The 239,986-nt window shown below is 40.0% G+C and overlaps 14 protein-coding genes and 1 long non-coding RNA gene across 30 annotated transcripts; 11 read left to right on the top strand and 4 right to left on the bottom strand.

Moving 5' to 3' along the window:
- Window positions 1-36,672: 36,672 nt before the first annotated feature.
- Window positions 36,673-39,781, bottom strand: avpi1 (arginine vasopressin induced 1). 2 transcript variants are annotated; one of them, XM_026310222.2, is made up of 4 exons: window positions 39,461-39,781; window positions 39,204-39,264; window positions 37,987-38,344; window positions 36,673-37,864 (listed from the first exon to the last, which is right to left on the bottom strand). In XM_026310222.2, exons 3-4 carry the CDS (start codon window positions 38,328-38,330, stop codon window positions 37,621-37,623), a joined length of 588 nt encoding a protein of 195 aa, XP_026166007.1. In that variant the 5' UTR covers window positions 38,331-38,344; window positions 39,204-39,264; window positions 39,461-39,781; the 3' UTR covers window positions 36,673-37,620. The 2 variants fall into 2 exon arrangements, with proteins under 2 accessions (XP_026166007.1, XP_026166006.1); XM_026310221.2 differs by lacking the exon at window positions 39,204-39,264 and having other exon boundaries at window positions 39,461-39,777.
- A 116-nt stretch (window positions 39,782-39,897) lies between these two features.
- marveld1 (MARVEL domain containing 1) lies at window positions 39,898-40,936 on the top strand. The gene is made up of 2 exons (XM_026310223.2): window positions 39,898-40,263; window positions 40,365-40,936. The coding sequence occupies exon 2, from the start codon at window positions 40,439-40,441 to the stop codon at window positions 40,934-40,936; it is 498 nt and encodes a 165-aa protein (XP_026166008.1). The 5' UTR covers window positions 39,898-40,263; window positions 40,365-40,438.
- A 5,849-nt stretch (window positions 40,937-46,785) lies between these two features.
- Window positions 46,786-50,626, top strand: LOC113131347 (phosphoglycerate mutase 1-like). Its single transcript, XM_026308461.1, has 4 exons — window positions 46,786-47,059; window positions 48,089-48,363; window positions 48,984-49,164; window positions 49,570-50,626. The coding sequence occupies exons 1-4, from the start codon at window positions 46,921-46,923 to the stop codon at window positions 49,737-49,739; spliced, it is 765 nt and encodes a 254-aa protein (XP_026164246.1). The 5' UTR covers window positions 46,786-46,920; the 3' UTR covers window positions 49,740-50,626.
- Window positions 50,627-51,147: 521 nt separating this feature from the next.
- slf2 (SMC5/6 complex localization factor 2) lies at window positions 51,148-63,559 on the top strand. Of its 2 annotated transcripts, XM_026309529.1 has the most exons (22): window positions 51,148-51,288; window positions 51,937-51,971; window positions 53,340-53,550; window positions 53,803-53,887; window positions 53,975-54,220; window positions 54,722-54,761; window positions 57,899-59,226; window positions 59,337-59,419; window positions 59,516-59,629; window positions 59,717-59,884; window positions 60,065-60,170; window positions 60,258-60,345; window positions 60,431-60,572; window positions 60,686-60,773; window positions 60,893-61,072; window positions 61,295-61,389; window positions 61,494-61,581; window positions 61,752-61,874; window positions 62,057-62,134; window positions 62,272-62,358; window positions 62,753-62,821; window positions 62,961-63,559. In XM_026309529.1, exons 1-22 carry the CDS (start codon window positions 51,254-51,256, stop codon window positions 63,408-63,410), a joined length of 3,939 nt encoding a protein of 1,312 aa, XP_026165314.1. In that variant the 5' UTR covers window positions 51,148-51,253; the 3' UTR covers window positions 63,411-63,559. The 2 variants fall into 2 exon arrangements, with proteins under 2 accessions (XP_026165314.1, XP_026165313.1); XM_026309528.1 differs by having other exon boundaries at window positions 53,340-53,887.
- Window positions 63,560-64,925: 1,366 nt separating this feature from the next.
- washc2c (WASH complex subunit 2C) lies at window positions 64,926-75,475 on the top strand. Of its 3 annotated transcripts, XM_026309564.1 has the most exons (31): window positions 64,926-65,066; window positions 66,070-66,213; window positions 66,402-66,566; window positions 66,712-66,780; window positions 66,920-67,093; window positions 67,206-67,299; window positions 67,393-67,454; window positions 67,549-67,605; window positions 67,698-67,799; window positions 67,939-68,023; window positions 68,234-68,293; window positions 68,411-68,535; window positions 68,650-68,740; window positions 68,832-68,879; window positions 68,968-69,162; window positions 69,259-69,407; window positions 69,522-69,632; window positions 70,095-70,187; window positions 70,268-70,369; window positions 70,463-70,570; window positions 70,659-70,855; window positions 71,002-71,125; window positions 71,422-71,841; window positions 71,954-72,082; window positions 72,203-72,304; window positions 72,417-72,491; window positions 72,743-72,802; window positions 73,337-73,564; window positions 73,682-74,386; window positions 74,490-74,661; window positions 74,796-75,475. In XM_026309564.1, the coding sequence occupies exons 2-31, from the start codon at window positions 66,070-66,072 to the stop codon at window positions 74,939-74,941; spliced, it is 4,392 nt and encodes a 1,463-aa protein (XP_026165349.1). In that variant the 5' UTR covers window positions 64,926-65,066; the 3' UTR covers window positions 74,942-75,475. The 3 variants fall into 3 exon arrangements, with proteins under 3 accessions (XP_026165349.1, XP_026165351.1, XP_026165350.1); XM_026309566.1 differs by lacking the exon at window positions 69,522-69,632; XM_026309565.1 differs by lacking the exon at window positions 72,743-72,802.
- Window positions 75,476-76,184: 709 nt separating this feature from the next.
- Window positions 76,185-87,699, top strand: zfand4 (zinc finger, AN1-type domain 4). 7 transcript variants are annotated; one of them, XM_026309259.2, is made up of 11 exons: window positions 76,185-76,244; window positions 76,379-76,537; window positions 77,941-78,252; window positions 79,118-79,193; window positions 79,894-79,961; window positions 80,121-80,307; window positions 80,746-80,890; window positions 81,184-82,404; window positions 82,907-82,961; window positions 85,761-85,878; window positions 86,545-87,699. In XM_026309259.2, the coding sequence occupies exons 3-11, from the start codon at window positions 78,069-78,071 to the stop codon at window positions 86,678-86,680; spliced, it is 2,190 nt and encodes a 729-aa protein (XP_026165044.1). In that variant the 5' UTR covers window positions 76,185-76,244; window positions 76,379-76,537; window positions 77,941-78,068; the 3' UTR covers window positions 86,681-87,699. The 7 variants fall into 7 exon arrangements, 6 of the variants coding, with proteins under 6 accessions (XP_026165044.1, XP_026165047.1, XP_026165046.1 ...); XM_026309262.2 differs by having other exon boundaries at window positions 76,195-76,537; window positions 80,746-80,885; window positions 81,182-81,201; window positions 81,292-82,404; XM_026309261.2 differs by having other exon boundaries at window positions 76,195-76,537; window positions 81,184-81,201; window positions 81,292-82,404.
- Window positions 87,700-92,099: 4,400 nt separating this feature from the next.
- On the top strand, window positions 92,100-161,255 carry marchf8 (membrane-associated ring finger (C3HC4) 8). 2 transcript variants are annotated; one of them, XM_026309674.2, is made up of 8 exons: window positions 92,100-92,193; window positions 110,309-110,505; window positions 139,739-139,789; window positions 147,227-147,306; window positions 147,735-148,673; window positions 153,559-153,739; window positions 154,754-154,889; window positions 158,041-161,255. In XM_026309674.2, the coding sequence occupies exons 2-8, from the start codon at window positions 110,410-110,412 to the stop codon at window positions 158,343-158,345; spliced, it is 1,788 nt and encodes a 595-aa protein (XP_026165459.1). In that variant the 5' UTR covers window positions 92,100-92,193; window positions 110,309-110,409; the 3' UTR covers window positions 158,346-161,255. The 2 variants fall into 2 exon arrangements, with proteins under 2 accessions (XP_026165459.1, XP_026165457.1); XM_026309672.2 differs by lacking the exon at window positions 147,735-148,673.
- A 559-nt stretch (window positions 161,256-161,814) lies between these two features.
- On the bottom strand, window positions 161,815-167,796 carry alox5a (arachidonate 5-lipoxygenase a). The gene is made up of 14 exons (XM_026309670.2): window positions 167,469-167,796; window positions 167,024-167,222; window positions 166,820-166,901; window positions 166,619-166,741; window positions 165,819-165,925; window positions 165,534-165,706; window positions 164,851-164,997; window positions 164,536-164,739; window positions 164,369-164,455; window positions 163,926-164,104; window positions 163,665-163,786; window positions 163,225-163,325; window positions 162,480-162,650; window positions 161,815-162,257 (listed from the first exon to the last, which is right to left on the bottom strand). Exons 1-14 carry the CDS (start codon window positions 167,616-167,618, stop codon window positions 162,078-162,080), a joined length of 2,025 nt encoding a protein of 674 aa, XP_026165455.1. The 5' UTR covers window positions 167,619-167,796; the 3' UTR covers window positions 161,815-162,077.
- Window positions 167,797-167,868: 72 nt separating this feature from the next.
- On the top strand, window positions 167,869-169,881 carry LOC117152727 (uncharacterized). 2 transcript variants are annotated; one of them, XR_004463227.1, is made up of 3 exons: window positions 167,869-167,939; window positions 168,908-168,998; window positions 169,767-169,881. It is a non-coding gene; the product is annotated as an uncharacterized LOC117152727 (long non-coding RNA). The 2 variants fall into 2 exon arrangements; XR_004463226.1 differs by having other exon boundaries at window positions 167,875-168,010.
- On the bottom strand, window positions 168,409-175,335 carry slc25a16 (solute carrier family 25 member 16). Its single transcript, XM_026309671.2, has 10 exons — window positions 175,029-175,335; window positions 174,653-174,787; window positions 173,968-174,060; window positions 173,747-173,880; window positions 173,426-173,489; window positions 173,071-173,192; window positions 172,891-172,957; window positions 172,601-172,763; window positions 172,389-172,457; window positions 168,409-171,515 (listed from the first exon to the last, which is right to left on the bottom strand). Exons 2-10 carry the CDS (start codon window positions 174,753-174,755, stop codon window positions 171,359-171,361), a joined length of 972 nt encoding a protein of 323 aa, XP_026165456.1. The 5' UTR covers window positions 174,756-174,787; window positions 175,029-175,335; the 3' UTR covers window positions 168,409-171,358.
- Window positions 175,336-176,287: 952 nt separating this feature from the next.
- Window positions 176,288-202,879, top strand: tet1 (tet methylcytosine dioxygenase 1). The gene is made up of 12 exons (XM_026308860.1): window positions 176,288-176,594; window positions 177,149-179,543; window positions 193,490-195,737; window positions 196,362-196,452; window positions 197,141-197,234; window positions 197,598-197,806; window positions 197,906-198,056; window positions 198,351-198,440; window positions 198,705-198,842; window positions 198,988-199,164; window positions 199,313-199,457; window positions 199,582-202,879. Exons 2-12 carry the CDS (start codon window positions 177,357-177,359, stop codon window positions 200,631-200,633), a joined length of 6,582 nt encoding a protein of 2,193 aa, XP_026164645.1. The 5' UTR covers window positions 176,288-176,594; window positions 177,149-177,356; the 3' UTR covers window positions 200,634-202,879.
- A 1,660-nt stretch (window positions 202,880-204,539) lies between these two features.
- eif4e1c (eukaryotic translation initiation factor 4E family member 1c) lies at window positions 204,540-210,606 on the top strand. Its single transcript, XM_026309198.1, has 7 exons — window positions 204,540-204,608; window positions 205,544-205,629; window positions 208,328-208,423; window positions 208,689-208,752; window positions 208,943-209,056; window positions 209,171-209,310; window positions 209,419-210,606. The coding sequence occupies exons 1-7, from the start codon at window positions 204,591-204,593 to the stop codon at window positions 209,531-209,533; spliced, it is 633 nt and encodes a 210-aa protein (XP_026164983.1). The 5' UTR covers window positions 204,540-204,590; the 3' UTR covers window positions 209,534-210,606.
- LOC113131663 (transmembrane protein 150A) lies at window positions 210,511-215,164 on the bottom strand. The gene is made up of 8 exons (XM_026309197.2): window positions 215,032-215,164; window positions 214,795-214,861; window positions 213,979-214,026; window positions 213,837-213,899; window positions 213,675-213,742; window positions 213,447-213,577; window positions 212,871-213,048; window positions 210,511-211,869 (listed from the first exon to the last, which is right to left on the bottom strand). The coding sequence occupies exons 2-8, from the start codon at window positions 214,857-214,859 to the stop codon at window positions 211,676-211,678; spliced, it is 747 nt and encodes a 248-aa protein (XP_026164982.1). The 5' UTR covers window positions 214,860-214,861; window positions 215,032-215,164; the 3' UTR covers window positions 210,511-211,675.
- Window positions 215,165-216,078: 914 nt separating this feature from the next.
- Window positions 216,079-219,880, top strand: LOC113131662 (NFU1 iron-sulfur cluster scaffold homolog, mitochondrial). 4 transcript variants are annotated; one of them, XM_026309193.1, is made up of 9 exons: window positions 216,086-216,138; window positions 216,707-216,807; window positions 217,113-217,173; window positions 217,295-217,430; window positions 218,215-218,281; window positions 218,375-218,486; window positions 218,579-218,642; window positions 218,881-219,055; window positions 219,369-219,880. In XM_026309193.1, the coding sequence occupies exons 1-9, from the start codon at window positions 216,120-216,122 to the stop codon at window positions 219,435-219,437; spliced, it is 804 nt and encodes a 267-aa protein (XP_026164978.1). In that variant the 5' UTR covers window positions 216,086-216,119; the 3' UTR covers window positions 219,438-219,880. The 4 variants fall into 4 exon arrangements, with proteins under 4 accessions (XP_026164979.1, XP_026164978.1, XP_026164980.1 ...); XM_026309195.1 differs by having other exon boundaries at window positions 216,120-216,167; window positions 216,707-216,886; XM_026309196.1 differs by having other exon boundaries at window positions 216,120-216,167; window positions 216,707-216,886; window positions 217,094-217,173.
- A 290-nt stretch (window positions 219,881-220,170) lies between these two features.
- ccar1 (cell division cycle and apoptosis regulator 1) lies at window positions 220,171-233,556 on the top strand. Its single transcript, XM_026309454.2, has 26 exons — window positions 220,171-220,215; window positions 221,194-221,354; window positions 221,573-221,748; window positions 221,852-221,983; window positions 222,482-222,514; window positions 222,782-222,978; window positions 223,104-223,230; window positions 223,705-223,824; window positions 224,717-224,909; window positions 225,058-225,202; window positions 225,309-225,464; window positions 225,645-225,870; window positions 226,277-226,390; window positions 226,714-226,880; window positions 227,720-227,930; window positions 229,140-229,223; window positions 229,415-229,603; window positions 229,796-229,987; window positions 230,110-230,346; window positions 230,457-230,586; window positions 230,934-231,022; window positions 231,107-231,247; window positions 231,352-231,469; window positions 231,590-231,772; window positions 232,215-232,420; window positions 232,515-233,556. Exons 2-26 carry the CDS (start codon window positions 221,243-221,245, stop codon window positions 232,593-232,595), a joined length of 3,759 nt encoding a protein of 1,252 aa, XP_026165239.1. The 5' UTR covers window positions 220,171-220,215; window positions 221,194-221,242; the 3' UTR covers window positions 232,596-233,556.
- The last annotated feature ends 6,430 nt before the right edge of the window (window positions 233,557-239,986 follow it).

Here is a 239,986-nt window from a genome sequence, read left to right as displayed (position 1 = left end):
GGTCACACAAAGCAAAATCTCTTTCAGAGGAGACAGTGCAGTGTCAATTTCATACAGTCTCCTCACGACTGTGAGGCAATTGTAAACACTGTGTCTGGCCCCCTGACAACTGGGGAATGAACAAACATGAATGGCTTTCAGGGGAGAAAAGCACTGGCTGTTAAGTTCTTGTGAACTTCTCTTTGATTCAATTGCACTTTTATTTAGTAGAGTAATAATGGCTGCGTGATGGAAAAGGTTAAATCTTTGGCGTGATAATTAAAAAAAAAAAAAAAAAAAAAAAAATCTAATCACAAAGAGAAAACAAGCACGGCATAGTTTTTCTTCTGGTCTCATTACATACAGTAGCAAACATTTAACCTGCACATGTGAAAAACGTAGCAAACAATTCAAAGACAAGATGTAGTTTAGGTTTCTTTCACTTCACCTGCCACACGCTGTGCTTGCATGCTTCTAGCTGGCTGTTGCCATCAACAGTGGTGATGTGACCCCAGACAGCCCTGTGGCAACAGATTTCCCCTCCACCGCTCTGCTCCATGCAGCAGGATGTTCGTTGTCAGAGCTTCCTGTCAAAAATCATTGTCACGATCACAATATTCAGCCTCGCAGTCCCTGCTGGCATTTGACAGTGGATCACAGGCTGGCGAGTGACAAGCAGATACACACATATGCAGCACTGAATGCATCTGCATCAGTGGTGTGCTAATTCTTGAAGACAGCAATCTTACATCTCTGCAGAGATTCTCTTGTCAAGGCTGATTTATTCTTGCAAGGCTACAGACTGACCTCAGACCTGGAGCACACTAACTGCCCTTTTAAAGTTCAGAGCAACTTTACCAGAGGAGGGCACAGAATGTATGCACAGAGGCAGAGAAGTAAATGTAGAGCATTTGATCACACACACATTAGACCTTTCAGACAGATATTGTCCCACATCACCCCACAAAACAGATCATTGGGTTGAGCTTTTTTTTTTTTTAAAAAACATAAATGACAAAACTGCAGGGAGCTAATGTTAAACTTTTAAGATTATATGATCATACAAATAAAGTTACTAATGTTTTATCAAAGGCAGTAGAACTTCATGTTGACAATGCTGAAATGCTAATGCCAATAAATTAAAACTGTTCAATATCTTAGGCTAGTGCGTTGCTCTTCCAACTAGGCCTTGATCAATGTCAAATGCTTTTAAAACCATTAGCTATAGGTTATAGTATCAGTATATTTTAAAATATAAATAATACAATAACATAAGCATAATAATCATCCTGCGAGTGCCCGATCCCTCAGCTAAGCAGGACCGAACCTGGTTAGTACTTGGATGGGAGACCACCATGGAAAACCAGGGGGTTCTAGACTCGCACAAGCTAATGCAGTCAGTGTCGATCCCAAGCCCATGAGAAATGAGCGGGTTGCGTCAGGAAGGGCATCCACCATAAACTTTGTGACAAATCAGTCATGTACATCAATTGATTTTCTGTGGCAACCCCCGACGGGAGCAGCTGAAAGAAAAAAAATGAATAAAACAATAACAATAATGCAAAAACCACTGAAACTATTAATACAATAAAATCTCAAAGAAACAAAACAGATGCTAGATTCAGCAGTAGATCAAATGTTTTGAGTTACTCATATACAGTACCAGCTGACATCAAGGTCGAATACTGTGTTTATATGGATGCGCTATTATAAACTTGTTACCAATGCCAGTAGTGATAACAATAAAATGATGTCATGTGTAACCCTGACAGATTGCTCCAGTTATTTTAATCTTATTTTACGCTAAAAACAACAAGGCTGTAGGTCCACTCAGGCAGAGACACTGTGTTGGCTTTTGCTATAATTCAAATCTGTCCTTTGCTGTTTTTCTGATTAGGAAGATTTGCCAAGTGCCAAACACTCCCTCAGTGAAAAGCTTTTTGCTGTTCCTGCTCCCTGGCAAGGCTTTAATTAAAACTCTGATCTGACACATTCACTGACTGCATCAGCGTACACTTAGAGCTGTGTGTTTGCATGCATTTTTATGCAAAAGGATTCCAATTAGATGCATGTGTGGGCACATTCAGGTTTTTCACAAATTTACGTATATATAAGTACAGTCAATGTGTGTGTGCATGTGTGAGAGATCTATGTGTTTTGTCAAACAGTGTTTTCAGTGTGCATACAGCCTAAAAAAAAAAAAATTAAAAAAAAAAAGGCATCTAAAATCTATTTCACCATCTAGAGAAATCCATGACAAATCAATCTTGTTTATTTAAAAGGAACCGTTATCCAAGTGAGGCAAGTTAACATCTAAAGGAAAAAAAAAAAACCTAAAAATTACAGTCTATGTTAAAGTAATATATCTGTTATAGTTGCTGTTTTCTAGTTCCTATATTCCAGCATTAAACAAGAGGGACCCAGTGTAAGTGTATCACAGGGATGTCCCACAGTACCTTCCAACACTCTTCCAAACTAGGCTATGCACGAACTGAGCCAGTGAGGCAGCATTTGGCCTAATACTGTATGTATCTGGGCCTCGACTCAGGAGGGGGACAGACAGTGTAATAAGTCTGTCTGTCAGCTGATGGCTACATCTGATGGTTTCCCCCGTGACTGCTGTCATCTCAACATCCTGCTCCCAGCCTGCACAGTGAATCCCAAACCACACATCTGAATCAGTAACCAGCTTGTAGAGGTACACACGCACACGCACGCACGCACAGTCAGCCTGTCTGCAACTGAAATTGGTTTGTCAGAGCTAACAGGCAGCTAGTCAGGAGCTTTGCTTCCGTGTCTCCCTGTGAAGACCCTACCCTCTCTTCATCTCTATTTGTGATAACTTAATAGTTATTATTGATGAAGCTTTTGTGCAATACCCTCAGCATATCTATTAATGAAAAGTGGAAAATCATGAAATCCAAACAACATTTTTATAGGTCTTTGCGCTTTAAGTTTTTGGTCTTTGGTTTTTTTCCCACTCGACTGAAGCGATGCTATACCTGGAGGCATTTTTGCTTTGACTGACAGGTGACAGCTTCAGTTAGTCTACATACCTTTGCCTAAATTTAGCATCCTTGTGACAAGGTGGCATAAAGGCTGTTAAATCAAGACTTCACTATTCAGTACATACATACACAACATACTGATATTTATAGTACACATTGTAATTAACTGCAACACTGGAAATGTGTTACGAATTAAACTTAAAGGAAAACATTTACCTAAAACCTAAGCTTTGAGTCTTTAATATTTCCAGATATTCCTGAAGCTGTCTCACCACTTTGTGCAACTGTTCTTAATCTTTTAGCTGGAAGCAGCTGCTCCATATACAGTTTTAACTGAATCATAGGTGAACACTCAGCTCAAGAGTCAATCAAAATTGAGCATGCATACTAACATTTATCCTACATAGATACTAAAATGTCCAGATAGAATTAGGTTCTACTGTACATGTACAATTGGCAAAGCTCCAACTTTAAAACTGAAATATCTTGACCAATGCGTTTCAAAACTTGGTGCGCATTATGCACCAACTTACCGACTTAAAAAAGTAAAGTACCTAATGAGACAAAAGCAGCTAATGAGAAATAGACAAGGGCACACTGGGCAGGCTGTGTAAATTGTGAATGTCAAACAAATCCAATAAACACTGATTCTTGAACAGAAACACTAAGAAAACACAGCTTCAATTAAGAGTTTTTACAGAAGTAGAAAATCATGCATACCAACCAAGCCAGAGGTTTGCGCAATAAAGGAACAAGGTACAAGCTTTTTTTTTTGTTTTAATATATCACCATTATGTGAGTGTGTAAAAGAAGCAGAGACAAAAGGGAGAGGGATATAACTAAGCCTGAAATAGTTGTAGTACAATAAAACGTAAAACACGAAAGCCTCTAAGACTCCATATGAACAAATAATGAGCAGTATAAGAGAGACACAGCATATTACATTTAAAGGTACTTTAGTTATCAAAAACCTTTGAGGTCAAGTGCAGTGTTTCAGCTTTAAGGGTGTTTGAGGATGCTGACATCCTTCCTGGTGAAAATCAGAGGAATTATGGCCTACTTTTTCCTCTTAAATTGTTTTTAGTCAGTTTCTGCTAATGGCATCAATGTCACTTGATGTCTATGGACGCTCACTGACTTCAAAGGATTTGAATCAAAATTATAATTACTGTATAGTTAAAATTGTACAATATGCTTTGCTGCCAACCATTCTTTAAAACGCACAATGCGTAACATATTTAGTAAATTAAATCATCCAAGTGACTCAGTCTGAATCCTTTTACTATATGGGTCATGTCTTTAAGGCCTGAACAGTTGCATGAAATGTATAGTGAAACCGTGAAATGGGAAAACCTTACTCACCCTCTAACAATCAACAACCCTCCTCTTTACAGCAGAATATCAGTAGGTTTTGGCCTCACTCTGGCACCGTTGTATAAGTGAACCGGATGAGACAGAGCCATTAGAACACTAAAACACACTTAGCCTTCATTAGATGTGGTGGAAGTGGGAAGTGACTGTACGGCAGCCTCATCTTTTGTACTGGTAAATGTAAAAAGCTGGGGAGTTAACTGGGCTGTGCTCCCCATGAGGAGTGCTATATAATCTTTTAGGTCACAAAGCAGAGGGCGGCTGTCATCACAATCACTGTGGGATGAAAAACACTGCAAGGGTTTGAATAGACTGCTAATATATCTCAGATCCCTGGAGGTGGATGAAGTCATTTGTCCTAAAATCTGCGCCTGTTTTGACATCTGTGCAAAGTCAGTGACAGTTTGCATTTCTTGGATGCTGAAGTAACAAACCAAAACAAAAATGTTGATTCTGTTCAGTTATTTCACATGAAAGACATTACTGGGCAAAAGCACGCTTAAGACAAAGGGGGAAAATGTGTTCTGTCAAAAAATGATCATTGCCATTCATGCATTCACAGTCCTGTCATCGGAAAATGTGCACACACAGATGCACACAGCATGACAGGGGCCTTGTTTCTGAGTAAAAAGATCTCCCAAATGCTAAATCTGAACACATCAGCTCACAGGCATTATATCCCCCTCACTGTATAAAGCCTTAAAAAGGTCACACTGACCTTGAGCTACTGTTATAACATCTATAAACTGAGATGAATCTCAATCTGTGACTCTTCAAAGACAAGAGTAATAATGCCATTTCTTATCATTTGTATCGTAACAATGGTAAAAGAGCTCATCAACAGCAGCATGCTTATGTGATTACATCCTCCTTCCAGCACACAAAAAACTAATTGCAAGCATCTTTTGCCAATCAGGCTTTTCATTTAAAGATAACCATTTGCCAACAAGCAGTAAACAAATTCATTCATCTGAAAAAAGAATGAAATGCTTGTTACGCTGGCTTTGTAAAAGTGGCTCAGTCTGAAAATCTGCATTAAACAACTGTCACAAACAGCCTCCAATCAACTTCTCACCCAGGACCTTCTTTAAGATTCTGATCACAGGATTGTGGGAAATTATATCACGCCTGCATACGTGACAGGTGACGAAGCGGCAGACAGACATGGATGCAGGCGGATTGAAAGTGACAGCAGAGGAACTGTTAAGAGTTGGACTGCGTACCCTGTGGGTGCCAACAGCAGCAGAGAGCGAGCATGAGAAAGGAAAGGAAAGTATGTTTTTTGCATTTCAGCTGAGGCCACACAGGTTTTCTATCAGATGACATGCTTCCCACCCTGCACACTGCAGATATCACTCATCACAGCCCACACCTCCTCCTCCCTCACCTCTCCATATGGCTACTGCCTTATCCCAATTTTACCCCCTGCCCACTACCACCAGCACTCCCCGCCATATGTCCATACATTGTCTATTTCTCTGTGAACATCTCTTCCTTTCCAGGACTGAAGCTCTAGCCAGGTATGTTAATGAAGTTAATCGGATTGTCGCCTGTGGGGAAGCAGCACAAGTTTCACGAAGTTCCCAGTCAATTTTACCTTAATTCAATCAGCAGTTGCCTGTCTTCCTGCATTTTGTCTGCGACTGCGTGTACATGGGAACACACAATGTGTGTTTGTGTTGTGTATCTAGACACATTTTTTCCCTGAGCTGTATTACCAGCAGTTTGGCAGAAATTAGCCATAATCATATTAGCCGCTCTCCCTCATCGGCTGCCATGAGCATAAATGTGGGACAGAATTAGCAGCAAGTTTCCTTCCCAGTTATCTCACAGCAGTGATCAACTCCCCTGACAAAACCTAAGTGTTGACAAAGACTGCTCTCAAAAGGTTGTGCTGATAAAGATAGTCAGAATCTGACACTGGAATTTAATGTGACAAAATTCCCACTCGGGCATTTGAAATCTCAAATATGACGATCTTGTCTCAGCTTGTCAAGGTGATTGCTCAGTAAGGACATGAGCCAGGTGTCAGAGGGGCATAGCAAGACAGGTACTACCTCCTGCTGCACTGAGAGAAAACCTGGATCATGTGCCACAGAAACAAGTGTGGTACATATTTCACTCACTCACATATCACCAACACATCCAAACTGCATACCATTGTCTCACCCTGGTCCTTCACTCTGTGGCCTTGGCCCCCACTGTGTGTGTGTGTGTGTGTGTGTGTGTGTGTGTGTGTGTGTGTGTGTGTGTGTGTGTGTGTGTGTGTGTGTGTGTGTGAGAGACGCAGATCGCTTACCATGTGCCACAGATTTTGTAAGCAATAGCAGTTCTCTCCATATTTTCCCAACAGTCAACAGTCCACCTCCTAAATCTGAATGCCAGTGCTGTCAATCAAGCAGCCTCCTCCCAGCATTACCTTGGGGATTATTCTAATGAGTTGTATGTTGGCATTATAGGACAAAAGACTGCCTGTGAGACTGTATTAGGAGGGAGAGAAAATATAGACCATTAGGAATATATTAATTTCAGTAAAGAACTATCTGAGCAAAAAATAAGTGATTGAGATAAATCTGGGCAGACATTTGTTTTGATCCAGTTTTTGTACTGAGGCTCTGTAGAGTGCAGATAAAAACAGGCAGATGTGGTAAAAGTTTAACTTTGCAAAGTTTCATTAGTTGCCACTTTGTCTCCTTTAAGACTCAGTTTCTGCTGCCAAAAGTTGTTTAGGGGGACTTGGCATAAGGGGATGCTTTTTGGATCTGCAGCAACAAACAGTGAGGCAGTAGTGCCAGCTGTTTGCAGTCCAGACATACAGAAGAACAAGCTTCCCAGGAATTAGTGGTCACACTGGTATAAAAACACACACACACACACACACACACACACACACACACACACAAGTCTGAAACAGACAAAGAGGATTTACTGTTGCTGTGTCAAACCTGCTCCCAATTTTTTTTTCCCCCCTAATCTCTCTATACACTCACATGGGCACACACGTGTCAGTTCTGGTACCTGATGTAGCTTTTTTTAAATTGTTTGACAAAAAAAGTTTTTTTTATTTACATCATTAAAACCATACTGAAACTAGAGCAGTCATCTTTGTTGTTTAGTTACCATAGTTATAGATTGTTCTCATCTACAGTGAGGTTTGTGGGAAAGGCAGTTTGTTCACAAAAAGTATCCACGTCCAGAGCAGCAAGTGAAGCTGGTTTCACTCACTAAAACGCTGCTCACTGGGTTTTACTGAAGTCCACAGTTTGTTAAACTGTTGGATAACATTAATACAGTTATGTTGGCAGAAAATTTAAATGGCTGACTGCTGATATGAATCCAGTGACTGACTTATTGCTTCTAATAAAACAAAAGATGACTAACATTGATACTGCTTAAACAGTACTTAGTGTTAAATTATTTTACCTTTTTATGAACAATGTGCTGCCTGCATTTTTGTAGTTTGTCTTGTCTTAATTACTTCAGTCCATAACCCTGTTTCTTTCAGACAGTCGTGATGTCCATGTCTTTCACCTTGTTTAGTTATTAATTCAATAAATAATTTTATTACATTAGGTCATTCTCTCATTTTCAAAGGTTATATTTTATTCAGTTTTAGCCCACCCACAAACGTTTTTCATCACAACTATCCTTGTCAGAATCAACAATGACACACGACTCTCCTGCGTGGTCACACGATCTGTAAACTGCATCTTAAAGGTGGTCGATCAAACATTTAATTTTCCTCCAGTGCTGACAAAGGCCTCTCACCACTGAACACAGACAAGCCACTTTTATCGACTGGTGTCCAGAGGTCCCCGGCAGCTATTATAGCAGCAATGAGTGGCTGGCCCAGTCAATATACTTTCTATTAGTGGGCTACTCCCTCGGCCCCACGCCAGCACACATAAAATGAGAGCAAGACAGAGAGAACGGAAGACAGACCTAGGAGATGTATGAAGGTCAGGATGGAGCAGCAACTCCCCTGGGAGAAATGCATAGTGTGTGAGTGAGTGTGTGCAACAAAGAGGACATAGAGCAGATCAATAAGTGAAATAAATGGGCACTGACACCAAGCCCTGATATCAAAGTAATGGATGTTAGCAACTGCTAAATACATGGACAAGCCCCTGTTCATCACACATGCATACAAAACACATAGATTACTCTTATTGACACATTAGAAAAGGATAAATTGGATCCATCCACAAAGTCATGTTTATAGTACTCTGCCACACTAAAAAACGACCTTAGCACTTATATTTAGTGCATAGAATGTGGATGTGATTGCAAGGCTTCAGTGACCTTGGTTCTGCCTGCCTGAGGCAAATTTGGACTGATCTAGATGAGCTGTGAGGTACTCATGCTGCTTCGCTCTAGCAGAGGGAGTAATAGCCAAGCCAAATACCGTCATTAATCTCTGAACATTTCATAAAACCCCACCTATCATTAATGATCCTACACTACTTAAACAGACAAAGATTAAACAGCAGGAACACCGGGGAGTGAGCAAGGGATGGAGCGAGAAGAACAGAAAACACCAAGGAACAGGAGCTCCATACTGGATGTAAATTAATGTGAAACTTCAAAGTAAAACACTGGGATTCAGTCTCTTTTATCCAAAGTAATTTCAGCCAGTAAACTCATGTGGAACAGAAGACCATCTGAATCACTTATGAAATCTGTTTTATTAATAAAAAAAATCTACATTATCTCTTATGCAGCTCTTATAATCTGTGAAAGTTAATGAGAAGGAAGTCAATATTTTAGTGTTAGATGTTACTATACCTTATTATAACCTAGCTATATCAGTTTAGCGGTTAGCTGGATAGCATCAAATATACCTTTGTTAACTACTGATGCAGATATAAATGGTGTAATGAGCATTTTCATTTAAGAAAATCTGTGTCTTGACCAGTTTCTAATGTTTGGAATGAAAACAGAGTTGATATATGTACTTTGAGCCAGATTCTATGATTTGTTCATGTGTGATTGACAGCTTAATGAGCCTTTTTCCACAGCACACTTTTTGACTTGTCATATCTGAAAAGCAAAGTCTTACTAATAACAGTAATGACTGTTCTTTTCTATTCAATTGTCAGTGTTACCACCAGCAGGACCCTGAAAGTGAGAAAGCTGAATGAAATGTGGCCATCATTAATGTTATTATTTACACTTGTTCTTTCCAAACAGTACTGTCTGTACTGTGAAAAAGGCCCACTGTTTAACAAGCCCCAGCTGAATTAATCTTAGGAGTCAGATTTCTTTTTATATGCTAAAATATCAGTGGTTTCTTGGGAGACAAGTGTTTTAGGTTTTGACAGTGAAGCAGATTACAATTAACTTATCTTAATAAACAAGTAAATGCAGGCAAAACCCATGGTGGACCTCACAAATCAAATGCATCTGTAAAATGTGAACAAACAAAAAAAACTCACCTCAGCTCAAAGTCATGTGCCTCTGAATCAAACATTGTAATATGCAGACTGAACTGAGCTTCAAATGAGATGACTAAAAGAATCAGAAAGGCAGTAACTTATGACTAAAACTGGCAAAGGCTAGTGATGCAAAATAGATGTGAGCATTTGGAGAAGCAGAGATAGGCTGAATTGCTGTGAAGCTGCTGTCTCTCTAAAGACTCTTGATCTTACAGTGTACAAGACAGACGGCCAAAGACTGACCAATGCTTCCAGTCAGTAGATATAAAATGTCAAGGGGATTAAAACACAAAGAATCAGGCTGTTGAATTTCAGCCTCAAACTATGTTCCTTCTCGGTTTCCCTGTACAGCGCAAGGAGCACACAGATGTGTCACAAAAACACAATTTAACAAACGCTTGTTATTGCACATGCTTCATACAGTAGTAAGAAGCAGTTTCTATGACAGTGCTGAAAACAAGAGCAACACAACACCCTTGTTCTTGATGTAATGAATATACATTCGCTTTCAGATGTCGTGTACGTTCACGTTACACATAATTAGAAGGAGCAACAATATAGCTGAACACAAGACAAACTGAGCAGGCAGCTTTCATGGTGTTTTCTGGCCTCTTTTCACATTCTCCCCAACACTGACACTGTCAAAATATTTGTTTTGTTTTGTGTTTAAGTTATGTCTTTTGTCATCTGTAATCCCATTGCTTTTCCTGCTTTTCCAATATCACAGTTTTTTTGTTGTGATATTGTCTCAGTAGTTAGGCAGGTATTAGTATTGTAGCCATAATTTCGGTATTGTGACATTTCTAATGTTGACTGTTAAACTGACATTTTGAAAAGTGGACGTTTGGTTGGTGTTTTGTCTTCATATCTTTGTCAGACAGCAGATTTAGGAAATCCACATTTATTCAGCACCTGAGAGGGGCTGAGGCAGGACAAACTGAATTTGACAGCTATTTCTAGTGGAATCCCTTTCAAGTCCAGAGATTGCTGCGTGGGTACAACTGCACTTAAAAAAAAAAAAAAAAAAAAAAGTCATTTAAAAAGGTAAAGTGGATCAGTTCAAGGCTGGATCACGTCCATACCAAACAAATAACTCCACTCCATTTGTGACCATGATCCTTCCTCTGAAGAATTCGTGTGTGGTTGTTTTGGTCTGCACCTGAGTACAAAGTGATGTCTTCCTGTTTTGTATCTATTACAATATCCACATTGGCCTTCAGTGGAAATGAACCAAAGGGCAAGTCTGCATTATCTTTGACATATCGCCACAGTTAGTGCCCGTGAGATGAAATTAGTTCCAGATCAGGAGACAAATCATTTGTCTGGGTCTTACTTTTCAAGCCATGTTTCAACAGAACAATGCAATGAATATATAAAGACAGATTATTAGAGTATTTATGGTTTTCATGTTTAACTTCACATCCTGTCCATCTATATATATTGTACATCAGAGGTGCCCAACCCTGGTCCTTGAAAACCACTGCCCCACTTGTTTTCCAACTATCCCTGCCCTACTCACTACTGATTACACAGATCAGGTGTGTTGGAGGATAGCATTTCGGATGAGGTTGGGGGGAACAAAGTGAAATGGTATCTTCTGGCTTGACTGAACATACCTGATCCAGGTAATCAGCAGTGGGTAGGGCAGTAATAGTTGGAGAACAAGCAGGGCAGTGACTGTCGAGAAACATAAGTTGCCCACCTCTGTTGTATATGAAGGTCTGGATTAACTCTGGTCTGAGAAGAGAAAATACAGTAGTGGTAATCCACTGAGGAGTTTGGTACGGTGTATATTCAGCTAACCACAGTAATGCCAGAGCACTACTAGAAAACTACATGGGAAATAAGAATACAGCTGGATATCATCCCACCTGAGAAGATTTACTGAGGGTGAGAAGGATAAAGACTGACATACAAATTTCTCTTCAGAGTTTTGTTCATTGAAGTCACATCACTCAAACGATGACTGGTTTTATGGCAGACAAACACATTCACTGCCATTGTAGCCATTTATAAAATACAACACTTGGAAACAGGGTGATTGTAAGTCATAAAACATTAGCATTCAGATGGAATTCACACACGCATTCGCAAAAGTAAATCACACCATTTCCAACCCTTACAAACACAATGCAGCAATAGAATTTCTGCAGAAGTGAAAGAATTATTGTTTTGTTGTCCTTATATTTACCAGCACATTAAACAAAGTGTCTAAACTCTCGATTGCTTTCTTTCTCACATAAACACACTTTGATTCCAGTGTCTTACTTACTCACAGTAGCAATTATTTGGGTGCATATTCCTGCAGGCGAAGACATAAGTAGCAACCTCCTGACAGCTTAGTCATGCATACAAAAATCTGACAGACTCAAATTAGAGGGACAAGCCTGCAACACCGACTTCACAAGGCGTTAACATGTCAGTTCCTTACGCGTCATCGACTGAGGCACCTTACCACAGATAGTAATCAAATGTTTAAATCCCTCACTGATTCTCACTGTGTGTACAGTACGTGTCATGTCATTTCAAGGACACTGAGCATAGTCCTCTAATCTCTAGGTGGTTTTGATAGGCCAGAGTAAGGTTCTGGCTTCAGAGTTAATATCTGAAAAAAGTTGAATCTGGCTTTTAATGTACATGAATCTTACAATAGTTGGGTGTTTCTGATCAGGACTCTATGGCAGACTAATATGATATCAAATATACTTGGGAAACTAGTAAAATAAAAGACTGACTATAGCTATGAAATAGAGGAAACGATAATTTGGAATTCATAGTAGCCCAGTGGGTAATGGCAAAGTACTGATGCTCATTGTACACCTCATTACTTTCTCCTTTCACTATGACGCAAATATAGCTGCAGCTTTTTGCTAACACATCCGTTTAGATGCATCATCAGCTCACTGAAATTAGGCAAAGCAGGATGGTGGGAAAATCGAACTCAGTGATCGAAATTTGGACAATTTTTGTTTGTGTGGCAAAATAAAACACAGCCATTGCAGAGAGGTTTTTATCCCAGCATGCAGCTGGATAATAAGAAATACAGTACACCCTGAACAGATCATCATAAATAAACTGACCCTTAGCTGATACATTGTATAATAAATTTATCATCAGACCAATCGATCCAGGGTTGCCAAAACATAAACAATTGGCCAACCCTGAGATGTCTCATGGAAATTACTGTGGTTGATACAGAGTTAAGTCCTGAGTGGAGGACATTAGAGCCTTTCCTGGAGCTCATCTGTGACTGCAGTATAACTAACAGCACTAACAATCGTTGCCTGTGCTGCTCTGAGAGGCAGCGTATACCATCACTAATTGTATATTGCATCTCATTATAGGACACTAGGGGCTGTTGTGTCCTGCTCAAGAAAGTTGGAGGTAATTGCTGTGAGTGTGGTAGTAATCCTTGTGCTTTTGAGCCACTTTCTAAAATCCCAATTGGCTTGGCAAAGACAGAGACACTGTGAAAAGCAGAGACTGTGTGAGTCTGAGAGGGTGAGAAGGAAAGGGCAGGCAGGAAAAAACACAGGGATGGAAAAAGGATGAAACATAGGCTCCAGACAAAAGAGAGAGGGAGAATCTTTGAGGGGTGGAATAATGGAAGGATGAGGCATCAGCCAGATGGAGGGAGAAAGAAGAAAGACATAAACGAGAAGAAGAAAGCATGTGCTACACGTGCACATGTATGCCAGTGCATACAGTTTGTGCATCTGTGCTTGCTTGCCTGCTCTAGTGTGTGTGCACCAGACTGAGTAAGCCTCCCTTTATTTGCTGTAAGGATTAACAGGACAGCTCCAACACATGCACATTCTCGGGCTTAACGTGGTGCCAGACTCTGAGGCACATACACTACTGGGGGTTAAAAAAAAAAAAAAAAAAAAAAAAAAAAAAAACCTGTGCACATGGCTGCAGAATAGATGAGCACATTCAACAACTAATGTTGTAGGCAAGATCACTAGTGAAAACAAAGAGTTTAATACACACAGTGGGTCACTTTGAAGGATGAAACATGCTGCTGACACTTTAAGCAGGTTGTAATGTGATTGACATCAGTGTCTTGCAGAAATTTCATCTCTCTAATTTTCAAAATAGGGCCTGCTGAACAAAGCTTCCTCCATCATCTCAGTTTCTGTGCTGCATGAGGGAGCTTAACATAGCATGGTCACGCAGGTCAAACACTATCATACCAATTCTCTGGGTTTGACTAGCTACTAATCTCAGCTGGCTCGGGACTGGATTATCCAATTAAAAAACTCTGACCCCCGAAATGACCCACTCAGCACCATGCACAGAGCCACATGAGATTACCACTATGTAAGATAAGAGCACCAGGATTGGCTTTAGGGGTAACAGGTAGATATTGGAAGATTTTCAGTAATTACTTTCTGCACCATGTTGGAGATAAAGTAGGTGAAATTGCACATGAATCCATTTTATTCAAAAGAACATTTCCTTCCTTTTATATCTCAATAATGTCCATAGATTTCACTCCACCCTGACAATGCCCAACTGCATCCTCAAATCTCTCAATTTCCTTCTAAGTCATTGTTATATTTTAATATATTCTACAATGCAATGTTCACATTTAAAACAAACTTCTTTAGCAGATGTCAGGATCCTATACACTTTTCTCTGTTGGCCATTTGTGATGATACACTGAAAAATTGGTTATGAACAGCTGAGGCTGCTTATAGATAAAGTACTACATCCAAAAAAAAAAAAAAAAATCATATGCAGTGGAAAACATAAAAAATACCATCCATTCAATATTTACCAGGCTATGCTGTAAATGAAAATCTTCAAACATTTTGAAATGTGGGTTATCTGTTAATGTTAGTTCAACTTATTTATTTGCACAATTTCAAATTCCATTTCTTCTTGATCATGATTTCTTTGCCTAAGTAGACAGCATCAGTCATGTGTGCCCTGGCTGATTTGATCAGAGGAAATTGTTTTCATCTTAATAATCAAAAACCAATTTCAGAGGCTTCCAGCAGATTCACAGCCATACTGCTGCATATCTGCACTGTGCACTGATGTCTGTTTATTGCCTTCACTTCACAGTGCAAGAGATTCATCCAATAAATCTCTGTCAGTCACACAGAGGGGGGGGGGGGGGGGGAGAACGCAACATTATCTTTGCATAAAAACTAATTCATGTCCCTGACCTACATATGAGTAATTTGACAACTATTCCAAACAGTCTTTTCCCCCGAAGCAACATCATGTCTGTGGGTAAAATCCTTCCTGATATTACATGTTATCTAAAGATTTATTCAGAAGTAAAAACAGAAAAGTAGACCTGTACTTCTTTCACTGCAATCACTTACAGAACAATGCTTATTTTACAACCCAGCTGTTGTATGTGTCAAAATTATAATTATGTGTATTTGTATAAAATACATACAATGTGTTTACAATCATACAATTTGAAATCGTATTTCTTTTATGCTCCTATTAATGCATTAACACACAGTGAAATAACAATTTGAAGGCACTGTGTAGAGCACAAAACCTCTAACAATATAGCAACTCTCCAATACAGCATCCCATAATTCATGTGAGCTCACTGTTTCAGGGCTTCAACTTTCTGAGACAACACTGCTCTGAAAAATCCCTTGGCAATACACTAGAAATTCTCAGATGTCTAACATTTTGGCTAAAGAAACAGGTAAGAGCAGAAACCTGGGATCAAAACTAAAATCTGAGCAGTCACTTACAGGCCATCATTAGGGATGAGAAGGTACAACATTTGTAAGCTCAAAAAGAAACTCAGCTGAGATCCAGATATACAAAATTTGGGCCTGTTCATTGTGTGAAAGTGAGACAGTTAGGTGAGTGCACAGTGTGTGTATGTGATGCAAGGATGATGTATTCAGAACTGAGTTTACTTTCTTTTGAAGTGTCATGCTGGTTTCTTCTCCAACAACTTCTCACATGAAAGATGAACAAAAGAGAACAGATGCATGAACGAAACAGGGACACGAGCCAAGGTTCAAAAAAAGAAAAGAGATGCACATGATGGATAGTTTAACCTCCTGCTGTCACTTCTGCCAATTAAAGGAACAGCACAACAGTTTCAGTTTTGCTTTAACCTTAAATCCAGTGTAACTGCAGCTTGATAATTGATTTGAAAATTAAGATTTTTCTTGACAGAGAAACAAAAGGAATCTTCAATTAGAGAGCAAGCCCAAAACCTGTAGGCTTCCTTTCTCGAGCTCCTCCCGTGCCTTTGATTTTGCACCTTATATCAGATAGCATTGTTTTAAACGCATCTTGCCAATTGCTGTCAACCTCTGGTCACAAATGGAGGATTCCTTCCAACAATATTTCTGATTTGACTTTCACTGGAGGTCACACCACTCAGAATGAGTTTCAGATACCTCACAAAGCCAGAAATAAAGACAAGTCATGGTTTCTCTATTTTTAGGGTCAGTGCTTGTATGAGCGCAGGTTTTTGGCCTGGAGAAAAACAGAGGCAGTTGGTGGATGGGGAACAAAGGAACAGGAGAACACATGAATAGAGGAACTGAATAATTTAATTTGGAGAGGAGAAATGCCATCTCAATTAGACCATGAGATGAACTCAGCACCTCACAAGCACGCGCACATGCACACACGCAGACGCGCACACACACCCACACACACAGATTGGTCTGTTGCAGAAGTGAGATGACCTGAGTTGGAGGGACTGATAAAAACATTGAGAGAAGAGATTGAGAGCCATCTGCCTCTTCCATTAGAGTGTTAGGACATGCAGACTTGCTCCAAGAGAGAAGCACTTGAAGATAAAACAAATCTCATTTGTCAATCTCAGCTGAGCCTCTGTCCAAATCAAAACTAGACACACTAGCACATATACGTAAACAGACATAAGTGTTGGAGGATCTATGAAATGATGTCAAACCCTCCAGTAATAAGCCTATGTGAAGGATTGAAAATCACACATGCACAATCTTAGTCTCTCTCCATGCCTCCCTGGCTTGCATAGCTCAATGCAATATATTTAGCCAGAAGGATGAGAGGAGCAACAGGGGATGAATCCTCTGATTAATGCAACTCTCATCCCTACTCTAATCCCAGATTTAGGCACCTGTCAAAACAGGAGCTTTCACATGCACTTGTGAGAACCTCCACTTGAATCACACAGACGAAGTGCATGGAGCCTGTGACATACTGACTCAGCCAAGATACAGGGTTGCACACAAAGAGACGTAAGCCTAAGATGAAAGGCTCTGTAGTACAAGGAAGGAGATAACATGTATTCACATCTTGAGGCTACAGAGTTCAATCCAGATGTCCAATCCAACTGTTTTTCCCGAATTCTGTCAAACCTGTAGCATTGCTTATAGTTCTCTACCAGACCTGGTGCATTCTCACTTCATAAATAAACATTGCCACCTTCATTTCCCCACAGTTGATGTCTCATTCCCTAACCCCAGTATGTTGTATGTGCTGAAGCCTGTGTCAGCATGCGTCAAATCTCAGGCTCCAGGGCAGCTTAGGAGCAGGTTACACTGGACCTTTGACGGAAAGGCACAGTAAATCTGACGCATTCACAACCCAGCTGCCACACTTCTCCAAGCCATAATCAGCCCCGGCCTAGCACAAGATTTAGTCTGTCAGCCATGAGTGAATCATGGCGTGGCATCACAACAAGCAACAGTGACAGGGACTGCCACGCTTTGTTGCCTTCCCTCATGAACTCTCACATTTGGCAGAACTCAACAGGAGGAGAGCAGGATAAACAAGCCAACAGAAAGGAATACAGGAAGCATGAAGTGCATTTACATAGTTAAGCAATGGTTACTGTCAGTGTTGGACTGACAGATTGATACTGTGGACAAAAAGCAGAGCTATGGAGAGCTATGGAGACTTTTTTTTTTTTTTTTTACATCTCTTGTTAAAGATGGTTTCAGTAATGAAGAGAATATAAGAAAACTCATTTATTATTGTAAAAACCCAGAAGTGATATTCATTTTGCATGCTACGGGTAATAAACAGAATGGTCTTGTTACACGAAGGAATGAAATCAATGTTATGAGTCTGCCAGACTAGGATATTATAATGAATATAAAAGAAACAAATGGCATACTAGAACTTACAAAACTTCTGTTGTGTGGCTTTTGGCTTTGAGCTACAGCACAGTTTCCAATGTGGATGTCGTAGCATGTGAGGTTATTCGCGGGGAGGGTAGAGGAAAGGCAGGGCAGGGGTTGATTTCATGACTAAAATAAACCCTCCGGCTTCTCCAGATGCCTCAGATGAATAAATGAGTCATTTTAATCAATAAATCATCTACCCTCTGTGAAGAGTACTGAGGCTACACAGTCATCCAAGATAAACACACAACACATCCATATACATGCTTGCATATAAACACATTCATACTTATTAGACAGTGAAAGGAGAGAAATGTTAATTTCAAACAGTCAAAACAACTGTTTTTAAATCACAACCCAGAGTTAAGGCCTCTATTTTGTCTTATCTCCTTTTTCCACACGGGAAAAATGTACTTTGGAAATTTTTAATTATTAAACTCACCTTCCATCAACCCAAGCAGAGGTCTGATGAGTAATAATACACAGAAACACTTGTGTATGTGCGTGACTTGATTGAAAACTGCAACAACATTGTAAGAAATGGGGAGACTCCAACACCCAGAGTACTTTTCTGGTCTATTACTTGACACAACAGCTTGTTACCTAAAGTATACCTCCCCCCGCCCCACATAGACACACTGCACCCACTTTACTCCATGCAGGTGCAGAATCAAAAGGATGTATGTGCTGGTACTCATCCATGCTTGGTCTGTGATGAATTGTCTGACTGTTTTGCTGCCTGGTAATTTTCATTGTGTCAGTGCCAACATGAAAAACAGTGCTGCAAACTTCAAGAGATTGTTACTACGTTATTTTAAAAACAAGAACAAAGCAATTCGGGCCTTATTCACAGCAGACATTTTTAATTATCATACTCGAAAAGGCACAGTGCCCCATTAATACTAACAGTGTGACAGTCAGCATACACAATACAAGACAAACTGAGCCAGCTGAATGGAATTCATCTATTAATATTATTTACACCTGGGCTTTTCCACTTGTTAAGTGCCAAAATATTTCCTGTAAAAAAAACAAAAAACAAAAAAAACAATAAATGAAACATAAGTAAAATTAGAAAAATAAACCTGTTTCCCTATGCTGTGGTCACAGTGAGTATTTCCAAACTAAAACACCTAAATAACCCAGACCAAGGTATAAACATCCAAAATTATTCAAGACACGATACACCTCTGTACTAGTAATATTTGGCTGTTTATTGATATTTCACTATTAGCTCTAACCAGATAGCATTGTTTGCATCACAGTTGTAATAGTAGCATTGTCTTATCCAAATTATGAAGCAATTGCAATCTATGTAAGGCCTTGTCACCTGAATAAGAATTTAATAAGGCTGCAAAACTCAACACTATTTGTCAATTACCAATTACATTTTCTGATCTATACACAAGTTGCTAGAGGACAGGTTGATGTCTGAACAGTTTAAAAATCCCCAAATATTCAATTTATTATCAGATCACAACAATTAGCAATCACATCTGAGAAGCTGAAACCATCAGTTGTTTGCTTGAACAACCATAAATAATGAACTGCTTTTTAAAAATAGTCTGATTGATTTTCAGTAGATCAAACAATCGATTACATGCTGAAGCTCCAGAAAGTACCTTTATTATAATCTACTGAGTGTTGCTGTCAGTCTTTATTTGTGAAAATTTACACCACTGATCCTCCGCTTGAACTACTTCAACAGCACTTAGAGTCCTCCATGTAGCATCACTGCATAATGCAGCAGATCCATGAATTCAAAGCTATTTTGCATTTCATTCACCTTCAGTTTGTCAGCTGGGGTAGGTCTTTTTTACTCACTGCCACAGAAATAGCGCCAGCCATGCTGAAGTGACAGCTGGCAGAGAAAGAACAAAAAGAGAAAAGAAAGAAGAAGGAGAAGAGTAGCAGAAGACAGAGTTTGAAGGGGTGGAGATAAGATGAGCTACTTCTCACTGTGTTATTCAGGTTCAAAGAGCTAACAGGTGCAAGAAGAGTGCAGCTGTCCTAAAAGAGAGCATGGACACCATGGAAATTTGGATGGAAGTTCATGTCAAAATTACAATAGTTTTCACTTTTCCATCCTCATTTCTCTGTCCCGTGCTCAAAGATAACTGTATATAGTCATGAATATTTCATTTTCATACTACTGCAAAACAAGTGTGCAGTTTCTACTTCCGCTGCTCTGCATACTAACGAGAGGCTCTTCCCTTTAGGAGGAAAGAGAAAAAAAAAAAAGAAAAAAAAAAGAATCATCTTGTGAAGTAAATGGGTGTGAGGAGGGGTGAGGATGAAAGATGGAATAAGGGAAAGAAGGCAGGGAAGCCTCATCAGCAAAATCAAATTTGCACTCTGTACCACTGATTGAACAACTCCGCAGCATTAATCTCACTTTTATTGTAAAGGTAGCCCTGAGTGAAGGCCTTTGCTGCTTAGTGGGGTTAGAGTTTTAAATTTTCCAGACTGCGATTGAGGTCATGCACTGTCTGCGTCATGCACAAGGACACTGAGCTAGCTCTCTTTTTCTTTTTTAATATGTAGGTTTCTTTCTAACTAACAACTCAATTTCAGAAAGCATTTCAACTTCAACAAATCAAAAACTACCAGCCCAAGGTGTGCATTGCATTAATTATAGGTCTAGATGATTATTGCTTTAATATACTGTAGATCCTGCCATCTTTAAAAGAATAAAGCTTAGGCTGCACTACACTACATGCCTGACAACTCAGCACAGTCTTGATCAGCTGCAACCTACTTCTGTAGGTCAATGCCATACATTCACAATGGTCCAAAGGCCCCATGCAGCAGCCTGTAGTTTTAGCCTTTACTGGATCAGAAACAGACTGACGCACAAAAAACTTCATGCATCACTCCTATGCACAGATAAGACAACTACAGGTGGAACTGTTGAATATTCTCATTATTGATGACTCAGCAGATGATCTTCATTAATCAGTTTATTGTTAGAAATGATCAAAAAATAGTCAAAAATGTCTTAATTTTTTGCCCATGACACTCATATCTTTATTTTTTTTTTTACAGTCCAAAACTAAAGAACTACAAAAAGTGATTACAAAACACCAAATAAATTTTCTGTTCAACTTGTCTTAACAGAAAATTCTTAATGTTACAGCTCTACACACAACCAAGGCTGCAGGTAACCATTGTTTTCTTTTAGAAGCATGTCATTTTTTTTAAATTAATATAATCAACCATTTAGTCACCAATTTTCCCCCAAACATAGTGAAAAATAACCCTAACCCATCACTATGTCCCTCCAGCCAAAGAGATATCATTGAACAGTGACTGAAACAACTCTATAACTAAACTATATTTCTACTGATCAATTATTTCAATAATGAATTCAATTAATTAATTAATTAGGTCTGTTCAATTGATTTCAGCACAACAACCAACACAAGACAATTGCAGTAGGCAAATCATCTGTTAACCTGACGTTTTGCATGTGTAACCAGAAAACCCCATTGCTGCAAAACTGCTGTTACACTTAAAACCTGCTTTCGTCCTTTACCAGATTTCCAGAAGAGCACATTAATGTTGATTTTGGAGCTGCCTAAAGGAAAGCTAAAGATGCATCTCAGTGCAGCCACATTCTGTCACAGGTCATAAATATATGATATAAAGATTTGTTTTTAGTGCTAAAATGATTTGTTATAGTTTTCAAGCACCAATGCACCAAAACTGCAGCTTTATCGAGGTTTTTGAAAAAACATAGCTCACTGTGCTTTGAGCTGTGGGTGCCTGTAAGAAGAAGACAGAATAGCTGAACCGACTGATTATACTACTGTATAAGCAATGTGTAAAAGGTCACTTTAAATAAGCCAACAGACATCAAGGTTCCTGCTTGGTGGAGAAATTGCAAGTTTAAAAAAATAAATAAATAAAGCATTGTCCTGTAAATGTTTGATTGGATTTTTAACAATAGAGCACCAGCTTCTCAACTAGCTGAGAAAATAGTGTGTCAAATGCCGGAGCAAATAGCCTTACACTACAGAATTTTCTGTGCAATTTATTGTGTTCTTACTTTGAGCACCACCTTTAAACCCCATTTTCTACTTTAGAAGAATGAGGGTGCAAATGCCAGAACAGCCTAGAGTCCATCTGAAAATGATAATGTTTTTCTGAAATGAACAGAAAAAATGTTCATTAGTATTTTAAAATTGCACTGGTCTCATGCCTCCACTTTAAGTTGGGATAAATAAATAAAAAAAATCGGGTGAACGCTGAAGGGAGATTTCTGATGCCATTAAACATTCTGCTTCTGTACTTGTCCCTATTGCAATTCATTCTCATATTGCTCACCATTTTTCTATTACTCCCACTATCATTTTGAGGTTTTAAGCATTATTTCCAGCCCCTTACTTTTGCTTGTAGTCATTTTATCTCTATGATCTACCTCTTTTCTCTCTATATCCTTTTTAGTTCAGAGGTATTAAGAGTGTGATTCATAAACCATCCAAGGACATTCCTGCTCCTGAAGTGTGTATGTGTCTGTATGTCCAAGGAGAAGACCAGCATGGTGCTGCTGGCGCCTCAATCTGTCTCTAACATTTAATTAAACCCTGGGCTCCAGTGGCCCTGACTTATTAAAGACCAGGGGTATCTACCCCCCCACACACACACATATACACACACACACATATATATCTACTCACACACTTCCTTTAAGCTCACAAAATCCCACCTTTAAGCTACAGGTACCAATGACTTAATGCATCTCAATATTTCATGTGCTATGGCTGCTTAGTGACTTGCACTTGCAGAGAAATAATTTTTTTTCCTGGACTCTTTTAGCACTCGCTTGTACTGAAGGAGATTCAACAGGATGGCTGAGTGGATTTCACAGTTTTAATAATAGTTTAAACAGAATTTGTGCTAAGTTACTTGACAATATATGCAGCTAGGAAAGTGGCAGAGAAAGCTTATAGAAAGATAAAGAGATGCAGAGTAAACACAAACCTTAACTTAGAAAACAGCTAAATATGTTCAGGGGAAAACCACTGCTATCTGTTTTTTCTTCAACATGTCATAATATCCACCAAATATTTACTGCCAAACTTTTATGTTTTTTCCATGTTTTATATACAAATGTCATCCTCTGATTCTGTGCTGCGAGTTAATAAAACAGTTTAGGTAACTCAAAAGTGCCTATTAACAGTGTCCTTCTCAATCAACCTTAAGGAAACACATGAAATTAATCTACTGTTAACTTTGCAGCACATATTGAATAAATACTTTATCTGGTGCAACAGTAACATGGTGCTATGTCAAAACATCAACTCCCAGCAGAAAAGCCTCAAATTTCATTCAAATAACATGGATTTCAACAATCAAAACACTGACTCCCACACAATTTATTCTCAGTGCAGAACTTGAATATCACCATCAGCTCCAGGCCTTAATGAAAAAAATCCAAAAAGCTAGGATGCTTCCTGCAAAACAGGACTGAACAGGACAACACTGAGAGTTTTGACTGACAATGACTGTAGGGTGGCCAGAGGGGGAAGTTTGTATTGGGACTAGTCTAATATATAAACTGTAAGAACATCTATTCAGTCAGTCACTTGGGAATCTGAGCAGTAAACAAACAAGAAATTCATACAAGAAACACAAAACATTATTTCAACAAAAAATTACCTTCCCATATTCACTGCTTGTACCCATTTTCAATAGATAATGATAATCAGGCCTGTGGATTCATCACACTATGTAAAACTTTTTAAAAAATGTTTCTAGTTAATCTCATAAAATCTTCCATTAAAAAACGAAATAATGTAATAAAACAAAATGACTGAAACACCCACACACCTTAAATATTTATACCACCTCCTTGAAACAAAGGTAACAGTGGATTGTCCACAGGCAAAGCTTCATTCATACACACCTGTAACTCATTTTATTAACTCAGATAACATACACACCAACATCTAACTGTTAAAGGCTTTTATTGGCCTTATTTTCCAAACAAACCCATTTGTCTGACGCACCTAAATTAATCCAAACAGACACCTGCATCCTGTAGTTATGGTAAAACAAAGACTGACGTTACCAATTAGCACACATTAAAACACTGTGACGGGACTAACGAGCCGTCTTACCTGAAACCAGGTGTTTGTTCAGTTTCCACGGTTCCTCGTTGTTTCCGCGTTTTCTTTATTCCTTTAAAAACAAACGAGTTTATTGTGAAACCTCCAACTTTTACGCTCATTAGTTTGTCTGTGCGCGTGCGTGTGTGTGCAACAGCGCCTCCCTCTGGTGACCAGAATAAACACAGATACTTTGGGAAAAACACAGGTGTAAATAATAATTCATCAGGGGGTTAAATGGAAAATTGCATATGTTGTTGATTTTTTTTTCAGTGAATAATAAGAAGGCTTACATCATTATTTTCATGAAATAAAAACCAGAAGTGCATTAACATTTTTAATATGCGTTTGTTTCACAGGGGTTGTGTTTATTTATTTAAAAATCAGCACAAAGGTGTAGTTTGCCATGAGGTGCCCAAATTTTTTCATAAAACCCTTGTAGCTTCAGCTGGGAAACTCGAGCAGAACACAGCCATCACTAACACCTGCGTTTATACTGCAAATGTCTGCTCCAAAAAGGCCCATAAACAAGAGTTTGAATGCCTCTACAGAAAAAAAAAACACAACATATATTTTGTGCGGTTTATTATCTGTAGCAGTCATTCTGTGATGTGAAGCAGCCTGTGAGTTATTATGAGTTATATGATGCATTAAAGTCTATGGAGGCATATTCGCTCTGATGTTATTTATAACACAGCAGCTGTAGAAAGCCCTTTCACAGCAGACATCTTGACTGTCATAGGATGTAGTTACATAACTAAATGATTTTCACACTCCAACCCTGTTAAGCATGTGAGGACAATCAGGGGAAATTAAAATGATTCAAGCGCTACTGTAAAACAAGGAGCCTACCTGGCAAAGAAAGGGGTCTGTCAGTACATAGACTAAAAGAAAATCTAGCACAAGTATTGTTAATAGGAATCATAATGACGCAAAACAAAACAGTAACAGTAAACAGAAATTAAAATGAAACCACCTCTGCCACCCCCAATCACTGATAACCTCGGGTCAGTTTGGAAAACCTAACTTCAATATGTTTCAGTTTTAGTTTAAATTGTAAAGACTTGTAGGATCCCTGTTGAATGCCACTTTCCTCACATAAAATCAGAGAGGAGGTGGGAGAGGAGACAGCGAGACAAGAGATGGGTCTACAGGGGAAACTGACAGACACCCAAAAATGAGTCATCTTTGCAGTGAGAATGAATTGGCCATTTAGTTCCCCATGTTGTTCGTGTCTTTATGTGCACAAGGGTGAAAGTGTGTGTGTGTGTGTGTGTGTATGCATGTGTCATGCCAATGCTAGAGGAGACAGAAGCATTTGCCCTGTGACGAGGCCGTGCAAATTGGTGTGAAGTGAGAAGCCAGTTCAGATCTGCGTAGCAGCACTGTGTGTGTCACATTGGATCTGAAGGCACTGAGCTAAAGGGGAAACAGCGGGGCCGTCACATTTAACAGCTCCTCTGTGCTGCTGATGATGATGATGGAAGGATGAGTACACCAGCACATTCTGTCCACTAAGACACCTAGAGGTATTAACCTCTGGTGCTGCAGACCACAAGGTCACCTCTCCACACCATGAATGAGGCTAAAGTCAGACACAAAGCGTCCGCTGATGTCTGTGGCTTGAAGACTTCAGTCCATGATGTCATACAAAACAAACAAAATATAAAATGCAATGATGTTACTTTTGAACCCCTAAACTTTGGGCAGTATGTGATAATCTGTATCTCCCACACAGTTCTTTCCACTGTATGTTGACATAAACCTACGCAAATAAAACTTGGCACATTAATGTAACATCCATTATTAGCCCACAGGCTGAAGAACAAAAAAACTATCCAAATACCTACCATCTGGTCTGTATAAATCTATGGGATAAAAGTTTCTCCTAGTTCTTCCAGTTTTATTTATTTTATTTTATTTTATTATATTTAAACTCTACACGTAAATTTCTTTGTACTGTGATGGTCTAAGCAATGGTTTTAAAAAAGAAAATTAAAAACAGCATATTTTGTAACGGTGTAAGTGTTTAATGCCTAAACTTCGAACAAACTCTTGTATCTGATATATCTGAGTCAGATGCTATAATAAACCAGCAGAGAAATATATTCATATCTACAGTATTTATCATAGTCTCAGTGTTCAAAATCAGAAGGAGGGTTATGATGTAATTATGTGAAAACTCACAGCATTGAATCATGCTTCTGACGGTGAGAAAAGGAGACTCAGCTGGAGTTGGAGAGAAAGACTGAAAGATGGAGCATAATAAAAGAGAACAGAGGGCAGAGGAGAGCAGAAGCTGTTGTTGTGCTGATTATTCAGATATGTATAATAGAAAAAATGTAATGTAAGTCTCCAGAATGAGGCAACAGATCCTGTTAAAATGCAATTGCACTGTGGTGAAAGGAATCCACCGGCACTGCTCCTCTGATGTCACTGATTGGCGGTCAGGATAGCAGTAAGGCAAACCAACCTCATACACAAACACTGACTGACAGATATAGAGCTGTAAATGCTTCTTCTTGTCTGGATTTCTTTTTGGATGATGTCTTGATTATGTTATCATCCATAATGTTTGTTCAGTGTGTGTCCTTCTCAACTAAACTGTTACTATTCAGGCCCTGACCTTGCTGTGTTTGTTGTGTTCTCTTCTGTTCTGCTGGCAACCCTCTCTATGTCAAGCATAAACAAAGTTGTGAAGCCAGCGCCTCTAAGAGAGCTAATCAGGACATAAGGTAAGTATTCACGTTTGCCTAACAACCCACGGTTATGTGCATCCATCATTTGATGACTTACCCAGATGGGGGTGGACTGAGATTTCCTGCTCCCCCAAAAAACCTTCCTGGAAATTTAATTAATCTTCATTTCCCACCTGCTGGTATGTGTTGTGTCCCTGTCTGTCTCTGCAGAATCATTTCTCTCCATCTCCAAAATGAAACCCTGTGTGGAAAAGTTCCCTGCTGGGCAAGGTTGACACAGTGTGCATGTTTGTGTAAGAAAGAATCAGGCTGCGTGTCTATGCATGAGCAAACTGGTGGATTCACATCCCTGATGCAGTGAGCATGAGCCGCGAGTGTGGAGGAGTCATTCAAACCCAATTTTCTGGCAGAGTTACAATCCTGAATGTAATTCTTGTTCTCTGAACAGGAGACAAACTGAATCTTGGAGGAGATTATTAGCGCTTGCTAACATAAATAGCACCTGTCATCAGAGCACAAGGGTTCAGATGCAACATCAGTACTCACGTAGCTCTCACAGGGTCAGTGCTTCTCACTGCATTAACTATGATGTCCACAAAGTCAGACAGGAAACTTATTCAGACCTCACCTCAATTCCTGTCATACTTTCTGACCTTTCACTTTCACCAAAGTGAGATTCTCAAATATCTCCCACATGTGATGTATGGTAAACCCATGGCCTCTACCCTGCATCCATCTGTCTGCCCTCTTGGCCTGACATTACTGTCTCCAGCGTGGAATCAGACTGAATAATTGAACAGTGAACAGAAGATTCATTAAAAGATTGGCTGCCAGAGCGCTCCGGGGGCCCGGTGCTTAACACAAATCTCTAGAAACTGTGAGCGAAAGCAGCAAACTCATCCATATTTACTGTCTCAGAACAGCACTGTTCGCTCATGAAGGGAGAGAGCTGTATGAATGCTGGTTTTGTTTTGGAGTGCTGAAAGTGTTATTTCCAATGCAAGACTAAAACAAGACGAACCTGCTTCAAAATAGGCAACACAAAAACACTGTATTTACAGAGAATGTGTAAGTATATGGCAGAGACAGAGAGAGGTGGGAGAGATGAAGATAAACAATAGAAGACAGAGATAATAACAAACGATGAAACTATACTGATGTGGCCCTAAGGTGGAAAACACAACAACATTTTGCAAAATACAACAGCAAATGAGAAAACACAACATTTCACAAAACATTATCTAAAAATTATAGAAAAGGTAGGAACAACAGTTCTTGTTTGTGATTAGGCAGAAGTCAGTTCAGAGTTAATTTAAAGATCTGCTTCAGTAAATGTTGTGTTTTGTGATGTGGTGTTATTTTTTGTGAAATGATGTAATTTCTGCATTAAAGCTACTGTACTATACACTAGATCACTGTAGAGCCATAGTTATAATAACTAGAACTAGAATTACCAATAACTGTAAATATAACTATATATATAAATAACTATATAAGTCATAATACAGGGAGTTTAGTATCACACTGAAAAGTTCAGACAAAAAGTTTGCAAACAAAATCAATGCTAGCTTTGTTGTCTTTTTGTTGTCTGCGTTGCTGAGAGAGAGGGTGAACAAACAAGTTGTTGAAACAGGAAAAATGAAAAAAGGGACAGCATGGAGAGAGAGGGAGAGAGAGAGGGAGAGGGTCGAGAGACAGCAAACATGCCACCCATTTGCTGATATACTTGTTGACCCTCCCCCTCCTTCAGCCCATCTCTCTCTTTCCCTTCTCTTTATACCCCATTCTATTATACACAGAGCCCCATGATCAAAGTTTGGCCCCCTGAGTCTAATCCACAGCCTCACAGGCCTGGGATGAGTCTCACACACACACACACACACACACACACATACAGCATGGAAACCAGATTAACACACTCAACTTCAGCTGGTTTCTTCTGATGATTTGTGGAATTTAATGAACCACAGTCAGAACACTAAATCACTCACACACACAGAGTAACACACATATGCATATAAAGTAATGTGTTGTAGCCTATAGCTGTATCTTTCAGTCTAATTAAACAGTATCTTGTTTTTATGTTTAATGTTATGATTGGATAATGCACTAAATAAATGATCCACTCAGAAGTATTTGACCTCAGAGGGATTTCTACATTTGCCAGTGGGAAATCACAAGCAAGATTAAACATTGGTGTAAGGCTAGCGGTCTGCATTTAGTTTGTTTGAACAACAGGTATTTATGTATAAGACACCTGTGTGGAAAATGAGTCCTAATGCAGTTGCTGTGACTCAGAGCTCATGACTAGCAAAGAAAATAGATTGTAGAAGATATTGGATAAATGTCCATCGTTTATCCCTGTGAGTGGTATAGGTACAAATGGGAAAGCCTGCTGACAGAAAGACAATAAGCCTATATACAGTATAGAAAATTCAAGGAAAATCATAATACACACCTTTATATAATTATCATCCAGTTCAATCCACTCAAATTAACACATCCTGTACCATCTCTTCTGTAGGGTTGAACCAGACAAAAAAAGGTTAGAAACTACTGGTTTTAAATTGTTGATTTGTAGTGCATAGCCATGCTGACAGATATTTTTTCTATTTCTAATATAAAGTCCTACCCTCAGGGAGTGAACATGTTCAGCGTCACTCAAGGACACTTCAACAGTAGTTCACTAAACTGACTGCTTACTGGCATTGAACCTGAGACCTTTGAGTTACGCAACCACAAAGTCACTGAATCATCCCTGCACTGTGTTTATAATCACGTTATATTACTGTTAATTCTGTATGGCTTTAAGAGCACAAAGTCATCTCACTTCATTCCATTTTCTTTTTCTTTTTTTGTGAAATGATGTGTGAAAATCAACAACAGTGATGTCCTAAGTAAACTTGTTATTAACTCATCAGTGCAACATGTAATTTCAGTAATTGTGTTCTGCTCATCAGCCGCCTACTTGTTACCGTGTGAAAGAGGCCATCAGTCGCACACTATTGTGTTTTGTGAGGCAATTCAAAAACATTCAATAAGCATTACAAAAGGTTCTCTTTGTGCGATTGACAGACAGAACTGTACGTGATTGGATTTTTGAATTTCTCTGAAAGAGAGGAGTGTGATTACTTTTCAGAAGCAAAAGAAATTGTGGGGCTGTTTGGAGGGAGGCGGGAACTCAAGTTATTGCTTGACTTGGTCAGAATACAATAGAGCACAATAAAAAGCCACTTTTACAATATACTCAAATAGATATTGCAAACCTCAAAGACCAAGGCTAAAGCGAATAGAGATCAGAGAATTTGATAAATGCTTTTAGTGAAAAATCTGTTAACCTTGAAAGCAACACAACGGCTCCCTGGACCTCTGCAGACATCATCTCACAATGTACATCTGCTAATGGCCTTTAAATTGAGTCTAATGTTGACAGAATGATAACGCAATTAGTAAAATTAATGCAAGGATCCATCAGGGTCATCTTAAAGTGTCACAACACATCATGACAGCCCAGTGATGTATTGAATCCGGTTCCAACAAGGCTGAGGCAGGTTGAACTGGGACACGCTTCACTGATTTTCTAAAGAAATAAATAAATGAACAACCCTTCCTTTGAACTAGTAGATCTAGATCCTGTTAAAACCAACTGCTGACAGAAACCTTTCGAACAAGGCTACTCAGTTCAGTTTCAGCCACTGTTTGTCAATTTATTATACTGGTCACTCACGCCCAGCTCGATGTCCTCTGTAATATGTGACATTCTGCCAACCGAGACCCTTTACTGTTGTTTAAAATCCATTTCTGGCACCAACCACCCACTAGTGTATTTTACCACAAATAAGTTCTCTTTCTCAAACTGACAGTGCCTTCAGGCAACTCTGTTCAGACACATTTGCGTTTGTAGAGTTTGAATTAGCCCCTTTGAAGAGAGTAATGTGAATGCAAAGTGATGGGGAGGGAAATGTCTGTAAAAGTTGCAGGGTTTTATCTGCCCCACACGTTCTTTGTGTCCTCTCATCGAACTGGGAGGGTTAGAGGGCTTCAGGGGTCTTTTTCCATTTAGGCTCTGATTCGTTTTAGCCCTTTGATACGTCCTGCCTGAAAGCTACGGACAGACTTCAAAGGTGTTGGTGGAAATAGTCTTAACGGGATCCTATTCTTGGAGGACTCCATCATTTCAAATGCTGGCTTGGCATGTTATACAAAACACACACAATAGTGCAATAGTGCTTTGAGATAAATGACAACATGCTAACATCAGTGGGAACACGATGACATTAAGCAGATCTACCATGTTTAATAAAAATATTAATAAAAGTATTAGACAGACTGAAATTTTGACTTGATGGTGCAAGATGAAAAGCATTTGCAACGGTGAAAACTATGAAGTGTGTTTATGACATACTGTGCTGCTCAGATATGAATTTAGTCATCTGAGTCATAATAACTCAGATGACTAAATTCATATCTGAGCTTCTTAAATTCATATCTGAGCACATCTGAGCATCAAATCCTTTTTTTTTCTTTAGGCCTCCCAGCTCAAGTGTAATATTACATTACATTGGTCTCTTCTTTGATAGTGTCTGAATAAATAGCAATACAAACATGGTAATTAAGCTTGATGTGTAGTGGACTATTTAACTACAAGCACTGTGGACTTTTCTCAGTACCAGCGCCTTTGCTTTCAATAGACATTTCACATAAAACCACAAATATGAACCTCATGGAACTAGAGACACCGAGCACCGAAGTCATCATGATTCATCATCTGAGAACCATGAAAATCCATAAAAACTTAGTCTAGATATTGCTACACCAGCCTAAAGTGGTACACCCACTTTACAACCACTTCAATATATTTTAGGGTGTGTTTATATACCTAGCATGTCTTCCTACACCTTATTACCCACAAGCATTGTTCCAGGATTTAGGAGTGACCATAATAACCTGAAAGGGAGCCTAGAATGAAAGCTTACAGATGTATAGTAGGTGGGGAGGATGAGTTTATGAAATGTTTGAACAGCAGTGGTAGCAGCAAGCCTTACAGCAGAGTTTTCAAATAAGTTGTGCAGCAGCAGCAACAGCAGAGAATTGGGAGTGACAATAAAAAATCTCTTGTAACTGCATAGAAAGCCATTCACAACCCCCTTGCCTTTTTTATTTAGCTGCTTATGTCTTACTATGGTTTTTAATCAGAGGCAAGGCTAAGAGCCGTAGATCTGGGGTATGTTACAGAAGGATTATGAGTTGACAATGATGTCATTTGTCTCTGCTTTGTTATTTTTCTATTCTTTTCTCTTTATTGTTTTTCCTTGTCTAATGCTCTTTTAACTTTGATCTTCAGACCAGGAAGAGGATGTTTAAAGTTTGGGCTAGACATAAATAACTGATGAATTTGTTCCATGTGCTGTCTGATGATGTATGGGCTGAGAATGGAAATACTGTAGAGGGATAAATGAAAGCAACATTCCCTGAGGAACTGCTCTTTATGCACGCCATTCTTTTTTTGGTAGAAGATGAAATGTTGAAAATGAGCCGCCCCGCTATATTCGCTTGGGCATGCCGGTACGCACTTTTCAACTATTCATCACCACATTTCCCTCTGAAATAAAAAAAAATTCACACCCAATAAAAGAGTACAGAGCTGTTTTTGTGCACACATGAGTTCATGTTTATGTCATCAAAATTGTGTCACTTTGTGGTCTGGCTTGTATGCAGTCTGCGCACTATATCTGCAAATACTTTTGTGTGTTTAATGTTACAAGTGTCTCTAAGAGTTAGCAGGCTCAATAATTAGAGTTAGTGACTCAAAAAGGTCACTGAACAAACTACTGACCTGTCCTGTGCTGCCTTCTCTAATGTTTAATAAGATAAGAGCCACTATCTTATTTAAAAAAAAAAAAAAAAACATTGAGGAAGACTGAATTCTCTTACATAGCATAAGTACATTATTTTAGATTTGTGCACCCACATATGCTACTGAATGCATGTGAGAAAAAGCATGGCGTCTGCATACATGGATGTGTAATTTATGGGCGAGTGTGCACTTTCTTCATTAGCTTGAGGTTACTCTGTGTATACGGTGTCACTGGCTCTGAGGGGTGTTTTGAACTGAATTATTCAGATGTGCTTCCCCTCTTAGTTCCAACCCAGTGGTACATGTTAATGTGAAATTAGTCCCACTTTACCCTGCTGATCTTTATGTGCACATGCTGTTATTAGACATTACAATAAACCAGCTCCTACGACCAGATCTTTGAATAAATCAAGGCTGCATTTGTCAAGTTGTGGGAGTCAGTGGGAGATGAGAGCAGAGTTCTTTGCTGGTGTTGTTTGGAACAATTTGCACTGATTGTGCCGTTGCTGCTGCACTGGCAATGTTTGTACACACACAGTGGAGTATGTTAACTATTCACTACTTCATAGTTGTCACAATCACAAAAACAAACAAGAAATGCAGTGTTCACTAAATTAAAATAACACAGGGGACCTCCTGCACTGCATTCGCTACTGCTATTTTACTGTACTATGACCAACTCTACTATGTTTAATCAAAACTAAAAGTACAGTACACACACAGACTACTCGAGAGTGTATTTTAGACCTACTTTGAACTAAATGTGTTGAGGCTCATGAGTTATGTGAATGAATGTTAGCCACAGTCACAAATCATACTGTACATATGTAACTGTTCCTGCTTTTATTCTCCTGTGAATGAACTGAGAACAATATATTATATTGTTATAGTATATTATATTGTATAGTATATTGTTCTCAGTTCATTTTTAATAGAAGCTGAATTCATTCAGATCTTAAGTCATTCAATTTCCAATTACCTATATCAGTTTCTTAAGGTTTTATTACCAGTGCTACTATCATGGCACATTACATATTGGACTTATGTGCAATGCATATTTTATTATCTTTATTTGTCTTACCACTCCACTGCATGTACAAAAACACTACTACCAGCACTGCCAATGTCCAGGCAGATGTCTTTACACAGTACCACCAAAAAAGTGGAAAATAATCATTAAAAATAATCTAGAAATGTAATATGCAAGAGAAGTCCAGTGCTTTAGCATGCTTGCAAAAAATAGAGAATACTTTAGCTGATTTGGCTCACGGTTTATTAGTAGTATTAAACCTAATATGTTTGACTAATATTTGTATGCATGCTAATTAGAATTTATAAATAAATGAGTACTAACAAATCCAGTTTGGCTTTGGCAAATATTCAACATATACTGTACTAACTGCTATTAGGTGATCTGAAAATGGCAAGTTAGTGCTGTAATCTGAAAGTGACAGATTAGTACTGCACCAAAACAACAAATGCACGTCATCGCCAATAAGAGGACAAAGAAGCAAGATGTGAGACAATCGTCTGGCTCATGGCCTCACCTGTTAAGGTACAAGGACGCTGCATTCAAAAATCTTTTTCTTCCCTGCCTCTGTGGCTCAGGAAGCAGGTGGGCAATATGATTTAATATGATCTGATGTGAAGTTGGCTCTGCGTGGTTCAGAAGAGCCCTGAAGGCAGAAAAGCATGATGGCAGACAGTAAGGTCTCAGATGTGGAAAACAGTTTGACCTTGTGCATATGTATCGAAAGTAAAAAGACTAAAGTCCATTTTATAGTAATAGCTGGACAGACAGTTTCACTTGATGAACAGTGCTACCAATTTGGCTTGGACATCATCACATCAGGAACATGATCCTTCTTCCACATCAATAAAGTTGTTTTCATTTCTACAGGTACAATGCAGAGTTTTGGGTACTAGGCTTGGCTCAGCAGGATGCTCTTGTTGAATCATGTTTGATGTTCTGTGTTCATCAAAGGGGACAGGAAGGCAGTGCCATGACCGTGTTTAGATACTGCAGAAGCAAGCAGGAGCCTGAGCAGTACAGTACTGAGGATAAGAACAAAGGCACACAATGACACAGAGGAGGGAATAACAATGAGTGCTGTGCCGCAGTGTTGTGTGATTCTACTGTGAACAAAGACACCGAGCATGGCACAAGGGTTGAGTGTGCATGTGTGCAAGTGCATGTGCACGGTGGGGATAATTATCAGAGTACAAGGAGCATGTACTGTATATATCATTTCAGTAATTACTATTCCGTGCTCTAATTACAATGCAGCAGGGACGCATTCAATTCTCAGATCCTTGCTCATGTAAAATCTGTATACGACTTCCGTTGTCAATAGCACGCATACACAAAACCAGACAAAGAAGAAAAGCTTGTTCCTTCGTCTCCCTATTTTCCTTTTGGAAATCCGATCTGCTCCCCATGCTCTCCATACAGCTGTCACTTCTGTCGTTTCTTCATCCTTTGTTGGCTTTGCTTTGACTTACCCTTCACAAAAAATGTCTGGAAAGCAGTACCAAAAAATGACACAAGTACATTTGAAATCTGAAAAAAAACAAAAAAACAAGTATCTGTTGAAAGAACAGCAAAAACAAGGTGCCCAGAGCTGATTAAGAATAACAGATAACAGGGCAAATCTAATTATGATCACCACAAACATACATCATGAAAGATCATCATGGTTGACTTTTTACTTCCTTTGGTCCAAAAAGGCCATTTTTACCACAGGAAGTCACGGAAATACATGCTATTTAGAAATATCTCAAAACACTGAAAAACTTTCCTTATCATTTTTCATTAACTACTAAATTGGGCTCATTAACTGTGGAAGCATAAAGATGTTCATTTATATGCACATAACTTAGAAAACTGCTAAGATGTGCATGTACCACAAAGGAGTTCCAGTGTGCCACCACACTGCTATTGTACACACTACGATAATAGCTAAGAGTATGAAAGCCAGCATGGTTAGTTTTTTTTCTGCAACTGTTAATTTGAAATTTCACCTAAATTTAGATGCTAGTTTATCTAAAATTCATATGTCTCGGTGCAAGGTCTTCAAGACATTATTACTATCTTACTAAACATATCTAAATATGGTATTTGTTCATTATTACCTCTTCATTCTGAACCAATGGTCTTTCAGCATCCAGATGCACACCCAGGAGCCTGTCTTCTTAGTGACCTGACAGTGATGATGAATTAAGAAACTGGATGAAGAATGACTACAATAACATTTATTTTATATGCTCAGATCAATCTTCATTTTAGAGCCTTGTTAAAATAAACCAAAACAGTTTCTGACAGTCAGGAAGACAGAAAGCAGGTCTGGTAAATCTACATATTATTGCATACACATCTATTATAGTGACATTTACCTGAGATAGGACAACTTTATTACTCAGTAGCTACCACCACATATTCAGGTAATTTGACAAATCAAAACACACATTTAACAAGATGGAAAAAAGATGGAATCAATAAGATGAAGTCTTTGTCTGTTACATTGAGTCTCCCCCTTAAAGCTCCTGGTAACATACTTTGAATTTTAAAGTTTTCTGAGATGAAATCTGTGCCATGCATAAATATGCTTTTTTTTTTTTTTTTTTTTAAACTCAGTGCCATGGATTGCTCTTCAAAAACAAAATCCATGGCGCCACCTAGTGACAGTAAGTTGACTCACATGACAGCCTCAAAAATAGGCATGACCACTGGAGGGAAGCATTTCTTTACAATGCAGCTTTACCAACTTCCATTTTAGGAATTTTTACATTCTCAGATCATTAAATCAGTACTTTGGAGAATCCAAATATGTAGCAGTTACAACTTTACACGCTTTGTACAAGTGAATTTGGGTAGTTCAAAAGGGTGCAAAAATATATATAAATACTTTCCTAAACCACTACAATGATATAGGGCAACAGTAAAATATTCCTTCAATAACAATTGACTTCCTTAAGATAAACGAAGGTGTAACTTGCTTTTACGTATATCCGTATGTAATTTCACTATACTGACTAAATATATTTTTTGATTTAAAGTGGGCACTGTGTTGTAATGACTACACATAAAAAAAAAAAAAATCAGGCAAACAATACAAAGATTTTATTACCATCTAAAAATGACACAGTGTTATCAAAAATGCTTCAGGTTTCCAGCAACCACATGAGGTTGGTGACATAAGTCTTTCATAGGCAGTGGGTTTTCACACTGTTACAAAGAAGATCATAATTTCAAGTTTGTTGTGTTAGAAATAACCTAATCACCATTAGATTCAACAAATAAAAGAGCATCTGTCCCTGTAACAGCTAGGACTGCAGAAACAATAAGTGGTGATATATCTCAAAGCACTTCAATTAGTGTGAATACAAAATCAAGTTAACATCGTTCCAAGCTACAGTAGATCATATGTATAGTACATATACAGCTTTGTGTATGGCACAGAGCATCAATACAAATGCAAGTGCAGCCAAACATAACAATACCCCTACAAAGACCCTGATAAACATTGGTTCTAATGAAGGTGAAGATTTATTTTTTTTAGTAGTTTACTTCATAATTAATATGTTGCTCATTTTTAGATCTTCTACTGCTGAACAACAAAACTGCTTAAAATTCACATCATTGTCCTTATTTATCAGGACACTACCAGTGATGAATTGTGGAAAAAACCATAGGAGATTTTTGGGAGCAGCACCAAAAACATAAAACATAGCAGGAGCACAACAGTCGATGTTGCCATTATTATTTAGGAGGAAAGTTGTCTGCAGTGAGTAACAGTACAGTGCCATTATACTGCCTGCTGACTATTCTATCACAAGGCCAGACCTGATGGCATTATGAGAATATATTCAACTCAACCTGCTATACAGTATCAAGATGATTTGTGTCTTTGTTGCTCTTTCCAGAAGTTAGTTCAACTTAGCCCCAAAGCCTAAACACATTTGGACAGTATCCAAGTGACCCAAACAGGTTCTTTAGTGCTGGTGGACACTGACATACAGATGAAAAAGTCAGTTATACAGACATTTTGGTCTGTCAGTGGAGAATTCGATGGAGGTATCTTTCTGGGTTGTGTTCTCCTCTCCTCAGTCCTGAGCCAACTCTAATGGATCTCTCAGAAGTCCCTGCAGGGTTCTGGCTCTCATCCGGTACTACCATGGCCCCTGCTGTCCCTGAAGAGTTGTGTCGGTGCGGCTCTGGACTGCGGTGCGCGCCTGCCTCAGTATCATTCTCCACTCCTGCATCTTTCTCCTGGCTGCTTGGCAAACTCTCCCCAATTCTGAAAAAAAAAAAAAAAACACAACACGAACAATATAGTTGAAACAATGGTAGTGACTGCAAACTGTCTAAACACACACACAGAGTTGTTTAAGTGTAAAATCAGAATAACATCAATTCTACCTGAGGTGTCTGAAGGCACGCAGCCAGTGTGACCCCAGTGCGTCTCTCCCATTAGTCCTCAGCCCTCTCCGCTGACTTCGCGCCCTCAGTCCAATTAAGGCCTGAGCCAGTTCAGCCTCATCTCTGTGGCCCCAAACCACCTGGGCTCTCTGTTCTGCATCCTGGTCCCCTGCTGCTCTGAAAAGTCTCTGGAGCTGCCACAGATTAACATTACTAAAAATGTTTCCTGAGCCACCCTTCCTACTCCTCCTCTCAGCCAGCCGCCACAGTGAGGAAGGACCCGAGGAGGAAGGAGGGGAGGTGGGTCCGGTATCCATCCGGAAAAACACTGGAAATGGTGGCATACAGGGGCTCTGCTCTGTAGAGAAGGAGGCAAGAGTTTCAAATCATTATGGTGTGTTCACAAACATGAAGGACACTTAGAATTTATGATTATTATTTGACAAAAAAAAAAAAAAAGACAAGCACAGACAGCATCACAACACCTGCAGATATCTGTCACAACCAAAAGCGACCAATCAGCTGCAACTATTCTGCTCTGATTCTTTAATTCTGACCCGAGCTGTGCTTCTAAGCCCATTAACCTGCAGACGGTAACTGTATCTTTACTCACATATGCTTTCAAGCTGGACACCAACGGGTAGGTATTAGGTGAGTGACCAAAGACTGGACTGCATGTGGGCTTGGGTTGGATTAGCAGGCAATAGGCCCCTGGCCACAGACATGTGAAAGGGCCGCACCCTCCTCCACCTCTCTTACAGTCCTCCCAACAAGACTTGCTGACTGAGCAACCACCTTGTTTATGTTTTCTTGTGGCTGGTCTGTTTTGTCAACTTCACACCTCCTCTTAACATATAGTAATTTATTTATCGGTTGTTTTATATATTTCTGTAAACATTTCTTTCTGTCTTTTTCTTATAGTTTTGCATATATTCTTTTTAACAGTCCCTCTATGGTTCTGTGGTCTAGGTGCTTCCTGACCTCTTGGACCCTTGGGCCTGTGCCCAGTAGGCCTGTTCAGTAACCCATCTACACATGTGGGTCAGCAGCCATTCAAATGAATCCACTTCCTTTTTACATCCTAGATGGAATAAACAGGAAAATAAATCGAAGATAAAACTGTAATTTGTCCTAGATCATCGTCACTACTAAAGACAGTTCAGTTCTAAATAACAAGCAGACCTACATATTTGCATTAGAAGTAGGTTAACACTAACCAAACGTCACTGCCTTGATTGTTTCCCTCCCACTTGAGTCTGTGATTCTGCTGTTTGTAAACTGTAACAAGATTCAGAATCACTTCAGAATAAAGGAAGCAGAAATCGCTTTTGCATTGTCCCACGAGATAAACAGGACACAGTGACTGCACAGCTTACTGTAGGTCTACTCAGCGCTGGGTTTCATTATTCTGTGGCTGAAACGCAGTAAACAGAAATGCAGTAAGAGTCATGTGAATAATGAAACGTCTACTTACCCGAAGATTTTCTCCTGTCGCAGCTCTTTTTGCAATGAAAGCCTCTCCGGTAGATGCAGAGCAGTTGGTTGTGTTTGTCCAGTCTCACCTGCAATGAATTTCTGTCTTTGACGCGACTGTCGATCTTAAAGCGACCAATGAGGATAGAGCTGCCTCCCGCTGGAGGTAGGAATGAGCTTTACTTTGGCCAATCGCACAGGAAGAGGAGGGTGGAGCGTGGCCGGACCCGCCTCCTGACCACGTAGGGCGTGTGCGTTGAAATCCATTGACGTCAATGAGCCTGGCTGGCAATTATGCGAGAGCGAAGCTGCATGTGAGCCTCCTGAGCCGAAGCACGCAACAGGATGACGCACGGGCACCAGGACATCAGGGCTGTATGAAGACAGACTTACAGGCTGTCTTTGTTGTGTTTTATTGCCAAGCGGATGGTATGCAAGAATAAAACAGAGAATAAACATGAATAAAATGAGTCAAAGCATGTTTTGGCCCAAATCCTTGACCTGGATGTTTCTACGCACTTTCAGATTTCATCATCCTTTTTCTGAAGCCACTTACCTCAGAATAAGTCAGGAGGAAGAAGGTGACACACTCTTAGGGGAAACTACATCATTGTTAAATGCAGAGGATGAATGGACATGGGTGAGTCCAGCAGAGGAGGAGCGGGCATTGAGTTACAGGCCGCCCCCTCTGGATCACCCAGCCCACCCCTCCAAAACAGACGCTACATTCAACAGAGGAAACGGAAAGGACGAAACATACAAGAAGATTTTTCATTTCAAAACCCCGGGGCTGTGGAAAGAACAGTGAGTTCCGTTTTATACCTAAACCTGACCACTCTTGGCTGCATTGATAGACCACAAAGCCAGCCTCCCATCCCGTTATTTCCAATTTTTCTTTTCCCCAGCTGTTTGCAGCTGGCAGAAAGCACCCGCCCTGTTCGGGAGAAAGGGACCGAAAGTGACCGGAGGAGGAGGAGAGATGCCACCCCAACCTCCCCAGCCGCAGGTGAGGAACAATATCCTGAAGTTCCTCAAGAGTTTTCTGGGAATCCTCCGGATCCTGCAGATAGTTTTCGGAGCTGGGCTGTGGATCACCATCGCCGCCAACAAATATGAAGGATCCATCCACTTCGTCTTGTTCGTCGCGGTGCTCTTCTGGCTCCTCACCCTCGCCCTGTTCTTCCTCACCCTCCTGGACAAGCAGGACCTGGTCCCACTGCTCGGAGGGGACCGCTGGTTGGCCACCAACCTGGCGCACGACGTGGCCGCCACCGTGCTCTACCTGCCGGCCATAGGTATCATGTTCTACAAGAGGGGTCAAAACTCCTACTGCAACCTGGATGTGTACCCGTACCGCTGTCTGTACAAGGGCTACCTGACGGCCGCCGTGTTCGCCTGCCTGTGCTGCCTGGCTTACCTCCTGTCCGTGATGTACGGGGTGTACAGGAAGTGTCGGAGGGAGCAAACGGTTATCTGAGACCACAGGGCGGCGAAAGGCCACAGGGAGGAGGGCAAGAGGGTCATGGGTCCATTGCGGGGGGGGGGGGGGGGGGGTGTTTACACAGCAAGATGAGGAATAGTTAACTTCACTGTACTTTAACTCAACAGCTACTCTAACCACAGGTTTATCTCCTTTGTCTCCCCAAACCAAACCGTCAGCCTCGGTGGTGAGGCAGCATCATCCAGGCCTACAGACATCCTGGGTGGGCGTCTGACTGAACATGCTTTGAGCTAAGCATGGTAGCTCTTCATAAAGGCACAAGTGTGTATCTTCTAGCTGGAGTTAAGGTCATGCCTCCACCTCTTAAGGTTATTATGATTTTGATCAGGTACTTTAATGTCATTTTCCCTCATAAAGATTCACTATAATATTCCTGTAGGGGCTTATTATAAGTTCTACAATGGCCTTAATGTATGTTTCATAGATTAGTCTCTCGAAGGCTTACTACAGCTGTTTTCACAGGGGATTCTTTTCATTATCTTATTCAAGTATATATTTTTATGTGTTGACATGTTTTTTTTTATGACAGCAAATTATACTGGACAGTTAATGAACTGCGATGGACTAAAACACTTATGGATACACTTCTGACCAGCTCTGTTTTTTGTTTTGTTTGACTCAAACTTTAGGTACAATTTTATCAGTGCCTTCTGTCAGAATGCTGTATAGTTAACAAGGTCATGATGACAATAGTCCAGCAGTATTGGTGCTACGGTATGTGTGCTGTTCCTGAAGTGCTCATTATGTAAAGCCAAAGAGCAAAGAAGAACAAGAATAAAGACCAGTAAGTGAGAGTGGGTGAGATGTTTCTTTGGTTACGATTGTGTTTTGGTATGTAGAAGCGATTAGACAAGCTGCTGGAGGAAAATGTTTGTAAAATGCTTTGTTAAATTTTTGTTGAGCTGGGCTGCCTGCTTTTGGTGGCTTTTTCCAAATGAAACACAGATTTAGAAAGACTAGCGACAGAAGCCCTCAGGAACTTCCTGTTGGGAGATAAAAGCCTAGGCCAATCAGCAGGGCTCATTTGTGCCACTTAACCAAAAAAAAAAAAAAATACAGACTTATCTGTGTCTCTGACAGGCACCGAGAGTGTCACTCACACATATACATGCACAGGCAATGTGTATGCATGTGCTGAATGACAGAAAGAACGTGTGCTTTGGATGAGTTATCCTTTTTGTGTGTGATAATCTGGGAAGAGGCTTGTTCTTACCGGAACAGCCTGTTGGGGTTCTGGAGGTGGGCTAACGTCCAGCCAATGAAAACAAAGCCAAGCAGAGGCAGATGATTCAGTGTCTCGTCTATTCCAGTTCGTGAGAACATGCTGCAGACATGTACCCTTACTATGTGTGAATGGACAGACTTGTATTTATACTTATTGCTGTCATGGCATAAGGCATTCTTTTTCGCTCTTGAACTCCTTCAACTGAATGTGATAAATGAATCTTGGAAAGCAGTGTTGGGGCTAAACAGTTGCATTGTCACAGCTCCAAATTCACATTCAGTAATCAAAGACACTCTGCAAAGGCACAATACAACAAATGAAAATAATATAAATGGTGGTTGGTGCAGGAAAATGCCTGAGAAATAAGTTTTTTTCTTGTTTCTGAGATTAAAAAGTGATGTATCTATACAAAAAAGACAGATCACACCGCAAGCAGAGAAGCTGTGAAGATATTTGCCTAATCAGTATTTAATTTAATTTGTATAATATTTGATTCAGTTTTCATCCACTGGGTCTGTGGCCTTTCTCCGCAATGACGACAGGATACAGTGTTTATGTGTATACTGAGAACAAGGCGTCTTCTGTGGCCAAAAATGTAGGAGCTGAAGGGTTAATGTTAAGCAGCTGCAGCACCAGGATATAAATCCAGCATTTTCTAAAGCAGGAAAGAAGTCCCTGCACACTCCTATCCGCTCTCTCCCCCTCTGAGAGTGTTCCACAGAAGTGTTGTCCTGTCCACGTGTCGGCACTTGTGGCAACACACCGCTGCATACAGCCACATGGAGACAGTAAGCAAAAACGCTGGATGCTGCATAAACAAAGCACAGAATCCAGGTTTCAGTTTGATATTGAAAGTAACCATGGTGAATCATTTAGGTTTTGGATAGCGCACAACTGTAGTGTGTGCTGCTGATTAGAGCCAGAAAAGGATTCTCCACATTTACCCTGAAAATCTTTTTGAGCTTACCACATTGACAGGCTCCTTATTATTAACCTAACCACAGTTTATAAATGTCATGTCTGTTCAGATTTGTCAAGCCCATTTTGAACTTATTCCTTAAACATCACATCCACATCTAAACAAGAAAGCTTTGTGATCACAGGTAATAGCACGAGTCCTGAGTTTGTGCCTTCTAACGTCATTAAAAGGGCGTAGGCACCACAAGAGTGAGGCTGTTGTATTTTTTTTTTTTTCCAGTTACACAGACAGTAAAGAAAACCCAGACAACTGGGTATAAGGACATATAGAGCCAGGCACTTCTCTAGAGTGCCAACTCTGTGATATTTACTTTGGTTACTCAACCAAAGAGACATTTCCTGTATGTACTCTCCCACCCGTCTGCAAAGAGACCAGCCGTCCAACAGCCATCAACACCCGTCCAAATGGGGCTTTTTTATCCTTCCCTGACAGTGCTGCATTATAGTGTTACCATGAACCGATGGCAATTATTAATTTCCTACCAGAAAAGCTAAAAGTGAGTTCTGAATTTCAAATGTATAACAATACAAATAATGTAAAAATGCTTCCATGCCCTAAAATAGTGGTGAAGAATCTGGCATCGACGGAGCTGGAAGGGAAAACATATTTTGTTCAGATCTATTTTACTAAGCCAGATGGTTGCCATCAAAGAGATTTAAATCAGGTCTTGTTACTGAAATAAAATGTACAAATCTTGTAATTATAACTTTGTTTATTTGAGAGTTTATTATCATTATTTTGTTAAGAAATGATCAAATTCTGTCTTGAACAATCGACATGTGTAAATATTCACAAAATAAAACAAGATAAACTGCCTAATCTTTTCAAAGTTGATCTGCTGCTTAAATTACCACATGCAAGACTATTGTCAGAGCTTTGGTGCTGCTCCTCCTGTCGTTTCTCGCTGTTCCTAAAGTGATTCCAGTCTAAATGACACAAGGCAAACTTCTCAGTTCCTATGCAAAAAAATGTTTCCTGAGGTTCAACCTTGAATAACATGAGGTTGTGCTACATAAAATGGGTAATTTATAGGCTTTTCCTCTTTGTGTTACTATCCCTTTACCAAAGTTCACTAAAGTAAGTGTCTGGAGAACCACACAGAAATTTTGCTAAATTTAACTAACTGCTCAAGGCTCACATCACCTTCAGTTGATTCTGGATTTAACTTTAAGTTTGTCACTTTAGGAAGTAAAGTGTTTAAACACTCGTGATTTTGTCTATGCCCAGCATTATTAAGCTCTTAGGGCACTTCCACTGGGAATTGCCCACCCACAGTATGGGGGAAAAAATTCTGAGTGGAAGTGCTCTAGCCTATCTGAGGGCGCCCGACTGTTTCTTTCTTGCTGTTTTTCTTCGTCTCCTGTCTTGTTTGGGAAACTACATGCACGCAATAAAAAATGAAAACACAGGCACATGTACAGACCAGTGCCCTGTTAACCACATTTTCATCAGATACTGCTGAGGTGCACATTCCACTGCAGAGGAGAGGGAAAGAGGGGTTGGGAAAACAGATGGAGACTGACAGAACAAGTGAATGAGGAGGAAAAAAGGAAAAAGTGAGAAAGGGAAATTTGCAAAAACACCTTGCATAAAGAGCCAAGTAATCTGAGCCTGACATTTCCTGTCTGTGTAAAAGCATAAATCAGCATTGTTCACAGTAGTCTGCTTCTATCGCTCGACTGTTTACTATTGCCTAATATAGTAACTTGGATTCCAGATTCCAGATCTGTTACAGCAGCCCAGGCAATACTAATACTTCTGAATGGGCAGAGTGTTCATATGTTGCACAAGGGCAATGACAGCCAGTGGTGGGAAATGATGGTTATTTATACATCCTTGAAAATACCACTTAAACTTAATGTTAAATACCACAGCTTCCTTCAGTGAGCCAGTCCTTAGTCAGCATGCTGAGAGTGTGTTACAGAGACAATTAGAGAGAAAGGGAGGGACAATGTTGTTTGTCACTGGATGGATGAATGTTTTTCCTGTGTGACATTTAGGGGTTCTTGGCATGTACTTGCAGCTAAGGTTAGGAACACCCTCTCATTCATCTTCTGGAATTTTTAGAGACATAATTAGAAGTAATGTGTAATTTCCCCATGACTAAAATTCAAGCTGGTACACTCTTGGAAACTAAAGCACTTTACAAACACTGCATCTTTAGTGCAGTGTAAGCAGACACAGACTGGGAAGTAAAACAAACATTCTTTCCAAGCGTGGATCATGGCGTTCCCGATAATAGCTTACATGGCTGTGAACTGTTTCCCAGTAGCACTTTCCCAGCAGCACTTTACAACAATTTGGACATACTAATTCTCCCTGTTTAACCAAACTATTGCTGCATGAGAGAACAGCAAATTTTCAAAACCATATCTCCTTAATTTCTCAAAAAATGAGCAACAGTTTGGTTACATAATAAACTGGTTATATAATAAAATACCAATAGCGTATGCCCTGAAGAAAAATTTGCAGGAAAATAGCAAGATATGTAAAAGTATGAGGTCATAGAAAACAGTTTCAGATAAACTTCATGGGTTCCAGAGATTTATTTTAACCACTAAGAGGCGCAATAGAGCTTAAAAAAGCATTTGCAGGAAGCCTAAAGTTTCTATTATTATTTAAATAAGTGTTAGAAGTGTTCAGTTATAATAATATATCATATAACAAATATCATAAATTTCATAATTCATGACAGAATTCTGATTAAACACACTGAAATCCCCTGACTGAATGGTTTCCTTTTAAATGCAGACATTATATTATATCGACCAAAACAACCAGCATGAATATGTAACTGGAAGCCGTGTCAAACGTCTCATTCATATGGTAGTAGGTGGAAAAGCTGCAGTGCTATGGCAAGTAATAAGACATGCACTGAGCAATATCATAAAGTCTGGTACTGCATACAACAGAGTTAAGATATTCAGTCTGTGACAAACACTCAAGTGATTAGAATGTGTGGGTTCACATTAGGGCTGGGTGAGACATTTCGTAATCAGTTTAACTTAGCAGGCACTGATGCAACTGGTTTGCTGTGTGTTTCCTCATTTTCCTCAGTCAAGTCAATGTTATTTATGTTATCAGAAATTACCTGTCTTCCCCAGGGTACTATATAGTCTATACAAGATACAACATCCACTGACCTCAGACCATTACATCTGAAAAACTTGTCATGGAGTTGGATATGTTAACATTCAGTGGCATCAGGTAAAAAAAAAAAAAGAAAAAAAAAAAAAAAAAACATAGCCTGAAGCATGTCACATCCACATCCACTTAAAGCATGTGGATGTTTGTGTGAGAAATCCAGGATAAATAAACATTCCTCTTTCTACATTAAGTTCACAAACATCCAAATTACATCCCAAATCTGACTACATTAATTTTTTTTCACATAGATAGATAGATAGATAGATAGATAGATAGATAGATAGATAGATAGATAGATAGATAGATAGATATAGGACAATGTGCAGTATGAAGGTCAGAACACAGCTGCAGTCATTGTAGCTCACGCCCACCGTTGTGATTGGTTGAGAAATGAAAGATTGTGCAGTTTAGAGAAATCTCATTGGATTTAAGAAAAGAGGAAGTACGGGAGTAGCCAATCCACGCGATAAAAGTCCTCTGGTTTGACAGTGAGTGGAGCTATTTGCGTCTCTGGAGAGGGGATCCCTTAAATTCACATCCCAGGCTTCCACCTTTAAAAATTATTCAGTTAAGTATTTTTTTTTTTTCGTTTAAGCTGCCGATTTAGACATGGCCGCCTACAAATTAGTACTGATCCGCCACGGAGAGAGCAACTGGAACCAGGAGAATCGGTTCTGCGGTTGGTTCGATGCGGATTTGAGCGAAACCGGGGAAGAGGAGGCGAAGAGAGGTGGACAGGCCCTGAAAGGTGAGGATCACCCCATTCATTTTCTCCTCTCATCCACAGTAATGTGTCTGACAATGATGCATATTTGCTTCTGTATCAGACAACAAGCCGATCCCTAAGCGTGCCAGGAAAATGTGCAAACGTGCAGAAGTGATGTTGTTATGTGGCTGCACATAAAAGGCCTGCACAGGAGGCTTCTCTTGGAAAGACTAAAAGCATAAAATAAGCCTCTGGAAAGAAAAGTGCAATTTGTATTTTTTAGGGTCTAGTTACATTTAAATAGATAGGTAAATGGGTTCAAAGATAAGCTTACCAATAGGCTCAATAAGCCAGGCTGATTAATCAGTTAATTGACTAAAAGCTATTAGCATTTATTTCAATTAATCAAAAAGGTTCTGTGCTTCTCTGATCTAATGATTTTGATTTTTTTTTTCTTTCGTTTGTAATGCATTAAAGGAAAGTGAGTATTATGGAAGTTTTTTGCCCTTTTTATTTTATTAGCAATTAAATTAGCAAGTCAATGTGCAATTTGAAATGCATTCTGCATTTGACGATTCAGTATGCAACTAATTCAAAACTCATGTCAATTGACTAAAAACTTAAATGAAGGATAAATTTGTATTAATTAAATTGCCACCCTGCTTTTTTGGTGCCTCTGTTAGTTAGGTTGGCCTAGATTAGTGTTAGCTAGATAATCAGAGGCAGAGTAGGGGTGATTAGGACCAGCCAAGTTACATTTCTACTTAAATTCTAACTCCCAAACAGCGTTCTGACAATAAAAGAAGCCAAAAAAACTTCCATACAATATGGCTTTTTCAGCAGGATGGAGAAAACACCTTGGGTTCAAGGAATTTGCTGTTTCATAATCTTCTTCATGGTATAATTTTTGAAATGTATGAAATGCAACAAGTGCAGTTTTGTTGTTCCCAGAAGACAGTGTTGAGGAATTTGCTACCTAAGCCAGGCTGAAAGAAACAGCCAAATTATCCAAGTGCAATTATCTTTTAACATTTGGAGTCAAAATGGTTTAAACTCCTGTCTCTCTCACAGATGCTGACTTTGAGTTTGACATTTGCTACACCTCTGTGCTGAAACGGGCCATCAGGACATTGTGGCTGGTCCTGGACGGCATCGACCAGATGTGGGTGCCAGTGCATCGGACCTGGCGTCTCAATGAACGCCACTACGGAGGCTTGACGGGGCTAAACAAGGCAGAGACGGCCGCCAAGCACGGAGAGGCTCAGGTGAAAATCTGGAGACGCTCGTTTGACATTCCCCCTCCTCCAATGGGCCCAGACCACGACTACTACACTATCATCAGCAAGGTAAGATATGATATCTATAGTACATACATAGGACCAATGAGATGTTTGGCCTCTGAGGAAAGCAAGTGTTTTGTACATATTGGCCGACTTGATCAACTAAGTCGACACAGGCATAACAATTACCAGGCATGACTGTAACAGATCTCTGCAGTCTGGCACTAAACCAACTGCGTCAACATGAATGAGTGTTTACAGTGAAAACAGTGGATTTAGGGTCATGTGGTTTTCTTTTTTTTTTTTTTTTGTCTGCAGCACAGTCAGCTTGAATATAGAAGGGTTTGGACGTACAACAGTGTAGAGAAGTTGTATTTGCTAGTGGGAGCCCTAATGTTATTTCCTAATAGTATGTCCAGTGTGGGTTAATATATGACTGGAAAGAAGGATTTCTTTTCTGTATAAGTTCAAAGTTCAGTTGAGGTGGAAACAACCTGATCATGTCTGCACTGAGAGGGACAGTGTTATAGCCCTATATTAGTCAATGGTGGCTATCAATACTATGTTATTAAATATAATATGTTAACATATAAAATACCTTTTTAGGAAGAAGATTAAAGATGTCCTATCATTTTTCAATTGTCTTCATTCTGGTGTATTCACTTTCTAATTATCACCCCCTACAGGATCGTCGCTATGCGGACCTGACTGAGGAGCAGCTTCCTTCCTGTGAGAGCCTTAAGGATACCATAGCACGGGCGCTGCCTTTCTGGAACGAGGAGATTGCCCCTCAAATCAAACTGGGGAAGAGGGTGCTCATTGCTGCCCATGGAAACAGTCTGAGGGGGATTGTTAAGCATCTAGAGGGTGGGTGGCAGTTTAAATGCAAAACATTTAGCAGCTGTAAGAAAGCATAAACGTTCTCTATCCCAAATATATTTCTCATTAATTTCTGTAAAACAAGTTGATGTTTGATACTGACATTGACATTTAGAGTTTTAAATTCTGCAAACACAAATTTATACTTAGGTCAAATTCACTGTCAGTGTTTTGGTCATTCAGTTTAACTATTGGTCTGATTAGGAATTTTTATTTTAGAAAAGCAAATTCAGTCATTTGTCAAAATACAATTTACTCATACTCTGCAAAGATCCTATGTTGTCAATGATCATGGCAAGAATAGTGAATGCATGCAGTGCATAACTAAAATTAAAAACAACAATTCAAGTTAAAATAAACTTATGTAATATGTTTATGTGCTGCCATCTGCAGGAATGTCAGATGAAGCCATCATGGAACTGAACCTGCCAACAGGCATCCCCATTCTCTACGAGCTTGACAAGAATCTGAAACCTGTGAAGCCGATGCAGTTCTTGGGAGACGAGGAGACAGTACGCAAAGCCATGGAGGCTGTGGCTGCTCAGGGAAAGGCTAAGAAGTAAAGCAGGGAAGAAAAAAAAAAACCCTCTTGTATGATGCTATAGTTTGTCTCTAACAACTGGCCTCAGATTACTAATATTCATAATCTAATTTATTTTTGGATTGTAATACACAGTGGGTATACTATAGGTTGTGAAATGCAACCTCACTCTACACAGCGCTTGGATAGTGGATGGTGAACAACTAGGATGGATTTGGGCCATGTATATTTTTGAAATAGTCTTAATATTGCAACTTTTAAGAAGTCAGACTTTAACTTAAATGGATATGATAGAAAGGCAGTTTTGTTTGTCTTCCTTAAATTACAAGCACTTTAACACAATTAAAACAAGACCATTGAGAGAAATAATACTGTTAATGATATAGTTCTTTTTAGAAAGACTAGCTGTGATGGCCTAGGCTGGGGTGCTGAGTGTTAGTGTAAGTGGTAATTAACCCAATTATAGAAGGTAGTGAAATCCTAAATGTGTTTCCCTTGAAACAGTTGGACATAAAAAAATGTAGATTGCAGGATGTGTTTTGATGCACAACCAAGACTGACAACACAATACAGTAAAAGAATGGAGAATATTTGAAACAAACTTGGAGACATGGTACTGCATGTCTCTGAGGTACTATTTTTATAATGCTCTGATAGTGATAAGGAAGTTATGCCTGCAGTATGCGCATCTGATGATACAGACTTCATTACCTGACTATTATTCTTGTATGTCTCCATCTCTCTGTGAATGGTAATTGTGCAGTGTCTTGTTACCGTCTGTGTTGTCTGAGAATTCCCCCCCCCCATCACATTTGTCCAGTTTAAATTGTGTTAAAGACTATGCAGTGTATAAGTGATGCAGTACCATTGTAAATCATAATTAACTATGAATAAAATGTTTAAGTGTAACCAATGTTTTTACTTTTTGTCCAACTTTGACCTCTATTTCTTTGTATCATGGCACTTGTCTCCAATGCCCATTGCTACAGTGAATGCCTTTTATTTATCAGATAATATTCTTCTATGTAGTAATTGGCATGACTTCAAATGTAGCTTTTAGTTAAATTGTTTACTCGAAATTTAGCCAGAGTTTTTTAACCTGATCATTCCATTTTGGTTTAGAAAGTATTTATGATCAGGCCTGCTTAAGTAATACTGCAATTAGGAGATAATCGTGTCTTTAATTTAATTCACCCCTCTTGGACACAATTTGAAAACTGCCAAAAATAATCTTGTTTATTTTGCCAAGGGGTGTTAAAAAATAAAAGTGAAGAACTATCGCCATTCAAAATAAGATATATTTAGTAAACACCTCAACGTCAGAAGAAAGTCTGATGAAATGTTATAAAATAATATTTCACAAAACTGGCGTACTTCTCCGTTTCTTGAACTCCAAATTCCATAATGCATTTCGTGTTACAGTGCTCGATGCGGCTGCAGGCGGGAGGAGAGCATAGTTGTGAGGAGATGAGTGCAATGGACTTTTGAGTCTGTGGTCATTGTCTGTGCTTAAGGGCAGCCTGTGCAGGCCTCAAAATGAGAAAAGTTACAGAAAATCCAGCCAACAGTGGGTAAGAAAACATTCTGCTTTTGTTTCGCTGTTATAAGTCACTGTTAGCACGTTAGCCGGCGAACTAAACACTGCACTTCCTGAAACGGCGACTTGCTAACATTCAGGTTTAAGCTAACTATATTTATTTGGGCTGTGTGTGCCCTGTCACCCATTGTTAGCAAGCCCGTTCGTGTTTGTTGTGAGTGTGAGCCTAACACGAGGTAACGTTAAAGGAGTTAAGATGAACTAACTGCACTGGCTTGTTGTGAAAACAGTGTAAACACGTTTCCGTGCTAGCTTTAGCCAACGTTAGCTATTCTCATTTGCCAGTCGGCAATCTCGAGTTAACGTTAGTTAGCGTTGTGTTAGTTACTTTGTTAACGCTGTCGTTACGTTTGTTGTTGAGCTGGTAACTTGCTGGAACAATAACAAGGGAGTTAAAGCTTCAAAACATTGACGGTCTAATGTGATGCGATTGGTAGCAACCTGCAAAGTAATTCCTTTTTGTTAGCTGTGACAGGTCGGCTCACGCTCGGTTTCGGGACTTCTGGTATTGATGTTTTCATATAAAACTGTAGCTACCGTTAAGTTGCGTTGTTGTCTTGGTTACGAGACTAACTTTGATTATCTAAACTTGATCAGTCTCCCCCCTCCGGCTTTCTTGCAGGACACTTGCAGAGTACTTCTCCCCGAGGAGCAAAGGTGGGTCCTTTGGGAAATGTTGTATTTAGGGAAATTTCCATCATCATGCAGAGTGTACTTTAATTTGATGTCTATCTTGTAAGGCAGGGAGAGACACTGTCTGGTAGGCATTCAGTTTTAAAACAAGGCAAGCTTTTTTTTTTAGTTACACATCCAATACCTTCCAGTTATCCATTATCTATACCCGCTTATTCCTAATCAGGGTGACATTGATCTGCTGGAGCGTATCCCAGCTCTCTTTGGGTGAAAGGCAGGGGTACAGCCTGGACAGGTCACCAGTCCATCACAGGGCCACACAAAGACAAACAACCTCACACACTCACATTCACTCCTATGGGCAATTTAGTCACCAAATCAACCTGACATACATGTTTTTGGACTGTGGGAGAAAACCCACATAAGCACAGGGAGAACAGAAAGGCCTTGTTGTGAGGCAACCGCGCTAACCACTAATCCACCGTGCTGCTCTCCAATACTATAACTCTGCTATAAAGTCTTCCTTAGTGGATGTTCTAGCTAATGTTCACTTTTTGCTTTATAGAAGCCTCTTTATTCTCTGTGTTGTAGTTTTGAATTCAATTGTGTTATAACAAGTAGTGTTTCTTATACTTTGTCCATCCATTTAACTACATCAGTTAAAATGATTTCACACTTCCTTGTTAAGATATTTCAAATAAATGACTTTATACGACCTTTCTCTGAGACCACTGGACGTAGTTTACTCTGTGGTGCCGAAACACACACGTCACTGTATATGTACACTGAGTTGATTATATAAACTGATAGGTTTAATGTTTGGATCATCATTCAAATGCTGTAAGTTGTCTTCATGTAAGTACATCTTATAGGAACCATATTCATGATATGAAACAACTAACCTACTAGCTGAGGCTAGAAAATGAATAGTATGAATTTCATTATTTTTGTGCTTATTTGCTGATTTTCTCATATCCATCCATCCATCCATTGGCATTATCCATACTGCTTATTCCCATCAAGGCTTCCAGGGGGCTGGAGCCAATTCCAGCTAACATTTGGACATAACATACCTTTTACTTTTCCTTGTTTAGTTTGAGGCTTCTAAAGCTTAAGGCTGTTATTTAGGTGGCATCCATATTTTCACAGATGTGTTGAAGAATACTAGGCACTGAGCTGGCTCTACTCTCTTATCTTGTTATACAAAATTAAATTCAAAACAGACATGCTACTTACCTGACAACTGAGCCAGGCATTATGCACCTTGGCTAGTTGACAAATGACAGGTTCATCCCTGTTTACCTGTTCACGTAAGAACATTCAGTGGAACCAAATGTTTCAGGACACTTTAGACCAAAATTATGTTTTAATATTTTCTTTTATGTGTTTTAGTGAAAGACCTTGCACTCCAGCACCAATCCCATCCGCATTTCACATCTTTTCATCAGGATACTCCAGTGAAGCCATCTCACATCCCTAACCAGCTTTCTTATCGACCACCCAGGAGATTCTTACCTCTTCAGAGTCCTGAGCTGTGTCACAGGGACAAATTGGGTCCACCTCGGCACCCTCCACCTGCCCAGGGACCAACCCATCCAATAGGGTTTGTTCCATTAAGCCCAACTAGTGTTGGAACCCCATTATATAGGTCCCATCCTACTGAACTGGGTCCTTCACAGCCCTCTGCTCAACCCCCTGAACCTTACTGCTCCTCACAGTTTCTTCCTATCATCAACCCAACTAACAATGATACCTCGACTAATATCTCACAGCATTCATCTCCCATTCCCTATCACCATACATCCCCTCAATTCATGAAGGATTTAAGCAACCACTCTCTGTCCTTCCATATCAGGAGGGATGAAGTAACTGAATCCAAGGCCACATTGTCATACTCGAGAAGTAGAACCATTACAGCAAAAAGTCACAAACCAAACAAGGTATTGTTTTACTGAAGCTATGTTTTGTTGGGTGTCTTGTTTATCAAACTGCTAAGTTGTGGTGGCTCTTAACATTGATTCTGTTAGGTTCAACCCAGTGAAAAGACATCCATCCCTACTGTTGAGCTGCGCAGGCCGCCTGTGACACCATCACTCAACATGAAAGCAGATAAAGACGGTTACCCACAGAATCTCTCAGAATCTGAGCGCTGGTGTCCTGGTAACAGCCAGTGGCCTCATATGGGCTTCCTGCCTTCTCCGAGTTGCCAGTCTTCTGACAGAAGTGGTGATTCCAGTTTAATTATGAGGCACAACCCTGTAGTAACTTGGCAGGTAAAGTTTGTTATATGTTTAATAACACATCAAACTAACTTGGGATTTTGGTTATAGAGTTTGGGCTGTTTGTCTCTTCATTCCTGGAGGCATTGTGTGAGTAATGTTCACTTAGGGAGAGCCTGGCATGTTCTTCACACCCCTGATAGTATTGTTTTTAAAACAAAGTCGCAGGTGATTTAGTCTTAGGCTGCAGAAGTGTTTGCTTGGAGCAGTAAACAGTGTTTATTTTAGTCGAAGAAATATGATACATTAAGGGGATTTGTCGAAAGGTAAAAAGGATTTGTCAGGTGTTAAGTCATTTTACTGGTTTGTGTTTGTAAACATGCAGATGGAAAATTGTGCAGCTAGTTGTTTGTAAATGACCCAGGTGTTTCTTAGTCTTTGATAATTTGTAATGAAGAGTAACACTGTTATGGCTGTTGAGAAATCACTGAAGGAACCCTGCTTCTTTAAGAGTCACTGTCCCCCTCCCACCCCCGCACCCCTCCTTTTTTTTAGGAATCTAAACAAACACCTTCAAATAAAAAGTTCATTCCAGGTAAGTTACTTATCTACTTAATTTTACACAGATTTGTTAACATCTATAATGTTTTTGCCGCTTTAGTTTTTTTTCATCTTGTAGCTTCAATTACTGAACTGATGCTTATGAAAAAACATTTTAATGACCAATCATTTATCAAAGTCGTTGCCAATTAATTTTCTGTTGATGTAATAATCATCTTATTGTTGCTCAACTGTACACTGCAACACTGCTCTTGGTGACAGATTGCAGTGTATGGTAATTATCTGATTGTTGTTTTATTATAAATTTTGCATGGTAGCAAAATAAATTTATCTCAAGACTGATGCTGGTAGACATGGGTAAATACTGAGTCTTGATGGAAGAAAGAGAATGGTATAATAGTATTTATAATAATAATAATAATAAATTTTATTTCATGGCGCCTTTCAAACTCTCAAGGTCACCTTACAGAGAGAAAAAGGAAGCATACAGCATGAAATACATAGAGTGCATTAAAACAACAATAACAACAATGCATAAACAGAGGGCCAGAATGTAAAGGCAAAAGTGCAGAGCATCCAGGAAGTGGGCGATGTACAGCAAAAGCAAATTGAAACACAAAAACCCAGATGACAGAACAACAAATATGAAACAATATGAGACAATATGAAATAGGCAGAGGGTGGTAGAACATCACGGGCTGCTTTGGGAAGTTAAGAGAGTTAGGTGGAAAACGCTATACGGAACAGATACGTTTTGAGTGATGATTTAAAAGTTGATAAGTCCGGAGACGACCGGATGCGATGAGGGAGAATGTTCCAAAGGCGGGGCGCAGTGTGGCTGAAGGATCTAGCGCCCATGGTGGCCAGGCGCACTGTAGGGGTGCAGAGGAGAGTGGAACTGGAGGAGCGGAGAGTACGAGGCGGAGAATAGATATGAAGTAGATCAGTGATGTATGGTGGGGCAATAGAGTGGAGGGCTTTGTAGGTGAGGAGGAGGATTTTATAGTTTATACGGAAGGACACAGGGAGCCAGTGAAGTTGTTTAAGGACAGGGGTAATATGATGTGAGAATGGAGTTCTGGTGATGATTCGGGCAGCAGAGTTCTGGACAAGTTGTAGTTTATGAAGTGATTTGAGAGGTAGACCAGTGAGGAGTGAGTTACAGTAGTCCAAACGAGAGGTGACAAAGGCATTAACGAGTATGGCCGTGCTATCGATGGTGAGTGAAGAACGGATGCGGTTTATGTTACGGAGATGGGAGTAGGCCGACCGGGTAGTGGTATTGATATGCTGAGTGAAGGAGAGAGTACTGTCTAGGATGACACCCAGGCTTTTAACTTGGGGGGAGGGGAGGACAGTATTGTTGTCAATTAGAATGGAGAAGGTGCTGGTTTTAGAAAGGGTGGATTTGGTGGCCACGAGGAGAATTTCAGTTTTGTCGGGGTTGAGTTTCAAAAAGTTATGGGTGAACCAGGATTTGATATTATGTAAGCAGGTAAGGGGGGAGGGAGGGGGGAGGGCAGAAGATGGAGCAGCAGAGAGGTAGAGCTGGGTGTCGTCTGCATAACAGTGGAAATTGATGTTATGTTGCCTAAAGATATGTCCGAGAGGAAGGAGATAAATAATGAAGAGGAGGGGCCCCAGGACAGAGCCCTGGGGCACGCCACAACTGACAGTAGAGGGCTGAGAGTGGAAGTTCTGGAGATGGACGGACTGGGTGCGGTCAGAGAGGTAGGAGGTGAACCATGAGAGGACCGAGCCGGCTATGCCGATGGAAGCAAGGCGATGGAGGAGAATATTGTGTGAGATGGTGTCAAAAGCTGCAGTTAGGTCAAGGAGGATGAGGATGGAGACAAGGCCAGAGTCTGCGGCTACTAGGAGGTCGTTGGTGATTTTGACCAGGGCAGTTTCAGTGCTGTGAAGTTGGCGGAAACCAGATTGAAAGTGTTCGTATAGGCTATTGGCGGCAAGGTGGGTATGGACCTGGTGGTGGACAACTTTTTCAAGAATTTTAGAGAGGAACGGGAGATTGGAGATAGGGCGGAAGTTGTTAAGGTTCGCAGGATCGAGACCAGGTTTTTTTAGGATTGGTGTGATGATGGCTGTCTTGAGTGATGGGGGTACGATACCAGAACTGAGGGAAGTGTGAATAATGTGGGTAACATGAGGAAGGAGAGAGGGGAGACAGAGCTTGACGAGGTTGGTTGGTAGGGGGTCAAGTTTGCAGGTTGAGGGTTTGGATTTGAGGATCAGGGAAGAGATAACCGTGGTGGGTGGAATGATAAAACTCGAAAGCAGGGAGGATACTGATAGACAGGGTAAGGTACAGTGGAGGCAGTTCGCAGTGTCACAGATGGGGGGAAATTGCTGGTGTATATTTTCGATTTTTGATGAGAAGAAATCCAGGAAGTTATTGCACAAGGTGGTGGAGAGTGAGGGGAAGAGAGGAGTATCGGGAGGGCCCAATAAATTTTTGACAGTGGAGAAGAGGGAACGCGTGGAGCCAGAGGCGGATACAATAAGAGAGGCATAGAAGTCAGATTTTGTTTGAGTAATGGTTTGCTTGTACTTCAGTATGTGGTTTAGGTATAAGTCCTTGTGGGTGGATGAACCTGTTTTTTTGAAGAGACGTTCAAGGCGACGGGCTTGGGTTTTGAGGAGGCGGAGTTCGGGGGTGTACCATGGAGCAGAGTGCGTAAAGGATACAGATCTAGTTTTGAGTGGGGCGAAGGTGTCGAGTAGATTTCGTAGCTCACGGTTGAAATTGGATAACATGTTGGAGAGGGACGGTGAATAATTAGTACATGAAAGTTTGTTGAGAGCAGCAGTGAAGGAGGGGAGGTCGATGTTCTTTAAGTTACGGAAGGTGATGGTGCGGGAGAGGTGGGATTTGAAGATAGGTAGTTTGGAGTTAAAGCAGACTAGTTTGTGGTCGGAGAAGGAGGTGTCGAGGGTAGAACATGACTGAGCTGTGACGCCAGAGCAGCAGACTAAGTCGAGGGTGTGGCCTAGAGAATGTGTTGGGGAGGTGATGTATTGTTGGAACCCAAAGCTGTCCAGACAGGAAATGAAGTCTTTTGTTGTGGTGTTGTTGGGATTGTCGAAGTGGATGTTAAAATCACCAAGAAGAATTATGTTGGCTTATTTATGACTTTTTTTTTTCCTCACCAGGCGTGGACTTGAATTACACATCTCCAAAGAGACACAGGGATTTTGAGGCCTATGACAACAGTGCCAAGAGACTGTGTGTTCAAGGTGCAAACTCTGACAAGGCACAGAAGTCAAAACCTACTGTTGGTGATTCGCTCAGGCCTTCACTAATGCCAACATTGAGGCATTCTTCAGACTTGGAACTATCACCCAAACCAACAATGGGGGCAAAGCAGTCCATTAAACATCCTGGTCAGAGTCATATTGAGAAGTTAAGATCCCCTTTAAAACCTGATGAGCATGTTTTGAAAAAAAGTAGTGAGGAAAACAGCAAAAAGGATAAATCAAACACTTTATCTCCAGAGGCTCCCCATAAAGGCACTAATAGCGTAAGTCATGTTCAGTTAGGCAGCAACCACAGTAGTTATACTCACCATAGTAACTTAGCCTTACCAGTTAAGACCCACAAAAAACGTAATCAGGTGGAGGAGAACAGAAAGTTGAGCATTAGTACTCCCAAAGCTGCCCCAAAGCCAAAATCTGGTCCTTCAGGCTGCCGCACATTAGAACGAAGTAAAACTGGCCGCACACGAAGACCTGTAGTAATACCTGATGATGAAGAGCTCTTCACCCCTGATCCCATGACCTATGTGGTCGGCTCATCACATAAGACTGCAAAGTCCAAGATAGATGGAGGAACAATCAAATTGTCCACCTCAGAGAAAAGCAGTTTATCCAGCACTGTCACCAGCCTCGGTACCCCAGTTACTCCATCCTTGTCTCACAAAACTCAGAACTCCACAGTACCTGGTTCTGCTAATGCAGGAGACACACAAGTCTCTTCCTCAGCAAATAAGCCAAAAATCTTCCCAACTGTAAGTTTACTGCAGGTAAAATCTGAAAGTATCAAAAATCCTCATTCTAAAGATGAAGAACTCAAAAACAGCCGGACCGCTTCTTCAGGCAGGCAGCTTATGGAAGAGAGTGTAAAATCTGATGAGAAACACACATCTCTCCTACCCAACAATGTGATTTCATGCACTTCAGAGACTGACACTGCAACGACAAAACAAAGTTCTGCATCCCCCTCACAATCTCCAGCAGTGGACAGACAACCAATAGAAGGGAGCAGAAACCAAGTGAATGAAGAGGATCCTATAGATGTGGAGCTTGGCCTAAGCTTTGCGTTAGATTTTGATCTAAGCCAGAGCTCGCATAGTAGTGAGGAGGAGCAGCTACTTTCCTTTCAGGAGATGATGGGGTGCATTCCCAAATCTCCAGATAAACTGGAGAAAGGGGCCTTCTCAGAGCCAAGCACACCTGGATATCACAGCTCCCAGTTAAAATCTGTAAGCTCCACATGGCTTGTCTTTATTCTACATAAAGCTGTGAATCTCTGTTAAGCATTTTGTCGAGCATTATAACACCTCTGTATTCTAAATGTCACTTGTTCCCACAGCAGCCATTGCCATCCACCACCAGTGCAATCATTTACAAGAACAACCTTGATCAGATGCTGAAGGAAATAAACACCAGTAAAAAGTATTATTCAGAGAATTTCATTCCACTACCTTTTAATTTAAGCTTGTGTAGCGTCACATAAGAAGAGTTAATTATCTCAACATTTTTATCCATCAGAGCTAAAGAGATTGAGACACAGCTTCTGACTGCATGTAAAGAAGATCTGTTGAGAATAGCTGAATTTGAGGAAGCCGAGGAGAACCAGGAGGAGGGCATATCCACTGAACAGCAGTAAGGCATGCAAGCATTATAGTGAGTTACTAGGACTCAGTAATTAACTGTAATCTGCATGTTTATATTTTGTATTTTGTTTTCCAGGGAATTCCTGCAGCGTTACTCGCTGATGTCCAGTGCAATCAGAGAAGTGCCTCCAGGAGAACTGGTGTTCAACCTGGAGAAGTTTGGTCAGCTCTTCAACCAGGACACATTGGAGCTCAGAAAATGCATGGCCACTCCACAGGGGACAGCACAGAAAACTCTTCTTTGGTGGGTTATGTTTGTGTGTAGATGCACATGAGGTTTTAGAGCAGTTACCAATATGCACTATGGAATGTACTAAAGAATCATGTATATTGGCTTTCATCCAAGTTGTAGACTGCTTATTGGGCTAAATAATTAATTCCTCTAATCTTTACTGACTCTCCACTTTGCCTTAATATCTGCCAGGTCCAGCCCTGTCCAGCTGAGACGGCATGTGCATACTGGTTTGTTCCAGGAAGCTTACAATGACCGCTCACCATGTCCTGCTCAGGTTACTCGTTTCCTATTTAAGGTAGGCCTCACACACCAACAGCATGTTGGTGGTAATTGTTGTTCAAATATATGAGCTATGGCAGTAATTTTTTACTTATCTTGTCAGATGATGTCAGTTCAGAGTGATAGATTGTTATCTGAAAAGATGCTACAGGCCCTCTGTGACATCGCCCGCACTGCTGCTTATCAGATAGGTTGCTGTCTTTTTATTTTTTTCACAAGTGTTTCCTCACTACAAGTAGTTTATATATGTTAATGGATGTTTTTCTGTGTGATCAGTGAAAAGTGGAAGCCAGCAATTTAAAGTGTGGGTGCCCAGTTTGGCTGATGTGACACTGGTCCTGATGAATATGGGAGTTGCATTTGTTACCCTTTTTCCTTTTGACAATCTGCAGCCATTATTCACAGAGGAAGATTTGCTGTAAGTAGCATTACTGTGTGAAGAATCACTCATTACTTTTGTGGTTTTGTATGTAAAAACCTATTTGCAATGATTTTATGTCATGCAGCTGAACCTCTTTGTTTTTTGTGCAGGGAAGATGAGTATGTCAAAGTTGAGAATCCCTCCAGTAACAAGGAATGGAGCGCTTTTCCCGAACATAACTGCACCAACATCTTGAATGTGAGACATAATAGAAAGCGATATGGGATAGGAATAATTTCCTCTTGTGTCTGAGACTTTGGCCAAGGAAACAAATCCATTTCACTTAACCATTGCTTTGTTTCTTTTATGTTCCGCAGTACCTGTCTTTCTCTATGGACCTATGTCCAAGGGTGTACAGCGACGAAGAGCTGCTGTTGTTGCTAACTATAGTGGGAAGGATTTGCTTGGACACACAGTTCATCTGTGTCATCCACAGTCTAAAATTGCATCATCTACAGTCTAAAATTGTTAATAACATTAGGGACTGGGACACCATGGTCAGTACATGCATGAATCTGATTCTTTATTTGCAGAAATTTCAGAGAGATTTGATAATTACTCATTCTCATTGTATTACATTGGTGTACCACTGTTTTCTTGCTGTTTCATTTGACTTTTGATTCATATCAGTAATGGTTAAACACTGCAGTATACCCCTGCTGCTTCAAGTACATTTTTTACCTAGTTAACTAGTTATTATTTATTTAAAATATCTTTAGCTCTCCAAAATCTGTCTGGCCCTTACTAATCTGACAGATGACCACCACAATATGTGCCTGATAGTTCAACTGTTGCCTGACAACCCACGTGGAAAGTAAGTTTTATCTTTCTTTTTTCCCCCACTCTGCTTGTCATCATTTTTTACATACTTTTACTGTACCTAAATAAAATAATAAAAATTAAATAATCTTTTTATAGGCAACTGCGCCGACATTTGAGTCTGTCTATGATCTCTAAGCTGTTAGATGGAAATTGCACTTACAGACCTAAAGAAAAAGAGTTTCAGGTAATGTGTTGCAGTGTAACTTAAACCTAGAATTTTTCCTTGAAATACCAGCACTTAAATAATATGTCCAGTGATCTTGTACAGTTTTTAAATAATTAAATGGCCTTTGCAAAGTAATGACATGAATGGTAATCTCTACTTTTCCCCATCTTTCTCTGCGTAATGCTTAGCTCTCTAATTTGAGGCCGTATCTACCCCGTATGCAACCCTCCACCCTTTTGCGTGGCTTGCAGGCCTCCTCCAGCAGGAGTCAGAAAGATAAAGAGGATGACATGTTGACCCTAGACCAACAGGTACTGATATGGTTATATGGTTAATGCCTTGTGCTTCAAAATGTTTACATTTTTGCTGTCTAGTCTTGATTTCTGTGTGTAAATAACAGAACCCTGTATTCACATGACTTTAACTGTGGTTTACTGTGATTTGAGTTAACATGTTTTTCTTTAAATTTATTTCCATTTACCATGTGTTTTAGGCATACTACCTGTGCTACAGCCTTCTGACCTTGGCAAATGAGGCTTCAAATTTTCACTTTTTTTCAGCTCAGCAGAAGGTATGGCTTGTTCTTTTCAATACTTTTTGTGTTTTGAGTTGTGACTGGATGAAATTTTTAAAAAAGTGTTTTAAATATTTGCCTGTGTCATATACGTTATTGTTGATGTACCTTTTTTTTTTTTTACTGACTCTCAGGAGCAGCTGCTCTTTATGTGCACTGAACTGGAAACGCATGTTAAGTGTGACATCAGAGAGAGTGAGAAATGTCTTTACCGGAGTAAGGTGAGTATAATTTCCAGGTATCTGGGAATATTTCGATACAGATTTCGGTCTTAAAACATTTTGGCAGTTTTCAATATCAGGTATTAGGACACTTTTGTTTGTGGTCTGTTAAACTAAATGTTTTTGTGCATCTGTGCATTTAAATTCTGATCTTTTAAATGTCAACTCGATCAATCAAGCATATCAGTAAAATACTAAAGACTAAAAAGTTTGGCTCTCAAGCAAATTAAAAAACTTGAGGTAGCTAGCTAAAGGCTTTAATCTGAGAAAAAAAATCTTATTAAATGTATTTAACAACAGAAACAATGTTTTTGTGTAATGATTTGAGTTGGGGCTACAAATAAAATGTTTTTGCTTAATTTTTTTTACTACTCCCTTTTACCTCACATTTCAGGTGAAGGACCTGGTGGCCAGGATCTACACCAAGTGGCAGATGCTCCTTCAGAGGACCAGACCTCTCCATGTACACTAGTCACATATACTTATATAAATACTCACTTGACATATTAGCAGTATACTCCTTAAATACATTTAGTTTGATGTTGCCAGTTAATAAAACAATTGTATTATTCTCATTTATATCACTGTTTTTCCTTCCTTAGGGTAAGCTGTATGATTATTGGCAGCCTCTGTCTGTGGACACTCTGTTCGGTGGCCAAGAAGAGCAGAAGGGTGATGACAGTGATGATGGAGAGAGCAACGTAGTAGAGGAGGATGGACAAGAGGAAGAAACGAATGGAGCTGAAGAAGATGAAGTTGAAATGACTGCTGAAGAGGAGCAGAAAGAAGAGGAGAGGCTGGAGGCAGAAGAGGACATGAAACAGGATGAAAACTTGGGAGAACCTGGAGGAGACATTTCAATGCATGATACAAGTGAAAAAGAAGAGGTAATAGATACAGGGCGGGTGGAATTGAACCAAGAGATGCCAGAGATGGAGCCTCAAGTGCATAAGGAGTCTGATAATTCACAGTGCATTGAGGTGGACACTGAGAATATACCGGATATAAGGCAAACTTCTGACCAAGTGGCTACATGTGATTTAGTGTCATAAATTTTGTTATTCTTTGTAGGGCTTTAAATGCTCTTTCATTAATATTAAACCCAATTTGCACTAATTATCTGTTCTGATCTACCCCTACCTGCTGTGTAGGAGTAATAAGTGTTAATTGTATATTTATGAATAAAACCATTTTAATACAGGTCAGTGTGTTGAGGGAGGGGCCTTTTGAGGACTTTTTATGCAACAGGGGAATCGAACTATCCTTTTTGTATCTCTGCTTTAGATAAATATCTTGATATTATGACCTTATGTAAAATACTTGCTATTATGGATGTGAACATGTGGATACTAAATATGTCACACAAGGCAGTTGAGTGCCTACCTGTGTTTTTTTGGAGGAAAACATTTACATATCCTTCAGCTGTGTTCTCATAATTTTACTGGCAACTTTTTCTTTAACCAGCCTGGTTAACTGAAATGCTGAATGACTGTACGTATAGTTTTATGCTTTAAAGCCTCAAAAGAATTTTTTCCCTCAAATGTTGACTTAGTTGGGTTGATATAGAGTTGTCATAAACAATTGCTGCATTTTCTTAGAGTAAAAATTAATGTAGAAGTATTTTGATTGTGCAGTAAGTTTAAAGGTCACTGAGCTGTTATTTTGTTACCTACAGTAATTAGAAAATTGCAGTATGGGTTTTTGAAAGCCAAAAGAAATCATATGCATAGCTAATAGTGATGGTTCACATGTGGGTCAGCATGCATAACATCCATTTCATAGCATCCTGAAACTGAAGCAGCTGAATGGAATTAATCCATAATGCTATAGTTTTGTTTTTCTTGCTGTGACTTGTCAAAATATTTTTAAGCAGGGCTTTTTATATAAACATTGTACATATGTCCCACATGCTTGATTTATTATATTTTTACTGCTGTATTGTGTGTGCATTTTGTTAGGTATCTGATATTGGGAAAATATAGTTTTGATGATTAAAAATACTTTTACTGGAATACAGAAAATAAATTTTGTTTACAGTTATTTGTGCCTTTATAAAACATGGGTGAAATGTGGTCTAATCTTGCCATTGTCAGCAGTATCAATATAATATCCTTAAGTAAAACACATATACATATATATATATATATGTGTGTGTGTGTGTGTGTGTGGTTTTAATTACGAATGTTATATATATATATATATATATGGGTGTGTCATATATACAGATATATATGCATAATTAATGAAATACACTATAATTACGAAGTTTAGGTCCAGATAAATACTATGTTAAAAATGTAGTAGTTATAGAAGTATTTTGATGTGAAAAGCTGAATTTTTAATTTGACCTGGTATGCTCTATCATAAATACATGTCTAGGACTTGTACTAAACCAAACAGCTGTAAAAACATTTGTAAAATCTGTTGTATGATGGTTATGATTTCACTCGCTTCCTTCATTTCCGTCCCAATATGGCGGTCGTGTTGACGCATCACCGTAGCGGTAACGGTTTCGCCTCTTCCCCGCCCCCAATTTCACGGGGTAGCTAGGCAACGATAGTCAGGTGACTGTCTGCAGACAGAACATGGCTGACCTGTCAGAAGACCAGTGAGGGAAAGGCCAAATTTAGCATAATCGATCTTATTTTTTACGTCGTCTCTGAGCACAGTTGAACGTCGTAGACAGCGGTCGACCAGAGGCATTCAATGTAAGCATGAGAGCACTTACATGCGGGCTATATATTACTATGTTTTGCTTAGAAAAGCTAAAGCCAATGTTAGTGTTGCTTAGCTAAGTTGAGCTAATGGCTAGCTGAACAGTCCCGCTTTCTCTTCCAGAAGTAAATATAAGTGAAAGTGGAGACTACTGGGGGGGAATTACGTTTACGCAACTTGGTATGGACGCAACAAGCTGTCTTCCGCAAATTCCTGACGTTAATGTTATTGCCAAAGCGAGCTTGTTGTGTCGAAAGTGTAGCAGTCAAACCACATTAGTTACAGGGAAGGTAGCGTTACAAGTTATAGTGGGATTTATCTTGCGGTATTTTAGTGACTGTGGACACCAAAGACACTCTCCGTGTGCGCAGGGAGTCAGAGGATCAACACTTTATTGAATTTACTGTGTTTGTTGGCATTGAATCTCACTGTTGCCTCAGAAGCTTTTATGGAGATTCGCCCACAGTAATCTGTAACGAGAATAGTGCTTTTCTACTGGGCCACACAACAACATGAGTAAAATGAACACGTCACACAGAAAAATATCGGGATGAATGAACCTTGCGCCTGGTTTATTATATAGAGGAGAGTTTTAAACTTTTGACCACAGCTACTCATACTAGTTGCTCATTTGTAGGCAGGCATCGTGTATGATTTATTTGTTCTTGTTGATGTCCATGATTCTGCCACAGTCCTGTCACAGACCCTGCCTTACCTTATATGTCAACTATTGCACTTATCTTTGTAGATACAGTTTATGGTTGGAGCTCTGGAACAAATTTACACAAGACATTCTTACATCTTATTATTCAGTGTCTCATCTGTTCACCTTAAGCACAGACTGGTTTGAATATAGCTCCTTTCAAAACCAATATGTGAGCTACATTATCGCACAAGCAGAACCATTTTCCTTTAGGTTTTCGCCTGTATGATTTATTTATTATGGGTGTTTTGAATTATTAATTTCATTAATAATACCAAGTGATCTGGTTGTAGATGAGCGGTTTGCCAGAGGGAATGGCAAATGGGCCAGGCAAGAGTGAACACTTTGGGAAAGATGCTCAGATTTGGGAAAGACCCTGGAGTCTTGAAGAGATGCGGCAGAGCAGTGCCAGTTGGTCCCTGGCAGCTGACTCAGGGGTAAGTCAGAAATGTTTTGTCCGGCTTTCATATGAACCAAGACAATAGTTTTATATTCTTCTTGCTCCTTTGTTATTATTTTCTTCAATAATCAGAGAAATGCTGAAGATCTCTGTAGTTGAGTAGGTTGTGAAATGTGTTCTGCTTTCAGTGTAATGATAGTAACTGTAACTTTTGTTGTCTCACAGCTCCTTCTGTTCCTCCAAGACTTCTCCCAGAGAATGCTGTCAAAGACCCATGAGATTGAAAAACAGTTGGACAGTCTGATCCGTGACACCAAGGCCACAGACAGCTGCCTGCACTCTGTCTTTAATGACTTTCTCATGCTCTCCAATACACAGTTTATAGAAAATGTAATGTAGTCATTCCATTGTACTTCAGTTTTCCCTGTTATACTGTAACAGTGTCAGTTCACTTCGACCCTAAATAACATCTTGTGGTGAGCCTTTGCTACCTGTCTGTTAACAAAACAGCTTTCTTGTTTGTGTCCTGTTGCAGAGAGTGTATGATGATGACGTAGAAGAAACTCTACCCAAGGCTGATGGTTCGGAGAAGCAGCCAGAGCAGGTACTGTATGTATAATGCATTGAATTCTTTCTACTGCTAACATTTGGCACTGCATTTCAATTCTATTATTTTCAGGATAATGTAACTTGGAAATTGTGGAGTGTCATGTGACTGACCGTATCATGTGTTTTCCCTTAAGGAGAAGACACGAGAGCAGAAGGAGGCTGAATTGATCCCCAAGATGCAGGAAGCTGTGAATTACGGTCTGAGAGTTCTGGAGTCGGCTTTTGAGCATCTGGACATCAAAGCAGGAAACTCTGACTCGGAGGATGAGGAGGTCACTGACAGAGTGGAAGCCATCTTGGAGCCCAAAGTAAAATATTACCTTTATTACTGAAATTACTGAATTTTCTTTAGAAATGCATGTGCTAATGCATCTGTACATGATTGCAATTCCACCTGGCTCTTGATTCCTTGTCTTTTAGGATCTTTATGTGGACAGGCCACTTCCATATCTAATTGGGTCCCAGGCCTTCATGGAACAAGATGATGTTGGACTTGGTGACCTCTCAAGTGATGGTAATGTACTTATGGCAGCTTCCTCAGGCACCAGACATAACCTGTCAGCACCTGTACAGTCTTTCATTTGTACGTATGTGATTGTCTTTCCAGAAATGTCAGTTGACAGTGACAGAGACAGCGTGATTGAGAGCGAAGATGGCAAAGAAGAAGTTGTAAGAACCTTTTCCTTCATCTTTCACTGTATTTTTTTTTTAATGCTGCATCTTATACAGGACAATCAAAAATGCCATTATATTTATTACTCAGCATTCAGAAGATGAATTCAATCAGGAGGAGGAGGCAAGTCACAATAATATTAAGAAGGTAAGCTGGATGCTTGTTTACTTAGCTCATTGAAGATTGTATTTAAACTGAACACATTTAGAAATTTGGATTCTCCTCCCACACTCCTCTAGAAGTCATCCATGCTGAGTTATGAGGATGATGAAGAGGAGCAAGATGAGGATTCTGACATATTTGGAGAATCAGATAAGGACGATGAGGATGATGACTCAAAGGTATGCCTGTGAAATAACTAAAGAGCACAAAGAGTACAGAGACATCTTTGCGAGTTGATTATTTGTAAGTCGTTCAGTCTGAAATATTCTGACCTCAGGCAGAAAAAAAATCCTCTGGTTGTTTTTCTGTCTCATTTAGAACACAGGTTCATCATCCTTTGTCAATGAGCTGGCAGCCCGAATCAAAGCTGAACCAGTGAGCAAACCAGAGGGGGATAGTGCATGTAAGTTATCAAAGCCATTCTCAAATATATTATCTTACATTGAATTTTATTTATTTTTTGTATTCCAACTCTTCATATTTAATTTTAGTTAAAGTCAAAGCATCAAAGTTTACTTTTGAAATTTACATTAAACGCATTTCAGGGATGAGTCTCATTACTGCATGTGCATGTTTATGGGTGTTTTCTATCTGCCATGTCATGTCTTGGTAGCATTGACATCTAAGAAGAAAAGTAAAGGCAGGAAAGCACCAAAGCCTGCAAAGCCACAGGGTAGGATCATCACTGATCATCTGTGTAATTCAAACCTTTGTTTCATTTTAGTTACAGCCACAGCAGGCCCGCTGTTCACTGGAAGTTCCATAATGCTCTTTATGTATCTTGTAACAGCATCTGAAGAAGACAGCGATGACATGTTTAAGCCTCCAAAGATGGATGACGATGACTTTTCCCCATTTGGAGGGACAAGTGGCCTCTTCAGTGGAGGGAAAGGCCTGTTTGACGATGACGATGAGGTACACTGGACTAAATGATCTTCAGTGCTCCCTCTGATTTAGTCTAATTCCACATCACAAACTCTGGACTGCAGACAGATTTTGACTTGTGCTGTATTTTGTCATGATATTTAGGGTGATCTTTTCTCTGATGCACCAAAACCTCCCATGCCTGCCGAGAAAAAAACACAGAATGAAAGCACAAAAAGTGCAGCTCAAACTTCTGGTAAGGTAACAGTACAGATAAAATGTGTACAGACATATTAAAAAATATCGACCAGCTGGTTTTCACATCATTTTTTTATTTTCCATGCAAGAAAAACCAGGAAAGAAGATTCCAGCAGGTGCTGTTTCAATATTCCCAGGTAGTAGCAGATGCTCATTTGAGAACTGTTATCACTTCTTTATCTTTGTTTATCATCTTAAAACAAACCAAAACATTTGTATTTACAGATAACAGCCTGTTCACTTCAGGGAATGACTCTGATTCAGTGGAGAGCAAGGAGAATGAAGCTCCAGCTCCCAGCACCAGTGCTGCCTTCAAACAGGTTCCTAGAGGAGCTGGTGTTGGTGGAGGAGGGGGTCTGTTTGATGATGATGAGGATGATGACTTCTTTACTGATAAAGGGTTGAAAAAGTCTGATTCTGGTAAGTGTGTGGGTGGAGTATGTAAGCAACAGTCGAAGTTCAGGTGGGATCCCCACCTTCAATTGGGTGTTTTTCCTTTTTTTTTTTTTTTTTTAGCTGGAACAGAGAAAGCCAAACCCAAGAAGGCTATTGATCTTTTTGAGGAAGAGGATGAGGATGGTGATATATTTGGTGAAAAGTACAGCGTGCCAACTCAGAGCAAGAAGAAGGAAGTGGAAGAGCAAGGCAAACCACCTGACAACAAGGTAAAGTTACACTATTAATAAGTGTGTGAACTGCCTATTTTGTTTGGCATATCTTCATTGTGATTTTTATGGCATGTTTAAAAGCTCTTATGGCCGTAAATTGTTTATGTTTAGATGCCGGTGGGGGCCATTTCGATGTTTGGTTCAGGGACTAAAAACTTGCTGAGTGAAGGCCTGAAAAAACATCAGCTGCCTACTGGCGAGGAGTCTGAGAAATCTGAGGAGGTCTGAATAGATCGTTTAACAATATGCCCCTGACAAATTAAATTTCGTGTGTTTTCACTCCATTGGGCTTCAGTAGCAACAGTGTGTGTAGGCTGTTTAGTTTGAAGTCTCAAAAGTTTTTAACAGCATTCAAGCTGGTTGTAGGCCACATCATGTTTTCAGTTTTTATCTACAGTGATATACAAGTTTTAGTGTAAGTGTTCACTTTTTGTTTTGAGGTCATACTCGCTCCTACCAAGTGAATCACAAGCTTATTTGTGAAGCCTGGATGTCTTAGTGGACAGGCCTACTATCAGTCAGCATATTGATGTTTGCTCAGTGTGCCATGTTTGAGTGTAGTCTGAGAAATGGGAAAATTCAATTTGTTGCAGTACAACAGTTCTAAAATTTCAAAACATCTAGTTACAGTTTTAAAAATCCATTAATATTCATTTATTTTTGTCTTTATTTTATGTGTTTCAGAATGGACGTGCTCCAGATGTTGGAAAAGCTCCCGTCAAGCAGACTCAGAAACCCCAGACCAGAGGCCTCTTCTCTGATGATGAAGATTCACAAGTAAGGCTCTATTTCCCAGAGGAAAAAGTAATAACAAAGATAATATATGTTTAAACCTTGTGTGGATTTGTCTTCCACAGGTATTTCCAACCATACCTAAGAGCCAGTCTAAACCTGAACCTACAAACCAGAGCAAAACCAGCAAAGCCCCTTTGTCATTATTTGATGATGAGGAAGAAGAGGTGGGGAAAACATTGGATAACATTTCACAAAACTGAATCTTATTCAGTTTCTTTTTGCCATTAAAACAATCCGGTTCAATCTTCATCTTGCAGGATTTGTTTGCATCTGCAGCTAAATCTAAACCAAAACCTAATCAAGCTAAAGCCTCCACACCACAACCCAGTAAAGCTGTGTCCAGCTCCCTTTTCAGCGATGATGAGGTAGGGCGTTAACAAAAGTAATATGTTTCTGCTGTTTTAATAGCATTTAATCGAATTTACAACATAATACACTTTTCTTAAATGACAGGACCAGTGGATGACAACTGCAACAAAGGCAGAGACCAAGACAGGAGGGATGAAGACTAGTGTCAGTGCCCCTTCCAGTCTTCCCAGTGCCAAAACAGCACAAAAGAGCAGCCTCTTTAATGATGATAATGATGCTGATGATGATGATGATGATGATGATGATGATGATGACCTGTTTGGTCCAACAACAGAGACAAGGTATTTACATTGTTCATTATTGTTTTTCTTACATTAGAAGCCATGTTAATACCTGTCTACTCACTCAGTTTTTATCCCTGAAAGTATATATTTTAGAATATTGTATCTCCAGGAAATCTTATGTCTGTTCTCTTGTCTTCATATAGCCAGAAGAAGCCTCAGAGAGTTGCTCTCCTGTTTGAAGATGAGGGTGATGATGATGATGATAAAGGATCTCTCTTTGGGATCAAATCTGCTGTCAAAACAAATAGTCTAGCCCCACCTGCTAAAGTGAGTTATTTTTTTTTTTTATATTTCAGATTTGTCATTAAAACACAGTGTTGTTTTGAAGCTTGCCACCAGTGTGCTTTAACATGCTGAATGAGTTTTCTCAGCCCCTAGATGCCCATTTTGATCTTTCAGTTAAACAGAAAACACTAAATTAAAAACTCAAGTTGGTTCAATGAGCTTTGTCACACCCCAGTGATGTTTAAAATTAGATTTGGAAATAGTTCATTTGTTGCACTATTAAATTTGCGTTATCTCCCACACTGAGATTGAAGTCTTTTAACACTTGCATTTTTCAGACACCTGCTGTGCCCTCTCAGTTAAAAAAATCAGAGGAGGCTGCAGTTTCTATGACAGTGGCAGATAATAAGCCTTTGGTGCAGACGAAGCCATCGGCAAACACCGCTGAGCCGCTCCCAACATCCCCTTTGCCAGAGAACAGCGAAAGTAGAAAGAAGCCTGCTGGAGCCGTCAGCCTCTTTGGAGGCATAAATGTCCTTGCCAGCAAGCAGACAAAGAGCCCGCTGGATGAAGACAACAATGACGACAACTTCCTCTCTAAGGACACCCCACCACCAAATGTCAAGAAGATGGAGAAGAAGGAAGAAAAAGTCAAAACAAACACTGTTAGCCTGTTTGATGATAAGGAGGAAGATGAATCAGATTGGACTGAATCAGTACCCACACCCAGTAAATCCACTGCCAGAGACACACAGAAGGTTTGCATAATTTATAGTAAACCCATGAGTACTGTGAAGTGATTAGGTTGCAGTGATAGACTGTTTCTCCTGCTGTCCTGGTATTTATTAAAATATATGTTTCTTTTTATAGTCCACAGAGGAGCGAACGCGGGCAAAGAGCACAGGTGTGTTCCAGGATGAGGAGCTGCTGTTCAGTCAGACTCAGCAGAAGGACAATGACCCAGATGTTGATCTCTTTGCCACCTCAGGGAATGCTGCGGTCAGTATATTAGACACATTCATTTTACAAGTAAAATATTTTACTCAGTTGCATACTGCATACAGCTCCAGATATCTCTCGCTAGATGGTGATGATACATGACTACATTTTGCTTTTTAGAGCTCCAAGCTCAGCTCAGTGAAGCCAGCAGCACAGAGTCTGTTTGCAGATGATGATGAAGATGACCTCTTCACCTCAGTCAAGCCAAAAGCCCCCCCTCCGGTAGCAATTTGATTGTTTTGTTTCGATTCACCTGTGTAAATTAACTTAATCCTAAATTTTAGATCAGGATGAGAAATATCTCTATTTTATGCTGTTTAATTTTCATTATCAGAAAGTAGCAGAGAAGCCTAGTAAACCTACTGACAGAGCACCGCTTGCAAGTCCAGAACCTGTATCAGAGACTCAGGTGGGTCAAATATAAACACATACTGTAACTTCAATAATATCACAAGCTGTTTTCACTGTTGTGGCTATGTGGTTTTGATATAGAAATATTTTTTGCTTGTATTAGCTGCTTTTATACTATTGGCTTTGTTGTGATAGACACATCTACCTTATAATTTACTGCCTGTTGAAACACTGTTTTTATAGTAAAGTGACACATATAATGCCTTTTCTGGATAAAAACTCTGATCCTGATGTAATCTGACCACACAGAAACCTGCAACAAGCCCTGTAAAACCTAAAGATTCTTCATCAAGGATTGGGAAACTTCAAGTAATAGTTTTGTTTTTCTATTGAACTGAAAATCTGCATTCCTGACATTTCACTCTGATTCCTCCTGAGGAAAGATGTTTCTCTTCTCACTTACATGTTTTCTGTTTTAGGGTTTCTTCTGTTTGGGCTTTTTATTTTTCCAACTTTTGAACTTGGCTCTGATATGGCAGCATGATTGTCAAAATGAACACAATTTTTTGTTTTGATTTGATTCCACTAAATTGGAAGAACTTGCTTGCTTTTTCAGTTTCACTATATGTCATTCATGCATCTTGCACTTGCCTAATTTCCATCCACAGTCCTAGTTTGTCATTTTCCTCTGAATGATCTTCTGCTTGGAACCACATTGGGAAACTTCATAGAAAAGAGAGTAGCTGAAAATGTGTCGTGTTGAGGCATAGAAACAATTGAAGGTAATTTTAATTAGAAAAGTTAGTTTAAATAGTCTTTGGTAAGTGCTGAGGGTCTATGGTCTCCTATGGTGTCCACCTTGATAATTGTTTATACTGGTACATCTGTTCCTGTCACATTTAGGCAAACCTGATGATCAACCCAGCTGCGTTGCTCCCTGGCGCTGTCCCCAGTATGTCAGGGGCCATAAGTGCACCCCCTGGCATGGCCCCTAGTTCTTCCTCAGGGGTGTCCAGCTCCAGCTTGAGCCCCAGTCCTGCCACAAGTCCTTTAGGAGCCCAGACAGACAGTGAGAGGGGTGTGAGCTTTGACACCCCATTCCAGGTTACAACACTGCAGAGCGCAAACAAGGTGAGTTTTTGATTTTTTGATTGTTATATCTGTGTTATGTCTACAGTTATTTCAAGTGTTTTTCCATTGCTTGGATTAGTTGTCTGTTACTGTGAGTGCAAATCTTTTGTGATGTAGAGTCGTGCCAAAGGTTCTGCACATCGGAGACCCCAGTCCAGATCTGCAAGACAGCATGCTGCCCAAAGATCTGTAGAGGGCAAGGAAGAGACCGTGGATGGGGATGTTTCTGGGCTGAACCCCGGTCTGTCTGGTTTAGTTTTACCTCCACCTGAGAAGTCCAGCCAGATGTTTTCCAGTCAGTCACTGCTTAACTCAGCTGCACCCACAGCCTCGCCTCTAAAGACCCCTTCTCAACCTTCACTTTCTGAAGTCTCCCCGAGACCCTCTGTCATGACACTGCCAGTTTCTACAGATGCTGAAAAGAAAGACTCTAGTAAGGACATCCTGAGAACCAAGATGCTGCCATCTTCTGATGAGGATGACCTTTTCGGATCTGACGGTCTGTTTGGGGCCACCTCAGTCACTAACACATCCTCCACCAAACAGACTACCAAGACCACACAACCTCAGGCCAGTAGCGGGGTGGGACTGAAGAAAGACAAAGACAAAAGCACACTATCCATTTTTGATGATAACACTGATGACCTTTTCCAAAAGGTCAAGCCAAGGTCAACTAAGAAAGCAAAGGCCTCACCCTTTTTGGAAGGGGATGATGATGACGATGAGGACATCTTTGGAGTGAGCAACAACTCTACTCCCTCTTCCACAAGTAGTAAAGAAATCAGGAACAGCAGTAGTTTTTCAAAGCAGGACATCTTCCAGGTACGTTTATTTTACATTAATGGTTTATCTGCCAAGTGTATCTGTACTATCATAAGAATATGTTTTAGTTTGTTCCTCGATGGCTGAATTTCTGTCTTCTCAGGATGAAGTAGCCACTGTGCCTAAAGTTCACAAGAAGCACAAAGAGAAGACCATTGATGCCAGCTTGTTCGATGATGACATAGACATTTTTGCTGACCTGACAGACACTTTAAAATCAAAACAGAAGTCCAAGACAAAAGGAGAGACCAAGTCAATATTTGATGATGACATGGGTAAGCAACAATAAAATACATCTTGGGTGTTGTATTTTTAGTGCACACTTTTGATATTGTCATTCACGTGGTTCACCTTTTTTCAAAGTGGCATATTTAATTAAATGTTGTGTTCATCTCTCTGTTCTTTAAAGATGACATTTTCTCATCAAGCACAGTGAAACCGGTGGCCAAGGCTACCCATAAATCAAAGAAAACACCGTTGTCCCAGGAGACCAGTACTGCAGCAGATTTAAGCAACATATTTGATGATCCACTGAATGCTCTTGGTGGGAACTGAACTGTTGTTTTTAGTGACAAGATTTGTACATTTGTGCATTCATTGTTTTGTCATTTGAATCGCTGAACGATTGGAGATCTGATGTATTGTGGATGAAGTATTTATTCATATAAATTCATATAAATACTGTGGCTTATTTTTGGCAGATAAAGACTCAAATGAAAGTGATTCCAGTCATACTCTGACAGCATTTCCAGAAGATCATATTATGCAACAGTTAATAACTGTTAATGTTTATTATACATGATAGCACTTTATGAGCATACCATATGCTTAGTCTCAAAGCCTCCAGAAATTAACAGTAAAATGTTTTGTTTGTTTTGAAGATGTTGATCCTTTGGCTTTGCCGTGTTGAGATTCCATGTCTTTAGGTTTGTGCCATATCATGGTTATGAGAAATCAGTGTGTTTACTTTCTGTCCTAGGCATTTTGACAGTGTTTTTATTAATATGAAGTTCATCCATTTCTTAACTTTGGCTGTGATGGAAAAGGAAATTCATTTTTAATAACTAAAAAGAAACATATTTTATGCTATCTGAAATGTGTGTAGTGATTTCTAATTGACTAATTTCCATGTGCGTCCTGTCTATCTATACTTCATTAATATGAGTCTGATATGAGCAGGAAGGTCTTGCCAGAAAAAGAACTTTAGAGCTGTGTTTTAAAAGTTAGTTTTTATTTATTTATTCCTTTTTTTTTTTTAGCTGACTCAGTGACACACTTAAATTCTATAACTGTTTCCACACTAGACGGTAAGTAAAAGCTTCAGAAAATATAAAAGAGTTGTTAGTTAATAGCGTGAGATTCTAGGACATGGCATTAAAAACATCAGAAATAAGACTTGAACCCATTTGCTCACATGGGGCTAGAAAACTGCACACATTTGAAAGGAGATGTAATTTTATTTCATTTCATTGTAAGGTAAAATGAAAATTGCATGTGATTGTTAGAAACTTGTAAGAGATATTTTGAATGTTATTTGCAGGAGAATGGATGAAAGGATGATGAAGCGGCCCAAAACTCAATTGCTCGCAGCCGAAAGTTTCATGGAAACTGATGTTAGGTAGCCATGGTTACCTATATGTTACGCCTGTGATAATTCCAGGTATAGTTAATGACTTATGAGCGTAATTTAATATTTCTCCTGACAACTAACTCAGCCGTAAATCAAAATCACTGGCCACGGTTGAACAGGGATTGCGTTATATCCCACCCACCTCACTGTCTGTCAGCGATGCTAATTGGTTTAAACGTCTGTCAATCACATGAAGTGACAAAGGTGTTGCTCAGCCGTTTTTGACAGGTATGGTGGTGTCGCCAGTAAGGGGACTAGGGCGACCGACAGCGGTAGAGAGTCTTATTTATTTCGTGTGTAGTTTCTAGGGTTGAAAGTACTGAAATGCTAGTTCGTTTTGACCGTACCGTTTCCCTCGACAGCTCCACCGGATGGGACAGGACTGAGCCCATCGATGTAGCCTAGCTGCTTGCTAGCCAACCAGAGAGAAAGGTAGCCATTGTTTGAGTTGTTGGCTAACATGGCAACGAAAGCTAATGTTAGCAGCGTCGGCTAGACGGGCTTTACAACACACGATACTGGTAAGTTGGCTTTAAAATGGATTTTAATAGCAGGATTAGAAAAGGTTTGAAACTGCAGCGTCAAAACCTGGAGGTATACAGATTGTCTGTGTGACCTCCTATGCTAACGCTAGCCGCGGGGATTGTATTGAGACGTTTGCTAACTCCATTCATCCCGTTGTCAGGCAGCAGGCTAACGTTAACACGCCTCACCTCTTTTGTCAGGCTGGTCTGTGGTTGCTATTGTGGCCGTGCAGTCAACCAGTTTCGGGTACTTAATGATAGCTAAGTATAGCTCAAGGCAATCTGCGTCGACTGTAACCTGACGACCTGACCGTTTTCTTTAGAGAATGGCCTGTTATGACAACCCCTGAATGGATGCAGCTCAGGCCTCGTATTAGTTACTAACATTATACAGTAAACAGTGGAAACAGTTCGTCCTCAGTGTCCTGTACTTCATTTGTTGGGCGTCTGTGGCGCCTCGAGCTCCCGTCAGGCCCCAGCGACCTCCACAGTAAAGTGGAAACATGGAGTTTAAAGAATCAGTGTGTTGCGAGTGCCCTGGACAGCAGCTTGTGGACAGTTGTACTCCAAAACACATGGATCAGACAATATTTAATAGACATAAAGTATATTAATGTCATCAGCCTCAAACAGACATGTATAGTCAGCTGTCTTCAGGGAACAATCTGTAACCTGTAGGCTTATTCTTGTTTAGTTTCTGCTTTTTACCCTTAAACCAAAAGTGTCCTGGGTTAAATTATAGCTGTTGAATGAATAAAGGTCTTTGGACTAACTTGCCTCTCAAGCAGATTATATCTTGGAAGATGTTAATGAGTCAAGAGAAACAAGGTGATCTGTCAAAGGCTGTGGTCAGGCAGAGGACACCTCATACCACTGTTGGGCTTCTGTAACACACCTGATCTTGAATTTTGGCCAAGGCCTTAAATGCTGCACTGAAATTTTCATGAGTCAGTTGCAGTTCACTGCTGCCACTGATACATGACATTACTCTAAAACGTTTGCTTTTTGCTTTAAACATAATAAATTAAATTTTTATTACATGCGTGAGCATATTTTATGCTACTATGTTACATACAAAACTACTTCAACAGGTGCATGGCTCAGTTGCTATATACTGCATCTGTATGGCCCACCTAAGTATATTTTCCCAATCCAAAAAGATCTAAAGTCTACATTTCAGAAGTCTGGATTGATTAAAATGTCAAAATTCAGGATAACCTCTGGCTAATCTTTAGCTTGTGAATGTACATATCGAATTTACCAGTAAACAAATACATTCTCACCCTGTGAGATATATTCAGTATATAAGAGATACTGAATTACAAGATCAGGGAATGGCTAAACTTAGCAAACCTTCTAATAAGGCGCACTAATGACACATTGCTTTTGTTTCTACGCAGCTGTGGTCCTCCTGCATGATGTGTGAAGTTCGTGAGGCCAGTGAGCAGTGTCTGTTCCTCTCTTCCTCATCTTGGACCAGCTCCAGCTTTTCAGTGTCTCCTTGAACTCTCTCTCTCATCCTGCCAAGATGACTGACAGGAAGGAGCCGCCCTTCTTTAATGATGACAGTGTGGGAGCTTTTCACTATAAGCTCCCTTTCTATGACACTATGGAGCTCTTCATAGAGACCCTGACAGGGACCTGTTTTGAGCTGCGTGTGTTGCCCTTTGAGGCTGTCATTTCAGTCAAGGCAAAGATCCAGAGACTGGAAGGTACAAAGTTCACTAATGTGTAGTTTAAGTGTTTTAGTCTGTTGTTGTGGAAAAGTGTGTACATTTATTAAGATGGGACACTCGTGATTGAACTTATTATCCTTATTAGTTACTATATTTAATAGATGAGGTGTGTTGTTCCATGTATCATAACCCCATGGAATCAATTTTGCACAACTGCATCTTATTTCAACATTTGTTTTGTTTGTGTTGTTGACTTGGATCAGAACTCCTCTAAGCTTGCTTTGTTGCAGGTCAGTATGACCACAATAGCTCCATTGTTTGCAGCTGTTTTCAGTTTTAGTCAGAACAGCCTTTGTGTGCTCTGTGTGAGGAGGTGTGTCAGCCCGGTCTATGTGTTTGTGATTGAGCATACTACTCTGTAATGAAGGGCCCACTGCTCCCTTACCAACACTGGCTCACCTCCAGCACTGGGTCAGCTAGTGTGGACACAGAACTTCCTGACTTTGCCTGCATTCCGTCTCTCTCCAAGGAGAGCCTTTGTATTTATTAGGCTGTCATCCCCCTACTAGAGTTATTGTTATTTTTTTCATCTCATTTGCGGATTATAGACATAATGTAGTCCAACTGACCTTTATGGTGAGATAAGCTTGTAGTATGCAAATAGGCATTTCAAATTTGTTCTGTTTGTGGTTGTCAATGCATCTGTTCTGTGGTTTGCTGTTTTCAGCAATTAAATAGTTCTGCCTTTAGGGGGCAGAAATTACTCATGTTTTGGGCTCTCTAGATGCTTCTGGCAGGCCCTTATCCCCTGTGTGTCAGATGAGTGAATTCAGTATACGAAATATGAACAGGTCCTTGTCAACTTTGGATGTTTTCTTCCACCTTTTCTCTGAATGTAAAGGTATACCTGTTGCCCAGCAACACCTTATCTGGAACAATCTGGAGCTGGATGATGAGCATTGTCTACATGACTATGGGTAAATCTATTCCTCCCAAGCCTTTCTGTTCTTCAGCACGCTCATTAGAGCAATTCCTAGCAATATGGTTTGAAAACACACTGTGTACATTAAGAAACATTTGCGTGTGCACTTTAAAAGCTGCTGTGGCTGTGACTCTGTCTCATTTTAATTCAACCAGCTGTAAATGAGCCAGATATAAAGAACCACATTAGACAAGTGACATACTGGCCATATTTACAGAGTTTGCCCCTCCACTGTTGTCAGTTTATGAGATGCAGACCTCACCCTCCAGTGCTCTGCTGGTTGCAGAATGTGCTATTGTTATAAATGCTTGTCACTTAATTTTCCACATGAACAGCCTCTAGTGAGATCTTGCTAGACTTGCCTATCACACTGCAGCACTCTAAAACTTTTGAAGTTTTAGAAGAGGAGGGAAGTGTAGGCAATGAAACATCTGCTCATATGAAACAAATGTTCCAGTGGAATTCCCAGTCGTACACTTAAGTTCATCTGGAAATCATCCTGATCCTAAGAGGGCTGTTTACTTTAGATCAGAGCCTTCTTCCTCTGTCTCAGAAGTAAAGCATTCCTAAAAGTAAATATGTTGCCTACTGCAATTTCAGTTTCCTTCTTTCCTATTAAGATTTACATACACTAGCAGCGTGTTAGAATGCTATGCGTTCATTCTGCTGTATTGATCATCAGTCTGTCTTTGCAGCATTGCAGAAGGCAGCACTTTAAAACTGGTCTTGGCTATGAGGGGAGGTCCAATTAACACCAGGAGAGGTAAGGAAGAGGACAATGAACTGTACACTCATAATGCCTAGACAGTTTTACTTTATATCAAATATATGTTGTTTTATTTTGCTTTATGCATCAAGAAATTAAAAATGCTGCTTTCCGGTTCCAGCCACAAAATCCCCTCTCTCTCTCTACTTTTATCAGTGACCATGGAAGATCCTGTCAAAGAGGTTGCTGACCTGATGGAAAGCACAAAGGAAGAGGGTTGGGAAAAAAGCCTGGCCAACAAGCAGGTGACATTTGTGGTCTATCGTGAAGGTGACCAGCTAAACTTCTTCAGAGTGGTCGACAAGGGAGATGGCACCCTAACCCCTCTGTCCGAATCTCTGAGGTCAGAATTTTGTCATAACATCAAAGTAGTTTTCAGCACAATTCAGTTATATTATTAGCTTTCCATATGCTATGCACATAAAATATGGGGTTTGCTCACTTTGGTAATCATTAGATATATTTAGCAGAAACAGAAGTGTAAGCATTAAGTTCTGTGGATTGTGCAAGGGGAAAAAGAAGCACAAATGGGAAGCCAACTGGATGAATAAGTACAAATATATCATTATGAGTACTTACAGAGATTATTCAATGACAAAAGTTACACTAAACAGGGATACTGCCTTTGGGGTTGAAGCAGCAACATTTTTGTTTGGCATTTCTTACTTGTTTTTCTTTTTTTCTTTTTTTTTTTTTTTTTTTCCCCCCAGACAGCTTACTTTGATTACCAATAGGAAGGTGTTGTTTTTTTTTGGTTTTTTTTCTCTCCCATGTTTTTCAGTGGTGGCTCAGTGTACAATGTGTATACAGAAGAGGAGGATGGAGAAAGCTCTGCAGCTGCACAGCAGAACCTTGAAAACTCCATCACCATGAACAAAATGAAGCTGCTCAAAGCCAAGATGGAGAACATGAACCTCAACAAGAAGGTAGGAACCTATTGCAGTGCAATGTGGCCAGTGTTCACACAATTCCTTAAAGGTAGACATACTGTTAAAAATAATACCCTTTTTTATGTGTAAAATTATTCCATTAAAGAATGAAACCAAATTTAAGATGATAGAGCTTTTCCATTTTATTAAACTGTACTTGAGCTATATTTTTATGCTCCTTAATTATGCAGTGGGCTTAAATCAAAAGGTGAGATAACCACTATGATTTGAAGATGGGAAAAGTGCTGCATTGTATGACCTGATTGTATCGTTCTGTCTCTGTGCTCCAGCCGAAGAAGTCGGCAAAGGTAAAATCACGGCCCCCTGTCAGCCCACATCCCTTGCTAGGACCTTCTAGCATGAGACACCATCAACGTCTGCTTCGTTCACTCCCTCAGATCAACCAGTCTCGACAGTCAAATGCACAACTACCTCCAATCACTGACCATGAATCCATAGACCCTGATTTGTCTTCTGCTGCTCCATCCTCCACCCACTTGTCCATCCCTAGACGATCCCCTCCCTCTTTCTCCTCACCTTGTTATATGCTTCAGGAGGAGGAGTCGTGGGAGGAATGCCCTCCATTTGCAAAGATCCGCCCCCCTCCAAAAGTTTCACGGTTGGACGTTGGCAGCACCAGGTTGATGAGGGACTGTGTGTATCCTCAGCTCCCTCCATTGTGTACTAGAGGACCACCTGAAGCCACCTTTGATCCTGCTAAGCCTGCAGGGGAGGCAGTGGGGTTGGGTTTGCTAGAGGAAGCTTCTGGGCTGGTGACACAAACACAACCTGGAGCTTCATTTGGGGAACTGTCAGACCCTCTGAGTCTTGATGTGCATACCCAGCCAGAGGCAGGCCGTCGATCCCTCAAGGTTAGGGCTCAGCACCAGCTGCCACCCTCCCCTTCCCCACTAAGTAACTGGACACTTGGTACAAGTGATACTCTCACCAGCAAAGCTGATCGGACAGAGCTTGGTACATCATTTCATATTAGCCCTCCCTCTCACTTAGCTGCCTCTGCCTCACCGTCCACTTCCACCAGACCGCTGCCTCAACCTTTTGATTCCACTCTCTCCTGTTTACAGTCCAACATTCAAGCACAGTCTTCAGCACAAGTGAAGCCAGGCAACACATCCCCACACTCCTTATCAACTCATCCACCACGTTTTCGTGGTGTTAAAGTTGAGTCACCTGGCAAGAGGCCAGAGCTTATCTCCAAGAGGGAAGCAAGAGGCATCACTAAGATGGCCAACCAAGCCTTTAAGGAGCCACTGGGGTCTCTGAAAAACTCTGAGCTCTTGGCTTCTCTCTCCACAAGGGCTCTAGACAGCCGCAGCAACAGGGATGGCCATGGAGAGAGTCTGGGACTTGCAATGGCGTTGCCTCCTGCCACTGTCTCAGGAGAGGGCAGCCTTGGCTGCAAGTTGCCATCCATTCCAGCTAACAGGGTCTTTCAGGATGATAAAACAAAACAACTGTCACCAATGCACCGAGCTGCAGCCTCTTACATGGTAGGCACAGATATGTGTAATATTTAAAAATTTCTATCCATACATTTTATTTAAATTCAGTACTTGGACATTATGAAGGATTCACACAGACATGAAATTGTAAGGTATACATTATGTAAGATTTCAGCAAGTCACAGTATAAATTATTTCCAGTAAATTCATTAGATTAAATGGATTACAATAACAGCATACACATCACACAAACAAACTTCAGTGTAGATATAAATTTGGGTGGCTACACAGAAAACTGTTGAATGAACTCTGTTAGGCATATCTTTTCCCCTAAAGCCTTGTCAGTGTTCTTATTGTCTTTTATTTCTATTAGGACTGGTGGTTTTTCTTTCTGAATAACACTTGTAATTTTCACAGCATACTTTTTGGATGATGAGCACATTCTTAGCCAAAACCTTTTTGCTCCATAATATTATTTTTAAGAAGTCAAATTTTCTCAAGTCACTTTATGGATTTTTCTCCAAAATATTTCATATCGTTATTTTCCCAGGCCACCAACACTCTTGTATCAGCGGGGGGAGTCATGACTTCATTCGGGAGAATTGGTAAGGATGGCACACTTTTACGCTGGATTGCATGCTAGAGTTGTGGACATGGCATTGGTAGAGTTGGACTTGTGCATTTATGCTGGACTTGTACAGTACGGTATTTTTAGTGCTGTTTACCCCTATAGAGTTAATACACGGTAACCAAACAGTTTACAGAAGTATGACTATTAAAAGGTGCAGTCACAGAGAGTTTGTCTGTGAGCCCTACAACAAAGGACCACAAGAGTTTATGGTAAATATTCTACAACTCCAGAAGCAGCACAAACAAAAGAAGCATACTCACTCAGTACTTTGTCACCCACTGATATCCATTAGCCCTTCAGAAAGAATATGGATAAATACACGTGGGGCAATCCACAAAGTAGTAAGTACTGCGTTTTCTTTTATTACTTTATAATTTACTTTATCTCACATGCTAAGAATTTATGGTGGTGTTCAACTAAAGAGTTGGCTGTAAACAGCATTGTATTAAAAACTGCTTATGAATGACATTTCAGTCAATCCATGTTTTCAGCTTCCTTTCCACACAGTTTCCAAAGGAATATGTAGAAAATACAATAAAAATATCTTTTGGTTGTAGCCAGATGTATTTGAATTGGCTTCCAAAGTAAAGTATCAGAAAGGACAGTCAGACTTGAAGCCACTCTGTTATTGTGTTGACTATGTTCTTCTTGTTGTGCTGAGAAGTGACTCATCACCTTACTATGAGATTGGATGTGCTCTAGGCTGTGGTTTTTCCCAAGAATATGTCTATATTTGACTTAATTTATGCTTCTTTGAACCAGGACTTCTTCCACTTCAGTCTGAAAACATCCTCATAGCGTGATGTTCTGCTGTGCTTTACTGTAGGCATATGTGAATGGATATAGAAGCCTTTGACATTCAGGGTAAAGAGTTCAGTTTTTGGCTCACCAGACCAAATTTATTTGCAAAAAGTGTGATCTCACTTTGTCATCATTAGGATAAATTAGGGATACCCAAATCAATTTGCAATGATGAATCAGGACATAGTCTGCTATAGCTTTTAAATTCTTAATTTCTTGGTAATTTTCCAGATGGTTCTTGAAAGAGAAATATTTAATTATTATTTTAAGGTAAAAAATAACACTGTTTAGTTGGATACATTTTTGGCTACTAAATGAATGTTAAATTAATATTTACTTGGGTTTAGCTAGCATTCTTTCAATGTAAATGGGTTTTCCCTTCCAATTATTACTTCATAGTTGTTTCCAAAAAACTTTATTAGGAAAGTACAAATTTGTAGAACAAATCATGTTTTGGTTGGCTGTTGTTCATGGAAACCATTCTACTCCAGGTACACCATCTTTCACAAACATCCCATTGTTCTCTTGGCAGCAGTGATCGAACTCTAGAACAGCATTGACAGACAACAGGTAGCAGTTTCACTGAAATATCAACACTGACGGCAAGTGAAACAAGCTGAGATGCTTTAAGTTACAAAAAAGACTCTCTCTTAGTGCGCAGTGTGTATGCAGAAGATGTGCAAACCGTATCAGATCCTCCTTAGTTAATGAATAGGCCTGGGACTGGGTGCAACTTCGGACAACCCTCAGTTAAACATAATCTTATTCAAGTGAAATCTACGCAGTGGAATGTGGAAAATGTGAATGAGTCTGAATATATTTGAGCCCACTGTATGCCTATTTGGTAGCAGATTAAAGTGCACAAAACAATAAAAATCCAATCCCACGCCCAACTGCTTGACAGTGAGCTTCCTGTACCTTCATCACGGCGCTGTCACTTTTATCTGTATGTTCCCGCATCCCTAAGGCTCCCAAATGTAGCTGAGCTGCATGCTACCACAGACACGATTATCACGCCTGTAAGCTGACATGAACCACTGCTTACTGACTTTGGAAATGAACACTGTGACATATTTTCTAAAATTATGATTAGGCAATGGTTCATATGGTGAAGTTACTTCCTGAAATTCTTTTCAAATGGAAACATACAGTGCATGATAGACAATTATCTGGAGTATTTCAAGAAACAAATTAACTGCTGTTTACATCTAGTTTAATTGACTGCAAAAAACACACTTTATTATATACCAGGACTGAAATGAACTGTCTCTGTGGAGGAAAAAAAATGGAGGAGACAAATTTGACAGTGTGAATGAGGCAGTTTTTTCCTGTGGGTATCAGGTGGCTGACATTAAGCATGCATAATGCATGATAGGAAAACAGTTCCCTTGTTCTCAGTGGAATGCCAATAAAATTGGAATTATACAAAACAAAGTCAAATTGTGAGAACTGACAGGTTTCTCACAAAAGTGCAGTGAGACTGTAAAACATATTGCATTTCTGGCCACGCTCCAGTTTATCACCACAACAGATGTTTTGCCTTTTGATAGCTAGTAGAAATAGCTGCTTTCACATCACTGCTGGGGTGTGGTCAGAAATACAATATGACTGACACTGCTGAAAAGAAAGAAGTGCAATTTTTCACCCTTAAGTGATTCTGTGTTGATCTAACCTTTTATGGCTTTTGATTACCGTAATAGATCTAGCTGACTTCTGTGGAATGCTAAACAAGCACAAATGAAAGCAGAAGGCCTCAGCTGAAAGAGGAAAATGCAGAAAAGGTTGTAAAATGTGCTCTTTTATCCTCATTTATGTTGTGCTTAGCCACTGGGAATACTTGGCATGGCATCATTTAAAGAGAACCAAGCTACATGACTGTAGATTCTTGCCAAGCACTGATCAAAACCTTTTAACTAAACAATCAACACACTGGCTCCTATAAAGTAAACAAACATGTTTCCTCTACTCGCAGGCACTTCATCCTACCACCTACCTCCAGTGAAAGCTCCTGCAGGCAACAAGAAGAAGAGCTCAAAGCACTGCTTCCTTTGTGGCAAGAAGACTGGACTAGCCACCAGCTACGAGTGCAGGTACAAGAGCTTCCAGCATTTTCATCTGTGCTCACTCGCTGCCCATCATTTTTGCCCGTGCAGCAACCCTTTTCATAGAAATTGGTCTTTTCCTTGTTCAATATTTTGTCCCTGCCATCTCTGCAGTGAAAACACATCTGTGTTCACTGCTTGTTCTGCCACAGGTTATTAGCTTTATCAGTCTCTCCCCAAGATATTGATCAGGATCACTTCCCTCTCTTGGGCCTTGTCCAGGGCATACACATTAAATCTGATCTGATGCAATAGTAAGTAACTCTAATCTCTTACACCCTGGTCACTTGGAAAGGTTGAGTCATTTAGGGGGCAGAACTCTTGGCTGTCTTCAAGAGACTGTGTGGTCTCAGTTCTGTCAAATGGTAAAGTTTTGTGCTCATAAATGAAATAAGAAATGTGATATATGGGTTGCTCTTTTTTACTAATAGACAAATGAGACCAGAGAGATAAAAGGAAATCCCCCTCAAAGTGCTTTAGTAAGTTTGCTATAGAGAAGTTAAAGAGAGAATGTGACCCTGAACTCCCTCAGCAGAATAGTCTGATGACAGATGACAATTTCTGATGATGAAACTGAAAGTTTGTTTTTGATGACTATATGGTTTTAAGAGGAAGTAGGTTATCTTTTTGCTTACATTTATTTAAATCTTTCAGGTGTGGTCACAACTTCTGTGCCACCCACCGATATGCAGAGACACATGATTGCACGTATGACTACAAGAGTGCCGGACGGCGATTTCTGCAAGAGACCAACCCTCTTATCAATGCTCCCAAGCTGCCGAAGATCTAGACCCTTCATAGAACCTTCCCTTCTCACAAGGCACAACCTATTCTGGTTATCTATCTCTAGAGAAAGAAAGTTCTTATTCACCACTGTGTGCTTTTTATCAACCAAGTTGGCTTAAAATTTAAATAAAATATTCTGTAAAGCCAAGTGTGAACACAGGAGCAGACTGACATGGCACAGAACAAATTGTCACCTCTTGACAATGTGAAGCTGTTTCTCCTTTTTATCTGTTCCCTTTTTTTTTTCTATTGCAACAAAACAAAAACACCTGTGCATGTATGTAGGTAGCTTTTGCTAAATGTATCTGCTGCACGTTCAGATATATCCATTTTTAGTTTTGACTGCTTTTTTTTTTTTTTTTTTTTTTATAAACAGGTCCGCTGATGACTTTTCATTTGACAAGTCTTTGACAGATGCACTTTAGAGCTATCATATTTATATATTTGACTTTCCTTGTTGTGCAGGGGAAGGATACTTCAGTTTATGTGTTTGTCTTATCAAAAGTTTATCATCAAGATTTTTATATTCTGCACTCTAAATGTCTTTCTTACACAGGCACATACATAATGGCATCAGTAATGATGCGCAAAAGAGAACAATACACCCACATATTCATGAAATACTTAATATTTATGAATGAATACTACTTATTTAAATTCAAGGTTGGTTCTGAAATAGCAGGTATGCAATGTGTATAGGTGTGAGTGTCAGTTGTATTCTGTATGCCTATCAAGTAAACTGTATTAGGATTGGGCAGGTGGTTATGGTATTTATGATGTGTCTACAGTACGGTGGTTGCCATTAAAAATATTTTGTAAGTCTTTTTTTATTGCTCAGCTGTTGCAAAAACTTTAAATACTGGTATAGTATCTACAGGGGTTTGAGCTTAAAGTTTCTTTCCATATATACTGATTCATGTGTAAGCAAATGTTTAAAGTTATATACTGGTTATTTTTTTTAATTCATAAGGAAATGCAATTGACCCTTTCATTCACAGTAAACCGTGCTATAATTTCCTCTCATTTATTGGCAATGTCCTCAGGTTTTGCTGTTGTGGTTCCTCATTCAATGTTTGACCTTTACTGCTATTCACCCTTTGCATTTGTCATCATATTTCTGTTTCTTAGCAACAAGCAGGGCTTTTTTTTTTTTTTTTTAACCTGGTGAACATTTGCCGTCCGTCCCCCACCCCCAACTCTAGCCAAGAGCAGGACAAATTTAGTTGAGGGCAATATTTTGTTAGGTTTTAACACTGTCACCCTCTGTCACGGTCAGTCTGTGATCTTACTATGCTGCAATCCTCTCATTTCTTGTTAGGTACCTTAAAAAGTGTAGTTCATTAAAAAAAGAAATCCTCTCATTAAAATACATGCCAATGTGTGAACAGATAATTTGCTGTCTTTAAATGATAAGCAGTAAATATCGGCTGTCATAAATGGAAAACAAAGAATTTCTACATACGATCACTTTTTATTTTTTGGCATAAAAAACCAAATTGAGATTCACCACAGGTTGAAATTCCTATCACAGTCCTATCATAGTCCTATCACAGCTGTGATGGGACTATGCAGAGATAAATTGATCCCACCAGAACTTCTGCTACTGGTTTACATTTTTAAACACAGTGTCTGCACGTTAGTAATTGTGACAGTGTGAGCTTCAACGCTCTACTTTACACACACACGTGGAAAATACAAATTAATCCCGGATAGTGGAGTGTAAATAATACTGCAATCAGGGAATATAATAACACTGTGTAGTCACATAAATATCTTGTTTTTCTGAGTAGAAAGGTTCAAATAAAAAGTGGGGGTGAAGCTTATTATTCACTTTGCTTTCATTTTGGATGCTGTTCCTTTGAAACAGACAATCCCTGACCTGAGTCACGTCTCAGTGTTTTTATCCTCATTTTCCTCCTTCATGTTGTCTGGCTTTGTCCAAGATATTATCCAAGATAATTGGGCAGTCTAGCACATACTGCTTAGTCCCACTTGGCAGATAAATGCACCTTAATATAGAGAGGGTCATCTTTTTTTAAAAAAGATGGAGTATACAGTCATCTCAAGATTAATTTCAGGAGAGTACTTCATGCTTTATTTCAAATTTCTCAGGAAAGATCATTTTTAATTCCATAGAGGTTTTTGTCAATTCAAAGAATGTTTCTGACAGAATTTGTCACACAGCACACTGAAAGAGATGAACACAAATATATAAAAAAAACACATTTTTGAAATGAAACATTTGAAATGGTAAATATAAGACATCAAGGGAAAAAAAAAAAGTCAATTTTATTTGAAGTTCACTTTGTCCAATACTTTGGTTTTTGACCAAATACTTGCAAAAATAATGAAATTCTGAGCATTTCATTAAACTAATGAAATATTATACCTGCTTTAGCATACAGATCCTAGCATTTAGCATAAAGCTTTGCTGTGGCTACATCCAGCTCCACAGAGGTGCTAACATGGCTGTGAATTGTTTTCTTTTGCCCACAATGTAACAGGGATGAAACCCAAAATGCAACAACACCATTAACAGTTGTTTTATGTGGGCCCATTGAAGGACGCATTAAAAACCCATTATGTTTGATTTGTGATTGTGAACTTGGTGATCGTTTAGGTCCACCACTGGGAGGACATAAAACCTTCTGTAGCTCATAAGCAATTTGACAAGTGAAGTTACATCACAGTATCTTGACTCAGCCTCTGGTTGTTAACAAAAACAAAACCAGGGCGTGACGTTTGAAAGACTGTACTGAGTCTGACCGATCCTTTCTTTAAATGTGAGTCCCCTAACTTTATGAAAGTGCAGTAGCTCTTTAAGTCTGGATCCTTTTCTTTCTGACATCATAGTGTACCTTTCTGGGTGTATACAGGTTTTGTCTGAGTCGGGTATTTCATTTAGTTTTTTTCTTCAGTTGAACAGCCTTCCAGGGTTCCTGTGCAGTATATCACACACACACCAACCAAATGCCTATTTTTCTGTCTGGATTATTCAGTTCGGCTCCTGAAACCCTGCCAAGTACTGCAAGTCTATATTTTGCACAGGCTGAAAAACAATGCTTTTTCTTTCTTTTCACAAACATAGCTTTCAGAATGAGAATGAGGGCAGCAGTGGATGTATTCAACACTAAAACATGTACAGGAAAGGAATGGAAGGTTTTTCCTCCTAAAATCTATAAACAGCCACATGTTCTGTTCCCACATATACAAGTGTTATCAGCACATACAGTCATTATTAATGACTACGCCAAATCAACCTCTGGTTCACACTCTGAACTTTGGAATAATGCTTGCCTTTGTTCTAAAAATATGTGTGTACCTGTATGAAATAAGACACTGCTGCCTCACACAGTATGTGCTTAAGGCAGGAGAGTGTGATCAAAACACGTGACAGTCAAGCGATACCAGTCTGACAGGTTCTGTGTGCCAAGTAATAAAGGAGGAACATCCCACACCAAGGAGATCTTTGAAAAAAAAAATGTTTGTAAACTCCCTATTAACTTTTACCTCCAACCCTCTTTGTATTTGTTTCAGCTTCTCGTTTCTTATTAGCTTTGTCTCGTACAGTTAATGAGCCTTATCATGCCTGTTAAACACACTGTTCTAATGTATTCATAAGTAATTCTGTATATTTGTTGGGTTGGTTAATAGGGTTAGGCACACCAAAATGTAAATGACTACCTCTAGGTATCTGTCTGGCTGTGTTTCCCCACTTGTAAAAACGTAATGATTGGATTCATAAGTCCCGTAAATGTGGCGAAAAGTCTGTCTGACGACAGCTTTAAGTGTTTCACTTGCCTGCCTCTCTCCACATTTATCACAACAAGCCACATCCTAGTTCGTCCAAGACAGCCTGTATCTCTCTGACACAGAGACACATGCATGACAATTTTGGCAGACTCACTTCTGAGGTGCCCACTTTATCCAGACGGAGCACAGTGGCTCTGTTGTCCCACCCCAAGGACGGAGTGGCCGACTGTGCATCAGTAATAAGCCCAAACACAATGACAGGTTTCACAGAGATGGGGCTGAGGCTTTGAGTCAGCAGGGGAGGGAATGCATTCCCTTGTTTAAAAAGTGAGCAATAGGCTGCACTGCCAGTTAGGGTTCTCTTGGCGTGGCCTTACAATTCACTCAAGTTAGGATTGTCATACAGTACACTGCAGGGAATTCATAACCTGACATAATATATTTATACAAACTGGAGCTATTTCTCTGTTGGTCTATAACAAATCTGTTGTGTTACCTGTAAAGTCTATTGTTATAATAAAAAACATCTACAATAATAAATAGCCTAGAAATTCTGTTTATCATCATCACATCTTTAACTTTAAAGGAACAGTCTGGAAAATACTTAGAAAAAAGACTGATACCACTTTCATATATGGTTAGCCTAGCTTAGCATTAGACTGAAAGCTAGCATGAGTCTGTCTACAACAAAACTCCACCTGCCAGCAGCTCCAAAGCGCATTGATTTACACTTTATCTCATCTGATCTGTAGAAAAATCTGCTGTTTTTATTGGTTGCCATTTCTAGTATATAATATCTAGACGGGTCTATTAGCAGAAACAGAATATAGTGTTGACAAATATGTTGTCATTAGTGTGTGATCACCATAAAATACCAACTGTCATATTTTCTTAATCTTAGACTGAGCTTTTTAAAATCTACATAGGGAGTGGGTCTTCTTTCACTGAGGCTGCCATGTTGCACCGCCATGTTTCTACAAAAGCTCAGGATGGACAAAAAAAAAACAAAAACAAATCAAAAACTACAACAACAAACAAACAAACAATGGCTCTTGGCAGGGAATCTCATTTTGTTTTAAAGGTGCCAGCCACGTACACTCCTTCAAAAGGGTGCTCATTGGGCTGCATTCAGCAATCTCACCACTTGATGCCACTAAATCACATTTTACACATTGCAACTTTAAAGGTGCATAAATGTAGTTATGGGGTACTTGGGGGCAGATCTTAGCTCAGCATTCATTTAAAGCTACATTATTATTTCACTTAATACTCACTCTCCTTTTTGGTCTGTTCTAGTCTCCACCAGAACCAGGAATAAAATATCTGAATATCTCCTAAACGCTCCAATATGTTCACCATCTAGCTGCTATGTTTGTGTATCTGGATGATCATTATATTTGTCACTACCAGCAACACACTTTACATTACACCCAGTTATAAACAACTGATATAAGCATGTTGATCAGCAGATATTCAGGCTCAATCTTACATTTCATTTACCATCACTGTGTCATGTGGTAGGCTCTTCATCATCCTCTTCATCATCCTCTTCATCATCCTCCTCATCATCCTCCTCGTTTCTCCAGTAGTGCACAGCCCTGTGTGCGCCCGCGTGCGCCGCCTGTCCTTTAAATTCATTATTTCCTTTGCGTTTTTTTTCCCCACTCCGTCTTAACGCGGAAGTCGCTGACGCACCAGCACACACAGCTGCTCAGAGGGAGCAAAGAGATAAACAAAACATCGTCATTCGGTGCCGAAACAGTGGTGAGTGTGTTTCTTTTTGTGTCAGCGGGAATATGGACCAACATTTGGTCCAATGCAGTTATGCGTCCGTCCACGCTGAGCCTGCCCGTGTCTCGGCTGCACCTAACCAGGATTAGACCCAGCCGGAGGCAGCTGACGGTCGCTCGGTCTTGTCGGGCGGACGGACGTGCGTCTGGCTTGTGGTAATTTGCTTTGTATTTTGCGTGACAGCGGCTCCCCGGGTGGCTGTTGTGATTTTTAAGGTACGGGAATTGAGTTCACTGTGAGCGGTTGGTGCGCCGCAGCAAAAACCAACGACGCGTTTGGTGTCAGCTGCTGCTGTTCCTTTATTGTTGGGCTTTGTACAGACAGCATGAGGAGACGTTATGTTGTCTGTGTCCGGCCAAACCTTTCCTTAGTTCTTCCACTCAGACTGCTGTGGAATAAGATGGGACGGGGAGATATAATCTATTTTAATCCGAGGGGGTTGATCATTGGCGTATTAAGCTTTTACCATTTCTTCCCATCGCCTTAGCTCCAGGATGCTTTCCCTTGAATATGAGTAAACCAGGGGGTCACAGCACCCTGTCCCCTCTGAGTTTACCATGATCGATATCATATTGATCGGGATGGCAATGCTCAGTTTGTCCTGATGGACCACAGATGTAATCGCAGCAGTTTTCACGTGTACTGGAGCCTTAAAGGTCTGAGGCGACTGATTATGAACCCTGATGAAGCCAGGCTGAGAGCTGTGTGTACCTGCACTGCTCCCAGGCTACAGTGAATCCAGTCTGACTGTAAACTGCATTTGTGTGAGGCAGTAACATGTCGCTTTGCCTGATAAACTGAGGTGGTTCTGCTGTCAGAGCCAATAATCAGTTTATAGTTACAGCTCACATTCCACTATCTTGTCATTGATTGCAGGATCAGCTTCCCCTCACTTGGTGCCACTTTATGCTCCCGTCCTGCTGTTTGCCACCACAACCTGCTCAATAATCTCTGCATGTCTATTGCAGTTGCAGTTTGTTTAATTTTTTAATTTTTTTTTTTTAAAGCTGCCCCAAAGGACTTTGGGTAGTTTTCTGTTTTCATTTCCTCTGTGTGTTTCCTTCTCTGGTATTTACCTTGGGCAAACCTCTCTCACCTTCATTCCAAGGCAGCAGGTATTGGCTTATCACAGACAGCTTATCATAATACTACCTGTGTCTTGGTACTTCAGTGTGCGGTGCAGCTATAGTCGGGATAATACGAGGAATCAGCTGCATGTGTCTGCATGCAACATCACTTTAGCCTTTGGTTGTGTCTTTACTGCTGTTATGAAATAATAAGGGCTTGTTTTGATAAGGAGCCTCATTGTCCCAATGGTATCGGTGCGGAGTGCATGCATAAACCTGCAGATAACACAATGCTTCTTCTCTCTTTTACTGCCATGTAACTAATCCTGCCTCCTCACATGGGATTGCCATGTATTTCCATGCAAACACCATTTATATGTTTCTGACACAGTTGTGTTTTGAACCGAGGTGGCTTACCATGGCTTTTTCGTAGGCAAACAGGTGGAGCTCCTGCCTCTGTTTTATACTTGAGTTGAGCAAAAGAAAAATGTTGGCTTTGAAAAAATAAAACTAATCGCAAATGCTTTGACTCTAATGTAGCGGAAAACAATAAGTAAAAATGAGAAGTTCTTCATGTGCCTGTGGTTTTATCATTGAGTGTGTATAAGCTTTACATAGTTAAACTGTAGCAATGATAGGGTGTTTTGTTTTTGTCTGGGAGAATGTAATAAGTACTTAAACCATATCAAGTGACTTTTTGCATCTACTTGCTCCCAGTCAAGATAAAAATAAAGAGACTGCACTTGCACCAGCTTGTTAGTCCTTTCATATGAGCACATCATACACTTAAAACAGTCTGTTCCTCTCCCCCTGCTTTTCTTTTCCTGGCCTCATCTTCTTTGATGACCAGCTGACTCCGTGCCTTCCTGCAATGAGGGATTTTGTCTGTGTCAACAAGCATTTAGCCATTAGGAGACGTCTCATAACTGCCCGAGCTGTCAACAGACTCTGAAGTTATCAGTTGTCCTGACAGGACTGTCGGCAAGGGGGAAACTAGAACGTGAAGTCCTTATTATGGCTCCAAACAAAAAGGAAGAGGGGGACTAAGACTGAGTATGTTAAGCTGCTAAAACTGCAAGCAAAGGAGCCTGCAGCCTCTTAATGGACTCTGCCATTGTGTGCTTGCAAATGAACTCATACTTTGTCTTCAGAGATGGATTCTGAGGAAAGTAATTGTAATATGGGAAGAATGCAATCAAAAGTATCTGAAGGCTCCAGTGGTAGTTTTCTGCCAATTAACTGCCATCATTGTTTGACACAGTTGGTTGTGATGGTGAAATGTGCCTCCTACAGTATGAAACAGAGGATGCGTCTGACAGCCCCCTTTGTGCTATTCTCTAGTGTTTTCAATCAATTTCAATTTAACAACGGGGGGAAAAAAAAACATTTTGACTTGCAGAGGAATTTCAGATAAAGGTTTTTCAGTCTGGCTCATCTACTGTAGTGCATGTCTTTATTTTGGCAAATTGGTTTGTTCCATCTGTCCAACCACTGAGTTTAACTAAAAAGAAAATATATTTTTAAATGTTTTTTTTTTCCTTCCAATTGTGTCCAATAAGTCTGCAGCGAATCGATTAATCTGTCAGTTATTTTCTTGACTAAATGTTTGATCTATACAACGGTGAAAAACTGCCACCACCTTTTCCCTATGGCCCATTTGAGATCCTCAAAATCCAGCTGTGTAAAACTGTGGAGAAAAGCAAGACACAACGAAAAATAGGAATTCTCACACACGCGCACACGCACGCACACGCACACACACACACACACACACAGAGACAGAGTTCCTTTTTTACTTGTTGTGTACATTACCTGCCTGTTGCTAGAGGATGTGATCATGTTCTAGTTAACCACACACATAATAGATTTTTTTTTTTTACTCCTAATCTATTTAAGATTCTGTTTATCTTAATGTCAGTCTGCTTCAAAATGGCACCTGCAGATGAAATTCTCTGACTCACACTGCATCTCCATGTCTGCTGCTTTCTGCATTGTCCTCAGTGTAGTGGCTAATCTGTAAAATAATATTGATTTCTTTCTGAAAAATGGCAGGAAATGGATACAGCCAACAAGAATCAGTCATTAACCATATCCTGTTCTTTTCCATGAGAGTACATGAGTCAGTTCAGGATGTGGGTTTTCCTGGAGTCCTGTGACTGTAACAAAGCCTTTACTTTTACTTGATTTTCAGCTTTTTTAAATTGATCGTTGGGTGAAGTAATTAAAATTATATTAACAAGAAAACCACCATATTGCAGCCGCCAATATCTGACATGGTTTCCAGTGGCGTGTAGGTTTTGTGCTGATCTCCCACCCTGCTTTTGCTATCTGATGCTGGACTATAAAAAGTCCCCTGCAGGTCTTGTTGCATCAGCGTCTGACTGGGCTGTAATGTGGTAACATAATAAGGGTATCGTACTGTGTCTTTGCCTTTTGTCTCCTGTGCACTAATTCAATCCTGGCCTGCCCTGCAACAGCGTCCCACTGTAGCTGGTCTTCATCCTTAAGGAATAACGTATTGATCCAATCTAATGACTTCCTCCTTTTGGACGCTGCCTTACTGTACACACATGTAAGTTAAACCTCATTGGAGTAATGGGATTGGCAGTAGTTTAAAAAAAAAAAAAAAAAAAAAACCCATAGGTGATGGGACAGCAGAACAGGGTTTATATTGATGTTTCTTAAGTAACCCTCTTCATGCATTGTGTGTGTGTGCAGTTGCATGTGTGTGTTGTGTGGGTGTAATGAAATTATAATGTACAGGATGAAAAGGGGGGAGTGCTCGACAGCTGCTATACATCAGCCAAGCAGAGATGCTGGCTCAGCTGAATGGGCCGTGGGATGGCACTGCTGCAGGTAGCGGACTGTGGTTGATGATCTCATTAGGGCTTTCACACTCTCCCAAGGTTTCTGTCTGCCATCGGAAACGAACCAAGAAGAGGATGTGAGGAAGGAGCTACAATAACAATACCGTGTGTTACTGTAGCTACACACAACAGACATTTGTCACTACTGTGACATACAGTTAGAAACTGATTGATTTTTAGATGTTTATTTTTTTTTTTTGGTGGATTTAAATCTGTATCAGCAACTGAAATATTCAACATTTCATTTCAGTATTTTGCACTGAGCAGCTGTTTTGGTAAACTAAGGATTGAAACTCTCTCATATTACAGGTATCTGATTAGTGGACTGTGCAGATTTGACACATTACTTGCTGATCTGCTTCTTGATGCAGGAGCAGCTGTTAGTAGTGACATTTAGAAATTTGAGCAGAAATTCTTTTTGGATTTCACAGTAAGAACAGAGACTCAGTCAGTTTTGTTTATATCCATGTCTTTTTAAGTGCCCATTGACATCATGTGCAACCTGACTGGCTTATTGAGGCTCCTTTCATAAAACGAATGCAATAAATTCCATGGTGCTTTACATCAGCTGTTTTCTCTAGCACATTTGGTTAGATTTCTAAAAGCCAGCCAGCTGTCCACTTTCAAAATAAACCTACAGAAATTTGTTTAAGTAATCCATCATAGTGAACATGTCACCCAGATTATTTTTTTTGTCTTAATACACCCATTGATTTCAACTGTTTGCTCCCTTGTACATTTATGGGGTGGAGAGCATTCAGAAACAGTGAAGCATTGAAACAGACCCTCGGACTATGGTAGGATAAATAAGAGCAGCAGAACAAAGAAAAGGGTTATATACAATATGTGCAAATTATTATGGATATAAACAGTGCAGGTAGTGGGGTAAGTGTATTCAGTTCAGTCTAGGGGGTGAGTGTCTGAGTGGGGAAGGGGGATTAGTGTCACTGGGGGGCAGAGTTCAACAGGGAAAAAGCTGTTCTGTACCTGCAGGTCTTAGTCTGCCTCCTATAGCGCCTCCCAGAGGGCAGGTGGGCGAACAGACTATGAGATGAGAGGAGCAAACGGAGAGGAGTCCTTGGTGATGGTGTGTGTGTGCTGTCTTTCTGTAAAGAAAGGAAGTGAAGGATCCACGATACGTTGAGCAGTTTTCATTACCCTCTCCAACTTTTATATATATATATATATATATATATATATATATATATATATATATATATATATATAAAACAAGGTCATTTATACCTAACCCAGCAAGTCTCTAGTGCTAAAACAAGTATGAGATGCTGAATTAATAATCTGTAATCTCTTTATAAAAGCCTTTTGTATTTGTTTTCCACTGTGACTGATATAATGCAGGAGAAACTCATCCCGTAGACATCTCGTGAAGGCTTCTCGTCATGCTTGTAAACATGTGGCATCATTTTTGTTTGGGGAAAAAACTGGAGGAAAAGTAATTTTCTTGCAGCAGGAGTAGCCAATGTGGTTGTGCAAACAAAGGAGTTTAAATGGCATTATGTTTTAAACACCCACTGTCATACAATCTCTAGGAGGTGCTGTGCAATATCAGGGAAAGTTTTTCTTTTGGAACATTATCAATTAACCAATCATGTAATTTACTTGTGTTTTTTTTTTTTTTTTTTTTTTAAACAGTGTGGATATAATCAACTGCTTTTACCGTTGATTCCAGCAAACAATTCCCAACAGCAGAATGAGTCCCTACTGCCCTTTCATTATGAATTTATAATGAGCTTCTATTAGTAATGAGTTTTTGAGGGTCCCCATTGATTATCTCAGACTCTTGCTGATGGTGGTGGTGTTTGTGTTGCCACATGACGTTTGCTGCTTCTAATTATTACTCAAATTGCATCAAAACTATGTCGGTGTCAGAGGCATTCCCCTCTCACAGCAGCAGATATAAGTGCAGTTTGACAGTAAATCTCTACTCTGCTGAAATATACCTCACTATTCTTCGATCATTTTAATTCAATCCCGAATGTTACAGTTATTAATGGGGATTTAAATAATGAATTTATGCTGCTATTGCTAGTTCAGCTTGGCTTTGCAGACCTTATGGAGATGTAGTAAACTTTTAATTATTTATTCGAGCAATTTGACAAATGTTAATTCAGTATGGCTAACTGTTGACGCTGGTGTGATCACATGGACAGCTGTGGGAACATTCAGATCTTATGAGTGAATAGCTGTAGTTATGGAAATACTTGCTGTCCAGGGAGGACAGGTTTTGGTGCGAGACTCTACTGTCTCTACTCTGTCATATTATTTGGAGTTTACACAGGCATGTGGTGATTCTGACTATCTAACCAGCATGAGCCTTTTTAGCTTTTTGTATTTGTTAGTGCAGCAAATTTCGAGTCACATTGATCCAGTCTGTGTAGCTCGTGCATGTTAATAGACACAGATGTGTGTTTGGTTGTGTCAAGATGTCCAAACTCAAGGATATTCTGGAGACACATAAGTGTGATCCCAATTACAAAGAGATGAGGTGTGTGTGTGTGTGTGTGTGTGTGTGTGTGTGTATGTGGAGGATGCTGGGTGTGTTTGTCAAGACAACCTGACATCTTCATTTGTTCTGTTACCTTGGGTTTGAGTGCTGTGAGGAAAGGGAGGAGGAGGAGGATGAGGATCTAAATCAGGACAGTGTGTCTGAGGGCGCTGACAGGCGAAAGGCTTGCAAATTTGTAATCATGTATGAGTGTTAATAATTGAAGACGATCTAGACATCCCTTGTGTGTGATGGAATTTCCATTATACAAATCTTTCTGCAATTTTCATGTTCCAGCTCAGCACCCTGGCAGATGAATGATCATACAGATGTGGACAGGATTATCAGACCTTGTCTAAATCAGGACCTGTCTTGAGGTGTCAAATGTTCAAATGATCGGTAGTCCACTCTCCTAATGTACACTACATCACTCTAAACATCATTCCCTGAGCTGCTAAAAATTATTAATAATTTAGTTTCATTGATTGGTTGTTTTTAAGTGGCCCATAGCCCTGCAGAAGCTTCTGCTTTTTCTTTCTCTTCTGATGTCTAGCGGTTGAAGTAGATCTGAAACTGTTAGCCAGTTTGATTAGTTGGTGAGTCAGCTGACTGAAAGTATTGATCATCATTATTATCATTTAAACATTTAATTTTTTTTCTCTTCTCACATGTGTTGGCTGCATCCTTGAATGGAAATGAAGTGTTTTTAGTGTCATGTGGTGCTCAAACCTTTTGAAAAACAGCCAGAAGAGAAGAGTTGCACATGTTCCACTTATTCAGAGTAACACAGAGACGTTTGTGTGAACAATGTTTTTTTTTTTTTTGTTGTTTTTTTTGTATTTGAAGAGCATGTTCTACTTTCATGGGATTCAGATAAATAGAGAGATGACAGAACATGAGGGGAGGAAGGGCCTTTTTAACCCATAGGCCAGGAGGTCTGCACTGATATTACCTTCTAACAAAGAAATAATCCCTCTAAAATTGGCTTGATATAACTACACTACAGGTGGTTGTTTTTTTTGTTTTTTTTAATGTAATTATGGGTGGACTGACCTGTATAGATTAAGAAGGATGCCCTTTCTATAAATTGCAATAGTAAGTTTTTCTAAATCAGATGCAGGGAAACAGTATATGTGCTGGTCAGCTGTTGTGTAAATGGCTGCTGGAGGCCAGTTCTCCAACTGTCTGCCACACTGTCATAAAGTGATTTAGCTGCTTTTTGCTGCTGCTGGCCACTGAGTTAAACCACCAGTCAGCTCAGCGCTCGGCACGTACAGCTGCAGGCACACACACGTTATTCGTGTGTTCTAGGAGCACTGTGGTGAGCTGTTGCTGCCTGCTGCTCCATAACTTCTCTACACAGTCGAGCTATCCTGTGAGGTAGAAGGAGGATAAACATTAGCTTGAGGGACGGAACAGCTATTGTGTTATTTTAAATAAATAAAAGAACAAAACTAAAATGCAGACCCTTTGCCAGTAAGAAGTCTGTTTTTACTGGTAATGTCAGGTCAGTGGTTACATTGAAAATGCTTTCAGTTTCTGTTTTAGTGGTGAGCTTGTCTTTCATTTCCTCATTCTTGCTCTGGGCCTGACCATTAGAATCAGTAAGACACAAACTGCCACTATGCAGTTTGATCCCCTGTGATCAGCAGCATGTAGCGGGTTGTATGTGTTGTCTGTAACTTTAAAGTGGAACTAAACCCCTCGGCCTGAGCTTCACTCTACACACTGTATCATTTTGAAAAATGCCAAGAAAGTGGACGTGGGGCTGAAAGGAGGGAGTGAATTGTGGATGTGTAGTGGAGGAGGTGACATCTCCTGATCAGAGAGATATGGACAGTGATATAGAGGGTGAATCCCATTATCCTTATTTTATTGTTTTTTGGTTGACTCAGAAGTTGTCAGGGTCTGCGATGATGAAGAATGTCCCAAACCTCTTATTTCTGCTCTGAGGAGCCAGGAGCAGGCCTGGCGGAGCTACAGCTGTTAGAAATTGACATATTTATCAAAATCAGTTTGTGATTGGACACTGCACATTAAGGATTGGAGGAAAGGACGTCTCGTGTCTCTTAAAACATCCTTCTTCTGTCCTTCTTTTCCTTGCATCTTATGTGGGCGAGACTAAGGTGCAAGAAAAGGACAAGTGAGTGAAACGTGGATGCAACAAGTGTGAAATGAGATTCACCCAGAGTCACAGGAAACATTTACTACAGAGAGAGGTGGAGGACTCTTCTGCTGCAGGATCCCTGAAAGCAGACAGCGTGGTGGAGGATGATGGTGATCACTTTTATGAGGGAAGGGGGTTGATGACTAAAGCTGGCACCTTACCCGTAACTTGGCAACTTAGCATTACCAAATAGCAAAATTTAATCGCAGTAGCTGGGTTTTCAACCAGTAGAGAGCAGTTCCTGTGTATATTCATAGCCCCAGTATGTAGAATTAAAATATTTTACACTAAAATGTCAACATCTGGACCTGAATCAATCAATAACTATACTAAATACCCATCTATACTGGTTTTCAGCTGTTAAGTGTTTTTTCCAGTTACTCTGTCACTCAACCCCACATGCTAAACAACTGTACTTCCCTGGAAAGCTGCAGGCTGCATCCTGTTTGGCTGACAGCTGAGCAGTGTTGTGCAATTTTTGTCAAAACAGAGCTCAAAAGTGTCAATTACAGGAAAGAGGTGGGCGAATTCCTCATTACTCCTGGAGTTATGACAGTGTAACAGCAGGTAGAAGGAAGTGTGGAATCTTATGGTCAGTATGGAAAGTATGAAGGAAGCACGACAGGAAGACATTTCTACCTCTATTACTAATCTCCCATTGCAAAACATTGCAATAACCCCCAGACACCTTTCATAATATCTGTGTGTTGATGTCTGTCTGTCCCTTTTCCACTTCATTTGAATGTTACAGCCCCTTTGGACTTACCAGAGTGAAGAAATTCACTAGCACAAACAAAACCTGTTAAACATAAAAAGTACATCACGATTCAGGAAGCAAATCTTAAAATGATCGCAGGAGAATCAATCAGTCAATCCTTTCATGAGAAACACTATCTGTTGCTGTGGCTCTACCGGCCGTTGTCACTGCACTGAATGTTTTTAATTTAAGCAGGTGTTCTTGTTTATATCATGTTTCTCTTCATTTTTAGCCTTTGGAAGGCTGTTTGTAAGTGCTTAATCATCTGCACGGTATGTCAGCAGTCTCAACTTCTCCTGTGAAGACATTTTTGCAATATTATAGCACGATAAAATTTGTTTGGCTCGTGGCTGTTATATTCGAGAACCAAATCTTTTTCCAAACAGAGCCAGCAGACTCAGAGGGATATGTGTAAATGCCATGTTGGTATTTTCATGCGCTGCAGCCCACAACTTTTAATCCAGGGGTGTCACACGTCACCTGCTGTTGCAGCTCTCACTTTTGGCAGCGCCTCATTAAAATTAACAGCAGGCTTCCTCACAACTTTTCTCAACATCTTCACCACCAGTGGCCAACTTGACCCTGAAGCACAGAGCCAAATCAACAGAGAAGGGGCTCGGTACTGCTGACAACATGTCAGAAATGAAAGGAACTTGCTTCGACTTTAGTACAGTTTTATTTTCTTGTGCCAGAGAAGTTGCAGGAGAAGCTGCGTCTTTTAAATCAGAGCAGAAAAATAAAAAAAAGTTTATACTGTAGGTGAGAACAGTGAGCATTCATCAACATCTGGAGGCTTCCCCTGCCCACTCAGTGTAATTCAGTCAGCTAGATTCCTGCAATGTTTATGTTGTGGGTTCAAGTTTGCATCTGTTCCTGTACCTGTGTATATATGTCAAGCTTGATAGTGGTGCTCCAACTCACATTGCTACCTCAACTACAACAGTAGACTTAAAGATGGAAACATAAGATGGAACTAGGATTTTGACATACAAAAAAGTACAGAATTGCCTGTATATAGCAAAAAGAGGAGCTCTGGTTTCCTCTATGCTATGTCCTACTTCCTCCTCACAGTATCCACTTGAGCACAGAGGTTAAGAACAGCTCTATAGTCATTGCATGTGTTTATTTTTTTTTTTTTTTTGAGCACATCTACAGTGTAAGTGACTGGCCTCTTAACAATTTCAGTTCCTGTAGCTGCATTCTGGTTTGATGAGTTGGCTTTTTTCTCTGTTGCTATGCAGACGTTTAATTCTGCTTTTCCAGTAAAATCAGTACTTATCCTGCTTGTACTGCACCATCATATGTTTACTCTCTTTCGCTGATCTTCCCATTACACACTGAACAATCAAACGGTATGTATCCAAAACTCTTACTCTTCAAGTCAGCTATGCAGTGAAATGTTCAGAACGCAGTCTCCTTTGGAGATGTAGGTTCAAATTCCATTCCTTACATGACAACTTTGTCTGAGCACAGTGGATTGGTGTTCAGCACTGTCTCACAGCAAGAAGGTTCTTGGTTTGAAACCCAGCAGGTGCCTTTCTGTGTGGAGTTTGCATGTTCTCCCTGTGCTTGTGTGGGTTTTCTCCAGGTACTCTGGTTTCCTCCCACAGAGTGTACCCCTGCCTTTCACCCAAAGAGAGCTGGGATAGGCTCCAGCAGGTCAATGTGACCCTGATTAGGAATAAGTGGGTATAGATGATGGATGGATGGTTAGGGAGAGGTTATCTAATGGTTTAGCGAGTCTGAAGCCTTTCAAATCTCGTCTTAAGTTTAATTATGTTCTTATAAGTTCTGATAAAATAAAATTCAGACATTTGAGATTTTGTTCGCCTTTTGTTGGATGACAAGGCAGACACACTGCAGTTTTGAGTCACAGCTCAATGGGTACAACAATAGACAATAACCAACGGACTAATTTTGCCTTTGAATAAAGTACTCAAGGAATTAATGTTAATTAACTACAAGCTACAGCTAATATAATCTGCTGCTGGGAGTGTTTGTCATGTCAACTGGCATTTCTGAAACTGTCATTTCTAGATAACAATGCAAAGTCTGCTCTGTGAATATTTTGTGAATTTCTCTTTGACAATAAAAAGAATGAGGAAAGATAAGGGACTGATTCAGACTCCAGTGAATCCAGGGTTTATGCCAACCTGAAACCCGATTCAAAATGAAATTATCAACCATTTGAATTATACTTTACAGCATAAGTACAATATGCACTTCAAAATGTAACGCGTGGTTAAATTTAATTAAGGTCTTGACCAGTGAAAATGACTAGTTGTCTGTTTTATGGAGAGCTATGTAACATTTCTTTGCCAAATAGTTTCTTGCTGGAGTCCCTGGATCTCTGGAAGTCATTGTCAGACTATTCAGATAAGAGTGGAAGGCACCAGTTTTTAAAAAAAAAAAAAAAAAAAAAAAAAAAAAAATCTTCAACAGGCTTCACATCTAATGAGCTGTCACAAAGTTTGAATTCTTTGAAATCAATTGTAGCTACCAAGACGAAGTAGTGGATTCCTGAGGAGAAAGAAACAGTTTTCAGTAGTTAACACCCAAGGGAGCATCACCTCATTTTGGGAGGTGAAAGCTTAGCTAGGTGAAATTATTTACTACAGTCGTACTCAAGGTTTTATTTTTTGTTGCGAGAGAAGGCAGATTGATGTTTCTAACATGATTTCTAAGAAGTTAAATGAAGATTTTGATGTTAAAATACTAAAAATGTCTTTTTTTTTTAACATGTTGAATGTGGTGACAAGGTGAGAAAGTCATATGTCATTTTGACTTGAAACAGAATGGATGAAAACACACTTCTTGGGGTCTGTTGGGAAATTGATGCTGAGGTGAAGGTTGAAGGAATTTCAGTGATTTTTTTTTTTTTTTTTTTTTTTTTTTTTTCTCCTCCATGTGTTTGGCATCTCAGTGATCCCAGAGTCTCTTTTCACTTCTCACTCCACAGACCTGGGGATTTCAACAGCAATTTCTTCAAAGAATTGTGTCTAAATTAAGTATTTAACTGAAATTTGCAAAGTCCACTTCTGTTTAGAGTCTGTTTTGTTTGCGTTACTAAAATTGAAACACTTACTGTAAACGAAGACATCTTTCTTCCTTTACTTAATCAGCAGACGTTTACGGGAGATGATGTCTTACAGGACGTTTTTTTGTGTCCACATTTGCATTTGTGTGTTACTCTTCATCTCACTCTTTTTTTGTTCTGGCCCATCCCTCACACCTCCTTGGCTGCTGAGAAAGAATGTGCAAAAAAGTAAATGGTGCACTTCTAGAGAAATTCCTTGGTACGTGGAAGAAGCCTCAGCCCTTGTTTTCCTGTCCTACAACTGTTTATCCTAGATGTCTATTCAGAGCTTGTTTCACCAAGCACACAGTTAATTACATCCAAACTGTGGCTCATTAACATATAATCAAACTAGACAGCTAACAGAAGCATTATGAATGCAGTGAACTTAAATAGATGCTGCCTTGATTAATTTGGCATATAGAGTCAATAGGCATGGGGATGCTGAGGAGAAGCAGAAGTAATATTCAGACCACACTGGTGCTGATAAACAATGCAGCTACGTTTGAAATGACAATGAGCTGAAACATATTATGATAATTTATTCCCAGTACGTTATGGAAAAGTGTTGAAGTAATCACCTACCTTCAAACTGAATGCAGCTAGGCCCTGTGTGTTTGTTTGCATGATTATGAAATTATCCACTGTCGGTGATGGTTAAATTGTCCAACAGTTTAGGTTTGACAGGTAATTTTGTTTAACTGTTTAACTTATAAATTGAAGTGAGCTACAGCAAGCTTTATCAGAGGAGACCATCAGGTTTTGCCTCACGCTATGTGTGTGAGGGTGCTGGCAGGGCATGAAGCCCAGTCATTGCTGCCAACACAGCTATGGCATCTGCGCCATGATGAAAGTAATGCCCCCTTCTCTCTCCTGAATCGTATCACCATAGGCACCGGTCCAACATACAGACGTATTTGTAGCTCTTGTGTTTTTGTAAAGTCCTTTCTGTCGTGAAAGGAGTCGGTGAAAAAGTGGCAGATCCCTTGAGGGATTGGCAATCAAAGCTAGAAATGACATTTTCAAACGTTATTCTGTACCTGCCAAATGAACACTGAATACATTTCTGTGAAAATAAATTTTATGAGAGTTGTCTTAATGAGCAACTGGTATTCATAGTCAGCCAAATCAGTGCTTCATCTTTTTTTTTCATTTTCTAGTTGATTTTCTCCAATCTTATAGTAGCATAAAAAAAATAACAGATTCTGTGGCAAAACATGTTTTCCTATGGTAAACAAGGCTACAAATTGCATGTGTTTAACTCTTAAAATCTAAAATTTAGTTTTCTGACCGAGCATTTTTAAGAAGCGATGTGTATCTGATTTGTACAATACACAAAGCATCAGTCCTCTGGCAGGACACCTCTTTAGCTACACAGAGTCACTGTAATTCAGTGATGTTCGGATTGACTGATACACAGCCTAATTTTTCTGCCTGGCTGCACATCAGAAGCAGAGAAGGGGCTTTCAAACATATCTGAGGTCTGAACTGACAGCAGGGACACAGCAAGGCCTCTTGGCAAACTGAGCGGCTGAGCAGAACATAAAGGAGACAGGACTGTGATTTACCTGGGTCAAGAACATAGAGAAAGAGTTGGTAAGACGGGCTGAATTCTTTCATTTAAACAAATGGATTTTATTGGGACAATAAGAGCTACATCAGAGTAATTTGCTGTTTAGTTTTCATGGTCAGCCACTTGCATTATGCCTTAAACTCCTCTTATATAAAACAAAACTCTAAACAACTTTCATTAGTTTTAAATTATGGTTTGATTAGGAAGATTAATTTATAAATAAAGAATTTTGTTAAGCAACACAATATGATCATGCCACCTCAAAGCAATTTCACAGAAGGTCATATTTAATAATACTGACTTATTGACAAGAGCTGGAATTGGTGGTACCAGCTGTTAATAAACCCAGCTCTAATGTAAGAGTTATGAATGGCTAATGCACAAACTACAAGTGGGTCCTCGGTGCATAGACATTAGTTGATGCTAAATATTTTCATCGGAGTAACTGTTGGTGTAGTCTTGTCAATATAGGATCCATTCTAGAGTAAAATTAGATAATATGGTGATTGTTGACATATTTGACATATTATCATTCTGTTTCAATAGTTATGACCAAATGCATAAATAATGCCTGTTAGGGTAGCATAATTAAATATTTCATTGTGAAAACGGATAACTATGAAACATACTGTTTACAAAAGAACAATGTTACAGATGTTTTCCAGCCACGGACGCACACATCAGTGAGTAGAAAACCCATCCTGTGGGCCACTTTCGTATAACCAGTGGGATGTGCATCTATTTAGATGAAGCTGATGTCGCCATGACAGCTTAAACTAAACATGAGGCTGCTGCCATGGCAACACATCGGTGTCAAATTGGAAGGCCTGCGATTGGTTGTCGAAGTTGTAGCTTTTAATATTGTTGTAGTGCACTCTGGGCAGCCAGCCCAGAGTACACACACACACACACAATAGAAATGGTCTGACCTTTGCTCTAAGGGACCGCCTGACAGCTTGATTGACAGATTGAGTTTATCTATATTAATCCTAAAAGTATTAATGCTATACCACTGAGCTTAAAGGTTAAGTATATTATTATGTATGTGTAATCCTGGCTGTCTATCCAGCACACTGCTTGCCTCTAACAGAGGTAAAAACACAGTACCAATTAAGAGCGGAGCATTTTATTGGAGTCATTATGCTTTGGAGGTACAGTATCGAGCTGGCTAGCGCAGCAGTAGTCTGTGTTGTGGCCAAGTGATGGATGCTACAAAAAATATCAGTAAAGCACAGCTCTGCAAATGTAATGGATAAATACATGATGCAGAATGTCTCATTGGGCATTTTATTCATCATCTCATGTATTCAGTTTATTGTGCGTCAGAGCTCTGGAAATGCTCACTTAAACAAAACATAAGCATTTGTGACTGAAGTACAACTGGAGTCTTAATGATGCTACCATGCGACTTTGTCCCCTGACCCACACTAATTTATGTGTTACAGATTAGTTTGACACACACACACACAGAAACTGTATGAATCCTAGTGCTTTCCACCCATAAAACATGACCTGTATTCTTCAAGTAAAGATACACAGAAAATTAACAGAGAGATTAAATTAGTTTGCTCCTTTTGCTCGTACATCACAAAATCAGTTTGACTTTTAACATAAAGACTGACAACTTGAGCAGTAAGGAAGATAAGACAGAGCTGAACGATGGGTGACTGGCTGTAAACATCCTAACTGTACAGTGCCATACAGACTGCAGAGCCAGCTAGACATCTATCATGATAAATGCTTAATCGTTAAACTTTTCATGCAATACTTTTTATACATTGAACTGAATTTCTTTGGGTTTTGGTTGATAGGACAAATCAACGCATTTAAAGACATTATTGAAACTGGGATGAACATTTTTCACTATTTCCTGACACTTTATAGACTAATTTATTGAGCGAATAATTGGCAGACAAATCAATAAAGATAATAACCAATGCAGCCCTGTACATAATGTTTGATAATTATAGGCTCTTCTATAGAAGAAATATTACAGCTGCATTGAAGTATCTATAGTCGATCATTAGTTGTTGTCATAATACATAGAATTGATCTAAACCAAGAGCATTTTCATTTAGTTGTCATAATACATAGAATTGATCTAAACCAAGAGCATTTTCATTTTTGTAGTTGTGCACTCAGCACAGTGAGTGGTTGGAGTAGCAGTAGAAGCTCATGGTGACTATTGGGACCATTTTTAAATCTGCATCAAACATTGCACTCCTCTTTGTAATCATAACTCTGTCAAATCTGAACAGGTACACAAAATCCATATATATTTGGATTCAGTATAACTTAGACTTCCCGATGATCTCACTCTCTCAGATGCCTATAGTGAATTGAATTGACTTCACATTGGCTTCAAATTTCCTTCAGTATCAAAGGAATCCAGTGATAGATGCTGTGCACCCACAAGTGCAATGTAGTTTACAAAAATGTAAACAAATTTTGTCTGAAAACAAGTGGGTTTTATTTGTTGGCCATAGCTTACATGAACTAATTGTCTCCATGGCAACAATGTACAGTGCATCCTGTTTCCTGGCCCCAAATTAATGGAACTGCTGTTCCAAAAGTGAAAGCATGATTGTCCTCCAAATAATCATAGTGACAAAATTTTAAAATGTGAATGTGTGTGTGTCTTTATTCACACATGATCCCTCACTAGCTCTTGGCACCAGGCCATTACTTTGACCTCCCATCTGTCTGTTTTTGGGGTTTTTAATCCCGTCATTTTTATACTGCTGAGATTGAGAGTTTGCTTTGCAGCCAAGTGCACACTCATCAATTTTACATTTATTACCTGGAGATTTAACGTTACCCTCGCCTTAAACCATGTTGTTGCTTTAAAATTCAGTGACTTAAGTTTTGGAGGTTTTCTTGTTGTCCACATAAGAACGTCAAGTCCCCACAGTGTGACTGTGTGAACAGATTTGTCTCCATTACATTAGTAACACACACAGTCTAGTGGTGAGAAGGAACTAAAGCTTAATTGCTGTCAGTAGCAGTACAGATGGCTGCATTAACTGAAGTTAAAACCACCCATTTGTAAAACCTCATGAGTAAGTCCCCAGGACAGTCCCATCCTGCTGCAGATTTCCTGACTCTGTCTGTCTGAATCTGTCCAAGAACTACAGGAACAACACACACCACTACTTTCTTTTCCAAAATCATGGTCCCAAATTTCCAGGTCTTTGTAGAAAAAAAAAGTGAATTCCTGCACACACAAGATCATCTCTGTAGTGATTTATTACACACACTGGAGATTAACTCTGACAATTTATTATACTCTCTGCTTGTGCTGTTGAGACAAAACTTCCTGTGACTATACTGTACCTGTGGTGCCTTGAAAATAGACCAAGGTTTTTCAGACTGCACTGTAGGACAGCACAGGTAGAAGCTCAGTCTGCTCTTGAAGAATTTAATATGGTTTAAAAGTTATGAAAAAAAACATAGTCCCAGGGCATCTATGCAATTTTTTGTCTTTGTTTTGTACATTTTAAATTGTATTGCTAGCCCATGTGCATGACTCTGCTACACCTCTGTTCAATTGTTAAAAGGATATATCGGAATATAAAGCTGTCTAGTAACTCATGATTATTATAAGATGATGTACAAAACTGTGGTAATAATTTTAATAAAATCATGAATGACATTGAAGCATGGTGGCTGAGTAGTTAGCACTGTTACCTCACAGCAAACAGGGTCCTGGTTCAAAACCCAGCAGAGACCTTTCTGTGTGGAGTCTGCATGTTCTCCCTGTGCTTGTGTGGGTTTTCTCCAGGTACTCTGGTTTCCTCCCACAGTCCAAAAACATGTATGTCAGGTTGATTGGTGACTCTAAATTGCCCATAGGAGTGAGTGTGAGTGTGTGAGGTTGTTTGTCTCTATGTGGCCCTGTGATGGACTGGTGACCTGTCCATAAGTGGGTATAGAAAATGGATGGATGGATGAATAATGATATTAATTCATGGCTGTAAATAGAAAAAGGATCCAGCTGTGTAAGGGACTGTTAAGCTGGATAAGGTTTTATACCTTTGAGGCTAATCACCATATGTACTCTCTGTGTCTTCTGCAGGGTGGTGTGGGCGAGGTGTCGCAGTTAAGATCATCATGCCTTTTGCTCTGGCAGTGGGACAGGAAGTCTGTGTGTGAGTGTCCCTGGTTGGCTCTGCTGGGATGAACATGCCACTGCACCAAATCTCTGTCATCCCCCGTGATGTCACGTCGTCGCGGGTGTCGGGCAGTGGTAAGGCTAAGGACAAGGACAAGCAGGTATGTGAAGAGTTAACTGGCCAAATCAGGTCATACCCAAGGCTGGGAACATAGCTGAGGGTTATTCAGTGGTTTTATTCCATAAGGTGTAGTTTTATTGTCCTATATAGTTATTCCACAAGAGCAATCTGTCCCATTCTGGGATAATCTAAGATCATACATACCCTTGCGTTTATGACACAACATTTACACAGATCCCAAACAAATCCAGTTTTCTTTTCTCTTTTTTTTCTGTAAATAAGAGCTTCAGTAGTTTGAGCAAATTACCAAACATGACATTCGTTTAAGTTCAAATGACAAGAAAAGGAAATACGAGCATTGTCCTTCGGCAGAAAAACAAATAGTAGAGTGACATTTTTCCTAACTTCGCAAAACAAGCCATTGGCTGCCATTCATTAGTCTATGAAAAATAATTCCATTGCTTCAATTTTTGTACCACAGCAAACAAAGGCTGGATTTGTTACAGTTGTTTGTTTTTTTTATCATTGTTCCTAGTGCCCAACTTCAGTATTTTCAGTACCCAGTGTGTCAGTGCCACATTAGGTTCTGCTTTGCTTACTGTCAGTCATACACCCACAGGAATGCATTTTTTGCTACATTCCTTAAAATTTTACTATCATGTCTGTACCTTTTTTTATTTATTCATTCTGACTGCATGAAATGCGTGTTTTAAAAAAACTGACTGCCTTACAGAAAGATTAGTGAAAATGTCAAAATGTGAATGTCACCCCAGGTGTCCTGTTCTTCAGAGAACAATCGAAAAGGTAATTCTTTTTAACACCAGGGGTGTCAATCACAACAGCTATATGAAGGCTGCATCACATTTCTCTGACAAACAAATTATTTCTGTGCTGTCTGTGGGTTGAGCAGAGGTTTTGCATCTAATGAGGTTCGTCAAAGTATGGACTGTTTTTTCCATATGTGCCCAATACTGCCTGTAGGGCATCTGGTCTTGCAGCTGGATGGTTAACTCTTAAAGGAACCACGTGCAGGATTTATTCATGGTGTTTTGTAAACTACTGGCTGCTTCAAATTTACGAAATTAATAATTAAATCACTGCCTCCGGTGCTTTTTCCCGCAGTCAAGATAGTTACAGCATTCACAAAAATCTGCAGTCTGGAGACAGTGAGACCTGTCAAAATAAATGTCTCGGCCAGTCAATCTGACTCTTGCCTATTCAGAGGAAGATTAGCGCCACATCAGAAAAGTTCATCTCTGCCTATACTCAGAAATCCTTAAACCTTTTACATCTAAACCATAGTCAGGTGTATGGTCGTGACTAAATTCATGTGCAGCCTGTCAGTCTTTACTTTGTTTTCCGCCTCTCTGTTTATTTACTCTGGCACCATCAAACATCACAGTAAAGTGTGCTCAGAGTGCATATGCTTTTTTTTTTTTTTTTTAGCTCTGGAACAAAGCAAAGAACTAAGACAATATGTCTGTGGCCTGCCCTTTCGTCTGAGCCTCATCAGATCACAATAGAGTCTGTGCACTAAGTGCAGCAGCGCAGGTGTTCTTAAGAGGCTTCTTCATGCTGCATATGGCAACGTGTTTCTGCCCTGTGACTGTACACGCAGGCTGTAAACTGATGCGAGCTTATGTGTTTTTACAGTATTCCCTAATGATTCATTTGTGCGCCTTTGTGGTCATTGTAAACCTGCAAATCATGGCTTGTTAAACAGAATTGAAAGTGAACATTCCAAAAACTGGTTTCATGTTGTGCTTTTAGTTAATTAAATAAAGGTGTGAGTGGGCGTAGCTTATGTGCCTTTTGATATACTCCCTGCTCGACAGGATTATGGTGTCTCACTGTTGAGAGCAGTTGTATTAAGTTTAACTTAAGGAATAAAAGTGAAACTTTTCTAATGTCTGGGGGGTATTTGGTCTCTGCCACCATATTTGTTAACCATGTTAAGATCTAGCCTTACATCTCTCTGCTCAGCATCATTCCCCCTCTCTGTCTGTCTTCTGCTGTCTGAGCCTCCCTTTTTCCCCTGAGGAATAATAGGATCAACAGTGATTCCCATCGTCCCTGCAGGATCAATAGTAAAGTGGAGAAGGGAGAAACAAAGTGGGGGAAAGGGAGAGTGGCGAGGGTTTACTTTGAATGCTGATCCGCTTCGGGGTCCTGTAGGTTTGTGTGTGTTCGTGCTTGCGTGCTCGGAGTTTAGTAAGAGAGAACAGGCCCATCTGGCCCTCTAAGACAACACAACTGGTCTTTTAGTGCTTCAAGAAAAAAAGCAGAACTTTCCCCTACTTAAAATTCATAGTTAGTTAGCTGCTTCTTTAGAGAGCAACTGTTGCCGGACCTGCTCTGGCCTCTGTACTCCAGCTCTACTCAAGTTCATTTGTCTTCATCGGCATCTTCTGTGGCTGTGAACTCATTTGCACTTTGTACATACAGTATACACTTTGGTCCTCCACTTGACATTGTTTGAGTAGAGTAGTTGAGGTTTAATAAATATTTTCAAAAAGATCATCAAATGACTTGGAGAGCAAGAGGTTTTCTTTTTTTTTCCTGCAAAAAGTTCCCTGACAGTTTGCAGCCTTCGGAAATAATACAGTCAGATTTATTTGAGTCTGGGGTTTTTGATAAGGCGTGCAGCAAATGGATTATGCATGAGTTGACAATAAAATAAGCTCTAGCATAGTTTGGTAGGTAGAGGAGAAAAGCCAAACCTACTTTGCGTTTCGATATTTAGAAGTCACGCGGGCCTATCTCAGAAATGCAGTCTGTCGATTATTTGTTTTTAACCCCATCTGCAAAGTCACTGGATGTTTTTACTGTAAATACAGTAATTTACATGAGCAGCATGTGATCATGTCCTGCAAAAAATAGCGACGCGTCAGAGGATGCAGCTGTAGCTTTCATTTTCACAGTTACACATGCATTCACACCAACATATAGGACCTTGATAGCACTCGGGGGCAAGAAGTATTAGAAGTCCTTGGCACTATCTGTATTTATGTATATATATATAATTTTTTCTTCACATACTGTCAGGTCTTCATCCACACAATCTGTAATTATTAAAGCCAAAGTAATTATATTGTTCTTGTCCATACTGAATACATCATCGCAGTTTATAGGCTTCTTTGGCTCAACTCAGACATTCTAACTTCGCTAGTCACAAGAAGCATCTGCTGATCCAAACTATGCCCTACAAAAAAAAAGAGATCTTAGAAAACTTACAGTCAAGAACACATTATACAGTTTGCATGAAGCTGTAGCACATTACCAAGTCATCTCAAGGACTCTAGATATTCATCAGGTCCCATTTAAACAAATCATCCATAAATGTGATGATTTAATACTGTGGCTGCTCTTGTGTCCAGCTATGATGCTAATGCTTAAAGGAATCAGAACTGGTTAGCATCTCTGTCCAGAAGCGTACACATCATGTATGCTACGGTTGAGGCATTTTATGATTTGAAAAAAAAAAAAACAGCTTCCAAAGTGGTCACATTTTCTTGTCACTGTATTTTATTATAGCAGTATATCTGTGTGACAGTCACCACACTCAACATTGTGATAGTTGATACCAGCTCTTTTGATATGGCATGTATTTTTTTATGAAAGTGTAGCGAGCGCTGGAAGCATTGTCCTTCAATGAGTCTCTGTCAGATTCAAGGACAGAGAAGATTCCCTGTCTGTGCTCTGATGTTTGGTGGTTTGCTAACAGCTGCTGCAGAGCTCCTGAGCACTGGTGGAGCATCTCTGGGCTATGTAGACCCCAATTTAAACACTGACCGCCAGCTTCCAACATGGAATCCAGGCCAGACAGGGACTGTTTGTCTTTTTTTTTTTTTCTGACTTAGCAGCACTTATATTATATCTGTTCCTCACATTTCATACTGTTTTTACAGCATTTGAAACACATTTAAAATGGTGTTCTTGCATTTTTTGACATAGTTGAAACATTTTTAGTGAAATGAGTGATAGCAACTTTATTGGTAAAATATAGTCCAAAGAATACTGTTGGATTAAATTCTACAAATGTATTTAGAAATATTTAAAAATATGTTTCTCAGCCCTGAGGCACATAAACATTTCCTAAAAATCTGGGGTATCTAAACTATCCAAATCAGTCCCTCTCCAGATTGCTATGCTCAAAGGCTTGCAAATAGAAATACCAGAATTATGCAGAAACCCTGTAGCTGAGTAAACTGAGATGTAGAGCTCTTACTTTACATGCACGTGGTTCCAGTGGATGTTCTTTTTTTCTCTCACACACAAACATATAAACACACTTATGTTCATCCTGCAGTACATGTTCTGTCCTTGTAGGAGAACAGCAGGTTCTCCTGCTTGTATGTAGCTGTATAGACAGCCTGGGCATAGAAGATAACATAGGAATGGGATTTTCTTTTTTTTTCTGGTAGCAGTTTTCATGAAGGTATGAATGTTAAACTAATCTACTTTACATGTCACTCATGGAATTCGATGATTCATAAACTCATAAATTCATAAATGGCAGACATCCCATTTTCACCTGCTAATAGCAAATACACAGCTGACTTAAAGCTTCAGAAAGTTAAAGAGTAAATGTTTTATAGTTGTCCTGGCTTCCAATATATTGGTAGTAACCATTGGATTTGTATTCATCTTTATTTGATTAATTTAGTATGTACGATGCTTTTTATACTGCACTTTTATACATACTTTTGTCTTTTTGACATTGAAATGGAGTGTATGCCCACCAGACATTGCCAAAGCCTAAAGTCACATTCACATCTCTCTCTCTATATCTCTTTCTCTCTCTTTCTTTATCTCCATTTCTGCAAACACACATACAAACACATGCACTCAGGTTGCAGGTACGCACAAACGCACCAACACTAACGCACACACACACACACACACACACACATACACACACACACATATGACAGCAGCTGGTGTTTTTAGTCAATCCGTATGTGCAGGACTTGCATGAATCCCCCACAGGACCTAGCTCCACTGAGCCGCTTGAGGTTGAAGTGCTAAAAAACATAATTAAATGTGGAAGAACTGACATGACGGCTGGGCCTTTGAGGGCCTTTTCTGCTGTGAGGTAGGACTTTGCTGCACTGTGCTAAAGATTTCATTTCAATGGTCCCTGTGAAGGCTCCACAGTCATTTTACTTTCTTTTAGTAGCTGTGACATGGTGCTTTTTATTTATATTTATTTATATTTATATATATATATATATATATATATATATATATATATATAACACTGACCGCCAGCTTCCACTTTATTCGTGTGTGTGTGTGTGTATATATATATATACACATATATATATACACATATATATATATGCATGCAATTACAATGAACCCATAACAGTAGAAAACAGATTTTGAGAGATAGTTACAGTTGCCTTACTGGCTCAGTGTGCTGGTAGATATGGCATAACATTGTGTGATACAGACTCAAAAGAGAGCTTACTTTGCCTCCAGTGTGAGGGGGCACGTCCTTTGCTGCATGTATTTCAGCTACTGATTTTTATTAGAGAAGATATTAGCTGAGGGACATTCAGAGGAGATAATATCTTTTAATTAACCCCTGCCCCATGCACTGCCATCTACCACCTCCAAAACACAAACTTTAACAGCTCAAAAAGCAGCAGTAGTCAGCTCTTAAATATGTCTGTACATTAAGCTGCTTTTCAGATGTTCTCTCTTAACGCATTTTCAAATGATAATATCATGATTTACATATTATGTGGGTGGTTGTATACTCTAATCCTCCAGTTGTATAGCTATTAACCTACTAACCTACAAAAATTTGTTCAGCCTGTCACACCGTGCAGAAGAAAGTGCACTGGAATTCATCAACGCTGTCAGTCGTGAAAGTCATTGATTTCACCAGAGCAAAATGAAGGAGACCATTTTAATTTTTGCAAAGAGTTATCACGTTGCATTTCTCAGATTTCCGTTAAGAGTAGTGGCTGTGTTATACTCAGGCACAAGAGCCAGCAGATAACTGAAGACAGACATACGGATGGAGACGAAGTAATTTACAGTGAGGAGACATGAAAACACCACAAGAAAGCCTGAATCTGCCAGTCCTCTTTTAGCTACTGCTGCCTAAGTCTCCACTCTGTTCTCTCTCTAGAGCTTTCTGTCACTGTTCTCTTTGCTGAAAGGTGTTTCTGTGGAGTGTCAGTGGATGCTGTCTAATTACTTGTGACATGCTGACTTGACTCCTGTGACTCACATGGCCCTGTACGTTAAGCAATTGCCAGCCAGATCAGTGGTAGAGGCTCCCTGAGCTCTCCCAGAATGCACAAACTCATCTTCCTTAGGAAACACTGCAGATGTTTGTATCACTGCATCCTGTCGCCTGGAACTGCAGAAGCTGACACACAATGCTGCTTAATGTATGCTGTTTATATGGAGTCATAGAGCCCAGAAGTGTACTTAAATTTTAATATGACTCTGTTCTGTCGTACGTCATTGTGGTGACCAGTATGTGGTGCACACACACATATAACTAGTGTCTTGTGCATCCAGTGAAAGATAGTAGACATTCAGATGCTCTTTTCCATCGTCAGTCAGAGTGAAAATTCATTTCATCAACTCCTGCAGCCAGAAATGCACAACTGAATGTCTTGCATGGATCTGCATCTTATTTGTGTCCATGCGCCTGCTCCCTAAATGTGTCTCTCCAAGTTCTCCTTCTCCCCCTCCTCCAGCTACCTCCTCTTTTTCATCCTCCACCATGGTCCACCAGTGCTGAGTTTAATGAAAAGCTGCATTTTTAGACTGAGGGATAATGCCTGTGTGTATGAAGAACCTTTTAACCTTGGTCGCAGCAAGTGGTCAGATGATCATACAAGGGCACGAGGGGCACACCAGGAAATGTTTCTATTATTGTGCAGGAAAATAGTTTTAAATGCAGAACTATACTAGTAGAGATTTGGTTGATGTATAATTATAGATGTTTACTTTTTTTTTTTTTTTTTCACTTTTGTTAAAAATTATTCTGGTTTGTTACACCATACACAGGAGAGAGTTTAATTGGCACTGTATGTCCAGTCAGTCAGGAACAGGAGCTATACCAGACATATTTAAATTTAAAGACATCAGTTAAATTGAGCTCTGTATAGTTCCAATCCTCAGATGAAACTACCACTTAGCAGTGTGTCACTGTAGGCTGCCACATGGTCGTCAGAGTGTAGGTGGACTTTATCCAGAAATTTTCAAAACTGAAGGTGAAGCCAAAATCTGTACAGCTTAGAACTGTTTCAGAAGCAGTCCAACAACAGCCACTTATATTTGCACAAGTGGTGGCATTTAAGATCCGTGTTCAACAAGATCAGTGTTGCAAAACACTTGTGAAGAAAGAACAAAATTCATCATTACAGCAAAACTCTGCTGCATTGTTTGACTTTATGACGCGATAGAAAGGAAAAATACAGAGAGCAATGGTTATAGATGAGAAGAAATCCATCAGTTTTGCTTTTAAATCTGACATGAGCGCTCACTGTACACCAAAACCATTTGACTAATAAACAAATCTGCTGCTTTTATCTGAGGCAGAGACTCTTGTTATGGTGAAAAGAATGAAAGCATTTACAAAGAGTAAAATACTAGATGTTAGTTGCCTGGAAGTGGAGCCTAGAGCATGTTTTAAAGTCTTCTAGTTCAGCAGACATACAGCAAGTGTCCCAACAAAGATGCATCTTGTAAGACCTGTTTAGAGACATAACATCTACTGCATCTCCAGGCTACTTCTTTACCTTGTAAGGCACAGGTGTTTGGTTTTCTCTCCATACATTGGAAGTTTTTATGTAGATCCATGGCTATTGCAGGCATAGATTTAGGACAAGTTCTGCCTTTTGAGGCAGTACCAATTTGAAACAAGAGAGTAACCAGTGCAGGTAATAGACAGTGAGAGTCATGATGACATGTGACATGGGTCATAAACCACTCATCACCCTGTGAAAATTGTGTTCAGTGTTCATTTTATCTCTCTTCAGCCTATGGGTGGTACAGCTGCAAGCACTAGTACTGTACCTGCTGTTCAAATGAGGCTTTCAGTGAGCGCTGCAGGGTGCAGAGGGCTGTGGCCTAGCTTTGACATTCACCTGTGTCTACCAAGTGGAGACACTGGGAGCAGGTTGAACAACCAGAGAGAGTGGGGCCAGGTGAGGGAATAAAAGATAAGGTGAAAGAGAGCACAATTATGGTCTGTAAACAAAATCAAGGAAACGAGATCGAGAGAGGAGCGTGTTGTTGCCGTAGAAACAGGGCAAGGAATGAATAAAAGTAGTATTGGAAGGGTGGATGCAGCAGAGGCAGAATATGGTGAAATAGTCTGCTGTCTCAGCTTTGCTTCTGTCAGAGCTGTCAAGTGATCAGTGTGCCAGAAGCATTGTGGATTCCCACTTTGCTACTTCAGTGAGTGTTCAGGTATTGGGCTCTCCAAGGACTGATACTATCCACCATCTAAAACTGTGTCCTGTGGTGCAGATCTTAAGCATTTTGCAAGAGCAACCTAAATCATAAAAAAATGTTTTCGAGGTGAAGCCTATTTGCAACAGCAGGAGCTGTGGATACTTGTTGTCAGTCCTTGGCCGTTTTGATCGATGTGTTTATTTGAACTCACCCTCCGCACTAGCCCAAGTAGGCTGGTGGCTGCTCCATTATCCATTGCCTCAAGTCACGCCGTCAGGGATGACAGCATTGAAGCTTTTGCATGAACACACACTTTTTCCTTTCTTTCAGGGCTGTGGCCTCCCTGCGGCTTGCTGATAGGTTATGATGGTGCTGTACAGTAGGTAAAACATGAAAATCTCGGGCCACTGAGAAAAGACGAGCATATAGAACAAGCAAGCAGTGAGAATGAGTCATCACTATGGGAACCGCCTCCCAGGGTCTTTGTTGAGCTGTTACCTAACCCAGTATTGTTTTCATCTATTTACTTCACATCACAAAGACTCATTTTATATGTTTTAGAGGAGCAGACCGCATCTCTACATTGGCAATGTTCAGTTTAAGATTCAGCTCGAATCAAAAATACTGTTACTACTTTTTGGCACACGCACAGGAATGTTTTGTGCACATTTGGATATAATATGTTCATTGCTTGTTTCAGTGTTGTCTAGCAAATGACTGGAGACCTATGTTGCTCAGTTCCTTGGAAATAGTCAGTTTTTAAAAAAAAGTGTTTAGATGTTCATGTAAGCGAATATATTCATGTCTTCACTCTGAAGTGTTGAGCAGCGTCTTCAAAGCGTGTATGCAGTCGACAATGACTGACAGCGCACATGTAAGACCTGTCTGTTATTTATTTCTTTTCTTTGACTCATTTTTAAGTAGTATGTTTGTATGATTTGGTGAAGATTACAGTCGTTCGAGGTTGCTGTGTTTCAGGCTGCAGGGTTTTTTTTATTTTTGCACTTTGAACGTGCACACAGCACGTAAGTGCCTGTGAGTGTCTTCCAGCTTACACACACACACAGAGAAAAACAAGCCACATGATTGAAAGCTGAAACTGTTATTCTAAGATGTACAAAGAAGTGATGAGACAGAACTGAGAATGACAATGATGTATTAGTGGCTTGTGGAAGAGGATCTGATACATTGCTTCTCTTGACCACTCAAACTACTCTCTAAATACAAATAAAAAACATATGGGCTGCTGAATAAACAGCTGAAAGTCATGCTGTGGAAATGATGCACCATGTATGAATGAGGGCAATGTAAAACATATTGTTTCCATATAGTTACCACCATGGTTGCCCTGAGGATATTTGGTCGCTTCTTATTAACTGGTTGGAGTCTTTCCTCCCTGACATCCATTACAGCTCCCAAATAGTTGCTTATCCATCTAAAATCCATGGCACAAGCAGCTGACAGAAATGTTGTTGAACTCGTAAGGCCCCGGTTGTGATGAAATAGAGGGATGGGAACAAGTAATGGAGAATAGCTGTAAAACTCCAACGATTTCATCAGGAAAGTGTCACTGTCTGTTTCCTTCTTGAGAGTTGATTTCTGTCTCATTTCATGTGGAAATACCATTCGTTACCAATGATATTTGCTTAAAGCTGTCTGTACACAGGCGGAGAGCGGACCAGGCAAATATTGACACGGTGGAGTGAGACTGGAGCAGTGATTGGAAGAAAGTTTGAGTAAGTGGAGAGCTGGTAGAAAATGTAGATGGAGATGAAATGCAGAGAGAAAGAAAATGTAGAGGAGTATGGGGAATAAGCTGTATATGTTTAAGATGACAGCAGTGGGAGATGGAAGTGGAGAGAAAATAAAGGTTGGATTGTGGGCCGGCTAGAAGCGATGGGATTTTGACTTCATGCTTATCACTTCAAAAGACCAGCTATGTACTGCTGTCTGCTCCTCTGCGTGCCTTCCTCCATCTTTCTTTCTGTCTCTTGCCTCCTAACCTGAGGTGAATTCAATCATTTTAGAGAATGTGAGGCCTAATAGTTATGGTTTGATATGCTGTGCAGTTTTCTTTCACAGAAACAACCTGTATGTCCCGGGGAGCTAGGTCATTCAGCGCTGCGTGTAACCGTCAGCTCTGCACTCCCTTCTATTTAATGTGAGCAGCAGCCGTCATGGAGTATAGCATTTCCAAAGTGTGACATTGCTGCTGTAACCGTTGAGACAACCCTTCAGGGGGTGGAGAATAGGAGTTTTATCAGTATGCATGCTGTGTAAGTGAGCACAGGATTGTGATTTCAAATATGGCTGTTTTGTTTCACACCATGATGTTCATTCATTTTGTCATCATTGTGCTACCTTGTAGTATCATAAAAATGATCTGAAGCAATTCTCAGCCGCTTGCTGTGGCCTCATTGTGAGTTCCTCACAGCAGTGTCATGTATTACGGAATAATCCTAACTAAAAGTAGAGGACCTTTATTCAAGTGAAGAGAAAATGGAGGCAAGCATGGACGTGCGGTTGGGCTAGTTAGCATGTGAAACCAATACTCTGTCATTGATTCATCAGGGATTGGGATGGAGGTGTCAAATATGATAACAAGTTGAAAGGATTCAAAGGGCCACAGGATAACCTAGGCTCTTTGAGTCAGTGCACAGCAATACTGTTAATTCTCCAAAGTGAAGCAAATTTCTGAAGATAAGCATATATATATATATGTATATATATATGTATATATATATATATATGCTATATAAGTGTTTTCTTTTTACTTTAAGGATACTTATAATGGACAGTTTGATCCTCAAGGTCATACACAGTGATGGCGCAGCATTGTACTTTTTTATATAGCAAATAAGGAGGACAAAATACATTTATTATAAATTTGGGCAGGTGATTTATGGTAATTAGGGTAAAAGTTAACTTGAATTTACTGTCTGACCTTTGTCTATACATCCCCATATCATTAGTATACTAAATTATTTTTTTTAATAGTAAACTGCTTGGAAATAATTAGGAAAAAATGGACAGCTAAAAAAAAGCATTAGCCCCAAGCAAAGTTTTTTTTTTTTTTTTTTGAAGCAAACTTGTACATGTACAGCAGGTATGTGCAGGACCAGCAGGGGTCAGTAGAGCAAACAGTAGATCTGTCCCTTGTAAGATTTGAACCTCCAAGCACTTTTTGATGCACCATGACACTTGGTTTGTCTAAATCTCTCAGGAGATTTTGGCATAAACATAACCTATTTCCTCTTCTAACTTTCTGAATGCTGAATCTATTATAAATAATTATAACACTTGAATCCAAATATTTTACCTCCCTGGTAAATTTTGAGCTTTTGAGTCTGAGCATTTTCAGGCATTCAAAATGCAAATCGACTTCTCAGCAAACTGCAGGCATAAGGCATGTAAGACGAACAGCCTTTAAATGCAAATTGCCGCTGCTTCCCTGGACTGTATTTATCTGGCAGCCAAATGAGGCTGGACCTTAAAATGGCAACTGGAGTAGGTGGGTGGAGGACAGATCCGTTGCACCATCCTTCATCCATCATGGGTGCACGAGGTGGGAGAGGAAGAACGTGTACAAATCCAAGGTTACTCGCCTCAGGTAGTTGTAGTGTCAATGAGTGAGCAGAGCTACACCCCTTTGGTGTACAGAACATCAAAGCATCTAAGGCTACAAAACAAGCTGGGTTAGGGAGAAATAAAACTGTCTGAGGAATTTTTGTTTGCTCTAGACTTTTGTTCATTGGCAGAGCTATACACCTCTAAAGACGCAGTCCTCTGATGGTGGAGAGAAATTATTTATACTTCCTCTTTGTGTTGTTTGCTTTTGTGTGAAGAGATAGCTGTTCAGCTTGACAACAGGCAAAGCAGTTTATTTTCGTCTCAGTATTAAAATTGCTATCTCCATCCTGTGATTAAACATTGTCTACTGGCTGAGACTTTTCACTGAGGTTATTTTGACCTCGTCGGCCATGGGTGATGGTAGGAATGGACAGTTTTGATGCAGGAGAGGTAGCTTTGTAACCCTAGGCGTGTTTCTCCCCCAGAAGCCCCCTGCTGAGGGTTTGCATCCTGCAGAGAAGCTGCTTACAGGCCTGAAATCCTGATCAGGTATTTGAAGTCATGAAAAGAAGTGCAGCAGCTGCTGAAGAGGATATTATTTTATTCTGTGTGTGTGCCTATGTTTTAAAATAATGAGTATATTTGCAATGCAGACTTCTCCACCTGTCCAGGGTCAGTAATGGTGCACCATCTGTTGAACAGCAGGTGGTGATTGATGATGTCACAGCTGGTTGACAATGGCCGAAAGGGAGTGATAAGGGCACTGAGGAGGGGGATGCTTTAGTTTCTTTTGTTTTCTTTTTTTAATATACTGAGATCATTCCTGTAGTGATGTGCATGGATGAATTCTTTATTACACAGGCTGAAATAGTCTGAGAAAATAAAATTGCAGAGCTTTCTCTTAAAATTGTTTACCATCTTTTTTTTGAGAAAGAGATGATAGCAATCTTAATTAGCTTTATCAGGCTGCTGATGTTTATAGGAGGCAGAGCTTACCCTGCCTATTGATTTTACTTCAAAGAAGCCATGCAGCTATTGAAATTACATCTCCTCTGCCAATAAGAAGAATTTCCAAGCATCATATATTTGTGGTTATTCAGTTTTACATTTGAATATCTTTGCTGGGGCTTTAGCCTTTTTTTGTCCATCCTACCCATGGTCTGACTAATTACCAGATGCTGGAGACATCAGGTCATCCAGGTCGAGAGTTAAAAAGCACAATGAGGTCTGCCGTCATGGCTCAGTGCCACGGGCTGCATCCCAATAGCTTCTGATGACACTTCTCATTAAGCGCACACACATACATACTGTGGAGGTTTAATTAAGTGAGTGAGATTTTTGTCAGTCTTAGTAGCTCTCTGCTGCAACTTGAGAAGCATTTAGGATTCATTAATCCACCTTGCACAGAGTCTACTGCAGGATCTACATCTGTTGCCAGTTCGTGCTGTTGTGCCGTGCTTCCTATTCTGCTATACACCCTAATGCACTGGTTAAATATCACTGGTCTCAGGTGCTGATGTGGCTACAGATAGTCTGCACAGGGACTTTTTTTTAAATCATTCTCATCAATAAACCCAGATGCTGGCAGACATTAAAGAGTGAGCTGTGGAGCTGCTGGGTAGCATGTACCGTCTAAGTAACGTGTGTGTGTGTGTGTGTGTGTGTGTGTGTGTGTGTGTGTGTGTGTGTGTGTGTGAGGGTGTGTGTGTGTGTGTGTGTGTGTGTGTGGACATTAGTGCACAAGATCACTTTTAAAAACGAACTGCCACCATTGAACTTGTGGGTCATGTCTTTCACACATTTCTTGCCCATTCCATTGCTTAGGAGACAGTTGTAGATATAGTACCTTTGAAAGTATCTGTACTTCATTTAGCTTTCTTTCATTGGCAGTGCATTTGCCAAAGCAACTTTTCTTCCTCGTTCAAATCATCTCTCTAGTAAAACATTATGTCTGAAAGGCATGAATCTTATCTTTATGTAGCTTGTCCAGGACAATAAGCTTATTACTGTCTCTAATGGCTGATGCACTAAAAATGGTTCTCACCAACCACAGGTGGACTAGAGACACAAGGGTGAGACTTATTGTTTACCAGGAGAGTTTTCAAACAATATTAAATACATATATATATAAAATATTAAATATATATTTAAAAAAAAAAAAAGGATGTCAAGTATGATACTGGTTGGTTGATGAACATATGTCTGGTGAACCACTTCTGACAAGTGGTAGTGCACAGCAACTTCCCTGAGATTTTCAATGGGAAGAATTTGTGACTGTCTCCAACAGATGGCTGAGTGGATGAGATGCTCTCAAACAGGGTTAGCCCTTTAAATGAAACTATATTGTCTTTATTCAGTTTCAGTTGAAACACCACTTTCCCTTACTGAGCATTAAAGATAGGCCCCAGTATCTAGGCGCCCGGTGGACATCACATTTTCTCTCATATATGACATTGATGTTTTCTGTACTGGTCCGGTTAAATATAGATAAATAAATAGCAATGTTTAGAGACAGAATGTGATCTATATTTATTTGCTCGCCTCCTCTCTGCAGCATCATGCGTGGGTGCGCCACAATGGCCTTTATTACATGGTGATAAGATTCAAACCTGTTTGTAGTTTAATATAGTAGCAGTTTATTTTAATAACCACTATGAATACTGGTGTGAATGTGTGATCGTGGGGGTACGCTGGTTCAAATTTTGCTACCACAGTAGATTTGCATTTCAAGGAGATACTTTAGTGAATATTGTCTTTGCTTGTTTAATTTTTATTAACAGTTGCTACAGTCCTGTTCCATGCAGTATCTACTGTTTATTGCACTACAACTGCTGCTCTAAGACACTGTGGCCCTGTCTGTCACCATATTTCTCCTAAGTACAGTGTGTTCTGCTCTATAGTGTAACAGTGACTCACTCAGTGATGCAGAACTTTTTTTCTGGTCTGTAGTGAAGTCCCCAGCTGAGGAAACACTGTGGAACACAGGACTGTGAAATGACTGTGAAATGACAGCGTCATGACAGATCTGTGCAGATTGCACTTTTTGAGATGAAACATGGCGTTTGTGTTTTCAGAGTGGACAAATGAATTGAATTCAAGTCAATAAATTAAACATGTCATTTACATTAAACGTAAACGTGGCAGTGTTTTGAACTTTAATGAAGACCAACAAAGGTCAGAACTGGAACTTAAAACTTTTTTATTATTTTTTCTTATTTGCATTGTTTTTGTCTTTTTTTTTTTTTGTTTGCATCAATAGTTTGTTGTGTCCAAATCAAGATAATAATTCATTTTTGAACTGTGCAGCTTAATTTAACTAATTTTTAAAAATTATTTATTTTATTTCCCATATGTCTGACGTCTAAATGTACAGCTCAGCATTGGAAGGAATGTTTGCATGTTTGACGTTTGCCACTAGTGTGACTGTCATATAGTCATATACTGAAATTTGTATGTTTAATGCAGCAATTGAGTGCACTGAGTTACTGACCTAGTAGCCTGTCACCAGAAATAGCCTTTGAATGTGTGGTTAGCTTGGAGTTTGTTGTGCCCTCCGCCAAAAACGCCTGCTGATGGTCACGTGTGTTCAGGAGCCGTTTCTGCAAAACCCCATTGGCTTTTAGAGGTCAAGATAGATGTGCTCTATTGGGTGTCAAAATTGAAAAAATGGCGAGATAGGGGGCAAGGGGACAGTGTGTAACAAGAAGAGCTGCAAATCGATAAAGCTGCGACTGTCAGCCTTTTGTTATTTTGGGATGGTGAACTGATGGTATTGTCCTGTGTTCATGTTTCTGCAGTGAGCGCCCATTTAATGTTTGAGTTTGTGCATAGCTTGGTCTGCCGCATGAATACACAAAACTTAGAATCCATCCTTTGCAGCATTTTACAGAGATATGTAAATGAAAAGCAGAGCTTCAGATCAAAGCATTGCATATACTTACAGCAGGTACATAGCAAAGGATCCCTGCACAGTTATTCAACATTTTATAGAATATTAAACTAGTTTTGTTTGAATAGTGTCACAGACCATCTCTGCCCTTCTTTATTTCCATCTCTCTCCGTCTCTCTTTCTCTTGATTTGAGGAAGATTTGATTGAAACATGCAGCCGACAGACAAGCTGTAGTTATGTAGTTGTCATCATACATGATTGTATTTGAATATGAGCAGAAACTTTCCTGCACAGTGCGATATCTGACACGTTTCTCATTCAATAGTAATCAGACTGTCAAGAGTTCTCCATTTCCTCCTTCTGTCTCTCTATTTTTACATTTCACCTTAAATTTCTGTCTTTACCCTTCAGTCCAACACTCCAATATTTAATATCCTCTTTGGATGCCAGACTTCGTGTGTCTCAGTTTTCCAGCCTTAAACTCAATCAAGCTGTAATACATTTTACATTAGCTATGATTGATATTTACTGACAGTGGCTATAATCACTTCAGTGCTGTTCTCTATAATCCATCATTTTTTTTCTTATGTTTATATTAGAAAGCCCTGCACTGGGGGTCTCAGTCTGTGCTAAAAAAGATTTCAAGCTTATTATATTTTGCTAACATGAAGCCGCTGCTAGTGATCAGGAATCTACACTGCATCATCTGCAGTTATAGCTTATTCTTACTTTGGCTTAACAATCTTGTCTTCTTTGTCCTGCTTCCTTCCCAAGAGGCTCAGTGCCTGAATCATAACTGTTTATCTTAAAGCTTGCAAAGATTAGTGTTTGTGAAGAGACAAGATTGGAGACAGTATGTTGGTGTGCTGTAATTTAGATGCATCAACTTCACCCACCATTGTTGGAGCGATGGACTGTGGAGCTACTTTCACAAACCTCCTCACAAAGTAAAATCAGCATCTCTTGTTGTCTGCTATTACCTCCTTTATCCCTGTCCTCCATGACCAGCTTTCCTATCCATCCAAAGTTGGTACCATCTTAATTGGTCTTAATTTGGCCTATTATTCTTCACACACATGAACTGGTATTCAAAGTGAATCACAGCCGAATTAAAATGTCTCGCTGCTGTGTTTATTAGTGGACCTCAGCCTGTAGTGGCCTGTGGTATTGCTCAGTGTTTGAGTGGTTGTTCTGCGCTGTAACTTTGCCCTTGACTACAGCTGTGTGGATGTGTGCAATAAATTACCCTTTGTCATCTCCTCTCCACCTCACATCCCTAGTTGCCTGCTGGGAATTGGTAGAGCCAGCAGTAACGGCCTATCTGATTGGTTGAAGTTGATAGTGGTTTGGTGACAGACTCGTCTTAAAACAGTCAGAGATTCAGGAGGCAGGAAACTGGGTCTAAGTGTGTGTGTGTTTGTGTGTGTGTGGTAGTGTGTAGCGGTCAGGTCAGGCTTAAGTGGGGTTGGGGGAGGTACTTTAAGGTTAAGCTCAGTGTGCAGAGCAGGAGTCTATTTAAAGGACATCGCCTTCCTCTCATGAATGATTCAACAGCACTTTGCCCCTCCCCCGCCTCTCATCAAGATCAGCTGGAGGAAGTGGTAGCTCGACCAATGAGCTTACAGTACCAGATTGACTGACTGTGTGTATTTGTGTGTAGCTGAGAGGCAGAACAAGCCTGGACAAGCAGCAGCAGCAGCTTTGCCTCTGTGTTTGTGTATATATATATATGTGTGTGTGTGTGTGTCTGTGTGTGTGTGTGAGAAGAAAATGTAGGGCAGCTGCTTGTTCTCCCTCCCTCTGCCATCACTCTCCCTATCTTTTCCTCTGTCTGTCTTTGTTTCCAAGCATTGCTGCTGTAGCTGCAGTCACCACAGCGACGGCTGACATTGTTACTGCGGCTCCACTTCCGTATTTGCCAAGGTTTGGCTCCCTCCCTCTCTTTCTTCGTCTCGGCTCACCTCGAGGATTTACAAAGGGGACATGTAACGTCCCTGAGGAACCATTGTCTGTGTGAGGGTGTGTGTGGGTGTATGTGTGTGTGTGTGTGACTGTTTGTGTGAAGGAGAGGTGAGGTGGCTTCAGGATCAAGACATGAATTCCTGTTGGAAAATGAAGATTCAGGTACAAATTCTTGTTCTTGACGGTGTTGGTGTTCTGGATATTTCTTTGTTGTTGTTGCTGCTGATCGTGCTGTTGTCGATGTTGTCACTGTTGTGGTTATTTAACACTGCTACTTCCACTCAGGTTATATCCCCTGTTTGTTTGACCTGTTTAAAAACCATAGAATTGCACCACATCTACAAAGATACTTGATTATATATAGGATGTGCACAAATAAAGGGAGATAATAATAAAAGGAAAGGGGGCTTGTCGTAGTTTCCAGTCAGTGGTTGTTATGGTGAGGCCTTCTGTCTCCGTGGTGATAGCAGAGCGCTTCTGCTGCAGCAGCCGAGACATGAAAGAGTTGCTAGGAATGTGGTTTTGTCTATTTGTGAGTGTGAGGAAAAAGGAGTGGGAATAAATGTAGAGTGAAAATGAAGAGGGGACAATAAGAAATAGTCTGCATGTATTTCCCATTTTGTTTATTTTGCTCCTCTTTTGTTTTTGCTTGTGCTTTTTTTTTTTTTTTTTCTCCTGCACGTCTCTTTAGGACTCTGAACTCTGTATGTTGTTTCCTTTTCAGTGCATGTGCTTGAGTGTGTGTACATGCATGACTTTAGTGCTCTATGTGTTGGTGTGTATGTGTGTGTGTGGTTTAGAGCAGCATCTGGCACCTTTTTAGTGTGAAAGGTTGACCCACTTTCCCCTGTGCCCTTCGTTCAGGAAGAATGGGGGACACAGTAAGTGCCTTATTGCAAACATGAACTTGAACTTACTTGTTTCCCCTTTTGATTTAGCTGTTGTTTTGTGCAGTCAACACTTTGGGCTGTTTGTCATGCTCATTGCTAAAATACAGGAGATAGTAAAATACAATAGCCAGTTAGATTACTACACATAGTAACCCCTCCAATGGTGTGAAAGTGCAAAGAGACACAGTGCTGGATTACATTCAGAATTGTGCCTGTTTTTTTGCCTTCTCCATTCACATACACGAGTGGATCAAAATATTAGGGACACCCCATAATATAATGTTAAGATGATGCACCAAATCACAGCACAGCTGGGTTGGTGGGGGGATTAATGTAGTCACATGTCATGGCAGAGCTTTAAACCTGTTGAGGAGATTGAGGGGATGAGGGGAGCAATGAGGAATATGATGAAAGAACGACAGAATGAGTTGGGCTACAAAGGAGAGAAGAGCAAGGCAGAAGGGAATCTGTTGATGGTTGCACTTGCATGCTGGGTATTTTTGTAGCATGCCCACAGAGCATTCACAGCATTGTCTTCTGCCTTCTGCTTCTTAGTTTCCTCTGCAGAGGCACGTTTTAAAGCCTGTGAGCATGTTTTTAACTTTCAACTGAGCTGAGCTCTCATGCATTTAGTATTCACAGCACTCTCTGGTTTTTAAAGAGAGAAACTAGTTTCAAAATGTTCCTACACTTGAGATAGTGTTTTCCCAGTGGGCACCAGAGCTTATGCTTCTCTAAGCAGATGCTAAGTTCTACTAGCTACAAAGAAGCTATTTGCTGGGCCTTTGCCTCAAGCTGTTATCAGGCTCTTGTTTTCAGGATGTCTGAGAGTCCCTCCTTAACTGAAGTTGCACTGAATTGGTGTTTTACACTAGTCCTTTAATAGAAACCTTGGTTTAAGTTTTACTCACTGCTTTCCTCCCTTGCTGCAGTGTCCTCTTGGTTACTGTAAGCATTTGTATGTGTCTGCGAGCCTTTGATTGAGGAATTACATCACAAGGCTACTTAGGGTTCACACGGTAATAATGCAGCTGATAAGGAAGAAATAATTAACTGTGTCTTCGCTTTTCCATACAAGTCATAAATAATGACTTGTGTTATAGGGAAGAATAAGACCCGATGTGCAGCTAATTATGATATGTGGCTTCCCTGCACAGTCACAAAAATATTTCACCACGTCTTTGGATCTCTTAGTCTCTTTATAGAGCAATCACCCCGCGCTGTCATTCTCTGTCATATCCCGTCCCCTACGACTGCCCCCTGGTACTCTTCTTTTTGTTTTTTTTTTGGTTTTTTTTGTTAAATCTGCTCCTCACTGTAGCTCTCATTGCTGCAGGATTAGGCTCTGCTATTACATCTATAATACTGTCTTATAGCATTATTAGACTCACAGCCGCCATTCACACTCCATTGCTGAAGATGATGGCCAGTGTCTCTCCTCTACCATATCCCATTATGGTATACAGATGTAATTATGCCTGAGGTGAAGAGTGATGACAGATAGAAGAAGAGGAGGAGGAAGTAGAGGGGGGAACCACAAAAAAAACATCCTGCTTAGTAGAGCACAGACATACCGCATATGTGTGTTCATAAAAAAGCACATAGGAAAGTTGTAGACTATGCATTCTACCTCAGTTTGATGTAATTTTATGGTGCATACACACACAAATACAGATGCTGCAGGCTGACAGCGTTGCACTTTTGCTAAGCTAATCCCTCTTGTGTAAAGGCAAGAATATGCTCTCAAAGAAGACATACTGGCATGATAACTTGCTTTATAGCAAACTAGAAACTCAAAGAAGTCTTTTGTTCCATGTTTTTGCCTCTTCTTGACCTTGCATGACCTCTTTGTTTAGCATAATGTCCATCTCTTTTTTTTTTTTTTTTTTCTCCCCGCAGACACAGTTATCCTAGGTCTGTGGTCAGCCGAATTCTCCACTGGTTGTTGATATTGTGCATAGTTGAGATTTCTCATCTGGTTCTGCCCAGCTGCCCACTCTTAAGTCAGCCTGCATTTCCTCCTTAAGTGGCAGCTGGATACAGACGAGAACAGGAAACCACATAAAGGCCAGCTTCCTCTGCTGCTGGGACTTTATGTCGGGAATGTTTGACGTTGCTTTCGCTGCAAGGATGTGTAACTGTGACCTCTGAGGATTCAGGACTGATTCACTCTGTTTACACAGATATTTTTCTTTTTCTCTGAACTCTTTCTGTTTACACATTTGTGTATGCCAGCTATATTTTACAGGTTAAGAGTGTGTATTTATGAAGGCCTACCTACCATTATTGGTGTTTGATTTTACAAGACTTAAGAGCTGAGGCGATGCACAGGAATCTGTTAATTCTGTCTCAGAAGAAAATCTTGTCGGCTTGTCTGTAGAAACTTGTGCATTAAAAACAACAGGGTGAGCTTATTTTTAGAGCTGCATTTGGCAGAATGATCAGCCCTAAGCAGATCATGGTATCCTTATTTATTTCAGGGAAAGCTATTTAGATGTAAAGACTGCTCTGTGCAGTCTGCTACAGGCATACTTGCAGATCCACAGGCTTTACTCCTTTACCTGTCTGCCTAGAGCTTTATTGTTTAATTGAAAACAAAGTACGGTTTTCTACTTCAATGTGTTGTTGTTTCCCTAGAAGTCATTTTCCATTTTTCCATTTTTATTTTTATCATGGTGATCATTTAAGTGTGACATTGACATCCTGGATTCAAAATACATATGTGCATTGATGTATAAAGTGGTTTACTGACACCAGAGTGCACATAAAATTCTGCATGTGGTCTAACAGTGAAATCCAAAAAACCTAGTGTACAGTACCATTTTTAATTACTTAATATGGTCCTGCACATATGGTTTGGCTTGTTTTGGGTGGAGGACCCAGTGTTGGACATTAAATGAGCTCACCATTCATCTCACAATAACAATTACAAATGTATACTTGGAAGGTTTACCAAATCTAATAGCAAGGTGAGGAGGTGGCCAGCACGCATTCATACATTCCTGAGAGGCGCACAAATCCAAAATGTGAAATCACATGTGTCGGTATCCTGTGGATTCTGCATGTGCTAAGTGAATATCAAATAGTAACAAATATGGTCAAAGGACTGAAGGAAAGGACGTCACGTGTTTCTGAAAACATAGTTTCCTTATTTCCTTCACTGTATTTTTATTGGGTGGGAGAAAGGTACAAGAAACAGATGCAAGTGAGGGAAATGCAGATGCAGTTAGGGGAATCCAGATGGACCCCTGTACTCTCAAAGTTGGTCATGCTCTCATAGACAGAGGTGTAAGTCTGCTGCATTTAACTGTGATGAGTAAACCAAACCATTTCAGTTGAATGGCAGGTCACTTTATTATAATGAATTTACAGACAAAGAGGTAAAGATATGGGAAGTAATTTTCAAAAAACCCTCACACACACACCCTTTATCTGTTAAGTTCACTGATTTAAATTCTTCAGCACATTACCACTGTCCGATAGCTATCATTCATTTGGCTTCTGTGTCTCTTTCTTTATGTCTCTTCCTCTTCCTGTCTCTTTTTTTATATCTCCCTGCTTGTCTTGTTACGTTGTCAGCAATTTGGAGCTGGGGATGATAAAGTGTATTCTTTGGCCCTTTTTCAACACAGTAACTACCACATAAAAAAACTTGCTGTCAGTCATTGGGGGACACAGTGAGGAGTTTCTTATTGCAGGAAAAAAGTCTCTGAAATATGGTAATCCACCTCCATACATATGTATTAGAATTAGATTTTAGTTTGCATTTACTCTACCTAGGTGCCATTGTTTACCATTTGTGTAGGATCAATGTCATTTTCCCAAGGTGACTATTAAAATGCCTTTTCCTTCCTAGAATCAATTGTTACTGTTTAAAACTGCCCATGGCCTGGTTGTTTTCTTCTTCCTGGCTTCCTGAATGAAGACACTTTCACATACCTCACCCATCATCAGCCCATAGGTGCTTACATTATGTGCTTTCATTATCCTCTGGAAACAGGTGCATTTGTTACTACAGTTGATTGTGGCACTATGGTTGGCAAGACGGCAGAGGAAGCTGAAGGTGTCAGTTTATTGTCTCTCTGCAGTGACATGAAGGAGGTTCATGCTTTTTCTTTTTTTTTTTTTTTTTTTTTTTCAAGCAAGCGTTCGCATAATGTTTTTCTATTTATATTTACAGTGATTTCACAAGTGGTCACAGAGTTTTGAGCAGAGGAATTGTTTGGCTTCTGTTGTGGCTGTTGTGAATGATCGGGTCTGCAGCAGAATGAGGACTAATGTTGCTTTTACACAGCTGTAGAAACAAACCCTGTTACCATTACTATTTCTATGAATGTCACAATCACTATCACTCTCTTCACCGGAGAGCAGATGCAGCGATTTCAGGCATGTCCTCTGAGTGATGTTGAAAGATACTCTGGGAAGTGAACATGGGTCAGCCCAGGAAAATAGATACAACGGGGGAAAAAAAAAAAAAAAAAAAGCACAAGAAAATCTTAAAAGTGTACATAGAATGCATAATATATAGGAGACGAATAATAGAGTTTGGAAGGTAGGTTTGTTTTTGCCAGTTGATATTGCATTTTGTCCATTGTTGTGCTGTTGCAATCTCAAACCAAACATGAACAAGGTAAAGGATTGCAAGCTTGACAAGCAGCTTTCAGTTGCGACCCTGACCTATTGTGTGAATTCCCATTTCATATCTGCGTTGGCACTGAAACTGTTGAAGGTACAGGTGAGCACAGATGGTGCTGGATGCAGGCTTGCTGACTGAAGGTTTCGGGTTTGTGTTCTGAGAAGCTGTTGACCTCAAACACAAACCTATCTTTATGCTCAGCCTCTGGCATGATGCTGGTGTGAAGTGGTGCAGAAACCAGAAGGAGGAGAATTTCTACAGAAAATAAGAGACATTCACCTTTGGTTAGTATATGTGATTCACTAGCTAATGTCTATTTTCAGTTTTTTAATCCACTTTTCACAACCATCCCCATAAAAGTATTTCATTGAAATAAATGATCAAATAAAACCTTAGATTTGTTGTGGCTCTATTTGCTATTTGTGTGTATAATAAGATAAATATTACAGCTGCAATGATTAGTTCATTAATGAAAAATTCATCATTTGTCAACCATTGCTTAATATTCCCTGGTTCAGCTTCTTGTCTTTATCATATATGATGGTAAGTTCAGTATATTCAGGAATAAGACTTCTTGTTTTGCCCAACCAATAATCTAAAGAGGTCATGTTAGGCTGTGGGTGTTAATAACAAATCTGACATTTTAAAAACTGAGAGAATAAACGATTATTCAAGACAGGAATTTTCACCCACCACCCACCACCCTAAATGAAACACCTGCAGGAGATGTCTGATTTATTATTGAGACAGTGTTTGGTATTTTTGCTTGATTAAATAAAATGATTGAAGTAATTCAGTTGTAAAAATTCTGAATGATTAAACTGTAATTGTTTCAGTTCTGGTCGATACATCCCCCATACAATCTGCAGTCCAATATGTGAGATCTTCTTCAAGACAGCACAGATGGTGGATTCATCTCTATTACTGAAAGAAAGTTCTATAGAAACTTTGTGGAGAACAGACACATTTCAAAGGGGCAGGGTAAATGCATGAAGTTTTTATCTTTTGAGATTCTTGCATAAAAGCGCACTGAGTCCTCCTCCCTGTGGGCTGAGAACAGGGCCCTAAAAGAGACAGTGATCCCTCTGAACATGACCTCCCCTCCTCTGTCATACTCTCCTAAGCTTCTGTTGTTTTTTTTACAAGCTCAAGTCTTCAGAGTCCAGTCTGAAAGTTGTGTTATCAAAGGCTGGGGCTGCTAACACGCAGAGGAGGTGTAGAAAGACGGGCACAGCAGACTGTGAAACCTTAGCCCTCTTTTATCATAATTATGCATGAGCCCAGAGAATAAAGCTCTTTACAGTCTACAGTAATGGTGGCAGTGAAGGTGAGTAGTGGACTTTGTGCTGTAGGTAATTCATTTTGGGAGAGAAAGAAATTGGGTTAGAAAGAAAGAGGCCACATGTCAATGCTTTTGATCCCTTCATTTCTCATCTACCATTATCTGTCTTTAGCCTCTCTGCTCTAATCACTGCTGTCTCTAAAATCATTAGTCCATTTGTGACCTTTATGTTTTGCAGAAACCATGAGTGTGGGTCTTTCTACTTGTTACTTCATTTTTGGCCAAGAATAAAGGATTAAGGGCAAGGATCATCAATTTGGTCTATTCTTATGCTTGCCTGTTATCCCCAGCTGTCTATCTTGAATCCAAACTGAATATTTATCCTCTCTGACAATGTGACAATTGATTTGCTGCACAAATTAAACCCACTGACAGCTGTATTTGCTGTTTTGTAACATTGTATTGAAGAGGTAATGACATGGAGAGAGAGAGAGAGAACTGGTTTATTTTAATCCACTAGTATAGCAGGAGACAGAGAACTTGCCCTTCTTTGCACCTAATCAATTTCAATACTTTTGCATGTTAATCCAAGGTCTTAAGTTGTGTAAATAGACGTAAATAGATTCAAATACAAGATAAATACAGTTTGAGATTGGAGATAATTACCAGTTTGTTGCTGACATTGTAGATGATCAGAGTGACAGAAAATTGCATGTAGATATTTATTTAGAAGTTATTTTTTCAGATAAACCATCAATGGTAGATTTTCTGTTGCAATTTCTACTTTGACCATAAATTTGGGCTTTGAGTGAGATGGGTAAAATAAGGATGAAGCTGAAACGAGGTAGCAGGGACAAGCAGAGCGTGATGGAGCTATTGCCATGGCAACTAGTCATAGCTACATTAGGATGCAAGTGAAGTAATTAAGAGTTGGTAGCGTGTTGTGTTTTTTGTGTGTGGACACACAGTTCATGGGTCTTTGGTGCTTCTTGTTTGGAAACAAACACAGCTTCCCCTTAAATGCAAAAATCTCATCATCCATTTATGTTTATTATTCAATCAGAAAGACATTGTTATTTAGAAAATAAGTGAAAAAACAATCAGCCAGTCCAGAAAAGTAGTTTAGCTTTCAATAAAAATCCATTTATTTTATTTTCATATTTTTCAGTCATGCATTATGCTTCTTGTCTTCAGTCCAGTCTGAAATATTTCAACCACAGACAATCTGGTACTCAGACTGGAGCCTTATGCACTAGGTGGTCCTCTAATATCTGTGCTAATGTTTTTTGTGAAATATCTTCATCAAAAAAAAAAAAAATTACCCCTGTTCTCTCTGGCATTTCTGATTGTCACCATTAATCAAAATTACTTTGATTGATGACTAAACACAGCCAAAATCATACTGCCATTACCCACATCCAAATTTTTTTTTACGTTAGCAGTTATTAAGAAGGTACCACATTAAGCTAAGATCGAGTGTAATAAACACTGTAGTGGCTAAGCATAATCTTTTGGCATTGTGAGCATGACATGGTGACAAGACAGCACTGGGTGCACCCAGAATGACCAGCTAGCATGGCTGTAGACTTCATTTATATATACAGTGGGTACGGAAAGTATTCAGACCCCTTTAAATTTTTCACTCTTTGTGTCATTGCTGCCATTTGCCAAAATCAAAAAAGTTCATTTTATTTCTCATTAATGTACACTCAGCACCCCATCTTGACAGAAAAAAGCAGAAATGTAGAAATTTTTGCTAATTTATTAAAAAAGAAAAACTGAAATATCACATGGTCATAAGTATTCAGACCCTTTGCAGTGACACTCATATTTAACTCACATGCTGTCCATTTCTTCTGATCCTCCTTGAGATGGTTCTGCTCCTTCATTGGAGTCCAGCTGTGTTTAATTAAACTGATTGGACTTGATTAGGAAAGGCACACACCTGTCTATATAAGACATTACAGCTCACAGTGCATGTCAGAGCAAATGAGAATCATGAGGTCGAAGGAACTGCCCAAGGAGCTCAGAGACAGAATTGTGGCAAGGCACAGATCTGGCCAAGGTTACAAAAGAATTTCTGCAGCACTCAAGGTTCCTAAGAGCACAGTGGCCTCCATAATCCTCAAATGGAAAAAGTTTGGGACGACCAGAACTCTTCCTAGACCTGGCCGTCCAGCCAAACTGAGCAGTCGTGGGAGAAGAGCCTTGGTGAGAGAGGTAAAGAAGAACCCAAAGATCACTGTGGCTGAGCTCCAGAGATGCAGTAGGGAGATGGGAGAAAGTTCCACAAAGTCAATTATCACTGCAGCCCTCCACCAGTCGGGGCTTTATGGCAGAGTGGCCTGACGGAAGCCTCTCCTCAGTGCAAGACACATGAAAGCCCGCATAAAGTTTGCCAAAAGACACATGAAGGACTCCCAGACTATGAGAAATAAGATTCTCTGGTCTGATGAGACCAAGATTGAACTTTTTGGCGTTAATTCTAAGCGGTATGTGTGGAGAAAACCAGGCACTGCTCATCACCTGCCCAATACAATCCCTACAGTGAAACATGGTGGTGGGAGCATCATGTTGTGGGGGTGTTTTTCAGCTGCAGGGACAGGACGACTGGTTGCAACTGAAGGAAAGATGAATGCGGCCAAGTACAGAGATATCCTGGAAGAAAACCTCTTCCAGAGTGCTCAGGACCTCAGACTGGGCCGAAGGTTCACCTTTCAACAGGACAATGACCCTAAGCTCACAGCTAAAATAACAAAGGAGTGGCTTCGGAACAACTCTGTGACCATTCTTGACTGGCCCAGCCAGAGCCCTGACCTAAACCCAATTGAGCTTCTCTGGAGAGACCTGAAAATGGCTGTCCACCAACGTTCACCATCCAACCTGACAGAGCTGGAGAGGATCTGCAAGGAAGAATGGCAGAGGATCCCCAAATCCAGGTGTGAAAAACTTGTTGCATCATTCCCAAGAAGACTCATGGCTGTACTAGCTCAAAAGGTGCTTCTACTCAATACTGAGCACAGGGTCTGAATACTTATGACCATGTGATATTTCAGTTTTTCTTTTTTAATAAATTTGCAAAAATTTCTACATTTCTGTTTTTTTCTGTCAAGATGGGGTGCTGAGTGTACATTAATGAGAAATAAAATGAACTTTTTTGATTTTGGCAAATGGCAGCAATGACACAAAGAGTGAAAAATTTAAAGGGGTCTGAATACTTTCCGTACCCACTGTATATATTTTAAAACTGCTTCTTAAAAAAGAGAGTAGTGCAGAGTACAGTATTGAATCAGTTTCACATGGTGTTTATTCCTAAATGAAAGTGTAATCTAATTATCACAAATGTAACTGACGCAATTGAAATATTGTAGGAGAACTGGTGGATTTCTGGGTCCTTGGGCATACAATAAAACTGATTTGTGGTCTACTGTGTGCAGGAGGAGGTGCTGAGGGTTAGCAGAGGCCCTGACAGTAATTTTATGCCCCCTAACTGTTTATTCCATTCATGTTTCACTGTCTATACAGTTAAAACACTCTCCTCACAGACCTGATTTCCCTTTTCGCATTTGTTCATGTGTGTTCAATTTTCACATTACTCATTAAAGAACCATGCAAGGCTTTAATACCAACACTGAAGGCAGCACAACAGCCAGTGCCTGTTTATCTGTGTCTCTGATGCAAGCTGGGAGTCAAGGATCATTACAGCCACAAAATAAAACTTGACTGTGCTGAGAGCTGCAAGTGTTGGCCTGTTTTGCTCCCTGGGTAATGATACAAATATTGTGACACTGTTTGATTTGGTGTTTGGATGGATGTGTTATGTAATTAGCTTGATGTCCGTTCGTCTCATGCCAGAAGAACTTTATTTACCGACTTAAGATGCTAAACAGCTCAGGCTCACAGGCCTCTGAGCTGCTGAGAAATGCAGCTTTGCTGTGCTCATTAGACAGAGACAAGAATCTTCTACTCCTTTTATAGCCTATCACACATTTCTTCATTCATATTGCCTTATTTTCACTATTAAAACCTCTGTATTATTGTTTAAATGTTCTTGCCTGGTCATTTGTAGTCATGATGGCAGCATGGGTCAATGGATGGCAGTGCCGGTCTGTTGTTTAGTTGGTACACTGCTCCATTCCACACTGAAATATCTCACCAGTTGGACGGATTAATCTAAAATTGATGTTGATTTAGCTGACCTGACCTCTAGTGCAACCATAATGTTAATGTTTTCTCGTTTTTCTTTTTTTTTTTTTTTTTTTTTTTTTTTGATGCCTCAAATGATGTTTAATAAATTGCCATCAAACCGATCGCATGTACAATTTCATCTGGCTTGATCAATACTGTAGTTAATGACCAACTAACTGCAAAACTAGTAACATTCCCATCAGCATTTAAACATCAGTCATTGTGAGAATGTTAGTATGATGCTTTGTCACTTCACATTGTAAAAATGCTTGTATGTAGTTTGTGTCTATAGAGACTCAAAGATGGAATCAAATAGCAATTACTGGGCATTTGCAAGCTATCAGTGTGCAGAATGCAATGGGGAGCATTTCTATTTCTGAAAGAATGTTTTCACTCACTGGAGCTGTCTTTCTTTCTCTTCTTTACAGAATGAAAAACCTCTGGGTCATTCTGCAAGCAGGTCCAGCAATATATCAAAGGTGAGCAATGCACACACAAATAGAAAGTTTTGAATGAATTAATGGCCTTCGTATGCCAGAGAGACAGAAGAGAAAATAAAGACAGTTGGTGGGAGTGAGCAGTGGAGGAAAGTAGATATTGTCAGAAGAGACAGACATGGTCGAGTGAGAGCAGCTAATAAATAACCTTCCTCTCTTGCATTACATTCCCTCAATCAGAACTGCATCTTCGAATAGCTTCCAAAGTACAGATGTATCTTTGCAGCTCAACTGCTCGGCTCAGTAGAGCTCTCTGTCAGACAGACTGTACAAGTCTGTTCTCTTTGGTTCCTGTCTTTCTCCATTTGCTCCTCTTCATCCTCGCAAACCTATGGCCTGCATCCAATCTAGCTGCAGCGGTGCAGTCTTTGGTCTCTTGAGCCTATTAGAGGATAAACCCTTTGCTTGTGCTAGATGTCAGGGTCACTTCGTCACTTTTGAACTGCAGCAACATGTAATGGACTATGAAGACTGGCTAATTTGGACTAGCTGGACTTTCCACTGGTTGCCTGGCACCTGGTCGTGGCCCAACATAAAACTTTACACCTCAGTTCTTATATGCGTTAAACAAATGAGATTTATGTGTTTATAAGTGCCATTTAGAACTTTGTGTTTTGGACAGCACGTTTCCAACCATGAAGGTGAAATCTCAGAAGCTAAAAACAATAAGGGTATTTTTCAAAGTGACAAATTTATTCCTTTATTAGTTTGCATGAGTATCAGGCTGGAAATGATGCAGCAGAACACTATTTTTGTTTACTGATCAACTGATCAATTAAAAGTTCCATGGCAATTTCAGAAATTGACTCTAGCTTGAATAGTACTATATAAATATATACAGTAAGTCAGGAGATAAAAATAAAAAAGCTGTAAGTTCCCACATTTCCTCTTGTGCTTTCTACATAAAACATGAATACTATAGCTTGGTGTTTCATTTGTAAATGGAAGGGTGGATTAATTAGTTAGCTGTTTCTGGACGCCATGCATTGTCACTCAGTCATACCCAGACCACCATCCCTCTTACAACTGCGTGTGTTATAGAGTGATAGGCAAAACGTATGAACAAGACTTCGATAGCTTTAATTAATAATCAGTAGTCCACCTGTCAGCTGATGCTTTGTGCTCATTTCTACATGGAAATAAAATACCACTGGCTGCAAGGTTTGGACAGGTCTGAATTTCTAGGTAGTTTTTTTTTGCAAACTGAGCAAGGAAATAGTACAAGACATCCCATTCATGCTCTCAGCATATTGTTAAAGACTCAAATTGGAAACAAAAGATTTAACAGTGGATTATTATAGAGGTGTAATATATTTTGAGCAGCACACCTTCTTTCTGAAACCCCTTTCTCTGAAAGCTGCTTGAATCAGTGTATGATCTGTGAGACTACAGAAGGTGAGTGTATGCATATATGCAGTGCATTTAGAAGTTCTCTCTGCAGTTTTGGCAGGAAGAGATGGAAGATTTTCATATTTCCAGCAACTCAAGTTTTTCTTTTTGCTAGAAGAATATAGAAGTAGGTCAAGTTCATATGTGTTGCAAAGCTCCAAAAATAAAGACAAACTCCCTTATTGGATCACCCAAAAAATAATGTTCAGTTAATTTATGCATGTGCCTTTTCTGTACGAATGACTGATGAGTTTTAATGGATGGTCTTGAGTATTTTCTTTCCTCATGAGCTTCAGCCAGACTCAAATAAGGACACCAAAACAAACCCTACAGTATTTCACGTGGCACAGATTCAAGCTGAATCACATCGCCCCATGTCAAATAAAATCAAAAATGATTGCGCTCATATCCAATTGCTGACCTACTTAACAGATATTTCTCTGCATAAATAACCACTGCACTGGCCTGGGAGGAATATTTCATAACATTTCCAGCTTGGCGCAGCATTATATTTAGGAACATCCAAAGAATTAGTTTTACTCTCTAGAAGCAATTTTTCTTTTTTAAACTGATGACCTGGCATGATATTTATGGTTCATGCTTTTTTTTGTTGTTGTTTTGGGGAGGCGGGCTTTTTTGTGTAGACAATCACATGAACAGTTTTTGGTGTTTTCTTTAATGGAACAGGTTTCTCCTCTCCCAGGTTGGCTCAAAAAAAAATCATCTACTTCTAGGTATCCAGTTAGTTGTAAGACTCCCACTCGAATACCTGTCATAAGGCCTACACACACACCAGGAGAAAGAGATTTATATAATAACAGCAGCAAACCAAGCAGCAGCACTTAGCCAAAGGGTAAACTGTTTCATGAAGATAATATTGCCTCCATCAGTGAATTTGTCACAATAGGGGATTATGGTGTATGGTCTCAGATATTAATATAAATGTGTATCCAAAGTCAAAACCTATTATCTATTATCTTTTCTTTATTTTTTTGTTCATGGATTTGTTTAGACAGAAAGCCTTCTTTATTGAACTGGAAGAAGTAGCCTATAGAATTGTGAAAGTGAGGTGGTGTTGCAGGTCAGCAGTTTTCATTAAATGAAAGAATGGTCAGTATTGTAATATACAAGCAGCTCTGAGAGCTTTATCTGGGTGCTGAGTGTGGGCTGAGGATTGCCCATCGGTTTGGCGTGAGTCAAGTTTCCACTCGGTGAGGTCAGGAGGCTTAGCTGTAGCTGTTTCTCTCTTTAGCACAGCGCCAGGGAGCCGTGCGATGCCTCCTACACTGTTTGGTAGGGAATTAAAGTATTACGGTCCTCATAAAGACACAAAGCAGTGACCCACCTCTCAGTGCATTGCTGTTGATAGCCTGCCAAACATCTGGTGATGCTCTAAAATTCAAGCTGCTGCAGTTTTGCAGCTCTTCAGGCTCCATTGCGGCAGTGCACAACCTGGGTCTGTTCTCCAGATCTATAAAGGACCAGCTTTGCTGTCCTATTGGCAGATCGCTGATGTTGTTGAAGTCGGGCACTGAGCCGAGCCAATATTTTGTCATTGTTGATTTCTTGGAACTCATTATTTTTGTTTGTTTGTTTGTTTTTGTTGTCTTTGTGGAATTCTTCAGTCTGGCAGTGCTGTTCAGTTTTGGGGATTTTTTTTTTTTTTTTGCTTTTTATAACTAGTCCTCAGAGAAACAAAGAGAGACATGAATGGTTTCATTACAAATTGCTTTTGGTAGAAAGTGCCATTATTGCCCGCACTTCAATAATGACAACAAACCGAATTCTGAAATGACCAAATCAGTATATATTTTTTAACATACCCAGTCATTACCCATCTGTTATTCTAATCATGAATTTCCAACAGTAGTGTTCATATCACCATCGAAGTTGTAATTTTGACAAAAACACTTTTTTTTTTTTTTTTTTTTTTTTTTTTAAAGCTCTCAAATACTGTATCTAACTTATGTAGGTGATTAAAACATCAAGCAAAACAACTAGGGTTCAACAATTTAAGCCCAATTTTAAGTTTCGATATTGTTATTTCACAGTACTTGACCAACTCTGTAATAATAATAATAACGCAACTATCTAATGTTTTCAGGTAATGTCAACACTAATTTCTCTCAATCTATCTGTTAATGTAATTTTCCTGTAAAGATCGATAACAACTTTGTGAGAGCAGGTGACACTTTGTTTAGATTAAGGATCAAATGTTATACTTCAGGTTTAGTAACATTAAAATGATAAAGGAAGTGTATTTTCCCTTCTTCAGAGGCTGGTGCTATGTTGAACCCTGTCCAAGAGTTGAATCAACTGTTCTGATTGCCAGTTTTTGCAAGCTTTCTTGAGGTCCCACTGAAGCAGATGGGCATGAGTTAAGATAGTCTCAAGTGCCGGAGAACTGATCAGTCTAATCAACCAGCTTTCCTTTAGCCTTCTGCACAGCTACTGCTATCAAATCTCCCTGATTAAGGCTCTAATGTGCTTGTTTTTTTTGTCCCAATAAATAAACAACATGGTATTTGAGTTTTTTCTGGAAGTGGTTTAGTGCGGAAATGCAGTCTGATAAGAACTGCTATAAAATACATCAGTGGTAGTTCTCAGTGGGTTTTGGCTTGATTGTATCAGTGCACCTGGCATATAATTAGATTATTCTTACTATATACAACTGGAGTGTAAACTAGATAGATATGGTCCTCACTTGATTAGCAGAATAACCTTTTAAAGCTGGACAGAAGCCTAAAATGAATAAAAATGGAAAAAAAAAGATGGTTCTGGAAAAATAAAAAAAGATTAAAAATTGAACGATTACACAGGGGTCTTACCTAAGGCTTGAGAAGGCATCTCAGCATTACTGCACCTTATCACTGTAATTAACCTGCACCAAGCTTAGCACAGTGCTCTTGGTATTCTTAGTCTCAAGTGATTTAAAGTAAATCACTGAAACAAAATAATCCCTGTGCAGGCAACCAAAAAATAACTCCAGATTAAAATCAATGTCCTTTTTATATTAGTCAAATATTTATTTTGTTATTTTAAAAAACTTGTATTATTTCTTTCTGTTTGCAATTTTGAGGGAAAAAAAACATTTCTTCTCTTTTTGTGGTGAATGAGATGCTTGATACCATCAACTGTTCATCTTAGCTTAGCATAAATACCATTATATCGCTTGTATAATGCCAAGCTAACCACCTGCTACCTGTATCTACACAGATGTGTTGTGGTGATATAGTGATATATCAGTTTTCTCATCTAGATCCTCAAGAAAGTAAATAAACCTTGTTCTCAAAATGTCAGCTTTATTTTGGAAACATCAGTTTGACAAAACAGTTCAAATTCAAGTTTTTTTTAAAGTCTAAGAATAAACTTTGATTCAAATTTTTATGTTGCCTTAATGTTAGCATCTTGTCAACATCTGGCCCATTCACATAATCTGTTCAGCAGTGTGTCCAGCTTGTTAGAAGCATCTCACCTGGAGGAAGTGATTCATTGTTCCTGTTAAATTTTAATGGTTCTACTTTGAAAGGCCCCAGTGACTAGAAAATGAGACCTGTATTTCTCTCTAGATAGAGACGGTTAATGAAGAATGGAAGCTGAGGGAATAGCAGATTTAAGACAAAAGGTGTTCAAGGAATAAGAGGAGGAGTGGAGGATCTAACAAGCAGGAAAGAAAATAATGTATGCAAAAATGGGAGTGTGTGTGAGTGCTCAAAGAAAGAGGTTAAATGAGCAGTTTCGATAATGAATTAGGAGGCACGCTAACAGGGGTTCATGACAGTGAGAATATGATGTGAGGCTGACTTATGTCTCATTAGCACATCAGAGACAGAGAGCCACACTGAATGGATAAGTCTAAGTATGAATATGCTTCTTTACACAGTTTACAGTATTGGAAGTAAAAGGTGGCGATTGTCAAGGCCGCATAACTGTTTTACAGCAGATGGTAAAATGTCTTCACCTGCAGAGTTTTGATTACTCTGAGCAGGCAGCCATTTACTCTTGAAAGGTCCTCATCACAAGAGAGGCCAGTAATAAGTGAGCAAATGTTATAGAAGTCTGAAGAGTTATACTGGCTGTTAAATCATTATCGTCCTGTTGTTTAACTTTGCTCAGGGACACAGTTATCTATTGACCAACTTGCGCAACATGGCTATGGGCATGATTAACTAGAAAAGACAGGGAAATTACATTCACATGGCTACAATAAAATAAGGAATAAGATCTTCCTTGCACAATCATGACATGAGCCTCCTCCTTTTTTTTTTATCAGTCCACATTCAGATTTCAGCAACCCTAGCGCTTTAGCTAAGCATACATCTTTTTTTTTTTTTTTTTTTTTTTTTGCTTTTAGTCATTATAGGAGTCTAGTGCTGAAGCAGCATGTTCCACCTGTGGACTTACATTTAGTACTTAAAAAAATAACACTTTTTTTTGCTTTGGTTTGTTCCCCCCCCCCCCCTTACCCACCTCTAAGAGCAGTCTAACATTTTACATTGACAGCTCAGACAGCAGGACCCCAAACAGCAGCCTTGAATGAAACTATCAGAATAACAATTTACAATTAAATACTAAAGAGAAACAAAATGATCTGGTGAAACTGCAACCTTGGGTGAACTATTGATGAAGAGCAATGCAAAAGAGAGACTGCACATCTGAATTATAAACAGTGAAAGGGAAACTGAGCTGTTCATGTACAGACAGAAAAACAGGGTGAAGGGCATAGCTGGGCATTGGATTTTCTATTGATTAGTGTGAGGCCATGAGCTATAAATTTCACCTAGTTACAAATGAAATCCAATAGGTAATTAGTTTCTTCTTGAAGTTACCAGACCCTGGTGTCTTTATGTTAGCAACCCAAACAGTATCTGATCCCATCAGATCCTGTTCTTTATGTTTCCTGCCCAGTCTGTAGCCATCGCTCCGAAGGAGCACTCGGGCATGTTGTTCAAGGAATAGTTTGAAAATATGCTTATTCACTTTCTTGTTGCGAGTTAGAGAAGACCGATACCACTATATGTACACTGAATATGAAGTACCAGGTAGAACCAGATGGTTCTTCACTTAGCTTAGCATAGAGACCGGCTCTGTCCAGAGGTCTTTAGACTTCATGTAGTTTTGTCACTGTCTCTGCACCTGTGACTCCAGAAGTCACTGTTTACACACTAATAACAACATATTCATGAATAATTCTTATATGAAATGACTCTAAATATTACACATTGAGCCTTTAAATGATTGAATGAGTGTATTAACTCTCCAAAGGTTTTTGTTGTCTTCACATTCTCCCATGTAATTACTGACATTTCATGTGAGCTCGCTTTTGGTATTCTTCTTCCAAACAAAGTGGATAATTCAGTAAATGTTGGCTTGTTTACGTCCTGTACGATTGTCTTCCACTTGTGATTCTTGCCCTGTCAGGCGTTGCAGTAGCAATGTTAATATGTAAATATGATGAATAAAATGTGATCACAACCCATAGAAATAATGGACTAAAATCCAAGCTGCAATAAACCAATTTAAAAAAAAAAAAAAAAAAAAAAAAAAAAGCTCTGAGGAGGCAGAACAAGTTTACAGCCTCACATTCTCCAGCTGTGCCTCTCTCAGCACCTCATTCTTCATAACTCTCCCTCTGTCTCTCATTCTGTCTCCTCTGCGCTTTGCTCCGTGAAGCACTGAGACAGATTTGGCCTGGCACTACTTTAATCAGATAGATTAACTGCCAGTATTGTGTTTTTCCTTTTTATCATCCTGTTTATCAGTGTCTGACATGGTCTTTCCCTAAAGATCAGATTCATGTGCTGACAGTCTGATAAGTCTCACCACACTGGACCTTTCACAGGAATTATGATTTGGTCCTATGATTTGACTAATATAGTAGTTATTTCACTGCAGGGTTTCACTTTAATGTTTATTGTCCTTTGTAAACTGTTTTTGTGTGTGCGTGTGTGTGCGTGTGCGTGTGTGTGTGTGTGCGTGTGCGTGTGTGTGTGTGCCTGCGTGCGTGTGTGCATTTGTTTTGTTCTTCAGGCGGGGAGCCCGACTTCAGTTAATGCTCCATGCAGTTTCTCCAGGACGTCTGTTTCCCCCTCCAGCCAGGACATCTGCAGGTAGAAACCATTTCAACCTCATTTTCACTCTTTGTGCTACTACCAAATGTACACAGTGATATGAACCAAGAGTCTAATCCATCTGAATTTATTTATTCAAGTCTGTTACTGGGCAAGAACCTTATCACTGGGTGATGTTGGTTTATCCTTTACCCTTGAGGAACATACTCACTGTGTCGACTTGGTTGCATGTAACCTGCTGTAAAATGAATTTTATAGCAATATGGGTCATTTGATGTTTGGTAGTTTGCTGCAGAGGCACCAAAACTGTTTATCTCCTTTATTAAATCCCTTTGATGCATGATGTGTTTTTTTTTTCATTTCTCTTTTTTTTTTTTTTTATCCTTTCCTGTTTCTCCTCCTGCTCTCCTTTACCACTGTTACATTCCTCTGTTGAAAACACACATGCTCAAACACTTTCACGGCAGCAGTCAGGATCAGGACTCCCGGAAGCAGACTGCAGTGGTTCTGGTGAATTCTAATGGTAAAACCTGCCAGGGTTCAGAAAGTATTACAGTGACCACCCTCTGCACAGACGCCCTCCCAGCTGCTAAACATAACAAACAACGAGACTGGCTTTCTCTGCTCCGGCCCTCCTCCATCAACATCCACCCCCACAGCCCACTGAGGTTTTCTGTCTCTCTGAATGATGTGAGCCAGCGTGTGGACAGTCTCTGCCGTGGCCTGCACTTTATAGATCGGACGTGCTCTGAAGGAGAACTGAAGGTGAAGCCTGAGCCTGCTCAGTTTCCTGCCTTGGATCGTAGGGCACGCACACTTAACGACAAGCTGGCTGTAGCACCCACACACCAGAACCGAAATCCCGCCTTCTCGACACGCACCCAGCCCCACCTTGTCCCCTCCTTCACCAACAACTACAAATACATGCTGGGCATCTCTCCTGCCAGTTGCCTCCCATCTGACCCTGCCATCATCATCCCTCCACCTCTTTCTAACACCCACCTCCACCCCCATCACTCCCCAAGCACCAATTTCCTGCGTCTCCTCCTCCCCGTCTCTCGATCCTCTACCTCAGCCAGCCTGCAGTGCTCAGAGCTGGGCAGCTACGCTTCTCACCTCCACATCAGCAAATCCTCTACCACCCTACTGGAAGACAGTGAGGCAGGGTTTCCCCCCGACGATTTACTGGGCGATGACGACGTGTTTGTGGAGGACTTGCCCAGTCCAGCTCCAAAGGGATCAGGCCAGCTGGCAGTCCCACAAACAGTCACCTTGACTGGGCCAGGTCTTCTTCTGGCGCCCCTGTGCTATATGGATGGGGACAGCGACTTGGACTGCTGCCCATCCCCTTTGTCAGAGAAAACTGGGCCATTGTCACCGTATTCTCTATCTGGGGACTGCTGCAGGTGGGTGACTGACTGGATTGTGTAATCCACACCCATCCTTCCTGTGACCTGGTAGAGTCCAGACCACCCCTGTGCCGTAACGTGGCAGTGAACCCCAAAATCCTATGAAGTAGTGGAGGACTTCTCATCCCATAGTGTAACTCTGGCAAACATCTTACACCACAGCAGCATTTGTTCTCAAAACCCCTGCTTAGAGTGGAGCTGATAATCAGAAGAACCTGACTCAGGCGGTTTACACACACAGCAACACCATACATGTCACCCTCACCTGTCCTGGTTCGACCCCTCGTGTATATGTGGACCAGAAATGTGCCTTCATTTAATTTGATGACATTTCATTTCACTTCACTATCTTGGTACATTTTTTCAATTTGCTGTCAAGCTATGTTTTTTAAATAATTTTTCATTGTTACTGGATCGATGAGGCATTAAAGTGTCTTACATGGGCTGAAAAATTTGTGATTGATTTTGCCCATAAGCTTTGAGCTTTGCAGTAAAGTCAGGAATCGGGGCAGAGGTTATGGTAGAAAATTTAATAGTATCGAGGAACTGAGTGTGTTTCTGTGTGAGAAATAGTGCAGCAAGGGGAGGACACGGGACAATAAACAGCATTGAACGATAGAGTCTGGCTGATTGGGTCAACAGGGCCGTCATCAGTCTTTTTCACATGGCAGTCTCTGCAGTCTGATTGACAGAGCCTGGCCATGTTAAGAAGGACGGACTGGGAGTAATATTTGATTACAGACCAGGCCATGGCTGCGTGACGCTTAAAGATGTGCCTTGCTAGCGGTAGATCTTACTAAGTTGCCACGTCAAGGAATGTTTAGCCCTTCTGGATTACAGTGTGTGTCAGTATGCTGCCTGGCAGCAGCTCAATTTAGTGATGAGACTTAATTTTTATACATGAAGCAGTGCCAATCATTTATATCCGTCTTTGCTGTCACCTGCGCTGTGTTCTGTGCATGTTCTCGGCTACAGATTATACTACGTGTCTTACACGTCACCTGTACGCTGATAGAAAAACATGAGCTCAGAATTGGCGAGGTGAAGGCCAGAGATCAGGAGGAAGATTAGTGGCTTCAAATAGCCTGTATAGTCTCTGACTGCACACATACACAAACAGTGTGTGGGCCTTCTGTCAGGTGGCTTAATGCGTGAGTTTAATGCAGAAGCTATCTTTACCTGGGAAGGTGTGTGAAGTGGCTGCTTCTCAAATAGCACAAACATTATTTTTGTCAGGTCTTTTATTATTTATTAGAATAAAATGTGGTTTTTATTTTACTTATAATTTAATTCTGTTTTAATAACATTTCAGACAGTATTTATTTATCTTAAACCTTTTAGAAACATTGTTCCTAATGAAATGTTTGCAAAGTGCATTTCTTTCTGTATTGGTTACATTGGCATGTACAATGCAAAGTAGTAGTCATGTTGGTACTTGTGGCACATTTGTTTGTTTCCTTACATTGATAATGTATTGATGAGCAGAAAGGTATATGCAGGTGTCATGATGACCCTATTTTCTTTGATATATATATGGTGTAATTGTAAATAATTTGTCAGGCTCTTTACTTTTACTGCTGCTGCAAATTTTCCAGCTGCTACATCTTGCTTTATCCCTTATCTTCTTCTTTTCAGTGTTTTATGGCTTGCACTCCACATTTGCATTGCTGCTGCCTATTATGCGTGTTCCAGTAGGGCATCAGATAAAAACTAAACAGGGACCAAAACATTGCTTCATAAAACTTCTTTTAAGTTTTATAAACCAAGTAGAGTCTCTGTAAATCCTAAACCTTATTCAAAAAAAAAAAAAAAAAAAAAAAAACTCACTTTTCGGCAAATTTAAAATTCCCTTTTTTAAGGCAAGCATGGCTACATAGAGATAGACAAGAAACCTCGTAAGACATACTGTACATAGAGGGGAAAGAAGGAAAAACAGACATGCCTTCTAGTCCTGCTACCACTAATTGAACTGAGTTTTTCTCAGCCAGAGTCTAGACCTTAAATTGTACCAGACTGAAAATAGGCTTAGAACAGGGCAGAGATCAAAATGCCTCAGACTATGCCCCATAGCACCTCTACGAAAATCTCTTGAGTAGAACTACATAAAAACAAAAGCAGATTATTGCTTAAAAGATGCATTTGAAAATATAAGTAATAATTCAAATCGAATATATGGACATTGGAACAAGGAATAGCTGCATGGGCAGGATCTATGTGGAGTGAGAAGAGTGCAGAGATCCGCTTCATGCCACAGAAGAACATTACAGGCAATCAGATAAGAAAGAACAGGGAAAAAGCAAATGCCTCACCAGTGCTGTAATGTTGCCGAGCTTGTTTCCCTCTCAGCTTGTGGTGCCTGTGATTTCCTGATTCTGTTTTCCTTCTCATATTTTAATGTTGACAAACTCTAACCATGCCTCTGCCATCTTAAAATTACTGTTAAACAGGGTGCATTTTGGCTGCTCAAGTGATGCAAATTAAAATTTAACCTCCCTCCTCTGCCTAACAGTGTTCAAAATGTGTTGTTGACACAGATACACTCAATTTAGCTGTGAATTTGCAAGATGGTTTGGGATTATGCTGTAAATCTGCTTAATGTATGTTACATAGATTGACAAAGCTGTGTTTTCTGTTCTCAATAAGATTTCTGTCTTTAAAATGCCCTTTGAGGCAATTTATATATGATCCTTGCTGTTTCTAGCAGGCTAACTGAATTTATCAAAACCCTGCATCCCTTGGCAGAAGATCCCTCCCAAGTCGTCTCCTCTCACGCTGTTTTCTGATCATTGTATTTCTAACTTGGCTCCATGTGGAGGAGTAGGGATTTTTCATGGTTATCCCCTCCTACGCTTGTAAAAAAAAAAAAAAAAAAAAAAAAAACCACATCAACACAGAATTATTGTTTCAAATCTGTCCATTTCAGCAGGCACCTATCCTTGACATAAGCACTCAGGCAAACATTTTTTATTGAAATTGGAGTACACAATAGTATGTGGGGGATGAGAGTCCGCAGTTCCTCCTGCAATCCATGCCAACAAACACACAAACAAAGCAGCCAAACCATAACCAACACACACACAAAAAAAGCCTCTTCTGGAGATGGTAATTGTGTCTCTGTCCGTTAATCCCTCATTCCATTCCCTGCAGATCCTGCTCTATTTGAAAAAAAACTGAAGAAATGATCTGTTTTTATCCTTCTTTGTTAACTTTGTCTTTTAATCTTGTAACACTTTGACCAGATCAGTGAAGTCTGGAAATACTGTTATCTTGATCGCTCACTTTCTAATGCGTGGATGCATGTGGGTGTGCATGTGTTCCTGTCCTCTCCTGAACTGGGATAAAGACAATCCAATTTGAACATGCTGCCGTCTCCTCCTTCTCTACCCTTTTCCATGCTATTGTTTACTCGTGTCTTCCTCCCCAGGGAGATGTACGACTGCTCTCTGCATCTCACTCAGGAAAACACAGTAGAAGCCTTTGCTGGTTTATGCATTTGCTGGCAGAAATCGATACACAAAAGTGGATTTGAGGATTACATTGACTACTTGCACCTTCCCCTTGTATCCATTTAACCATTAACTTTTTCAATTATTTATCCTAGAGGGAGATCGTGTGCATTTTATTCTACTCTACAACCGGTTGTCGTTCTCTAGCCAGAGACACCAGTCTGACCTCTAGTCAGAGATGTGTTCTGGTGGAACAAGCAGCAGCTGAATTTAGGGATTATTGCTCATTCACTGAGGGCTCTGGTTTGGTCTGGTCTGAACAGCCCCAACAAGGTCAATGTGCTTACTTTGAATCCTGAGATCGTCAAAGTTTTAGCTTTTGATGCCTCCATGTGCACCGTATGTGTGTGTGAGAGAGGGATGTTGACTTGACTTAGAGGTAATAGATTAGAACCTTCCAGTACCACTGACACTGCTTTAGCAGACTGTGTGACATTATGTGGCTTCTCACACAATCTATCTATGCATTGGCTGCACAGACACATTCTCACTTCCAGTTGAACAGACACAGCCAAAAAAGCTCATCATTAGCATGCACAACTAATATATGCTGTCCCCCAACGTGTCAGACACTGTCCAGTGTATGTAATCTGTAAAAGAGGAGAGTGACCACCTTGTTATTTAATATTACTAATCTGATTGACCCCTCTCAGTGCAAAAAGCCTGTCCAGCAGCAGGCACCTCAATGATCCAGCTGTCTGTTAAATTGACTGCATTTGCACGTAGTGGCCTAAACACCAGAAAACTTCAGCTGAAGTTAGTTAAAGTCATTGTTTGTGGTGGCGTATTGGATGCCACGACACTGATGTTGATTACTTTGTCTGCACCGCCTGTATGTGTGAAGCCAGTGTACTTATCATTGCAGGTGACTTGTATGAGTCCTTCTGAAACCAAGATTGTTGCCTCCACAACCGTGGGGTATATGAGATTATATTTGCTGTGTTCAATTTTGTGCTGCGATGTTCCAGGAACACAGAAAATTATTTTCTGAAAATGTCATTCTGATTTGCAGATGAAGTGCTTTGATCAAATTAGTTTGCCTTGATTGAGTTTATTCATGTGGGACATGTATTGTGTTCAGGGTGTTAATATGCTTTTATGTTTGTGAAATCATATTTACATACGCCATGTTTTCTATATCTGTGGCAAGCGTGTAAAAAGATGGCATTTTCTCAACACCTTATTATATGTGCTCCTAGAGAATACTCGAAGTTTTCCAACATATCTTCCGAAAACTCAAGTTTGCTCTAGTTCAGGGAAATATCTGTCAGCTTTGCCTGCCAACTTTTCTCTTTTTGATCTTTCCACTCCTCCCGCTTCCTTCTTTTACAGCTTGCCTCCACCTTAATGTTGACTGTATTCTTTTGCTTTTGTAGGATTTGTCACTGTGAAGGGGATGACGAGAGTCCTCTGATCACGCCATGCCACTGCACGGGGAGCCTGCGCTTTGTCCACCAGGCCTGTTTACAGCAGTGGATCAAGAGCTCCGACACTCGCTGCTGTGAGCTCTGTAAATATGAGTTCATCATGGAGACTAAGCTCAAACCGCTGCGTAAGGTAAGACAGTTTGTATGGGCATATATTTGTTTGAAGCAGTGTAAAGACAATTAATGCTGGCGTTCATTCCCAAGTTGATAAATTCATGCTGTCATCGTCCCAACTCAACTCGCATCACGCCTTGTTTATGAAGCTGAAAACAGACAGGCTGCTCCACTCTGTTATGCTGATAACATGAGCGTGACACTGAGCTCTTTTACATAAGCAAAACTTCTGGGGGGCTGTGAACATTTTATGTGGTTTAGAGGCAATACGCTTCCATTAAAGGCTCTTATCAATCGCTCTGGCCTCGAGATAGCAGGACACTCTAATTAAAATTCCTCCACCCTTCATTAGCTGCACAAAAGACCTTAAACAAATGCTCCGCTGTTAATAGCTTCAGAGTCCCACTGGTGAACGCTGTAGTTGGTTCTGTATAAGAGAGCAAAGACATTTGAGATGAGGATGTTGGTCTTGGTATGAAGTGTTTATCAAAGATTGCTGGTTTCATCTCGTACTGCAAAACACGCCTCTTGTCAAAGTGACCCTGCAATCATGTCTTTTCATCGCTGAATATGTGCATCTGGATACTGGGAGAGCCTATGCATCTTATTTGCAAAACTGATCTGATGGGGCTGGCATTGTATTTTGTTTTCTTTGTATCACTGGGCTCATTTCCTGATGTATTGTGCAGCCAGTGACAGACAAGGTGCTACAGTGTGTTAACTCAGCAGTCTGCCAGGCAGCATGGTACCTGGCCTCTGTGTTCTGAGTGCTGCATGCCACATTTCTTCTCCACCGTACTTGCCCCATCAAGAAGCATTATGTAGCAGTGCATCTTGATCACAGAAGCTGAATGCTCTTCATCAAATATTTAGCCAACTCTCTAAGCTGCTCCAACAAGCAGCCGAGAGAGTCGGCAGTTCAAATTCTTTAAGTGCAAACCGTGTGTTTTGAAAGTGTGCTTGTGTTGAATGCCAGTGTGTGTCCTCTTTAACCTCCTCAATTATTCTTTCTTTGACTTCTCTGGTGCAGTGGGAGAAGCTACAGATGACCGCGAGTGAGAGAAGAAAGATCATGTGTTCGGTCACTTTCCATGTCATCGCCATCACCTGCGTGGTGTGGTCACTCTACGTTCTCATCGACAGAACAGCAGAGGAAATCAAACTAGGTCAGCACACAGACTCGGATCCACACACACACACACACACACACACGCACAATACAATGTTATTGTCTGTGTTAGAACTAATGTTGTGCTCCTCCATTCATCCATCAACTTTCATCTCCTCCAAGTCATTCATGTACAGTATTTAATGTCAAATCTGCATAACTGTAGAGTCATTTCAATGGTGTGAATACTGAGAGCAAAATGTGTGAAATGTTCCAGAGATTGGAATACATGTGGGCGTAATTACTTGCAGAAGCTCAGTGGGCATCAAAGTCACAGATGAGACTGAACAAATGTGTAGAAGAGGTTGCAATTTGCTTTAGAGATGAGTTTTTGGACTCTCAGTTCATCTCAGGTCACTTTGGTTTCAAACCTGTAATACAATTTAAGAGATAACATTTTAAAGCAAAAAGAAAAGAGATTCAAATTCATTAGTTTCACCTATCGCTCTAAGATCCAGTTTGAATTTTGCAGAATGAGGTGAGGTGTTTTTTTTTTTTTTGTTTTTTTTTGTTTTTTTTTTTTAATTTCAGTTCATGATTAGTCTTAATGTTAAATGTCTAAACACAGTCAACCTTCATCACAGACACAACCAAAATCAATTTCTCTGAAGCTATTTAAAACAATTAATAAAAATTGATACTAAACAAAACAACCAGATGTGTCCGAGGTAATGCCAATATCCCTAAACTTCACTAATTAAAACATTGTGCTTTTACCAAGAATATACTGTTTCTTGGCAGGGTGAAGTTGCTTTCTAGAGTTTCGCCAGAGAACCAATTGAGTTTGTTTATTATAATGATGAAAGAGAAATAGGTGAAGTTTGTTGGACGGAGCTAGCAGGTACATTAGTAGAACTGTTTATATATCATTTACATTTGCATTTGAGGTCTATTTATTAAAGGAGTTTATGGGCAAGTCTTGCTGGTTGCACAACCAATGTTTGTGTGTATGTATATGTGTATATGTATACACATTATTATGTGTATGTGCCACACTGGAATCAGCTGCTGACCACAGGCTGTAAAAGCTACAAGCAATTACCCAGCAAGTAGCTGTATGGCATAATGGCCCTAACATCCCTCAGAACTGGAGGAAAATGGGACTGCTAGTTAAAAAGCTCCTTAGGAGCTTCTACTGCTGCTCCTTATGTGACCAAAGTGGTCAGCAGTACTTGGTTATGAAAAGACTGATACCATCATCCACACAGCACTGTACTCGCTATCAGGAGTAAAAATGGAGGAGGCTGCTTTAATAGTCAGCTGTTGTAGCATTCACTGGCGCTTCATCTGCTGCCACTCAGTCCTCTCTGGCACGTTAGGTGCTTCGGAGACTGAGTACAGATGGAAGAGCAGACTGCGCCTCTTTAGTCCAACCTGATGATTCAGACTTGTTAGACTCCCTCCGGGTCAAGTTCAATCACCATGGAGATGTTAAATAGTTCCTCACCAGTCCAGTTTGTCCTCTCCCAAGTCACACAGAGCCACGGTTATGGTTTTTCCTCTCAATTTGCTTGCAAAGATTACACCTCAAAATGTGTGGGTTTTGTTTTTTGGGGTTTTTTTTGTGTGTATATATGCATGATAAATGACACCCTAAACTGTAATAGTTCAAATTTCTCTGCCTTTTCTATCAATCTGTTTATGTGTCTTTGATAATACATGATACTTACACTCTCTTCACTCATGCAGCCGGAAGAATCCCAGGTAAACATTTCATCTTTGACCTTTTGACTTTTAAATTGTGTGTCAGCCTTTCTGGCAGCTGTACTTTACACCCATTTCTTTCCCTTCTCAGCCTTAAGTTCAGGATAAAAAATAATACTTACTTGCCCTTAAGCATTGAGGAACATACAGCGATTTATTTTTTTCTGTGTTATTCTAAGAATTGGGATTGAAACAAACCTCACAGACACATTGAGCTCATAAGAAGCAAAAGCCACATCGGTATTCACACATCCTTTTATTTTCCTCCACATCTACTTTCAGCCTTATGTTTCAGTTGCATTTGGCAGTAATGCTGCAGCTGCCTCAGAGCAATGGGAATGATTCTCAACAAATTAGCATGAACAAAAAATGCTACAAACTACAAGTTGCAGAATGCACATTACTGCTAACCATGTAAAACCTGATTTATGTTTTAGTTTTGTGTTGTTCCCACTTTTCAAGCAGCCATTTGTTTCGTTTTCTTTAAGATTATTATTTTGGTGGTCATTTTATGCCTTTATTGCACAGCGACATCGGAGAAATGACAGAAAATGAAAATGGGATTGACTCCTGGCCGGACACAAACCGGGGACAGTTTGTGTTCAGCACCTTGGGCCACCAGGGCTCACCCGTTTTCTTTCAGTTCAAGTCGCTACAGTCTGAAAATCAACTTGGAGACTTTAAGCCTGCCGTAATTCAGTAATTACGTCGTTAACACTGCGTCTGTTTTTTGTGATAGTTATTTTAATGGGGTTGTAAGAGCGGACTGATTGGTAAAGTCTGCACTAGGCAATAAGGATAAAATCCTCACTTTCAGTACATAAAGTTTTATATCATATTATCAGTATATGTGCTATAGTACACTTTTGGAAAGTTCATTGAGGTGTTTAGAGGTGATAGAACCAGTTGTGAATTTATGTTTTTTGTTCACTTAAATATCTGACAGATCAGGATATTGGATCACATTATTGCCAAAATAATACTATAATACAATTAATTCCCACACTGATTTGAAATAGTAGGACATATTTAAAGGGTCACCTAATACTATACAAATGATATAACGACATTTCTGATGGTAGACATATTTATATTGTATCAAACTCTATGCAATCTTGTGGAACGTATGTATGTAACAACAGTGACAGTGCTGACCAAAATAAATGAGAACATGATGTTAACTGTCTAAAGATTTAAGTCCCAGGAATTGAGTGTTACCTCTGTTCAAACCCCTTAAATGAAAGCGTTTGACTTATTTTGATCTTATTCACTTAAATAGTAGCAGCATATTTAGTCAATCTTCTCCTTCCTTTGTTTTTGTGTTTGTGCATTTTGACCTTGTGACCTCCTAAATATACATAAAGTACATGCACTAAACTGTAGACTAGTTATTTTATGTTGTGCCTCATTTGTGCATGTTTCCTTTGTGTTTATCTGTACCCCAGGGATCCTGGAATGGCCTTTCTGGACCAAACTAGTGGTGGTAGCCATCGGCTTTACAGGTGGACTGGTGTTCATGTACGTCCAATGTAAGGTCTACATTCATCTTTGGAGGAGACTCAAGGCTTACAACCGGGTCATATACGTCCAGAACCGGCCAGAATTGTGTAAAAAGGTGGCGCTGGAGAAGCCGCCGCTTATGGAGCCAAGTCTGGAGAGCAAGGAGGCTCTGGCCCCAGCCCAGTCGGATACAAACTCCTCCCAGTACACAGAGACAGAGGACTACAGTATGGAGGTGCTGCATGTCTGAACACAGATCATTCCATTGTTTGTCTCATACTGTACACCCAAACAGGCCCATAGTGAAGAGTAGCTGTCCTGAAAATGCCCGGTGACTGAGGAATGACCAGACACTTCCCTTCCTATGAACTCACACTGATCCACTGTCCCCTGCAGGTCCATCGACAGAGACAGACAGACTGTGACTATCTTCTTCATTCACTTTCTTTGTATCAGACTTAAATCCCCCTTCTCTCTGCACACCCTGTCACACTCTCTCCTCTTTGGTTTTCAGGACTGGACAGTTTTTACTGACTTCTGTATATGTCTGAAGAGGCCTGGGGCGTACCATTTTATACACACACACACACACATTTACCATTTTACACACACACACACACACACACACACACACACACATACATATATATACATGCTTGTGTGTACACCTCTGGAGGAGCAAACCTGAGACAAATAGACTCAAATGGCTCTGGAGTTTTACACGTCTCTGATGCTCGGTTCGCTTGCTTGTGGGTTTGTTAGATTTGTTCATTTTTACCTCCTGTCTTAAGCTGAGCTGCCGTGGATCAGTATGTAGCGCCGTGCATCGGATCTCTGGGTCATTCCAGCTACTGCCATCTCCGTTGCTGTGGTCTGTCGGGTCCATGCTGGTCTGGATCCAGCCAGGCCTAGATCTGGACATGCATCAAAGCACTTTTGTTTTTGTTTTTTTGTTTTTGATTTCCACAACAAATCCTCTCCCTTTCTCTAGCCCTTCAGTTTTTTAAAAATATCAATTAAGTGTATGGGGGAGAGCACACTCACTTTATTTGACATTGCTTTTCCTCATATGCACATACAAATATAAAAAACCCTCTCATGGATGACAGGGAGTTAGGATGGAATCACCCTTACAGAAAACTGGGGGTGTTTTAGGCAGAACAGAAGGAAATGAGGTTTAACTAATGCAGAAAATGGAAAATCTAGCCACATGACTTCTCTTTCCCATCATGAACCTTCTGAAGGCTTTGAGAATGTAAACTTTTTAAAAAATGATTAAAAAAAAATAATAAAATATTTAAAAAATTTTTTACTGGTCACAGGAAATTACAAGATAATCTCTGTGTCTTGAGAGATAATGAGAGCCTTTGGGCATAAACAGCATCGCTCATGTTTTTCTATCATGTGAATGACGCAGTATTTACAGTGTGATATTCCATGTGCAGTTTTTAATATGCTGATTTGTTTGCTTAGTCATTGGATATGCCTTGAAAAATCCGCAGCTGCCTGTTTTCAGTCTGTCCTCAAATCACTCCCATGGTGAACACCAAACAATAAATGACCCCAAATACTGTAGATGTTTTAGATTGGAAGAAAAGGCAGCTGCACTTAATTTTCGTGCTCAAAATGAGCTTTAGGATCATTTTTTGCTCTGCAGATCAGGACCCATATGTTTACAGTGGATCTTTTTGTTATGTATACACACTCCAGGAGTACAAGTTGCCAGATTCAATGTTTCGACACGTTATCACATGGTGAAACACTGCTATTTTAGTATTTATTCACAAGGCATCGGGCGTGTTGCCTCTTATTTGATTGTTTTTCTCACATCTGGCTTTATGTGGCATAAATGAGGCACATTATTGAAATATTTGTTTTTTGTTTTTTTTTATTTATCAGATGAAACACAGCTTAAATATTAGCTAAACTGCATAATTTCAGCAGTCCAGATTGTAATGTAACCTTTTTACTGTGGGTCATTATATTCATCAGCAAACAAATCTTTTTTTTTTTTTTTTTTTTTGGAAAGGATAAAAAAAAGCAATGCAGCATATCCGTACATTTGCTGCGTTGGGACAGATGACCAGTATATACAACATTACAAATTGATGAGCTGACTAGAGCGCCACCCGCTGGTGTGAAGCCGAGGGTGCAGTCTGCGACAGGCAGCTGTGGGATTTCTCAAGGCGTTGCATTTCAGGGCTTACAGTCATTGTAAGTGCTTTTGTGTATGTGAGAGCACAGTGATGCCAGGCTCATGTTGAGCCTCACAGCCATTCCAGCAAAACACATTTTTTTAAAAACTGTCTTTGATACAGTATACTGTCTGTGAACAATATAACATAACATGACGATTACTGCTCAGCAGCAGCAGCAATAAATGAAATCAGCGCTTTTTTTCTTTTTGTTGTTGTTTTGGTTTTTTTTTGCAACAGTGCATACTGTACTTGTGTATATGCCCCATGGTGATTTGAGATTTGGAGTCAACTGTAATTTTAATGCATAATACGAGCCGAGAGAGTTGTTGTGTGTCAAGGTGGATTAAGATCTAGTAACATGAAGCTTCTCTGGAACTTCAAAACGCATCAGGCTCAGTGCAATTAGTCAGATAAAAAGTGCAATTACCCTTTGTTGTTTGATTCTGTAGTACTTGTGTATAATGTCCAGGGTGTCCTCTGGCTATAACAAATAATTTCTTCATTTTGTGTTGTATTTATTTTAAAAGAAAACAGAGTACAATTTGTTAATTAAAAATACCCTTTCATTAGTAATTTTATGCAACTTACACTTAGTATTTCCCAGGCATATGTATATGTATGTGTATATATATGTATATATATATATATATCTGTACCAGACAATAAATCAGTTCAGCTTTTTGTTTTGCACTGTTTAAACTTTAGCATTGTAAAAAGCTTGGTTGCTCAGCCTTTGTGTGAACATCTGCTCTTCCTTCTCGCTTGTTTTAATTATGCAGAATATAGACATTTAACCACAGCATCAAGTTGAAACATTTCATGTTCTTCAAACAAAAGCAACATGAAAACATATAGATGCACAGTTTCCTTACGATTGGTAGATTCAAGATGTACTATGGATAATGCTTTTTCCTTTTTACTTTCTAATCATAGGAGCTGGCTCCTTTCATGAAGTCTGATGTTGGTGGATAGGATCACTTGAGTATATTTTGTTTGTTTTTTTTTACAAGCAGGCTCCGATTGCAGCTTTTCCCTCTCATTCTTTTTCGCCCTGTTCCAGGATTTTAAGTGAAGTTACGATTTTTTTTTTTTTTTTTTCCGCCCCACCCTTTGCTTTATCGCTTACATGTTTATCATGTCTGGGAATAGTGTAACTTGCATAAAGCTACCTTTGTTTACTACTGACTGGACTTGAACATATATGACTGTTCCCCTGTCTTATATCATTCCACAAGTTCATCTGTGATTTTACTTTGGAATAGTAACTGTAAAAAAATTTGGTAAAGTCCTTATGTTTTTAAAAGAGATGTTGATGTGTTTTGATTTTAATTTCCCATGTCTGAACAAAGTATGTAGAAAAGAACCAAATAAAAATTACATTGCTTTTAATGCTTGGTGTTTTTACTATGCTATGCTATACTAATGCCTCCTCAGTTTTAAATCTTCATTTAACATCTTTTCATATTTTGACTTGGTATTTAGGGGTGATGTTCTGTTTTGCAGGTAGAAATGACACACTGCGAGTAGGAAAACACTTTAATTGACTGAGTATTTTAACCAATTTTCACCTAATAGGTGACAAAAACAGTTTAGAAACAAAGCTGAGGTTTGGAAACTGGTGCTTTCACGTATAAAATCACACACTCGGGTAGCAGAGTTTTGCAACAGCATATTTGGATTGCTCAGTAACATCAGGAGAACCAAATTATGCTACTTGCAAGATTAAATATTAAGTCAAATATTAGGTGAAGACATTATAAACCTCACTGGACAGGTTTTACTCCTCAGACGGCAACACTATTTGGGATTTTGTCAGGGGACATGTTATAGTATGGCAGCTTCTTTCCCTCGTTCCTTGTCTTGATTAAACTGGTTATACCTGCCAGCTCCTTCCTGAACTTCTCCATGGCCACCTTCACTGGCTTCTCTATGAAGTGCTCATCAGGATACATGCCCAGGTACAGCTTGAAGGACAGAGAAGGGTCATTCAGTCCAGAGGTACACCAAAAGGAGAAAAGCACATTGATGCAGAGGGAAGATTCTTTGGAAAGAAGAAATTTATAGTTTGTATAAACCTATTATTGTTTTGGCTAGTCCTTAAAATGACCCTGTCTGTACTGAGACGTGTGTGTGCGTGCGTGCAAAAGACTGGCTGTGTGTTGGAACACGTAGTACCCTTTCTGTACCTCATTTTCCTGGTACTGGCTCAGCGCCCAAACGGCCCCGAGGTGCCAGCTGGAGCGTCCGCGGTCAGGAAGGCTCTCAATGATCATGTTCACATCTGCCAAGCCCTTCTGGTTGGGCGGGGGCCTTCGCATGGTAGGTGGAGCGTTGGGGATCCAGGAACACCAGTCGTACTGCAGAAAGATACACTTTGCATGTAGACATTTACTCAGTATTGTACTGAAGTCAAATACTTGAGTATTCATTTTCTGCTACTTTAACTGCACAATATCTACCTGACAGCTAAAAATGTTATAAATTTTATTAAAACATTAAACCAGTGGTTTCCAAACTTTTTGGCTTCTAATCTCTTAGCACACTAATGTGTCATTATTGTAAAAGAATGTTTTTGTGCAGAACCAGTACATTTTGCTGACAAAACATCTGTGCTTTATCTTGCAGGAGTTAGGACTTGCCTGACTTCAGTGTTTTGACTCTGGTCTTCTGTTACTCTTAGGGCTGACACTACATTTACGTAAGTCAAGGATATCAGTACTTCCTCCACCACTGTTTTCATATGAGCACTTATACATACTATTTGATGCACCTGATAGTCATAATGTCAACTATTCTACAAGAATTTATACACCTGTAGGCCAATTTATATAACTGTAGGCCATGTGATGTTTATTTATGTTTTTTTTTTAAATTTTAAATCTGCTTTGTAAAATGAAAATACTGAATGTTGAGTTCCTGAGTATTACACACCTGTCCAAAGTTAACAGCTGCGTGTTGGGCTGAGGCAGTGAACACAATGACAGTCAGATATTCGATTAGATCTTCACGTGACTTCACAGATTTGGGAAACTCTGTGCACAGAGATAGATGAGCTTAAATCTGTACAAATACACACTTTTCTGTTTGCAAAGGTTGCTGTGTATCTTTGCACAATGCACAATTGTGAAATGCAGGAAGGTTATTACAACAGCCAGCCATTGACACCATCAGACTCCTGTGGCTTCCTAACTTCACCCCCAAAGCATTCGGCTATGACAAAGCAGATCTGAATTTGTAATGCCGTCTGTTCCCTGTTGTACCTGTCTCCTCTGGTGAGCTGTATCACTCCTTCAAACATTTTGGGTACATTTCTGGGTACTGCACTTTTGCATTAACAGAAAAATTAAAGGATGTCTGTAATGTGTACCCACCACAGTGATCAAAGTCCTGCATCCCGAAGCTGCACACGTCTTTAATGAAGGCCTGAATTTCTTCGTCTTCCTGCACCTTCTCATCGCCGGTGTAGTAAATACACACCACATCAGACACAAAGCTGCCAGAAAGAACACAGGGCAACATCACACACAGGGGAAATGAAAAAAACTGTAACTTCCTTTGAAGAAGGGAAAGAAGCCCATTTTAAAAATTTTTAGTATTTCTGCTGCACACACCCTCAAAGAGTTTCTCCTCACCTCTTGGTTGCCTCCCACACCATGTAGCCATCATCTCTGTAGAAGTAGGTGGGCAGCTCCTCCTTGCTGTCCACTCCACGGGCTTTGATCATATCAGGGAAGCACAAAGACCTGAAGGTCAGAGACTTCATGGCCTTTTGAACCAGCTGGACATGACCTCCCCCACCTGTTGCATTTGCCTTGATGAGGATGGGAAAGAATCAGTATCATCACACATTATTCCTGCCACTATTCAAGCTTTATGTTTGCATGTGATTGGCTATTTATTACTGAATGCACTATGGCCCATTTAATAGATATAAATCATGTAACTTTTTCATTTTGTTGTGTTTGTCTGCTCTTTTGTTTCTGTCCTTTCCTCTTTTCTCTCTTTGTTTCTTGCTTTCATTAAATTTAAACAGACAGTTCTCTGACTTTCTGTCTCACCCCCTTTTCAAACTGACCTTGTCAAAGATGCCACACTCACAGATGAGCTGCTCTCTGGCCTTGGTGTTGATGGCAATGGTAAAACGAATGTGTGGGATAAGCAGCTGGAAGAAGGTACATGAATCCATGAATCAATCAAGCAATCAAATTCATCAGTAAAACAATTCATGACTCAGAGCTTTACCTTGTACACAGGGTGAACAGCAGGGAGCTGCCTGAACATGGCAATAGCAAACACCTCTGTGATCAGATGTGTCCTGAGCAAGTGTGTGACGGTCTGGTGGAAGTGGAAGTCGGACGAGCGGACCCAGATCTTAGCCAGGAGCCAGTCATACTGACTGTCGGTGGGCAGGAAGATGGGGTTGTCTTCACCTGGAGTCTGCGCCAGCTGGGAAAGACAGGAGGTGAGGGAGAATATGGATTTATAATGAAATGTCAACTGGAAAAGTAAATGCTTCACTCATGATGTAACACTTGCTGCTGCTCAATGTCTCTGCACCTGTATGGCAATGGGTAGGATCTTGTTCTGATCATTCTTGTAGAGCAGACAAATCGGAGCTGCCAGGTACTGCAGTGTGCATGGGTCTGTACTGTTAGGACTGATGCCGTCTAACATCTCGTAGTCTGCTATGAAGATGTTACCTGCCTGGAGCCAGAACATTGCATTACAGTGTATGTTCATGGGAGAATTAGAGCGACACTAAAAGAGAGACACTACTTCGGTTTATAAATGTGTCATCTGAAGTGATCCTTGTCAAAATAAAGCTGATATTTTACATCTAGAGGTTGAGTCATGGCAACTGGACTTTCAGTTCTTTAAAGGTGAAACGTTTCACCGCCCATCCAAGTGGCTTCATCAGTCTGAGAGAGGCTGGACAGGAACCTCCAAATATATTACCCAGGTTGGTTTCACTTCATCCTGGGCCCAATAGACTCACTAAGTGATCTAAGCAAAACAGGTGAGAGTCGTTAGTCCACGCCCCTGAGTTGGTTTCACTTCACACCTGGTCTTCACTCAGGTCTTCAGACTGATGATGCCACTTGGATGGGTGGTAAAACGTTTCACCTTTAAAGAACTGAAAGTCCAGTTGCCATGACTCAACCTCTAGATAACTTTCCCTGGACAACTGAGAATCTACACAGAGATATTTTACATTAGAAATAAAAAACAATCAAATCTACCTCTATTTCCTCCTCCAGACTCAGCTCCCTCTCCAGACTGACAGAAACCATCTCATTAGTGACAGGAAACTTGTCAGGAAGCTTGGTGCATTTTTGGATCATCACAGGGTTGCAACCATTCAGGAATTGGTATCCAAACATAAAGTCCTCCTTCCAATGCTGCATCACATACTCTGGATAATTATGATGATATGATAGGATATGATATGATATGATATTATTATGGTATAATAGTGTAATATAACATAACATAATTTAACATAACATAATATCATAATAATATACCTGAGATTGTATTTTTGATTCTCACAAAGATCTTTTCAAAGTCACCAAAGTCGCTCCAGGAGGACTGGAACATGTGCATGAACTGGTTCACAAACAGGTTCTCTATTCTGGAAAATCACGTTTTTATCATCACATCATCCTCATTTTTATAACCATCATCATTATTGTATTAAAAAGGAAATAATATGCATTTACAGGTCATTTGAAAACTGCCACTTTTATGAAATCTAGAAACGTTACATCATACATGTGTGTGTAGATTTTAGGATTTTCAGCGCAAGAAGCAGCAATAAACACAAATTTACTTCAGTAACACCTTAAAATTATTCATTATCCATCTTACTACTTCTCTAGTTCCCAGACTTGATGTTATCAATTTCACTTTCCAAAATATTGAAATTTTTGTAATTTCCAGCTGTGTACTACGTGATGCAAATGTTGTGTTTTGGATATGTTTTGTGTTACTGTGTGTAAGCTTATACACCTGCACAAAAGCACAATGCAAATGTGCTTGAGATAAATACACAGCACCACCCCTGTTATTCCAGGTAGTCCTGAGTGCAGGAAATAGAAGCAAGGTTATCAGGTTATCAAGGTTATCACATGTTTCACAATGCCATGCTCAACATGTGAGCATGGCATTGTGAAACATTTGAAAAACTGAAAAACACTGAAAAACACCTCTGAGGTGAAAGCTCCATTGACTCATTCTGCTCTGTCCTCAGGGGTGTCAACTGTCTCCACAGCTACTGTAAACCTGTTCAAATTTAATGAAGCAGGCTGCAAGAGGGAGCACGTACGCCTTAGTGTAGTTCAGTACAAAGTCCACTCCCTTCTCACTGTCAAACTGGATGTCCCGGGGCAAATCCTTGTGTCTGTTAGCATCTATGCTCATAGGAAAACCTGGCTGCCACTCCTTCCATCTATAAAAGACAACAGACTTGTTACTGAGCAGCCTCACTCTAATACAATATACAACAGTAAGCCGTGTGTGAACTTACCTGTAGGTCTTCCTCCTGAAATCCAGTTCTTTCTGTCTGTGCTGTTTGACCAGGCTGGACTTATCATCCTGAGGCAAATGTGCTACAGACCCAAACCAAAGGGGGGGACAGATTGGCTTGTTTATTTAGCTTGTGGTTTTTTGCTGCATATTTAAAAAACACACGGGATCGAACAGTGAAACAAACAAATGAACTGATGACTACCTTGTCCATCCCGCAGCACCACTTCCTTGTCATTCACCAGCCAGCGAAAGCAAGGGAACTCCACATAGTCTCCAGATGGGGTCTTGACGGTGATGTACCTGCAGTACCAATCATCCAGCACCCAGTATTTCTTCTTTTCAATCTTCACCAACACAATGTCACCCAGATCCTCCCCAACTCTTATGTCATAGGAGTCCACCTGCAATTCAGTTAGCTGCTAAGTAAAATGTATGTGCTGCAAAAATGTTAATTTTACTGAAATAGGTGTTAGGTGTGTATTGATAAGTTGAAACACATTACACTAAAAATCCAAAATAAAGCTGTATGTAGAAAACACATCAGATCAAAACAGGTCAAAACATCAATTTGCTGCTTTTCATAGGGAAATTTGACAGTTCACTCGAAGATGATGTCCCTACATCTCTGTAACAGTGCAATCACTTACCGCCCCCCTCTCAAAGTCATTGTACAAGGGTTTATCCAGCAATGTTCTCTCGCTGCATTGCTCTGTGCCGACAAGTGTGATGTAAATATAGTCATCTGTCCCTGCAAACCACTGGTACCCTGTGGCAACAGTAACTGTGTAAGCAGGCATGGTGGTCACACAGGATGAGCAGAGCTGCGAAAATATTCAAACGCCCTTTGAAGATGAAGAAACCTGCCGAAAAGCGATCCCACCACCACCCTCAAAAAGATCACATCAAGTTTGTAGCAGCAGTAAGTTTCCCCGTCTTGCTTAAAACTGTGTTTCTGAACACTGATGTATACTTCTCACTTCTCCACACTTCTCTTGCATAAATGCCACAAACAAAAAAAAAATAACTGTAATCAACCAAAGGAGGGAGGTGCAGAATTCAGATAGGCTCTCTCTCTGCTCAGCGATATGACAGATATCCACCCTGACAATGATAATGAGGTCAGTGTAATATGAATGACCTTCCTTGATGCGTTATTGATTTCCAGCAGGGATGACAAACATGGATGTGGGTACGGAAAAAGGCGTCTTATTTCAGTTGATGTCAAATGTATTTCCTTTCTCTTTTCTCTAAGTGTTTTATAAAAGCAAAACACAATAAGATCCTGCATTTCAGCCAAAAACAGTTTTAATTTGAACTATATTTAACCAATGATGTGTAAATGAAATGCACCAAAGGAACATATGAATGTACATGTTTACGCACATTTACAAGTCAAATCGGTATATGACATTGGACAACAACAGCTCATGTGTTACTCTTTGACTGACACAAATGCAAATGTTTTCAGGTCCCTCTTATCGTTTTATAGGCAAAAGTGTTACACCAACCCTAACAGGGATCAGTACGTGTGAAACTCAAAGCAGAAAAAACTAATTAACACTAGCTGGACTAACAAACTTTTTTTTCCTAAAAGCATTAAAACACACCCAAGTCAGCAACTTCCTCTTCTCCTTCAATTTAAAAAAAGGCAGTACTAGTATGACAATACAGTACAAGGTCTTTCAGAAGCTCACATTTAAAATCAAAATGAAGAAACAAGTCTTGGCATAATTTTAAGAAAATGGCTTGTAATGTAATTCTAGTTATAAAAAGCAAGGCAGGCAAAACTGAAAGGATATAAAGGGAGAAAATAAAATGATCAAAAAATAGAAAAGGCATTTTCTTTGTTCAGTCATCATTAAAACTGTATTTACTTTTAAAGTACTGTAGTATGCTATTGTACATATAATTATCTGAATATTTATTGTGTTACATAATTATCTGTTGCAGTGAGCAGCATGAACAAAGGTGATCTGCTCTTGAATGATTGATGCTTTGTAGAACTACCAAACTACAGTAACATTGAAAGACCACGTATTTGAATGAATCCAATCATTTATCCATTATTTCTCTTATTCCTATACAGGGTAATGGAGGTTGGAGTCAATCCCAGCTGCTACTGGACGAGAGGTGGGGTAAACCGTGAACAGAGCGGCAGTTCATCTCAGGGCTGACAAGTAAGCAAATGCACACCTACACACAATTTAGAGTCACCAATTGGCCTAACTTCAATCTCAATCTGCAGTTGGGGCTGTAATTGAATCCAACCATGGAAAATCAAAGTGGCAGCAGGACATGAAAGCGTTATTACGCAGCAGTACTGCAGATGTCTGAAAAAAGCCAAATTACTGCTGCCACCATCAGTCGTGGCAGTGTGTTATTACACTTTTAAGCACAGGCAGGTGGGCCCAGTGGGATATGGCCCATTTATTCAATCAACAGTTCCATGTAACTCTCATCCTTACTTGCCCTTTTCAAGGGCCATTGATATTACCGCTCAGATATTTTTAGATATTTAGGACTGAGCAGGCTTCTTTCAAATGAATTAGACAAAAACACATTGCAGCTGAACACAGTCAAAACATTTGTATTTCAATGTCTATATTACTCAGTAGTTTCAACAGTGCAACATGCATCAAAATGTCTTTTCTTATTTTGCAATTGGTTGTTTGAAAAGTTTGTAGGTCTTGCTAAGCATTTTTCTACCTGCTGATTTATGGCAACGATTATGTGGACCCATAAAGAGGTGACCGACACCTTTTTAACACCCTGTTTCCTCTACTTCCTCCACAGTAAACAACTTTCAAGGTGTTCAGTAGTCTGTTTAAATTCTTGGTATACTATGGCTTTAGAACATATTCACACGCCCCCCCATCACCCTTGCATCTATGACATCCTGTGACCGTAGATGCTTTCCAACCCCTCATCTGATTTTTTTCCCCCAGTGTTCCTCTTTCTCTCTTCATACCTGTGTTCAACTGTTTGAATGCCTACACATTAACCACTTTGGAGAAGTAAGACGTCAAATGCAGAAGAAGGCAAGGGGCTGCAAAAAGGAGGATGCTTGTACAACAAACTAATAAGGCTCACACAAACATTGGTAGTGACTTTGAAGCTTTACAGTGTGCCTGAGCTCAAAGGTAATTAACCAACACTTTTATACAGTGACTAGTTTTGGAAACAGCTATACTGTAGCTCAAGTGAGTAGTAAATTTTGGCTGAAGTGGGTTAAAAAAAAAAAAAAAAAAAAAAATCACTACATACATTTTGATTCTTTATCAGACATGTATTTGAAAATGTATGAAATGTGTATGTTGTTACCTGCTCTGATGGTAAACAATACAATATATATTCAGTGCTGCCACCCAGTGGCAACGGGTCTTAAATAATTAAAAACATGAACAAAGAGCGACAGTCATAAAGTACAAAATGTTCCTGAGTCCCTTCTGTCAAATGTGTCCCTACGCACATCAGACCTGCAGCCCAAAATACCTGCTCATAGCTGAGGGGGTGGTGGCTGCACATAAGTCAATATTATTAACATTACACATTAAACATCTAAGTGCACATTAATCGAGATTTTTCAGACAAAAAAAAAAAAAAAAATTAAACAGTAAATGCTCTATTTAAGGTTTGGCAATAAAAAGCAAAGTTGTCTTAAACAAAAATCATGCACCAACAGGTCAATGCATCTTAAAAAAAAATGTACAGGTGAACTGTGTTATATTCATTTTAGACTTGTGTAGAAGACAAAGGGAAAGATGCACAAACAGCAACTTCTCTTAAAGTTACCGCAGCACAATTGTAAAGACACACTAAGCACTGAATTATTATTTTTAATAATAATAATAATAATAATTCCACTCACTCTTCAACAATAGTGAAAGCAGTGAAAAAAAAAAAGATTTAGGTTTTTAGGGATGATGTGCTATCTGAGTAAATGCACATCGCAACATTTTTATTTTCCATTTTCAACAAACTGATGGAAACGTAATTATGTTTAATAAATTAGGTTTATCTTTTTAGGCTGGTATCCATCTTAAAACCAGGCCATAAAATAAACATTAGGGAGTATGTGGACATCTGTGTTTGCTGAGTGAATGAGGGTGCTGTTACACAATGAGAGGGTTGCTGTGGTGCTGCCAACAACACTGTTATAAAGAATATCATTGCTCCCAAACCATCCAGCCAGCCGAGCCAGACCCAAGGTGCTCCTGTCCCGCTACAGCTGCTGAGACACACATAAGAGAGTTCTCCTGTGACTGTGTAAATCATCTCTTTAGTGGCAGTGAACCATGAAAGCTGCAATTGAGAGGAAAGGAAACAGGACAGACATGGAGCGCCTTAGTGTCTGACATCCAGTGTCCCCTTTTAGCACAAGCCGACTTCCCTGGTGCGTTAGTGAAGACAAGCAAGAAGAGTTTAAGACTTAGCGAGTGAGCCTCCAATCACTGTGAAGGAAGCACTAAGGTCGAGCTGCTTAATGGCTCAGAACGTACAGCCCCAGGTGACGACTTGGAAGGTATAAAAACAGCAGCTAATTCAGGTGAAGGACCTGCTTCATGAACTCATAGGTGGTGAAGGCCATGGCCTGAGAGGGGACACAGCGGATGTAGTTGAGAGAGAGTCCTCGGTAGAGTCCCTTCTTTATCCCATACTCCTTGTACACATACTTCAAGGTCGTGCTCAGTGATCTGTTCAGATGCGAGACAAAAAATAACGCAGGTTTAAACTATTATTTGTTATTATTCAGATTATTTGATGTTGATTAATATCAGCCATATTAACACCTAAGACTTGTTTTTGGTAGCAGACAAATTATCTCGTGAATGCATTCTTTAGATAAAAAAAAAAAGGACAATGAGCAGGATTTGAACATGTATTATGTAACGCTGAGCAGCTATGAATGACATGCAGCTGTAGTTTTATGGCTCAGTTGTTACTACACTCCTTAAAGTGACAGGCCTTAATATATTATCTAATGTAAACAGCCATCCAACCTCTGGAATTTTCCCTCCTTGTGTAATGATAAAACTCTGCTTATCAAACCAGGCCTCTTAAGAGGAAACTCCCCAGTTTGTGTTCAAAACATTAAATATATCAACCACAGCTCCTTGTGCTTTTTCTGATTAGACAAAAAAAAAAAAAAAAAAAAAAAAGATCCCTAGCAACAGAGAGGAAGACAGAAACCAGGACCAAACATTATTAGAGCTCATCTAGCCCGAGGCTGCTGTTAACAGGATCATTATTAAACAAGTTCCCCAATTAGAGCTATATTAATGACTTCTTCATAACAAACTTCAGCAGCAATTATTCTTTTGCTACATGAGCGAAAAACCTATTACTTATGAAATGATGAAGTTCATCAGTACTGTGTTGTCTTACTGCCCTCAGAATAACTTTATTACCATCAGCTTAACACTGCACTGTTATCGTTATTTCTCATTCATTTCTCTTTCAAAGCATTATCTGTACTGTAGCAGTTCATTGCAAAACCCTGACAGGTATAATGTACAGCAGTGCATAATGGTATAACAAAATAATAGGAGAATAGGAACACTACTTACAAACATTTCTCAGAGTCAGGAAGCACAGCGCCTAGCTGCATTCTTCTCCTAGCCACATCCAAAGGGTAGCTAGTGAGAAGAAAAATATCAACAAAAAAAAATAAATCAGTGTAATCAATAACAACCACAAATTAACCAGTCACGCTGTCAGCACGCTTTTTTATATGAGTCTCCAGCTTGAGGCTTGTTGGCTGCCTGCCTACACCACTTACGATATAGTCTGAGCGATGGCACCAGCAACCCCTCCACAGAGCAGGTTGACGTGAGTTTTCAGAACAAGGACATCAGGGTTGTCTGAGGAGGGGCGTCCTAGCAGCTCTGGGAAATGTTTCAAGCCCAGGCTCTTCAGGGTGCCAAAGGTGAAGAATGAGAAACCTGGAGGATAAAAGCGGGTGGCAGACAAACTGTCACACTAATGCCACACAACGAACACTAGATGCTTCATTCAGCACAATGTCTGCAATGATCTTGAACAGGAATAAAATATAAGCTCAATAACCACCTGCATAAGGAGCCATTCCAATAAGTGTTGGAGTAAGTCCTCTGTAGAATCCCTGAAAGCCGCCCTCCTTTACAAAAGACACAATGAGAAACGCATTTGATTTTCATGCATTTCTTGACAAACTGCTGCATTTGCTATGTTTGTGGAGACTGTTGTTTGTTGGAGAATATTAATCATCACCTTATTGTAGATTGTGTGGAAGGCATTGACAATTCCAGTGTAGCGATGCTCTCCTTTCACCTGGAAGGCCAGTCTGGCTCGCACCACATCCAGAGGGTAGGTGCATATCACTGCAGTCATCCCTTCAAAACAAACAAGAATCAGCTGTTTTTAAGGTGTGACCCTTCTTTGGTGATGCAGTATATAGTCACATTATAAGAAATTTGTGCTGATGTGACAAAGGTAAACACAGTCAATGATTCAAGAGCAGTAACACCGTTAATTAAAGAAAACAAAATAAGAGGTTGCTGGTACAGTACATAATATTCACCTGGCACTGACTGAAAAAGTCCGGTTGGTTTGAAAGCTAAATTACCTGCCATAGATCCTGCCATGAGGCGGTGGATGTGTCCAGAGATCCCAATCTGATTACTAAGCAGCTGTAAAGAGAATATTATCAGCATCAGCAGAGAAGAAACAAAGGTCATTAGAGTAACCAGTAAAACCAATGCACAGGTGTTTTAACTGTATTTTACCTCAACTGCATAGAAAAATGTCATCATGGCAAAATACACATACACGTATAATAAAAGCATAATATATTATATTTCCCTGTCATTGGTTTTTACTACCAGTAACACGTTACATTGGGCAACAGTGCCCTTAAACAGTTTTATTCCACTATAAAGTACTTCACCTTTTTATAATTGTCAAAGGCCATGAATTGGATGGCTCCATAAGGAAATATCCTGACCATCATTGCTCCATTACCCTTGTACAAACCAAGGAAGCCTTCTTTCTTTGGAACAGCTCTGAGAGTGGAAAACACTCCTGCGAAGACAGATCAACCATTTCACCCATGTGGCACAGATGTGTGAAAGCTTATTAGTGTTCCATGTTTGGCTGCTGATGTTTTACCCAGATGTTTGTAATGGGGGTTCTGCGCTTGAAGCAGAATCTTGACTCTGTCCAAAGGAGCGATGGTAGTCTTGGCACAGCATCCTGCCACCCCTAAAGAAAAACATATATGACTAATCAAACACATGACTAACGCATTCAACAATAAATATCTAGTGAGCCTTGTTTTGTTGGTCCCTCTCAAAATCAGCATCATCTCCTGCTAATAACTGAGAGGAGTGGTGGGGGGAAAAAAAGGAAAGCAGGTTAAAGAGAGACAGAAAAAAATCCGAACAGCTGTTTCCTTTTATCTCCATTAAGCTCTACATCAATTTCAGCTGAAACATGAACTCCTATAGTTTAATTAGCTTTAGAGTCTCAAAGGGCCTAATCACACCTGATCATCTTCAAAACAGAGAATATATTAAACACCATCACATATATTTTACATCTGGGCAGAATTAACTAATATACATTTTTGGCCTAAGAATCTAGAGGCACATTACTCTCGCTTGCAAAATCCTTGGCCAACGTATTATATTTCTCATTGCATATGGTTCAAGGCAGTGCAGGTAAAAAGAAAAAACAAACAAAAAAAACGTTTACCACTATTTTTCTTTTAGAAAAGCTGCTATTAATGTTTTGATGAAAGAAGCTAATGAAATATTTACAGTAGGATGGATGACTTTTCTGATGTTGATCCTACCTCCAGCTATAAAAGAGCGAAGCCAGTAATAGTCCCTTTTGGCAGGGCTGCTGCTCCTGCTGCTTATGGCAGGAGGTGTGGAGACCGCAGCCTCCGATGTCATCCTTTCTGCTCAGGAAGGTGCTGCATCCATGGCTGCACAAGTTGGATAAACATTGTAAATGCGCATGTGCCTAAGAGCATGTTGGTTATTAGATTAAAACAACAGAGGCCTTTCAAACCAAACAGTATGTGTTCTCCAGGTGGTTAATATTGGAGTGACAGCTATGGTTAATAAATGTGCAGTGGAACACAAATGTTCAGGTTTGCAACCAGGGGTAGGTTTATTTAGGAGACACCAGGCACCCTTGGCTGTCTGCTAGAAGGACATACTCACAAGACGAATGAAAACTGCAAGAGGCGCAAATGCAGCAAAGTGGAAGGTCGCTCGGGCGGAATCTATTCAACAACCAGTTTGTTGTTCGTGTGCCGAGTTTCCAGCTCTTCTCATCGCGTTACTTCCTCGGAATAATCAGAATCACGTCCTGACCGTGGACACAGGGTCGTACCGCACCGACAAGTGCGTCGTTCTGCGTCTCACTTGAAAACTGGACAAAAATGATAGTCACGAATAAATCTGAGGCACTTGAGCTTTAACCATATCTGTGTCCTTCGCCCCCACACTGACAGCTTGTGGCCGCAAACAGTCGCATGTTAAGGACGTAAGATCACGTGGCCGAGACGAAGGGTGGGCGTCGAAAAATTAATACTAAACGTCTTAAATGTATTGATAAATAGATTTTTAAAAAACTTTTACACCAATTAAAAAATTTAAATACACATTTTGTTTCCTGAATGTCACCAGAAGAGCTCCATACTGTTAATATATTATTAATATTAATCTTAATAAGTTATTATTTAATCAAGTTTCAAATTCAATTTCTATGGTGAAAGTGCACTGAGGTTAATGTGTGAAACCAGGAATATAATACTACTGCAAGATAGTATAATATTGCTGTTTTTAACGTAGACGTCTTCCCGCTTTGTGTGATTTGTGTGACCGCACTCGCTGCATTATGGGAAATGACGTTTTTGTTCTATAATGCAAACAGGATGTGTGTTTATAACAATTTACACTGTAGTGGTGGAGTGATCTACTGCATTTTCCAGTAAAGATTTCAAAAGAAAAGTGCTTTCATTTCATTGTGCTTAAATGTATTATCAATATTATATATGTTTGTTTTTCTCAATACTAGAGCATTATACTAGAGCATTATTCTGCTTTAATATCTCAATGTATGACATTTTTATATTGAGACTTTTTTTTTATCAGTGTACTGATCACCGTATCAGTTAAATATATAAAATGGGTAATTGTCATGTCGCTGTTGTTTGGTGACAATGTTGTAAACAAAGTTCTTTAAAAAAAATCAAAAACAAAAAGCTGTTTCCAGTGTAGTTTTACAATATGTCTTATATTTTAAAAAGTACAAATGTTATGATTCACAACACTGCGATATCTCCTGCTACATTTATCCGAAGTCTGCCGACGTTAAATGCAAGCACAGGTTCATCAAACACTATGCAGTGCGGTTTTTGCGGTGCTGGTACTCCAGCCCGGGTTTTCTTGTCCTCTCTTCCTTTCGGTGCCGACGACGAGTTTCTGGCCAGCGGAGCGTCTGGCGGAGGGAGAGGGAGCGGGGCTGCCCTGAATGGACTGACAGAAGAGGGATTTACATTTTAACGGGTGTCGTGCACCGCACAGACGACACGGTGCACGTTTTAAAAACCGACTATTGTACGTTCATGTGGGAGCTCGTATCATGTCCATGTGTCACCGCCGTGAGGGGTTGAACTTGCCAGCAGTCCATATTTGCCGAGGAGGGAAACCAATACAAGGTCTCGCTGTCTCGCTGGAGCGGAGTATTATTAGCAGTTCAGACAGTGCAACTGTCTCTCTCTGGTATGTAAAGCATTTCAGCCGTAAACGTGGAAACAAAACCTTTATTGGCAGCAGAACAAGCGATACGAAATTGAGCCTCCCGGACGCAACACGGAGGTTTAAATGCCAGACAGTCAAGTGCAGAAATAATAATAAACAGCGACGCTGAACGGGTTTTTACACCATAATAAGCCCTTCTTCCGGCAGTCAGAAAGACGAAAACAGGATTCGACCTCCGGCCGGAGCCCTTTCCTCAACGTGCCTGCCCTTTAAACTGTTAAAGCCGTGCCCAGGAAGCTGTAGCTTTTGTTTTTATGTAGTTATTCCGATTTTATTATGACCTTATTCCAAATATTTCTTCTACGTATAGATACGATAAAATTTTTGTATTGTCTGCACTTATAACCGTGACATAAAGTGTCACTTCCAGCAGAGGAAGAAAATAAAAGAGGAGCTTTTTAGCCCTGATGTTGTTCATTTGTACACCATGTTTTTGTTTGGTATTGCTCTAATAGTTTGTCATTGTCACGCTGAACACGTCTTTTGATATTTCCCTCCTGTTTTCTTTGTTATAGGTCCTGTGCAGCAATTACACAACAGCAATAGCACCATAGTTTACACTTTCAAAATAAAACACTAAAAAGGAAGATTTTATAAGAAAAAAAAATATATATATATACTATATATATATATATATATATATATTGTGTGCTAAGCAAAAGATAAACATTCAATTGGCTCCCATGCTGGCTGCCAGAAGTCCTCCCCTCCACACCCTCAGCCATGCCTGCTACCACCAAATCCACGAGGAGGCCGACACCTGCTCAGAGAAGAAATGGCCAGAAAGTGATCAGCACCAAGAGACAAACCTGTAACTCGAATAAACCCAGAGGAAGACCCACAGAGCGGCCCCAGAAAGCACCTGCAGACCCTAAAAGGTCAACGCCCAGGGCCCAGGCACAGTCAGGCCGAAGCCCCCGTGGAAGAAGAGTTAATAGGATTGCTAGTCAGTGCCCTGGGAGGTCTCCTGGCAGAGGTAACCATGCTGTAAATGTAACAGGATCGCCAAGGCTTAGACGACTGAGCAGTCCACATCACCACAACTTACAAGGCCCCCTAGGGCGAAGGAAGTCCCTCCGGGGCACACAAGTGTCTGATACTCCCTGCCAGCCTCCTAAACCTTGCAGAGGTGGGAGAAACAGCAGAGGGACCACAGAGAGAGGATGGCAGCATGCACAGCATGGCAACACAAAAAAACAACGCTCAAGCACCAGCGTCAACGATTCAACTGCAGATGAGAAAAATGAGAAACCAGATACCCGCGACGTTGAAGAAATCCATCCAGTTTGTCTAAAAACTGATTTTGAGGCGCATTTGGGTATTAAAGATAAAGCTCAAGGAGTCAACAATGCTAAAGAGGGCAGTCCTCTTAAAGCAGATTCACCACCATGTAATGACACACTGGAGGACTGTGTGCAGTACAGCTATGACAGTACCATAACCCAGCAGGACACAAAGACTATCAGCCATAACAGTGAAGGTGACCAGAGGTGCGTGATTGGGCCCCATGTGTGCGATGATGTTGATGGACAGCCAAAGCTCTGCAGTGACGGAAGTAAAGATAGGCCCTCGGAGCCCTCTGCCCTAATGAGTATTGACCCGCCAAGATTGCAGGGCAGCAGCAAGGGAAATGACAGTTTCTCAGTCCTTGGAAATAAGCTTGAAGATTTTTCCAGTGATGGTAGGAAAGATGATGTGTGTACTGTGCATCAGGAGGAGGGTAACATGTTGGACTTGAAAGAGAACAGGACAGATGAAACAATGATAGTTGTCACTGAGGGAAAAGAGGAAATCAGTCATGAGAGAAGAGAGAGTTCAGAGGCAGCTACAGCAGTTGAGAGACAAAATGAGACTCTGGAAGAGATGGAGGAGATTGTTGAGAGGCTTGAGAATTGTGAGGAAGGAAAGAAAGAAAACAAGAATGATGTTTCCGTCGGCCTTTCGGACTGCGACCTTGGCCTTCCAGCTTCTCAACCTCCAGATCCCCCACACTCTAACAATGGACTGACAACACAGGTAGAATCACCTGTAAGTGTGCTACCGGTCTCCATCACAGCTACCTCAAATCCCACCAAAGCCCCCTCCACCTTAGAGTCACTTGAACTAGAGGTTATGAGCCAGTGTGAGATAGACATGCAACCTACCATTCATGGTGCTAAACCTCAAATCCCATCAGGTGTCCTTGAAAATACCCTTATGTTGCAAACTGTTTCAGTGAGAAGAAAAACACCAGTTATTGTTCATAGTGACTCCCTCAAACACAGGAGCTTGAGGGATTCAGGCCAGGGGGAGCCACACCAACTGCAAAGTCCGGAGTTCCCTTCTCCTCAGGGAGAGAGACAAGCTCGCACACCAGCAGAGACGCAGACCAAAGATAGTGAATCCAATCAAGAGCCATTGCAGGGCCACAGGCAGAAAGAGACACCTTCACTGGTGCTGTCATCAGCTCCTCAGCCGAGCACACAAGCCCTTACAGCTGAGTGTGAACCAAACCACAGCGAGAATAGTGTTATGGTAGCAGAACCAGAGCTGGACTCAGTGCCAAAGATCTTGACTCCTTCTTTGGACAGTAGCTCCACCTTCTCCTGCAGTTCAGAAAGCACTCGCTCCTCTTTTTCTTTTGACACCGAATCCGAAGCAGGGTACGATGAACCCAACACTTCTGTCCTGCCTGAATCCTGGGGGCCAGAGGGGACCTGCTTACCCTCCTGGACTGCTTCAAAACCACAGAGCAAGGAGAAGAAGAAGCGGAGCAGGTGTGGGGTGTGCGAGCCGTGCCTAAGGAAAATCAGCTGTGGACAGTGCAGCTGCTGCCTCAACCGCAGGACTGGCCACCAGATCTGTAAGCTGAGGAAGTGTGTGAAACTGAGGAGAAGACATTCCTCTCCGCTCACTCTTTCTGTTCCACAGGTAAGACTTATATTACACTGTATTTGTAGATATTAATCACATTGAATAGCAACACATCAGAGTGGTTTTTATTGGGGTCATATCATAGATTAAGTCTCACAGTGAAGTGAATTTAGACAATGATTTCAGTTGAATCAGCTGAAAACTGACTGGCATCACTGCCTTTGAACTCTGAGGTTTCCCCGTTGCCCATTGGTAGCAGCGCAATTAACAGTTGTATCAGTCAGATGGTACAAACAGTGAAACATTTCTACATTTCGAGTGGTCTTGGTTGATTTCAGCAGATGGTGTACACACGACTTCACTGTGTCTTCCTGTTATACCTTAGGGAATACACTGAGTGATAAAAGTAGATGTGCTTGTGTGTGTGTGTGTGTGTGTGTGGTGGGGGTGTTGTGTCTGCATGTGGAAACGTGGTGCATAGAGATCAGGTGAGACTGCAAGTGCGACTATAAAGTGTCGGTAATGTCCTGTGTAACACAGGAAGGTGGTGTCACATGACCAGCAGCCACTCAGAACGTAGATGGAGTATGTGTGTCTTTTTGTGTGCGTGTCATCCATGGTACTAGCAATAGAATAATTGATTTATGAGTTACACATGATGACTGTGTATGTGCATGCTAGTGTGTGTGCAGGGCTATTGGCATGTAATTAAAGCCAGTGTGTTGTTACACAGTGTCTCTGAATGGCATTGTGAATGCATATTTTAGGAGAGATCTAGTAAGACGATGAACACCCAGGATAGAGAGAAAATTTCAAGCAGCTGTGCTTGTGACAATGTGAAAGGGGTTACTTTTAGTGATGAACCTATATGGTATTATCTTTGAATCTTCAGCTCACCTTAGCTTTACTGAGCTTTATTGTTAGTTTTCGCTGTGACAATGCCTGTCCCCCAGTGCAACTGCTTTAGTTCACTTTCCTGCTCTTGTAGGTCATTTTTGGCTGCAGCAAATAGTTTGTTTTTTTTTTTTTTTTGAGACAAATCCAGTGTGCATGACCTGCTCAATGTTAAATAGCACATAGAGAAATACAACAACTAGCTGGTAAAGAAAATCCAGCATCTAATAATATAAATACCTATTTTTTCTGCAGCAGTTGGTCAAGACCAAAATACCCACAAACACAACTATAGCGAAATAAAAAGGTTGTAATGTATGTTAAGTACAGTATGTAAAGGCAAGTGTTGCTAATATTTTGTTGATGACAAAAACTATATGGCAAAACTTTGTCAGGGCTTTGTTAGCTTCTTTTTGTGTTTGTCAGAAAATGATTAATGCATGCTTAGTTTGTTTGTGCATTTATAAAGTAGTAGAAATTATTCAGATGTGGCCTTAGCTGAATTGCACAAAAATCTGTGTTTATGGTGCCTTATCTTATCTATATTTTCTGTAGGGACAGCTATCTTCTCAATCCTGTTGGTAGGTGGGAATAAGCGTAGTCCATTGCAGCAGTAGTATATAGATGCATGACCATGTGCATACTTAAGTGGGTCCATGCAGTGGGGGTGGGGGTGTACTTACAACTGTGAGTGAGGGTCCATGTGGCTATGTTTAGTCTTGTGTGTGTGCAAGCATGTATTCATGCACTGGCAGAGCTCCGAGAGTGGCAGCACTGGCAGTAGCAGATCAGGGTTGATTATATAATACCTGCAGTGTTAAACCTTTGTGCACAATTTCAAAATATATGAGGAGGTCAGAATGGGAATGATCAGGCCAAACAGTGATTTACAAACATATTGTTTGGAAAGCCCTGAAGTGTAAGTCTGTATGTGTGTGTGCAGCTCAGGGCCAAAGACACACTCACAGTATGTATGTTTGTTTAATGCATGTGTCCTGTTGTTAACTGATAGTGTGAAACACTGATGATAAAATGACAGAAATCCAGAGGCATCAAGCAAGAGCCTGTACCTGGTACTGCACAGTCAGGACAATTGTTATAATTATGAGGTGTAAGTTAAATCCTCAGCTTCATCCATTATTTAATTCTACATCCAGAAAAGGTCTAGTAAGGTTACCTTTTGTCTTGTATTTAAATGTATAACTTACGAAACCACATTGTGAGTGCATGTGGGTGTACTTTGTGTGTGCTTGTAGTATGAGTAATATGTTAACATACTACCTGGCCGGTCTTGCTGATCGAGCTCACACACCCTTCCAGTGAGTGTTTTAACTCCTTGAGGTTAAGAGAAAAAAGTAGCAGAGGCCAAAGAGGAATTCAGTGTGGATGCATTTGCGTACTGCGCCTGGTTTTACCATAATGAGCCATTTTCAATGTGTGGCTTAGCTGTGGTTTGTTTTGGGTTTTATTCTGTTATTAAACATTTTATACAGATCATATTTGCAAAAGTATACACAAAACACGTCAAATATTTAGTGTTATGTGTATGAAAACAAAATAAATGCCTTACAATGGTAAATACTGTTTGGATATGTATAATGGAGAGAGTGAGCATGGTGCACAGTGACACTGGAGTATTCCTTTTAAAAATGTCTGGTTTCACTCAGGTTTGATGGCCCCCTTGTGGCCCCCGCCTTGTGTTCGGCAGTGAGGACAAAGCTGGCCCCAAAGACACATATGTACATACACACTAGTGCATACACACCAGAAACAAAATACTACAGTTCACTGAGTGCAAAAACTCCTGTATTTGTAGAGAGAATTTGACTGAAACAGTCCTGACATGTTTAGAGCTGTAGGCTGCATAACTGAGTCACTTTCAGTGGTGATGTCAACACTCATAGATAATGTTATTAGAAAGCACAGCCGAACAGACATTATCAGCATTTTCACAGAGGAGTGACCCACTATTGTCCTTCAGTCAGTCAGTCACACACTGTTAAATACATAATGAAATCCATAAATTAAGGATGCAAGATACAGTGCGATTCTGCTTATTATTATTATCTTAATAAACTGTTATTGTAGTTTCCAGACTAATGTGTGTCAGTTCATTTTCCTAATAATACACTGTAGCTACTTAGTACATATGCAGGCTAAAAAAACACTTTTATCTTTACCTTTTCCAATGTCTGTGTTCACCAAAGGAATTCAACAGTTATTGCATTAAATAGTACATTTGTTTTTGCAGTTTTGTGCAAGGCAAGTTATGTACCACATAATATATGTGACTGACACAGATGCAAAAGACAGCACACATAGATGGGGTTGTATTATCTGTGATTGCTGCTGTCTCTTTCTGTCACTGTATTTATCAAGCGCTTGCAATTGGTGAGATGCACTTACACTATAATAGCATACCAAAGGGAGCATTCACTCCCATATATTGCAGCTGCAGGTGGACAGTATACTTTTTCCAAAATGTCTGCAGGCTTCCAGTCAGCTAGGCAGTTCAACTCTTCTCATCCTGCAAACTAATTTGTCTCCTGCAACTTCTTCCTCTCCTTTTTCTGCTGCAGTGCATTTGCCAGAGGAGCAGCCCAGCTAAGATAACACGTGTATCAAGAAAACACTTGCAAATCTGTCAGACAGCACTCTGGTAGGGAGGACAGGCAGCCTGCAGCACCCAGCATTGACTGTTAGCTTTGACATCATAGAAGATATTCAAAGCCATGTTTGTATGTCTGCATGTGAATGATCCCTACCTATGTGTTTGGATTAAAAGAAAGTGTTCATGCATGTGGCAGTATGTATGTTTGCATTAAGATTGTTTATAGCCTGGAGGTCAGGCTGTCATGCAGCAAAACACTCTCATTGTTTTTAAATGTAAAGTGTTTAATGTAAAGTAGGAGTGATTTGTCCCAGAAGATACTCCTGTCAGGTCTGAACTCTTCTTCCCCTTCAAGCACACTGCAGGACTTGAGATGGTTGCCATGGTGACCTTATTGTCTGGTGCTGACCTTTAACCTGTCACGGTTGTCTGATGGCGTATTCTCTGGGTTGTTATGAGGATTAGTGGAGATAACAAGTGTGCATGCACTACTGTGGGGTTAAGGCTTTGAACTCAATAACCTACATCTAGGTAATTAGGTTAAACTGCTCATAGTGGGTCAGCAGCAAACTGGGTCTGTAAGGGATGAACACCTTATGCAAACAATGTGAGCATAGCTAGTGAGTTGTTTTGTGTCATTCGGACAGAAATGTGAGAATTATGAGCCCATATTTCTACTTTTTGATAATCTTTATTACACCATTTTCATTTGGTAGCAAATTTGTGTGATGTAGCTGTAGTTTTACTGCTATGTAAGCAGCGTATTGAGTCAACTAATGTATTTGTCACAAATACAGGGATCTTGAACACTGATGATAAGGTAATGCAAATTATTTCAATATAAACAAAACAAATATTCACATATTTAATTCGGTTTTATGAATTAATCTATTAATCAATAGTATAGCATACAGTGAGTCATGCAATGTTTATTTCACCATAGTATGACAAAAGAGTCAAAACGGAATATGATATCTCGTAAATGCTGACAATAAGTTGCTAGTGCTATTGAAGTAGACATAATGTTTAGTCAAGATAATTGCCAAACTGCACTGAAGTGAAATTGAACTGACTGCCAGGTTAAAAAAACCTGATGGAAAATCATCAGTAGTTGTGTAAAGTGTACATGTTTTCCAGTGAATATGCCAAAACATGCATTAAATCAGGAACAGTTTTAACACATGGTAGCATTTGGCGTGTCACTCTGCAATCTGTTTGGTGTTGAAGGAGAAACTATCTCCTTTTGACAAAAATGAGTACAGGTTTCCACACACATGCACGTGGGCACCTTGGGCAGCTGCATATCCACACTCTCTCTTCATTACGTAAATATGTGGGACAGCAAAAGACTGAGGTGGAAAGGAAGATTGGTGAAATGTCAAGGATTCTGCCAACAATTTACCAAAGCCAAGTCATTATATGACCAAGCCTTTGTGTTTTAGCTGCTCTCTTTTTTCAGCACAGACACACATTATTACACGGGCTTGCCTATCGTTAGGGTTACTTTGTATTTTCTGTTAACCTGGTCCAAGTCAATTAAATTTAAAATTACCCTGGGAGATACTTATCCATAATAGATTCAGGATTCGGGTAGCAGCCCAGGAAAATGGTTTGAAGGAGGGAAGTGTCTGTTTTATTTGATTAGGGGTTCAGTTATTTGGCCAGGGCCCCATTATACATCTGAGCAGATGTATGGCCCAGGCTATGCCAAAGACAGTAATTAAATGATGTGGGACGCCACTCAGATGCTGTCTGTTTTTCTTTTTAATGCGAAGTTGTCCATTTTTACAGCAGCAACAATGCAACATTTATAGTTTAAGAAGACATTTGTAACGGTAAGTGTTGATGTGTTGATACCAATACTCCCGAGTTCTCTTTGGTTCTTAGCATCTGTGAATTTGTGCTGTGTCCTGACTTCTGTAAGGCTTTAAGTCCTTGGGTAAGCTTTGAAGTTGTGCCACTTGGTTTCTCTGTTTGAAAAGAAATCCTCACTTTGCCCCCCAAAAGAAATGCCACTCAAATCCTATCAAGGGCACACAATCGCCTCTTTCTGGAGAAACCAGAGCTTATTCATGCATCAGCCTGACCTGCCTAATTTGGAATATAGCTTATACACCTGAAGAGGATAAAAACTCCTCCTCCTTACTTCCACCTGTCATTATATGTTAAGAAACCTCAAACCCCAGAGTGTTATTGACTGCTATGGTAATGAACATAATTAATTTAAATTATGTTATTATGCTTTAATTTTTGATCACTGTTCTTCATTCATTATTTTCTCATGTACATACTGTTGCTGTACAGTATGTACAGTCACAATGCACCACTGCATGCATCTTTCTGCAAACATATATGCATAGTTATGTGTGCGTGCGCACATGCATGTGCAGTCATCTGGTCAACATGCTTACTCAGCAAGTTGCACTAGCCCAAACTTAAGTAAGCTTTTTTCTGAGGTTCCTGGGCCCCCATGCTGCTCTGCCTGCATGGTGTTTGTGTGTTTGTGCATGTATTTGGGTCAGCATGTGTGCATGTGTGTCAGTGTTTACACAAAATGGATGAACCCACTCACCTCTCTCTGTCCTTCCCAAGGTGAAACATTTATTTCCATATTTAGCCACTCTAACCCCAAAACGTAAAACCACAGTGCCAAGGTAACAAAAAGTTTACACAAATGTTTGTCTTATTTCTACAATAGGTCCAGACATGTGACTAAATACATGAAGAGACAAACTAGCCACAAGATTAAATGTCTTTCATCCGTGTGTATAGGTTTTAGTGTTTATCCCTCCTCTCCTGGAAGAGACGGAGGTGTGAGAATTGGAGTGACCTGCTGTTCTTTAGCGCTGACCAACCACTGTCATCCTTAAATTGAGTCCATGTGGGTTGAGGGTGTGGTGTTGAATGGTGTGCTTTTTTCCAGGAGTGGGATTGTAGTATGTTACATAACACACTGTGTTTATGTGCGAAATAAAATCTTGAATATGAATCCATTGTGTCCTGAAAATAGCCTTCCCCAAGGGTTTCAAACTATCCATACAGGAAGTGTGAAAGCTATAAACATGCATTTATATCTGTGTGTATGTTTGTTGAGAAAACAGAGTGCATGTAGGAAAGAGTACAGAAAGCTATTGTGCAGACATTTAGTTTAAGTCTTGAGTCCACAGATGTTCTCTTGGAAAAGTGAGTAGTGTGAGACATGAGGAGCCTCTGGGGTCTGCTGAATATGAGCCATACTACTGCCTCCTCCAAGGTAACACAGGCTTTATGGTTTCAGGGTTCTTAAGGAAAATCAGCCTGGCTTTTACAAAATCCAAATGCTAATATGATTATTTGCATATAGATTTAGTCCTGCTTATCTGTGGCCTTTGCGGATGTTGGTCTTTCGGGATTTGACCTGTGCAAAAAGATGTTTGAGTGTCTGTGATTTTGTATGAAGTTGCAAGTGTGAACTAAATATGCAGCATTGGGACACATCCAAGCATGAAGCCTTGTTTTGCACTGTTTCCATAATTGTTAGCACTCATTCTGGTACCTCTAACACCCCACCCCACACACCTACGTATATACATATCTCTGTCCTAGATGGCATATCTGCTTTTTTCTCATTGGATTATTATATGTATGCCATATACCACTACCTTTCAAATAAGAGGTGGAAAGTCATAATGCAGATAAAGAAGAAGAGGAGAAACTCCCTCAGAGTACTAGCCTTCATGAAAAATCTGTTGCTTTGCCATGCAAATGAGTCAGGCACAAGTTGACCTTAGCACTGGCAGTAATGGCAGTAATGACTATTGGCAACAATCATGTTTGGCGCCGCTCCATCATTGGTCCTAGTGGGTAAGCCTCCAGATGTGTCAGAGATAGTTTAAAACTGCATTTCAAAACTTGTTTTCTTTTACCATACTTGCATGCTCATGTACTGTAAGGTGATTAATGTCCAGACTACTCATTCCTACAAAGTACTGGGCAGCTTGTAAAAGAAAAAAATGTAGATGGGACACTTAAAGAGCTGAAAGGTAAAGGTGCGGTGGAATATTGTTAATAGATATAAAGTACTTTTGGATGAAGGAACAGAGTGGCTGCAGGACTTTGTTTAACAAAGTGGAATGTCATATTTTTGTGCATTTAGTTACCTTTTTTGTAGATATTAAGAACATTAGCTGTAGACTTCAGCAGCATGTCTGTTAATAGTTGATATGATAGCAGTTGCTAGGTGTGTATCTCACACAGGCTTGTTTTATTGTTTAGGTTGGCATAACCTGTTTAACAGTCTAGTTTCCAGTCTTCCATAAATGTCAAACCTGTCAGACTACTCGTGACAACTCTCTTCAAACGAGAATTTAGCTGTAACTGTCACAGTGATTCTGAAACTCCAATTTAAAATAACCTGCATAAGGCTTTTCCTTACTCGGACAACCCAATTGCCATCATAAACCTGTCCAGGTTTAAGGAGAATCCAGGACATCAATGACTGTAAGGAAATGATTCTTTAGTTATTGAAATATATATATTGTGTAAATATCAGTGAAATGATCTTCTGTGCATTTTGCAGGTATCCTTACAACTTTATTATGTTCATTTCAGGCTACATGGGCAGGCAATATGGTTCTCAAATTTGCAGCCAGTATTTCATACTATGAAAAATGATTAAAGACATCCACTGGCGTTGTTCCAAGGCACTGGTTGTGAAAGAAAGACAAGATGAAACCACACAATGTAGGAGTTTGACAAGGACTGACTGACTGAACAGCTCAGTTGAACTTTGTAGTGGCACCATTATAAATAAATTGTAACGTATTAAATTCTCTTTTGCTGTGACAGAACTAAGGACTCCTCCTAACCATTTTATAAACCGCTTTTAAATTCATGTACTATATTAGCTATAAATTAAGCCTAGTGGGTGTATCAGGCTTATAAATAGCTTTTGAGATCTTGACTTGGTGCTTTGCTAAAACTGATTGTATCTTCCACCGTGACCTGTGTGTGATGTTTGGATGTTTATTGTTGCTATAGTTCATATAGACACGATACTGATATAGTTTTCATTGACGTGTGTGGATTAAGCTGCATACTTTCTGCTCTCACATTCAAACACACGGTTGGTTATCAAAATGCTCTGGCTCGGACTGCCTTCATGTTTCCATGTCCTGATGTGACCTCAGCGTCTTGGCCACATGGTTGTCTTTAAGGGAGGGGTGGAGGTGGTGGTGGGGGTGTGCTTATCCTCTCATAACATTTTTTGTGTTTGTCGTTTGCTTTTTCACTCCTTGTTTTCTCTCAAACCACAGCTTTTCCTCAGGGAATCATTTAGAAAGAGAAAAAGGCTTTGGGGGTGGATGAGAGAAAGAGGGTAAGGATTGTTGAGACAGTAAGGAAAAAGCATAGTATGGATTTCTTGAACATCCTCTTTTCTGCTAGATTATATTGAGGTCTTGCAGAAAATGATGCTTTCATACAGATGATAGTGTTTGATATAGGATTCTTATACTATAGCTGAGGTACCTTGAAACTCTGGGGGGAGCAGTTTATGAGGAAGGGAGACATACCACACAAATGTCTGCAAACTGGACAGTGTTGCTGTCATGTGATGTTAACTTCTGTTTAAAAGGCAAGTATTTTACTCATGGATGTAAGTTTAACTATTATGAGTAGGTTTCTGTTTTTTTTTATCAACTAACTTGATTAACTGATTGATTAGTTGAATTAGTCCTGTTTGTTTCATCCAATAGTCCAATAAAAATGCAATTTATGTTGTTTTTAAGAGTTATGGGATATGCTGGGAGTACCAAATGGGGGCATTATTTATTTATATGGATTTTAGGCAATTAATCACTTAGATTTTGTTGTAGATTAAGTTTTCAATTCTATTAAATTTCAGTGTTAGAGCAAGGAATTCACTGAAAATTACCAAGCCCAAAATGAGTGTTGCTGAGCTGCTTCAAGGGTTAATATCTCAGCAGTTATGGAGTTAGTTTCCTCTGATCCAGATCCAGCATGTGTGCAGTATCCGTTCCACAGATTGCCTCCAATCGATGTGCGTATGGCTGGAGTAAAAAGCCCACATAGGGGATCCTTTGTTTAGGAGAGTCTAGGCATGGAAGATAATTTACAAGCCACTAAGGTCCTCACGCCATTGGCTGATGAGGCTCTGTCTGTGTCTGCAAAAGACATCCCATATATGTGTGTGTCTATATGTCTGCGTGTGTGTGTGTGGCGAGTATGTGTGTGTCTGCTGTAGCAGCACTTTGCTACAGCGGCTCACAGTCGCCCTAGTCATGACACCCAGGAGCTTTCCCTGTGCACGGCTACTGTAGCCAGCGTTTTCTTTTGAGGCTGAAGGAAGGCAAAGCAAGATGGCCACCAATACCTTTTAGGGATATGCTGCCTAAACCGGAGGGGCTTCCTCCGAGGACAGACAAGGTAAAAGCAGCCGAAAGCGCCTGTTCTCTCACTGCAGATGGGTCAGCTACAGTAGAGCACATCAAGAGTTTATCCTCTGTTGTGTCTCTCTCTGTCACCTGGGATTTAGCTGATTGGAGCGCTTCATTTGGAAGCTGGTGTATTGTTCCTACTGAGTCACTGAGGGTCTGTGTGTGAGTGTTTGGCTTGTCTTTTCCAGGTGGGTTTAAAGGATATGGCAAGAAAGTCAGCAACAGAGTTTCCAACAGAAGCAGAGACCTCTCTTCTCTTTCCGTGTTGTCTTTTTTCATTCTTGTATTGTTTGAGTCCCTTGCTTCCTCTTTTCTTTCTTGCAGTGTTTTTGGACAGCCATATTTCTGCACCTGCTGTTTTTTGCAGTGCTTGTAAGCCTTAGGTTGTAACCTGTAATTTAGCAGGCTTTTCTTGTTTAGTTGCAGTAGTAAAGACATTATTATTGTGTCGTTTGTAGAACAGAATCCTCTTTCTAACACCATTTGATGAGTAGATCTTTAGAGTTGATTCAGCTGTGATCCGTGCTGGTGTTCTGTGAGCCTTTTCTTTTAACTTTATCTGGTTTGTTGTCAATTATAACGCCTTCTTTCTCAGTTATTCCTTTTATAGTAGTGTGTGTAGTGTGTTTTGTGTGTTGAGAATATGACATTGAGCTCAGCGCAGACAGGAAACGCTCTCAATGAATGAAGGAAATTCTCACGTGCTAAGCGAAACACACATAAAACAGTACTTGCGCTCTCAGCGAAGGACGGAAGCGTGCTTTTTCAGTGCTTCATTGTAAGAGTGTTGCACTGTGGGTCTTCTAAGGTGATTTCTGCAAAGCCACAAAGTGAACAAAAAGTACACTGCTAGCAGTAATTCATGAATTAAGGGCTCTTTCTTTTCAGTTGGAGATGTGTTTGTATGTATGTAAACATGTTTGTAGGTGCTGTGTATGTGATTCTGTGTTGAGTGTGGATACACACTTCTTCAACCCTCCTTGGAGACTTATCCCTTGAGAGTGGTTTGTTAGGATTCAAGCGATGGTCACACTTTGTTGCTACGGTAAGTCGCAAACTGTGTGTTTGTGCGTCAGGCATGCCCCTTAGATGCTCTTACTACTATATGTTTTATTGAAGATTTAGAGCTGTGACAAGGAGAAGTTGGGTATATGTTTGTGTAGCAGAAAGGACAAAGACTGGGATTTGTATTTGAATCAGTGCAGCACCGTGTAAGTGACTTTAGATGCCCTGAGGCAGACACAACAAGCACAACACAAAGACACAGCCCTAACGCATCACAGACCCAGCTCTCACCAGAGACCCAGTGGCTAAATGAGAGCACATGACTCTGCATTTGCATCCTGCATTAGGCTTTTTGTTATCACAAGAGTAAATGCAGTATAATTTAAAGCAGAAGCTGTACTTTGATGTCAGCTTCATATTATACACACTTGAATGAATAAATGGATGCACAGTCAGGCATATGCATGCACACACACACAGACACGCATGTGTGTGGTGCAGTGTTGGAAGACAGCCAGTGCTGCGTTATTATTGAAAGCATTTTATTGTGGCAGACAACCTCTTTCCTCTCTTTCTTTCTCTCGCTGCTCCCCATCTTTTCCCTCTTTTTCTCACCCTCACGTTTGAATGTTGCGGTGGCCCATTTCCACATGCTGTGCAGAGTGGGTATCTCACGCTGTTGTATCGGCAGCTTCACTGTTACCTCAGCCTGTGCTCCAGCTATCTGTTGCATCAGCATCTATCAGTGAGACACAGTCCTGACAGTCACAGAGAGTGTAGTGGAATGGGGACAAAGTGTGATGGATCAGAGAGGCATCTGAGCTCATCAGTGAATTGGTGATAAATCAGCTGATCCTATTAATCATGTCTGATCTCAAATTTTGTTGATCACGAACAGCTCTGTGATTTCTGCAACCTCTACTCCCACTATCGAACTGTACTTTGACTTACAAGAAAAATCCTCCTTACAAAACTTTTAACACTGTTGTAATAAAGCATTTTGGCAAACCATTTTGAATTCTTTTGAATCACTGGCCAAGAACATAAATAAGTTGGTGCCATGTTGAAATATTGCCAGCCCATCTACAATTAATCTAACCATGAGAAACATATTCAGTTATCTCAGCCATCACTGCTAAACATCGGGCTCAACAGTTCCAGTTCCACATATTTTAAAAGTGAGCATTTCTATCTAGAACACCATGTTCTATGAATTTTCAGCAATGACAATGGAACAAATGTTACAGAAAAGGCAAATTTAGATTTTCTTTGCCTTTAATTGTCATAACAGCTTGAACACAAATAGCATTTTTACTCTCTTTCCTTTGTTTCAATACTTTACGTTTGTTTTCTTTTGACACCACCATCTGGCTCAATTCTTCTTACACACTTAAAAGTCAAATATATTGTTATCATTTTACTGCAAATGCCTCGGGCCTAAGTGGATTTTTAGCTGTAAAACTGAAAAACAGTAGCACTTACTACATGTTATTGCAGTAATAATACATGGGCAACTGTGGCTCAGGAGGTAGAGCAGGTGCTTCAGTAATCACAGGGTTAATGGTTCAGTTTCTAACAGATGCAAAATCTTTCCATTGGTTAGGAGGCTATCTCGCATTGTGGCTTTGTTGTCATGTGTGCTTTGGAGGGCAGTTCTATCCATTTCCACATTTAAATTATGATCTTATTTAGTTAAATAAAATAATAATAGTATTAATCTAGGAGTAATAGATCAGAGTAACCTAGTTCAAGTCTGGTGGGAATAGAAAGAACAAAGAGCATGTGTAACTAATAAACTCGTTTTCTGTTTGGTCTGTGTGTTCACAGGAGTCTGGTTTATATTGAATCTTGATCAGTCCGATTTGTGTGCACATATCCTGCTGTAAAGTGTATTAAAACAGTGGTAGTGATCGGGTTTAATAGGTGTTTATGCCAGGTAAACAGTGACAAAGAACATATCTCCATAGACCCTGCAGCTACACTAATTCATTAGAGGTAGGAAATGGGATCGCTAACATACACACACGCAAATGTTAGCTTCATGTACACACAACTCACAAAAATGCACACACATCCACAAGCTCGTGCAAATGAGTTTAAGATCATTTTGTCAGCTGAGTCTTAGCACATGATACTGGACTTTTATATCTTTGTCATGCTGCAACATTTTTAATCAGTCTTAAATTAAGACACAACTTTGCTTTGATCGTGAACTCATTCAAACTGAAAAATAAAGAAGTATATGTTATTATTTTAATAGAATGGTTTTGCCTTAGTCACCTAACCTAAGATAACATGTAAGCTACAATGTTTAGCACAATGCTGTAGTAAAAACCCTTGTTAAAAAGGTCCTAACTACTGTTTCTCAAAAGGTGAAATTAAGACTATAAAAGTATGTAATCAGCATGGCTTTTAGGGACAATCACTGGTAGCACTGTGTGCCTTTGGATTGTCATAGCTCTGGTGGCAGTCAGAATCTGTCTTAGCTGAAGGGTCAAGCAGTGCTGTAGCTGAGCTGTGTTTGCGTAAGAGCCCCAGTTGTTTAATCACTCAGTCACTAAAAATGCACAGGGATAAGCATGGCAATTGTGTGAATAGTCATATGTGCTTGCATAGTCATTAATACATGCCCAGGGACACACCTATAAATGTAACATGTGCCCTCAGTGACCCACTGGTAGTGAACTATATGTGATTGCAAATGTTTACTTACTGACTACCTGTGGATTTGTGGCTCGCATCACACTGTAGCTCAGGCAGAAACACAGGCCTGATTGAATCCTCAACTGGGAACTAACAGTTTAATTTTTTATTAACTCTGTTTAGAGATTGGTTTCGGCAAGATTTAGAGAAAGCAGATTCTTTGTTTCTACAGACCGGAATATTTTCCACAGTCTTGTCAGTGACTGCAGCAGATGCTCATGCCATGCTGTGAGGCAATCTGTTGAGCTGTGTGCCGTGACTGTTTAAAACAAGCTGAATCACTGTATACCGCCAGAGCTTGTTGAGTCACCTCTCTCATCTTGTTTCTCTCTCTCTGTCTCTGTTTGTCTCAGGTGGTTCCAGAAATTGGGTCGGTAAATGGCAAAGGCAAGGCACAGATGGATGACACCCACACAGCAGCAGAGGATGATGAGGGGGAGGACAGCCACATACCTCAAACACAACCTCCACAGTCTCCCCCCATCAACCACTTGCTCACTCACAGCCTGGCATTGGACCAAGTCGAACGGCCAGCACTTATTAAAAGAGATCCCAGGATGGAGTTGACCAGCATTACACTTCACCAACAAGTATGCTCTTCTGCGTCTCGTCAGAATGGTTCTGCTGAGAACTTGGCAAAACCTAACGGTGCTAATATGACAATGATGTCGCACTTTGATCTGCAGTCTGCTAGTAAAAGGACTATGATCGCATCAGAGCCTCGAAGGACTATAATAGCCACAATCCCTAAAGATTGTTCTGAGCATGGACCCAAGACTCCTCCAGGTGACCTGTCAGTTCCACTAAAGAAGATCAAACTTGAAGAGCCATGGGTCTGGATCACTGAACAGGCCACCACCAAGCTGAATGATGAAGATGAGGTCTGTGAAGACCCGCTGTCTACGCTGGCAGCCGTGGTGTGCCTTTCTGTGACAGAGAGGAAGGGACTGGAGGAGAAACTTTTCGGCTCACGTTCATCCATTCTTCGCTCCATCAAAGCAGAGCCACCAGATTTGCTCTTCATCAAAAAAGAGCCAGAAGACTTAAAGAATGACTCATGTCAAAAAAGCACTCCAATTAACCTGCGAAGCTGTCCCCAGCCAATCAAAAGTGAACCTCCTCCAAGTGTCTTGCTACCAAGCGTGCAGTCTTTGGCAGAGAAGAGAAAACTTAGTTTTGATCAGGCTATTGCTATTGAGGCTTTGACTCAGCTGGCAGCTATACCTCAAAGGCCCCCAGGGTCAACTGAAGCTGAAAGTAAGTGTGAACATCCCACTTCTACTGCTGCCTCATTTTCAGTCTCCAATAAAATTCCAACCCAGCAAGAAACCAAACCCACAGCAGCTTTCCGCAACAACAAAGTCTCGGTTATCAGCTCACCACTACACCAGACGTCAGTCATACGCCCTCCTGTGGCCAGACAAGGGAATGTCATCCAGTGCTCTTGGGGGTCCAGCTCTAACACAAAGCTGTCACTCCACGACCTGTTAGAAGCCAGCTCAGATGGTGATAAAGCACCCTGTAGGAAGACAGAACAGGGCTTTGGTTCTCATTTCATCAAGTCTGAAAGCAGCTATAAAGATCCCAGTGATATCAAGTTTAGTAAAGATCATGAGAGGTTGTTTGGGGGGGACAGTGACAGGGTTGTTGGTAAAGTAAGGAGAAACAGAGATGAGGAGGAGGTGGCAGCTCAGCTGGCAGACTTAGCCTTCATCATCCAGTCACGACACAACCAGCAGTCAGAGAACAGCCCTCGAAGAGGAACGCCTGTGTCGGCCATTAAATACAACTGCATTTCACAGCTGCCCCCTAGTCAGAAAAAGACTCCCGTCAAAAAAACAAAAGCTACTCCCTCCAAGCCCAGGAAAAAAAAGATTAGTGATGGACCACATGAGGGAAGTAACTGCAGAACCCCCCTATCAAAACGCATGCCAAATGGAGGCCAGAAGATTCTCCCACAGGGAAAAGCAGGCCATCAGCACAAGAGGAACCTGTTTCTGCCTCAGGCTCAAATTGACCTGAAGAGATACTTGGCTGAGGCTGAAGATGAAAGGAGGCAAGTCATTTATCACAGCAATGCACACAATACTCAGAACTACAGCACTCTCATAAGGATCAATCACACTCATGGTCAAGAAAACCAGCCATGGTCCCTTTCAAATGGTCCACTCCAACAACACCATCCATGCAATGGTATTGCTGCAGGACCAGGAGAGGAGTGCAAAAGTAATTCGTTATCTCAGGTAGTACAGCCCTGTGGTGGGCTGCAGCATGGTGCTGATCCTAATACCAGTTCTGCCAATACCACTTTTCTCAGCCACACCACTGGGCACCATAGTCTGGCTAATGGCTTCTCAGGGGCTCGACAGTCCCCTCCACTAAGCCAGCAGGGCTACTCCAAGCTGGAGAGGTCAGGACCTGTCACTGTCCTGTCCACTGCTACTGATGGGGATCTGGGTCACTCTGCAGCATCAACTCCATCCAAGAACAGCATCAACAGCTTTTTGGAGTCTCCTGTGAGTTTTCTGGATACCCCTACCAAGAACTTGCTCAATACACCTTCCAAAAAACTGGCTGATCTTCCGTCCTGTCAATGCATGGGTGAGTTGCACTCAGGAGAAGACAGGTCTGTACAATCTGCATTGGTATCACGCCAGATATATTCCACTTTGTGACTCAGGCAGCCATGGATGTGTGCTTTCAAGTAAATCTGCAGTTCCTTAACATCAAAGTGACCATTGTTTTATGTTTCTCTTTGTGTCTGATGCAAACACACACACACACGCACACACACATACACACACACTCACACAAGAGTTGTGTTGTAAATTCAAGGGCCAATTCAAAAAAAAGAAGGCTGCATTTTACTGTTATTTCAAGGAGGATTTGGATGCTTTGTTGAGTGTTGTTGCCTTATAAAATAAACAACAACAACAATAATAATAATAATAAAACTTTATTAAAGAGGACCTTTCAATCAGAGTACAAAGTGCTTTACAATAAGTTACATTCATATTTACACTTATCTCACTACCTTTTAATGAATATTTGTGGGCCAGTGTTTTTCTCAAAAATATGCCAGCACCACATCAGAGGAAACAATCCACAACCTGTGTCTGGTTGTGCAACTAGTCCTCGAAACGACAAGGCTATTGTGCTATTTAAAGAAAAGTTCTACACTCATTAAAGTCACTGTGATTTACATTAGATCTTTTTTTTCCATAGACCAAATCATTGAAAAGGAGGAAGGACCTTACTATACTCACCTTGGGGCAGGACCTAGTGTTGCTGCAGTGAGGGAATTGATGGAGAACAGGTAGAGTGACTGTTCTGTTTACACTGTGTGTACATGTGAGTATGTTTACTACCCAGCACAATGAGGGCCTGCTAGTCAACTACAGGCTTGGTGGAATGGGGCAGGGACAAAGCCAGTCTGTCATTAAAAGGAAGCATTGCTGAACTAGCTGAATGTGTGCATGCTCTGTCTCAGCTGTACACACATGTACACACAATGCACACACAGCATGTTGAAACAGGAAACCCCTAGAGCTGAGGCGAGGGGCCCGTAAAACAAGATGACAGCCTGTTTAAAACAACTTGGGGTCCGTCACAGTCCACTCATAACTGAAAATATTCTGTTCTGCAGTTAATGGGCTTTTCAATTACAATTCCGTTTTTTGATCTAAAGTCATCTGAGTAATTTATGTACCATTGCGGACCACTATTTCTATATTGTTATTACACCAGTTTTAAACTATATTGTTATTTATTATCAGTTTATAAAACTGTATACTATACACATATGGGTGAGGCTGGAGTCATATCTGTACATATATAAAGGCTTCATAGGGGAACTTAAAATATGGTAAAGGAGCTATGTATTGTCAATTACCATCATGTGGTAGCTATGTTATGTTGTCTAATATGTGTTGTCAGTGATATGTGCTCTGTGTTCGATAGCACAAATTTGTGGTTCTTTTATGTGTGTTGTGTATTTGTCACAGATATGGTGCCAAAGGAAATGCAGTAAGGGTTGAAGTTGTACTTTACACTGGGAAAGAAGGAAAGAGCTCCCAAGGGTGTCCTATAGCTAAATGGGTATGTGGCTTATGTTTATGTTCATGTTATTATCCTAAATATCCACAATAAGTCAGCTGTACATTGAGGCCTTGTTGTGCATCTCATCATGGATAGAGAGAGAAATTAATCACAGATTCTTACCCTTACAGCAACCACAGCAACCACACCCCCAACTATGTAACCATCAGTATAGTAATAATTTACATCATCTGTAAACATATGTCAGGACCCACACCCAAAGCTGACTATTTTAAACTATTCTTTAAAAAACATGCAACAAAAATATTGCTACAAAAAGCCTATTTTTGCCCTTAATAAGTGTCCTTTATTTATTATAACCTGCATGTTTTTTGTGTGTATATGTGCCCAATCATTTGACAGGTGATCCGGCGTAGCAGTGAAGAGGAGAAGCTGCTGTGTTTGGTCCGCCAGAGGGCAGGGCACTACTGTGACACAGCTGTATTGGTGATCCTCATCCTGGTGTGGGAGGGAATCCCTCGGCAAATGGCAGACCACCTCTACAAGGAGCTCACAGAGACCCTGTTTAAATATGGCTCCCCCACCAGCCGTCGCTGTGGCCTCAATGAAGAGTGAGTTCCTGTTCCTTTGTTTTGCAATGACACTGCTTCCAACCAGTTTTGTTTCTTGTTTTTATTTTTTATGTTCCTCTTTCTACTCCACATCCACAGTCGTACATGTGCATGCCAGGGCCTGGACCCAGACACCTGTGGTGCTTCATTTTCCTTTGGCTGCTCCTGGAGTATGTACTTTAATGGCTGTAAGTACGCCCGAAGCAAAATGCCACGCAAGTTTCGCCTGCATGGAGACTACCCAGAGCAGGTGAGGCAGCTGTCAGCCTCTAAAATTTCTAGAGGAACTCATCTAATACAGTCTCTCCTATTTGTTTCTCCTGGTATTAGAGTGATTTTAGTCTTTACATTCAGTACATTTAGCTTGTTACTATGTTTGTGTTTGTAATAAAGGCGTACTCTGCATCTTTGCCAAACATTTGCCTCCTAGTGGCTGATGATCAGTATGACAGTCACAGTTGTAGGCTGAGCAATTAATACATTAGGGACATTTTTAAAAAGCTATTGTTCTTTCTAAACTCCTGAATCTGTGTGATACTTTTAGGAGGAGAAGATGGAGGACAGCCTTCAGGGTCTCGCCACCGACCTTGCACCACTCTACAAAAGAATGGCTCCTGAGGCCTTTCAGAACCAGGTATGAAATAATTCTGATTGTAGGCTTGTGTTCCAGTAAAATTCATTTTTTCCTCTCTGTTTTTTTTTTTTTCAAATTATTGCATGGCATCACTGCAGATTGCACCAGAGACCTTTTTCAAATTTTATGCTCCAGATTTCTTCATTCCTCTGACTCACATAAATTCATATGCCATCAGACTCCTGTAGTGTTGAAAATGTTAACTCTCTTACTATCTTCACAACAAACTGACTCTTCTCATGTCGTGTCCCTCACCTCTCACAGGTGGAACATGAGGAAACAGGGTGTGACTGCCGGTTGGGCAAGACAGAGGGGCGTCCATTTTCGGGGGTCACAGCTTGTGTAGATTTTTGTGCTCATGCTCACAAGGACAATCACAACATGACTAATGGCAGCACTGTGGTAAGTAAGCAACAAGTGTGACACCATGCAGTCTGTTCCTATACTGTGTTCTCAAATTTCCATGGTCATTTGTTACCCTGTTATTGATTAGATACAGCATACTATTTGGCTGAACAATTTGTCTTTTGTCTATGTGTGTTTTTAGGTTTGCACTCTAACCAAGGAAGATAACCGTGCTGTGCGTAACATACCAGAAGATGAGCAGCTCCACGTTCTGCCACTGTACAAGATATCTGACAGGGATGAGTTTGGTCAGGTCGAAGGCCAGTGGGCCAAAATCCAAAGTGGTGCGCTGCAAGTTCTGTCTTCCTTTCCCCGAGAGGTGAATGAACAGAAAACTTCCATTTGCTATTTAGAATTATGTTGTTGTTTTTTTTCTTTGTAATTGTAATGATGCAAAAATGTAAACTGAAATGAAAACGTGTGATCTTTTAAATCATTGTTTGATTGTGTTTTCTTGGGTTTATCAGGTGCGTCTGCTTGCTGAGCCAGTGAAATCAGCCCGTAAGAAAAGGCAAGAAGCTCGTCTCAGGGCTCAAGCAGAGAAACTGGAGAAGAAGCTTGGGCTGACTCCTCTCACACCTGGGAAAGTGAAAAGCGAAACCCCCAACAAAGGTAATGAATCCAAGACTCTGGTCATGTTAATCATTTTTAATAAATAATATGCCAAAAAGTGTAAACACTTTATGATTATCACATTAAAATTTAAGACCTACATGTATTTTTACATCCAAAACAGAGGCACAGGGCTACTACAGCTCATACAAACTACCACCGAGACCTGCCAGCGTTGGAAGATACCTACCAGAGAGGAATCAATCCAGCACTTACAACCAGAGCACTAGCAGTTTTCCCACTTCAGGTGCAGGGGTCACCCCAGAGAGGTTGGTCATCTCCCCCAACCACCATGGCTTGCCTGGCCTGCAGTTTGGAGAAAAAGGCACAGCTTTCAATTGTAAAACAATGAGTGACACCATGAATGGTTACTCGCCAGCATCTGGCAATCAGAGTATTCATTCAGAACGTATACCTCCACATAATGCCCTTAGTGACTACGCCTGTACTTTTAAAACTGAGCCCAACGAGGTGCACTGCTCTCCTCTGCACAGACCCTCCCCCAGCGGGAGTGCTCCTCCTGCCTCCTCCTTCTCTCCTAGACCTACCTCTGAGGGCCTCTTCAGCAGGCTCAATGGACTCCACAGGACTGCAGGAGATGTTGCGGCAGAGGTCAGGGGTCATGACCTCCCTCCGGTTTCGTCTCTCCCCGTTTCCCTTCAGAGTCCTCAAATTGAACCTGAGGAAGTGAAACAGGAAAAGGTGTGGTCAGACAGTGAGCACAACTTCCTGGACCACAATATAGGTGGAGTTGCTGTAGCGCCATCACACGGATCCATCCTGATAGAGTGTGCACGGCGGGAGCTCCATGCCACCACCCCAATCCTCAAGCCAAACCGCAGCCACCCCACCCGCATCTCCCTGGTCTTCTACCAGCACAAGTCTCTAAATGAACCAGGCCATGGGATGGCTATGTGGGACGCCAAAATGGCCAAGCGGGAACGGGATAAGGAGGAAGAGGCTGAGAGATTAAGAATGCTGGAAGGCTTGGGGAAGAACAGAAAAGGAGCTGGAGGTGTGGATCTAGAGGAGGAAACAGAGGAGGAGTCAGAGGAGACAAGGAGGGTCATGAATGTCCCCACACGTCACGCGTGGACTCTCCCAAGGGATGGTGTAATCACCGTGTCCCCTTATGCTCTTACCCAAGTAACGGGCCCCTACAATCGCTGGACTTAGTCAACATGTTTTACATACACACACACACACACACACACACAGAAAAAAAAAAATCTACATCCTGTGCTTCTGCCTTACCTCAGTCAACTTCAAACTGCTACTCTCATTTTTATGTCATATTCATTGTTTTTTTCTAATATCTGTTTGTTCACTTTGTCCTTCTTCGTCTCTGCCTTTAAAATGATGAGGAAGACCAAAGTTTGTTGGCTTTTTAACTGTGAGTTTCCATGTTGGTTTTTATTTTAAAGAGATGGTGCTTTGAAGCATTTTAAAGATGTTTTTAAACTGGTTTTATATACATGACTAGAACAAAAAAAGATGTGATTATTTATTCTGATCATAACAATTTCTATTTAATTCCTGGTGTAAGCCTGTTTACTGCAAGATTTCTATTATAACCTGCATTATGTATTGACACTCAGAATTTATGTTGTATAGTAGGTCTATGCTCTTTATTTCAACCAATAGTTCTCTTTTCATAAGATGAATTTCATTGGCTTTTTTATTGGTGCCATTCTCACTGTAACCTTTGTTTAGCAAATTCATTACATCATATAATGTAGAAAAAAAGACTAATATTGTGGATATTTTTACTACAGGTTGTCACATGTAGCATTGTGCTTTTCCTTCTGCTGCCTCTGACTTTTGTCAGCAGTTTAAGAAAGAAATGTACTTCTTTGTTTTGTTTATTTTCTCAGCGCCTGGATGGCTTTAATTTTTTTTTCTTTTATTCACAGATATGTTTGGCATATATCAAAAAGCACTTTTTTATTTCCTAAACTTAACTTGAAAAAGGTCCCAATCCATAGGCCACAGTGTGTATGTACAAATAGAGATATATATGACAGTTTAGCATGAACCCCTGTTTTAGTTTGTGTTTATTTGATTTTCATTCATTGGATAAACAATTACATACATATCTAAGGAAGTTCAAAACATAATGAGGAATCGTGAAAAGCGGCAACAGCTTATCATTTTATGACAATTATGTTCACCTTCTGGAAAAGGAGTCTTTCATAGGGCACAAGTGTGATTATAGGATTTCAAAAACTTACTGTACATTTTAATGGTGCTAATGAGACCTCTGGTGTTTTTTACAGTGATCACAAAGTGTCAGAATATTGGCAGATTTATCCATACTCTGGATTTTAATATAAAACTGTATTAGCCGATGCTGAATAATCAAACTATTTTGCCTCCTCTTTGCTTTTGCTGGAAAACCACTTAAACATTAGATCCTGCTCAGACAATTGCCTAAGATGATTTTCGGGTGCTCAACCCTTGTGAAGACTTTGTTTACAGATAGCTTCTTCACAGGGTCTGAATAAGGGGGTTGGTATCAACTCCTGGTGAATCAGAATTATTAACCAACGAAACAGGAGCTATTCGTTTTCAGAAATTACAACACAACTGATAAATACGTCTCACTGATACTCACACTAACACTGGTGGTAGAACATGTCCTGTGAGAAATGTTTTGGTCTTTTATATACTTTTACTTCCTTTTGGTGCTAATAAGACAAGATGTCAAGGTACATGCATTGACTTAACCTGATTATATACTAAACAGTGATGGCATGGTGCTTTTTAAACTTAGCACACACTGATTTGGTATATGATTCAATACAAAGGTATTTTTATCATTTCTCTGGATGACAACAGACTGAGATACATTGGTATCCCACATTGATCAACGTATTTTCAGCAAAGTGTCAGTAAGAATCAGTACAAAAGCTATTTATTCTGCAGATGTCCATGTAAAGTACACGTGTCTTCCACAAATGCAAGTCTCCAGCAATTCACAAAAACCATAACATACACTCAAAATAAAATGAATGTACACAGTTTTTAATTCAGTTGATTCAGAAAGATGTTTGAACATCACATTGCAAAGATACAGTTGTAAATGTTTATTTTGGTTTCCTGTGGGGGACATTCTCAGTCCACATTGAAAGTCTTTGTACCAGCGAGGAACTAACAACTAGCACCAGCATTCAAAAAACTGAAAAAATACTTTTATTAGCAGAAGATATGTATATATGTATGTGACCCATATTGTTTTTACAGTACTGTTAATGGTGTTTAGACAATAGATGATCTTGCATATTTTGAAACTGAATTACTGTATGTTGCTGAAAATATATTCAGTTTAGACTTGAGAAGAGAGTACATTTGGCATTCCTTTTATGGATGGCTGATCTCTTTTGGGTTTGTGAAATAAAGTCATATTTATATTTTGGACCTGATCATGATTTCCTCTGTCCTGATTTGTTGTGTATGCCTGCGTGGGTTTCTGTACACATGTGAAAGTGAAAGTAAAGTGAAAGTGACTTTTTGTGGCCAAGTATGGTGACCCATACTCAGAATTTGTGCTCTCCGAAAGTGCACACACACAGCAGTGAACACACACACACACACCGTGAACACACACCCAGATCAGTGGGCAGCCATTGCTGCAGCGCCCGGGGAGCAGTTGGGGGTGCCTTGCTCAAGGGTCTCACCTCAGTTGTGGTATTGAAGGTGGACAGGGTGCTAGCTATTCGCTCCGCCCCACCGACAATTCCTGCCGGATCTGAGGGCTTAACAGAGTTGCATCATACTATTTATTGAAATATGAAGTAGGCTGTTTTTTTTTAACAAGCCAAATAGAAGTGAATATGGCACACTAGCCAGCTGTATGACTCACTGCTGGAGTATTTCAGTTAAGCAATTTAGACCTTGTTCTTTTAATGACTAGGGATGAATCACTACTTGTTTTTGTACAATTTCTCTCCGGAACCAAATGACACTGTGGATCTAGGAAACCCATTTGCTACTGACACTGTGAGATAATGAACTGAAAATGTCAACAAACAAGAGTGCATCAGAGTCTAGTCAAATCTAAAGACAATCTGGAACAGTAATTCCAATATCAAAAATTTGTACAGAAGTAGCATTACAGTGTAAAGATACACTGCTACAAGAAAAAGCCCTGAATTCAAGAGTTTATTTAAACATAAGCATCAATTTATGGTTACGTACAAAGAAATAGACAATATAATACTGGAATATAATTATAGATATATTAAGTAAATAGGTAGCGTGGTGGATTGGTGGTAGCACTGTTGCCTCACAGCAAAAAGGTTCCTGGTTCAAAACCCAGCAGGTGCCTTTCTGTGTGGAGTTTGCATGTTCTCCCTGTGCTTGTGTGGGTTTTCTCCAGGTACTCTGGTTTCCTCCCACAGTCCAAAAACATGTATGTCAGGTTGATTGGTGACTCTAAATTGCCCATAGGAGTGAGTGTGAGTGTGTGAGGTTGTTTGTCTCTATGTGGCCCTGTGATGGACTGGTGACCTGTCCAGGGTGTACCCCTGCCTTTCACCCAAAGAGAGCTGGGATAGGCTCCAGCAGATCAATGTGATCCTAAATAGGAATAATCAGATATATGTGATGGATGAAGCAAATATATGATGTTACATTTCAGCTGGTAAAGGTGGGACTGGCATATGGAATTATGTAAATCTTTATTGTAAATTCCTTGAAAGATTGAATATATGTAGTGTTAGACTTTATGTAGACTACTCAGACATTGTTGGTTCTTGGTGTGAATTTCTGCTACTTTACCAGTTCCCTGTGATAGTAAACTTTTCTGCTCAGACAGTAAAATGAGTCTTCACTATATCATTGTTGTCTGACATTTGAACTACAGTCAAGTGTGTGCTTGTGTGTGTGTGTGTGTGTGGTGATTGACTGAAAATTATAATCATCCTATTCTGAGATTTTAAACCAGCTGTGGGTGTGAAGTTGTCTACTATTGTATGTGCGTGGCCCAGATGTTTGTGCTACACCACTGCCTGCCTTTCTTGGCTTCATGTCACCAACCCCACCTCAACATGGACTGTGGCGGCTTCCGTAGGTGTGTGAGCGGCCGGAGGGTGACGCAGGAGCCTTAACGGGCAGAACATTTTTACTGTCAAGATGGCGACATCGGAGCCGGTAAGAGAGACGAGACATAGCTGAAAAATTCGACTAATGTCCACGAAAAGGCGAGCTACATCTTCACTACATGCGGAGACCTTTTTATATAACCTCTCCTCCTCGAAATGGCAACTGCTGTATTTGTGAAGCTGTTGTGTTTCGGCTGTGTCAGGCGGCGTGGGTTCCTGTTAGCGTTAGCATGCTCGGCAATGTGATGTAGAAGGCTTGACTTTGTTGGCAGGGAGGGACTGACTGACTACACGTCGTTCATTCAAACTCCTGTCCATGACTTGTTTTAGTCTGCTTCCATATTAGAGTCAGCACCCTGTGGTAATTTTAATCAACCACTGGCACCTTTAAACGCCCGTACACTGATATTATTGAATGTTTTTGGACAATCTGGACACGTGTGTGTGTGTAGCTTGGAGCTAGCCTAGCATGGGTGCTAAAACTAATGCTAGTAATCGATAAGTTAGCTTCATTTGACTAAACGACACTGATATCTTTAACCAACATAAGGCTGGTTATATTCTCTGAGCTGTTCCTTGTAAAACAGTGTAACCTAGAGCCTGACACGACTGTCAAATATCCAAGTTAGGACTTTAAAATGATTTTTTTCATGTTATTGTCATAGCGTTGACGTTATATTAATATTTGAGCACTGCAGGTAGATATGGGGCTCATAGCATGGTGATTTTTGTAGATTGCTCCTTTTGTTTTTCTGCCAACGTGGGTTTTTTTGTTTTGTTTTTTTACATTTTATTGCCTAAATGATTAATCACGAATAATACTCACTTGGTTAATCGTTAATCGCTGTAACCATAATGTCCCCATGTCACTCCTGCTTCATAGTTTAACATACAGGGATTGGACTAACAGATATTTTAAATTGTTTGTATTTAAAAACACCAAAAAAAGGTGGATGATGTGTTTGTGGGTCTCTCTCTCCTCAGAAAGCAGCTGAAACTGAAGATCAACAGACTGACAGCCAAGTCGTTGCAAATCCTGAGCAGTATATCAAGCACCCTTTGCAAAACAGGTGAGAAGAAAACAGCTGCAGTGCCTAATGGGATATTTTAAGCTTAAATCAGCTGCACTGGTTTGATATTAGTGGAGACGATATCAGCTGCAGAACTGAATTTGACATGTGCACATGATCAGAGGTTTCAGGTTATTGAAGACTGTTTTATGACATTTTGACTGACTCATGTAACCCAGCTCATTAACAACACATGCTCAGCTGTTAACATTAATATATGAGACTTAATTCAATAACCAGGAAAAAACTAGCACAATATGGAGGAGAGACCTTCGGCCTAAAACAAGCTATGCTATTTTACATGAAAAAACACATTGTAGTTCTTAACATGTTTATTTAACATTTGTTCAAATTAAGAAAAGGTTGCACCCCCCACCCCCTCAATTGGCACTGAAAGAGCATATTTCATCTTTCTCGTTTGGATGGAGAGCTTCATTTTGTCTAGAGCCCGATCGATATATCGTTTTGCCAATTTTATCGGCCGATATGAGCCTATCACAGATCACAGATATCAGTATCAGCTGGTACTGTACTATAATATACACATAAATAACATCGGCCGTATCGTCTATCTTTTTTTTTTTTTTTTTACTTCATAATATCAGCATCGGCCCCATATCGGTCGGGCTCTTTTTACAATCCTTAAATATTTGTCATTGCTATTGAATGGAGGTACTTAGACTTCAGTCTGTGGTAATGTAGTGGTTTGTCTATAGTAGCTCTGGGGATGTGTGTTTACTGAAAGATGCCTTGTAAATTTTGTTTGGTATTAATGTGCTTTTAACCAGTTATGTTTGTAGTAAATCATCTTGAGTATTATATTAGGCCTCAGTGGATATTTATGGATATTTGTGGATATGTAACAAGAGATTCAGTGTTAGAAGTAACTTAAATATTATCATGTAAATAGAGGCTGTTCTGTGAAAAAGTCTGCTTGCTACTTTTTCTGATAGTTTTTCAATTGTTGCTTATGTTTTTTTTTTTATTATTGTTTTTTAAGATATGGTATCATAGGTCTTCGGTAGTGTTGACCTGTTCACAATCATTGTGTAGCTGGGTTGGGAAATGCTGAATAGTTCACATAGTAAGTCACTTCTAGGACATTCTGCTTATTCAGGTTGTCCACTTACTCTTGCCTGGCCCACATTTTCCTACCACTGTGGTTTTAGATTTTATATGACTGTTCAGTGGTCAGATTATTGTTTTGTAACACTGACTGACTGTAAAATCCTTATTGGAGGAGGTCTCAGTTAGAGGGGTTGGTGTTGCTCAGTGTGCTCATTGACTTACTGACTTCGAACCAGTCAAAAAAGGATAAACCTTTTGTTTTGTTTTTTTTTTTTTTTAAACAATATCTGAAAATCAACTATCAGAAATGTACTTTAAATAGAAAATTCAACAGTTTTAATATCGTGTTCACTTTTAGTTTTGTGAAGTATTTGGTTTTCACTCTGTTCTGTGAAAGTGAGACATCTGTTACCTCGCTGTAACATGGTTAGGCATGATGATCACTGTCAAGGTTTTAGTCATGCAAACTGCTTTTCATATGGCACTGAAATAAAGAGAAACAGCTGCTGAAAGCTAGGAAAATTACATTCAGTTTCTAAAAACCTGTGGTCTGCCGTAGAAAATGTTCTGCATTAATAGTCTAGGAAAAGGGCTAAAAATGAAGAACTTAAATGTTTTTATGCTTCTATAAACATATTTCCAGACATGGCTGTTCCTTTCTGCACAGAGCTCAGTGGATGAAGATGCTGCAAAATTAGACTTTTAGAAGCGCAGGTGTTAAAAAAAATATTTTCTGCTATGAAAAGACTAAAATACCTACAGCCATTCAGAAATGAACATGGACTATCTCCAGACTTGCACCATTTTTTTTTTTGTACAGTTTTGTTTTCATGAACACAAACACATATATTTGTTCAGGTTTCTGTCTGTGACATTCTTACAAACAATATTTTATATAGATCACTATAATTCAGATGAGGCTCCTTTTGTCATTTTTCATTCATTAAATGTTGTATGAAGACCGAACATTACTCTTTCATCCCCATCAGCTTCTCTATCCTGGTCTAAGCTCTTTGTGTTCTTTCATAAGAACTTAAGAGTTAAAAAGCTGGACCACTGATTAATTCTTAATAAACTTGACCTGGTGTCTGCCACATTTCTTAAACTCTGGTGGGTTCATCAGACGCATCCCACCTGTGTTGTGTAATAATGTGACAGTGTGTTTGTGGTACATTGATGGGATTGATTGTTGGTTACTGTTGTGTGTGGAGGGGGCACAGAGTTCAGTCAGTGTCCGCTCATTGCTCTCATCCCTTAATTGCTACCCCCACCCATCCTCGGAATAGATGAAAGAGTAACAGCACCCGTCATAAACAAAGGCTGCATTTGTAGTGCTTCTGATGGCTAGCTTTCTCTGTTCTTTTGCATTGATATGCATGCTTTTGTTGCTAGCCACTGTGTTGTGAAATACAGTTTACAGTATATCTTGATTATTAGATTACTTTGGTTTCCATGTAATACATTCACAGTAAATACCTCTGTAGAAATTTCATCATTCTGAGACTGGAGAGAAAATTTCATGATTTGTTTGTGTATTTTAAAAAATGATGGTTTTTCTAAATAGATCTTTGTAACTTTTAATATTTCTACAGTTCTGTGAATAGTAAGTGTCGTAATGCTTGTCTTGCAGATGGGCCCTGTGGTATTTCAAAAACGACAAGAGCAAAAGCTGGTCAGAGAACTTGCGACTCATTTCAAAGTTTGACACAGTGGAAGACTTTTGGGCGTAAGTTTTCTCTACTCATCTACATGATAGGGATTTTCTCCTTAAAAGGGGTGTAAGTGGAGTGTTTCAGTGAGTGACATTTTGAGTGTGTGACAGTATTTTGATTATGAATACATTTCCCCCTACTGTTTGTATCATGCTATGTGGATCTGCAATGAATATTATTGTCTTCTAGATTCAGATCTTTGAAGAACAGCATGGCAGCAAAATAAAAACTACTGAAGTTAAAGTTCTGCTATTTTGATGATACTGTTGTTTCTTTCAGATTATACAACCACATACAGCAACCAAGCAAACTTGGCTTTGGCTGTGATTATTCCTTATTTAAGGTAAGGTTTGCTTTTTAATAGTTCATTTTAGGAAGAGAATACAACTTTCTTGCCAACAACTGTTTATATTTGTAGCATTTAAAATGATTTTCTGTTTAGCAGCGCAGTTAAACATCAAAGAAACTAGTATATCACTTAACCTTTTGTTAATGTAACATTTATTTAATGACTTTTTGACTTTGTGTGGCAGGATGGGATTAAACCGATGTGGGAGGACGACAGGAACAAGCTGGGTGGTCGATGGTTGATGACTCTCAATAAACAACAGAGACACAATGACCTTGACCGCTACTGGATGGAGACGGTAAGCAGCAAAACAACGAAATATTTGTTGTATGCTTCTTCTGACAGTTGAGATTTATGATTAGAAAGGATCAGTTTAATTCATATAGCACGTCATGTTTTGTGTTTTTTGCAGCTCTTGTGTTTAGTCGGTGAGTCGTTTGATGAGGCCAGTGAAGATGTGTGTGGAGCAGTGGTCAACGTTAGACCTAAAGGTGACAAAATAGCCATCTGGACAAGCAACTGCCAAAACAGGGAAGCCATCATGACGATAGGGTAAGTTGTAATGTGAGAAATTTGCTAACTGCGGGTGACCACTAGATGGTGACACTAAGTTACCATTAGACCTCAGACAGCATTCAACTTCATCTTGTGTTTCTACAGGCAACTTTATAAAGAGCGTCTGAACCTCCCCATGAAAGCCATGATCGGCTACCAGTCACATGACGACACGTCCAGCAAGAGCGGATCCACCACCAAGAACATGTACTCTGTTTGAAAAACCTCCCCCCACATTTAAAATTGCTGTAGATTTAAAAAATTACCAACCTCCATCATCAAATTAATAATCTTTTGAGTTGTCATCTACTGTAGTGTCTTTTCCTTTTATTGAAAAGAGAAATGTTCATAGTGTGTATAGTTGGAGCTTCCCCTCGACATAAGAAATAAGTGGCGCGATAGTTATTAAAGGGAGGAGGCCGGAAAGATGGCAAGTATTTGGTTGAAGATGTCATTTGCGAGGAAGAGAACACAAAAAATTTCCTTTTATAGTTGGAGAGTTTTGATTAATACTAGTGACCCGCCCTAGCTTAGCTGAGAACAAGCTTTTTTTTCAGTTCTTAATGGCTTTGAGCAACAAAAAAAAAAAAAAAAAAAGTTTTTTTCTTAACTATAAAGGCGATGCGTTTTTCTCATGCTGAGTTCTCGCTCACTTACAAAAAATGTTTCTCACCTCACAGGAAAACCTGGTAGACAACTTATCCTTTCACAGAACAAATTTTAAGGGCAAATTTTAACTTGATCCAGAAGTGTTCAGCATCAGTTGGGCTTTCAGATGCACCAGCTTCAAGAATCTACAGTATCTTCAAGATTTGTAAAAGCTGTGGTCTCACTCCAAAGTGTAGAGTTTGGATTTAAGGCCACTTATTGTTTCAGCCATGCTGGAATTATGGAATATTGCTTGTATTACTTTTTGAATTTTTTTTTCCTTCCCCTTACATTTATTTATAATGTATTGCATTGCAGTTGAACTACTTAGTTTAAACACAACCATGTATTTTCATTTTATTTTTCTTTTTTGTTAAGGTTAATAATGTGGACTACTGCATATAGATTACATTTTTTACAGTGTACCATACAGTAAAGATGCTGACAGAATTAGGTGTGCTTTTCACTGTTTTCTTCCTAACAAAAACTGTAGATAATGTCGCACTCCTCTCTTGGTTGATGCGAAAGAAGATGATATTCATTGTGAAATGACTTTGCTCATAATGTATCTTTATTATCTATAATTCCAGGATGTATATTACCTTCTTTCAAGTAAAGGTTAAGTGCTTTGCATTAAAACAATAATCAAGTTGTCTTATTTTGTCAAAAGTTATGGTGAAGCAGCAGCAATTGGGGGCAGCAGAATTATGTTGTTGAAAGTAAGTTGTGAACAATATTCTGGATATATATATTTTCTGATTTGGCTTTTGTTTCCAACTCTTCACCAGAGTAGTTGGCTTTTCAGCTGCTTAAATAATCCTTTGTGGTGCATGAAGGTACGTGACATCACCTTAACCTTTACTAAGAAAGGGATGTTTTAAACCAAGGACAAAAATACAAATTTAACATTAAGTAAAATAATCAAAACTGCTGTCACTTGTACTGTATTAGACATATCATTGAAACTTAATCACATGTCTAGTTTGTCCTCTTAACACTGAGCTACACTGAAAATATGTGAACAGACCACACCTAAATACTTTGTAATGGATACTAACCTATTTGCACATAGTAAAACTGGATTTAATGCTACTGCATCTTAGCCTGTTGAGGTGCTGACGTTCCTGTTTCAGTATGTACCGAATGAAACATGTAACTCACTTTGCTAGATGTCAGTGATCATCCAGTCAAACTCGATTCTCTGACATAATGGGTGTACTAAGTCCTCCACCCTTCCACACTATTCTGTTTGAAATCAAATTCTGTATCGCCAGAATATCAGTGATTACGGTAATAATTATTTTATTAAAGTGCCAAAGCTGTATGTAAGTACTCAGATCCAGGAAAGAACCTTAATGTTAAACTAATATCAAAAGACTTTCAAAGATATTGTAGTTAGTGCATTGCAGATTTTGGTAGATATTGGCAGAGCTGAGATGCTCATATGTGTTTTTCTCTTGGGGTGCCAGGCAGTTTGTTTCAATAAGAAATGTTTTATCTAAGAAACAAATCCCCTGGAGATTAAATAATCCAATTTTAGGCCCCAGTATCAAGAGATGATTAAAAGTGGTCATATAAAGGCATCTCAGCAGTGATGGAAAAAACAAAACAAAAAACAACTTGTCCTCCAGATATGCTGCAGCTATTGTCTTTACAAATGTCTTATTCATTCCATTGTTAACTACTTGTGGACTTCTGCCAGATTTTGGCAACATCAGGACATCGTCATCATCAAAGGCTTTTCTTCCCCTCTTTTGTTCAGCAGGTTTGAAATCATGAAAGACGAGAAAAAGCAAAACTCCACGGCGTAGGAGAGTTGAAACAACTCCAGGTTCACAAACAGCATCCACTCAAATATAGCCGACAGATGAACGTAGAAATACTTTTCCTGGCCAAACAAAACTGTATCTGAAGGTTTTCAAGTTAAGGATGTTAAGGATGGAAGAGTTAGTGACAGGTATTTCATCAGTGAATGGTCATTTGTGAAAACATTTCTTTGTAAATTGCTCTTAGATTGAGACCAGTGACAAAATTCCTGTACAACCTAAAAAGTTTTTGGAACAACAAAATTAAAACTATTGCTTCAAAAACCTTAGTTACATTCAGCAAACGTGTGTAATCTTTATCACTATTATGTACTTGTGTGTGATGAAAAGCGAGTTGTTGCAGTTATTTTTAAGGCATGTGCTACAGGGTATCTCACATTATTATCCATCCATCCATCCATCCATCCATCCATCCATCCATCCATTCTATACCCGCTTTTTCCTGAAAGCCAGGGTCATGGGGATCTGCTGGAGCCTATCCCAGCTCTCTCTCGGGTGAAAGGCAGGGGTACACCCTGGACAGGTCACATTATTATCCTACATAGGCTAAAGTGTTACTGTATTCAACTTTGATTTCAGCTGCTTTTAAAATGGGAGCTCAAAGTTTCCGTCTCCAAATGTGAAAATGTGCATCAATAAATAGTGTTAAAGTATTGCTGAGCTTGATATCAGAGCCTGATCTTCTCCAGAGAAAATTTGGTTTTGTGTAGCTTTGCAGCTTGTAGATGTAAGAATGCAAAGAAGGATGTGAAGCTGAATATTACAGGAAACAATGGTTAAAGATTGATGTTGATAAAAACGCAGTTAATACATATCTAACTCTGTCAGGTGGACTCCAGTGGCCAGTCCCATTTTGTAAACAGAGCTGCAGACTGAGTCCAAATAAGTCACAGAGGGACTGTGGTGCTGCTGAACAGCTGGACAGTGTTGCTCTGGCGTCACTGCTGAAGTCAGACGTCCTGTCCAAATGTCCTGTCTAAAGCCACAACAAATGAACCTTATACTCTACTGCGACTTTCCAGCCACAAATACTTACCACACAAAAGAACAATTAGTTTAGCTTCAGAATTTGTAAAATGATACAACAGATGGTGGCAATGGCTTGAATCACAGTGAAGCTGATGCGCACTGGGTAGAGGATCTTCTCATATCCTGTCAGCACACACTTCCTGGTCAGCAAAGTGAGCAGGGCAGTGTAGAAGCAGATGCACATGAAGCAGACAGCAGCTCCAAGATTGTGAACGAGTTGCAGGAAGAGTGGCTGTGGAGGACAGTTAGTACAGATGACAGATAAGCAATTTAAATCAGTTTTTTCACTCCAGTTTCCCTCAGGGCACCCTCATCTGGTTTAATCTTCAGTAGATAGAAATAAAATAGTTCACATTTAATTTATCACGCAGAAAACAACTGCTTAACTAAACTCACACTTGCAAATTTTAAATTATACAATGCTAACGCTGATTCTACAATACACCTATTATTTTTAGTCAAATAAAAATGGTACAATTTTACAACTGAACCATGTACGATCTTTGTTTGCTGTCAGCCTAATGTCACTGTTAACATTTTATGATGATGTCTTGCAAGAGACAAAAGCAGCAATATAATGCTGCAAATGAATCTTAGTCAAACATATTCTGCAGGTAGTGCGATGCTTACATTGCAGTTTGCAGCTGCAAATCCCCCCATGGATGCTACCACACCGAAGGTCAGTGCAAACTTGCTCAGCATGGAATGACACATATGTTTTTCCATAATATGTGCATGGTGAAATACACTGAACAGCAGAACTACAAAGGAGATCACAGCTGGTGTAAGACACATCACTCATGTTGTGCACAGTATAATTTACATTACATGTGTAAGGCATTTAGCAGGTCAACTCACATAGAAACGATCCAAGGTTGATTGTAGCTGAAAAGAGTGAACTTTCTGGTGCGTTGCTTCCACTTGAGCTGGAATCACATCATTTATTCATTTTAAGCCTCACTATTTGATTCCAGTGGACGGAATAAACAATGGATGAAATGAACAAAACTGTATTTGTACCTTATAGTGGGAACCAGTAAACATCCATTGGTTCGATTCCATCCACAGTAGTTGCTACTGTTCCTGAAAACAAATGAATGAAGTTTTAGAGAATTTGTCACATCTAAATGTTGAATTTTTGCAGTAATGAGACATAACTCACCAGTCGCTGAGCGAGAACACATGGTTATTGGCTAAGGCCAGGCCATATCTGTAAATATAAAAGAAAAGAAAATGTATTTATTATATTTATAATTTTAATATTTGACCTTGGATTCTCTCTTTTGCTTTTATAGAAATTACCATTCAAATTAAGTGTAGCAGTTTCTGTATATTTATATAATTATGTATATAATAATATTATTTTTTAACTCTCTAAAACTTGTAGCAGTAGTGAACAACTAATAATTTGAAGAGAGGATGATGCAGTTAACGCAGCTCCAATGATTTTATCTCACCGCTGACTTTTTGACATTGAAAACATGGAACAACCAGCTACAGTCTGATGAAGAATTACACTGACTCTTATCTAATTTAATGAAACATACAGTACATGCTGTGTACATCTAGATAAGATTTTCACTCAAACCCTAGAAGGAATTAGATAATCAAGCAGGAAACTATCACATGTGCACTTGCCATAACTATCAGAGCTACAACTAGATAGATCGGCATGCACATCTTGGCTGAAGGTGCAGTTTGTTGAAGAGGGTAAATACTCGATTGGCTTGTATACACACCTCGCCTCTCATAAAACTAGCTGGATCACATATTTAACTTGTTTCATAATGTGCTCAGACGTAGGCAGTCGGTTGGGTTTCTGTTACTTTTAAATATAAATGTTGCTTTGCACTGGACTTAAACATACACACTCACAGATAGCTCTGGCGAGAGACAAAGGCAGTATAAAACAGATGTTCTCATATTTTTGCCAAGGTATAAAGACAAATGAGAAAGTGTGAATTTTCGGTAGACTTACACAGTCCATGTTCCAATGAAAGACAGCGCAAAGATGAAGATGGGGAAGATAATCCACAGCACCATGTCTTGGTGATGAAAAGATGTGTAACAAATTAAAACAGGGATTCCTTAATTCCAGGTAACTTTTTTAAGACCTCAACACTAAACCTCTTTAGGTATTTATAGATTCCTCATGGAATGAGTCACACACCTCCACAGAAAAATTAATACTAGAAAAAAACAATAAAGCACTGACCCTATATGATATAGGTGTAGTCCAGCTTCTTCAAAGAGACAGTTGCACTGTTGTAGTTGTAGTAATCTTCCACCATTCAGATTACAGCCCTGCTTTTATGGGAGAATGCATGTTTCTTTGCCACTCCTTTTGAGCACTATCTTGCTCCTGTCAGACCACATGTTGGGAAACATGGGGTTGGCCTTCTTGAAACAGCCGTATTGTTTGTTTAATTCAAATCAGTATCAGCTATTCAGCTATGGGCTACATCTTCATAGTCGGCTTTTGTAGAGTCACACTGGCCGGTGACTCTGGATTTCAAGTGTGAACATACACAGACTTATGTGCACTATATTGATACTGATTTTCAGAGTCCTAAAGATACATTTCAAACTGAGGAACAAAACTACTTGTGTTATGTAGACAGGAGACTGTTATATGGGAAATGCTATGATTACCTCAAGTGACAATTTATGTTTTACCTTTAATGCAGTGCTGGAAAGTAATCAAGAACACTAACTCAAACAAAGTACAGTTTGAAGGTACTTGTGTTTTATTTGATTCTTTCTATTACTATTAGATATTACTGACCTGTTGTCTCATATTGTAAGAAAAAAAACATGGGTAAAGGCTTTTATGCACTTAAACTTATATATTAAATGAAATATATAAATATATCATAGGAGATGATAAAATGAATAAAAGCTACTGGTTTGTGATAGCCTACTATTTAACTTTAATTATAAAGTAATCAATGGTGGAAGAAAGTGAAACAACCATACCCTACTACAGTGTAAAAATACACTACTACAAGTAAAAGTCCTGCACGAAAGTACAAGCACAAAAAAAATTGAATGGGACCTTTCAGCATATTCAACTGAATTACAATAGATCATAAACAACAGCGTAAGGTAACTGAAACTTCCAGTTACAGGGCTGTGTTTATTCATTATGTCTCTTGCAGCTAATAAATTCAGCTGTTTCAGTGAGGAATTAGACTAAAAGAAAGTCAAACAGTGATTTGAAAACAAAGCCCACATGCGGACGATGTGCTCTCTGCCACATGAGGGCCCCACTCTCAAAACAAACAAAATGGCGGCGCAGATGAGATGGGGTCTTCTCCAGTTGGTACGGGCAAGAAATACGACTCTCTTTAGGTTAGCACTTCTACATCTGGGTCATATTGTTTTGTGCTGCTGCTGTTATGTGTTTTAATGGACGTGTAAATGCGTAGGGTTGACATTTTGACGTGTGGTTGTGGTTATATTCTGAGCTAGCTGGATAACGTTAGCTAGCAAACTGTGACAACTAGTTACCTGAGGTTTATCACAACAATAAGAGTTAACGTTAATCCCACATGGAGGAGGATATGCTGACAGTTTAGGTACTCTGACGCTTTTTCGTCTTTGAGTTCGTAATGTGTATTTCCCATTCTCAAACATGTGACTTAGTCGCTAACGCCAGCTAGCTAGCTCGGCTGTGAGCTTCAGCGTCAGTGAAATGATTCAACCTGTAACCAGACCAAAGTTCACAGCTGTTAGGTGTAACCAGACCAAAGTTCACAGCTGTTAGGTGTGAACTTTGGTCTGGTTACAGCCTCAGGGCTCAGGGCTTTACTATGTAACTAATCCTGTTTGTCTGAAATGCGTGACTCTGGACCTGTGTCCACTGACGTTGTCTTTTTCCACGCTGAAAGATTTCCAGACAACGCCTGGAGCTCATACCACTCACGGTGCACGGCCCAAAACCTCAGAAAGGTTCAGCCTCAGCCCGGGACGGGAACCATACACTTCTCAAGTGAGAAACACACTTTAATCGAAGCTGGATTACCTACTGGCCAAAGCGGGCACCTGCCCAGGGACCCCCAAACCCCCAGGTTTATTCCATATCATTTGAGTCCATTTAAGTTGGTCAATAACGCTACTTATTGGAAATTTGTGCCAAATAGGTTCAGTGTTTTAAAGTGCTGAGTTCACTACCATAGGAAACTAGAAAATATTCACATTTGCGGCACAGTTATCAAAATTGTTACTAATAAATTTTCTGTCAATCAACTAATTGCATAATTAACTAAGCATTTCAGCCTACTGGTTGGTTTCTAGGTGCCTGGGGAAATAATGAAAGTGCCATGTATGGTGGGGGTCCATGGGAGCCCATTAAGAGGTTAATCCTCCGTTATCTTGTTTGAATACATGCTGTAATGATACTAATATGTTTATGAAGAAAAAGGAAACAAACCAATCATAAAACTTCACCAAGAATTTGTTTTTATAATATCCCTTAGTAAGACGCCTGTCCATCCAGACTCAAGACACTCCAAACCCCAGGAGCTTGAAGTTTCTCCCTGGTAAACCTGTTTTAGGAAGTGGGACACTTGACTTTCCCTCTCCAAGTTCAGCTGAATGTTCATCTTTAGCCAGGTAGTGTGTCAGCTGTCTTGTGCTTTGTTTTCCTGGTATGATATTATTGTGTGTTTTTAAATAATATGAAGAAATTTTAGAGGGAACATAGTTTTAGATTTTACACTAGGGACAATAATGTTTTATGGAAATGTGCATTGCACGCTAATGAAATATGCCATGTTTAGAAATGTTAGTGTAAACAGAAGGGAAAGGGCAGATTTATTTGTGGAGTGCTTGCTTGCAGGTAAACATAAAAGAATGAGAAAGCTGCACACTCATTACCAGAACTAATTTAAATTTATAGAGATCTGCAGCTTAAAAAGATTTTTAAAAAAAAAACATTTAAATAAATCATTCAGAGATAAGTGTGCATCCTTCCATCGACTCTTTGCTAAAAAAAAATAATAGTTTGACAGTGGATATTATCTTCATTAAGACTATTTTCATGGTTGTAGTTTTACTTTCTGACAGTGAAAAGGTTGTCTGGTTGCAGAGTATGTACAGCAGCTGTGACAATGTACCCTGTGCATATTACACTGTGATAGTCCAGGATTTTTGTGACTTAAAGCGACTGACTGCAAGAATAAAGAATGAAAGAATAAATATGTTTTGTTTGTTGATACATTTTGTCTTGTCTTGAAAAAAATGACAACACTGTCAAAAGCAGTGCAGTTCTTTTGACACTCGATAAAAGAAGTTATCACTAAATAAAGACAAATTGGTGTGAGGTATGTTGTGCATTCAATTTTTGTTGAACAGTAACATAAAATGTTTTTTTTGTTGTTTTTGTTTTTTTTTCCAGGGTCTTGTTTGAAATCGAAGGAGTGAAAAGTGTGTTCTTCGGCCCTGATTTTATCACAGTCACTAAAGTGAGTACTTGTACTTTTACTTTTTATCTCTGATTGTAGTCCTTTAAAATCTGTGAAGAAATTTAACATAGGAGATCTTTGATGTATTGTCAGACAGATGAGGATGTAGAATGGACAGACATTAAGCGTCATGCCTTGGAAGCCATTGCTAAGTTCTTTGAGAGTGGTGACCCGATAACAACAGGGGCAGTACACCATGAAAGCAGTGAGTATGCAGTGAAAACATCTTGAAGTTGTGCAGCTGCTTCCCTTTATGTTGTGTAACTAATTCTAAACTGAACATTTTCTTAATTGTAGGTCTCTCTGAAGATGATGATGAAATTGTATCTATGATAAAGGAGCTTCTGGACACCAGAATCAGGTAAAAATGCTCTAGTATGACTATCTGAACACTGTAGTTGCTGGGAAGCCCATTGTTTGATCATTTATATTTTTTTAAAGTATTTTTTAAATCTAGATGAAATATTTTCTGTTATATTTCTCTACTTAGCACTCATAAAAATGATGTTGACTGTATGGGTACTGAGATACTAGTCTGAATCTGACTGTCCTTTATGCTGTTTTGTTCTTTGCATGATGTGGGCTCTTTGATTTATAAGACCTACAGTGCAGGAGGATGGAGGTGATGTCATCTTTAAGGGTTTTGAGGATGGTACAGTCAAACTGAAGCTGGTTGGTTCCTGCACAGGATGTCCCAGCTCCACAGTGACCCTGAGGAACGGCATACAGAATATGCTGCAGTTCTACATCCCAGAAGTAGACAAGGTGGAACAGGTGATTATCAAGATCTATTTTGCTGTACAGCTTATAATTAGGTGTTTTGTTGTAGATGAGCAGAGATTGGTAGTTTCAGCTGTTTAAGTTGTTTGCACTTTGAAATCACCATGTTATAGACAGTAATTTTTTTCACTGGTAGAATTGAATAAAATGATGAAAACAAAAGAAGGTTTTTAGAATTTAGGTAATAATTTTACTTGCTACTGTACTGAATTTAGCTAAGAGACTGGGAAGCATGGTAAAAATGTGTCTTTATAGCATTTTGTGTCATTCCATTGTGTAACATTTGTCAAATATCATTTTTGCCCAGGTGGAAGATGAAGTTGATGAAATTAATGCAAAGGTTTTCTCAGAGCTGGAGCGCAAATTACAAGAATAAAACATTATGAAACCACACACCTATAAACTTTATTAGAAGAAAAACCTGTTTAATTTTGTCAAACATCCATTATTTGCCATAATTACCATCATGTAACATATAACAACGAAGAGAGAAGATTATTTACTTTTAAAGAGATCAAAATGTAATTTTTGTACATACTCTATACCCCCTGCATAAAGTAAGAAAGATATACCATGTCCCTGTATACAGAAATGCAGTTATTTTCCAATCTAAAAAAATGTTTTGTTGTGATGGCTATAGATGTTTTGTTGTATTTATTTCTTATAAATATTGTATATTTTGAAGGAATGTTTTCAATGGAATGGACGTATTGTAAAAGTTATGTGCCACTTCCTGCTGTCATAGACCAGAATAGCTCTCGCTTGTTAAAGCATCATCTATAAATGAAATAAATGTTATTAAAGTTGCAAGTTTCTAGATTCATAGTGTAATATCTTAAGAGGTCTGTTTGCTATACCTACATGCTTTGCTCCACTCTCAAGGTTACTGTAGCACATTAAAACAAGTTCATTTTTGAAAGCGAATATTTATTCCTTTTTAAATTATTGTTTTATTCCAGTTGTGACTTGCATGAGCTGGGCTATAGGGCGTGCAAGAGTGCCGTAATAAATGTCATTTATAGGCCGCACGTCCATGCACAGGATCCACAGGCTGCTTGGGTTCAGATTTAAATCCAATGTGTGGAGCACGGAGCTGTGTTTGCGTTTCGCGCAAGCGCAGTTTATGTCTCCATCGGCCGGTGCAGGGACAGTGGGTAAGCACTGTTGACAATATTTGAATCCAAACCTTAATTCGCTAGTTATTGTGAACATTTAAAGTGCATACAGGAGAGCATGCTACCGCTTGTTAATGTATATTTTTATGCTTTTTAGAGATGAGTCGTTTAATGCCTAATCCCAGAGTGAACGTTGACTCGGGCCTCGTTCTCGATAACGAATCCAGCACGAGGCTAATCTGGCAACAAAGCTAACGATGGACAAATGCTAAATGCTAGCTAACTCTAACTATAGGCTGCCTTCCTTACGGCAGCCGAGCCGTGTTTTTCTGTAGTAGCTGGACAAGACACGCATTAACAATGCGAACAAAGTCACAACTTGTAAAAGCTTTAAATAGCGCCTGTTAAATACAGCACAATCAGCATTTGTCTGTTGGACAGATGTAAAACGGTTGCTAGCTCCCAGCGCTAGCCTGCTGTCAGTCGAAACGGCTAACGTTAACACTAGCCAGGCTGCTTTGTCAGCAGTTATCTTACAGCTGTAGAAATCAGTGGCAACATTTGTGGTACTCCTTGCTTACATTTAAGTCATTTGTTCCCTCGACGTACTAGCTAAATCGTTCCCTCAAACGGCTCAAGATAACCAACGTTATTGCAGACCTCGTGTTAACACATTTTGACAGTAGGAACTAAAAGTTGCTGCCTCTGAGCAATCTAAACAAGCTAGTCATGTAAAAGTGCCTTCAACTGAGTGAATGCAACTCATGCCATGTTCATCCTGTTGGTTAGTCTCTGTTGACTGTCTTTGGCTGCATATAAGCTCGTTTCTGTGTAATCTAAGTCAATACTAATGTTATGCTCGATAGAAATTGTTGGTTCAGGGTTCAGACAAGTTATAAACACATCAGACGTTACAGCATTATAATCTATTACAGTAATTTAGTATCACATTTATTTGACCCTTGATATCTGTCAGACTTCATACTAACTTCCCGCTTCATTTTATGGTTGGTTTAGTGACAAGCATCGGCCTGGTGAGCAGAGACTACACTTAACTAAATGAGTCATGGCCCAGTTCGGGGGACAAAAGAATCCACCGTGGGCGACTCAGTTTACAGCCACAGCAGTGTCCCAGCCGGGGCACTCAGGGCAGTCTCTTGATCTCAACAGCCTGCACTGTAAGTATAGAAACCAGAGCATACAGGCTGTCTTATTTCTACTTTGACCAGATGCTCAGTCACACTTACAAAAACATTTAATGTTTTACTTTTGTTGATGTTGACTTTTCTTGATCTCATTGACATTTAACATTGGCATCACATCGTCTACCTTATTTTATATAGGTGTGCCTCATTTTTTCACACTGAATCTGCTGCATTATTTTTCCTCTCTGTAGCTCTGGGTGTGCAGCAGCCATCTCTTCTGGGAGCATCTCCTTCTGTGTACTCTCAGCAGTCAGCCTTGGCGGCAGCTTCTCTAAGCAACCAGTCTGCTGCGAACTATCAGCTGTCTCAACAAACTGCTGCCTTGCAGCAGCAAGCTGCAGCAGCTGCAGCTGCGGCACTACAGCAGGTCAGTCATAGCAAGGGAGTACAAAGCACTCTCTGCAATTTATCTTATGATCATATCTAACACAGTTTGATCAATTACAGTCTCTCCTATGTTCTTTTTGTAGTCCCAAATCAATACAGCTCTCCAGCAGTATCAGCAACAGCAGCAGCAACAGCAGCAGCAGCAGCAACAACAGCAACAGCAGCAGCCTCCCCAGCAACCTCCACAACAGCAACTGTACAATGTACCACATCAGGTGAAACATAGGCTTATATCACTTTGTACTCACATTAACATGAATAGTCCGCATACTGTGAACCATGGGAGAATTTATTGATTAGCTTCCACTACAAAAGATTTTGGATTTTTTAAAATTGATTTTATATAAATTGAGATGTGCCAGCAAAATAGAAGAATAAAGTGTTTGGGAAATGAGAACTAAATGTTCCAAGCTGTGATTTGCTTGCAGGTAATATCACTTTGGATGCCATTAAAGTGGGATTATATTAATTCCTCTCAACATTCTTATTTATTTTTTATGCTTTAGTGTTTCATATTTCCCAATGTGATTCTACCAATCAAGTGACTGTATTTTATACGTAGCAATAAAGAGTGATAGAATATTATATCTTTTAGTAAACACACTATCAGGGGCTCTAGAGGACTATTGTGAGTGGATAATGTGTGACAATGTGGGGAAAATGTGTTGTATCACGTCATAAAAATATTAACTCTTATGTTCTTTTTTTCCCAGCTCCCACAGCCTCAACAGGCACTGATTTCTCAGGTAATTTGTAAAAATCCATGCCAGATGTTTTGATAGTTGAACAAATCAAAGCTTTTTTTTTTTTTTGCCTTGTTGGTTTTTTGCTGTTATTTTTCAGTTTTTGTTGTTTTCTGTTTATTTATAAGAGAAGGGCTTTTGATTCGCCAACAATTTTTTTTCCTTTTCTCTTCTTGCAGTTTGCCAATTTACTGAGTGTGATCACAGTAGCGTTCTTTTTTTTTTTTTTTTTTTTAAATCCTTCCTTCTTTTTCCTTTTTCTGGTTCCAGCCCCCGGTTGCCCTGCCCACCAGTCTTAGTCTGTCCAACCCACAGCAAACAGCCCAGATTACTGTGTCCTACCCAACACCACGTTCAAGTCACCAACAGCAGACACAGCCACAGAAGCAGCGAGTCTTCACTGGTGTTGTCAACAAACTACATGACACATTTGGCTTTGTAGATGAAGATGTCTTTTTTCAGCTAAGGTGAAAATATGTTCCTTTGCATTTCTCACACTGTATTTCAATGTGCAATTGTGTGTGTTGTTGGACTGATAATTTAAATAAATCCTTTTAAATTTTAAAACTGATGTGACCTAATATGTTTTTAGTGCTGTGAAAGGGAAGACTCCCCAGGTGGGTGACAGAGTCCTAGTGGAAGCTGTGTACAACCCCAATATGCCCTTCAAGTGGAATGCCCAGCGCATCCAGACCTTACCTCAGCTAGGAAACCAGTCGGTGAGAACACTCAGGGTGTACTTAACAATAACGTTGTTGAACACATACTTATAATGTGGAAATTTCAGCTTGAATTATTGTCATTTTAAAAGAGATTCCCACTGATATTGGAAGTTGCACAAAATGTGAACAACTTTCCTAAATGTTTGCCTTCAGTTTATTATTTCAGGAAGCATCTTCTCATCAAACTACTTTCTTTGGGTACTTCAGTTAATTTTTGCCTCTGGTGTTATTGACTTGAGAAAATATTGCATCTGTGTGAGATGTTAATATGGTAAAAATGTAAACACACCTGTATGAATTTTGAATATTTAAAAGTGGAATCCACAGATTCGTTGTAACCCTGGGCAATTCACGTGTCATAGTCTAAGGAAGGTTCTACTGTATTTAAGTGCGTTTCTCCTTTTTTTCATGTTTGATCTGATCTGTGTACCTCTGTCTTTTTTTGACTGTTGTGTTCTCAATCCCTCCTAGCATCAGCAGCAGCCTCAGCCTTTACCTCAAGCTTCCCCACAGCTTGGCAGCCTTTACAATGAGCCAGGGATGCAGCTGCGCTACTCAGACATGCACTCCACTGCGGACAACAGACAAAATGTAACCCACTAGCCCTAAATCACATACTTCTCTGGTCCTTCTCCATACTCCATTTCTTAAACTTTTACTTTATTTCCTGGCTTTCTTGCTTGATTTATGATGTTCTTGGAATTTGTTATTTAGTTCACAGTTTACACTGTTTTATACTATTGCTTGAATTGTGAATGTGCTTTTTTGAGTGGTTCTTCTATCTTTTTAGCACATATTCACTACATTTTGAATCTTCTTAATGTTGAAATCAGCAAATCCCTGTACCAGGGCCATGGCACTTCAGGAAAGCTGTTATAAATAGAAATATGTTTTCAGGATATTTTAAGCAATGGCAGGAACTCTATGTAGTGTAAAATGAGTATTTGTTCACTTATATAAGACTTTGTTGTGAAACTCATGCAGATACAGTGGTGTTCAGAGTTCTTAAAAATACATTTGAAGAAAATGTTGGCTTGAGGTAATCCTTGGTAAATTGAAATGGCTTGCCCTACCACACAGTTTAGTACTAAATGAAACGGTGCCTTACCAGGCAGTGCATTGTTGATAATGACATTTTCAGTTGTGGTAGTAGTGTGGCCTTTTGGTTGAACTGTGTAAGAGTACAACTGTGCAAATCGAGCCTCTTACCTTAGCCCTGTGGTTTGAGATTTTCACACAAAATATTTTTTTGTTTAGGACAACTTACCCTCAAGGCACCTCTGATAAGATTTCTACAATCGTTTGATCTAAGCGGACATTCAGACTATTTTCCCAGGTTTTTTTCTCTCAAGTGGCTACCAAGATTATATAGAAATTTTCATTTTATTTGTAGTGCAGTTCTGATGACTTATCTGAAGATAGTTGGAGGCTTCCTTTGAATGTGTGCTCACATCTCCTTTTTTCTTTTTTCAATTTTCTGTAGAGCCAGCCTCAAGCTCCTAACATGATCAAGGCGGCTCCGACCATGTTACAAACACTACCTCCCCCAACCACATTCAGTGTACCGGCCCAAGCTCCCCCTCCTTCCCTCCTGCAGGCCCAGCTGTCTGCTGCCTCTCTGGCCCCTCTCCTTCAAAATCCTCCCCAGCCTCTGCTACCACAGCCTCCGCCCAAAGGTATGTTTCTTGGCAGTGTGATTGTAATTATCTAATATTAGATATAAAAAAGTCAGACAAATGATGACAATTATCTTTGTTCTGGTGCAACTTTGAACACAAAGCTCTTTGCAAACTGATATGTTTAAACATTTTGTTTTGCCTCTAGATGTGTTTCCTGGGGGTCTTCTTCAGCCCCCAGTGAGAATGATGCCTCAGCCGCAGCCTGTCCGACGGATCGAACCTCCTCCTCGTTTCCCTAGTCGCAATGATCGAGGCCCTGAGCTTATCCTCCGGACTAAAGAGGAACGCAGGTAAGATGGTGTTAGATATTATCTGAAAATAGTGATAATTGCTACTAAAATATGCAGTTAGCTGCCACTTGTAGCATTTTTGTCACACGTTTCTGCCCATAATTAGCCGAGACAGAGACCGTGAGCGCAGGCGATCGAGAGAACGCTCACCCACACGCAAACGTTCCAGAGATCGCTCACCCAGACGTGATCGCTCACCGAGGCGGCCTCGTAGAGTAGTACCTCGCTATACCGTCCAGTTTTCCAAGTTCAGCTTAGATGGGTGAGTACAGTCTTTTGTGTTTTGTGCTGTTTAATGGGAAACAATTTAGAGTGGTGTGATATGTCAGGAACTTTAGTGTAGCACTGTTTTTAAAAAAACAACAAAAAAAAAAACAAAAACGTAAAATATTTGTGTACTATGTTTTGCTGAGGCGGTCTCTGTCCTCTCTATGTTATGCAGCTCAAGCTGTGACATGATGGAGCTGAGGAGGCGCTATCAAAGCCTCTACATTCCCAGTGACTTCTTTGACGCTGTATTCACCTGGGTGGATGCCTTCCCTCTGACACGACCCTTCCAGTTCAGTAATGCCTGTAACTTCCATATTTTGCACAAAGAGGTGGATCCTCTAGTCAAGAACACAGCTGTGCTGGACCCTCCTGACGCCAACCACACCTACAGTGCTAAGGTATGATGAGTACATTGGACTAAAAAAGAGGTGACTTTCATCATCACTCTTTTTGCTTGTTGTAAGAACCATTGTCAAATTACACCTACTGGTTGTGATCCAAGAAGTAACATACTCATAAAACATATTCATGAAATGTTTATCCAGACACTTGAGATTTAATTTCCAACTTTAGATTTAGTCTACAGCCTCTTTTTGTTGTAGACTGAATCAAAACAGAAACTCACAAATAGAAATCAGAGTTTATACTTTAAAAATATGTAATAGATTAAAAAAAAGAAAAGCCAGCCCATGTCTCTGAGATGACTGAAGTGTGTATGAAAGTCTTGCTCTTTTGGGGAGAGGTATGTTTATATTCCAGGCTGCTTCTTGTTGATCTAATCAGTTTTATGTCTTTATGTTTCAGGTGATGCTGCTGGCTAACCCCAGTATAGAGGAGCTTTATCACAAGTCCTGTGCCCTGGCTGAGGACCCCCCAGACATCAGAGACTCCTTCCAACATCCTGCCAGACTCATTAAGGTACACCACAGGCTTCCCCTCTTTGGACCATGCACCTGAGCTGACAGGGATGTAATGATCCTATTCCATTGTTGAGCATTAAACGCTGAGGAACCCTAACTGACATCAGCTGTTGTGTAAATAACTCTGGTGTTTTTTTTCCTTTTTGATTGTTGATCCTGTGAGGTATGATTATTTAAACAGTTTACTGACCTTTTTGTCTTTCTTTGTCTCTATCTATCCTCTTTCTGCTGTCATCCACATTCCTTTATCCATATTCCCTTTTTCTGTCTAATCTGTACTCTGTGCCTATCCTTTGTACTTTATCTTTTTCTCTTCATCAGTTTTTGGTGGGGATGAGAGGTAAAGATGAGGCCATGGCCATTGGTGGTCACTGGTCTCCCTCTCTGGATGGAGCTGACCCAGAAAAGGATCCCTCAGTCCTTATAAAGACAGCCATACGCTGTTGCAAGGCACTCACAGGCATAGACCTTAGTCTGTGCACTCAGTGGTAAGAGCTGTTATACTTATCAATATTCATTTTCATCATTATAGTTTCTCTTTAGCTTAATGACTCTGCTGGTACAAAAATACCAAATTGAGTATCCATAATATGCTGTCAATTTTACTGCCTTATATGTTGGGTAATATTTTTTTGTTTCTTTTTTTTTTTTTTATATCAATGACTTGTGTTGTTAATTTGCTACCCATTATTTACTGTTATTATTATTCATTGTGTTGCACAGTGTTCTTTTGGCCTCTTGTGTGTTGTTGTCTTGGCTCTCTCTTTCTGTCACATTCTATATATACATATTTACACATATTTCATTGTGATGAAAAACCAAACGCATGGACTTTGTGGCTGGAAGCTGTAGCCTGGACCAGAAGACACTGTCATTACTTTGTTTCTTTAAGTTTTATTTTTCTATTCTCTCTGTTAAATATCTTACATATTTAACTGGCTTTCACTGTCCTGTTGACTCTATCTCTCTTCGCACGACCCTAATGTAGTGCATTAAGTGTATCCTAGGTTAAATGCAGAACACTCATCTATAATTGGCTGAAGCTATATTGGGGATGAATTCAGGGGTCTATTTTATGTGATTTTCTGTCAACTTTCTCAAAATGGCTGGCCGTAACCTGTGACAACAGTTGGAGAGCTGCAGACCTGGTCCATTGTCTATGTTGTGTGTTGTGTGGGGAAAAGGGTCATTGTAATGTTGTGTACGATCATTCAGTGACCTCATGGGAGGGAGTAGCTGTAGAAGGCTCGCCTTAGCAAGGCTTGCCTTTTATACTGTGCCCTGACCAGAATGTTTCTTTCCAATGCACCTTCTTCCTTTGCGACAGGTATCGTTTTGCAGAGATTCGCTATCATCGGCCGGAGGAGACACACAAGGGGCGGACAGTCCCTGCTCATGTGGAGACAGTGGTTTTGTTTCTTCCGGATGTTTGGCATTGTCTTCCTACCCGCTCAGAGTGGGAGGTGCTGTCACGGCGACTCCGGGAGCAGCTGGCTGAGAAGCTGTCGGCCGAGGGAAAGGAGGCAGATGGAGAACAGGCACTGAACCGCTAATCCCTCTCTTCTCATTTCCGCTTCTCACAGGAAGGCACAGGAATTACAAAAAACAAACTCCAGATACACATCAGGCACAAAGCACCACTCACCATTCACGAACACAAATATGGACACAGGCAGATTATTGTTTCACCAAACCTCACCTAGGCTTCTTCTGTTTACCCCTCCACCTGTCCCTTTTCCTCTGCTCCAACTCCTTCATTTCTCCATCAGCACTCCCACCTTCCCTCACATCCAGCAGACACATACAGTGGAAGCAGTGAGACTAGGTTGTGTTGTGTAGGCCCTGATCGCAACTGATAAAACAGCTTCCAGCTCCTCACACACCTTGTAATTGGGTGCTAAGCTGGGTCTAATCATTCATGTTAATCCTGGGATTTTGCAAGCATTATATTTGGTTAACTTGCTTTTTGGTTGCTTGCAATTCTGTCTGGCAGTGATCGATAGTAATTTGTCAAATTTACACCAGTGATTATTTTTTTCAACACTGGAATCTGGGATTTTTCTTAAAACTGGAATCTGTGGAGTCAGTTGCAATTAAATTATGTGTTTGTTATAGAAATGTGTTTTTATATGATTTTGTTTTTTTTGTTTTTTTTTGTTTTTTTTTTTTTTTTTTTTTTTACATCAATTTGATATCGTCTGACTTCGAAAAGACAACCTCCCCCAAGTCCTGTTTCTTGTCTGTTCTTGTTGTTGGATTCTACCTTCTCATTTGGACTATATGTAGAATTTGGTTTTTCCAGGGCAGTTGGACAGATGGCTCCTATCTGACATAGGTGTATAAAACCCTTAAATGGCAGTACCCCAGTACCCCAGTCATAGACCATGGTAGGGCTACCCTATCCTCACTCCCTTTGGAGCCCAGCTTCAGTTCACCTGATGTACCTACACACCTCTCATTGATTTTTACCTTTTTTGTGTTCCACAGATTGATTGATTGGCAGCTGGGGGGCATTTCTGTTGGTTTTCATAAGAGCTAGAGAGCTTCTCTGTGTATGCTTCAGTAGCACTGGACTTAAACACAGTCGAGAGCTCACTAGGACGAGACAATGAAAGACAAATGTGACCTTGCTTCTTGCACGGATCAAGTTTAAAGTTCAACAAGCCTCCAAGTGGTATGCTGACCGTTTGCTATCCCACTTCTTTCTCTCTCTCTTCCTGTCTCTATCTTAATGATTTCCTGTCAAGGAGGAAGAGGAGAAGGATGAAGATGAATCGAAGGACGTTAGTACTCCCACTCACTGGGCTAAACTTGACCCGAAATCAATGAAGGTAAGACTTCAATGATAGAGTAAAGCTGAGCTGTCTGTCTGAAGAAGAGACAAAGTACAAAATTCTTAATGTTATCTGTGGACCTGTGTGTGTTCTGTGTATATTAATCAGTTCACAGTATTTGTCATTTACAACTACTCTTTCAGAGGTTAAACGTACATTTCCCATGTGTCTCTTTTCTCTCCTTGTAGGTAAACGACCTGCGCAAGGAACTTGATTGTCGCTCTTTAAGCTCTAAGGGGTTAAAGTCTCAGCTGATTGCTCGCCTCACAAAACAACTCAAGGTGGAGGAACAGGTGGAGGAATCTAAGGAGCCCGAGAAACCAGAGATCAAAGCTGCTGAGGAAGAGGAGCCATCTCGCATTGAGGAAGACAGAGAGGTACAGAGAAATCTAACTGTATTAAGATTTGATAATATGGGGGCAATGTAATAGATGTAATGCCATTTTTGTTATTGTGGTAGGACTAATTGTGGATGTCTACATTATATTGTACAGCTGTACAAATATAAAGGCTTCTGGATATTAGAAAATAGTTTAACCTTCTTTTTAACCAACTTGTTGTTCTGTCAGGAGGAAGAAAGAAAGAGACAGGAGGAGCTAGAGCGCCAGCGGCGAGAAAGGCGCTACATTCTCCCTGATGAGCCTACCATCCTTGTACACCCCAACTGGGCAGCCAAGAATGGCAAATTTGACTGCAGTGTTATGTCCCTGAGTGTGCTGCTGGACTACAGACTAGAAGACAATAAGGAGCATTCTTTTGAGGTGAGACTTTACCTGTATTTTATTCGTATTTGCAACCAAAATGTCAGACCAGACTTTACTGTGCACATTTATTGTACATTTTATTCTATGAAGGTTGATAATACACTGTTTTCTTTCTTCAGGTTTCCCTGTTTGCTGAGCTCTTCAATGAGATGCTACAGAGAGACTTTGGCTACCGCATATATAAAGCCCTCGCTGCTTTTCCTGCCAAGGACGAGAAGAAGGAAAAGGAGAAGAAAGCCAAAAAAGAAGTTGAAAAGAAAGAGGCTGAAAAGCGTGAAATGAAGAAGGAAAAAGAAGAGGAGAACGAAGAACCAGCTGTAAAGAAGACCAAGGAGGAAGAGGATGAAAAGAGAAAGGCAAGCCTTTCACACTTTTTTTGTTTGGTTTTTTTTTTTTTTTTTAGTCTGTCATTAGCTCAACAAATAATGTCTTCTCATGCCGTTGTGTGCCTTGGGTTTTTAACCAGTACGATGAAAAGACTGTGAAAAAGGAGGAGTCACGTGATGAAGAGGAGAATGAAGACGACAGCAGCACAGCCAATGCGGAAGAATACGACCCCATGGAGGCAGAGGATGCAGATGACGATGATGATGATGGTACTGTCCTCTCTTTCTTTAAATACAACCCAATTTCCCACATTATGCTTTGATCAATGATGAGAAACCATGCACCACACTGAACCTGAACCTGATGGATAAGGTTTCCACAGTTTCTGAGACCTTAGGTAGAGAAAAACATTCCTGCATGAAAAATATGCTGTTTTTGATATTTAAATTCTTCTTATATTTGCATTGCTAAAAACACTCAAATAATAAACACATGATTTAGTGGACCTCAGGGATTGTCTAGTTGTGAGTCTGTGCGTTTTTGTTTTTTGTTTTTTTTTAATCCCACTGGGAGATTTGATCCAAGAGCCACTGTGTCCTCTTGACATATTTATTAGACAAGGATGACGATGACTCCAATGAGCGAGACAGGAAAGACCGCAAGGACGACCACAAATCATCAAAAGAGAGGTCATCTAAAGACAAGGTTGGTTGGTAGGCTTATTTTTAAGACAGGGGTGGAGTGTAAACATGGTTGTTCATCTAAATGTGGTTCTTGCTGTCACACTAGGAGAAAAAGCAGATGATCACACACAACAAGGAGCTGCTGATGGCATTTGTCTACTTTGACCAGAGCCACTGTGGGTATTTGCTGGAGAGAGACCTGGAGGAGATCTTGTACACACTGGGACTGCACCTTTCTCGTGCTCAGGTGAGCACACGCAAACATGATGCACATTTTCCTAATGTGCGTGCATCATCCTACAGCTCAAATACATGGTTGCTGATTGTCGTTCATTTTTTCTTTGTTTCCAGATTAAGAAGCTGTTGAACAAACCGGTGGTCAGAGAATCTTGTTACTACCGGAAACTGACAGACAAGGGAAGAGATGAACCTATTCCTAACTTTGAGACCCAGATAGAAAACCTCATAGGTGAGCAGATGTCTTTAATGTTGTTTCTAATATGGTGTTTAAATATAGTAGTACATTTTGGTAGTTTAAGCATATTTTTTAGATCTGTGATGATGGTGGAGCAAACTCTTTTGCTTTCAGGTAACAGAGGACTACTTCCTACTCCCAAAACCCGTTTTCAGCCAGAGGCCAGTGAGTCTGGTAATCTGATCGTCTATAACGGAGCCATGGTCGACATCGGCAGCATGATGTTGAAACTGGAGAAGAGCGAGAAAGCAAGAGAGGAGATAGAACAGAAGCTCATGGTGCAGGAAGCCAAAATGGGTATGTTTTCAACTGTATTATACGGTTTATGTTGTCCTTGGAAATTCGGTCAGTGTCACAAGCTGCAAGCTACACTCTGTGCCAGTAGTCCACCAGGACGATGATCTGGCTCAATTTGAGCTTTGCTACAATGACGCTCAGTCCCACATCAGTCAGCGTTCATCCCACTGTGATTTCTGTTGAGATGTGGGCTGACACATTGCTACCAACTGCCAAATAGTATATGACAGGATCCAGCAATATAGTTTTCGATTGTCAATATTGAGAGTGAGAAAGCAGGTAAAATGTTCTCTACAGAGACAAAGTGGTTTTTATAGTATGTTCCTGACCACTTGAAACTAGTAACTTCCACAGGCTGGTCATCAAGTAAAGAGTTATTTTACCTTAATAAACTGTAGCAAGTTTAATGTGTAATTTCTTGATCATGTGGCCTGGTCTCCAGATGAAGATGCAAAGGTTAAAGCACAGTTGGAGCAGACCAACAGAACCTTATCTAAGGAGCTGGAGGACGTGAAAAACACTCTGAACCAAACAGAGCAGACTCTGAAGACTGAAAAGGAGCAGAAGACCATCTACCACGACCAGATTAGCAAAACGTCCACCGCCTTGATGTCCACTGTCCAAGGACTGCTGGCAGTGTTGAAAAAGGTGAGCTATTTTTAAAAAGCATCAGTTTGCTGTGTATCATTTTTACCTCGAGGTGGAGAATGAGCTCATTTGATTGGTTTTCTTTCTCCCTCAGGATCAAGTAGATGATGAGTCTGGTGATAAAGTCACTGGTGATCATGTTCAGACATCTCAAACGAACGGCGCTGATGAATGAGTGATCTTTAATATAAATGAAGCTAATCTGTAACACTGATTATCTTAACAATTGTAAATTTTCATTACACAAGCATATTTTGTTTTATTTGGACCTGTTGTCTCCCCTGTACATGTATAAAATTAACTGAATTTGCCCCCTTGTTAATTTCACCTCAGTTTCTGCGACTTGTTTCTGAGTTACTTTTCTTGCCTAGAATAATTTTAACTATGAGACAGTTTTGCTTATTTTCCTTTTTAGTATGTTTACTTGATTTGCGAATATTTCTTTCCCTACTGGCTCGGCTTTGGCTGATAAAATGCCACATTGTGGATTTAAATGCCAGTATGTGTGTGTTGTACTTCTCAGAGATTCTGTTTTTCTAATGAGCAATAATGATGCTATTTATGTGTGAGAGAATTCATTTAAAAAAAACAAAAAAAACAACTATATTTAAAAGAAATTAACTTCAGATGGGAAAGGAGTATGAAGTACGGTTCAGACAAAGTTTCTTCGTAAATTGTCCCCCTCCGCTGTTTAACCACAACTGTGTTCAATAAACATTCAGTTTGTAGTTCTTCTTTTTGGCTGATTTTAACTGGTTTCTGTTGTTTTGTTTTTTAACAACGTGGCTATGCATGGTTCCTGCCTGTCCTGGCACTTTCTGGCTGTATCCACCATCTGCTGCAATGCCAGTTACAGTGTTCCGCATTTTACTGTGACAAGCATCTGTTGTTTTCTGACAAAGGAAACTGCGCACGAACCAAAACATAAGCTCAATGAATGTGTTGTTCTGCTGAAGGAAAAATTTCTGCTAAGACATGGAACATTTTGAAACCGATCTCTGAATTGTGTGTGCTCGCGCGTTGGCTTGGGATGTAGAGAAGTCATCCATATGTGCTCTGGAGCAATTTTATTTTTCTATTCAAAATGTACTCTATGGATGTTGTGTGCAAGAGTAAAGTGGTCCCTTTTAACACTACAGTGTGTCAGCCTTTTTTCCCTCTGGTTTGTCAGACTTAATTAACTTCACAGAAGACATTTTGGCTTCTCTTAGCTGAAAAGCAAAAAGTGTTACTAATAACAATCTTTTCCCTGTAAGACATGACAGCGAGCCAGCAGCAAGAACATAAAACTAAAGCAGCTGAATGCAGTTCAGCCATCATTCATGTTATTTACATGTGTGCTTTTCCTACTGCTATACATTAAAATGTCCTCCTTGGCAGCAAAGAGAAATGTTCAGCAGACTCACTGAAAAAGCGTGTCCCGAGGGCCAGCTTTATTATCCAGCTGTGTTACTATCTGTTTGTAGTGAGGCACTACTCACCAGCAGGTGGCAGCACAGCTTATCGTTGTTGGACACAATGGCCATAAACTCTTTATGAACTACATGGTTGATTGCAGTTATCGATCCTTTCTCAATATTATATGGTTCTGGTTCAGAAACTTTCACCTGATAGTTTTTCAGCAGGATTGTCTGAATCAAGAGTATTGGTTATATTTTTCACAGCAGACGTTTTTATGTGCCACAGTAACAAAAGGACAGGTGGTACTAAAAACATTAATGATGGCTTTGTTCCATTCAGGTTTCCCAGTGTAGCCAGTGAATCAATGAAACAAACCCTTATGGTTTTACTTTTTAGTGTCCAGTCAGAATTATGCTGGAGGATGAGAGCCTTGGACTTATGACTACACTCATTGATATTCGGTATGGTGTGATCATACGCACCATTACACTTAAAAGAGACTATTTTCATTTTGTTTTTATCAGATTTGCTTGTTCCCAGCCTGCTGTTGCACCATCACATGCAGGGCAACATGGGGAAATTAGATGATTTCTGACAAGCACACACAGATTGGGTTAAAGTCAGTGAAGTGGTCCTTAAAGCAGAGACCCCGGCACTAACGGGAAGGAAAACACGATGAATCCAAGATAAGAGAGCAACTGTTACTTCACACTGATTATTCTGAATAGTATGCCTGTGGCTGGAAAAGGAGATCATGGGTGTGACCAGACAGAGATTGGACAGGGAATATTAATGTAGCATGTTGTCATGGCTTTTGTCTGAGCATCAAGAAGGGCCCTGCCTCTCGACCTCATGTAAATCATTTACCTTTGAAGCTTTTGTTTCCTGAGATTTCCTTTTATGTCTTCGAGTCGTTGCACTTTTCTTTTCTGTTGGTGTAAATGCTATAAACACTGTTTCATTTAATTCCACTGGTTTAATGCCCCACGGTGCTTCAGAGAGGTGCTGAAGCTGTGAAACTGATATGAGCTAAATATTTTCCCCACCAAGGCTCAACCCTAGTTCGTGTTTTTTTTTAATAAACGTATTTAGCAGGAAACATTTCTGTCTGTTTCCAGCAGCATGTCATGCCATTTCCTGGAGAACAATGACTATCTGTCACCCAGTACTTTAGCTATGTGACTGCTTTTGTCCTGGTGTCGCGCTTGGCAAACAAACCTCATTTGTCCCCCGAGGAACCACATGCACACTCCTCGCCCCTCACACTCCCACTGCAACTGTGTGCATGTGTGGGGTTTTGCATTTGGATGTGCCTGCTTATGCGTATGCATGCACACATGATGTATGAAATTGGACCCCACCACAGAGGGCAGGTAACCCCACTCCCAGGCCGTGACAGAAGGCTTTTGTGGCTGCTTGCCCGCCCCTCCTCCTCTTTTAACCCCCCTTCCACTCTGGTATCAAAAAGCTGCTGCACTCACAGGCCTGTCTGCTGACAATCAGGTTGTTTCAACACAGGCTCGGAGTTTCCAGGGGTGGGGTCACACAAGGTTAGTAAAAAAGGGAGTTTGGCTTAGTAACTTATCACTTTGCACCCCCCCCCACACACACACTGATTCTCGCTTTTCATGTAAATCAGAGCTGTAGTCTTGGGTGGAGTCATGGACCATGTGCAGATGTGCATATGATGTTAGTTTAACTAATTCTTACATTTCCACACACTTGTAGATTTGTTGAAGTTCTCCCCTCTTCCATGTCAGCACTTTGGCAAATCACTCCTTTACACTAACAGCCCACCCCCCCCCCCCCAGCTCTATTCTCTGTGCATGTTAAAAGTTCAGTGTTTTTAGTTATCATGACAAGAGCAGCTCTCCCTCTCTCACACACACACACACACACACACACACACACAGCGTGTGGACTCTCAGTGGGTCAAGGGACAATGTCACAGCTCCCTCCATTGTTTCTGGCCTGTGGTGGTGACATGATGAGACACAAGTGCAGGTCTGAGAGTAAATGTAGTCAAACAAAATGATGTATTTTTTCTCCAAAAAGGTTTTTAACCTCAGAATGTAAATGAATCTAAAGCGACTGAACTCTGAGTGTGTCTTTTATCTTTACAGCAGCACCAAAGCTCTTTCTTTGCTGAACTTTCTTGCACCTCAAAAACTGTAAAAGATTTAGTCTTCGCTCATCATTGTCTCACTGTATTGTGCAGGGCAAAACTGAATTTCCAGGCCGATGAATGATGACAGAGATAAGGAATTCAAACAACAAATGAGCTTCCTCACATGCTCTCTGGGGTAAATAAACTTTTTCTCACTCTTTTGCCAGAAATCTTTTTGACCACCAAAGTCAAACAAACAAGTCAACCACCCTTTGATATTTCAGGTAACTGATACGTGAGAGACCCCATTGAGCAGCCTGCAGGGGCCCCTACTGGAGTAGAGAGAGAGGGAGAGAGAGGCCCCTGTTCAGCTGGAAATACAGGAACCCGGCTTCCTTGGGAGCGGCACAGCAAAGCGGTGCAGTTGTTGAGGAAATGATCCCCCCCTCTCAAAGGCCTTTCCCTGGGAATACTGGGTTACACTGTGAGAAAGTTCCATAGTTGTTTTTGACAGCTCGTCTTTGGGGTGTCTCCTGGTGTGAGCGCAGGAACCCTCACCTCTGTGCTGTGTGGAGGACTACCACAAGACCATTAGGACCAGCTGAGCACCGGCAGTCCGCTGTTGCAGTATCCTACACAGCTGCAGAGTCTTGGATAGAACGACAATACAGAGCTGGAAAATCAGGTGGCCCTACTAATGCAAGTGTACTCCACTTCACACTGATTTAAGGCAAGTTTCACATTTCACAAGTTAACAATAGCAACACAAAGAGTAGCATTCATCCATTCTCAGCATTTACACTTTGGAAGAAAAGCAGATATTCCTCCCTGAAGGAAAGTATGTCACTAAATAAGATAATCATACAGTGGGAACCCAAGATCGCCAGTGCCAGCTTGCAATTTAGAAAAGCAAACATTTGCATTGTTAAAATTGCATAGCTTTGACATGGTGCATGCAAACATGGGTCAAAACATCTACAGAGCAACAATGTGAGTGTGTGCGTGTGTGTGTGGGAAACACAGGAAACCTTCCCATTCAGGCCAGGCAGTACAATAACTATCAGTCAGTCAAAATATACAGGTGTGCAGGGTCAGCAGGCCAAGAATTCAAATGTCTAACATCTGAATCTTTGCTTTTATTTTTCTTCCTCAGTCTTAGATAAATGTTAACTCATGGCAACATGCTCTGATCTGATTAAATGTCTGGTCTGAACTTGGTCCATTTACTTAGGTGACTTCTTAAATAAGAGGATTCCTGTCATCTTGGTTTGGTTTGGTGCAAATACAAAAACATTTTTAGTATGCTGGGAAAACTCAATTTCTGCAAGTCGAAGTTAGAAATTGGCAGCAGAAATCAGCTATAAAATGAAAAAGCAAACAGTGATTGCTAAATGGTCTTTCATTTATTCTTCACTTCATTCTGACTTGTTTGTACAGGAGACAAATTATTTTGCTGAGGTCACCTACAGGCCAAACCTTCACTGCTAAAGTGCAAGATATGTTCACCAGCTAGTCGCTCACTTTGTTTGACAAACCAGTAGAGTCGCATAAAACCATAATAATGAGCTGAAAAGAAACTAAAACTGAGGGAAGCGTCATGCGTCATGTACATGAAAATGTACATATTTTAAAATATTTTACTTTAAACTAAACAAAAACTAAAACCCTCCATTGCCTCTTGTGTCCTCCAACTCTCTTTCCTGCACATCTTCCTCTCTCAGGCTCTAAACCAGGCCAGGAAGTCACTATGAGCCATTTCCTGCATATTTCAGCTTGAAGCAGGGGTCGATGCCGGAACCAGGAGGAAACATGTTTCTCCTAATAACAGCGTCCTCTGTGTGTGCTTGCATGTATGTATAGTCGTGTTATAATGAAAACATGTGTTACTTCACGTCTTCTTCTCTGACTCAATAACAGCAGGGAATTTGTTTGTCTAATGAAGCTCGTGTGCTGCACAGGTCTTTGATGTTGCATTACCATTCGAGCTTTCAGGCTCTGCTCCTTCAGTTCAAAGCTCTGGTCACTTAGATCCTGGTTTAATGTAGGTAGTGACTGCCTGGATGTTAATTTGGTGACAGGTGACAGGTGACACATCACAGAGCCGAACAAGCCTTGATGGTGAAGTCTCCCACTCAGCCGGATGGGATTTGATTTAATCTGTGTTTACAGAAAAGGTCAGAAACCAAGAAACAAGTGCACATAAATACTGATATTATTCATTAAAACCATGTCAGTCAGTCAGTCAGTCAATCAGTCAGTCAGTCAGTCAGTCAGTCAGTCGATCAGTCAGTCAGTCAGTCAATCAGTCGATCAGTCAAGTCAGTCAGTCAATCAGTCAGTCAGTCAAAATTTCCCAGAGCAACAGTCCAAAATCAATTCAGCTTTAAATGAACTGAGCAAAACCTCAGAGTGAAATAGCTCGATAACGTAAACATAAATAAACACTGCAAATATCAGTTTGAGGATGTGACTCATCTTTTAAAGAGACTACCTAACATTTATGCTGTGAACAGGAAAATCACCTGTTACTCCGACCTGGGAGTGTTCACATATTGTTCCAGGCTTTAGTGCTATTATTGTAGTCACACCAGATAAATAACCACGATTGGCTAGTTATTTGTAGCAGTTAGTTACCAAGTAAAACCAGATACAAACAGTGTGGGAGAAGTGGTTTAGCAGCATCTCTGACTCATAATTACTAGTAGGAGGAATAATTGTGTTATCCAGAAGCATAAACCAGCTTTCTCATCTTCGATCTCTAGTTTGCTGCTTCACCCACTAGTTCAAGCACACATGGGAACACAGAGAGCTACTTTACACCAGTCAGTGTTTGATGAGTAGGTTGAAGCCTGTGAACTCAACAGTGTGTACATGACCAGCGCACAAACACTGCACCAAGTGAGGAGGAAAGAAGAGACTAAACCGAGCAAGACTTTCCTGCGCTCTCACACAACCTCAAAGTGCAGCTGTAGACATATCTCACATGGCTGTGATCTTCAGCATGGCCACGGGGCCTTTTGTGTGTGTGTGTGTGTGTGTGTGTGTGTGTGTGTGTGTGCGCTTCATAAGAATGTGGGTGTAAACCATCACTCACCACCTTCTAACATGCTACACGGCGCTCAAAGCAGCTCTGTATCTTTCATTTCTCTTTTTCGTCTTCTTTAAATCATCTCATAAAAAGCACAGAGTATAAAAGCACAGCTTCTCCTCTGAGAACTAAGTGCTTTGCTGGATTCCCTCCCTGTCCCACACTTCATTCAAACAACATGACTCAATCATAGTCCTGAATTAAGTAATCATGTCTTATGGCAAAACCACTATCATTATGTTTGTCTGGCCACCTGCCGACACTGTGAGGTGAATTGCTGCTGCAGGTTTGTGCGCTGAAGCTCTGGAGTGTGGATCTATTACTGTGGTAAATGGCAATAGGAACAACTGAGACTGAACCCAGACCAGCCTGCTCTCCCTTTGATCTCAGCTGAGATGGCAGTGCTGAAATGATAAAACTGTAATAACGGAGTACACTAGGAACATGTTCATTCAGGCATAAAGTTATAAAACAATTCTCAACAAGGAATTACATTTTTGAGCTGTGAAAATCATTTTATGTTATGATGGTTATGATGGATGATATTATAATGGTAACGTCTTGGATTTCATTGCCGGCTTATTTAGTTTGGCCTTTTGTGATATACACTTTTCCTTTCTTACAGAGAATTAGATAAGACAGACTTTCATGTCTGAGTGAGAGCTGGGATGGAGCTGGCCCAGTTTAACATAAAGACTGGGAGCAGTGGGAACCGGTAGCCACCCATCACCCACTGGCACCTCTAAAGTTTTATTTACCACAGCTTCTTCTAGCTTGTTTATTGTTGGTTTAATATGGAAAGTGCCTCTAGTTTATTTCATTAATATCTTACTCCTCAGAGTAAAAATGACCTCACGTACATTCAGTAAAAGGCTTGAACAAGCCACCAGTTAGCTTAGCTTAGCATAGAGACTGGAAACAGTGGGAACCTACTGGCCTGGCTGGCACATACCGTATTTCCTGGAATATA

Source organism: Mastacembelus armatus, chromosome 15, assembly GCF_900324485.2.
Source record: "Mastacembelus armatus chromosome 15, fMasArm1.2, whole genome shotgun sequence".
Classification (NCBI taxonomy): domain Eukaryota; kingdom Metazoa; phylum Chordata; class Actinopteri; order Synbranchiformes; family Mastacembelidae; genus Mastacembelus; species Mastacembelus armatus.
The sequence above is the reverse complement of the archived record's forward strand: the minus strand, read 5'-3'. Positions and strand labels throughout refer to the sequence as shown.

Coding starts and splice junctions, on each gene's coding strand:
- avpi1 (XM_026310222.2), bottom strand. CDS start 38,330: ATGCCACCATTTCCAGTGTTTTTCCGGATGGATACCGGACCCACCTCC. Junction 37,865..37,986: donor CGTGCCTTCAGACACCTCAG/GTAGAATTGATG, acceptor TTTTTTTTTCAG/AATTGGGGAGAGTTTGCCAA.
- marveld1 (XM_026310223.2), top strand. CDS start 40,439: ATGCCACCCCAACCTCCCCAGCCGCAGGTGAGGAACAATATCCTGAAG.
- LOC113131347 (XM_026308461.1), top strand. CDS start 46,921: ATGGCCGCCTACAAATTAGTACTGATCCGCCACGGAGAGAGCAACTGG. Junction 48,364..48,983: donor ACTACACTATCATCAGCAAG/GTAAGATATGAT, acceptor CACCCCCTACAG/GATCGTCGCTATGCGGACCT. Junction 49,165..49,569: donor GATTGTTAAGCATCTAGAGG/GTGGGTGGCAGT, acceptor TGCCATCTGCAG/GAATGTCAGATGAAGCCATC.
- slf2 (XM_026309528.1), top strand. CDS start 51,254: ATGAGAAAAGTTACAGAAAATCCAGCCAACAGTGG. Junction 54,221..54,721: donor ACCCTGTAGTAACTTGGCAG/GTAAAGTTTGTT, acceptor CCTTTTTTTTAG/GAATCTAAACAAACACCTTC. Junction 60,346..60,430: donor CACTGCTGCTTATCAGATAG/GTTGCTGTCTTT, acceptor CTGTGTGATCAG/TGAAAAGTGGAAGCCAGCAA.
- washc2c (XM_026309564.1), top strand. CDS start 66,070: ATGAGCGGTTTGCCAGAGGGAATGGCAAATGGGCCAGGCAAGAGTGAA. Junction 67,455..67,548: donor AAGATGGCAAAGAAGAAGTT/GTAAGAACCTTT, acceptor TTTATTACTCAG/CATTCAGAAGATGAATTCAA. Junction 71,126..71,421: donor GTCTAGCCCCACCTGCTAAA/GTGAGTTATTTT, acceptor TGCATTTTTCAG/ACACCTGCTGTGCCCTCTCA.
- zfand4 (XM_026309259.2), top strand. CDS start 78,069: ATGACTGACAGGAAGGAGCCGCCCTTCTTTAATGATGACAGTGTGGGA. Junction 79,962..80,120: donor TCCAATTAACACCAGGAGAG/GTAAGGAAGAGG, acceptor TACTTTTATCAG/TGACCATGGAAGATCCTGTC. Junction 85,879..86,544: donor GCCACCAGCTACGAGTGCAG/GTACAAGAGCTT, acceptor TAAATCTTTCAG/GTGTGGTCACAACTTCTGTG.
- marchf8 (XM_026309674.2), top strand. CDS start 110,410: ATGAACATGCCACTGCACCAAATCTCTGTCATCCCCCGTGATGTCACG. Junction 110,506..139,738: donor CTAAGGACAAGGACAAGCAG/GTATGTGAAGAG, acceptor TCTTCTTTACAG/AATGAAAAACCTCTGGGTCA. Junction 153,740..154,753: donor AGCTCAAACCGCTGCGTAAG/GTAAGACAGTTT, acceptor TCTCTGGTGCAG/TGGGAGAAGCTACAGATGAC.
- alox5a (XM_026309670.2), bottom strand. CDS start 167,618: ATGCCTGCTTACACAGTTACTGTTGCCACAGGGTACCAGTGGTTTGCA. Junction 162,651..163,224: donor CAGCTGTTAACTTTGGACAG/GTGTGTAATACT, acceptor ATCTTTCTGCAG/TACGACTGGTGTTCCTGGAT. Junction 162,258..162,479: donor GCCAGTACCAGGAAAATGAG/GTACAGAAAGGG, acceptor CTGTCCTTCAAG/CTGTACCTGGGCATGTATCC.
- slc25a16 (XM_026309671.2), bottom strand. CDS start 174,755: ATGACATCGGAGGCTGCGGTCTCCACACCTCCTGCCATAAGCAGCAGG. Junction 174,061..174,652: donor TCGCTCTTTTATAGCTGGAG/GTAGGATCAACA, acceptor GTTTTTCTTTAG/GGGTGGCAGGATGCTGTGCC. Junction 171,516..172,388: donor CCTGACTCTGAGAAATGTTT/GTAAGTAGTGTT, acceptor GCATCTGAACAG/ATCACTGAGCACGACCTTGA.
- tet1 (XM_026308860.1), top strand. CDS start 177,357: ATGCCTGCTACCACCAAATCCACGAGGAGGCCGACACCTGCTCAGAGA. Junction 196,453..197,140: donor AGGGAATTGATGGAGAACAG/GTAGAGTGACTG, acceptor TATTTGTCACAG/ATATGGTGCCAAAGGAAATG. Junction 197,235..197,597: donor GGTGTCCTATAGCTAAATGG/GTATGTGGCTTA, acceptor ATCATTTGACAG/GTGATCCGGCGTAGCAGTGA.
- eif4e1c (XM_026309198.1), top strand. Junction 205,630..208,327: donor AAGCACCCTTTGCAAAACAG/GTGAGAAGAAAA, acceptor CTTGTCTTGCAG/ATGGGCCCTGTGGTATTTCA. Junction 209,311..209,418: donor GAAGCCATCATGACGATAGG/GTAAGTTGTAAT, acceptor GTGTTTCTACAG/GCAACTTTATAAAGAGCGTC.
- LOC113131663 (XM_026309197.2), bottom strand. CDS start 214,859: ATGGTGCTGTGGATTATCTTCCCCATCTTCATCTTTGCGCTGTCTTTC. Junction 214,027..214,794: donor TTCATTGGAACATGGACTGT/GTAAGTCTACCG, acceptor TTATATTTACAG/ATATGGCCTGGCCTTAGCCA. Junction 213,743..213,836: donor TTACTGGTTCCCACTATAAG/GTACAAATACAG, acceptor ATGTGATTCCAG/CTCAAGTGGAAGCAACGCAC.
- LOC113131662 (XM_026309193.1), top strand. Junction 216,808..217,112: donor GGGAACCATACACTTCTCAA/GTGAGAAACACA, acceptor GTTGGTTTCTAG/GTGCCTGGGGAAATAATGAA. Junction 218,487..218,578: donor GGCAGTACACCATGAAAGCA/GTGAGTATGCAG, acceptor TCTTAATTGTAG/GTCTCTCTGAAGATGATGAT.
- ccar1 (XM_026309454.2), top strand. CDS start 221,243: ATGGCCCAGTTCGGGGGACAAAAGAATCCACCGTGGGCGACTCAGTTT. Junction 225,203..225,308: donor CGGACTAAAGAGGAACGCAG/GTAAGATGGTGT, acceptor GCCCATAATTAG/CCGAGACAGAGACCGTGAGC. Junction 229,604..229,795: donor GCATTGAGGAAGACAGAGAG/GTACAGAGAAAT, acceptor TTGTTCTGTCAG/GAGGAAGAAAGAAAGAGACA.